This window comes from Dasypus novemcinctus, chromosome 3, assembly GCF_030445035.2.
Source record: "Dasypus novemcinctus isolate mDasNov1 chromosome 3, mDasNov1.1.hap2, whole genome shotgun sequence".
NCBI lineage: Eukaryota > Metazoa > Chordata > Mammalia > Cingulata > Dasypodidae > Dasypus > Dasypus novemcinctus.
The window spans coordinates 55,015,139-55,257,400 of record NC_080675.1 but is presented as its reverse complement, the minus strand read 5'-3'; the positions used below and the strand labels follow the sequence as shown (position 1 = coordinate 55,257,400).

At 39.1% G+C, this 242,262-nt stretch overlaps 1 protein-coding gene across 1 annotated transcript; it reads left to right on the top strand.

Moving 5' to 3' along the window:
- The first annotated feature begins 38,866 nt into the window (after positions 1-38,866).
- PELI2 (pellino E3 ubiquitin protein ligase family member 2) lies at positions 38,867-235,372 on the top strand. Its single transcript, XM_058293384.1, has 6 exons — positions 38,867-39,252; positions 97,691-97,820; positions 206,179-206,280; positions 221,544-221,741; positions 227,345-227,533; positions 230,637-235,372. The coding sequence occupies exons 1-6, from the start codon at positions 39,176-39,178 to the stop codon at positions 231,201-231,203; spliced, it is 1,263 nt and encodes a 420-aa protein (XP_058149367.1). The 5' UTR covers positions 38,867-39,175; the 3' UTR covers positions 231,204-235,372.
- Positions 235,373-242,262: the final 6,890 nt, after the last annotated feature.

The following is a 242,262-nucleotide window of genomic DNA, read 5'->3' as shown; positions in this document are numbered from 1 at the left end:
TTGTTTAAGCCTCTGGCTTGTGTTTAAATGAGCCATTAGGAAGGCAGCCTGTGGAAGGTTAGCTTACCTAACCATAATATGTAATGTCAATTCAAAAAAGAATGGGGAAAAGAGAGGAAAACTGGTATTAAAAATAGTACAACTTATTGCTTTTTTCCCCTTTTGGAGGTGTTGGTAAAGCAAAGAGACACAAATAGGTATTCTACATATAATTTATCATTATGTCTCATCTAATCATTTAACAAATTCATTCAATATTTAAAGTCAATGTGGTCAGTGTCTCTTATTTACAATGGTTCATCAGAAGCATTAAGGAAAGTCTTATGGTATATTTTCCAGTTGTGTTTAAAGATGTTTGTCTTCCTTTAATAGTTAAAGACTACATACAATAAAATCCTTCAGTCTCTTTTTTATACTTTTTTGAAGACCTTCCAAAACTTTACAAATAAGAAGCTTCAAAACAACCCTGTGTACACTTGGTTTTATTCTTCTTGGGCCAAGGAAATTACATTAGAGAATTAAAGGCCCATAAGTCCTGGGACAGAGCGAATAGTTCCCAGGCATTCTGTTAGCTCCACCCCTGCCTCCTGCCTTACTCCTCATTTCCTGCTTCTCTAACACTCCCTGCCTGAACTTTCCTTTTGCTTTCCTGCCTCAATCCTCTTCCCAAGTTCCTACAGGTGCCTCCATCCCTCCACTTAGTTCATGTTTAAGTTTTTCTCCTTTGAATCCTCTTTACCATTCATGTTTCCTGCCTTTCCTGAGTCCTCTCATAACTTGGAGTCAAGTTCAGGAGGTGTTTGGGTATCTGAAAACTCACCAACCCCCACTTGCCCTTCCTTTGCTCTATTGTCTGGTATAAGTCTGTTCTGTTCACTACCAGAAAACACCACACTCAGCATGTGTGGGATAAAGGGTGACTAAAATATGGTCCTGCCCAAAGAGCCTAGAGTCTTATGAGGGCATCAGAGAGGCACACAGTCAACCATACCTCACAGAAAGAATTCAGGTAAGAGTTAAGTACAGAAATGAGGATTGGGATAGAGACAGGCTTCCTGGGAAAGTGCTGGATTCTGAGGGTGGATGAGGCTGGAAAGCTCTGGGAAGGAAGAGGCAGGCTCTGGAGCCCAGGAGACCAGCAGCCAATCAGAACAGTCATGGCCCCCCACCCCCAGGTGTGAGTCCTCCGGAGGTCTCCGCACTCAGAGGAGAGGGAGAGCAGAATCTGATCCCTGAGGCGGAAAGGAAGAGCAGAGAAAAGCTAAGCCTGAAGATTTTCCTTATTTAACGAAGACAGGAGGAAGAGAGTCCAGTGAGGGAGCCTAGAGAAAACCATTAGAAATTGGAGAACTAAGAGTTCCACGGCGGGCAAGCTAAAGGATGAAGGAATTTCCAAAAGAAGGGATGGTTAAAATGATTGTAAGTAGAATGACAAAAATCACTTGTGGTTTCTGTAATAGGTACCAGGCTTTGCGCCCACACCTCCAACAAAGCTGGGAAGTGGCAGAGCTAGGGTTTGCACTCCCACCTGACCTAAGCCAGAGCAACTTCCCCTGCAGGTGCCAAACAGAAGGAAGACCCAGACCAGGCCATCCTCCTTGGCCTTTGGGGCCGCTGATAGTGTTTTAAGTGGGTGATTTCAGTAGGTTGGCTGGGATAGGCTGCAAGTGAGAAATGGAGAGGTGGATAAGTGAGAAATGGGCCAGTCGCTTAGAAAGTAGTCTAGTTAAAGAAGAATTTAGCAGTGCTATTTAGCTGTTAGATTGGATATGAGCTTGAGCATGCGAGTGGAGATTCCCAGGGAGGAGATGGGAGGAAATGGGATCAAGGACACAGAGAGAAATATTATCTTAGAAAGGAGGAAGGATACCACTTCCTGCCTCTGAGATAAGAAGGAGAACAGGATGTTGAGCAAACCTGAGGCACAGGGTAGAGATGTTGAGGAAGTTTGCCTGGGAGACCACCATCTTCTCACTAAAATAAGAGGGGAGAAAATCTGCTCTTAATGAAAGGGCCTAGGAAGTCTGAAAATAGAAAGTAGAGTGGCCAATGCAGATGATGAGCTTGCAAAATCAGATCTGTAAAAAATAGTAAATGCTTACTTGGAATGCCTATTTGGGACCCAGAACGCAGAGCAGGAAAACAACACTGCTCCAGAGTAAATGGAAGCTGCTTTTGAAAGTGCAGGATTCCAAAGACAAAAGAGCAGAGTCACATTCCAAATGAGTGTCTAGCTTCTTCCCCTACTGATGCTTTTTTTGGCTAAGAAAACAACAGACCAAATAGTTTGGACATCTAAGTACCAGAGAGACCTCTGATAAATTAAAAGCCACCTTGGCAAAAAGCAATGTTTCAAATGCCCACAGTATAACAAAAGGTTCTTTGTAACATAAAGCCCTCAGAACAAGGACTTGAGGTAGGAGTTTTCTGAACCACCTGGAGAGCCAGTTGAGGGACAGGGCAGGGAATTCCTTCATCACTTACTGACACAGCATTTGCCTTTGCTAGTTGACTGCAGAAAAAAGTGTAGTGAAAAAGCATAGCCTTTGCATTCTAAGCGGGGTTCAAGTCTGCGATCCCTACTTACTGGTATGTGACTTTGGGCAATTTAATCTTTGACTCTCATCTATAAAATGGTGATAATCATACCTATCACACAGAAACGCCAGAATTGAATGAGGTAATAAATGCATTTTCCTTTCCTTTCCTTTCCTTTCCCCACTCTTGTGGACACTTCGAAAATCTCAAGTTGCAAGTTGTGGAAAAGTGTGTCTTTATTATATCCACCAGAGTTATAGAGAGTTGTCTCTCAGAAATTTAAAGCACGACTTATAAAAAAAATGACAGAAATTATTGTGGTTTTTTTTTAAGCTGATAAATTATCAAGGACAATCCCAGTGTAAATCTGAGGGAACAATGAAGGTGCAGGCATTCGGCAGGATTTCCCCTGGTGTTTCTCATTGGTCTATTATTCACTACTACTGCCTCCAGAACATGCTTTCCTGAACATCTGAAAAGAGATTTGACAAGCAGAGGAAGCCACGTAGAAGAGAGAAAAGCCAGGCACTCAGAAAATCAATATACTGGAAGGTTTGGTGCCTCTTCCCGCCAGGAGTGACAGAATCAGGTATAGGAGAATTCCTTAGGACCCTCTGTTCTGGGTATCAGGCCTGTGTTTCCAGAAAGACAAGTCTACTCCTAGGGTGTTAAAATCATCTACTCTTCAGAGTAAGGTAAGTTATTTACAAAATCAATAACAGCACAACTCGTTAGGTGTCCCAGTCACAACATTCTCAACACTGGCATTCCTTAGCTTTGCAAAGATGTTGAGCAGTAATTTTTTGTGTGTGAAGTGCACACTATTTTAGCAAGAGAATGAAAGCAATCAGAGAACTGTCACAAAAATCTACCAACCTAGCTGCATCTGGCCCCTGGGCTTCCATCTCTCCTGTCACCATGAATAATTGGCCTTGCTCCTGCCCCATCAGTTTCTCCATCTGGGCGCCAGATCCGGTACCTCCATCCTAAACAAAGGCGGTTGGCCAACAATTCTCTCCTCTCTTTCTCCTGCAAATTCAAGTTTTCCCTGTCTATAGAATTGTTCCCTTCATCTTAAAGAAAAAAACATGCTCTTTTTTCTCTAATCTTAAACATAGCCCTCTTCTGATGCTACTTTTCTCCTTCCCTATAAAGCAAATGGCCCTGAAGGAAGCATCTGTTCTTTCAACTTCCAGTTGCTTCTCTCTCTCTCTCTCTCTCGAACCCATTCAAGTTTGGGCTCCCATTGCTCCCCTTGTCTGCTTCTCTGAAGGTGACCAATGGTTTCCAATACAGCTAAATCTAAAATGTAACTTCTCTTGTGGACCATTGACCATGAGGTGCAGAGATGCCCAGAGATGTACTTACCAAATGCAATGGATGTATCATGATGATGGGAGTGAGTGTTGGTGGCGGGGGAGTGGTGGGGTGGGGGTGGTGGGGTTGAATGGGACCTCATATTGTTTTTTTAATGTAATATTTTTACAAAATCAATTAAAAAAAATGTAACTTCTCAGACCTCATCTTAATAATTAACCATCAAGCAGCATTAGGCTAAACTGATGCCCCATTCCTTCCTGAAACAATTTCTTCTCTTGGCTTCCAGGTTTTCCTAGTGTCCCTCTTACCTTACTGAGTAGTCTCCTCCTCAGTCTACTTTGCCGCTTCTTCCTCATCTCTCCTACCTCTAATACTGGCCTCCCCAGAGCTTAGACCATGGATGCTTTACTTTTCTCATTGTATTCACTCTCTTGGTAAACTTGCTCCCAGTTTTACAGCTTTCAGTACAATCCATGTGCTGACGATTTCCAGAGGTGTATCTTCACTCCGGACTTCCCCCTTAAACTTGTAGAACCATCTGCCTACTTGACATCTCCAATTGGATGTCTAATTGGCATCTCAAACTTAACATGTTCAAAACTGAGCTCCTGGCATTCTCTCTGAAACCAGCTTCTTCTGCAGTCTCCAGTTGACTACCCAGTTCTTCTAGTTGCTCCAGCCAAAAGATCTTGAGGTCATCTTTAACTTCTTCTTCTCTCTCATACCCCATATATGATCTGGCAGAAGATCCTGTCTGCTCTACTTTCAAAATACATGCAGCATGCAAACTCTTCACATCAGTTCTGTGCTGTCATCCCGGTCCAAGTCTCCATCATCTCTCATGTGGCTCACTGTGGTTGCCTCTTACTAGTCTCCCCACTTCTACCCTTACCCCACCCTCTGCAGTTTCTTCTCAAACCAGCTGCCAGAGCTATCCTGTTAAACATAAAGTCTGATCATGAGACTCTCTGCTCAGAAACTTCCAATGATTTTCCCATCTCATCCGGAATAAAAGCCAGAGGTCACACTATGATACTTTATTATCTCTTGAGGCCATTTCCTACTATAGCCACATGGGCCTCCTTGCTGTCCTCAAACACACCTTAGGCATGCATGTATCTGCCCCAGGGCCTTTGCACTTGCTGTTACCTCTGCTTTATAACCCTACACCTAGATCCCTCACATCCTCATTTTTTTTCCTCCTTTGCACTTATCCTTATCTACACACATATTTTATTTGCTTACTTTGTTTACTGTGTTCCCTGCTAGAATGTAAGTCCCACAAGGTCAGAGATTTTTCTCTGTTTTGTTCACAACTTTATTCCAGCAACTAGAACAGCTGCCATTACAGAAATATTTGTTGAAAGACTAAATGAATGCGATTTCATGAATTGACTGTATTTGAACACCAACGAGATTGTCCCATCACATTTTAAAATAGGTATTTGGGGAAAGGTGGCAGAAGTCTTGTGATCTGGAGAGTTTAAATGCATTCCAGACTGGTGAGATGTTAAGAATGAGATTATCAAGGACAGAATTTTTTCTTTTTTTTTTTTTAAAGATTTATTATTTCCCTCTTCCTCTTCCCCTCCCCCACCCTGCTGTTTTTGCTGTCTGTATCCATTCACTGTGTGATCTTCTGTATCTATCTCTTTTTTTTTTTTTTGGTCTTCTCTTCTTATTTTTTCTCCTCTAGGATTCACCGGGATTCGATCCTCAAGAACTCTGATGTGGAGAGAGGTTCCCTGTTAGCTGCACCACCTCTGTTCCTGATTTCTCTGCTCTTCTCCTTGACTCTCACCTTCGTCTCTCTTTTGTTGCATCAATCATCATCTTGCTGCCTGACTCACTTGCATGGGCACGCTTACAATGCATGCACATGCTCACCACAAAGGCACTGGCTCGCTGTGCAGGCACGCTTTCTCTTCTTCTTTTTCACCAGGAGGCCCCAGGGATCAAACGCGGGTCCTCCCATATGGTAGGCAGAGGCCCTATCACTTGAGCCACATCTGCTTCCCAGCATTTTCTTAATGGCAGGCTTGTGGCAGGCCTCTAGCCAGAGACCTTGCCATCTCCAATGAAGAACCAACTTAGTGGCTCCAGCATCAAGTATAAAATTATGGCAGTCACATTTATCAAGCAAGGAATTGTGGGCAGAGTGGAGTCACTCCTTATTGATTTATTGCATCAAAGCAATGGGATAATGTTTCAGGGCAGTAAGGAAAGGCACTCTGTTATGGTCTTGGTTATGGTTATAGTTATTGATGAGAGAATTTGTTCTGTCAAGTTTGTGACCCAGTCACATTTCCAGGGCTCAGAAATGTGACCTGAATTAGATTTAATGTTTCTTTTGTACGGGTGAAACATGGCCTCTTTTTTTGAGGAAGGAAGCTGTAGTTCAAACACCCAGGTATAAAAGACTTATGGATAATAAATATGATGTGGTAGCTAAACTTAAACTAAACACAAAAAAGTTTTTTTCACCCAAAATTGAATTAAATGCCTAGCTGTGTGGTGTTAGTTTGCTTGAAACTATAGTATCTGCCTCTGTAAATTGCTGAGTGGACTATATAATCACTAAGGCCAATTTCTGTTCTTAATATTCTTTTCACATTTTTAACCTTCTTGTGGCCATTTTTATTTTTCCTGTAAAATAAGATAATCCTTCCTTTATGCACCTTGTATTTTGCTTGCAAGACTCAAATGAGATGTTTCCAAAATCCCTTGGTAAACTAAAACACTTCAAACATGCAAAGCATTTATTATTATTATTCTGTAGGAGTTTGATAAGATTTGTATAGAACGTTATTGTCCCCAAGATATTTTTAGAAAAAATGTAAAACTCTATTGAAGAGTGAATTTGATTATCTTAAAACATAATGCACTTGGATAAGTGTGCTTTGACTTTTTAAAAAATATAATTTCTCTAAAAAGTGGTATCAATTACAGTTGTTTGGGTCGTATGTACCAGGTAACAGCCCATGTAAAATCTTGAAGGGAAAAAAATAATAAAACACTGGAGAGTGCAAGGGAAATCAGCTTCAGGTGTGACTTGATCAGGCTTAAATGATGTCACCTGACACTGATTATTTTCTCTTCTTCAGGTCAGCTTCTTCCACATCAGGTCCATTCTGAGGCCTTATGTAGTCATAAGGTATCTTCCAGCAGCTCCCAGGAATATTTACTTCCAAGTCTGAACACAACAGAAAAGAGCAAAAACCTTTATCCCTCCAGTATTAGCAAAAAACCAATTTCTGTGACCAAGAGAAATGCAACATGCTGATTGGTTTAGGACTGGGTATGCACTCTACCCTAAGGCCAGGAGTGGAGCCCAGTCCAGCATCTCTGGACTAGTAGAGCTCAAGAAGTGGATCCCCCAACCAAAACTGGTCCATTGACCCAAGAAGGGAGAGTCATTCTGAAGAGACAGGCCCCATGTGAACAGCTTATAAGGAAAATATGGGCATCGTCTTCTTGCCATTACTGCTCTATCATCTCTCCAGTTGCCAAGAAAGCAGTACATCCATTTACAGTGCAAACAAGCAGGCTGTTGGGGGACCATATTAACTCGTGTTAATAGAAAGCTCTGCATTTGCAGAGTAGAGCCAAATCTCCCTCAAGGGCTCATGCAGAAGGCTGTGTTTGTTTAGTCCTTGCTTTCAGGTGAGGCTGGCTGGAACCAATCAACTATATCACTGACAACCATGGAAAATGCTGTATCGTTCACAAGCTTTGCTGTGGATGTTTTCCCGGGCACCGCAGCGAGGCATCACTCTCATGTAGTTCAGCGGGGAGAACTCAGTCTATCCTTCAAGAGCAAATTAAACACAACTTTGTGGGTTTGGTGGTATGCTGCCAACAAGAAGACGGATCTCTGAATTAATAGCTCATGATGGGAAGACTCCAGCGTTCTTGGCAGAAAGCAGGGCTCCCAATACTAATTCTCCTAATGGCAAGACAAGGCACATATTTTGAGTGGTCCGTGTTTAATGGCAGTATTTGTATAAAAGATCAGCTCTATTATTTTATTCAACTGCAAGGTTTTCCGAGATGAAAGGGATGGGGGATACTGGGCATGAATATGGTAATATAGCTGTGCCACTACAAACCCTGTAAACAGTTTAACTGTGGAGGATGTACTGTTGGCGTGACAGGTTTTCACATGAGATTATACTCTCCTATGAATATGAATTTACTCTGTGGCTTGTGAGAACTGAATTTTATAATGAAAGCCCTGCTACGAAGAGATTGGTTAAGCTGTCAGACCGTTAAATAAATGGTCTCTTATAATTTGCTTAAACCTCAATGAGCACAACATTTCAATGTAGAAGGAAAAATCTAACTGCCAAAGGGAGATAGGTAAGAGATTTCAGAGTTTAGCTTGGTGACCGGCCTTTATCCCATTTCAGGGCCTTTATTTTTTTCTGAACATTTAGGAGGAAACAGAAAGTTACTTCTAAAAGTTCTGAGAGAAACTCCACATCTTTTAAAATATCGAAGTGAGCTCGTTAGCCAAATCATCGTCTTTCCCGCCATACTTCATAGTGGGAAAAAGGAATGAAGGTTTGCCACAGTGAAATAATCTTGCCTTCCCCTACCTTCATAGTGACACCTTTTGATCTAGTGTGGTATGAAGCTAATCCCTTAAATGAAGGTAAGATTAAAGGACAGAAAGGAATTTGAAGAACTGCTATGGGTTGGGGTCCACATTATTTTCCTTGCAAAGTGTTGGCCTGCCTGAAAATTTTGTTCTTTGGTTTATATGATTGCTGAATTTTGTCCCAGATTATTTGCCACCAGAAGGGCTACAGAAAAATATGGTTAACAATAAAATCTCAAAAGCCACATTCCAGCTAATTCTAATGCCCTCTCACAACTAGAACCAATGGCTCTCCAAAAGGGATTCATCTCTGGCCAGTACTATATTCCTGTATACAAAAAATATGGGAAGGGATTGAGTGAAGCATGCCAGCATTGCCCTTTATTTATTTATAATGGGGTATGCAGACAAATCCAAAGCGAGTATTTCCTTGAAAAGTTCTAGGAGACAATCATTTACCATTTGTCAAAGGCAGGTGGATGTCATCGACAAAGGTTCAGATGCTGGAATCAGATGGGTCCACTAGCTGTGTGATCTCAAGCAAGTTACTAAGTCTCTCTGACCCCCAATTTCATCATCTCTAATGTGAGGATAATACTAGTATCTTATGCATTATTATCTTGAGAATTAAATAAGGTAAAGAATACAAAGTTCTTAACACTATTTCAGGCTCATAGTAAATGCTTGATAAATAACTATTATTATTAATATTTGATTTATATGAAATATTCATGTTTTTCCTATTAATTGATGACTAGAAAAGCAGAATAAATTATGATAATGTTGGAAGATGCTTGTCTTCATATTTTCAGAGATGAAGATAGCCAATCTGTTCTACTTAAAAATATAAAATATTCAAAATCCAAAGTTTTAATCCCAATAGCCAATTAGAGGTGGGAAGAGATTTTAATTTGGGAGTTAGCATATGGCTTATTCTAGGATTAATAAAAGAACATATCATTACTTATTTACTCTGAATATGTTGTTGGAGAAAAATCTAGAAAACGCTTTCTGAACATACTGCTGTGACACTAAAGTAAAAAATTCTCATTCATCAAAAAAAAAAAAAGTCTGAAATATGACTGAAATTTTTCTCTGACCAGAACAGCTCCTTCTTTGTGCAATTCCTAAATTTACTGAAATATTTCTCCTAACAGTGTTACATTTGAAAAGAAGATTTAAAAGAGTAAATTATACCTTTATCTTTGAGGACTTTACGGAACCAGCCTCATCCTGGGGGCCACAGGAAGCAGCCTAGGGGCCTCGGTGGCTGAGATAAAGCCGGGAAGTTCCCAGTTCCTATTGATTCATCTGTCAGTGCCAAGAGCTGGACAGAAAGGCAGAGAAGAGGGGGAGCGTGGGGCAGCTGCAGCCAGCTCTGCATGCTCATTCGGCCTGGCAGAAGGGTCGATCAGACATCCTCTCCTGCAAATGATATAAAGCGAGTGAAAAGCAAATTACAAATACATGTGCTCTTGGAAATCACCTTGTGGGCCCAGAAGAAGAAGAAAAGATTGTTTGTACCCTTATTTTAAGACAGAAAAAAAATATCCTTTACACTTCCCTTCTATGAGAAAGAGAAGTAAGAAATGTTAAGGAAGGAAAAAGAGCTGGTGAGACAAAATATTTGTATTCCTTGGGTCTTTGACAAATTGGTATTTTCTTTGGAGGAGGTTAAAATGGAAACAACAAACAAAACCAACACGAAAGCTGCATTCTGGCCTCCTTTGTTACCCCACACATTTGATGAGACTGACAGGAGGACAATTTATAGGCAGTGATTGTTGATCCGTGGTCTCAAGCGGTGCAGTTACAGGTCACAAGGCTTCAGCTTGCAAATGGAATGGGAAGGCCATTTAACAGTGTGGGGCATCGCTAATTAGTGGCAAATTTGCCCAGTTTCTGCTTGCGAGGAAGCACCAATTCTGGCCCCATCTGCCCTGAAAATAATAAATGAATTTTAAGCAAAGGTTTTTCTTTCATAGGGAGTGCCTATTTGGTCTTTCACAGAAAAAAAAATGATCTAAGGAGAATTGTAGGTATTTTTTGGTTTCATGAAAAAGGGATGCTTCTCCATGGCCACCTTATCATAGGACTGGTGAAAGAGCACCCCAAATTTGAGATGGACGTCTCTATTTCTTTTGTCAAGCTTATTCTCCCTCACACCCTGAAGCCTTTGGAAAAGAGTTTAGAAAACAGGATCTAAACTTAGCTCTGCAGGATAAAGTAGCTTCCTTTTACTCCATCTGCCTTTGTTCATCTTTTAGTGCTTCACGGAAGTCTTGCCTCCAAGAGATTTATTGAGACTGACTTTTCTTGGAGAAAATGTCAGGAGACCTTCCCTGTTCTTACAGTTGTTCCTGAACCGGGAAACTCATTTCTTCATGTTTGTGTGTTGATTTGCCTGATTTTAAGTCAGGCAACAATTATTTGCTTTTTCCTATTTTAAACATATTTACCTGGGGTTAACAAGACAAAATAAACAAGTAGAAAAACAAACAAAACCCACCAAAAACAAGATGTGGCTTTTCTCAGACCCCACATATGGATTCTTAAAATAAGTAAGTAAACAAAGGTTCAGATCTTTATCATTTTTCTCCCATCACCTAAAGGCCGGAGCAGAAAAGCTTCTACTACCTTTTCGTTGTGATTGTTCTTGTGTCACCTAATCTCTTCCTGACTCTTTTTTTAAAGCTTTCATACATAACCCTCATTAACTGGATGCTTCTGGTAACTCCCAGCAACTAGTTTTCAGCATTAAAAAAAAAAAAAATCCAGCAAGAAGGCAAGAGTCTTACACCACTTGCAGCAGATAACCATTTCTTTATTAATTAAGTCATTATGATCTTATTGCTATGAGAGGGATTTTTGCCTGTATTTCCATCCACTATGTAGCTCAGAATAGTGAAAACTCTGCAAGAAACTTTGCTGATGGATGTACCTTCGAATTTATAAAGATTAATGATTTTTAAATCGACTCTACAGACCACTAGTAATGAAATTGACCATATCCAATTTTTAAAGTTCTAAGACTTGAGAGAAACTGCAAATTAGCATCAAAAGGTAGTATGTTCCTGGTGATGTGACGCTCAAGCTGATTTTGGTCCATGTAAGTGCTACAGAATATAGCATTTTAAGTTAGTATTGTAGCACCAGGTTAAAGGTCAACCTGTACAAGAAATGTGTAGGCAGCTCAGGAGATGCTCAGCTCCATCATTTTTAATTCCTGGGCAGCAGAAGTAGTAACAGGATAGAGATGAGTATGATTATGTGAGGTATGAATGAAAAGCAGGAAGTAGCTTGGACTTCCTTGTTTCTGCTGAAGTAATAATATGGAGAGCAACAATACTAGCTATAGTTATTGAATACTTGCTATGTTCCAGACACAAAGTTTAGAATTTAATATGTATTATCTCATTTAATTGTCACCACAACCCCAGGTAGTATATGTTATTACTATCACCCTCATTTAAAATCAAAGAAACTAAAACTTAGCAAGGCTAAATAACTTGCTGGCTTCATCATCTGGCAAGTAGTGCATCTGAGAGTAGAACCTACATTTATTGATTCCAAAATAAAAGTGCTTAACCACTCCTTTCACTGTCTCTATATGGAATACTGCTACGATATTTTACAGAATCACGTCTCAGGACAACCAAGACGGCAACTATGGCCAATGCTTTAGTCATCTGAAAGTCTCTCAAATAACAGCCCCAGCTTCCTGGGAGAAACCACCCCTTTGTTTTAACAATCAACTTAGATTCTTCATACTGCCCTTTCATACTCTTAGGTGTCACTTCCCCCTTGCAATTGGAAGCTCAATTAATATGACCCTCTTCCTTCTTCAAAGACAATAGAAGTAAAGTAAGTGTTATGGTCTCTACACCTCCTTATTCAACCTCTCCAAGCTCCTATCAAACTCTTGATAAGGTCCTTCATATTGCAACATCTGGGTACCTTCCCAGTTGAGACATGTAACCTGCAATATATAAAAACCTGGACCACACTTCATCCAACAGCAGCAGATGCATGTTCTTCTCTAGTGTACAAGGATCATTCACAAGTATAGACCATATGTTAGGTCACAAAGACAAAGACTGTCAAATAAATAAAAGAACATGACCCAACTATATGCTATTTACAAGAGACTTACTTTAAATTCAAAGACAGAAGTCAGCTGAAAGTGAAAGATAGAAAAAATACATACAATGCAAGTAGTAACCAAAAGATAGCTAGAGCGCTATACTAGTATCAGATAAAACAGATTTTTAGTAAAAAAACTGTTATGAGGACTTGTCAGTGGGCCCTACTTCGTCATTTGTGTTCCTGAGTGTGATGGAGTTGGACTCAGATGTGACGTCTCCACACATGCCTCTTCTGTCACTTTTACTGAACCTGTGGTTGGTGCTGGGGTTGGTGTATACTCAGGAGACTTGAATCTCTGGACGAGCCATGTGCCAGCTGGGCCCTGAACCTCAGCAGAATTGCAACTCCTACTCTCCTACTCAAGTTGGTTGGACTTACCCAGGTCAGCTAACAAGGAAGTGAAAATGGTCAACCACCACACCCAGGAACCTAGAGCACCTACAACTCCAAGCAGGAAAATCATATCCATCAACCATGTGGGATCTAAGGGCACCTCTATAGAGGTGGAGTGGACATCATCATTCCAGGGTCCACAGGATGGTGGAATAAAATTTGGATTAGAGTGGACTTACTGGTATTCTATTATAGAACTATTGTGACTAGCAATGAAAGAAACAGTAGCATTGATATGGAGAAAGTGGCCATAGTGGTTGCTGAGGGCAGGGAAAGGGAAGAAGAGATGTGATGTGGGGGCATTTTTGGGACTTGGAGTTGTCCTAAATGATATTGCAGGGACAGATGCTGGACATTATATATCCTGCCATAACCCACTGTAAGTACTGGGGGAGAATGTAAACTACAATGTAAACTATAATCCATGCAGTGCAGCAGTGCTCCACAATGTATTCACCAAATGCAATGAATGTGCCTCAATGATGAAAGAAGTTGATGTGGGAAGAGTGGGGGTGTGGGCTGTGGGGTATGTGGGAACCTCTTATATTATTTAATGTTACATTTTTTTGTGATCTATGTATCTTAAAAAAAATAAATAAAAATTTTTTTAAAAAATTGTTATGAGGGACAATGGCAATCAATATATACCAATAAAGGGGTCAATCCAACAAGAAAATTTAACCACTATAAATATATATATGCACTTAACAGCAGAGCCCCAAAATATGTGAAGCAAATACTGACAGACTGTAAGGGAGAAATAGATGATTCTACATTAATAGCAGAAGACTTTATTTTCAATAATGGATAGAACAACTAGACAAAAGGTCAATAAGGAAATAGAAGACTTGAATGGTACTCTAAATCAACTGGACCTAACAGGCATAAATAGAATACTTCACCCAACAAGAGAATATCCATTCTTCTTGAGTGCACATGGATCATTCCCCAGAATCTTATGTTAGACCAATCAACAAGTCTCAATAAATTAAAAATTATTGAAATCATACAAAATGCCTTCTCCGATGACAATGAAATGGAGCTAGAACTCTATAGCAGAGGGAGAACTATAAAATTGCAAATATGTGGAAATTTAAAAATGTACTTTTAATCAATGGGTCAAAGAAGAAAACACAAGGGAAATTAGGAATTATCTTGAAGTGAATGAAAATGAGAACAATATACCAAAACTTACGGGATGCAGCAAAGGCAGTGCTGAGAGATAAATTTATAGCTCTAACTGCTTACATTAAAAAGGAAGAAAATTCTCAAACCAGAGACCTAAACTCAGAATGGGAGGCTCTAAAAACAGAAGAGCAAACTAAACCCAAATTGAGCAGAGGAAAGAAACAACAAATATTAGAGCAGAGAAATGAAATACAGAATAAGAAAAAAAATAGAGAAAATTAACAGCTTCAAAAGGAGGTCCTCTGAAAAGATCTATGCAATTGACAAGCCGTTAGCTAGACTGACAAAGAAAAAAGAGAATACACAAATAACTAAAATCAGAAGTGAAAGGGGGGGCATTACTACCAACATCAAGAAATAAAGAGGATTATAAGAGAATACAATGAATATCTGCATGCCAACAAATTAGATAAAATAGATGAAATGGACACACTCCTATACAAAAATATCTATCATGACTCAAGAAGAAATAGAAGATTCCAACCAACCAATTTCTAGTAAAGAGTCTGAATCAGTAATCAAAAACCTTCCAACAAAGAAAAGACCAGGACCAGATGGCTTCACAGGAGGAATTTTACCAAACATCCCAAGAAGAATTAACACCAACCTTGGTAAAACTCTTCGAAAAAACTGAAGAGAAGCAAATATTGCCTAACTCATTCTATGAGGCCACTATCACCCTCATGCCAAAGCCAGATAAAGATATCACAAGAAAAGAAAATTACAGACCAATAACCCCTATGAGTGTTGATGCAAAAATCTTCAACAAAATACCAGCAAACTGAATCCAAAAGCACACCAAAAGAATTATATGTCATGATCAAGTGGGATTTATCCCAGGTATGCAATGGGGGGTTCAACATAAGAAAATCAGTTAGTGTAAAACACCACATTACCATAATGAAGGGAACAAAAAACACATGATCATATCAACAGATGTGGAAAAGGCATTTGACAAAATCCAGCATCCCTTCTTGAAAAAAACCCTTAGAACATTAGGAGTAGAAGAAAACTTCCTTAATCTGATAAAGGGTATATATGAAAACTCACCACTAACAGCATACTCAATGGTGAAAGACTGAAAGGTTTCCTTCTAAGGTCAGGACAAGAAAAAAATGTCCATTGTCACCACAGTTATTTAACATTGTACTGGAAGTTCTAGCCAAAGCAGTTAGGCAAGAAAAAGAAATAAAAGACAAATGAATTGAAAAGGAAGAAGTAAAACTTTCCCTATTTGCAGATGACATGATCTTCCATCCAGAAAATCCTGAAAAATCTATAGCAAAACTACTGGAGCTAAAAAACTGACTTCAGCAAAGTGGAAGGGTACAAGACCAACATACAAAACTCAGTAGGATTTCTATATACTAGTAATGAATAATATGAAGAGGAAATCAAGAAAAAAATTCCATTTATAACAGCAACTCAAAGAATCAAATATCTAGGAATAAATCTCACCAAGTATGTAAAGAACTTAGCAAACCACAAAACATTTCTGAAAGAAGTCAAAGAAGATCTAAATAAATGGAAGGACAGTTCATGTTCATGGATTGGAAGACTAAATATTGTATAGATGTCAGTCATACCTAGAGCAATTTACAGGTTCAACACAATCCCAATCAAAATTCCAACAGCCATCTTTGCAGAAATGGAAAGCCAATCATAAAATGTAATAGAATAGCCAAAACCATCTGGAAAGAGAATGAAGTTTGAGGACCCACATTTCATAATTTAAAAATCTATCATAAAGCCACACTAACTAAAACAGCATGATATTAGCACAAGGACAAACATATAGACCAATTAAATAAAATTGAGAGTTGAAAAATAAACCTTCATATCCATGGCCAACTGATTTTTGACAAAGAGTGCCAAGTCCACTCATCTAGAAAAGAATAGTCTCTTCAACAAATGGTGCTGGGAAAACTGTCGACAGATGAAAGAATGAAGGTGATCCCTACCTCACACCATAAACAAAAATCAACTCAAAACGGATTGAAGAACAAGAGTTATAAAACTCCTAGATGAAAACATAGGGAAACATCTTCAGGATCTTGTGTTAGAAAATGGTTTCTTAGAATTTATACCCAAAGTACAAACAACAAAAGAAAAACAAACAGATAAATAGGACCTCATCGAAATTAAAAACTTTTGTGCATCAAAGGACTTTATCACAAAAGTAAAATAATATACACAATGGGAAAAAATATTTGGAAACCACAAATTCAATAAGGGTTTAATATCCAGAATACATAAAGAAATCCTTCAACTCGACAAGAATAGGACAAATAACCCAATGAAAAAATGGGCAAAAGACTTGAATAGACAGTTCTCCAAGAAGATATGAAAAATATCCAAAAACATGAAAAGATGCTCAACATCTTTAGCCATTACAGAAATGCAAATCAAAACCACAATGATATGCCATTGCACAACCACTAGAATGGTTGCTATTTAAAAAATGTAAAATTGGAAATATTAAAGTGATCATGGTACAACAGGAACACATTCATTATTGGTGGGAATGTAGAATGTACAGCTTCTGTGGAAGACAGTTTAGTGCTTTCTTAAAAAGTTAAGAATAGAAATGACATATAACCAAACAATCTCACTTCTAGCTATATATCCAAAATAATTTAAAGCAGAAACCAAACAGATATTTGCACAGCCTTGTTCATAGCAGCATTATTCACCATTGTCAAAGGATGGAAGCAACCCGAGTGTACATCAACCAATGAATGGATAAACAAAATATGATATATATATATATATATACATATATTATCCAGCTGTAAAAGGAAGTTCTGATATATGTTGGCAACATAGATTAACCTTGAAGATATCATTTTGAGTGAAATAAGCCAGGCACAAAAGGACAAATATTGTGTGATCTCACTGATATTATATAACTAAAAAAAGCAAGTTCAGAGAATCAGAATGTAAAATATAGTTTACCAAAAGCCAGGATGGGCCTAGGAAATGGGGTACTAATGTTTAAATTGTACAGAATTTCTATTTGGGGTGAAGAAAAAGTTTTGGTAATAGATCACGGTGATGGTATTGTGAACATAATTAACAGCAGTGAGTTATATATTTGAATGTAGTTAAGGGGGAGCATTTTAGGTTGTATATATGTTGTTAGAATAAAAAATTTAAAAAAAATACCACTGTACAAAACAAACAGGGAACCCTAATGTAAACCATGAACTATAATTAATAGTACAATTATAATAATATTCTTTCATCAACTATAACAAAGGTACCATGCTAATACCAGGTATTCCTAATGGGGGATATATGAGAATCTGTATTTTCTCCACTTTTTTTCAGTAAACCTACAACTCTAATCGAAATTTAAAAAGCCAGGACCCACAAACCAAGTGATTTTAAATGCAGATACAAATCACTAAGAAATAATATGAATGAATCCTATCTTACTGTTCTTACTTTCAAATATTGCAAAGTGTGATTTGTAATTTAACTCAAGAATGATTTATTCACGTGTTTTCTCAAGTGTGGGCTTTTCAAGTTGTCATGGGTTAAAGGGAAAATACCATTTTAAAGTCTTTTATGAGACCTAAACTTTTCATGCTCTCCTTTTTCTCTTCCCTCCCCATTCAGTATTTCTCAATGACTTTCTTCTCAGCAATACCACTTTTAAAACGAACATGTGCTTTTACAGTAACAAAAGCTAAGCTGTGGTATGTGTACTGGATTTATTTTCAATTTCCTTTTCAAGAGAAACCAAGAAAGCCTGACTCAAAAGAAGGGCAATCAGAAATAGAGCAGTCCACCTATTTTCTCTCAACATTCACCTAAGACTCTTCTTCGAATCTTCATCTACATTTTAGACTACAGGCTGACTTGCACTCCCACTCAGGCTTAGTAGCCTTGGTCTTGGCCATTCTCCAAGTGAATTCTTTTTTATGTGATAAAAAGAAAAGTAGTTTGTCATCTCAGACACTAGAAAAATGTGCCCTGTCATTCTGTTGTAATCCTCTCTCTTCTATCTTTCTCCCCAACTCCATTAAGTTTCTGGGCAACAGGAATACCCAGGACTAAGTTTTCACTACAATGTAACTCTCACAAGTCTGGTAAAAATAAAATGCAAGAGACAAATAACTTCCCTTGTCTTTACGTGACTGCTTTATCCATTTAAAGAACCAAATTTCTCCCTCGTGGAAGATGATACAATTTTTGGTCACCATGTTACAGATCATCTAAATTTGGATATGTGGGATGTAAGAATCCAGAGTTAGACTCTCTGGTTCATTTTTATAGCTACTGTAGTTCTGTGCTATATACAGGGAAGCCACTCAATAAATATGTGTCAGCTTCAGCACCTCTCAGCCTTACAAAATGCTGGGACATCTGAGTAGCCCCCAAAAAGGGTAGATGAGACCAATGAGTGCGAAAAGGAAAGAGATGGGTTGTTACTGATATCTTAGCTGCCTGGAGCTTCTCTAAGTCATGACGGAGTGGGCTGACATCAGCTTCTGACTGCTATGGAAAATTCTACGGGGAATGCGGTGGATCCACCAGAAAGAAACTGTTCCTGAAGTATTTTGAACTATATACCTGGAGGCATAATTGCTGTTGGAACTGTGGCCAAAATTTGATAACATCATTTAATTAAAACATGTGCTTAAGCACAAATGACAATAGTGGAAATAATACTCTGTTAAACCTGTTCATTCACAATTTAGAGGGGCAGGGCTAGGCATGCTGTGCGTTGAGCTGGACAGAGCTGGACTCCTTTCTGAATCAGCCAGGGTGTGAAAGATGGGACCTAGGTGTCTGGAGATCTGGGGACAAAGTGGCAGAAGTGGGCAATCAGAAGAAACTCAAGAAACATTGTTACCAGTTAGTGATGTACTTGGGACCCTAGGCTTCTCTTTAAAAAAGAAAACCAACAACAATAATCCCTTAGGGAGATGGCCAAATTGAAGAGATGCTGAACTTCTGTTGAAGTCCTCACTCTGTGAAGTTAGTGAAACTTTCTGAACTCCAGGATCATCACCTGTCAAGGTGAGATCAGATATCTACTACTTCTGCCTTCCTTACAAAGATTCATTGAAATAACATATGGGGCAGGGCTTTGTGCCCAGCAAGGCCCCTGTGGTTGGGGTGGCTGGGGTGCCTGGGTGTATTTATTTCCTAGGGCTGCTGTAACAAATTACCTACTAAAAACTGGGTTGCTTAAAGAACAGAAATTTATTCTTTCACAGTTCTAGAGGCCAGAAGTCTGACTTTGAGGTGCTGGCAGGGCCATGCTCTGTCTGCAGGCTCTAGGCAAGAAACTTCCCTGGCCTCTTCCAGCTTCTGGTGGCCCTGGTATTCCTTGACTTGTGACTGCACTGCACCAATCTCTGACTCCATCTTCACATGCGCATCTTACTTTGTGTTTCTCCTCTTGACTGTGTCTTCTTCTCTTATTATAAGGACACTTGTCATTGGGTTGAAGGCCTACCCATTTAATTCAGGATGAGCTCAACTCAAGATCCTCAACTTTGGTACATCCGCAAAGACCCTCTTTTCAAACAAGGTCACCTTCACAGGTGCTGGGATAAGACTCCAACATATCCTTTTTGGGGCCACAATTCAACCTACAATACTGGGTTTCTAAGTCCCAAGGGGTCTTAGACCTGTTGGACATTCACAGCTTACTGGAAATTTGCTTAAGCAGATAACAAATTTATACAAAAAATAATGCAAGCATTCATTGCTCTGCCAAAAACTAAAGGAAAGACTTCCTGGGACTTGGGACATTTTGGAGGAGGGAAGATGAGTGTGGAGTACCTGTGGATGGTATGTTGAGGATTTGGATGGCAGCTGGAACATTCTGTCCTGGCATTGAGGGAGAAGGGGAGAAAAGGGAAATGGGAAATTAAAGACCAATCTCATTTTCCTTACACTCATTCCCAGGGCTCTACTGGCTGCTGCTGCATGTACCCCTGAAAATCACTTTGATATTGCTGCACTTGGCACTCTGTGCCATCTGTATCTGAGGTCTGGCCTGAAGAACTATAGTACATTTGAATCAGGTTAGCAACCCCAGTGCAGGAGAGATGTATTTGCATATAATTAATATGCTGTACTCTCTTGGGGAGATCTTAACGAGATGAACAGACAGCTAGGGTGAATATGGATGCTCTTGAGACTGTAGAAGGATGTTATACATTAGCCCACCTTTTCTCAGCCCAATTTTGCTGGAACTAGAACTAACACATAGCACCTTTTAAACCAGTAATTCATGATGCCTTAGGGGCCTTATCTCTGCAAAATCCATGAGCAGAGCCTGAGGAAATCTCTGGGGGGTTTTATTTTATTTTATTTATTAGGAAAAATATGAGCTTACTAAACAATCATGCATAATGTGTGGGATTCCCATACATCATCTGGGGATATTTTTATTGGCTTCAACACTCTGCCTATTCCTAGCACTCCTGGAAGAACTTTTATTCAAATGGCATCTAAGGAAGAAGGACCTGGATTCTAAAGACCTTCCTGTTCTAATATCTATGACATACATTGATTTAATCTAACAAAGCTAATAGGAAGTTTCAGATGCTTAAGATGCATTATTTCACTCAATTCCACAAGAACCTTGTAAGGAAGGTGTATTATTATCCCCACTTTTAAGATTAAGAAACTGGTGATCAGAGAATTTAAGTAACTTACTTGAAGTCATGCAGCTAGTAGGTAGAGAAAGCAGGGCTCAAGCCCAGGTGTCTCTAACTGCAAAGCCCACGCCTAAAGCCACTGTTTGAGGGAACTACTTGAGGCAAGCTGTGTGCATAGCAGAGGGACGTGCAAAACAAAAACAGAAACAAAAAAACAGAGAGAGAGGGAGAGGCTTTTTACAAGGAAGAAAGGCCCGAAGACCTAGGAAGTGAGGAGGGAGCATTTTCAGACCACGTGCCAAGGAGAGTTTTGTCTCTGCTCAGCACCTCACCGCTGTGTCCTCCTCTGTCAGACCACAGCCTCTTTCAAACACCAATTGGACAGAATGGATCCACCTGCAAGAAGGTGGTAGAAGCTGACAGTATGGAAATATTTCAGGTTTGCTTTTACTAGAACTTCTGGTGAAATCAGGATTGCCTGAAAACAACAATGAACCACAGAAAACAGATGGTCGTTCTCAGGAAAGCTCCCCATTTAAGAAATGGGATTCCGTGTCCCATTTAACAGAGAGCAAACTGTGTTTCTTTGTGTCTTTTATATCACTACCTACCTACAAGAATTACAATTTTGAAAATGTAAGACTGGTCTCTTAACAGTGATCCTGTGAAGAGAGCAGCACAGCTTTCTACCAGAAGTTCAAGTACATATATATATATATATAAAGTCTAGGTGATAGAGACTCTTTCACCATAAAGTTCCATGAATAATTCTGAATATGAGACCACTACCTTTTTGAAATGCTGCGAAATAATTGAATATAGCTGTTTGAATATTTCTAAATGATTTCTATTTCAGCATCAGGAAACACCAGAGAAATTTTGGTTGCTCCAGTTAAAAAAAAGAAAAATTCTTGGGAACTCTAGTTCTAGAGAAATAATTGTCCATGTGTTCATGGAGGAAAACCATGCATCCCTTTTTGGTATGTAATCTATAAACCCCATTCCAGGCCCTGCCCATCAACTCATGAAAGAAAAATATAATTACAAATGTCTATTTTTTCCAAGTCACTTCCCATTTAGTATTGTAAAGAGAACCGTATTTTATGCTCTTCAAAAAAAAAAAAAAAAAAAAACTCAAAACACTTTTTTTCACACTTTAACCCCAGAAGTTTAAAATAATGGCCCTTTGTCCTTGAGGAAAGTGTTCTGGTCACTGTTGCTGTATAACAAACCATTCCAAACTATAATGGCTTGAAACAACCACCATTTTAATATGCTTGTGGGTTCTGTGGGTCAGGAATTTTGACAGGGCATAGAAGGGATGTGTTATTTTTGCTGCATTATATCTGAGAGCTCCGCTGGGAAGGCTCAAAAGCAGAGGGTGATGCACCGGCTGGGGGTTGGAATCACCTAGGGGTCCCTTGACTTGCATGGCTGGCACCTGGGGTGAGGTGACCTGAAGAGTAGAACTGCTGGCTGGAGGACCCACTTGAGGTCTCTGCATGTGCCTTGGGCTTTGTTCCAGCCAACAAGGTGGAAGCTGATTTTTCCCTATGACCTAGAGCATCACTTCCACCACACTCTATTAGTCCAAGCAGTCAAAAACCCACCCCGATTCCCGGGAAGGAGACACCACCTCTTGATGGGGAGGAGCCCAGGGCACACTGCAGAAGAGCATGTGAGATGGAAGTTATTGTTACAGACTCATCTTTGGAAAAATAAAATCTGCCATAGGAAGGGATTAAAAAAATACTCAAATGGTTCAAAATACACAATAGCCAAGACATGAATGAGTTGACAATTAGAGAGAAAAAACTTACTTTGGAATAAGATCCTCGAAGGGGTATATATTTTACATAGGATATAGGTAACAATAATGGTAATAGTGATACTAACTAGATCTTCTGACAGACACTGCCCCCAGGACTTACTTACATTAATTCTGTTCATCCTCAGTGGAAACTGGGGCCCTAGAAGGGTAAATAATTCCCCAAAGTCACACAGCTGGAAAGCAATAAAACTAGGCTTTGAACCCTGCAATCTGACTTCATTTGCTGTGTGCATGTAATATTAAAAAAAAAAAAAATGTAAAAAACAAACAAACAAAAAAAAAACTACACTACACTGTCTTTCCAGGACAAAGGGAGAAATAGGGAAAAGCAAACTATTAATATAAAGTAACATTTCTTTCTAGAAAGTACTAGAGAAGTATGCATTGCCCTCATTTTACGGAAAAGAAAATTGAGGTACAGAGGTGTTAAGTAACATGCCCAAAAGTAACAGAGCAGTCAAATGGTGTGGCCCTGGGGTTCAAAGCCAGACCCACTTGACTTCAATCTATCTCATCTTCCCACAGCCACACCCTACCTCTCTCATGTTAGAATACAACAGAATCCAAGTTGAGATCATTCACTATGGAGTCTTTTGCTTCTCAATAGTGTGGCATTTGGGGGCATAGCTGAATGATTCCAATGACTAAAATCCCTTGGTTTGATTATGGAACTTTGGGTACAAATATTGCAACATTTGTATTTATCTTTATAAATTCCTGCTGGACCTGAACTCTTGACTTTTTTCTTGGGTAATAAACCTGAAATCTGGAATTTTTTTTTTCTCTTTCTAAGAATATGACTTATTGAATACCTGACATTTTCAAGAATTCATCCTTTGCCCTATAAGCCCATTAAGGGAACAGTAACTGCTTGGAAAAGGTCTGTGTTTTGCTTGGTCTTCAGCTATAATTTGATAGGCATTCAACCATAACATTATGATTATGAAGCACTTAGGCAGAACTGTGTTTCTGCAAGACACTTTCTAAATATTCCTCTGATCTTGTGCTGCTTCTTCTAAGTCTCCAATCTCAGCTGTGCTGGGATCCTTAACCAATTCAGGGAGATTCCTTCAACTGCCATGGAAGAAAGAGGCCATTTGATTTGGAAACTCAAAGATTTATGTGTATTCTCTTCTTTATTCTATAACATGACTGACAGCTTCAGCTACGTGCCAGATAGCCTATAAATAGTCAAACCCTCTTTTGACTTGTTTATTGTGCTCACACAGATATTTTAACTTGCTCATGACCTGTGAATCAAGGGGGCTATACTACTTGCCCTTTGTTTCAGTAACAACAATGGCATAAAATACATTATTGTTGAAGACTGGCATATTTCTAAGGGCTAAGACTTAGTGGATTTTTCTTGACTTTGTCCACAAAGCAAATTGGGGCTTTCAGCTATTAATACTATTAATATACTATATTATTATACAGATATTTGACTAATTAATACTATGTAATACTAATACTATTAAAATTATAATGATATCATTTGGAGTCACATCTGTTCTTAATGGGAAAAATTTTTAACTAATGACAGGAGATCAGGGAGAGTCACAAAGTTCTTAGGCAGCTACAGAGTCCACCAACAAAATATTCAGGCATCAACACAAATGAGTGAATCAATATAAACTAGCAAGTGAATGGAATCTCGCATTAGGGTATAAAAGTCATTTGGATGAGTTTGTCTTAGTTCACTTTCTAGAACAAACGCTTCTTGACAAGGAACCAAGCCCTTTTCATCTTAATGTGTGTCCAGTGCCTGGCACATAGTAGGTGTTTAATAGATATCTGTTGACATGTTCAGGATTGCTCTTTGAAACTTGCTGGCAGAACTTTGTTTAAATTTGTAATCCTTTGACAGAGAAACTTAGGATAGAAAGAGTTGAATTATTTCGAATGTGTCATTGCTCATTTGACTCAAATCCCCTAATAATCCAGCCTAGAATTCTCCATTTTAAATCATCCTTAGCATCCACTGGGCTATCTGAACTACAGGAGGCATATTATATAATAACTGTGATTTACTCATTGCCCCACTGGGAACTCATCTAATCTCCTAGATGCCACCAGAGCTGTTTATGGTGCCTAGGACATATAGTGGGCACTCAATATAATTTGCTGAATGATTTTAATGACTGAACCATCATCTTATTAGGAAAAACTTTTCTATTAAGTTTCATTTTGGTCACAGAAGTTACTCATCAAATCCATTCTGGATGAAACTGCTGTTCTCTGCAAATAATTAAGATATGCATACTTTAGTGCTTGCCTTCCATTTTCTTCAGAGTGCTGGAAAAGATGGATGTCAACCCCTTCTGTCTTTGAGGCACTCTTAAATACAATCTTCATCCAGAATAAAATATGTGTATAAGAAACAGAATAATCATCTTAATTTTGTTACAAGGAAAAGAAACACACTCAAGCTAGTTGAAGTAAAGAGGAATTTATTATAAGAATATGAAGAAATCCATTGGATCTAAACATGCAGCTGGGGACTTGTGGAACTCAAACATTTTCTGGCAATATAGTTTCTCTTGATCTCTCTCAGTACATTGTCTTTACTTCTCTTTGCACATCTGTTCCATCTTTCCTGAAAACTAGATTCTTCTACAGACCTTTAGTTTCTGTTCCCTATAACCAGCTTGCATTTAACTTTGGGTTGCCATAAAGCCAATTCTAGTCCTAATTCTATTAGACCTTAAGAGTTTTAAGGGGTGGTGGGGTTGAATGGGACCTCATATTTTTTTAATGTAATATTTTTACAAAATGAATAAAATTTTTTAAAAAAAAGAGTTTTAAGCCTGGGAAGCACATGTGGTTCAAGCCGCTGGGCTCCAGCCTACCATACAGGAGGTCCTGGGTTTGGTTCCCGGTGCCTCCTAAAGAAAACAAGCAAGACAGCAAGCTGAAGCCATGGGCTGGCTCAGTGAGCTGATGTAACAAGATGTTGCAGTGAGACGATGCAACCAAAAGACATAGCAAAGAAACACAATGAGAGATACAACAAACAGGGAACGGAGGTGGCTCAAGCAATTAGGCACCTCCTTCCCACATGGGAAGACTTGGGTTTGGTTCCCAGTGCCACCTGAAAAGAAGACAAGCAGACAGCAAGCACAAACAATGACAGGGGGAGAAATAAATAAAAATAAATAAATAAAAAAAAAGACTCTTGAGCCTAAAATATCTGATTGGCTCAGTCTCTAGGTTTTATGTTCCAACATTTTTGGGAGAGAGGATTTGATTGGCCCAGCATGAGTCATATGCCCACTTTTGACTCAATAAATTCTGGCCAATGGGATGAGTCACATAATACTGAGAACTACCCCTATAAATTGTAAACAGGAAAAACTCTCAAAGAAGAGCATGTGGGCAAGAGGAAATGGTGGACATTATCTAGAACAAGAATCTTTAAAAATTACCAAGGAAGCCCACCTTTGGAAGTAGGAGATAATTTGATTAGATTGTCTTGGGATCATTTAAAATAAAAATGATGAAAATTCATTTTCATTCTTTGTACCTAATACTACTTCACCTTTTATTGCTAAAGCACAGTTTCATCTCCAAATATGCTATGTCTCTTCCCTAAATTCTCTTTAGAGGATAATTTTGTGAACCTTGACTCTTGTAGGTCCAATGTTTGAAGCCAAACAACAAGGATAAATCCTTCAAACATTTCTTATTGCTTCTGGTAGTTTCATCTGAAATTATTATTTATGCCTAAATTAAAGTGAGGTTGGAGAGAGCAGAAATCAAACTCCAGAGAAAAGGTCAAAAAAAGCTGAGAATACTTTTGAAATTTAAAAAGATGAAAGCAGTTGTAAGTAGTGTTGAATCTTTGATAATTTGCTTATTTAAAAATTCACTTTCTTCAAAAAGTAATATAGGAATTTTCCAAAGAATTAACTTAGGAAAATATGGATAATTGTATATCTTAAAGTAAAATGAAGAGTAATTGATTAGAAATTATTATAAATTTGGACATTTTAATTTTTTAAAATGGTACTATTTTAATTTAATTGTATAAAGTTGATGATTGTAATGCCCAGTTACCAAGATAGTATTTCAATTCGACCCAAAATATCCCTCCCACATTGGACATATTTATAGTGCCTGCCAGCCTGCAGCAGCTTCTAGTGAGGCAATCTCTAGTGAAGAGGGAGAGGGAAAGAGAGAGAGAGAGAAAGAGAGAGAGAGAGGGAGAGAGTGAGAAACCACTGGCAGTCAAATTTTCTACCACATGCCTTTTGCTCACCATCACAGCTGAGTGGACCAGACTGGCCCGCCCAGGCTAACTCTGGCCTGCAATCCCTGATGTGATGTGCAAAAATGTGTTGAACTAATCAGATTCACTCTCTTGGGAATGTGAACTAAAATATGCCAAAAGATGGGAATTTAGGAATTATTATTTGGAGCAGAAACTAGACTGCAGAGGGACTTGATTTCCCATATGCTCTGTAATGGAGGGAAGAAATCTTGAGGTGCCCGAGGAAGCCCACAGACAGAGAGAAAAAGAAAAACAGCAACATATGAGAAAGCAAGTAACTTCTGAAGATGGACAGTTCACTGGTCCATTACACTTTTAATCCATGTGAAGACTTACCACAAAACCTCTCTTTTCTTAGAGTAGCATAAGTAGTTCTCCATTTCTTGTAACTCAAAAGGCCTAAGTTCACACTGTGTTATCCAGGGTTCAAGTAAAAAGGCTAAGAGCTGCCAACTTACATTAGGCAATGAAACCCGATAATTTAATAGTCGTGTTACTGACATTAGTATTTTCAATAATGAAATTTGAGCAAATTTGGGTTTAGCAGAGATACAAAGTGTTTGCATGTTGGCCTTCTTTCCCAGAACAATGAGCTTGATGCTCTCCCACACCCATGCAGATGCAGGAGAGAATACAGCTACAGGAAGCACACCCACTGTCGGGGGGATGACAAAGGTGTGCTGCTCAGAGGTTCTCCAGTCCAGAGTCACTCAAGAGCAGGTTGGCGGATGAGTTGGATGCCTTGCCAGTCCCTGGACAAGCAGAGCAGTGCCTTGGCAAAGACATGACCTCCCCTCCTCAGCCTTGAGGAGTCGGAAAGGGACTGAGAAGTTGAAGTAAGCGCTTAGTGATCCTGTGTACAGTAGAGTCATTCTGGAGCTAGGGCTGAAAGTGCCCCAGGGGAAAGCTGACTGTGTCAGTCCCTCTGTGACTGTGAGGAATCTGACTGGCTCTTCCACCCTGAGTGGAATGAAAGAGGGTGAGAGAGTGTGTGTGTCTGTTGTGAGTGTGATGCTGAGGCAGCGGAGCAGTAAGTGGCTAATGAGCTTCTAATCACTGGCCTCCATTAGGAGGGGAACTGCTTTCTTGCATGCTCGGGGAAAATGGTGGGTACCATAAATGGCCTCAAGAGCTTTGAAGCTCTTTCTGGAGGACCAACCAGCACTGATAGGATTTCCCCCTCAGACTACATTGTGAATAGGCATCTTTGATCCTGCACTTTTTCTTTGGGGTATGGAGTTACATCCCGTTAGTTAGTGGTCCTACATGCTAGAAATGTATGTGTGACAAAAATTGTTGACCATCCTAGACACATGTAAGGATATTCACACAATATTGGTGATAGGTATAAATTAAAACTAAAAAACCTGATATATAAGAATATTCTTGTATGAATTGTATACAAATGTACCACAATAATGGAAGGTTTTATGATAGGATAATATACAGGAACTCTGTGTTTTTAAATAACTTTTTCTGTAAACCCACAATGCCTCTATATAAATAAATAAATAATAAATAAATAAATAAGAGGAAGCATAGCATATTGTTAAGAAGCCTGGATTCTGGAATCAGATTTTTTACGTCTCTACCACTTACTATGTACTCTCTCTTTTTTTTTTTTTTTTTAAGATTTATTTATTTATTTATTTATTTCTCTTCCCTCCCCCCCGACCCCGGTTGTCTGTTCTCTGTGTCTATTTGCTGCATCTTCTTTGTCCGCTTCTGTTGTCATCAGTGGCACGGGAATCTGTGTTTCTTTTTGTTGCATCATCTTGTTGTGTCAGCTCTCCGTGTGTGCGGCGCCATTCCTGGGCAGGCTGCACTTTCTTTCTCACTGGGCAGTTCTCCTTACAGGGTGCACTCCTTGCGTGTGGGGCTCCCCTACGCGGGGGACACCTCTGCATGGCAGGGCACTCCTTGCGCGCATCAGCACTGCGCATGGGCCAGCTCCACATGGGTCAAGGAGGCCCGGGCTTTGAACCGCGGACCTCCCATGTGGTAGACGGACACCCTAACCACTGGGCCAAGTCCACTGCCTACTATGTACTCTCAAGCAAGGTACTTAAACTCTCTATGCCTCAATTTATTTATCTATATAATGGGGGTGATGGTCACTGGGAATTGAATCATGTCCCCCAGAAAGATATGCTCAGTTTCAAACCCCTGGTCCTGTGGGTGTGAACCCATTTGTAAATAGGATCTTTGAAGAAGTTATTGGTAAGATATGCCCAAACTGAATGAGGGGGGCCTTAATCCAGTAAGTCCTTACGTATTAATCAGCCAAAGGAGTGCTGATGTAAAATACCAGAAATCTGTTGGCTTTCATAAAGGGTATTTCTTAGGGTAGAAGCTTACAGTCACCAGGCTATAAAGCCTAAGTTGCTTTCCTCACCAAAGTTTGTTGTCACGGGTTGGAGCAAAATGGCTGCCAATATCGGTAAGGATTCAGGCTTGCTCTTCCTCTCAAGGCTCCATGGTCACAGCCTCTTCCAATATCAGCTGTAGGCTAGGATAAGTCTCTTCTCTCTCCCAGGGCTCATTTCTTTCCAGGCTCAGCTGCTCTGGTCTCTCCACAATGTCAGCTGTACACTATTAGGTTCTCTCTCTTCCCAGTGCCTCTGCTGTGTCTATGGAACCATCTCTAGTCCTCTGTGTTCTTCTCCTGTGTGCGTACTTCCTGGGGCTCCAGAGTAAAAAACTCCAACTAACTCCAGTGCCTTGTCGCTATCTCTGAGTATGGGCAGGGACTTAACATCCTACTGACGTGACCCAATCAAAACCTTAATCATAATTTAATCAAGTAAAAGTGAAACTTCTGAATCCAATACAATCTAATATGCCCAGGGGAACAGACCAGTTTGCAAACATTATCCAACATCTACTTTTGGAATTCATAAACAATATCAAACTGCTATACCTTCTAAGCAACGGAAATTAGATACAGAAGGAAAAGTCCTGGGAGAAGCCAGAAGCAGCTAGAAGTCAGTGGAACCCAGAAGAGAAAGGAGAAGACACTGCCATGTGCATTGCCATGTGACAGAAAATCCAAGGAACTCTAGAGATTGCTGGGCAGCCAGAAGATATTGACTCTGGGAGGAAGCAAGTCTTCTAGACTCTGAAACTGTGAGCCAATAAATCCCCAATGTTTAAGCCAATGCACCACATGGTATTTGTTTTAGCAGCCAAGAATCAAATAAAATATACATTTGGTTGTTGTGAGGATTAAATGTGTTAATTTGTGTAAAGCACATAGAGTAGAGCCTGACACATGATAAATATTCAGTAAGTGTTATTGGAGTTATTATTATCTAGTACACTTCAAGAAGAAGGCAAAGAGAGACTAATTGAAGGCCATATGTTGATCACAAAGCTAGAAGGAATACAAGTTCTTATTTGAGACGAATTCTTTATAACCTTCTACAATGAAACCAAGCTTTGCATTTTTCATTGTCTCTGGAAGGAAGTATAGTTATCCATGCTTTATTTTCAATTATAGTCTTCACTTACTGCCCAGTCCCACAACCAAAGGCACATGTTTTAGATTTTTATTCGGCACCACCCCAGTTCTCAGTTCCCATATCCCACCACTGTATCATCTAACTCTTGAACCTTCAGCTTCACTTCTCACTCTTTTGGAACTTGTGAACAGGCCCAGCTAGATCCCTTGAGTCTGAAATATCATGTGGAGAACGAAACTACACTGGGAGAGAAAGAGAGGCCCAGCTATCTGAGCTCTGCTAGCCATCCCAGCTGAGGCCCAAGCATGTGAATGAGGGAATCTGGGCTCTTCCAACCCTCAGCAGACCAGCTGACTACAAATGCATGAGTGAGCCCAGCCGAAAAACACATGTAGCAGAAGAACTACCCAGTGGAACTAAGCCCAAATTACCAACACGCAGACTCATGAACTAATAAATGGTTATTATGTAAACCATCAAATTTTGGGGTGTTTTGTTTTGCAATGATAGATAATGATACAATCATTATCAGAAGTTGCTGCATAAAACTCTGGGAATGGAAGAAACCATTTAGAGCTATGGAAATTTCATCTTAATACCTATATGGTTTTATTATAAGATTATAGAATGCAAGAGACTTCTCTATTGAGTAGGCTGTATAGTACCAAACATATGGTAAGTCTGTGATAAATGCAGGAAAGATTATGAATTTTTAAATGATAGAGGACAAGGGAGAGGGCAAGAGATTGTTTTTTTAAGCCTTTTTTTTCCCCCTGGCTTTCAAAATTTGCTGGTCTGGACATAAAAAAAAAGTTAATAAAATGTTCAATGCATAGAGAAAATAAAATTGGTTCTTAAACTTATAAATGAATATCTCTTTAAAATTAAGTCTTGGATCTTTGTTAAGATATTTTATGCCTGTATTTGTGACTTGCTTTTGGTCAACTGCTGCTCTTTCTGGCATATTCACTTTAGCCAATCAGCAACCTTGGATCCCTGAAGGACCAAACAAAGCAAGATGGGAAAGACCCCTCATATAATTGACCAGTGACCAAGCAAAGAGAAAGGTTAATAGGAATTGAAATTGACCAGGAAGGTGGCTACTTTGTGAATTAAGAGTTTTCATTTTGTGGGTCTTAAAGTGTTTAATTCCCCCATTAAGCTGCAACCTTGACATGCTCTTTCGAAAGGAATGAAAATGCCATTTTGTCTTATTATTTAGCTTCAGGGAGTTCTTATAACTTCTACCTGTTATCTGGTGCTCCTTTCTACTTTAATTGTTGACAGTGGAGGGCGGTTTCCGTCTGTGCTGAGTTTTGTGTGGGAGCTTGCCCTTGGAGTTTTGGCTGGAAATAGCACGTGGTAATAGAGATTAGGCCGCTCTGCTTCATGCTTTGATTTTGCTGCTAAACAAACCCAATCACTTCACACATGCAGTGACAACGGCTGGATTTAAGAGGTTATGAAAAGATAAGAATAAAGTGTATAATTTAAGGTAGAATGGAAATTGATAAGCTAGTAGAAGATGTTTAAAATACACCAACATTTTAGGTCCAGCTTCGTGCTATGAGAGGATGTTTTTAGTACTTCCTCAGGTATTGTATAGCACTTTAGAGTTTAGAAAGCATTCTCATTTGGGTTCATGTCTCATTTAGATTTTGTGTTTTGACACCACTCTGGAACATTTCACAAACAGCAGGAAAGATAAAGATTGTGCCATCTGCTCGCCAGACCCACACCCTCCCCAATGAGAAGATTTGAATTGGCCTTGATTCTGGGATTGGTACTTTCAACCCCAAAGTGTGAGCCTCTGTGACTACTGATTTCCTGCTGTCTTACAGCTGTATCGCTATATGTCTCTATCACAGTACCTAGACTATTATCAGCCCTAAATCAATATTTATCACATTGCCTCTGATATTACAGGGTTGCACATAATAAATACAGGAAGCCTTCCACACGTTCTTATTGATTCATTATTATTTACTATTTCTACTTTCTTCTATGGTATTCTCCCTGTAATTTAATTCAAATTAAAATATGCTTGTGTTTTAATATTTTGCAGTATACAAGCTACTGAGACATGCATCATCTCATTAGATTTTGAGATATATAGGTAGGAAATTATTATTCCTCTTTCACAGATGGGGTAACTGAGCTGTAAAGGGATTAAGTGATATAGAACCGAGGTTCCTGATTCCTAATCCAGCCCTCCCTCTGCTGTAGTAGTGTTACCAGATTTATTTAGGTTCTCTACTTGTGCTGCAAAAATGAATTTCAAGAGCATGTTGGAGTTAGGCCAGTGATTTATTCAGGTAGGGAAGGAAGAGAAATGGGAAATCGGGGGTCCCAAGTAGAGAAGAAGGGGTTGAGAAGTGATAAAGCGGGCTGATTTACAGGCTACAATTTCCCATTATAGGTTATAAGTCCCCAGGTTTTCTTGTGTGGCCACATGGCAGAGGAAAAACGGTAAGAGCAGTGCTCTGAGGGCAGGACAGGTCCAGAGATGCGTTTAGGCCCCTGCGCCTGGCTTTTTGAACTGTTAATTATTCCATCCCTTGGCAGGGTTGGGGCTCCAGCTGTTCAATGTTTTGATTGACTACCCACCCATCAATCCCTTACGAGGGTCCAACATTAAAGTCCTTGGGGACTATCCAGCGCTTCTCCCGGCTTCCAGAAGAAGTCTTTGTTCTGAATGGCAGAACCTTGGGGGTTACTGACTTCCACCTGAACTCTCCTACCAGGTTCCAGATCCATCTACTGATTCCCTATCTTACTAGCCAGCTTCGTCTGGTGGATGTCTGTCTGGTATATCCGTTTAATCTCGTTTTTTCAGTCCCTCTCTCAGTGGTAAATGAGAGTATGGAAGTTCTTTCCAGGAATATCTCACTGTTACAATTTAGGTTCGTTGTTCTTGGTAACTCTGCCCTTGGGATAAGAAAAGAGTAATCACTTTGTTTATTCAAAACTCATTTATCATGTAGCTTCTAAAAATTATATCTTGGGAGCGGATGTAGTTCAAGTGGTTGAATGCCTGCTTCCCAGGTACAAGGTCCTGGGTTTGATCCCTGTTACCTCCTAAAAACAAACAAACAAATGAAAAAACCAACTATCATTGGGGAGAGGACGTAGCTCAGTGGTTGAGTGCCTGCTTCCCATGTAGGTCCTGGGCTCAATCCCCAGTACTTCCTAAAAAATAATAAAATAAAATAAAAATTATATCTTTATTTCAGCAACGCATTTTATGATCTTTCATGATATCTATATAAGTATAGTTGTTAGATGAGTTGTTTCAACAACCATACTCAGATCTCTAGTGACTTTCAATATCAAAGAGAAGCAAGTTAAATTTGCACGTCATCACCCTCAAGGCCTTGGATTATCTGCCTCCTACCTACCACTCCAACTTCACCTTGTACCTCTTTTCTGCTCATTCAGTAAGCTCCAGCAACAAGGATTTCTATTTCTTGTTCCTACCTTGGGGGATTGGCACTTGCTGTCCCCTCTGCATGGAACACATATCCTTGCACAGGTGGGTCTGTCTTATCATCTGCCCACAGGCCTCCTGGAAGAGGGCTTCCTGCCTGGCCTCCTAGATTAAAAAGCTAGGTAAAGAATACTGTGGATAGTGTGCTACCCATTCTTTGTATTTTCTTAAAGATTATGTACTCATACACAGGAGCACACAGAAGAGTGCTGGTAAAATACACAAGAAATGGATAACAGTGGTTTCTTCCAGGGAGAACTGTAGGACAAAAGTGGGATTAAGACATTTTTCACTCTTTTCTAGTATTTGAATCGCTTACCATCTGGATGTATCACTTATTAAAATAATTGTAACATCTTTAAAAGAATGAGAAAAAAAGAATTCATTGGGTTGTCTGAAACTAAAACATTGGAAATATAACTGGAAAAATGTTTTAATACTTCACTTAGATTCTAATAAATCAACTGCACAGGTCTTATTGAGGTGGATCTTGCTTAAAAGCAGTTCACCTGACAGACACCTGAGATTTCATTGACCACAAACTCATATGACCCAGTCACATTGCTGCTTAAAAAGTGAATGTACCTCACAATAGCAAGGAAAGAAATGCAGATAAATTATCACCTGTCAAATTAGTAAGGATTTTAAAATGCTCTCGAGAGTTCCCTGAGGCAGGTTCTCTCATTCACTGCTAGTTACAGTATAAATTGGCAGGCACAACCTTTTTGAAAAAATGGTTTGAAAAGCACTCTAAAAATATTTATACCCTTTGGTATAAGCATTTCACTTGGAGGAATAGGTTTTCATACAGTAGTAACAAATACAAACATGATTATTATCTGTAAGATCAAAAATTAGAAATTTTCCAAAAGCTGCATAAGAGAGGAATGTTAATAAATGTTGATAAATATCATCAAACAACAACAAAAATTTATGAAGTTTTAATAATAAGAGAAAACTGTTCATAATATAATATTAAGTGAAAAAAGGCAGGATAACAAACTGTACACAGTATTATTACAACTATGCCAAAATTTAAAAATAAGAGAGATGAAGGAAACATACAAAAATGGTAAATAGGGTCGCTTTCTCTGTAATGAGATTACAGGCGATTTAAAACAAGATTTTTAAAATGTTTTTTTATGTTTTCAAAATTTTTGACAGAGAGCTCATTTTACTCTTCCAATCAGAAAAAAAAAGATATAAGTTTAAAAACCAAATGTAATCTAAGTTTTCATAAAAAATATATTGTGTCTTAGTCTGCCCATATTTCTGAAAGTGTCATCTTACTCTTCAGTCTTGCCAAACATGAAGCTGTAAGGTAGCATGGAGAATGACCAAAAATTAGACTCTTCATTCTAGAAATATTGAAAAGTATTTAACTGGTTTTACTTTAGGTATGGTTAAGACAAACATAAAAGTTTTTTCACTAACTTATTTAACTCTAGCTTGAAAGAGATAGACATCATAATAGGGGAAGAAATCAAGAGAAAGCTTTACATTATTTATTTGTAGAGTAACCATATGGCCTCTGGTAGCCCAAGAAATGGCACGAGCTCCCTTTGGGATGCTGTGGGTGGCCATCCTCTTCAGAAGAGTGGTTTGGGGGGTGGGGAGGACACATAAATGGAACAGCAATTGGGGAGTGGCAGGTCTGTCCTGACAGCCAGGTCAGCCAAACCCACCCTGGCTTTCAGTAGGTTGGCAGATGGTACAGCCAGATTGTCCCACCAGCTTGGAGCTACTAATGAAAACAATTACATTCAAGAAGGGATAAATTCATGTTGCAATCAGATTCCTCATACTAGCTGGGAAAGGTGAAGGTAGTGTTCTAATCGGTGTAAGTTGTGAACAGAAAACTCTCATGAAGGAGGGGCAGAACAAAATAATTAGGGACACAAGCCACCGACTCTTCCGGACAGTAAAATTTACTCCCCACCACCCTGCTGTACTTCCAGTCCTGCCATTTGATCACGCTTGAGAAATGTATCTTTACATTTATCCATATCTGTTTGCTTGTTGCAGAGAAATAAAATTTGAATATTTGGGCAAAATAGGCATGGTTTTGGTAGGCCCAAACTATGTTTACATTTTTTTCTTAAAGGTTGAATTAATTGTGGATAGTTAAAAACTGGGATATTTGGCATAAAAATAGGGATTTCTGGCTTCTCTTAAAAATTTATCTAGCAACTGTAAGCTGGCATTGTCCCATGGCAAAAACTGCCAGAAGCTGAGCGGCAGATACCCCCTTTAGATGGCACAGGCTCACAAATTTGCCTCCTCCTCACTCCTCACTCCTCACTCAGTCCATTTGTTCATCTAGGGTTTCATGCCTGGCCTCTGTATGCATCCTGGACCTAATAAATAGAATAGCTCTACCCAGCTGGCTTTTAGAGCTCAGAGGGATTCACAAAACTGATGTAGTGGCCCTGAGCTGCCTAGGATAAAAAACCTCCGTTGGTTCAAAAACTTATCAGAAACCACACTTTTAAAAGTAATTCTGAGAAAGACAGACCTGATTAAGCACTTACAGCCATGCTTGAAGACGTGCTGGAAGAGTGAGAGCAGCAGGGATGCACTCAGGAAGTGAGGGGCAGTGTGGGCAGGGAGTCTAGAATGCAGAGCCTTGGAAGACAGGGGCATCCTATGGGAAACCCTCAGTCTAGTATTTGGAACTTAGTAGGAGGTTAATAAATATTTGTTTCCATCCACCTAAGGGCAGATGCAGAGCACAGCAAGGAGGAAATAGAGCCAGAACAGTGTAATGTAATGCACAAAAGCACAGCATGCCAAGAGAGAAGGAAGGAGGAGGTAATTGTAGCCTAGAGAGCAGGAGCAGCAACAGAATAGGTCTAGAAAAGTTAAGATGACAGAGCCAGGTACTATAATAACAGGGGACTGTGTAACTGCCACATGGTTCTGAGAGATCTTTGTTAATCACACATCTATATGGTAAGTAAGAGTACAAGTAGATGAAGACATTAATCAAGAAGCTCAGGCAGAAATTCACACCAAGACACTGGTGATGAGAAAGAAATCAGCCCTTTAGAAAAGAGTTGTTGGTTAAAACCATAGCAGAACATACACACACAATAAAATGTACAGAATAGCTGTATTTACTTGAAATATAGAATATCTGCAATTAGCTGAAATCAGTTAATTGTTTAATAAAATTTTATTTTTAGTTTACTAGTGGTATGGATTTAGTTACTTTGGAATAATTTCTTTATTGCTCAGCCCAATTTTAAAAAACCAGCTGCTGACAAATAAAACTACCTGAAGCATCTTGTCACTTCAATGATAACCTGTCAGACGATGTTACACAAAAGTTGCTGAACAGCAGACTGAAAGTTACAGATGCAATTACTTTATGCCTAGCCCTTTACTTAGGGTTGCCAACAGTCACTGTTTAAACATAGGGTAGCTATGGCAGAATTTATTTCTTTAAATATTTAACGGTCTTAAGAGGCAGTGACAGGCAATAATATGTAGAGTTTCTAGAATGTTATGAACGCTTAATAAATTCGAATAATAAAACCCTGGATCAAGATAAACAGCAATGAGTAAAACTATTATAACTCTAACATGTTTTAGAGCCATAGTAGCAATGATTTAGAAAGACATAGAAAGTAAACAGAGCGCATTGACTAAATCATGGTAATAAAGGAATATTGGTCTCCCAAAAGTCCTTGCAGGTAATTTCCTCTTACACCCTGTAGCAGTTGGATATTATTGATGAATTCCAAAAAGAAATATTGGATTATGTTTGTAAACTGATCTTTTCCTCTGAGCAAATTAGATTATATTGGATTCATAGGTTTACTTGATTAAGTAATTAGGTAAAACTCTTGTGCCAGGGGGCCTTAAGTCCCCATCCTTTGGTGTGTGTGTGTGTGGGGGGGGGGACCCATAGATAAAAGGCATGGCAAAGGACACAGTTGAGGGTTCTTAATGTTGGAGTTTTGATGATGGAGTATGATGCTGAAGCCTTAAACTGGAGCCAGGGGATCTAAGCTCACAGAGGAAACAGAAGCAAGACCCTAAAAGGGAAGGACCCAGGAAGCCTGAACCCTTGCAGACATGGGCAGCCATCTTGCTCCAATACATGCAAATAGACTTTGGTGAGGGAAGTAACTTATGCTTTATGGTCTGGTAACTGTAAGCTCCTACCCCCAAATAATTACCCTTTATAAAAGCCAACAGATTTCTGGTATTTTGCATCAGTACCCCTTTGGCTGACTAACACAAGACCCTTAGGAAAACTAAAGAAGCTCTGGGAAAAGTGGACAGAATATGGATTTCAAAACAAACAAACAGAAACACTCATCTGTTTCTACCACGTGGAGCTCTGCGGACGACAAATGGGATGGCTACATCTAGTACCACAGAATGCGATGCTCCAAATGCCTTCAAAACTTCTTTCAATTCAGCATTAATTAGCAAAGCCCTTCAAACTTCTAGATGCCTTCAAGCTTTGAAGAATTTGGTTTTGGAAGAAAAGGTACCCAGACGCGTGTGTATGACACCTCCATATTTATGACGCGACACAGTGCCTGGGAACCAGGTGCTTTTGTACCCAGAGAGGAAATCCCTTATTTACAATGAACTAAAGTCGGGTAAACACAAGCTAGGCTTGGGATCCTTGACCGGTGCGCTTCCTGGATCTCCCGGGCAGTCTTCCGAGGCTGGAGGACTCGACTGCTTGGGCTGAGGACCACGCGCTTTAAGTTTGGAGAAGGAAGCAAGAAAAAAAAATAGAGCTGCCCCTTTAAGAACTTCTTTTCCCTTTACTCTATGTTTACATAACACAGGGGCCGAGCCGCGCGGGGCCGAGGGGGGCGGGGAGTGGGCGCGGGCAGCCCCACGCGCGGGGGCGCGGGCTGCGCGGCGGGCGGGGGGGCGGCGGAGCTCTGCGGGGCAGGGAGGGGCGGCTCCCACCTGCCCGCGCGCCCGCGGGGGCGGCTCCGCGGGCCTGCCCCCGCCCCTCCCCCGCTCCCTGCCCCCGCCCCTCCTCGGCTCCCCCTCCCGCGGGGCTCCGGCGGCGGCGGCGCTCGGCGCGGGCAGGTCCCCCTGCTGCCCGGTCCCATTTGCTGCCGGGTCTGGTTCAGGGCGGCCGCGGGCGCGCGGAGCTCCCGAGAGCCCGGTGGGGCAGCCGCGCAGCCACGACGGAGCAGCCACGGGACTGGCCGCCCCGCGCCCCCTTCGCCGCCGTGCCCTTCCCGGGCGCGCTCACCCCCTTCTCGGGATGGGATTGTAGCGGCGGCGCGGACTCGACTGGGATCGCGGCGGAGGCGGCGGCCGCGGCCGAGCGGGGCCCCATGTTTTCCCCCAGCCAGGAGGAGCCCTGCGCCCCCAATAAGGAGCCGGTGAAATACGGGGAGCTGGTGGTGCTGGGGTAAGTGCGGAGACCTCCGACCCCGGGCAGCGGGGAGGGCAGCGAGCGCCCCGTGCTGGGGTGGCCACCCGGTGGCCGCTGAGCGCCCGCATCCCCGGGCGGGACCCGCGGGGGTGGCTCGGGCGCTCTCTGGGGATAGCGGGGTGCTCGGGGGCGGTGGGAGCCGCTGGGGCGGACGGGACGGCGGGGGCGGGCTGCCCCCCAGCAGCGGGCTGCCCCCCATCAGCGGGCGCCCTGGGGGCTGCGGCGGGCGCCGGGATGCGCGGGCAGCGCGGAGGAAGGCGACGGAGGAAGTGGCGGAGCCGGGTCAGCGAGGCCGCCGGGCAGGCGCGGGCGGCGGGACCGGCCTTGGCGGCGGGGACTCGGGCTGCTCGGCGCCCCGCGGGGCGCTGCGCTAGGGGACGCGGTCGCCCGCCGCACCGCGGGAGTCGAGGACACCTAGTAGTCTCGGAGGAGACCCCCCCACTTCGCCGACCTCTGGGGGCCGCCCGGTCCGACCCTGGGGGCCTCTGTCCCCGCGGACCGTGAGCCTTGGGCCCCGGAACTCCGAGCCTGGCGCCGCGGGCTCGGGCCGCGGCGGGCGTTGGGAGCTGCGCGGCGGGCGTCCTCGGGCTGCGCTTTGCATATTGTTATGGTGACCGCCGCGAGCGCCGCTGCCCGAGGGCGGTGAACTGTCTGTGACCCGGGCGGGCGGCTGAGTCTCAGCTTTTCCCCGCTGGGAGTGTCCTGGGGAGGAGAAGGAGGCGGCTGGCGGGTCGTGGTGGCCGGGACGCGCGGCTTCTCCCCTCTGGGGCACCTCTGTCCCGGGCCGCGCGGCCTCGAAGCTGCCCTCCCGGCGGCGGCGGCGCGCACTGCGCGGGGAGCTCGCCAGCCGCCCGCCTCGGCTCCCTCTCCGCTCGTGAAAACCACATTTTGAAGATAGTAATTATCCACAATCGCTAAACGGCAGCAATTAGAGACTTCATCTACTTCCTGAGTTTCCTTTTGACATTTCTATTGTTTACCCTTAATAAGCCGGGAGAGAGGCTGCAGCAGATTAAAGCTGGATAAAGTGGGCACTGAAAGGGAAGTAGAATAGAGAGGAGGGAGGGTGCGGGAAACTTGGGAGGAGTAACTTGGGCTTAGCATCAGAGGAGAAAGGATGATTTTTTCCTCTGGATGTGTCGCTCGTGGGAACCCGCTCTTGTGTCCTACTCAAGTGAAAGACCTGTATCCAGAACCTCACCGGTGCCACATAGCTAGTCTTAGCACACCTATGAGGAGTCACAGTAATGGGAACTCAGGGAACTTTGTGAGGATTTTGATGGTTTTGATACCTTGAAGTAAGTATCGACTTAAAGGTAGTTTTTAAGAGATGCTTCTGGACACGGTACAACTCACAAGTTTTCAAGTCTTCCTTACTTTCTTGCTTTAGCATTAAGTGGAATATTATTAGAAATCTCCTTACCTGTTTTGAAGCTGTTGGTCAATAAGCACTTTTATGACCTGCATTGTAATTACATTTAAAAGACAAATGTCAGGATTCCTTGGGAGGAGGGAGGAATGACCGGGAAAAAGCTGGAGTTTCCTCTCTCTTATGTAACCTTAGCCCAAGTTAATTTTGTGAAGTTTGGTTTTGTTTGTGTGGCTGGCTTCCAAGTATGTTTAACATTGTGAACCTCATGGGAAGGATTAATTTGTGCCAGAACTTTATTTCATTATTTCCTTTTGAGGAAATCATTGTTCAGATGTTTCAGAAAAGCAATGCGAGTGACCTGGAGAGGGTTTGTGTTTGTAGCTGGAAGTACAGGGCTTTCCGAAGCCATGCAAAGGATTTATACCTTGGATTGTCCTAGTGTCATAAGCTTGCTCTAAAGTAGGCACAACGTAACTGTTGGTAAGTAGAAAATTTCTAGCAGATATTCTTTTTGATAATAAGATGCATTGCCACTTGCTTGTGGTCTGTCCTTTACTAATATAAGAAACTGACATAGTTGGCATTTGTCTTACTATTTGGGGCCACTCTGGTAATTTGTTCACCTACTATGTGCCAGAACTGCTTAGGCCTTAGGCAGACAGCAGCAAACATGGAGCTTTCATGATAATCTAGAGTGATAGGCATAAATGGAAACAAACTTGTAAACAAATGAATAATAAATAATTTCAGGGGCTTCCAGGTTCTAGAAAGTAGTTGGCTAACTTAAGAGTGCCTGCTTTAGCTAGGTATTGCTTTCTTCAGCAAGGAGGTCGAGGAAGGTCTCTCTGAGGAGGTGAAATGTGAGTTGAGACCAGACTGCTGAGAAGATCCTAGTCTGGCTTTTGAATACTTGAGAAGAATTTTAGTCTTTTTCTTTTTTTTGAGAGGTTTCTGACTCTTGAGCAATATTGAACATTGAAGAATGCGGGTAAAAAAGTTAGTAGGTAGAGTGTAAAGAAACACTAATTCATATCCCACCTTTGGGGCTTAAAACAATGTCCTACCTCTTAAAACAATGACAGTTAAATAAAAATGTTATACATGACATAACTATTCGTTAAATAGAGAATTTTTAGCCAGATTTTCTTATTCATAAAATTATTCTTGAGGTCTAAAAATGCCAAATTGCTAATACTGATAGAAGCTTTTGCTTATGAATTATACAGTGTTTTATACTGCTCTGTGATTTTGTCTTTTTTGCTCTCTTCTGAATTTTGAGGTAAATGTTAGTAGGAAAAATCCTGGAGAACAGAATGAGGAGCTGATATATGCCTACCTCCATAGACAAAGACTTATGCGCCCTTTCATGTGTTGCACAATTATCATAAGGATACCAGGGAGTAAGGGATTTTGTGGGGTCATTGCTTTCTTGGCAGATTAGTGGAATTTAGTTATTTTGTAATTCCAGCTGGTTAATGTATCATAGCCATAATGCTTTGTTATGCCCAGGACTTAATTGAAGGTAAAACAAATGACTTAATTGAAGGTAAAACAAATGACATTGGTTCCTTTTTGCTATTAATTTTATATTTGGCTAAAAATTTAAAGTTGGGAAAGTGTGCCAGGATCTGATAGTCAATTCAGTGTAGTAGGAAGAGCGTGAATTTGCAGTCAGAAGACCTGAATTGAAGTTTTGCTCTTTTGTCTCCTGGCTATGTGATTTTGGCTTGTTCCTTCATCCTGTCTGTTTTTTTATCTGTAGGAATATCTGATTGGATTAGGTGGTCTTCAACTGCCCCTCCTGGTCTCACTCTGTAACATCGTTCATTGGCTCAAAAGAGGGCAAATGTTTAGTTAAGTAGCTTAGCATTTGTTGGTTTTAATTATTCTTAATGGTGTTGGTGCTAGATTTCGAATATGCATACATACTTTTGTTTTAATAGCAGAAAAGGCCAATGCTGTGATTGCTTTTTATGAAGCAGATATGTGCAAAGCAGGCTGATTTTTTTTTTTTTAAGTTACATATATTTGACTCAGTGGTATTAAGTTGTATATAAGAGTGTTCAAATTTGGTAATACTTCTGTTCTGAGTTTAAGATGGGCAATGATGTTTTTGAAATTAAACTAAACTGACATAACCAGCACAGGGAGGAGCTAATTAGATTATAGAATTTTATAACTGAAAGGGGCCTAAGAGATCATAGTACATTTTCACCCTCTTTATTTTACTGATGAAGGAGCTGAGGCCTCAGAAAGGAAGGAGGTTTAAGTTTTCTTGAGCCAGGCTGAATTGGGAGCATGTGCTGCATCATGTACTCTAAGTGCCACCCACTTCACTGTTTCTCCACTGTAGGGTGAATTCCAGCAGTGTCAGTTCCTCCAAGCTAAAGTTCTTTGTAAGTTGCTTGAGGGGAGTCCAGCACCCTTTCTGGACTTGATTTGAAACATGTGACTCTATTTTTCTTGCTGACAAATGTACCATCATGGCTTTTGAAAAAATATTGCTTACTTTCCTAGTTCCCCTCACCTTGCAGTTGAATGAATAATACATTTTTCAAGGCTTTATTTTTCACTTGCTGGTTCATAAAAATATATTTTTATTGGCTCTCTCAACCAAGGGTTCTTATCTTAGGGCGCACACACAGGTGGAATGCTAGGAGTCCATGATTTTGGATGGAAAAAATACATCTTTGTTTTCTCTATACTCACACTGAAATTTAGCATTTCACCTAGTCATGTGTGTAGGTGATGAAACATAGTAGCAATTAGTGGTATCTCTGACTTTGTGACTAATATAAATTAGATATTTTCATATCACACTATAGTTACACCGATATCTCAAAATACCATTTATAGTAGCTCCTAGACCTGCTGCTAGAATTTTTATTTAATGCATTAATGCCAAAGTACATTTTATTAGTATGTAACAATTTTAAAGCCATTTTGATGACTTAAGTATAGTTAAATTTGTAATCATTTGTATTTTATGCATTAAAAATTTGTTTTTTTCTGCAAAGGGCTCCATAGGCTTAACCAGACTGTCAAAGGGATCCTTAGTGCACACAAACACAACACACTCACATGCAAGTTTAATAACCTGTCTAATCAAGGGTTTAGATATATAACTGAAAAATGAAGTATTTTAATTAGTGGAAACGGGTCAATTCTACAAAAGGATAAAAGGCAGAAGGTTCCCTGTCTCTTTAACTTTGGATGGTACAGTGATTTATTAGATGAGAGAAAGAGGACTGTCGCTTGGAGAGTTTGTGGTCTTTTATCTAAAAAAAAAACCAGCTGCCAATTTCCATATGCTTTTTTTTTTTTTGTTATCAACTTTGGCACTTTGCCTTGACCACCTCTCTTCTTGGTAGTAATAAGAAACCTTAAAATATCCCCTAACACTTTCCTTTTCTCATTCTCATCTCTAATTTAGGCTCAGAGACATCAAAACACTAGTATCCTTATAGATCGAAAGGTCTTTGAACTTTTTTTTTTATAAAACGAAATCTTTACTGTCACTCAGTGTGTGAGTGATCTACAAGGCTCAGATCTGTCTGTGTGGATGGAGTGTCTAATTCTGTAGGCTCTGCAGGGTCATGATGTTACTGGCTTTGGGTTGCTATATTTTCCTTTACTAACTTTAGCCCTGTTTGGTGTATGTGGCTGTCTGTGTTGCTTTGTGGCTTCCAGTCTGGCTTTCTCAGATTTTTTTGTTTTTGTCTTTAACACAGAAGAGAGAAACCTTCCTTAAGACTTTTTCAGTTTTGGTCGAATTTCCTCATGTGACCAATATTTGGGGATGCTTCATGTAAACAGAAATAAAACCAGGTTGATTAGATCCCAGCCACTTTACCAAGCATGTTTTTTCCTAAAGATAAAACACACATACATACAAAAGACCAAAAAAAAAAAAAAAAAAAAAGACAAAAGCAGAGCACTTGCTATGTTTAAGGGAGACCAGTATTGTCCCCACTGGGCAGGGGTTTTGTGTCTGCTCTGCAGGGATCAGGGATCAGGTCTGTGACTTCTGGGAGTAAGCACTTGGGGCTGTAAGATGGCATCTGAGCAGGGACAACAGTAACTTCGCATACCTCGTTGACATGGGAGAAAAATAACTGTGAAAAGCAATTTCTAACATCGTCTTGATTTAACTAAGAGTTCTCCTAGGTTATGCAAGAGTTTATTTTATAAAAAGAAAAGTGAGGGTGATAATGACTCAGTTTTTAGTTTTTACCATGCCTATTGTCACCTTCAACTTTTGGAAAATAAAAACAGTGTGGATCTTTTAGATGGTTCAGAGATGTTCCTTGAATAATGCCATTTTTCACCCATTTGTATTCTGGTATGTTTGTTCTGCAAGTGGGAAAGAAAGGGGTGGAGTTACATTGGCAAGCCAGGAATTTATTCATTCAGCAAATATTTATTGGGCATCTCTTCTTCCAGGCACTGAGGATACAGCGTGGATAAGGCGTACACATTCCCTGAGCTCGTGAATTGCACCACTGTAGGCTGTCTTATTCTCATCATTGCCCCTTAGTGAACAGCTATTACCGACATACAGTTCATTTATTTTTCCCACACATATTTGAGCCTTTACTACAGGTCAGATGCTGTGCTTGGCACTAAGGGATGCAGTGATGAAAAAGACAAATATGTGTTCCTGCCACTGTGAAGCTTACAGTGCAGTTGGGGATATAAGCAATTTACAGAGCATGGACTATGATGGGAGACATAACAGGGTCACCTAACCCTGTGCCTGGACGAGAAGGGGATGACCAGTTGGAGGTGACAGTGAAAGAGTGGTCCAGGAAGAGGATACATGATATTCTAAGATCCTGAGGTGAGTGTGTGGCTTCTTGAGGAACTGAGAGAAGCCCCAGATGGCTGGAAGTGAGTGGTTGAACGAAATATTGTGAGTCATGAGGTTGGGGAGGTAGATGGTCACATCATGAAGGGCTAATATGTTATGGGAAGGAGTTTTTTGGACTTTATTCTAGAGCTTATGAAACTGTAGCAGTATTTCCAGCTATGAGATGGAAGTGGAGGAAGCACTTCTGCAAAGAGGGATGCAGCTGTTTTCAGATTTTTTAAAAAACTTGATTTTGAAGTATTTTCGAACTTACAGGCCAGTTGTAAAAATAATATAAACCCTGTACTGATACCTCCACCCTCGATGGAGCTTGCTTTTGAATGGGAGAGATGGACGGTGGCAAATGAGCAAGTAAACAAGTAGATAAAATTTTTGATTTCAGAGAGTCCTATGAAGAAAATAAAGCAGGGTAAGTGGGGAGAGAGTGATTGGGTGGGTGGTAGGGTTGCTGGAATAGCAGGGTAAGGTCGTGGTGGATCCTTTCAGATGAATACTCGGAGAACTTTTTAAAGAAAATAATCCTGTCTCTGTTGAGAGCCTTCACCTTTTTCCGTTTTAATTTATTTATGTTTTTCTACTTAAGCCAACTTGAGTAGGTTCTGCTCTTACAGCTAAAGGATTCCCGAGTGTTCCATTAGTTAAGGAGGCAAGGTATATATAAACAGTTTAACAAAGAAAAAAGAGAAGTGTAAACAAATATAAGGATATATATTTAACATCCCTGGATAAACTTGGTTCAGTCCACTGTCCTGCTTGCCACGTGCCCAGAGTGTTAATTGCACTCTACCAGAGTTCATTGAAACTGTCTGGTTTCCCCTGGAATTTTGCCCCTTGAGAGCAGACACTGCAACTTCCATCCACTGTGGGGTGCTTAGACAGTCCCTGTTCTGGCACATAGTAGGCACTCTCTGAATGTCTTGAAGGGATAAATTCCTGTAACGCCTCTCAGCTTTCTGTCTGTCCCCCCCACCCCCCAGAGGTGCCACTGGGGCTCAGGGAATGCCCCTGATTTGGCTGAAGCTGCTGATTTCTGTTGCACAGCTGCGTTTTGTAAACAATCTTACCAGCCTTTAGGGCCCAACTTAAAGGCTCCCTGAGCTACTAAACCCGCACTTCAATGACATCAGATATTCCAGTTTCAACTTTTGTTTGTTTTTCTTTTTGCCAGTCACCTAACAGTCATTGTGTCACCTGCAGAAAGTTCTGCCTTGAAGGGAAGCAGACCATCTGTTCTGATTCCACCAGCTGCCCTGGGCTGCATTGCAGTGCGCCACGGCTGTGTTGAAAGGCTGTGGTCATTAGTGCCTGTTAATGATGGCTGGAAATTCTACGGAATACAAGCCTCTTGGACAGCAAACCTAATAAATATGCATCGGGGTATTTTCAGCAGCAGGTTTAAGGCTATTGCAAGTCATTCTCGATTGAGGTTTTATTTCCAGCCACCCACGTAATGCTTCCCATTCTCAAACATTTAACTCTGCTTGTTCCCTGTTTTTCTGCTCATGCAGAATCTGTTTTGAGGATAAGAAACCCTTATTTCAAGCTTTGCAACTCCATCCTAATTAGTATTGTTTTGAACATAATACAACCAAAGCAGGCAGTCGCATGTTTGACTTCTACGCAGTTGAGGCGACGCGGTGGTTTACAATTACCAAGCACCTCGGATGAGACTCAGAGGACCCCTCCTCTTCTCTTTTCCCATCCATAGCTGGCCTCGTGCTTCCTGGTACACAGTTACAGAACTCTCTCATTTTAATTAGAACTTGTAATGGGCATGCAGTTAGGTTTTTCTGAGCATTTTATTGATTGATTACCTCGAAGAAAGGCCCTTTCTGCAAAAGGATCTTGAAGACACAAGCACAAGAGGTCTGTTTTCACACCAGATCACAGAAAATTATGCAGACTGGATCTTCGCTGTCATTTGAAAAGATTATGTTATGCTTGGGGTACTTTTGTTGTTACAGGATGTTGGATAGAATTCAGAATGGAATCTCTATTTTTGCCTTATATCTTAAAGTATACAAGAGAATTCCAGTACAGATAGTTGGTGTTTGTCAACAGTTTATACCTCTCAGTAGTTTCTCATGTACCTGAACTGTTTTCACCTAATGAACATATAGACGCTTGACCCTTTAGACCATTCAATGAAAGAATTGTACTAAAAGGCCATGTGATTGAAGCTGGTAAAAGAGATTGCCTGACTTTTGTGAAGTCATGCAGTCTGTTGGAGATCAGGTAAGAGAACTCAGGGATTTGACTGAATCCCGTGCTCTTCCCACTTTGTTTTAAAATAATGCCAGCCACTCCCATCCCTCTTTGAGCTGGCTGGACCTCCCATCTGGAGGGGAAGTTTTATCCCTCCCTTGAATCTAGATTGGTTCTCTGATATGCTTTGACCCTTTGAATGTGGCACGGGTGACTTTCTGGCTGAGACTCTTGGGTGTGCCTGGGGGTGTTGTAGCTTCCATTTCCTCGCTTTTAGAAGCAGCCTCCAGACAAAGAAACCTGACCACCTGCCAGGAGAGAGTAGCTCTGGCCCCTGAGATTACAAAAGGAGAGAGAAAGAGGCTTGACACTCAGCATTCCAGACCCCCAGCTGTGGGGTGGACAGGAGTGAAGCCATCTTGGATACGTTAGCCATCGAGCTGTCCAGGCCATTATTATTTGGGGCAGAGATGAGCAGCTTCCACCAAGCCCTGCTCAAATTAAAGAACTGTGTGCAAATAAATGGGTGGTGGTGGTTTTTAAGCTGCTACCTTTTGCAGTGGTTTGTTACACAGCAGGGGACAACTGAAACTTTATTGTGCTTAATTTTCATGTTTAGATTTGACGGACTAGTGCAAAATAAATTCACTGAGTTTTCGTTGGGCCGTTTTTGTTTCCTTCGGACTATTGATTGTTTTAATAAGCACTGTTTCAGACTTGCAAATGAGTTATCCTGAAAAGTAAATACTGTGTTGTGTGAAAGTCTTAGCTACCACAAGCATTTGTGGAACAATAACTTTATCATGTAAATGTCATCTAGAATTCTTCTGCATTTTTTAATCTTGATAATAAACATTTTCACCTCAAATTTGTGGAGAGCACAGCAGTTGAAGAATGGACCAGCTTAGCTGAGCACTGCGCTTCTGGTAGACTCAACATAAGCCGCTTTAACCAAGGACAGCTAATGCATGCCACAGATTTTCAAGCATTTAAAGGCCACGGGGCACCAAATAATAGAACTAAGTCCCTGAGTAGGGATGTTCTCTGTAAGAACATCCTGCAGGTACAGGATGTTGAATGGACCAGAAAAATATTTCACCACTGCAGTTGGGTGGGTGAAATGACAGGATGAAAAGCTCATTTACGTTGGTTTACCTGTTGGTGCTGCAGTCGGATCTTATCTAGGTTCTTTGACTCTGCTGCAGAAATGAATTTCAAGAGCCTGTCAGGTGAGTTAGGCCAGTAATTTATTCAGGTAGGGAGGGTTGAGAAATGGGAGAAAATAACAGATCAGGGGTCCCAGGTAGAGAGGAAGGGGGTGAAAAGTGATAAAGAGGGCTAATTTACAAGTTACAGTTCCTCATTATAGATTATAAATGCCCAGGTTTACCTGGATGGCCAAGTGGCTGAGGAAAAATGGCGAGAGCGGTGCACAGAGGGCAGGAATGGGTCCAGAGGCAGGAGAGTGGGAAGGAGGGCACTCAGGCCTGGCCGTCTGCTTTTTCAACCATTAATTATTCCATCCCTTTGCTAATGGCATGGGAGGGGTTCCAGCTGTTTGCTGTTTTGATTGATTACCCCACCCATCAATCCCTTATGTGGGCCCAATGATAAAGTCCTTGGGGGAATATCCAGGGCTTCCCCTGGCTTCCAGAAGAAGTCTTTGTTCTGAATGGCAGAATCTTGGGGGTGGGGGTCTCCCAGCAGCCATCTTGGGGGTTATTGATGTCCACGTGGACTCTCTGCCAGGTTCCACGTATTGATTCCCTTACTGGCCTGCTTCAGTAGGAAGGAGTACAGTTCCTGAAATACTTGACATGTCTCAGCCAAACCACAGAGACCAATTATGTGCCGTTAAGCAAGCAAAGGCAGAAGATGACTGGTGTGGTGCAGCCTGGGGCTGGCCAGCGCCTTCTCCACAAAAAAGTTGACAGTGGGAACGTAGCCGCAGCTGCCAGTCACCTGCACAGTGATCAGAGTGGAGAGAACTGCAGCTCCCACCTCAAAAAAAGGAAGAAGAAAAAGAAAACCTTCTCTAATGGCTAAAGTGAATGTGGCTTCTGAAATTTCTCCAAATTCTGTTTGGCAAATTTTTTAACAATTTGCCATTTTTAATCAGAGGGATTGAAAAAATTTAAATGAAAACTTCTGAATGCAAAATTTTTAAACTAAGTGTACATGAAATTTTTAAATGATTAACTTTTAAATGGTATGTTTTGTGAGTTGGTAGCTTTTGTAATTCTCAGTTTTTAAAGCTTGAAACTACACTAAGACTTTTGGGACACCACGCACATATGTAGTTTTTATTGCATGTATCTTCTGCATGGATATATTTAATTAAAAATGGAATCAACTCTACATCCTGGAAATTAAGCAGTATCCACACTGTCCATTAACCACTCAGTGTCTGCTTATGCTGCTATGGATGTTATTTTGACAATGATGATTTTTTTGGGTGATGGAACCCACAAAAGGAAATGTCCTCTTGGGACCTGCAATTGAAGGACAAGACAGAGAAATTAGCAAAAAATTATGCATGGGGTAGAGAATTGGTGGTTGGCAAGAGCTTATTTATTGGGCATACCATGTGCCAGTTTCTACTAGTGTTTTATATTATCAGCCCCAAGAATTAGGTTTTATATTGGGGAAATGAGGTTCCAGCTTAGTGACTTGTCCAAGGTCATTACCTAAGTGGCAGAACCTGATTTGAAGGTAGGTCTGTATCGCTCTGAAGCTTGATTCTTCTCACCAGGGTGACGGTTAGAGGCATGCCTATTGCTGGGAGATTGGGCAAGATTTCCCAAAGGAGAGCTTCTGAGCAGAGTTTTGAAGGGTGACCTGGATTTTTACTGAGAGGGTGAGGGAGGATGTTCTAGGCGGAGGAAGCAGTAAAGGAACCTTGAGGGATTTGGCTAGAAGGCGAAATGCTTGGGGAAGTGGATGGAGTTGGAAAGTTAGGTTGGAGTATTATCAGCTAGTCAACAATTATTCATGCTGGGGATACAGCAGGTGACAACAGAGCAGTCCTTTCCTCCCTGGAGCTTACAGTCTATCAAGAAAGAAGGATTTTAAACAAATTAAACCTGGCAGAGTGCTGCCAGGAAGTACAGGGTTTTATGAGTGTGTATACCCTGGGGACAAAATATTTAAGTTTCTGTGGGGAGGGAAGGAAGGATTCCGTTTGAGCTGAGATGGAAAGGGGTGAGTAGGTGAGAATTCTGGGCAAACAGTGTGCGTGAAGGCACGATTATTGTTTGAGAAGCTAAGGTATATCCAATGAGTCTGGAAATTAAGGAGTTGGAGGGGCAGTGTGGTGAAACCAAAACTTGTAAGGAAGGGCCATGTGGGTCTTCTAAAGATTTAGGCCCCTGGGAGTGGAAAGCCTTGAAAACATTTTGCAGCACAATTTAAGCTTTCTGAGTGAATTATCAAATCTTCAGGACTGAATCTTACTTGAAATCTCAAAATAAGCTTGCCTCTTTCCTTTTTTTTTTTTTTTTCTCTTTTTTTCTGTGGTTCCTTTACCCCCTTTTTTTTGATCCTTTCCCCTGCCCGGGACAGGCTAGCATGGCGGTGTACCCCTTCTCTGCTGGCTGGCAATGGTGGGATAAAGTGAGTGGTTGTTCCCTCGGTCGTTTATTTTGTAACCAATGCTTGTTTTCTGGATTGAACCCCACGGGCCAAGTAGTCGCGCCATTGGAGAACTCTCTGCCGCAGGGTCTGGGCTCACGGCTCTTTCTGAGTTGGACCTGCCAGGGAAGTATAGAACTTGTCCTTTGCCCATGGAGCAGCCCCTCCGGAGGTGTAATTGATCCCGCTGTCAGGAGAAAAGAGAAGAGCAGATTTGTGTTGTTGGGATGTTTTGCTGTAGGTCGGTGCATCTCTGAGGAGCTGCTGTTTGCTTGGCCTGCTGCTGCCCTCCCACCCCTGCCTGGTCTTCGGGGTGCGCCACTCCTTTTGAATTTAAGTGGTGGTTTCTGGTCCGAAGCCTGTGGTTTAAAACCATTAGAGGAAGCATCAGCACCTGAGCTGCTCCTCCTTTTCCTAAAGAGATGAGGACTTCTGGCTAGTCTGTTGCTGGGGAGTGGCTCAGTTCTTTCCCTCTTTGGAGGAGGTGCGCAGGGGCCATGGCTCGCCGTCGCTGAGCGCTCACTGTCCTGCGAGCAGCGCCGGGTGGGTACGCACAGGCTTTTAAAATTCTGACGGGAGAGGTAGCACTAGTGCGCATCATTTTATTAGATAAGGAAACCCAGTCTTGGTGGTTGAGAAACTTGAGGATCTCTGAGTTTTGACACGACAGAACTCTGATTCAAACCCAAGCCTTAAATCCTGCCTCTCCTACGTGTGTTCAGAAGCAGTTTTGTACTTTTTTAAAAAACTAAACCCTTGCCATATTGGATATTTTCTTACAAATACAATAACACAAAGCTTCACTAATTGAATGAGGTTATTAGTATGGTTTTCTTGTTTGCAATTTTTTTGGGGAATTTGCCCATGTCTATGCTTTGCTCCCCTGTGCACTATACTCCTAGAGTATTTTTTTAAAAACCAACATATATGAGTCCAACAAAAGAAAAACATCAATGCTCATAATATCTGCCTCCTAATTTACCTGAATATATTATAGTTGAATTCATGCCTCAAGGAAGGACCTGCCTGTATAATCCAAAAAAATTCAATGTTCATTTTTTTAAGTTTCAACACTGAGTTATTTTTGTTCCCTCCAGAAAAGCTCTCTAATCTCACTAGTTGTGGCAAGCACCTTGACATCTTTGTTCTTTCTTTTGCCACTGGTGTGATAATTTAAGGTAGTGTTTGTGTTTTGTTTATGGCTTGGAAAAGGGGCTTCAATTACTTTTCCTTTCAAGGAAAGGTTTTGTCTTCTCCTGGATACTAATGACACTGAATGTTGGTTTATTCTTTCCTGTCTCTTGATCTTCCTGATAGTATTGATTAAGGAAAAAGTCTTCTACAAACTCTGACCATCTCCTGACTACAGTACTCAATATGGTTAATCTGAAAAGCACAGGCCATCGACATTCCAGGAAAAGTGCCTTTTATTTGCTTGTTCTAACTGTTACCATAGACCAGATGCCATCTTTAAGGTGTTGAGAAAACTCAGTTGACTTGGACAGTTCTGAAAACTGGTATGGCTTTGCGCCATACACTTTCAACCTTTCTGTTAAGCCTTTGTGGTTACAACTGTGGTGAGGTGCATACAACCCAGCTTTTTGAAAAATGTTCTGAAACAAACAGGCATCCTAAGATACTGGGTAGTAAAACACCGAAGGACAAACATAGCATCTTGATAAGCAATATTAGGTGTTATATGGGGAAAAAGCACAGACTTGGAAGCGCTGCAGGGATGTAATTCAATCAGGAGATTCTGATAATGTAATAAACTACCCAAGGGTGAAACTTGAGTGGTTTACACACACCAGAATGCCCTTCAATTGAATTATTGTCTTATAATGGTTGTCTGCCCATGTACTACTGCTTTAAATATTAAAGAAAAAACTCACTTTTTCCCCACCTGGGAGAGAAAAGACACAAACCTTCATCATATTAATAATTTGTATGTGCTTCTTTCCACTGCTTACCCCTTACGACTGTTAAAGCTTATGCTTTGGGTTTATTAGTTGGAAATCTTGTACCAAATAATTAAACACACAGACTTTTGTGTTGGATAAGAAATAAAGGTCCTAGATTGTGCCAGGAACTGTTGAACTATGATGGCAAGCTTGCCATGTTTTCCTAGCTTCTAGGAAACCCATTGGGAGAAAAAAATTAGTTTTATTCTTTTTTTTTTTTAAGATTATTTATTTATTTCTCTCCCCTTCCTGCCCCCCTGCCCCAGTTGTCTGTTCTCTGTGTCTATTTGCTGCGTCATCGTCTTTGTCTGCTTCTGTGTTGTCAGCGGCACGGGAATCTGTGTTTCTTTTTTTGCATCATCTTGTGTCAGCTCTCTCAGTGGGCGGCGCCATTCCTGGGCAGGCTGCACTTTCTTTCGCACTGGGAGGCTCTCCTTATGGGGCGCACTCCTTGCGTGTGGGGCTCCCCTACTCGGGGGACACCCCTGCATGGCAGGGTACTCCCTGTGTGCATCAGCACTGCACACGGCCAGCTCCACACGGGTCAAGGAGGCCCGGGGTTTGAACCGCGGACCTCCCATGTGGTAGACGGACGCCTTAACCACTGGGCCAAGTCCGCGTCCCCTAGTTTTATTCTTATACCTGATCTTCAGGCACAACCGTGTACAGTTGCTTCTCCTTTTGAAGGTAGTAAAGAGGTCTCACCAGAGGGGCTTACTGTTTTTTTCCTTACCGTTTTCCTGGCTGCTGTACAATTTACTGACCATAGGAGGCAGAAAGTACCTTGGGTTCCTTGCATACGATGAGAGGCTTGCCAGGACGCTGGAGCCCCTGCCACAGGCTGGGTGCTTTATTACAGCAGTCCTGAAAGAGGCCATGTCATCCTGTGGAGGTGCTGAGAGATTGAGTGACTTGTATGAGTTGTGCCTTTGTAAGGGGTGGAATGGGAATTTGAATCCCTAGTCTCAGATTCTAATACTTGTGTATATTCTACTTCTCAAAACCTATAAATATTTTGCTTGTACCAGGTCTTTCCAAGGTGGGAGAAACTGATCGGCAGGTTCTGTTATCAGTAGTGATAACTTTTGATAAAGAGCGGAAGGGTATAACAGTGAATGCTTGGTTTTAGGTTCTGAGGTTGTGATTGTAAGGATAGAGATGCTGGAGACTTTCCCACTGGACCAGCTGGGAGGCGCTCGAGGACTTTGTGGGCTGACAGCCTGCAGGGGCCCCTTGGGGCCTGCTGCCTGAGGGCTCTGCCTGCTGACTTTTGCCTTTGTGTCCCTCCCCCTTCAGGCCCACCAGAAGGGGTCAGAGGACTCTGTGCCCCTGTTTTTCCTGTTACCTCCTTTCAGAGCAAATTCAGACAATAGAGCTTCCCTCCCTCTAGAGAAGGGCTTTATGCAGCCCTTCGGCTCAGTTTAAGTGAATCTTTTTCTGATCTCATTTGTTTTTTAATTCACTTGAATACTCACTTTATTAGTCACCATAAATCACATACTCGTGGATTTTGCTTGTGAAATTTTTTCACCCCAATTTCTCCTAGGTTAAACCAGTTTTAAGTTGTATGTTATATAATCGTAAGACTTTTACATATTAGCACTAATCATTAAAACTAGTTTATCTTTCTTGCACTGGTAAATTTGTAAATGGAAATTGTTAAAGCAGACTGTTTATATTCAGGTAATTAATTTTAAAAGCTGCTTGCTAACAATGATATTAAAGAATAGTAATGGAAATTTTGAGAGAAGAAAGAAAAATCACCCAAGATGCTGATATTGCTTGCTTTCTTTGTACGTTCACTCCTAGTTATTGTCCTTATACACATGTATTTGATATGTTTCATTTTATACGTAGTCTTTGTGCTTCTTCTTAAAGTATTGCCCATTCAAGCCTATGGAAACTTATTTCCTTGCCAAACTTATTTCCTTCTTCCATTATGTGTTCATGACTTTCTTCCCCCTCATTTCTTCATCCTCTGTGCTTTTGCACACATGGTTCCCTCTGCCTGCTGTGGCAGTTCAGCTCTCTCCACCCACCAAATTCTTCCTCACCTGTTAGGATTTAGCTCAGGGGTCACTTTCAGCATGATGCCCTTCCTGACTCCTACTCTTCCTCTTTCCTCCAACTAGGAGCAATTAGGTGATCCTCTAGTTTCTTGCGCTTCTTTCCAGTGTAACCCTCTGTGCCTTGCAAAGGTTAGAGGTACCTTGAGGCCCTGGCCTGTGTCTCACTTAGCTCTACTGTGCTCCAGCGCCTGCCTGGTCTAGTACCTGACACATAGTGGATGGGCAGTGTGATTCAGCTAACATATGAAGAATGCTGCCCGGGAAATAGGGCCTTTCTAATAGGGATAACCCATTCCTCCTTTTCTTTGCCACTACCGCCCCCCTGCCCCCGCCCCCGCCCGCCATTTTCAGGAATGAATGATTTATTGTTGAAAAGGTAGTTTATTTATAGTTCTCTAATTAACTTTCTAAAAGTATTCTTCTGTTTCTGTCTTCCAAGGTGGATTGCAAAATTTTTCAGAACATAAACACAATAGGTGTTCATTGACAATTGACTAGCCTTGAAATGAGATGGCAGTGAATTTAAAATTTTTCTTCTGAACTTCAGGGAAGAGAAGGGGTTAAGGTAGGTGAGTATAAGGATGTGGCCTGAAGCTGACAATAATCTCAGCAGCTTTAAATGATCTTTGTTTGTATGTATTAAAAAAAATCTCCTTAGAAAAATCAAACTCAGACATATTTTGACAGTTATAAATCTTTGTATTTACTCAAAATTAGTTGCTCTGGTTTCTTATCGTTACACTCTGAAGTCACAGATAGATATTCTTTCCATTATTTTCTCTTGATTCTTATCCCAGCTGGCTTTTTTGTTTATGTGTGCTGGCCAGCTGCTGTGTGTGAGTTTTCACTCAGCATCTTCCACTTTTGGATTTCTTTCCTTTCATTCTTAAAGTTTATCCTTGTGGTGAATAAATGATGTTTGCTGTTTAGCCAGTTTCTTTGTGTTCTTTTTTCATGTCCCTACACACCTAATTGATGTTTGTTGACATTTTTCCTCCATCATATTAAGTTGAACACAGCTTGTTAAGTATTTGAGGCAAGACGGCTGGGGTATTCTCTGAAAGCCAACTTGAGTTCAGTTTTCCTTCCTTCCTTTTTGTTTTTAGTCATGGTAGGAACCAGAGATCTCATCATTAAACTATGTTGTATAGAGCAGGGGAATGAATATAAGCCATCTTTCTTTCCTTGTTTTCCTTCTTGGTTTCCTTTTGTACTCCCCTCTCCCTATCCCATTTTCTACCCTGCATTCAGTCTTAAAAGAATATTTTTCTCCTTTCCCACTCCAGTTCTTACAGGAACCGTAATAGATAATGAAATGTCTAAAATGCAGATTATTCTTGGGATTTATTACAAATAAAAAGGGAAATGTGCTATTACTTTAAAAATATGTACACATTTTAGATCATTGTGGGGCATAAATTATTCTGAGTTAAGACTCTTATTTTAGTGACATCTCTCCAACTCCAAAGCTGCATTCCAAGTGCAAAACATATACAGGAACAAATCTGGTTCTGTGACCACAAAGACAGTTTACCAATGAGCCCATGGGAAATGGCCTGCTTTTCAGTGTGCCTGCAAAAAGTCTTTGGGAGTAAGCTGCAGGCCAAATGATTTGTGAATTGTGAGAAGCTTGATGAGTTCCTTGATTTAGTTTTGATTGAATTATAATAAGGGACTCTCTTAGTAGCGAGCATTTGGCCAGTTATTTTTGCCTTGTAGATTTTCTTTCTAGTGTTACTTATGGACACCAGCCCTCAATAAAAATGATCCAGAAATGGCGGAAATTTAATCAAAATGAGAAACAGTGCTCAAGGATGGTAACACAGAAGTTTTGGTGAAATCTTGGTGGTTGATTAGAGTCAATTTATTGCTGAAGAGCTTTCTAAAGAACTCTTCAAGAACTGAATAGTTTTGGCTTTCTGCTACAACTATATTAGCTACCTGTGGTATCTTAGTTTGCGAATACTGCTATCACAAAAAACACACAAGGGGTTGGTTTAAACAATGGGAAGTTATTGGTTCATGGTTCTGAAGTTGAAAGAATTCCAAAATCAAGATATTGGCAAGGCTTGCTTTCTCTCCAAAGGCTGTAGCATTCTGGTGCCGGCTGCTGGCAGTCCTTGGGGTTCCTTAGATTTGATCTTGTTTCCCGTGACATGGTGATGTCCTCTCCTTTCTTGCTTCTCTTACTTCCAGATTCTTTTTGTAAGGCCCCCAGTAATTGGGATAAAGGTCCAGCCTCATTCAGTTGGGCAACACCTTAACTACAAATACTCTTTTTAAGAGACACCATTTACAATAGTTTCACACCCACAGGAATGTTGATTAAGATTAAGAACAAGTCTCAAATCGGTACGTAATGCAATCTCTTCACACATGGCAACTATTATTAAAGTGAAAGCAGTCTTTATTTTTCATACGGAATATATTTTTAAAGCTGGGACTCTTGTTCCTTAAAACCAAAAGTAACTAACCATGTTCAAAAAGACTAACGATATGCTGCATTTTTTGCTCACCAGGAAAATGTAGTAAAGTAGTTAATAGCCTAATCTTTGTACAGGAAAGATCTCATTAACCAGATTGCTTCCAGAATGGCATACTTTTGGCCAATTGAAATTTTAGGTTAACTGATGTTTAAGCAGAAAAAGAAATTATAATGTATGGTTTTGCTTTTTCAGATACATTATATCTCATATCCTTGAGCCTTTTTTGATTGGTTAGACTTGCCTCATTGATCCTTCTGAGCAGTGTTGATCATTGAATAACACTGTAAATTTAAAAGAGATGGAAAACTGTGGCCCAAGGGCATCCTCTGAAAATCCCTTTCAAACATATTATTTCTGTCTATATATCATATTTTAAAGGTTCTTTAAATAGTTGCCTGTAAGGGTAGAGTGTAAAAAGGCATTTCTGTTGTCAAGGGTACCATTGTGTCACTGTTGTTGTGTAATTGAGATTTTCAGTGTCTACAAGTGAGTGCTATGGAGTATTGAGGTCTACAGTTTCTCTGAAGACACTCAGGATCATTCCCAGAGGCTCTTGGATTTTGATAGTATGGCAACAGAATAAACATTTGCTTGGTTCCTCTGTGGAGCATATCATTTAGAAGCATCTCTGCCAGCTGCCAGATTATATTTTTAACCTTTAAACTGGAAAATTTTTATAATGCATTGGGTTCTTGAAAATGAGACCAAATCAGGTTTTTAGTTGACGAAAATTGGGACCAGAAAGCAAAACTAGAGATATCCTATGTCATATATCATTTGCTGGGGCTGTTCAGTTAGAGGGATGCCTTTCCTTTAAATAAGAATAAAAGTAGTAATTGATTACCTCAGTCCACTGACCCTGCTAATTGTTACATCCTCTGATGTAATTTATTAGTATAATTTATTGAGTACTAAGTGTTTTAATTGGTGTATAAAGCAAGGAATTTATAAGGAACTCCTAATAGTGGTCTCACTCTTAAATTGAATGTATATCTTTCTTCTCTTTCTCCTCCTCCTCCTCTATCCTCTCCTTCTTGTAGGTTTGCCCTCTGAGATCATTCCTTTCCAGGCAGATTGTGGCAATGTGCTGATGGCAACTTCCTCTAGGAGTCAAAGATGGAGAAGAACTCCTTGGTATAGAATTAATCTGTGTTTCTGCTTTAAAAACCACTTCACATATCTACCCTTCTGGATGGCGATGTCAGAGTTATGCCAGGTTGGCCCTACGTTGGCTGGAAAAGTTTTGGTTGGGTATTAGTGAAGCTAACTTTTCACCCATCCAGTAGACACTTGTTTTCACTTATAAGTTACTGCACAACAAGTGGCAGCATCAAGTTTACAGCGAGGAGCTGTGAAAGATGGGATGGTTTGTAACATCTTTCAGAAAGTGGTTTCTGTCTTAGTAACAAAAGAATACCATAGTCACTTTTCTTTCCTTACAAGAGGAAAGGCTGTTGGATGCAGAGTTAGATGATTTTCTTGTGTGAAATTTGAGAAATTTCTCTTTCTCAGTGACTGGGGTGAATAACAGAGAATATAGAACTTTGTGGATCACCTAACCTGTAATTAATTGCATTATGTCTGGATTAAAGTGTAGAGGAATGAAAACCTAAGCTTCTGAAAGCCCGGTGGGTCATTGGAGAATGTTCTGCTGCCAGGGTGGCAGGCTTTTTTCTCCAGAATGTTGGTGATCTCATTGTCTTGGCCTTGATTCTTCTGCTGAGGAGTGGGTGCTTGCAGATATGAAGGAGTGTGTAAGAAAGGTGGTTTTGTGCATGTACTCCCCCCTTTCTGGGCTTATTTAAGCAATCGAGTTAAAGTTTGAAAAATGGCTCCAGGATTGTCGGTGTGTGTGATTACATTGAAGGCTGAATTTATTTAAGTTGCTGATACGCGTTAGGGAGTTAAAACCGATTCTTCTTTGCAGAACTGTTCAGGACCTGTCAGAGTGGAGCTTGGCAGTTCTCATAGAGAACTCATTTCCAGGTATTTAACTTGAAGTGGGGACAAGGAGCTGGTCTGCCCTGGGCCACAGTTCCTTGCCTGTCACTCTTCACTTATTCCAGTTATAGTTGGCTCCAGGATGCATGTTTTCCACAGGCAGCCTTGTGGCTCCTGCTTTGCCACAGGAGGCTGCTTTGTGTACTCTCAGATGTTCAGAGACAAGGATCAGACCAACCGTGTGCTACTCCTCTCCCTGGACCTGCTCTTGCCGTGCCAGCTAGCCACTGAAGCTCGCATCTGTGCTCACTAGGGCTTTACAGCGCTCAGAAAATTGCTTTCTCTGAAAACTGGCTGTTTTTGTCTAAAGTAGTCATTTTTATGACGAGGTAAAAGTAACTTCAGGTTTAGTCTTTGAAAATTGTACATGCATTTAGCTAGCGGTTCTGAGTCTCTAAACAGTGTTTTCACCTAGGTGTTGACATAAAGCACATTTAGAGTTATAACCCAAAATGAAAAGGCTTTTCTTTTTTTCAGGATCTGAGGATTTCCTCTCTTTGGAACCCCCTGCAAGTTTTTAATCAAATCAAAATGCAGGTAGTTCTGTGGTTCTTTTTGTCTTTCAAAACTGAGAAATGCTAATGAATTATTATTTCCTATGATATCTATTCAGGTAAAGACTGTGAAGCAGCAGTTGCTTAACAGGAAAATTATATAATAGGGTATTCCCCAAATTTGAGCTTGTAACTTCTGACTTGAGAAAATTTGTAAAACGATCTATTTGACACATTTAAGAAAAAGCTAGGTCTTATTGTTAAAGATGTGTGAATAATGATGGAATATTAAATTTTTAAAGGTTTGATCCACCAAATTAATCTTAGCATTAATTCCATTTCTGACTGTAATTGATTTGTAGCATAACTAAAATACATAGTGAACAAATTGTTTTCAATATATTGTCAGTCTAGTAAGGTCTATTACTCATTCATTCGAGTTGTATTTGAAGGCTTAATAGCATGATTATAGAAATACTTGCTTCACATTGAAACAATTATTTCTCCTTTGTTGTTGGTGTGTTTGTTTTCTCAGGTGCCTTTTCCCAGCCTGGCTTTCACTTCTTTCATGCTGAGAAAGTTGATGAACATGTTGGGTGGCAGTGGGAAAGAATAGGGGTTACATGTGATTTAAGCTGGTCCAACCAACAGGGAGCTGGAGGGATTTTCAGAGCGCTTGCTGCACAGTCACAGGGACAGCTGGGTGGAGCGGGACTCATTGGATAAGCCACAGAATCCTAATTATCTGCTGCACGCCTTGGTTTTTGGACACTAAATGATGGGGCATTACATACTCAATCACTTTCCTTGATTTGGTGCTGGCTTGGGGGAGGGGGGAGTAGAGGAAGGAAACGGTGACAGATTAGGTGGGTTTGTGAGGAGAGACGGTGCTGCTGAATAGAGTAGGGATAAAAATATTGGGTTACCTTTGTATTTGTTAATTTCAAGAATTAATTGTCTTAGACTAATTTTGAAACTATATGAAAATTGATTGGTGTATTTGTATTTTGCATGCAGTTGCTTATTTTTTAAGCAGAATACTCTGTAGTTTCTTGTTTAGAGCTATTAAAGTTCATTTTATAGTGAACTGACTTATGTTTCAGCTTGCCGCTTCCCTTTGTGGTTCTTCCATGTTGCAGAGATTTTTTTAAAAAGTTAATTTTCTAAAAAATATGACTCCAGTAACCAATGAAACTCTACTAGCACAAAAGAGAAAACAGGAAAACCGAGACCAAGAAAAGTTCCAACAATAATCATGTCACATATCTTTCCCATTTAGGAAGCTTTCTAGTTGGTAAATTCAAGACACCTTTCTCTGGAAAGGGTGTTGCAAACCAAGTTCTTTATTAAAAGGGATGGATGGAATTTTGGTATTTCAGGATTGTCATTGGTAGGACAACTTAAGTATCAAGTTAAGTAATTGATACTTAGGTTGACTTTCATCAGAAAGGAATGATTAATTGTCTGAAAATGGAATTTTCCTCCTTCCCTCTTCTGTTTTTCTGCCCTTGGCACATGTCTGAATGAAATGAAAATGTGGCCCTGTTTTTCACAGCTGAGTGAGCCATGCATAATGCCTTATGCATCTATAATGTAGAGATGGGTACCTCAGTTGAATGTACTTTTGTCTGAAAAGTTGTATAATTTTACAAAATTGATACATCTTTTCCATTAATGTTTTCAAAACTTGTACAGAATAGTTTATCACAACCCTCTTCCACCACCAAACACAAACTACTTCCCCCAATGCCTTAGTTATCCACTCCACTTAAAGTGATTTCAAACAGTATCAATGGTTGCTGTAAATGAGACCCATTTGTGTATATTCTTAAGTGTAAATTAATCAAACTTCAAAAGTAGCAAGGGCAATAGTAAATACAAAAATAATGTATTCTTAAATCTTATTTTACCTGCATTTACAATGAGATATATAAAAAAAGGATGTTAAATTGAAGTAAAGCTTCGAAATTGACTCCTATCTTTGAAAAGAAGTTATTTTGCAAATTTTAAGTCAAGACATACATGAAAGGGTTATGTGCAGATGCAACTCATCCCTAGTAAGATTATCCGCCATCTTTGAGGGTTATACTCAACCTCTCCTTATGTATTAATAGCAGGAAAAGAGAATGTTCAAAACTTAAAATTGTTTAACTTTATGTCAAGGACACAGTAGTGTTTTTAGTTTGAAGTTTTGGTTCAGCCTCTTTTATATTTGAGGAGAATACTCAAAATTATGATTCAGAAGAAAGTAATGTCAATGATGAAGCTTTTAAAAGAAAGCACAATTTTATCCTTTATAAAATTACGTGTTTCCTAAAGAATATTTGGAAACTGTAGCAAAGTAAGGAGAAAGGGAGGGGATATCACCCATGGATCTAACAACCAAAGATAATTATTATTAATATTTCTGAGTATTTCTTTCTCATCTTTTCTGTGCAATGGGCTTTTGGTTTACAATTTGCAATTGTACATAATCCAACCCTTTTCTGTGTAGCATTACAACATAATATCTTCTCACGTTGCTGAAAATTTCTAGTAAAAAAATGTTGTCTTGAATGTATACTTAGCACAGTGCCTGGCTTAAAGAAAGCACCTCACAATTGTTTTGAACGAGTTAACTGCAAATGTTTCATCAGGTGGATATTTTACTATTTATTTGCTGTTTTCCTTTTTCTTAAATTAATGCCCTTTGTCTTGAGTATTTTTATTTCCTATTACAGATAATGCTTCAGAGAACATCTTTGTGTAGAAAGTATCTTCAGCATTTGGGATTATTCTTTAAAAGAAGTCCTCAGAAAAGGAATTGCTGAAAGAGCATGAGCATTTTTATGGCTCTTCATTTCCATTAATCAATTACTTTCCAAAAGGATTGCACCAATTTACATTTCCATTGGCAATGCATAGCATGCCTGTAAGGAAAATTGGCTGCTGCACTTTTATTCCAGCAGTAATATTTATTGTTGCAAAATTATTTCCTTAGAAGTGTCCTACTTCATATTTTGTATGCACATTGTGCTTAGACTGGAATTTGTAGTATTGCCTTTACATTTGTTTATTCATTTAGCAAATATTTACTGGGAACTGTCTGTGTACTAGAAATAGTTGGTATGGTTTTGGGATTACTCAGTGATCAAAACAATGTCCTGCCATATTTCAGTGGGAGAGAGAATAAACAACTGGGTGTATATAAGCGTACAACATCAGGTAGAGAGTCATGTGCTAGAAAGAAAAAGAGAGTGGGCTTAAGGGGGACAAATAAGGGAGTCAGAAGGGGTGGCGTTGTGGTTTAAAGCAGTATATGCCTCAGAAAAACATGTTCTTAAATCGAATCCATTCCTATGGGTGTGAACCAGGTGTAAGTAGGGACTTTTGATGAGGTTACTTCACTTTAGGTGTTGCCCAGCCCAACCAGGATAGGTCTCAATTCTATTACTAGAGTCCTTTATAAGCAGAATGAAATTCAGACAGATAGAGAGGAAAAGCACAGGGAACATTCAGAAGCTGAAATTCAGTGGAACCCAGAAGAGAAGAGAGGCCAGCAGGGGCTGCCATGTGCACAGCCATGTGACAGAGGAGCTAAGGACAAGGATTGTCAGCAGCCAGCCCCAAATGCCACAGTTTGGGAAGAAAGCATTGCCTTAATGATGTCTTGACAGAGACTTTCCTTTAGTCTCAAAACTGAGCTAATAAATTCCCTTTGTTTAACCCAAACCATTTCATGGTATTTGCTTGAGCAGCCCAGGAAACTAAAGCAGGTGGTCAGGGAAAGCCTCTGTGATATGAATACTGAGAGACCGAAACCTGAAAGGAAAGGGTCTTGGGGAAGAGAGAGCCAGGCAAACAGAAGAGCAAGTGCTTCCAAGGTGGGATTGTGCATGTTGGGGAATAGCAAGGAAGGCACAGTGCCTGGAGCCTGCTGAACTCTTAGAGAGCACTGTAGAAGATGAAGTAAAAAAGGTGGGGTGGGGCATGAGGGGTGGTCAGATCATGCCTGACCTTCTGAGCTGTGGTGGGGACTTTAGCTTTTGTTTTGAGTGAGAAGGTAAGTCATCTGGAGAGTTTTGAACAGAAGAGGATGATATCAGACTTAACTTTCAAAAAGGATCACTCTGGCTGCAATGTGGAGAATAGACTGTAGACAACAGGATGGGAGTGGAGGTCTAGTTAGGCTATTACCACAAGTGCCGTAACAGATGCTGGTAGCCTGGACCTGGCAGTAGCAGCAGAGAAGGCAAGAAATGTTCTGAATATGAATAAAATTGAAAGGAGGCACTGACAGGAATTGTTGGTGGATGGGAGTGTGTGGTATGAGAGAGAAAAGTCAAGGATAACTCCCTGACAGGTGTCTGCACAATTATGGAAGGACAGGGTCTCATCAAATGATAGAAGGACGAGCATAGGAAGAGCAGCAGTCTGGAGCGTCCAAGGGTCTGTTCTGGACTTGTGGATTTTGAGATGACTTTTGGAGGCCCAGTAGTCTGTTGGATATGTCAGTCTGAGAGTCAGAGAGGAGACCTGGGCTGATGTTGACAAGGTGTGGACAGTATTGAAAGCTCTGAGACCTGGTACAATGACTGGGTAATTGATGTGGTTAGAGAACTCAAGCCTGTTTAGAGGTTGTAAAGAGAAAGAAGTCATGGAGACGAAGAAGTGATTGTTTTGGTGACAGGAGAACCAAGAAGTCCTGGAAGCCAAGTTAAGACAATGGTTCAAGAGGGAGGAAGGGGTTAGTTTTGTCCAATGCTTCTGAAAGATCTGGTAAGATGAAGACTGAGAAATGACCATTGAATTTGACAACATGAGAACTTTAGAGTTTTTTTCAAGAGTGGTGGGAAGTGGGGGTGGGAAGGATGGAAGCCTAACTGGAGTAGATTTGAAATTATGGGAGGAAGGAACTGGAGATGAGGGGTATAGACAGCTCTTAGTAGAAATTGCATGATACGGAGTGCATAAATGGGACAGGACTAGAAAAGGATATAGGTACAGGGAGGGTTTTGTTTTGTTTTTAAATGAAAATGGGATCTAATAGAGCAAGGGAATGATCCATAGCACAGGCAAAAATTGATGATCCAGAAACTATAGCTGATGGGATGTAATGCACATTGGTGAATGGACTCGATGTCATAGGAGATCAGGCGCAGCAGGGAAGGTCAAGAGGATGGAGGCAGATGCATTGAGCGCTGCAGGTTTGCTGGCTGGAGGTGGAGCTTGTGCACATTTTGTGTTTTTTTTTTTTTTTGCATAAATGGAATGTTTATTTCTGTCATCTTTTACTTTGTACTTTATTGTTGAATTTTCCTTTCTACTGAGAAGAGCATGGAAGTTCTGTCTGGTTTGGTTGGAACCCAGAAGACTGGCAAGGCCTAGACCATCAAGCTGGAATGGCATTGCGCAGTACTGAAGTGTTTGCTAGAAAATTTGAGGTTGTCTTGGGTGAACTAAAAGTTGAAGTTGTTTTAGTTCATTTAAAACAAGGTGATTGTTTAACTCATTTAAAATGTTCAACATTACTCAAACTGTCTGCTATTTGTGCTGATCAGGGAAAAAGAAATAGAGGGATGGTGGTGTTAGACCAGATTCTTGTGTGTGCTTTCAGTGCTGTGCTTCAGGAAAGTATTTAGAGAACTGGCAAGGCAGTGCTGGCTGTGATCTAAGTAGTCAGTTAGGCAAATAACCCTCTCCTCCTCCTCTTTTGTTGGGAAGAGTTTTCTGAGGTGGGATTTGCCTCACAGTTTTTAGGAGGTAATTCGTTTCATGGACCACATTCCTGAATTGGAAGTATGTTTTGTAGCATTGCACAAAAGCATTGGCAAAACTTAAATGCAAGGTGTAAATGTGACTCTTCAGAAAATATCAGTGTAGTTCCGATCTTTCCCAGGTCTAGAGTTTTCTTTCATGAGCGGCTCTCCAGTTTACTGTGACATGAACTCTCCCTCCCTCTCTGGAAGGCAGCCCCTTCTGGCCATGAGCTGTTGGCTCATGGGTAGAACATCTCTTATTGACACTGGCCGCTATTTTATCTTTTTTTTTTTTTTAAGATTTATTTTATTTCTCTCCCCTTCCCCCCATTGTTTACTCTCTGTTTCTGTTTGCTCTGTGTTCTTCCATGTCCTCTTGCATTCTTGTCATGTGGCACCTGGAAACTGTGTCGCTTTTTTTGCTGTGTCATCTTGCTGTGTCAGCTCTCCATGTGTGCAGCACCACTCCTGGGCGGGCTGTGCTCTTTTCGTGTGGGGTGGCTCTTCTTCTGGGGCACACTCTTTGCGCATGAGGCACCCCTGGATGGCGGACACCCCTGCGTGGCACGGTACTCCTTGCGCACGGCAGTACTGCACGTGGGCCAACTCATCACATGGGTCAGGAGGCCCTGGGTACCAAACTCTGGACCTCTTGTATGGTAGGTGGATGCTGTATCAGTTGAGGCACAACCACTTTCCCTATTTTATCTTTTAATCTTTAGCTCACCCTTTAAAGTTAAAACGAACTCGCATTTCTTTTAACGTAAATAAGCAACTAATATACCCTCCCCCCTTCATCTGTGGGGTAGAACTGCGACATGGTACATCTTGAATGCTGTTGTCTTTAGTGAGATTTTCTGGGGCTCTATTCCATGCAATGACTGGAAACATGGGGTTTCTGGCAGGTATTTGCTTCCTCCCATTCACCAGGGCTTGTCCTTAGGATTCTCACGGTAATCAAATATTGAGAGAATTAGGAATTTAATGATTAGAAGTGATAGCTGTTTGCTAAATCTGAGCTTCTTAGCCAAGAGATATTTGACTTCAGAAACTTTGGGAGTATGTTTCATATAGAGCTATTTGTTCCAAATATGAAAATGAAATCATTTTCTGTTCTATCATTTCCCTAAACACTACTATTAGAAGAAAGGGTTGTAATAGGAAATCTCAAGGTTATTAGAAAGAAATCTGTATATATAGTGATGGCAAATTGAGGTACATCCTAATTTCTTTTTATAAATAATTGCCCTTTTTATATAGACTTTGAAATATTCACTGTTGAAAATGTAAAAATTACAAAAAAAAATTTTCAAAGGGGGAAAACAGTCCCTCATAATCCCAGTACTTGGAAAAGACAGCTGTAACAATTACAGTGTTTCCCTTACCAGTCTCCTGGGTTCCTTGAAGGATTCTTTTAGAAACGTGAACCAGATCATGCCACATACCTGCTTTAGAACTGTTCAGTGGCTCCCAGGGCTCTGCTGATCTGGTGTATGCTTATCTGTTCTCCTCTTCCACATACCTGAGTCTCTGTCACAGCATCATATGTCCTTTATAGACGGTACTCTAATTTGTCTGTACTTTGTATTTGTTTTCTTGGTTTTTGTCTATCTCCTGCACTAGAATGGGAGATCTGCGAGTGTAGGGATCATGTCACAGCTGTATCCCTAGAGCCTGACAGTGCTTGAAATATTGGTGGAGCTTAGTAGAAATGTATTAAGCAATGAATGAGTGAATTAATCTTTCAGGCCCTTCTCTTTGTATCCACATGAACACCTAATTATATATGTGTTGGTTCTTTACAGAATTCCCAGTTTGATTTTTTTCAGATCTGTACAGCTCCTTTTTATTTTAAATGAAGAGGATGAGATTATGGCACAGTTGTGTTTTTTTTAAAGCACTAAAGATTGATATTTATGATATATATTTTTAATAAAATTGGGACTTTACAGTCAAAAGACTTAAAACTATTTTTAAAACTATTTTTAAAACGATTAGACTATTAGATTGTTGCACTATTTAAAAAACTTTGTAAACAAAAATAAGACCAGATTTATTTATTTATTTATTTATTTTAAAGATTTATTTTTATTTATTTAATTCCCCTCCCCTCCCCCGGTTGTCTGTTTTCTGTGTCTTTTTGCTGCGTCTTGTTTCTTTGTCCACTTCTGTTGTCGTCAGCGGCACAGGAAGTGTGTGTGGCGCCATTCCTGGGCAGGCTGCACTTTCTTTCGCGCTGGGCGGCTCTCCTTACGGGTGCACTCCTTGCACGTGGGGCTCCCCTACACGGGGGACACCCCTGTGTGTGGCACGGCACTCCTTGCGCGCATCAGCACTGTGCACGGGCCAGCTCCACACGACGACCAGATTTAGATATGTCTTTGAACTGCAGCTGTTTTTTTCTTTTGAAATCATTTTAATCTTACCAGAAACATTGTGAAATACAGAGTTCACGTACACTCATTGTCCAGCTTCCCCTGAAGTTATCAACTTTGACAACCACATTACATTGATCAAGATCAGGAAATTAACCCTGATACAGTAGTATTGACTAACCTATAGACTTCATTTGAATTTCCCCAGCTTTTCCTGTAGTGTCTCTTTTCTGTTCTAGGGTCCAGTCCAGGATGCCACGGTGTGTTAGTTGTCTTGTTTCCTCAGTCTCCTTCAGTTTGACAGGTCCATAGTCTTTTATGGCCATGCCTTGATGAGTACTGGTCAGCTGCTTTGTAGACCATCTCTTAATTTGGATCAATGCGTTCTCAAGATTACTTTGAGGATATGCATTTTTGTCAAGAATGCTTGACAGAAGTAGTGTGTCCTTCTTAGTGCATCATGCTGGGGGTACATGATGATGAAGTGTCTTACCTTCATTCCTTGGAAATGTGATGTCTGCTGAATTTCTCCTCTGAAAGACACTGTTTTTCCCTTTCTGACTGATAAGTAGCTTGGAGGAAACACTTTGAGACTCAAATAATGTGTTTCTCCTTAAAGTTTTCTCTTCTGATTCTAGCACGCATCAGTGGATCTGGCCAGCAGATGTTTGCCTAATGAAGATTTTGTTTTTTCCTCATTCCTTCTACAATTATCTGGAATTTTCTGTAAGGAGGAGCTGTCACTTCACCTCCATTTGTGTATGTATTTAGCTGCTTGTTTATATCAATGTACACTTATGGATGTTTATTTTATTCTGTGGGTCATATTCTAAAACTTTGTTATTTATTTTTTGTACAAGTTGTTCCACTTTGGCCATTGGGAGCTTCTTCAGGTTGGCTCCTGTGTCCTTTCAACATACCACTCTCCTTTATCCAGCAATTCTTGATTTTCTGATGTGTCACACTTACCTTGTATTTTCCCTTCCCTGGTTTTGGAATCAATCACTTTTCCAAGGGGCCTTCATCCCTTTTTTTTGCTATTTAGAAAGCAAGATCTGGGTGTTAAATGGGCTCATTGCTACTGGGGTATTTTTGTTCCTATGTCCTCTCAGTGGGCAGAGCTAGGAAAAACAGTTATGTATACTAACCTGTGCTTGCATATGCATCTGTGTTTATTTCTATATCTATATCTGTCTATCTACTCATGAGTTTGTACTGATAACCTCTGATTCCTATCTAATGCCACATTCTAGATGTCCCTCTTTCTTTAGTTGTAATTTCTTTCTTAGCCAATGAGAAACGTGGTTCTCATTACCTAGTATGTTTACTTGTTTGTTCAAACTTGGTGCATCAGGCAGCGTTCAACCAGAAGAGAAAAACAGTCGAAGAGATATATTAAGAAATTTTTTGCATTTCCGAATGCTTATGTGAGCATGGCTAGGTTAAGCCTGCATCCATACGGCAGGCTGAGGGGCAGGCTGGAACTCTCAGCCACTGGCTGAAGCTGCTGCGCACAGGCAGGATTTCTTCTTCTTTAGGGAAGTGTTGGCTCTGCTCTTCAGGTCCTCCTGCTGATTGGATCAAACCCATTCAGATTGTTTAGGATATCCTCTCTTTAGTAAAGTCAAGGATTATGGACTTTATTCACAGCTACAAAATACTTTCAGACACACCTAAACTAGTGTTTGAATAACGTGACAATGTAGCCTAGCCAAATTGACACATAAAACTGATCATCACAACTAGTATATGTATATTGTCATTCCAGAATTGCTAACCCTTACCTCTGTGAGAATAGTACAGCATCCCAGTTTGATTTTTAAGCACTTGTTTTCCATGTAAAATTCATAGACATGATGGTGAATATAGACTATATTTGTCGGAATCTCTGGTTGTTCATTTTATTTATTCTCTTGTTTATTTTTGTCTTCCTCACTGGGACCTTGTCAGTCTTGCCCTGTATCCCTGGCATTTGGTACAGCTGTTGAGTGAATAAAGTGAATAAAGCCATCCTCTTAATATTTCTTTATTGCTCACTTTTCCATTTGCCAGTGTTTCCATTAAGAGTGAAGAGTGAAGTGGGAGAAGAGGTAGAAAAGACACAGACCAAAAAGGTGTTAGGATAAATCCTGGACTCTGAGGATTTTATAAATTTTCTCTTTATTTTGAGTTAATATCAAAATAGATCACTGAGAGAAATCTAATCCTTTTACAGAATGCCTGCTTTCCCTCTCTTCTTGCTCCCACCACTCCTCTACAAGGATGGTGATTAGTTTTTTCTTGGGGGGGAGGGGTTGTTTATTTTAATTTTAACCTTAGTCATATAATTCTGAGGTCATTCTTTTAAGGGTTTTACTTCAGATTACATCCATGCATAGAAACTTATTTCTCAGAAATTTATACATAAATATAAAAATAAGCCATACAAATTCATTAGTGAGCAGTAAACAAAATAAAGGAGTTAAAGTGGCTCACGAAGAAAAGTTCAGAGACAGTTTGAAAAAGTTAAGTAAAATTATTTGCAGATAAGCTTTTTACCTGGAAAACATGAAATATTAATTGTAAAACTATTAAAAACAGTAAGAAAAATCAGCAATGTAAGTATAAAGAAATAGAATTTGCTTATATAAACAGCAACCAGTTAGAAAATATAATGGAGGCAAGATCCACTTAAAGTAGCAGTAAAGCAACAACAGCTAACGATAAAACATTAGGACTAAGCGCACTTCTAGTTACGCATGATTCATCAGTTGGAGGGCTCAACAAGCAAAACAGTATCAGTAACAAAACAGTGCCCCAGGCTTCAACCCCAGAAGTTCTAAGTCAGTTGGTGAGGGTTGGGTCCAGATGGTGTTTTTTTTTAAAGAGTCCTACTTTTCAAATCTATATGAAGAAAACTTAAAATACTATTGAGGAATATAGAAGACGACTTGAACAAAGGGACAAGCTTACTATATTCCTATTTAGAATGACTGAATATCATAAAGAGTTCAATTCTCCCTGTAATTTATATAGGCTATAAATTCAGTATGACTTCATGAAAATACTCTCTCAGTATTTGTTCCTCAGCTGCTAAAACAAATACTATACAGTGGGTTGGCTTTGCAGTAGGACTTTATTGACTCATAGTTTCAGAGTCTAGAAGGCTTGCTTCCTGCTGGAGTTGGAATTGTTATGGCTGGCCAGTGATCCTTGGGTCCTTGGCTTTTTTCTCACAAGGCAGTGCAAGCGCCTTGTTCTCTCTCCTTTCTCTTCCATCATTGACTTCCAGTTTCTGCTCTTCTGCAAGGCTCCACTATAATTCAGCTAATTCAGCCTACGATAAAGACTAACAATATTTTCATTTTTGTAACTAGATAAACATTTTCTAAATTTGTATGGACAAAATAAGAAAGAAAAAACAGGACAATTCTAAAAAAGAAAACTGTTGATAGAATGGACCAGTGCAAAATGTTTGGAAAGGGCCCAAATGTAAATGGGACTTCGGTATATGATAAAATGGCATTTCAGATTAATGGGGGGGGGAGGGGAGATACATTATTTAATAAAAGAAGTTATATAATGAAGAGACATTTCAAACCAATGGAACAAAAGATAGTTTATTCAATAAAAGGTCATTTGGGTAGTCATCTTAAAAAACAAATAAACTATAGTTAATTTTTAATCCATATTATGTATATTTAATACATTAATCTATAATATATAATACATTCCAGATGGATAAAAGACCTAGGGTTAAAAAAATAACCCTCAAAGAAGATAATAAGTGGGGGAGGCCATTCCAAATATGACAAAACATTCTAAAGCTACAAAAGCAAAGATTCATGAGTTTGACTACATAAAAATACAATTTCTGCATGTTAGAAAACACCAAAACAAAGTGAAAAGGCAAATGACTGAAATGACAAACGGAAAAAAAATTTGTAGCTTCTCTTAAAGTTGAAAAGCTAAGAGCTAAAGCATGCTTGTAATAAAAAAAGACCAACAACTCAACAGAAAGATAGGCAAAGAATAGAAACAGGAAAGGTCACAGAAAAGGTAATTCCAATGGCTAAGTGTTAGAAAATATGATCTGTCTTATGTATAATAAGAATATAATATTTTTATTTATCATATTGACATAAACATTTTTCATAAGATACTGCATTGGCAAGGATGTAAGGACATGCATTGCTGGTAGGAGTATAAATTGGTATAACTTCTTTAGAAGTAGTTGGGCATATCTAGATTAATTTTGGTAGATATACTCTAGCAAATTGACCCAGCACTTCCACTTTTAAGTTCCTGTACTGTTAAGTGAAAAAAAGAGCCAGATGCAGAACAATATAGTATAGTATAGTATGCTACCATTTATGTAGGAAAGAAAGAATACACGTTTGTAAATTCATGGTCTATGTCTAAAAGGATACATAAGAAGCTGGTTATAGTAAGTTACCTCTGGGAAAGGGAACTGGATGGCTGAGGAACTGGGAAAGAAGGGAGATTTCATGTTCACATTAACCTTTTTGTACCTTTTGAGATTTGAATCTTGTGTGTGTATTACCTACTTAAAAAAATAATGACAAAATCAGTCACAGCTGAGATTGACCAACTGGTCTGTCTCATTAAACTTCCCAGTACAGTTTTTTGTATAAGAAGAATAATTTATAGGGTGCATTTCTGACAGAGGCAACCATTTTGGGATTTTGATAGCATTGTGAGATAGTTTTTCAAGCCAGTAAAGAGATGTGTGAAATGTTGAAGGTCTATAGTTTTCTCCTAAAGATGGTGAAGGATAAGGGTGAGATAAATTTAATTCCAAGTAAAGAACATATGGTTGAGTGTAATTAATTGCTTCCTTACTTAACTAATTTATTGCTCTGTCTATATTCTTCCAGTCCCTTTCCATCATTCTTCCTTTGATCTTAACAGGGATAAGATTAGCTATAGGCCTGCCTTCTTATGGTAAGAAGTAAGAAATCAACATCTCTTATCCATGCTTCCATGTAATTGCTGATGGGGTGATATCCCCAAGTATAGCCCAGTTTTCCAAATTTTTGTGTTTGGTAACCATGCTTTTCCATGACCTCCATCCATGTTGTATAATTTGGATCTAGGCCCTTAAAATTATTTCAGGATTCTGCTGAGTGAGTGGAGATGCCCCTCCCCATTGCTGCACTTGATAGGCAACAGATTGGAGAGTTTGTATACGCATTGTGAAAGGGAGTGCCGTGTGCTTCCATAAAGTTGATAAAAGGAAGTTTCACTACTCGATTTCCTGTTTGAAATGTGAGCCTTCCATCCGAAAGCACCAGATAAGCTGGCTAGCAGTGTTCTTTTGGTTGATGGTTTGGAGAAGTTCCAAAAACTGTTCAGCAAGGAGTTGCAAATGACCAGCACCACATTAGGTGCCTTGGGCCGGGCACGAGTTCCCCCATTGTGCCCACCTGCCCTGGGGTCGTTGTTGCCAGTGCGACTACCCATGTCCACAGCAGCAGCATCCAGGGTGGTTGCTGGGCAGGTCTCCTCCCTCTTGATATTCCCTCCAGGGAAGGACAGGGTGGGGACCAGATACACCTAACTCCCAGAGCTTGCAGTCTGGTCTCCAAGGGGTTAGTTTTTAAATAACTTTGGGAGATAGTTAACTCCCTGTGGTTTAAAATCTTCAAAATAGGTTAGTTGAATGCATTCCCAGGCAGTAGCAGTTTACAGTTTTGTTCTTTTGGAGTAGTAGCATAATGCAAACCTCTCATTTATTAAATGATGTTTTATGAGGGAAACGGACTTTGGCCCAGTGGTTAGGGCGTCTGTCTACCACATGGGAGGTCCGCGGTTCAAACCCCGGGCCTCCTTGGCCCGTGTGGAGCTGGCCATGCGCAGTGCTGATGCGCGTGCAAGGAGTACCGTGCCACGAAGGGGTGTCCCCCGCGTAGGGGAGCCCCACGCGTAAGTGCGCCCCGTAAGGAGAGCTGCCCAGCGCGAAAGAAAGTGCAGCCTCCCCAGGAATGCCGCTACCCACACTTCCTGTGCCGCTGACGACAACAGAAGCGGACAAAGAAACAAGACGCAGCAAACAGACACAGAGAACAAACAACCGGGAGGTGGGGGGGCGGGATTTAAATAAATAATAAATCTTTTTAAAAAAATGATGTTTTATGAGTATTTTCTTATATGCCATACATTTAGGCTATAGAGAGGAAAAGGTATGGATACTGCTATTAAAGGGTGCATATTTTAATACATTGTTTATCTAACTTGAGTAATATATGATTCTCTTTCAAAGGAAAAAAGCAAACTCTAGGATCCCCAGTGTTGACATATACAATTTTTTTCTTATAATGTTACTTGGGTATGTACAAAATGTTACTTTTGATGCTTATGCCTCTTTTACCAGTATAAACACAAACCAATTTGCAATGAAATATAAAACTGCCAGATCACTGAAATCCAAATGAACTATATTAATTTATTGTGACAGATGATTTTTGCCACAACAAAAGCACTATTTGTGATACAAATATTGTAATGACTCATGGGCTGAGGTTTTTAAGTTCAGCATACCTCTGCTGCCATGTGATGACTCCGTCCTCCCACCAGTAGTTCTGTGTTGGTACTGTTGCAGTCTTTGTGTAGAGCATGGTGTGACTTCATTTGCCCTTCTCTTGGCCCAAATGCACCATCAGCGTAGTAGGGCTGCTGCCACTGTTAGTTTTTTGTCCATGCAAGACTATTAAAGTGATAGTAGTTTGCCCCGTTCTGATTCTAAATGCAGTACAAACTGGTACTCTGAATAAGGAGATAAGCCTATGCTTCTTGACATATTTTGGATCCCCATCAATATGTCCTTAGATCTCCATTGGGGAAATGGGTTCAATAAAGAGATGTACAAACACCCATTTACCATATAACAGTCACTTCTGTACTGAAGGTATGGTGCTGTGGGATATTAGGAGAAGGTGTTAGCCTTTAGGTTGACACCTAAAAGGTGGGAAGGAGTTTGCCAGGTTGGCAAGAAGTTCTGCATTTCAGGCAGAACTAATAGCATGTACAGTGTCATGGGAACCTGAGGTCATGGATAGTTTAGTACTGAATATACAGGTCAGTAGGTTAGTAAATTTATGTAGTTGTACAATTATCACTGTACTCCAGTTTTAGAATACTTTCATCACCCCAAAATGTCCCCTCATGGCAATTGTAGTGAATTCCTACTACACCTCTAAATCTGGGCAATCTCAGGTTTGCTTTCTGTCCCTATAATTTTGCCTTTTATAGAAATTTCATATAAATAGATGATACAGTATATAGTCATTTATGTCTTACTTTTTCATTTAGCATAATGTTTTTGAGGTTCATCCATGTAGTAGCAAGGACTTTATTCCTTTCTATGGCTAAATAATATTCCATTGTATAGATACACCACATTTTTTCATCTACTCACCGCTGGATGGATACTTGAAGTGTTTCCAATTTTGGGCTATTATGAATAATGCTTATGTCCATTCACTCACAAGTCTTTGAATGTTATGTTTTAATTTTTTTTTGGTAGATAGTAGTAGTGTAATTACTGGGTCTTATGGCATGTGACTGTTTAGCAAACTTTTTAAGAAATTGCCAAACTTTTTTCCAAAGAAGTTATACCGTTTCACTGAGTATGTGGTCTTATAGGCAGGAAGCATTAATGTTGCCACTTACAGTTATGGTGTACGGCAGCCAGAGGAAAGGAGAGGAAATGGAAGTCACTGTTGGTGGGGTGGGCTTGTTCTTTGTCTCCTAGTTGATGTTCTGTCCCTGCACTAGCACCAGATTGCTTAGAATGGCATTCTGGGGATATTGCTTTCTTCTTTCTGTTTAATATTAAATCCTGTTCTTTTGCTTTTCATGAGCTGGTTTTATGTGAACTATTTGTCAGATTTGGAGTCTAGAAAAATTCCCCTTCAGTGATGTCCAACTGGGCTAAAACAACATTGGCACAGCTTTCAGAAAGTGAGGTAAAAGCCGTAAATGTTTAGGATTTGAAGTATATGCTTTGTGTTGAAAGGAAACCTAGGGTATGGTTATATTAGTACCCATGCAGTGTTTTGACCACAACATTATTAGTGTGACAAGTTGTTTTGGAATCAGATCTGGTACAAGATTGAATGTTCTGTGTGTAAATAGCCCAGGAACAGACAGGTGTTTAGATTTGGTGTTGTAATAGGGTCAGATGGAAAATACAGAATATTTCATACCTTTTGGTCATTATCTCTTTTATCCTGTTGAATCTTCCTCCTTCCTCTCAATTCTGTCTCTGGGTAACTGGCATTACAAGCCATGCAAACCGTAACCTGGAAGTCAGTCTAGATCCATCCCTCACCCGCCACATAGCATGAGTCACTACATTTTGTTGATTTTTCTCCTCACTTCCAAGCTACCTTCTCTTCTCTCCCCACCACTGGCTGTAGCCTCCTAATTCTTATTAATCTTTTCTTCATTCTAAGCATCTGTCACAGAGTTATGGGAGTGATCTATTAATGAAAAGCAATTTACGTGACCTTGTTAGAGTTTATGTAAAAAAGTATGTACACGTGTGTGTGTGTGTGTGTGTGTGTGTGTTTTCCCTGTTGATTATAGGGATAACGTGTAAACTTTCACAGTGTAGAAGGGCCTCTGCAGCCTGCAGCCTCGGGAAATGTCTGATGGCTGCTCGAATGCCCCTCATGCTCCTGAACTTCCAGGTCTTTGCAGACCCTGCTGTAGGTGTCTGGGAGAGCCTCTCCTCCTCTTGTCTACTCTTGTTTACTCTGAACATGTCTGTTCACCCTCCCAATTCTAAGTGAGGTGCCAGGGCTACCTGAAATCTTGCCAGATACCTTTTCTTTGCCCGCCTCCCTTTCCTGCTATGTTCTAGCACATGCACACACCTTCCTATTGGAGTTTGTCCCTGAGGATGGAAACGGTGTGCTTGTTTCTCTATTGCCCTTCTAGACCCTGTACTTCTCTTTTATGTTTGTGACGTTGGCATCTAGTACAATGTTTGGCATCAGGCATGCACTCAATAAAAATTTGCAGGTAAAGTGGGAAAAAGGGTCAAGGCTAAATACAGGTGGAGCAACAGGTGCTTGTGAGAAGTGGTCCATGGATCTCAGGATGAAGCATGATGGGTCACTCCAGCTGACTTTCATGCAGGCCAAGACCCAAACCCATTCACTGATTCAGAGAGCTTCAAAGAAGATACCACCCCTTCTGTCATCTGTTGCAGTCATCAAAAGCCCTCATGCTCAGAAAATGGCTGAGCCTTTTATTTTACCCAAGTCCTTTATACTAGGGTTTAAACCCTTATTCCAGCCTTAGCATATATGGATTCTTCTGTGAAGGTAAATTAAACATTTAAACAAGAGTTGTAACAAAACGTGTGAATTTACTAGATAAGCTTTAAACCACATACCCATGATTATTAAAAAGTAGGACTTGGCATATAAGGTACTTTTTCTCGCTTAACTCTCTTTTTATGTAAAGTTCTGCTTTATGTATTCTAGTTTTATATTCTGTATGCTGTAGTTCATTCTTTGTCCTTTTTTAATTCCACAACTTGCCAAGTGTAAGCACAAGTGGGATTATGCTTTATAAGAGAAGAACACCTGCCCGAAGGAATAGGGGAGTCCTTGAAGAAAATGCTGTGGGGGAAGAAATGTAAGAACATATCTTGCCACCAAGTATTTCACAGTGTTTCTCCATGTGGTTTCGTAATTCCAGTCCCCTTAAAGATTGGAGTCCACCTTTCCTTTCCCCCCCCCCTTTTTTTTTTTTTAAATATATCATAGTCATGAAGAGTCTCATCATTCTGCTAGATTAATTTTTACCTGACCTTCAGGAGTTACATCACCTAGTTCATTTCCAGATTTGCTCACATCTTATACCTGTGCCATGTTTATGTAAGCAGTCTCTCAAATCTTTGTGAATGAGGTGTTGATCTCTAGCTAAAATATTGTCTATTTTATGTTTTTGTTCTTGGTCTAAGAGCCCATGTGTCTTTCAGGGGCCAGTGCAAATAGTTTGTGTTTTATTTTTGCTATTTTCAAGGGATGTTTTAATGTCCTGCCTCTTGTACAGGACACATCTTTCCTTACTTTTTTCTTTTTTGGGTGTGGGAGATTTAACATGTCTTCTCCTATGTAACTTTCTATGCCAGCTCTAGCTATGTTGGGCATAGGATTGTTGGCTTTTCTAAAAATCTATGGAGTAGATCTTGCAAATATTGTCATTAAGAGGAAACTTTAATAACTTAGCCTTTGATAATTTAGTTATGTTTGCTACCTTTCTTCTCTAGGCAGGTGTAAGGATAAATGAGGTAATGAGCTTTGATCTTCTCAAAAGCAAAATAATTGAAGGAGGAAATATTAATATTATGGTGATTAAGTCCCTGGCTAAAAGCACCATATAACTGTCAAATGTATCTTGTGTTTAATGTTAAGAATCAGTGCTAACTGCCAACTGGCCAACTCAAAGAATACCATTTTGGAGTTGGGGGTTCCTCTGGCTTTGCCCAAGCTGCTTGAGGCGAGGGGTTAGATGGACGCACAGCGGGCGCGAAGAATGCTGTGGAGACGGCGAATGGTGGTAACCCGCAGTCTACTTTATTGAGGAAGTGCTGGACAATATATATTGTGGGGTGAGGGGACGGGGCAGGCAGGAGACGGCGTGTGGGGCGTTGGTTGGTCGGGGCTGGTGGGAGTTAGGCAATGTGGGAGTTGGCCGGTGGGGATTGGCTAGTGGTCGTTGGATGACGTGGCCCCAGCGAGGGGGAAGAGAGGGAGGCAGTAGGTCGGGCTTGGCGGTTAGGTGGGAACGGTTGAGAGGGCGTGGCTCGCCCGTACCTCGGCGAAGAGCGGGCGGCCAGTTCGCCAGACAGGGAGGGCGGGACTCGCCCATGCCCCTGCGGAGAGCAGGAAGCCCGTCTGTTCTACCAGTTTCCTTGGCCCACCGCAGCTCGCCTGGATAGCCTCCCCTCACCATTTTCCCCAATACGAACCAGCATAAAGAAATTCATTTGAACAGAGTTCAAGAATTTCGATTGATCCAATATAATTCCATAATTGATCCTATTATCTATTACCTTTATGTTTAACATTTTACCATTTTTAAAATACATTTAATAGTTACTCTAAGATAAGTAAAATTTTCAGGTTAGTCTTGATCTGATACCATACTGGGTAGTGAAGTATTAATGAATTTTAGGACTGAGTACTTCACATAGATAAGAATATTTAAATATGTCTGTGTTTTAGTTTGCCAAAGGGCTGCTGATGCAAAGTACCAGAAATGTGTTGGCTTCTAAAAAGAGTATTTATTTGGGGTAAAAGTTTACAGTTCAAAAGGTGTGAAAAGACCAACTCAACACTGTATGAGGTGCATTTTTACTAAAGTCAGCTGCCATTTGTTGAAGCAAGATGGTGGGCATCTTTGCCTGGTCTCTCCTTCTCCTCTGAACTTCGTCCCTCAGGCTCAGCTACTCTGCTCTTTTCCCCTGATCTCAGCTGTAGGCTCGCATAGGCTTGTCTCTTTCTAGGCCTCCTATTGTCAGTCTTGGCTGTTCTTCTCTCTTCCCAAGTTCAGCTGTAAGCTATTAGGCATATAGCAAGGCTGGTCTCTTCGTGAACTGTTCTTGAGCTGCTCCATGGGTCCAGCCTCGTGGAGCTTCATACATAAGCGATCCTCTTTCATTTTGCACAATCAAAAATTTGCCAGCGTCCTTTTTTTTTTCTGTCTCTATCTATGTGAGTCCATTTATATCAGACCCAGCAAGGGGTCAGGGCCTCAACCTGAATCATGCTTCACTGACATAGTCTAATCCAAAGCCCTAAAGTGATCTTATCAAGCAATCTAATCAAAGGCCCCTCAACAGAATTTAATGGTAATCAAAGGGTATCACTCCAGAGGAATAGATTAGTTAACAAATATAATCTCTCTCTTTTTGGGATTCATAAAATAATTTCGAACTGCCACAGTCCACATATGTTTATAGTACTGAGAAAGTATCTTATAGCCTTTTATTTCTAAGATCCTAAATATTTGATGGGCTGTCGGGTAGAAAAGGGGAAAAATTTGTTTGGGTTGGTTTTGAAGATTTGACCTAACACTCAGTAAACATGGCAGAGAAGCCAGATTGAATTTAACATAAGAAAGGCTTTTAACAGGGCGGTGGTCCCACCGTGAGTTGGCCTCCCCTGTGTCTGTATTCCAGTAGTAGACTACTAGCCAACCCTCTGGCTCAGAGATCTGAGGGTGGCTTCTCAGCACTGGAGAGACAGGACCAGATGATGTCCAAGTTTCCCTTTCACCCTAGAGCCTGAGAAATCTGGTGTAAATTTACTGATAAGAAGACTGGAGTCTAAGGAGATTAACTGGTTTTGCCTTTTGGATTTTCGGATCTTAAGGAAATGAGGGGTTCAAGCAACTTTGGTAATTTGGGGGCTGGCACTGGGAAAAAGTGAAAAAGCAATTGACAGTAAACTGGGTGCTTCTGACCTGTTTTCTGGCAATGTCGTCACAGAAAACACACACAAATACAGCACTTTCCCACACCCCACACAGTAGAGTGTAACCTTTCTGAAGCATTTTTGGTAACTCTGGGAGCAGTCATAGGGGTTTAACATCACATGGTCTTTGTGTATATAGGTCTTTCTGTTTTCGCCACTCTCTACCTACTGAAATTTTACGTCTCATCCGGTTCATTGCTCTACAGTTACCTCCTCTGTGAGATATCTTTTCACCCTTGTTTATTTTTCCCCCACACCAACTGGTCATCCTTATTGGCCCCAGTGCTTCATTTTAAGTGCTCACTTAGTACTTTATGCAGACTGTTTTAGAGCAACAGTTACTATGTATGTACGTTCTTCAAGGGATTGAACTTGTTAAACATGTTGCATGAACTTGGTAATAACTTATCCACTGTAATATATCTATTCAGCTAGAACTTAAAGTCAGATTATTTGGGGCTCCATTTCAGCTAAGTCTTTGTGTTAGTTAGCTCTGGGATGTTGGACAAGTTACTTGACTGGTGCCTCAGTTTCTTATCTCTTAGATGAGGATGTTCATAGGGCTTCCCAAATAGGTTTTTTTTAAAGGATTAAATCAGTTAATACTAAAGCATTCAGAGCAATGCACAGTAAGCACTTAGTAAGTTTTAGCTACGGTATGGACCAAAGCTGAGAACCAAGTTATTCAGAAGCAAGTTATTAGTAGTGTTTATTTAAGGTGGCAAAGAAGGTTTTGGACCAAAACAAAATGATTTAAGTTATTAACATAGATACCCAAAAAAGACACCTAAATATTATGGCTGGAATTTGATAGATGTTCCTCTCTCATGAACTAGCACCAACATGAGCAGTCCCAGGCTCCTCCAGTCCACAGATCGCTCATGGACCCAGATTCTTTTCACATTGTTATTTCCAGGAACATGGTCTCACTCATGTGAGGGAAATACCCTGTCTCCAGTCTGTTTCCCAGCCTCCGGGAAGAGAAGGGCCAGGAGAGGTGGTTTCACCCTTAAGGGAAGGAGCCACTAGTTGTATAAATCATTTATCCTCACATCCCGTTATAGAATAGTCACATGACTACACCTAACTCCAAAGAAGGGGTTTTTCTGAGACAGACTGGTTAGATTCCCTGCTTTGCCACTTAATGACTGTGAGACTTTGGGCTCAACCTTCCTCTGCCAGTTTTCCTTTCTTTAAAATGGAGTTGATAGAAGTACCTCCTTCATTGGTTAGGTGAGGATTATACTATGTTAATAAAGCATTTAGGACAGTGCCTCACACGAAGGAAGCGTTATAAATATGTTAATGATTATGATTTTTTTTTTTTTTTTTTTTACTAAAAGGAAGAAGGGAGAATAAGTATTGGGGGACAATTAGTTTCTCCCATGGTAGGAAAACTAGAGACTAGAGACTGGGCTCTCCAGATTGCCTCATTACCTGAGGTTTCTGGTGGAAACAGCTTTCTTGTAATTTCTGTTCCTCCCAGGAACATTTGGGTTCTACTCAAGTCTGTTTATGGTCTGTGTTCTGGATTTAACCTCATAATTTTTCATTTCTAACTCTTCTTTCACTGTAGTCTGTCATTAACACACTAAGGAACAAGGAAATAAATGATAGGAAATGTTGTATTTATAACTACCCATTCTTGAGGACAGAAATGAGCTGGGATTCATAGTCCTAGTATGACTACTGATTGGCTTTGTGGCCCTGAAGAAGTCTTTTCATTTGACTTCATGTTTGAACAGAATCTAGAACTGGCTGATAGAACTTTCTGTGATGATGGAAATGTCTGTATCTCTGCTGTCCAGCTTGGTAGCCATTAGTCACTTGAGGCTGTTGAGCACTTGAAATGTGACTAGTGTTAGGAACTGAATTTTTGATTTAACTTAATTAATTACAATTTAAAACTCAATAGCTATGTATGACTAGTGCCTACTATATTATATTAGGCAGTACAAATCTGTACACCAAATCTGTTCATTTCTTAGGTCATTTTTGGGCTATTAAACTCTGCAAGAAATTCCCTATGAAGCCTCTTATATTTCAAGAATTTGTAAATTGGGAGCTATTGGGGAAAAACATAGCTTATGTGCTCTGATTCTTGAAATCTTTATAACATGTTCCTTGTATTAAAATTATGTACATGGCTGTCGACTGATTTCCAGTATCTTTGTAAAAATAATGTATTGTTTGTGATAATTGGCAAGTTAATGTATTTCATGGTGAATATGAAAACTAATTGTTCTTTTTCTATTTCAGGTAGTGGGTTAATGCTCCAAACCAAAATTAGCTTCTAGGCAGAATGCTTCTGTAGCACTAAGTTTCTTACAAGAATCATTTACTTTGGAGAGACTCAGAAGCACTTTTGTGTAATTGACCTGAATCACCTAGTACTTCGCTGTGTTATAAAATATATCTTTTAGAGAGTGCTTCTGTATATTGAAATATACTTGATTTTGTATAAATTTTTTTTCCTAATATTTTCTAATCTCATAGTCAGCTCTTAGATTATATGTTGGTGTTCTGGAAACATAAAAATCATTTTCAGAAAAGTCTTGTGAAAGGAAATGAATCCACACAGCATCATGATGCATGATGTAAAGCCACTAAGTGGCTTTATGCGTCCTAAAGTTCATTAAGGAGTATTTAAATTTGGTATAATATCATCCCCCCATCTGCTGTGGGTAATTAAATCTAATATATCTTTGTAACAAATTATCTTGAGAATTTATTATTGCATACAATATCAACCGAGTATCTCTTTAGAAAGTAATTTGTCAGGACATTGACCAGTAATGTTCAAAGTTGGATTTGCTTGCTCTGGCATGTCTGTAGTTCTGGGGAATTTCTAAAAATTCTCACTGCATACTCAAAGGTTACGTAAGCATACATTACTGTAAATACTTTAAAGAGTAGTCAGAGACATGCCATGAAGTTTTTTAAAAAAGGAAAAGAATTTGAAAATAATTGTTTTAATAATTAGGAGTACTTATAAGTTAAAATAAAAGATTCCAATGCTAGCTTCAATTTCTTTATTTAAAAGTTACTCTCAAACGGGACCAGTAATTAAATTTCTCTATACCACCATGATCTTTGTTTGAAATGCTCAGAGCTTAATCTACATTGGATGATGGACTCAGTGCTAGTTTACAGTGCTGCCTTTTTAGGCAGAGTTTAATATACTCATTTTTCAGAGGCCTCCTACTACAGCAGAAGGTGTTTATGAACATATTTAAAAGAATCAAGGCCTCACCAAGTACTTAGCAGTTTTGTTCTAATTCCTTTATGTCTAAACTTAATTATTAGAGAGTAAGGCCTTTTTATTATTTGAGGGACCGCAGATATTAATGGACTTGATGTACTGGAAAGAAAAATAAATGGCATACAATTTGCTGTTACTATCCCCCCTTTGTTTAATGAGTATGCATTTTTAAAATTCCATTTTCTTATAGCGCATTTAAAATGGGATGGGTTTGAAATGATCTCTAATTTTAGACTTTCCCCACTCTGAATTAGAGTATTCTTTATGTATACAACTTTCCATGGATATGTAGTTGAAATTTTATATGTATTTAGCTCATAGTCTTCAGGTACAGAGGGAGCTGCTGAAGTTAATTTGCCTTTGAAATGCCCAATGTTAGTGAATTTTTGCCATATGATGCTGTGTAACAAATCATTGCAAAACTCTGGTTTAAAACAATTATTTATTCTCATGAATCTGTAGGTCGCCTTGGGTAACTTTGCTTTAGGCTGTGGCAGAGTGGCTTTGCTTTACACTGCATTTATGGTTTCAGGTTTCCTCCAGGTGTCTCTCATCCTTCTTGGAATAGTAGCCTAGCTATGACATCTTCTTCTTATGGCCATGGAAAAGGCGCCAGAGGATAATTTAACGGCCAAGCACGTTTTGAGCTCCTGCTTGCACCACATTTGTTAACATTCCAAGCAAGTCACTTGGCCTAACCCAAGGTCCAGAGCAAGGAATTTAACCTGGAACTCTTAACGCTAAATGGCAAAGGGCATTTAGTCAGTGAGGGATGAAGAATTGGGCCAATAATTCAATTTACCACATACAGTTTAATAACTGCACTCCATATTTATGCAACTGACTCTCCTAATATAGGTCCTGAGAAGCTAAAATAGGGAAATGTTAGTGATGAAAAGGAATATGTGTGACTTAATCTGCTTTTCAAAATTATTAATTGGTGAAATATGCAAAGAAATGTAGAGTATAAGATGGCATGAAATATAATGGTAAATCTTTACATGATTGTTCTTGAACTGTATCAAATATTTTACCTTATCAAATCCTTTCTTGCTGCAATTTGTTTTTTTTTTCTCTCATTTGTTGTTTTCTCTTCTTTTAGGACTCTAAACTTACTAACTTTCACCCACAGGGCAAAAAATACATGCTTTGACATAAAGCACTACCATACTTAATTGGAGATATTTTGGACTGCAGAAGCTGCAGAAGCCAATGGCAGAATGGAAGGAGGCTTAAATGTCTTAAGAGTAACATAAATAGTCTTCCCTAGTCCTGGCATTTTGCTTAACTTCAAATGTTTATTGAAAAAATGCTCTGTGGTTGGCCCTGCAGCAGTGCCCAAAATTCAAAGATTGAATACATTAAAAAATATATATAATTCAATGACAGCACCTATTTAAAATGAGAAAGGAAAGACTTCAAAGGGATAAACAGCTAAATATTAGATAATAAATATTAATTATTCTTTTCATGTTCAGTTCCTTTGTTTTTCAGGTAGACTGGCTTTGCTTTCCATGTTCTTTCCTTTTGTGTGGCCTGATTGAGGGAAGAAGCAAGTGGGGAAGTGTGACCAAGAGTCAACAAGAATTGAATAAATGCAGGAAAGAACAGAGTGATTGGCATGGGTCACTGCAGGTGTGGTGCTAATGAAGCTGGGTCAGGAGTCTGGGCTGCTTCTGAGCTAGTTAGCTGTGCCCTCCTGTCCCAGTACCATACCAAACTGTAGAATGCTGTGCCTTCTTTCTTTATGGGTAGGAAACTGAGATTTTGAGTAGTGAAGGGTCTTTTGCAAAGTTGCATATGGGGTTAAAAGTAGAGCCAGGCTACAGCCTTCTGCTTACCTTCCCACCACACCTTTTGCTGCTGGGGAGCTAATTGAGAGTGTGTGGATTGTAAACTCAGAAAGAACAGGTTAAAAACCACTGATAATGGGTTTAGTACTGTGTTCCTGATGTAAAGAACTTTGTAATGCTTAACCTGGGGAGATATTTTGGTATGGGGAAGCTAAAAAAACATCGATTAGAAAAAAGCAACCTCAATGTACAAAAGCATGTAATGAGACCCATAGAAGCCTCTCCTTAGCCATGTCAAAGGGTACCTTGCTAGGAATAACGTTTGTATTTTATGCTATTTCCAGAACCAACCCATTTCCAAAGGAATGGCCCAATTTCAGACTTTGCAGGTGAGGGCCTTTTGTTTTGAAAAGCCATCAGAAACTATTTTGTTATATTGGTTCATTTTAAGTGTATATCCATGCTAGTGTTAGAACTAATAGTATTTTTATTTTCTTCACATAAACCTTAACCTAATATACTATTTCTCATTGTATTTCAGTTTGCATTTAGATAGGAATTGAAGATGTAAGTTGAAATAAAAAATATTTGAGGCATCCCAAAGTAAACACAAAATTTGGAAGACATTTAAATATAAATGTGAAGTATTTTTTTTCCTTTCTAGGTTAGGGCAGCAAGATACTTTTCAATTTCCAAACAGAGGAATATTTCCATTACTGATTTCTAGCATAACTGCATTGTGACTTCAGATCTTGGCTATTTTTTGAGATTTGCTTTGAGTTCCAGTATATGATCAGTTTTTGTAAATGGTATGTGTACTTGAAAAGAATTTGTAATCTGCAGCTGTTGATTTGGGTGTTCTGTGTGTGTTAATTAGGTCAAGTTTCTTAATCATTTAGAAACGTGACCTCTTCCATATATATCCTTATGATGTTTTTTGTTTGATGTTCTTATTAATTATGGAGAAATGTATGTTAAAGTATCCTACGGTAAGTGTGGATTTGTTTGTGTACTCTTGTAGTAATGTCAGTATTTGCTTTATGTATTCTGAGCCATGTTACTAGGTAAATACTAATTTAGACTCACTGTGTATTTTGGTGAGTTGAACTTTTCATTTTTTGAAATTGTTCTATCTCCAATAGCCCTTTTTTTTTGAGGGGGAAGGTCTGATGATGTTATTCTTTATTTATATGGTATGTTTTTTTCATTCTTTTAACTGTTTTATTAAGATGCATTTCTTATAAGCAGCATAAAATTAGATTTTTAAAAGTCCAAGAATCTTTTGTTTAGACCATTTACATTTAATATAATTATTGGTAATGTGTGTGTTTGAATGTATGATCTTATTTGCATTTTTTCTTTGTTCGCCCTGTTCTGTTTGATTCTCCTTTTTTCCTTTTCTTTTGGATTGATTGCATTTTGTCACTCCTCTTTCCCCCTGCACTAATTTACTTTGTTTTAATAGTTACCTTAGATATTAAAACACATTTCCTTAGTTTATCAAAAACTAATGATAATCAGCATCTTTATTCTCCCAAGTCCTGGACAGAAGGCTCTTAGAACACTTTAATTATATTTACTTTTACCGAATTTATATGCTTTTGTTGTCTTTTGTTTTAATATTATATTTCAAAAAAAATTCCACAACCTGCAATGCTATTATTGTTTTGTATCATCAATATTCAGTTGGAGTTTCCTTCATGCTTACCACTTTTATTTTTCTTAATTTTTACAACTTTAGACTCTCCCATCAAGATTATTCTTTCTTTCCAAAATGTCTTTTCTGAACTTCCTTTAGTGTGAGTATGTTGCTAATGAAGTTGAAATCTTTTAGTGTTTGTCTAAGACCAGGATTCTTAACCTTTTTTGTTCCACAGACCCCTTTGCCAATCAGGTGAAAATCATGGACCCCTTACTAAGTCCATACTATACTGTGTATTATTTAATAAATATATCACACCTGCACTAACAGGTTTTTTTGAGTTTCAGTTCAAAATTACAGATCCCTTGTTATGAATCTCTGGTATAAGAAATAGTTTTAGTTTACCTTCACATTTGAAAGATACTTACTGCTGGGAATAAAGCTCCATTAGCTTCTGGCTTTGTTGTTGCTTAAAGTCAGCTGTCAGTGTGCTGGGGTTTTTGTGTCTGTGACTGTTTTTGTTTTTTTTTAACCTCCTTGGGCTTCTTTGGAAGTTTTCTCTGTGCCTTATGTAGTTTAGCTGTGATGTATTTGGGACTGTATGAGTTGGGAAACTCTTGGTATGAACAGTGTTAGGGCAGGCTACATAGCTCTAGCGTCAAACTGCCTGGGTTCCAGCACTAATGTTTCCAGTTCTTGACTATCTGAACTTAGACATATCCTTTAACTTCACTCTCCTTGTATTTCTTAACTATGAAATCAGGAAGATGATAATACATGCTTTGTAGGTTAGGCAGTATGGAAAGCACTTAGCACAGAACCTGGTGCATAGTAGGCTCTCAACAGACTTAGTAAATTTTAAAAAATTAAATTAAAATAAAAAATAAACAAGATTATGAAGGTCACAAGTGCAAGCAGAATTTGCATTTTCTTCTTTTTGATTGTATCTTGATTCATAGAAAGTCATCAACTCAGTCTGCTCTTCCGTTGATGAAAATAAGAGGTTTGTTTTTGGGGGGTGCCCTGAAAGAAGGTAGAATCAGAAAGTGCTTTTGTCTTGTTGAATCCAGGTACAAGGATGGTGGGGCAGAGTGGGGGGCAGAGCTGCAGCCCTCCCTGCTACTAGCAGCATAGTTTACTCCTCTGTTTCTCTTTCTTAGCACCTGGATTTTTAAAAATTTTTAACTCTATAGGTTTTTTTTTTTTGCTGTTGTGTTTTTTGTTTTTGAGAGCTACCATGGTTGTCTTTTAAAAGGGAGAATGGCTACTTTAATACCAATGTATATCCTGAGCACTTCTCTTTTCCCCAACAAATAAAGCCTGTACATGGTAGAAAAATAGAGGCTCTGGAGCCACATTTGGGCTCTGTTACCTAATTGCTGTGTGTGTTTGGGCAAGTCATGCAGCATATCTGCCCTTTATTGCTCACCTCTAGACTAGAGATAATACCAGCCACCTCCAGGGTTAATGTAAAAGATTAAATGTGAAAGAATCTGTTATAGTTCTTGGCGTCCAGTGGATGTTCAAGAAGTAGTCTGAGCTTTCTGATGCCTTTGACCTTCTTAGCCAGGATGCTAATATTTTAATTGAAGAAATGTCTTCTGTCTCCATATAGAATGGGAGTATTTGAAAAAGATTTGGACATCTGTTTCTAAAATCGAATCTATTACTTTTTGTTGCTCTCTTTGTAGCTGAGGAAAATGAAGCCCATTTTAGGATTTAGGTAAGTTCAAAGCACCAGCTAGAAAAAGAAGCTAGAAGGTACAATTCCTATCTCCTGATCTCCAAACCATTATCAGTATTTTCACAATAATTTGTAACTGTTTTATTAAACACTCCTCTGTTTTAAGGTACCACATAGAGGTGAAGTGGGTATGTAAAGAAGTTGGAAACTTCTTAAAGAGCATCCAATCCAATTGGTGTAAGATGAACAGAAGATTGAATTATGGTCTCCCGCAGACCTGGTATAGAAGACTCTTTAGAGTTGTCATCTGTGCCCTCCCACCCCCTGCCGCTCTTATTTTTTGGAAATACTTTAAAACTTATGGGACAGTTACAAAAATTATATAAACCCCATTCAGAGAACTCCAGCACCCCCCTCTCCCACATACACAAAGGTCCCATGTTTTCTTAAGGTTCTGTAACTTGAATCACACATGGAGGACATACCAGTATATAGGCGAGCAAATATACCAGAGCAGTATCCTAATTCAAAACTCGTTGTTGTAATTTCTTTTATGCCATTGTTTCCAACTCATTTTCATTAGCATTTATCAGAGTTGTTTTTATGAATATTTGTTACCTTCTATCTTCTCTACCTGACCAAGTCCTTCAAGAGACAGGGTGTCTTTTTGCATCCTTAGCCCTTTGACTCTTGACCCTGGGAGCTGACACAACTCATGCACTTGATACATACATGAATTTTTTTTTCATATTTGATAGGTTTGAAATAGCTACTTGAGGGAAAACCGTTTCCAACCAAAAAAGAGGAGTTGAGAATCTTCATTTTAAGGCTAAGCCAAGAAAAATTCTCCGAATGAATTGTTTGAAAAGCTGCAGCAGGTCATCTCCAAAAGGGATAGATATGTTGGATGTTATGGTGCCAACATAATGAGTTCTCTGGCTAAAAATCAAAGCCTACTTTTTTCTTAGGAGGTACCGGGGATTGAGCCTGGGACCTCATACATGGGAGGCAGGTGCTCAACCAGTGAGCTATACTCACTCCCCAAAGCCTACTATTTTTGAGGTCCTGTGATATATAGCATTTCTTAGGCACAGAGAAACAAACATCATTGTGTCCCTGGGCTCAGTAAGTTCATTTGGGCAAGGGAGGAAGTCCAGGCATATATGATAAATTAAATAATAAGGGGCTTTTGGACTGTATTTTGTAAAGCGAATATCAGGTCCTTATTGATTTGTGTACATTTTCTTGCACACAGCTGCACATGGTCAGTTAGTGTGAGCTGCCTCTAGACAGGCCACATTGCAGGCTCTGTGCCCTGTCTTGAGTCTCTTGTCCCTAGTGTCACTTTACTGTTTATCTGCAGTGTCTGCTCTAGTGGCAGGGTGTTCCTTTCCAGGGAGAGAGGAGCTTGCTATCTCTAATGAGAAACCAGGCTGTCTCTGGGGCAGGATCATTCGATACTCATGGCGTCACCATTTCTGTGGCACCACCTTCTCTTGTCCACTCCATGTGGTTGTTGTCATGAGAGTTCAGACTCATTGAGATCAAATGTGATGGGTCCAAAATGTGGCTGAATTCCTTTTGGCCAATACATTTTTAGGAGGCAGGCTTCTTCTCAAGACCATTATTGTGTTACGTGCTAAGAAATGCCTTGAATTAAAAAATTGTCAGTGTTGTTTACCAGAAAGAATATGAAATTTGGAGCCAGACAAACTGAGTTTGGATAAGATCCTGCCCTTTCCTGGTTGTGTGAGTTGGGTGTGTTTCGACCATACTAAGCTTTTTTATCTGTCAAATGGGAGTAATAATGTCTCCCTTACAGGTGTTTTTTTGGAACATGGTAGGTATTCAGTACAATTTATTAAGATAACATTAATCTGTGAATTTTACATTTTAAATCAGGAAAATCTCTTTATTAAAACTTTGTGAAATTTCTTACACAGGTTTTTCATTGTCCTTTGCAGCTTCCGAATACCTTTACTATAAAGGCAACCTATTGGTTCTGCATCTATGAAGAGTTAAATTTCCATCATACATTTACTAAAGAAGTGCCTGTTAATTCTCCAGAATAAAAAATAAAAAATGTAAAGCCTGAAAAACAACTTGTGAGTTTGAATGAGAACATTCCATTTAGCAGTTGAAACAAGTATGTTAGCAGTACTTGGAAATTTAATTTCTACAAATTTACTGGGTGTGAAGCTGGCCAAGCCAGGGAACATTCTGACTCCTTTTGTGGAATAATTACTGTTCGCCTTTAGAGGCAGAACTCCATCATTGTGTTCAGGTTCTATTCCACTGTACAAAAGATGGTCTTTCGGTCATTTAGCCAACCTGGAGATTTTCAGTGCCTAGTCTGTGCCCCTAGGTGTACTGTGCCCAGTGTTGGAAATAAAAACAAAAGCCTTGCTTTCTTGAATTCACTGTGTAGGGTAGGAAGAGGGAGCAGGGTGGGAGGTGGAAAGGGGAGGGGAAGATTCAGAAATAGCTTTCAAGAGGTGACAATTGTATATGACTTGAATTAGATCAGGGGAGAAATGGAAAGGCACTGAGGCAAGGAAAGACTGCAGTGGCAAGAAGAAGCCTTGGGGCTTGGGGTGTGTGTCTTGGGGTACTGATGACTGCATAACCAACTGCTCCAAAACTTAGTGACTTAAAACAACCACCATTTTGTTTATCTCATAATTCTGTGGGTCAGGGATTTGGACAGTGCTCAGCCGACAGTTCTTCTACCCTACATGGCACAACTTGGTGATAGTCAGCTGATGGATGGCTTGGTCTGGAGGGTACAAGATGGCCTAAGGAACATGTGTGGCACTTGGTGGGGGTGGTTGGAAGGCTGGGCTTCTCTGCGACTGCCAACTGGTGTGCCTACACATGGCCTCTCCTGCATGGCATCTCAGGGTATTTAGGTTTCTTGCATGGCAGCTCAGAGCTCCCAGGAGACCCAGGTAGAAGTTGCAAGGCTTTTTCACACCTAGCTTTGGAAGTCCTAGAACATCACTTCCTTTGTATCTTGTTGGGAGCCAGCCCAGGTTCAGGGGGAGAAGGTTGGAGTAATTTGCAGTTCTCTTGAATCTACCACACTTGTGCTCCTTGATATGCAGCCTTGGGAGACTTTATGGTAGTTATTGGAGTACATGATTTGGAGGCAGTGATCAAAAAATAGCAGGATGAAGAGTCAGCAAGTGTTGGAAGTTGGATAGTGTAAACAATTTTTCAAGATTCTCGGTTGAAAGGAAAAGGGAAGTCTAGTGGAAGCTCACAGAGAGGTTTAGGGTTGGAGTGGGTTTGCTTGTTTGTGCTTTGTTCGTTCCTTTTTAAGGTGGGTGAGATCACCAATGACCCTCTGATTTTGGAACCCATAGTTCCTAAAACTGTGGTGGTGTATTTTCATACTCATAGCTGACCTCCAGGACACTAAACACAGTTAAAATTTTCTCGTCTCTGGTGATAATGACTTTCCCCTGGTCCTTCTGTCCCCAGACTTAAAAGGGTTTCTTTCCTTAAATGGTGATATCTCTTAGGGTCTGTACTTGCCATGTTTACTTTCTTATTCTACACCCTTGAGTAATCTCATTTATTCTCATCATTTATTTTTTTTTATTTTTAAAATTTTTAAAATTTCATTAAAGTTAATAGATCATAAGAAACGTTACATTGAAAAACATAAAAAACAAAAAACATAAGAGGTTCCCATATAACCCACTCCCCACCCCCACCTCATCATTTTTGTAAATTGTATTTTTTTGAAGATATGTACATTACACATAAAAAATTACATTAAAAAATATAAGAGGTTCCCCTATACCCCCCACCCCCCACCCCACTCCTCCCACACCAACAACCTCATCTGTTGTCGTGGCACACTCTGCACTCAGTGAACACGTTTTGGGGCACTGCTACACTACATAGATAATAGTTTACCCTGTAGTTCACACTCTCCCCCCAGTGCATTCAGTGGGTTATGGCAGGGTATATAAAGTCTAGCATCTGACCCTGCAATATCATTTAGGACAACTCAAAATCCCAAAAATAACCCCACATCACATCTCTTCCTTTCTCTCCCTATCCTCAGCAACTACTGTGGCCACTTTCTCCACCTCGGTGCTAAAATTTCTTCACAATAGTTTTATAGTAGAATATCAGTAAGTCCACTGTAGTCATATTTTATTCCTCCATTCTGTGGGCCCTGGGATGATGATGTCCTCTCGACCTCTAGATCAAGGAGGGGTTTAGATTCCACATGGATGATGGATGCAATTCCTCTGCTTACAGTTGTAGGCACTCTCAGTTCCCTGGTGTGGTGGTTGACCATCTTCACCTCCCTGTTAGCTAGCCTGGTAAGACCAACAAACCAGAGAGTAGGAGTCGCCACTCCGCTGAGGCTCAGGGCCCAGCTGGTATTCTCACCATTTTAACCACCACCTGTATGGTGAAAACACCGAAGTCTATAACTTCTCTTCAGCTCCAGACTTGTGTATCCAGTACCTCCAATGTATCTTCCCCTAGATGTCACTATAATTTTTGTTTCTTTTTTCTAATAGCGCCATCCCAATAGTGCTATTCCCCTGCCCTAGACCAGAAGCCAAGGTCCCTTGCACCATATATCCAAATAAGTGTCCAGGTGCTTTATGGAGATTTTTTGCCTTTAAAATCAGGCTTTTCAACTGTGACTGTGTGTAACCTTACTGAAGGAGCTTTTTAAAAATGCAAAACTGAAGCCTTATCCAATATTTACTGAATCAGAATATCTTGAAACTTAGGCATCTGTATAAAATTTTATAAAATCAGATGATTCTGATTCTTACCCAGCCTTGAAAACAGCTGTCCAAAATTGTTCTGTGATCCTCCTCATTCGTACCTTCAGTTTAGGCTTTTATAGTTTCTCTCCCTGTGAATATGATAGTTCTCTCATTTGATCTTCTTCACTCTAATCTGGATATCTCCTCTAATGCATCCTGCACTTTGCTGCCCTAGTGATTTTTCTATATAGCGAATCATGTGAGTCCTTATCAGCCTCCTCATTCCTCTTAGGTTAAAAAGCCACGCTTATTATTCTGGAGTACTGGGCTCTTACAATCTGGCTTCTGCCTACCTTTCATCCTTGTTTCTCACTACTTCCTCTCCTCTTGAAAGTAGTACCAAACTCCTTATAGTCTTCTTTGCCTTTGTACATGCTGTATCCCTGCATGCTGCTTAAGCACAAGCACTTCAAGCAGTAGCTCCTGCATGAAGCTTTCCCTATGCCTCTTCCCAGGTGCTCTGTGCTACTAATACATCTTATTGCATAGGTGTTTTATTGCACTTGTTTTTGTGCCTTTCTTTCCTTTCAAGCAGGGATCTCTATGAAAGTAGGGAGGGGGATAGTCATCATTGTAATGAGAGTACTTAGCATTATAAATATTGAATGATCATGTTGTTTAACCTAATTAGAAACTTGTCTCATATTGACATCGGTTTTTCCACTGTTAACCTTAATTATTTCCAATAGCATTTTTCACTAATCATTATCTAGATGTATTATGTAATTAAGTATTGTATAAGTAGACTGGCATTTGCTTAATAATATCTATGTGTCTGTATGCAATTTAAATTAAATGCCTCTGCCTATGTTAAGGTTGGCATTTCTGGTTTGTGTTTTTTCTCCTTTGTTTTCTTTTACTGCTTTTTCTTTAAGGCTTTTTGATTGTTAAGTAGCAGAAACCAACCTGAGTTAGCTGAAATTACAAAGAATTTTAGGACAAAGGTCAGAGTGTATCTGGGCCAGTTGAAGCCCTCAAGGATCCTCTTTCCAACTCCTTTTGCTGTGTTACTATTCCTCTGCTTCATTCTTTACTTTTTCTACTTCTTCACGTAGTGCGTAACATACCCCCAGCTCCTGAGCTTACATTTTACAGCTTTAGTCACCTACACAAACCAGCTGGTTGTCTCCAGCCCCAGTTTTGGATGTTCTGGGATTAGAATATCATTGGCCAGTTCAGGCCAAATGTCCACCTCTGGCCATACAGCTTCAAGATGGTGAGGAGGATGGTGGCATGGTCACATCATTCAAACATGGTATGAGGTTCACCTTTGTAAGGTGTAGGGGGTAGATTCCAGCAAGGGGGGCATTATCGTGAGTTAGAGCCCATTTACCCTGAGTGTATTGCTGAGAGAGATTCAGCACAGAGCTGGGAAAAAGAGAGGGGCATAGGAAACCTTGCCAGATCTTTTACTAATTGCCTCTGGGCCACAGTGGTGAAAATGGTTCTCTAAATTGTTTAGAGTCCTGGCTTTAATTGGTTCACATATGTTCCTCTTAATGTAGAATGTTTATCTTGATTTAAGTGATATGGAACTGTATTAAAACAAAGTGTGTTTAAAATGGTTGTTTACTCATGGATAATTTATAGTAGTAATCACAAATGTGTTTAAGAAAATAATGTACATTATTCTGATCTTGCCTGAGAAGGAGAGATATAAAACTTGAAATATCTTATTTCTTTATTCTAGAGACATTTTTATATAGCTGACAATTTCTTTGTGATGGAAATAGAAACAGATTAAAAACACAGCAGGAATAACTTCCCATGGTAATTTAAATCATTGTCATTCTGTGGTTATGGAATTGTAAAGCAAATACATAAACCCTTTCATTTCAACATCTACTCTTCTTTACTATATTTTTTATTTTTTAATTTTTTCTTTATTTTTAAAGAAGTTTTAGATTGCATAAAAGTTATATAAAAAAAATAGGGGATTCCCATATACCCCACTCCCTACCCCCTCACTTTTTCCCCTATTAATAACATCTCTCATTAGTGTGGTACATTTGATACAATTGATGATCAAATATTGAAGCATTGCTCCTAACGATGATCTATAGTTTACATTGTGGTTTATACTTTGCACTGCTCAATTTTACAGGTTTTGGTAAAATGTATAATGGCCTGTATTTGTCATTGTGAATGACATGAATTCTTCTGCAAAACAATTCCAGGGTCCCCAAAATGCTCCATGTTATACCCATTCTTCCCTCTCCATCTCTTCAGAACCTCCAGTGACCATTGTCTTTATATCAGTGTTACAAGTTCTTCCATTACTAGAATAATAGTAAGTCTATTTTGGTCCATAATTGCAATCTCCCCTTATGTTTTCTCATTCCTTAATCTTGAGGATTTGGGGATGGTGATGCTTCCAATTGAGTGGTGGCGTAGATCCCACAGGGCAGGTGGTGGGACTGTCTTGCTTGCCTCACTCTTCTTGAGGGGGCCTCACATGCCTTCTTTGTCATGCTGGCCACCCTCATCTTCCTCTCCTAGAAAAAGGGAAGACCCAGGAGTCTGCCCTACAAGATCATTTCAATAGGAACAAGCCACCAGATGTGCAGTTCCCTAACTTTGGTGTCTGTGGGAGTCTTGAAACTGTTACATTTATCCTCCTAAATTTTAAATGATTCCCTTCCTTGCTTTCAGTTCTCTTCTTTCAAAGAGTCTCTGCCAAGATGGAGGTGGAGAATAGTCATGGCAATGTGGCCAAAGGGGACAAGCAGCCAGAACACACAGGGACTGTTTAATTCAGAGTAAGAAAAAACAGTCGAAAATTGAAAAGCTAAAATCCTGACTTTCTAAACACTGGTGTTTAAGTAAATACAGGAAATCTACTTAAGGTCATTATAGGTTTTCTAGGTGTCTTGTAAAGTTATTTAACAGTTTATGGCTTAAAACTCATCTTCTTACTTTTAAGATCTTTTTATGGGCAACCTTCCTGTTGAGTCATATTTTTTCTTAATTTTTGCACTTTACTTTTTGTTAACATAACAGTGTAAGGTTCAAATAGAAATGGGAATGAATGTAGTGAATCCAGAACTTTTATGTAGGCAACTATAAATTTGGTCTTCTTATAGATAAAGATCCTATAGATAACATTAACGTGATTTGAGGGTGAGAGATGAGGTTTAATTAGTATGCTATTTTCTAACTGACTCATTTAAAAGTATTGAGCATTTCTCTGGGGCTCATTGAATGACGCTTACTGAGTTGAGCCAGAGCTAATATGATCTCTGCAGAATACTCATTTGCTTATTTATACTTTGTCTCTTTCCAAAAACATTTGAAGAGTCTGACTTTATAGAATAGGAAATCTTTAATTACTTGTACTTCACTCTTAAATGAAGTTTCTGGAAGTGATTTGAATTTCATTGTAGCTGAAGTGTGTTTTGCAGTCCTTTCCTTTTGTGGGGTGGTTAGTAGGCAATTCTTTATAACCATTCCTGTCTTTTCCCGTATTTCATCCAAACTTTTATTCTTAAAACTCTTAAAATTTGCAAATAAATGAACTCTTTCATCTCTGCTTATAGGTACAATGGTGCTTTACCTAATGGAGACCGAGGGCGGAGGAAAAGCAGATTTGCTCTCTATAAACGGCCCAAGCCTAATGGAGTCAAACCCAGCACAGTTCACGTGATATCAACTCCCCAGGCGTCCAAGGTAAGTGTCTTGGGGGCAGGGGAAGGCAAATAGTGACTGAGGCTTATTCCATCTCTACTGCATTCTTAAGTTTCGGTCTTGTGTTCCTTAGGACAGAGTTTCTCAGCCATTTTAGGAGGGATAGTGAGGGGCTGCCATGTGCATTGTGGGATGTTCTGCAGCATGTACTCAGTACAAGCCAGTAGCTCTCCCCACCCCTAGTTATGACAACAAAAAATGTCTCCAGATGTCACCAAATATCCCTGGGGGGGGGGGGGAGGGAATGGAGGGGAGGGGAAGGGAATGGAGGGGAGGGGAAGGGAATGGAGGGAAGGAATTCTTCTCCTCCCCAGTATGAATCAGAGCTTTAGGATATAATGGAACCAGCTTATATCAGTTTAGAATAGCTGTTGAAAGAAAGATGATATTCTTTATTATAAAGAGAGTTTTTGTATTAAGTCTTGGTATAAACCTTGTTCTGGTTTTTTATTTTCCTTCAGTTCATTGAGTGCAGTGGGTGTTTTCTCATAATCTACATATATATGGAACTGACTGTGATTATTAGAAGGCTTGGAAGTAAATAGAGCTATGTGCTGTAAAAAGTATGCTATACATATTCCTCTCATAAATTTAAGTGAATAAAATGCTAATTTTTTTGTGATTTTTAAAATTTGTTTTCTGATATCTCAATGGGAGAAAAAACCTGAGTTTCCCTTCTGATTGATATATTTTATCTATTGTGATTAAATAAATTCTTTAATGTGTACCATAATTTCCTTTTCTATAAAGTAATTATATGTACCTGATGTATTTCATATGGGGCTGCTAGCTGTTCATAGTTATTTGTCATATTGGGTTTGGACCATCTGGAATAAATAAAATAGTTGATTCCCATTTTTATTGAGAACCCATGTTCAAAGAGAAATGAATGTCTTCATGGAAGCACTGTGATATTTATTCTTAGTCTTAAAAACTTAAGATCACCTTTGTTAATTTTTTTATTTAAAAAATCTCCCGTTGTTTTTGAAACAGTGCCATGAAAAGAATTTGCTAGACTGTTCCCATAAGGATTGGATTGTCTTGTGTTAATGAGGAAATCATCAGATAGGAAAGTATCAAACACCAAGCAAACAGGAAAGGAAAAATTAGTGTTAGCAGCCAAGTTTCTGACTAGAGAAAGAGAAATTAATTTTTTTTTAGGAAGGACAGGGAGCAAATAGGAAGGATAAGGAAAACAAAGGAAACCCAGCCTTAAAAAGATTCTGAGGAAAGGAGGAGTTGAAATAGCAACAAAATCTTGGAAGGTCAAGAAAACATGAGGAACATTTTGTGGTCCAAATATATTTGGTTCAGAAGGATACAAGATAAATGTTTTTAATCATTTACTGAATGCCAAACTGTTCTGGTATTATGGATGTGGTCCTTATATTTTTGTTCATTTGTTGGCTTATTTTTCTCCTTTGGAACTGTACGTTTTTACATTTGTTTTTTTTAAATCTTAGATTTTATATTAATACAATGACTTCATTTAAAAAAATTATAGAAATCTTACTTTCATTACCTAGGCTCCATGGCATAATAGAATGAAAATTAGCTACTACTGCATGGTTAGTGGTTCTTCCTTATTCTTTGTCCCTTTTTTGTTTTTTGTTTTTTTTAAAGATTTATTTATTTATTTAATTTCCCCCCCTCCCCTGGTTGTCTGTTCTTGGTGTCTATTTGCTGCGTCTTGTTTCTTTGTCCGCTTCTGTTGTCGTCAGCGGCACGGGAAGTGTGGGCGGCGCCATTCCTGGGCAGGCTGCTCTTTCTTTTCACGCTGGGCGGCTCTCCTCACGGGCGCACTCCTTGCGCGTGGGGCTCCCCCACGCGGGGGGCACCCTTGCGTGGTGCGGCACTCCTTGCGCGCATCAGCACTGCGCATGGCCAGCTCCACAAGGGTCAAGGAGGCCCGGGGCTTGAACCGCGGACCTCCCATGTGGTAGACGGACGCCCTAACCACTGGGCCAAAGTCCGTTTCCCTCTTTGTCCCTTGATTCTAGTTTTAGCCTTTTATGTTTTAGATTTTACTTTTTTAGATTATAAATTTTTTGGTGGTTGTCTGTCTAAATCTTCATTTAAAATATCACTCATGGTACTAGGAGCTGGGCAAATTGTGTTTTGATCTTAATCTTCTCGTCTTTTAACCTGGGAAAAATATATTCTCTTAGCTTGGCTTCCTCATGTGTAAAATGAGTGAATTAGCTACAGGCAGGAGCCATGTTGACTGAGAAAAGATACTTTGGTTATAAACAACAGAAATAGATTCTGCCTTGGCGGGAAAAAAGCAAGAATGCAGAAATTATTAAAGGACAAGTTAGGAGCAACTCACAGGATTGGGGAAGCAGGGAATCAGTCTTTGTGTGAGAGAAGTGTCAGCCAAGGTGTCAACAGGAGTTAACATGGATATTCCTTCAAGAGCGTTATATGATGACTTGACTCCACCCACCTTCTGTCTCCTTTAAAGGTTTTTAATTTTCCAGAGAGAGAATCTGATTGGCTCAGTATGGGTTAGTCAGCCATGACCAAGGGAGCTGGGTAGACCAGACCTATTTACTGTGAACCACCCAAAGCACTCATATTGCCTGTATTCAGTCAACTTCATCACCTTGGTACCTCTACATTGAAGGCCTCATTCATAGTATGTGCTGAATAATGAATTGTACAGTGCATAGGTGCTAAACCTACCTCTTCTGTCCTCCCTGGATCTAGGACCTTAAACACAAATCCTTGACTCCATCTGTTCCTTTTCAGACTCTCATCCCTCACCAACTTTGCCCTGCCATCCTTCTGCCAGCGTCCACCTTGAGCCCCGTTCAGTTGCGAACAAAGTATCTTCCATATTTCTTCAAATACTTCTCCCACTGGCTCACCTTAACTGAATCCTGTTTTTTCCTAATGCACACTCTTTTTATTCTTTTTTCTCTCTCTTCCAGTTCATGAAGCTATAAATGATTTCATTCTGCTGCTTCAATTCCAGTCTTTTTTCTTTTAACCCTACATTATTAATTTATGCAGCTGTTGTGAACTGAATTGTGTCTCCCAAATAGATATGTTGAAATCCTAATCCTTAGTACCTAAGAATGTGGCCTTATTTGGAAATTGGGTCTTTACAGATGGAATCAGGCAAGTTGAAATGCACTCAATGTCCACTGGAGTAGGGTGGACCCTTAATCTAATATGATTGGTATCCTTATAAGAAAATGCAAATTGGACAGACACACAGAGGCAGAGAATACCATGGCTTGCCAGCAAGCTGCTTCCGAAAGCCAGGAAAGATTCATGGAACAGATTCTTCCCTACAGAAGACACAGGGCCCTGCTAACGCCTTGATTTCGGACTTCTAGCTTCCAGAACTGAGAGATAAAAAATTTCTTACTGTTTTAAGCCGCCCACTTGATGGTACTTACTTTACAGCAGCCCTGGGAAACTAGGGCAGCTACCTTTGCCCCACCTTTTCTTTCCCTTACTGACCTGAAGTTCACTCTTCCACATGTCAGTGACTTTAGTACCTAGTCCGTTCTCTGTTTCTTTCTCCCCTAAAACGTACATAAGTGTTCACGATGATCCTTCCCATACCGTGGTTCATGGTGCTTTAAAACTTTCAATGTCAGAACCTGTCATTTCCATTCCCCTTTCCCCTTTGATAGAGCACATCTCACAGTCCACTGTCCCTTGAAAGTGTCACGCCACCAGGATCGCAGACTCTGAAAGAAATTCTCTCCTTTGACTGTAATCTGCACTTCATTCTGCTGTGTACATAGTTTCACTGAATTTCTCATCTCATCAGGCCATCTCTTTAGCCTGTCTTTATTTGCCATGTCCTCATTTGACTTCTCTGGTTATGCGTTGACTCCACCCCAGATTCCCTTTCCCCAGTGCCTTTTGGTACCCCTCTTTGTGAGTGTCTGTGTCTGTGTATGGGCCCTTCCCAGGCCCTGCTGGGTTGTGTTTCTTTGCTCACCCCATTTGCCTTCAGGGTGTCAGTGTGTATGGTGCTACTTGGCAAAAACTGTTTGCCTTGAGTTGACAGTGGTTCATCAGGCCTGAAATTCTGACTCTGTGGTATTGGTCATGGAAGGGTCATCTTTGATTGGTGGTGTAGAAGGGAGACCTCAGGATGGAAGCAGTTCTCTCTTGTTTGAGTTTGAGCGTTTTGCCTTTTGGCTTTGTTGCTTCTTCCTTCTTTCACAATCATAGCTCCATCCTCAGGGGCAGAACAGAGAGCAGCCCTTTGCTGGGAATCCTGGTAGATGGGAAACTGAACTTTTTACTTTCCTGTAGTTGCCAGTGTTCAAGCTAGCCCCAGTGAGGAAGGCAAGTAGGTACTGCTGTTGTGTAATGTCTGTTTGTATACACAGTTGTTCTTAGAATACTGTTCACAGGTATTTCTCTGATTAATGTGTTTTAAAAGCCAAAGCCCTATTTTATTTGTAGCAGCTCTGTTAAATAGGCATAGGCCTTTTGACAGTTTATTCACCCATTCATTTTTTTCAATGGGTATTTATCTAGCACCTTCTGTGGCCAAGCACCATACTAAGTACTAGAGAGTGAGCAAAATATGTCCATCTGGAGCTAAGAGTCTGTGTATAGGCAAACGATAAATAATCATGTGAATACATACTTAGCCATACCTTTTATAAAGTGCTGTGAAGGAAAAGAATGAGGAGCTGTGAGAGAAGGGGCACAGAGTTTATTTGTATTGGGTAATGAAAGCATCTCTGAGGAACCATGTGTGAGCTGCGAGATGAAGGGTAAAGAGGAGTTAGCCAGGAAGGCAGAGAGATCTGGGGTCGTGGGGGCCTGGTTAGGGAGCTTTGTTTTTTTCCCCTAAGGAGAAAGGGTGTTAATTAGGGGGAGTAGCATGATGTGACCAAGGATTTAAGTGTATTTATATTTATTCACTTCCTTATGATGTGGGGCAACTATTTGGCTCTTAACCTATAAAGAGTGTGGTGATGGTGGATGGCGCCTGATAGGTAAATATTTTGCTAGCAGCATGGTTTAAACTTAGCAACATTAAGAAGGAAAATTCAGGAGTGAATGTGGCTCAAACAGTTGAGTGCCTGCCTCCTACATGGGAGGTGCCAGGTTCAGGTCCCGGTGCCTCCTAAAGAAAAAAACCAAACAGACAATGAGCAAAAAACAACAATGAGCAGACAACAAGCAAAAACAAACAAGCAAACAAATGAGGGAGCCAACTCAGGGGAGCTGATGTGGCTCAGTGGTTGAGTACCAGCCTCATGCATACGAGGTTCTGGGTTCAATCCTCAGTACCTAAAAAAAAAAAGAAAACTCTCCATGGTTTCCACTTCTTAGGTTGTACTTTACTGATACCCATCCCCCCACTGGTTTTTTGTTGTTGTTGTTTTTTGTTTTTTTTAAATTTCAAGTAACTGAAAATCAGTTGGTACAAGTTGGCGTATTTCAGAATGAGAAGTTTCAGTGGTCTTTGAGTGACAAGTTTAGTGGAAAAATTAGGCTTTTTAATGCAGTTGCTACAACCAGGGCTGCTCGTCAGCCTATTTGCACTGATATGGCTTAAAAAATGGTTGTTAAAATATTGAAACTCCTTATTATTGGCCACTGAATAATATAATCTGTGTATGTTATAGTATAGAATATAGTAACCTGTTGAGAAGTGGTAAAACTAATAATGGAAATTTGATGTGAATGCATTAGTTGAAGCTTATTTTTTTAGGTTGTTGTGGGGTCTACCTTTGGAGCACTCACTGCTTCTGTCTGACTATGTCTTGGTGGCAGTGAGGGGAGCAGGTGTTCTCCACTGTGTATTTCTTATGAAGCTGGGGCCTTCTGTACTTAAGAGAATCATCATTTTATTGTTAACCTCAGACAAACTGCTACTGTTTTTAAGTAGCAGTTTTAAATCATTTTTACTTTGATTTCATTGTTAGTGCCTCTTAATTCTTGGGCTGATAGTACATACCTGTTGTTCTGAGATTTATAAGCTCAAGAATTTATTTAATAAAATATTTTACAAATGAAGAGGCAATAAAGTTTGGATAGTTTTTATCTGTTTAGATATCATAAACATGCATATTCTTTTTTTTTTTTTAATATTTACTTATTTATTTTTTTAATTACATTAAAAAAATATATGAGGTCCCATTCAACCCCACCGCCCCCGCCCCCCACTCCCCCCACAGCAACACTCTCTCCCATTATCGTGATACATCCATTGCACCTGGTAAGTTCATCTCTGAGCATCACTGCACCCCATAGTCAATGGTCCACATCATAGCCCAGACTCTCTCACGTTCCATCCAGTGGGCCCTGGGGGGATCTACAGTGTCCCGTAATTGTCCGTGAAGCACTATCCAGGACAACTCCACGTCCCGAAAACGCCTCCACATCTCATCTCTTCCTCCCGTTCCCCACACCCAGCAGCCCCCATGGCTACCGTTCCCACACCCATTCCACATTTTCTCTGTGGACATTGGATTGGTTGTGTCCATTGCACACCTATGTCAAGTGAGGGCTTAGATTGCACATGGGTACTGGATGCACTCTTCCCGCTTCTAGTTGTAGACACTCTAGGCTCCATGTTGTGGTGGTTGACCTTCTTCAACTCCATGTTAGCTGAGTGGAGTAAGTCCAATAAGTCAAAGTGTAGGAGCTGAAGTCTGTTGAGGCTCTGGGCCTGGGTGTCATATTATCAGTCCAGAGATTCAAATCCCCTACATATATCTTAAACCCAGCACCAACTACAATTCCAATAAAGTAGCATGCAAGTCTTGTGAAAAGAGATCCCCTCTGAGTCCATTTCCATCACGCAGAAACACCAGCTCCAAAGAAGGGCCATCTGTCATGGCAGTGAACCCCTTCTGCCATGACCATAGAACCCGTGGGTCTCTTTATCCCTCAAAAGAACCAATACCTGGAGTTGTATCTACCTTATCTGTCTCTTAGACTCTGTTCAGTTGTACATAGGGGTATTCCTTCTGACAACCTCCAGACTCTTTTTTAGAGACTCACAGCCTTATAATCTCATTTCTCCTTTCCATTTCCCCTTACATTAGGTCAAACCGCTTCCCGAAGTCATGTTATTATATGTAGACAGGTATATTCTGCTGTTCCGCATTGAATCTTTAATTCAAGGTCATTTTCTAGTTGCTTCTTGAGCTGGTATGTGGTAGTGATCCCTCGGTGCCAGGGAGGCTCATCCCCGGGTGTCGTGTCCCACTCTGGGGGGAATGCATCACATCTACACGCTGAGTTTGGCTGTGAGAGTGGCCACATTTGAGTAACATGAAGGCTGTCAGGAGGAAACCCCAAGGCACAATGCTACTCTAGGCCTTGTTCTTATTGCAGGTGCATTGGCTCAAAAGTGTAGCCATTAGTATCAAGAGCCCACTGTTGGGCCCTCCTTCCTTCCTGGTTCTTGCCGTTGCACCTGGAGGATTGCCGCTGCTCTCCCAGGGCCCACAACAGTGACCCCCCGGCCAGGAGCCCAGTACCCCCCCAGCTGTTGTTTTTAATTGTTTCCACTATGAGTATATATAGACATTACCATATACCCTGGGCATATGCCCTGTATAACTCCCTGTCAACCATATATATCCTGTCAATAACATCCCATATCAGTATTCCTCCGCTGCCATTGTTGAACCACTCTGTGATCCAAAACTTCCCGTAAAGTGAATCCCAACATAATGTCAGCTTCAGAAGAGTCTTAGATCATCAAAATTCATATATACAATATACAGTATTTCCCCAGATCCACCATAAAACCTTTTCCCTTCCACAGCAATAATCTTTTAACTTATTCATATCATATTTCCTGAAACTGATGTACAGATTCCGAAACTATAGTTTTCAAACAAGGTAACGTTTGTGCTTACTATGTGGTCCATACTTTAGGTTGTACAGTTTTCTAAATTTTTTAGTTATCCTATGTTTTGTCTTATGGTTTTCATTATTAGTCTGTCGTCCCCTATATGTTTTTGGTGTAATATTAGCTGTTTAATATTCATCCTCGTGTACTCTCACATAACTCCTCTTTTGCCCCCTTATTTACCTTTGTTCCATCCATTGCACGTCCATTTTCCCCTCCCCTTAGGGCCCACAGCGCCTGCCAATCTAATGCCCTGGGAGCCGTCCTTTCTCACGAGAGATACAGTTCTCTCTATTCGACGGCATTAGTCTTCCCCAGGATATGGGTCCACCCCACCCAATGGTAGAACCCACCTTGGCAAAATGAGCCTTCAGCTATTCCCTCCGGAGTCCGTCCCGCATCAGACCATACCCCCTGAGCGTCCTAACCAGGTAACCCTCCTACTTATACTTTGATACGTTTTACTCAACATTTAGTTCTCAATGAACTTCTGGCACTCTCCCATGTTTGTATGTTGCTCCTCCCTCCCACCTATTTCTTGGACCATATTACCCCTCTTCCCATCCCCAGCCCCTCTCAAACCCAGAAAACCCCACCCGAAGGTAACCCCTTGCCCCCATTTTGTCCCTTCTTTGTGCTCATACTTACCGCCAGCTCATCACAGATTCCACCCCTGCAGACATTAACTCACATCCTTCCTCCACCCCCCGATTTTCTGTAAGCCACTTTTCCAGACTCTAGCTCTAGCTCTCTGAGGCAGTTAACTTATTTCATATCATTGAGGTCATATAGTATTTGTCCTTCAATGCCTGGGTTGCTTCACTCAACATAAGATTCTCAAGGTTCATCCATGTTATCACGTGCGATTGTAGTGTATTGGTTCTTACAGCTGAGTAGTATTCCATTGTGTGTATATACCACATTTTATTGATCCACTCATCTGTTGATGGACTTTTGGATTGATTCCAACTTTTGGCGATGGTGAACAATGCTGCTATGAACATTGGTGTACATATATCGGTTTGTGTCCTTGTTTTCAGATCTGATGGGTATATACCCAGCAGTGGTATTGCTGGGTCATATGGCAAATCTATGGATAATTTTTTGAGAAACTGCCAAACTGTCCTCCAGAATGGTTGGATCCTTCTGCATTCCCACCAGCAATGGATGAGTGTTCCCCTTTCTTCACATCCTCTCCAGCATTTGTATTCTACTGTTTTTTTCATGGCTGCCAATCTTATGGGAGTAAGATGGTATCTCATTGTAGTTTTGATTTGCATTTCCCTGATAGCTAGGGATTTGGAGCATTTTTTCATGTGCTTTTTAGCCATTTGTATTTCTTCTTTGGAGAAGTGTCTGTTTAAATCTTTTTCCCATTTTTTAAATGGGTTGTTTATCTTTTTGTTTTCGAGATCTATGAGTTCTTTATATATGCAAGTTATAAGTCTCTTATCAGATATATGGTTGCCAAATATTTTCTCCCATTGTGTGGGTTCCCTTTTTACTTTCTTGACAAACTCCTTTGAGGTGCAGAAGGCTTTAATTTTGAGGTAGTCCCATTTATCTATTTGTTCTTTTGCTGCTCGTGCTTTTGGTGTGATATTCATGAAGCCATTTCCTTTTACAAGGTCCTGTAGATGTTTCCCTACACTGCTTTCTAAGGTCTTTATGGTCTTGGCTCTTATATTTAGGTCTTTGATCCATCTTGAGTTGATCTTTGTATAAGGTGTGAGATGGTAATCCTCTTTCATTCTTCTACATATGGCTATCCAGTTCTCCAGGCACCATTTGTTGAATAGGCCATTCTCTCCCAGTTGTGAGGGTTTGTTGGCTTTATCGAATATTATATGGCTATATACATGAGGTTCTATATCTGAACTTTCAATTCGATTCCATTGGTCTGTGTGTCTCTCCTTATGCCAGTACCATGCTGTTTTCACTACTGTAGCTTTGAAGTATGTTTTGAAGTCAGGAAGTGTGATTCCTCCTATTTCGTTTTTCTTTTTCAATATGTCTTTGGCTATTCGGGGCCTCTTTCTATTCCAAATAAATTTCATAGTTAGTTTTTCTAGTTCCTTAAAGAAGGCTGTGTTGATTTTTATTGGGATTGCATTGAATGTGTAGATCAGTTTTGGTAGGATAGACATCTTAATAATATTCAGTCTTCCTATCCATGAACAGGGAATATTCTTCCATTTATTTAGGTCTTCTTTGATTTCCTTGAACAATCTTGTATAGTTCTTGATGTATAAGTTTTTTACCTCTTTAGTTAAATTTATTCCTAAGTATTTGATTTTTTTATTTACTCTTGTGAATGGTATTTGTTTCTTGATTTCCTCCTGATCTTGCTCATTATTGGTGTATAGAAATGCTACTGATTTTTGCGCATTGATCTTATAACCTGCGACTTTACTAAACTCATTTATGAGTTCTAGGAGCTTTGTTGTAGATCTCTCAGGGTTTTCTATATATAGGATCATGTCATCTGCAAATAATGAAATTTTGACTTCTTCCCTTCCAATTTGAATGCCTTTTATATCTGGTTCTTGTCTCAGTGCTCGAGCCAGTACTTCCAAGACAATGTTAAATAGGAGCGGAGACAATGGGCATCCTTGTCTTGTTCCTGATTTTAGAGGGAAGGATTTCAGGATTTCGCCATTGTAAACAATGTTGGCTTTAGGTTTTTCATATATACTCTTTATCATGTTCAAAAAGTTTCCTTGTATTCCGATCTTTTGGAGTGTTTTTATCAGGAAGGGGTGCTGTATTTTGTCAAATGCCTTTTCTGCATCTATAGATATAATCATGTGGTTTTTTTCTCTCAATCTGTTTATATGGTGTATTACATTGATTGATTTTCTTATGTTGAACCATCCTTGCATACCTGGAATAAATCCCACTTGGTCATGGTGTATAATTCGTTTAATGTGTTGTTGAATACAATTAGCAAGTATTTTGTTAAGTATTTTTGCGTCTAGGTTCATTAGAGAAATTGGTCTGTAATTTTCCTTTCTTGTGGTGTCTTTGTTTGGCTTTGGTACTAGGGTAATGTTGGCATCATAGAAGGAATTAGGCAGTGTTCCTTCTGTTTCGATTTTTTGGAATAGTTTCAACAGGATTGGTGTTAGTTCTTTCCGGAATGTTTTGTAGAATTCCCCTGTGAAGCCATCTGGCCCTGGGCTCTTCTTAGTTGGGAGATTTTTAATGACTGATTCTATCTCTTTGCTTGTGATTGGTTTGTTAAGATCATCAATTTCTTCTTTCGTCAGTATGGGCTGCTTATGTATTTCTAGGAATTTGTCCATTTCCTCTAAATTGTCATTTTTGTTGGAATATAGTTTTTCAAAGTATCCTCTTATGATAGTCTTTATTTCTGTGGGGTCAGTGGTGATATCACCTTTCTCATTTCTTATTTTGTGTATTTGCATCTTTTCTCTTTTTTTCTTTGTTAGTCTCGCTAAAGGTTTGTCAATTTTGTTGATCTTCTCAAAAAACCAGCTCTTGGTCTTGTTTATTTTTTCAAGTGCTTTCTTATTTTCTATTTCATTTAGTTCTGCTCTTATCTTTGTTATTTCCTTCCTTCTTCTTCCTGTTGGGTTACTTTGTTGTTGTTTTTCTAATTCCTTCAAATGTGCAGTTAATTCTTCAATTTCTGCTCTTTCTTCTTTTTTGATATATGAATTTATGGCTATAAATTTCCCTCTCAGTACCGCTTTTGCTGCATCCCATAAATTTTGGTATGTTGTGTTATCATTATCATTTGTTTCAAGGTAGTCATTGATTTCTTTTGAGATTTCCTCTTTGACCCACTGTTTTTCTAAGAGTGTGCTGTTTAATTTCCAAATTGTCATGTGAAGTCTGGGTCTCTGTCCCTTGCAAATTTCCAGCTTGACTCCACTGTGGTCAGAGATATTGTTTTGTATGATTTCGATCTTTCTGAATTCATTAAGCCTTTCTTTGTGGCCTAGCATATGGTCAATCTTGGAGAATGTTCCATGTGCGTTTGAGAAAAATGTATATCCTGCTGTGTTTGGGTGTAATGATCTATATATGTCTATTAGATCCAGCTCTTCTAATATACTGTTCAAATGTTTTGTTTCTTTAGTGATTCTCTTTTGAGATGTTCTGTTCAGAGTTGATAGTGGTGTATTAAAATCCCCCACTATAATTGTAGATGCATCTATTCTTTCACTTAGTTTTTCCAGCGTTTGCCTCACATATTTAGAGGCGCCCTTGTTAGGAGCATAAATATTTATGATTGTTCGATCTTCTTGACGGATTGTCCGTTTCACTAAAATATAGTATCCTTCTTTGTCTCTCACAATTGTTTCGCATTTAAAGTCTATTTTGTCTGATATTAATATAGTTACTCCTGCCTTTTTTTGGTTGTTGTTTGCTTGTATGATTGTTTTCCAGCCATTCACTTTCAACCTCCATGAGTCTCTGGGTCTAAGATGTGTCTCTTGTAGGCAGCATATAGATGGGTCGTATTTCCTTATCCAGTGTCCCAGTCTGAATCTTTTGATAGGTGAGTTTAATCCGTTGACATTCAGTGTTATTACGTTTAGAGAGTTATTTATGGTAGCCATATTTTGGTTGGATTTGTGTTTGTTATATTTTGTTTGTATTATTTTATTTTCCCCTTCTATTTTTGTCTTTCTTGTTGCTTTTACACTCTCCTCCATCTCTGACTGTCCTGTTTTTTCCTTTCTTCCTGCAGAATTCCCTTAAGAATTTCTTGAAGGGGAGGTTTCTTGTTGATATACTCTTTCAGTTTCTGTTTATCTGTGAATATTTTGAACTCTCCATCATTTTTGAATGCTAGTTTAGCTGGATAGAGTATTCTTGGTTGGAAATTTTTTTCCTTTAGTACCTTGACTATATCATACCGCTGCCTTCTTGCCTCCATCGTTTCAGATGAGAAATCAGCACTTAATCTTATGGAGTTTCCCTTGTATGTGATGGTTTTCTTTTCTCTTGCTGCTTTTAGAATTTTTTCTTTGTCTTGAGCATTGGATAATTTGACAAGTATATGTCTTGGGGTGGGCCTGTTGGGGTTTATAACCAGTGGAGTGCGCTGTGCTTCTTGGATATGTACATCTGTCTCTTTCAGTAGATTTGGGAAGTTTTCATTCATTATTTCCTGCAACACTCCTTCTGACCCCTTTCCCTTCTCTTCTCCTTCTGGAATGCCTATAATACGTATGTTTGAGCGTTTTGCGTTATCATTCAGGTCCCTAAGTCCTATCTGGATTTTTTCTACCTTTTTATTGACCACTTCTACTATCTGTTTGATTTCCAATGCACTGTCTTCCACATCACTAATTCTCTGCTCTGCCTCTTCTAGTCTGCTGATATTTGCTGCAAGTGTATTTTTGATTTCTTGAACTGTGGTGTTCATTCCCATCATATCTGTTATTTTTTTGCGCATGTCTGCAATTTCCCCTCCAAGTGTTGTCTTCACGCTGTTAACCTCTTTCATTACTTCATCAAATTTGTCGGTGATAAATGTTCTGAGATCTTTCATTGCTTGTGCGAAGTCCTGCCCCCCTTCCTGATTTTCAGTTTGTTGATTGGATTCAGCCATGTTTTCCTGATTACTGGTTTGGTTTGTAGATTTTTGTTGCTGTCTTGTCAACATTTTTTCTTGACGGGTTTAATCAGTTCCTTAGCTTCTTTGTCTAGTCGTGGAGATTAATTAGCTGTTGTTTTTGCGTAAGTGTTATATCTTCTCTTTGTCACTTTGTTCTTCTTATTCCAATTTCTTATTGCTAGTTAAGCTCACTTTAAAGGAAGGTATTAGTGCTGGGGAAAGTCAATTGTGTAAGGAAGGAAAAAGTGTGAAGTAGTATTGGTGATATATGTTTACAAAGCAACAATATGAGTTCTGGGAGGATGGAGGTTAGATCATGTAAATTGTGTAGAGTTATAGTAGTAGGAAAGTACCTATAATGAGGTAGACGACTGAATATGGGAGGAATGTGGTACGTACTAAGAGGCTATTGTTTTCGTGAGAGAGGGAAAGAGAAAAGAAAGGTAATAGTTTCAGGGACGAATACCAGATGGAAAACTAAACAAAGGTATTAGAAATTAAGAGTTAGACACTTTGTGGATCAAAGAAAGGGAGATGGAATATAGGAGAGATAGCAGATGGTGGAGGATATCAAGTTGTAGGGGAAAGGGGATAGTGTAGATAGGCTAAATCTATTCACAGAGAAATGAGGCAGTGGAGGGTGAGGAAACCCAGCAAATGTGAGGTATTTCCTGTAGGACCTATTGTATTGTTAAGGTAAAATAGTATAAGAAGAATATTGGGGACAAGAAAGAGAGGATTGAAAAAAAAAAGAACAACAAGAACAACAACAACAACAAAAAATAAAAAAAAATAAAAAAACAAAAAACCAAAGAACAGAAACCCCGCCGCCAGGCTCGGCTGGGCTCAGTCGGGCTCCGCCCCCCCGCCCGCCGCGGCTCAGCGGGGCTCCGCCGGACTCGGCTACTCTGGCCGCCGCCCGCCGGGGCTCCGCGCGGTGCTAGCTGCCTCGGCTCCACCTACCCAAGGAGGGAATCCTCCACACGTAGCTGGGATCTCCGTGTATATTTCACAGATGGATCCTCTCTGTTACCTTCCCTCCAAATCGATGTCCAGACACCTCCGGACCAGGAAAAATCCCGAAACAGCCGGTCCCAAAGAGTCTCCGACGCCTCCCAGCCAATTCCCCCCAGGAGCTAGTAACCGGGAAGTTCACTCAGGCGCCATCTTGCCTCCCCCTCCTGAAAAGTCCCAATTTATATCTTATAGACCAGTCCTTTCCGTTACCTTCCCACCAAATCGATGTCCAGACACTTCCTGCCCTGAAAAAATCCTGAAAAAGCCTGGTTCCGGAGAACCTCCAGCGGTGCCCAGCTGCCTCTTCCCAGGAGAGACGGCAAGGCAAGCTCACTCAGCCACCATCTTGCCGGAAGTCCAAACATGCATATTCTGAATCTGTGAGAGAAGAAAAATCATGGTATTAGCAATGAGCCACAGCCTAGAATATCTTTTTTTAAAAGATTTGATTTATTTATTTCTACCACCCCCCGTGGTAGTGTTGTTTTGCGTTCGCTGTTTGCTCTCTGTGTCCATTTGCTGTGTGTTCTTCTGTGTCTGCTTGTCTTCTCTTTAGGCAGCATGGGGAACCAATCCTGGGACCTTCTGGAGGGAGAGAGGTGCTTAATCTCTTGCACCACCTCAGCTCCCTGGTCTGCTGCGTATCTTATTGCCTCTCCTCTGTGTCTCTTTTTGTTGCGTCATCTTGCTGCTCTGGCTCTCCGTGCAGGCCAGAACTCTGTGCGGGCCAGCACTCCTGCACAGACCAGCATGCCGCGGGTCAGCACTCTTCCCTGTGTGGACCAGCACTCGGCATGGCCACCCCTCCGCTCGTGCCAGCGTGCCTTCACCAGGAGACCTTGGGAAACAATCCCTTGATCCTCCTATATGGTTGATGGGATTGAGCCACATCCGATTCCCCAGAATATCTTTTAATACTGTGGTGGAATACAAACCTAGAACTAATCATCTGTATTTCTAGAATGAAAAACAACTTGAGTATTTCAACAAAAATACCAGTGCCCTCTTATTGCTAATAACTCAAATGTTGTCTATTCAGCAGGCTCAAAAAGTTAAAAGTGCTAAATGCTTAAACCAAAGCTCATAATGCAAATCAAAAAAGATTGTAGTCATCGAAGAGGGAAATATTAAAAGAACATCAATCAGTTTCTACAAATAATTGAAATACTATCTTCCAAAAATATTTTACCAGAGAGTCTTGATAAAACCAAGGAAAATACACTCATGAAATAAAGGCACAATATCCTGGATAGTTTAAAATAACTTTCTGGTAAAAAATATTACAAGAATAAAAAATAGTTTTTATGTGAATATAGTACTACAGTTTAGATTTATGGTCCTGATTGTTGCAAAAACATTTCTACTGAGATAAGAAACAACTTTTTGGAAAACTTATAAATCAGAGCAGTGAAATTTCAATCATTATTGACAAAGCTTTTACCATTTCACACAGAAGTATTTTAATAATTTACCTAAAATGCAATATCCAAGCCTTTCGAGATAGATTGATGTTTTTTGTTGATTTTATGGAGTTGGAAGAAACATCTGAAATATATTAAATTTTATTGTCCTACTTAAGAAAAATTGTTTCAATAAGAAATATTTAAATGAAAATCTTATGGATTTTGTATGGATGGTGCCAATGTGGTGCTTGGGAGAAATAAGGTTTTCCTGCCAAAATTCTAGAAAAATTTCTGGATGTTTTAATTTGATTCTGTCTCACTTGTATTTGATTATTTCTGTACAATGCAATAGAAAGATGAAAACCAAATAAATCATTTAACATTTTTTTTCTTAAAATTTTTACATTTGCTTTATTACATCAAAGAAATGCCAGAGAACTAGAAATTGAAATAATGATGTATTTGGAATTTGATGGGAAGTCTGTGTTGCTATTGATGAGCAATCAGTTCAGAAATCATATAGTCTTGATTTTTCACTTTAATAGAAATTGTAAGTTAGCATTTAGGCAATTAAGTTGCTTAGAGATTTGGCTTTTTAAGTGATATTCTAACTGATGTCAGAGCTTTCTTTGGTTTTACAAGAAAGAAGAATTCCAATTATTAAAATGGACAGATTTATTTGACAAATGATAAGTGATGGAATATATCAGACTACATATGGGAAAATATGATAGAGAAGCAGACAATATTAGAAAAAAATTTCAAATAAAAAAAATAATTTCTGGAGACAAACTAAATTTTTCAGCAAATTACATGAAAATACACTTATTTAATGGCAAATCTGAGAACTTTAATAAACTTTAAAAAATATCCTTTTAAATTATTGATTGGAACATGGCCAATTGATGCTTTCAGAGAACTATAGATTAAAGGTGAACAAAATTTTATAAAACTATGCCAGATAATTAAACATGACAGTTCAGTAAGTGGTTTTTATAACTTTGGTGATAATAGAAATAGTGACTATAAAAATCTCAGTATTATTAGGGTCTTGAATTTGAATATAATTGATATTACTTCAGCAGAAGGTAATAGAAGATTTACCATGAGTGATATTTCATAATAGGAAAATCTGTATATATCATAGACGCAATTCATGCTTTGACCTTTAATTAAATGAGGAAAATTATTGGAAATGTTTGGTTTCTGGTATCAAATCATAATTCAGACATTACTTAGATACCTTAAATTAAGGATCACACCAATAATTTCTAATTATTCTCAAATAGTTTTCTGGTAGTATAGTTCCTATTTAGAGGATAAGTGGGACTGTTTTTAAAATTTTGATTTATATACTTATATAATGTATTACAATTTTGCTTGTTAAATGTTATCACTCCTGCCATAAAATAAATTTTACAAATATATGATTATCCCATTTTATATTTTACATAGAGTGAGTTTCAATATCAAGAATTGTTTGCTGTTAACCATCTACAACTAACTTGCTTGCATTTAGTTTTGATTTGACTCATCTAAACTCTTAAGTTTTTATGAAGTTTTTTAATAGCTTTACTGTTGCAAATGGGTAAGTATAGTAATTTGTGAGCTGTTCTTTTTCTTTCTTATTTTTTGGCTTAGTTTTATCACCATGTCTCCATTCAGATTTGTTTAAAAGTATTTAAGCTAGGGTTTCACAATATTTGATAACCTATTTAAAAGTAAAATTTGAAATATAGTTTACAGTGCCAACTGTGAGCACTTCTAGAAAGATGAAGAGTTGATCCACAATATATCATTTTTCTTAATCCCTGCAGATAATATAGTTTGACACCAAGACTTTTGCTTTCTGTAACTGCTCCAGCGTAATAGTTTCATCTTTTCAAGTGTTAACTCGTGTATGTGTGTGTGTATGTGCGTATGTGTAGAATAATCATAATGTCATTTCTGTCTTCTGTTAATTGATATTTAATATTTATCTCTGTTTTGCTGCTGTCTGGTATAGGCAAAAGTATTATTCATTATTTTTTAACAATGAGTCATCACCCTCCCCCCTCCCCCTTCCTTCTGATAATATCAAGAGTTACTTCTCTTTTCATGGAAAAAAGAATATTCATGTTAATTTCAGACAGTAATCACCATTTTGACCGTTATCACTTTCCTTATAAGAAAGTGATAAGATAGATCCCCAGTTAAATATGAAATCTGAGCAATCTTCATCGAGTCCCACTATCAGCCTATTTTAATTGGTAGTGCTTTCTTGTATTTACTATGTGGTAGGCAGAATAATGCTTCCATTCTTCCAAAGATGTCCATGCCTTTATCTCTGGAACCTGTGAATATTTTATATTATATTGTAAAGAGGACTTTGCTGATGGAATTGAGGTTATGAACCTTAAGCTGGGGAGCTTCTCCTGGATTTTCCAGGTGGGCTCAGCGTAATGGCATGAGCCCCTGATAGTGGAAGAGGAAGGCAGGAAACTTCAGAGAGAGGTGGGGGACGTTGTCTCAGGTCACTGAGCCAGGTGTGGTGCCCAGGGTCCAGGGGTATTGGTTTGTTGCTATAGGTGGCAGGTGCTCTGAAGGATGGTACCAAACTTGGTTCAAATCCTGACTCTTCCACCTCCCTGTGCCTTGGGAGACTCATTCATTTCTGAACTTCAGGATTGCTGTCAGGATAAAATAAATGAACATGATATTTATGAGTAGAAATGGAAGTTGATTTATAGACCGAAGGATTTGTAGCACTCTTAGGATGTGGTAAACTGTCAGTCTGAAATCAGGTGCTGTGCAAAGAAAGCCTTTCAACAAAAGGAACGATGATGAGGCTTGACTTTAAGCAGCTGGTTTGTTTGCAGCTGTAGTTATGACAAGTAGTGAAAGGTACATCAAAATGAATTCTGGGCAGCTGAAAAGAAGTTGTATGTAGACTGCAAGGGTGAATCACGGAGGGTATCACTGACTTCTAATTGCTATGGCCTGTTTTGTTACACTCTTGCCTTCCTCATTAAAGTGTCCAGTTGAGCGTTCTGATCTTTTGTGATAAAGTGAATGAGTCACTTTGAAGTCCTGATGCGGACTGATTTACAGGGAGCTTACAAGCTCCTTATTGGTCACACTCATGCTACCAGGTGCGTTAATGGCAGGCAAAGCAGAGCCTGGGTTGGGAGCTCTCCGATAGGTAGCTAATTCCTGCTTCACTGTTTATCCTGTCCTTGAAGATGGGGACTGTCTGTCTTCTCTGCATTCCCATTGCTCAGCATTGTTTGTCAGAAGAGTCCCCAAAGAGTGTGATCTACCTTCAGCATGTGTTGGGACAACTGGTGGTTCTAATTGACCAATAACTGATGTGGGGAAGCAGACTTGGCTGAACGGATAGAGTGTCCGCCTACCACATGGGAGGTCCAGGGTTCAAACCCAGGGTCTCCTGACGCGTGTGGTGAGCTGGCCGACATGCAGTGCTGATGCACGCAAGGAGTGCGGTGCCATGTAGGGGTGTCCCCTGTGTAGGGGAGCCCCATGCGCAAGGAGTGCACCCCATAAGGAGAGCTGCCTGGGAGTGGTGCTGCACACAAGGAGAGCTGATGCAGCAAGATGATGCAACAAAAAGAGACACAGATTTCCTGATGCCGCTGACAAGAATACAGGCAGACACGGAACAACACACAGGGAATGGACACAGAGAGCAGACAACTGGAGGGGTGGGGGGAATGAGAGAGAAATAAATAAAAAATAAATCTTGGAAAAAAAACTGATATGTTGGTATTTGGTAAACCCACAGGCACATGTGTAAATCAGTTTGTAGTTTCAAGTGCATTTCATTATTTTTGTTTTGGATAATCCTACCTTTGTATCCTTTTTCCACCTATTTATTGTGACATTTGTCCCATATGATTAAATGAATATTGAAAACTCGATTTTTAATAACCTCATAGTTTTTCATTGTGTTAAGTATAAAAATGCATTTAACCCTTTTTATTGCTGGAAATATAATTTATTTTACTTTTCTCTAATATGACTAACATCATGATAACCAGCTTTGCACAAGGATTTCTGTGCATCTCTGTTCTTTTTTCCCCTCTGGTCTTAGGATCACATATTTGTTATATGAGAATGTTAAGAAGAAATAGTTGATTAATTTTTTTGTTTAATTATAAAAACCAGAATTGAAACAAAGTATGTTTAGATGTTTGTTGTTTAGATATTTTTAATTCTTATCTTATTCCACAGCTTACTAGCTGTGGGCTCTTGGACAAAATATTAAATTTTTCTCTGGCTCAATATCCACCTTTGTAAAACAAGAATTGATAACAGTCAGTATAGGCCAAGTTATCCTGCAGTAACAAACAATCCCCAAAGCTCAATGGGTTTGCAATAAATAGGAAAGCATAGTTGTTACTCACATTTCATGTCCATCATGGGTTAGCATGGGAGCTGTGTTCATCATGAAAATTCAGGGACCCAGACTGATGAAAGGTCTATTTTGACTTATACGTCAAAGATCTTAGAGGGAGGTAAGAGAGAGAATATAGTTCTTTAAACTGATGCTTGTAAGTGATATACATTCATTTCACTCCTTTAATAAAGCAAGTCTCATAGCTATGTCTGAGTTCAACAGGTTGGGGATGTGTCATCATTTTGCAGGGAGGGATATCAAATATTTGCAGAGTAGTACAGTCTACCTCTAGGTTTTTGAGGACTAAACCGAATTGATTCATAAAGCGAAGTACTTGGATCGTATCATACATATGCCCATCACACGATAGCCCTTGATTAATGTTAACTGGTATTACTAGTGATTGGTTTCCCAGGAAAGTATAAATTACTTCAAGATGGTGTGAAATCTGATGTCCATACTTAATCATTGACAGTTTGATTGTTCAAAGAATTTTTATTTAAAACGCACTGTTAGCTTAAAAATTAAAACTACGTCTTTATAATTTGAATATGGGTTTCTCTGTAATCTTTATAATTTAAATTTATCCTTTTCTTTGGTTCACAATAATGACGTTTCCTATTATACTTAGGACAGCTGAGTATTATTAGGCAAAAAAAAATGAAATGGCTGTTATTATTTTTATTTAGAGACTAAGTATGGTTTAAGGTGCTGTGTATGGCTGCCTAGTTGAGAAGGGGTGGACTGTGATAGTTGTGTCAACTTGGCCAGGTAACGGTGCCCAGTTGTTTGGAAGCAAGCATTGGCCTAATCGTACTGTGAGAACATTTCATGGACTTACATCATCAGTGACTTTATTGCATCTCTGGCTGATTACTTTTGCAATCAACTGAGGAGATTGCCTTCTGTATGAGAGTCATCTCATTCAATCAGTTGAAGGCCTTTTTAAGGAGAAGTGATTTCAGCAGTCAGAAGAGAGAATTCCCATCTTCAGTTCAGACAACCAGCTTCTCCAGGGGTATCTCATTGAGAACCTTCATTGGAGTTCCTGGCTTGCAGCCTGTCTTACGGAGTTTGTGCTCATGCATCCCCATGATCGCATGAGATAATTTTATAAAATCTCACAATATTTACGGTTATCTCCTGTCGGTTCTGTTTCCCTAGAAACCTCTAATATACCTGCTAACATTGAAAAATCAGTGTATTTTCTCACTGCAGACTGTATTTACCAATTAGATCACTTTGATAAAGCACTCCTATGTGGCAATGACCCTGGCCTAAATTGCTTTTGGTTCCTTTTGTATTCTCCATGGTGCTGGTGCTGGCTTCATTCCTGGCGGTGCTAGTTTCATTCCTTGCTTTTTGAACAAAGGAATGGTTCTTTGTTTTTCAATTTAAAGTTAAACCTTTGTTTCATGTGAATTATTAGATAACAACAAAAAAAAATTTTAAGTCTTTCCATGTGCCTGGTTGAAATTAACATGAATACCAACAATTTTTTTGAGCATTTAAAAATCACTTTTATTTTTTTATTCTACAATCTAGTTTCATAAATCCAAGAATGCCATGTTTTTATACTTCTAAATGCTATTGATATTTAAGTTTTATGAGGTAGTTAGAACTAATATTGTCAAATTCAATTCTCTTAAAATGCAGAAAAATGGAAATTCTGGTAAATAGCTCTTTCCCTCCATTTCTTACTTTAAGAAAACTTTCTTTAAAGTACATAAATTATGAGTGTTTGAGTCCAATGAACTGTTGTGAACACACCCATGTCACTAGGACCCAGATCAAGAAATAGAACATAACCAGCACCCCAAAGACCCCCTTGCACCCCTCCCCATCACTCCCCCACTCCCAAGTGATACAAAAGCACTGTCCTGGCCTAAGACCAAAGCTTAGTTTTCTCTTTGTTTGTACTTTATGTAAATGGCATCTACAGTTTGTATTCTTTTGTTTCTGATGTCTTTTACTCAGCATTATAGTGGTATGCGAAATATCTCATATTGGATATTGGATTGTTTGTTCATAGTCACATAGCATCCCATTGTGCAAATAGTCATTCTGTTACCCAATATGTTCTAAAGTTTTGGTTTTAGAGATCTTTGTAAGTCACGAAAATCTCCCTTAAAATTTCTTTTTGAATTGTTAAAGGTATTTTTAAAGTTACCATTTTAAGAGGTCAAATCAAAAGAAACGAGAGCCAGTCAGAGCTACCTACATTCACATTTATAGCTTGCAGGAAATCTCCCTACTTGTTGCACAAGTAAAAGAAAAAGTATCCTCAGAAAAGTGGTTAGCCTGTTAAAACCAGGATGCTTTTTACAGAATTGGGCATTTGGGTAGAAAACTTTATATATGTTCATACTGAACGCTGAATGTTGCAGTGTATACCTGTGTTACAGCAGAGGCCTGCCCACCAATTGTTCCTCAGTTCCCACATTTGTTAAATAGGGGCAGCGGCCTGATGCAGGAACTGGAAGGGCAGGGGCTGTGCGGTCAGCCAGGCCTGACTGGAGTCTTGGCTCCTCTCTTTACTTAACCACGTGCCTCTGGGGTGAGCCATGTGGCACCTCTGAGCATGACACCCCCCCCTCAGAGAGCCGATGAGGATCAGGCAGTATGTGCGGCTGTGTCCACACCTCCTGTCCAGTGGGCTCCCAGGAGCTGGTAACTGTTCTTTTAGTAACTCACAAGGAAGTTGTAAAGATATGACAGGATCATATGATTTTTTGAAAGCCTCTCTGTATTCTGCAGTACACCCTGCACAGAACCACCAACAGAAATGTGATCAGTGAGTTGAGAAGGCATTAGGGTGATTTCCCCTTTCAGGTGCCAGAGACGCTCCTTCTCATTAACTTACAGCTGGATATTTGATAGAAAAATGTAAGAGGATGCCATTTTAACACCCTTACTCAATTGCACACTCAAAAAGCAGCATCCCCAATACTTTTTTCTGAAAGGTGAGTGACTGTCCCCAGATGCCACCTCTTCTAGTATGCTGTGCCTTGCATTTGCCTTGGTCCCAGCGAGTCTCAGTGAGACGATAAGCTCCTTGAGAGCAAGACTTTTAATGGCAAGTGCCCAGGGAAGAACGTTTGAGTAGCTATGATTTTCAGAATCTATTGCCTTCCATAAAAGTCTAAGGGGTTTAATAACTTTTGCCTAGAGACAGATGAAAGCTTTTCTCAGAAAATACTTATTTTTAACATTGCAGAGGGTTGAATTGTTAATCTTATTTGTTAATCTTTACCTGACACCCGAAAGGAATCCTTAAGTGAGTAAACGAAATGTGGCTGGTTGGTAGCAATAATTAATTAGTCACACAGAGGTCAGGCAATGAACATTGACCATGACTTTGCTGTTTGAATAGAAGTATGATTTAAGGCTTGGGAAGTGTTGATTAAGGTGGGGTGGGCATGCACTAAAGGGCGATAGGTAGGAAGAGATCATTAAATGCTCAATTTTAGATCAAGTTGTATGCAGCCAATTTGTAGAAGGGTGCTCATTTGAGGGGTGTTGCTAGTTCCCATGAGGGGCTCCTCTTTTTTTCCTTGCCCATCTTCCTTTGCAGTCTGTGAGATTAAGCAGGTGGAGTCACCACCCCACAATAATCATCAGAATTTGGCAACCCAAACTGTAATTTTGAGGTCTTTTCTACTTGAGCTATGATATAAATTCAGATTCTTAAGAAATGTTGACCAGTTGCTACCTTCGTTTCTTTTACGAATATAATATTTTTGTTGTTTAATGAGGTTTTTTTTAATTTTGAAAAGTCGAATAAAATCTTTCGCACCAGTTTACTGACTTGTGTTCCACTAAAGCCTTTTGTTACACAGATGTATTTCTAGTGTTGTTCGCTTCTATTCCTTAAACTTAGTCATGTTGAACCATGACAAAAGAGGGAAAGATTGTTAGGAATTTTGGGAATCTTATTTCAGACCAGGGTTTTTCAGCCCTGGCATTACTGACAGTTTAGACCAGATAGTTTCTTTCTGTGGGTGCTGTGCTGTATGTTGTGGGGTGTTGAGCAGTATCCCTTGCCTCTGCCCTCTAGATGCCAGCAGCACCCACCTCCCCACCTGTGACAACCAAACGTGTCTCAGACGTGACTGACTGTCCCCTGGGGGGTGGAGTGGTTCTCTCCCGGTGAGGAGCACTGATTTAAACTCTTAACTCTAGTCCTATGGAACATGATTAGGACTGTAGGTTCTGGAGTCAAATTGCCTGATTGAATCCCAGCTCTCCTTTGGTGAGTAAATTAACCTCTCTGTGCAACAGTGTCCTTATCTCTCCAATAAGGGAAAATAGCATTCCTTAACTTATAGGCTGGAATAAATGAGTCTTGTAAAATTCTTGGCTTTAAGAGCGCACTTTGTAAGCACTCGATAAATGTTAACACTTACTATCGCTACCCATAAGATCACTATCATGTGACATCTTTCCTTATTTTTTCCTCTCATGTAACAGAGTGGAGACCTAAGGAGACATTATAACTGAAAAAGTTTTTGGCAAATTAATTCATTTTTAAAAACTGCATTGCAGCATCCTTTAGCAGGCAGTGTGGCGAAGTGAATTGCTGTCAGAATCTTCTGACGAATTCCCTACTTCCAGTTTAGCTTAGCAGAAATAAAATTAGGCTTTGTGGAAATACAGGGGGATGCTTTACAAATTGACTTTCGATATGGGGCTAATCTTTCTTGACCCTGGATTAAGAAAGTCTGGAAACAGCTTTAGTTTCAGTTTCCCTACCTCTATCTTCCCAGGGTTGGAGGCACATTGCAAGACCTTATGTCCCCAACCCAACAGCTGGACGTGGGGTAGTGAGAGACCTCCTGAAGGGGTACAGGCTGGAAGCATAGCTGATTTTCTCTATGACCTTATCAGTGCAAGTTTGAAACTACCACCTCCTTGAATTTAACCTGTTATTTGATCTGACAGGGATGAACTCATCTCTTCAAAACCTTAATTGTAGTAGTGTTGCTAATTTCATAGGGTAAAAAAAGCAGGCTTAGGCAGGGTGATGGGTGGGTGGGGGAAGAAAGAGAAGGTGCAGCAGAGATTATATGGAGGAAAACAATTTTCCCTAAAAGCTAAGAATGGAAAAAGAAGAGGAGAAGCAGTTGTAAACAAATATAATATATGAAGTCATACATACCAAAACAGACTTTGATATAATTTAGATCAGCAAAGTATTTCCTCTGATGATAGCTGCAACTGAAATTTCACTCCCCTAGCTCGTAGGTTTTAAAAAAATTCCATTATGAGTTAATTCCAAATATGTTTATGACAAGTGAGTTTTAAAACATGTTTGATAAAGAACAGAAATTTTCAGTTTTAGAAAAATACTTTAAGTGTTAAATTTTTTAAAGTAAGTATGCCCCTTTTTTGGTCAAAAATAAAGGAGGCTATAATTTGCCCCTACTTATGATACCGTTCTAGAATGTTACATTAGGAGGATTCTTGTTCTACCTGTTTACTTTTTCCCAGGGAGAAAACCAAGAGTTATAGGACCTTTCTGCTTGGCCACTTTGTGTCTAGTGCTTCTATTTCTGTTAATTTTTCATCATTGTGTGATTCTTAATTTGGTTTGAGAAGTTGGTCAAATCTTTCGTCAACGTAGTAATAGTTTCTGAACTAGTATGTGGTGGAAAGCACTTACAAAAACCCAGCTGAGTGTAAGATATTTTTATTGCCAGAAATGTGGAACACTAACCTTGAGCTTACTGCCTCTTTGCCACTGTGCTGGTAGCATTTGTCCAGTGGGTCTCTGCCTCTCTCTTCACTATGACAGTCCCTCTCTGTTCGTGTCCTCGGCCTCTGGTCCTCAACTTGCTTCTCTTGCTCTGACTCCCGTGTTCCCTGTCTTGGTTATAATTCCATCACCTACCTCGAAGTCCAAGTGGGAAACTTGGTATCTTCCTTAATTCATCCTTTCCTTTAATGCCCCCACCAGTGAGTCCCCAGATCCTGCAGAATCTCCTAAACTGACCTCATGCTCTCTGCTTCCCATCACCATTGTTGCTGCCACAGTTCAGGCAGGTATGATCCCTTCCTAGTGTGGACATTTTGCAATGGTTCTTGGACTAATGGATAAACCCCTAATAGTTGGCCTTCATCCAGGCCATGTGTAGGTTATTCATGCCTGTTAGATGGGACTTGTAAATGCTAAATATGTTTTTAAGGTCATTAATGTGAAACTCTCCGTCACGCTGCTGCCAGTCTGCTCAGTGTCACCACTTTGCCCTGTTGAAAATCCTGGCAAATTGTCCATCATAAACAAGCTAAGGCTCCAAGTCCAGAAAGTGACACACAGAGTCAGAGTGGCCTCCGCACCTTTCCAGCCTCCTTTTATCCACCAGTGCCCCTTCCCTCTGACTCAGAATTTGGTCAGTGGGACTTTGTAAGGGATTGTTATGTTTAAGGTCCTGTCCTTTACAAATGAAAATGAAGACCAAGTGTTGGTCCCTGTTAGAATTCAAGAGACAGCTGGGTGGGATTCAAATCTCCCAGCACTCACTGTGAGCAATGAGGACCTTAATGAATGTAGGAGAGTTCACTTCCTACTGATGAGAATTAAGTTTAAAACTATAAAGTAGATGCTCATTAATTTAATATTTTTTCTTGACACAAGTTTCTACACCTTTTAATAAAATGTTTTAAGCTATTTCTGCAGATGGAAGGATGCAAACAAGCCGGTGGTAAATAAGTCTAGAAAATGAACATAGTCCATCTTTGGTATCCCCTTAAATGTCCCTATAAAAGGGGTCCTTGGCACCCAGGCAGGTTTCTAATTTCTTATGGCTCTATCTTTACCTCATATGGTTTATTTGAGTATCTTTATGTTTGAGTCTTGCCATTTCCCCATTTCTTCATTTTCTAATAGGAACATGGGTGTCCGGCGGCAAACCCTGAGAACACCGGGAGAGAGCCGCGCTCTACTTTCCCACGTGTACCGGTCTCCCAAGGTGCTTTTCTCTTATACATCTTTGGCGCCAAGGCATCGCTCATTTCTCACATCACAGCTGGTTTGTGGCTGAAGCAGTTTCAGCAGCATCTGTTCACCAAGTCAGTTCTGAAGCCAGTTGGGCATTTTTATGGCCATAAAAGAGAATTGCTGTGTGAACAGGCCTTTCAGCAATTTGGCTAAAGTCTTTAGAGGCAGTGGTGATATTTTCACTTAGGAAAATTGACACTAATGAAACATGTGGGGGTACCTTTCCTCTGAGCACTACCACCTTCTCTGTTAAAGAACCCGCAGACCTCTCGCCAGAAGAAATTCTCCTGCCTCTGCTTCTTGGATTTTGGAGTGGTTCTGCTGTGTTGAGAGATCTTTTGGTTGTTTAAGTATGCATCGGATGTCAGAACATCGAGTCTATCGCGCTGGCAGTTTTGGATACTGGTAGAGTCTGTGTCGGCAAGAGCTGTGGTTTGCACTGTAGTGAATGACGCTCCTGACAGGAAAATGTTGCTGCCTCACGTCTATTCTGAGTTCGCAGAATATGTCTTTTATTTGACTCTACAGTGTCAATTTATGATTATCAGGGGGAAAACAACTCTGATAAAATTAGGCTTTTATTCATCTTGACATGATAGAGTACAAATATGCTTAAAACGTTGTGACTGTGATATTTTAAAGTAAAATTTCCAAGATTGGCAAGGTTATTTTATGCTAATAGATTTAATAACAAGTGAATTTAAAAGCCAGAAACATGTAAAAGACTCCTTAGGAGCAGTTTACCCCCTTAAAATAATTATATCTGCTTCGTTCTGAGCCGTTTTGTGTATGTGTGTGCACGTGTGTATGCAAATTGTTACCTGAAACTAATGTGTTTGGCATTCATTTCTAAAAAGGTATTTTGGAGTGCATGTTAATGAAAAATTTGAGCTACTTAAAAATTTTGGTCCTTAATATCTTGCTGTCCAGTGATGAGATAGTAATTATGTCATCATCTCTGGACTGGTAATTTTTGCTTTGGAAATTGCCCAATCCTCTGGTTCAAACAAATTGTGTGGTTTCATCACAAATGTAGCTGAAAGGAAAGAAAATCTTCAACTTCTGCTTTTCCCACATTTCTCTCACAGAAGCTGTCAACCCTCTCTAATGATATTGCACTTTACTGCTCATTTGAAAAACAACCAATAGAATCATTTAAAAAAATTGGACCATTTGGCTTTTTATTTTTTATTTTTATAGGACTCCCTTGTTATATGTTGCATACATTGCATTTGTTTTCTTTATCTTTTATCTTTTGGGAGATTTGGAGAGATATTTACGAATGAAGAGATTATTCTAGCTTTGATATGGAGGATAAAAATAGAAGCAGGGAGGCCAGTCAGGCTACTGGAATAGGTTAGACCGGAGAGGATGTGACTTAGGCTAGAGTGGTGGTATAGTGATGCAGAGGAAGAAACAAGAGGACTTTCTCAGAAAGAGGGATAAATGGTAACTGAATGGATGGTGATGCCATTTACTGAAGTGAAGGTGCAACGGAGAAGCATAGGTTTAGGGAGCAATTTAAGAGTGGTTTTAGACTTGTTTAATTTGAAATGCCAGTGAGGTACGAGTGGATATGGGATATATGGTTCTGGAGCTCAGATTAGAAGCTTTCGCTATAGACCTAAATTTGGGAATCATCAGTATTTAAAGCCATGTAAATGGGTAAAATTACTCATGGAGACAGTGTAGAGAGAGGTGGAAGACTTAGGGCTGAGCACTGGAGAATGCACCCTTTAAAAAGGACCAAAGCGGGGGGTGGGGAGTGGGGGAATAAATAAATAAATAAATCTTTAAAAATAAAAAGGACCAAAAAGGAATAAACAGAAAGCCAGAAAGAAAATCAAGAGAGCGTTCCTTTGTGGAAGACAAGAGGACAGTGTCTCTAGAACAGAAAGGAGTAGCTGCCAATATCCAGTACTGCCATGTTGTACAATAAAATGAAGATTAAGATAAGTGACTATTAGATTTGACAACTTGGAGATGGATGGTTCCAGTGGCTAGAGCAAACCTTATAGATTAGAGGGAGCAAAGTCCAGAATGAAGTGGGCTAAGGAGAGGACAAAGAATGAGGACATGAAGAAGCCTCCTTATGGACAACTCTTTGGAAAAGATGTGCTGTGACGAGGAAAATCAAAACTGGGGAGGAGGATGGTTGAGGATTTGGGATTCAAGGGAGGTGGGGCTTTTGTTACTGTTGTTTTTACTTATTAATGACAGATGGTGAAAGAGCACGTTTATGTGCTGATTGAGATGATCCAGCAGAAAATTGATGATGGGTAAGGAGAGGGTATAACTCAAGGGGCAGGCCCTTGAGAAAGGGGACATGTCTGTGTCGATGGGAAGTCAGGAGATCTCCTAACAGAGAGGGAAGGAAAAGGCCCAGCTGCTGGCAGGTTTGCGTATTTGGTGTTGAGGAGGGTGAAGGAGCTCCCATCTGATAAGAGGTGGTAGAAGGAAGTTTGAAGAAAGAGGTAGGAGAAGTGGTAGAGAGTGGGGAAGAAAGTTTACTGGAGAATTGAGGTTGATTTAAGTGACACTCGTCCATCCTTTTGTGTTTTGCCAGTGTAAATATTTTGCTGCTTGGTTGCAACTGTGGAGAAAAAAGAGCCTTCGGTTAGAGTCTGGCAAGCAGGACTGCACTGTTTATCAAGTAGTTCATTTTTACCCCTTTAATTTTCAGTACCTCCTTAGACATATACAGTATCCTTCCACAGACATGTGGGCCCTGTATGTGGCTCTCTATTTGTACCAACACCACACTATTTTAATTGCTACACCTTTATTATAAATCCTAATTCTAGTAAGGTAATTCCCATCCATCTCATTTTCAGGAGTGCCTTTATGATTCTTGGCCCTTTTCTCTTCCATATGAATTTTAGGATCAAATTGCCACGTTTCATCAAAAGGCATATTGACATTTTGATGGGAATTGCAGGTAATTTATAGGTAATTTGGTGTGAAAATTTCACCTTTACAGTATTTTTATCTTTGTACATGATCTTTGTTTATTTAGGGCACCTTTTATGACCTTCAGTACAGTTTAAGGCTAGAAAATTTTCACATGTTATACATTTGTATTTAGTCATTCATATCTTTGATTATATCTCCTATTCCTAATCTTGTATTTTTTGGTTCTCTTTTCTTTTTTTAATCTCCTTATTGCTTAGATGTTATCTTTTATTTTGCCATTTCAAAGAGCCAGGTTTTGATTACATTTTTTTTAAACTGTTGCTTATTTTCTTAAATTTCATTAATTTTAGCTCATATATTTTTCTTCTCCAAAAATAATTCTATAAATAAAACAATTTTATTACTGTCATAAGTGAACCAAAAGTTTCAGTCTTGCTGCCCAAGGTCTTTCTCATGAAAGTAATCACATGATGTCTCTGAATCATCTTCAGTGTTTGTCCTGAATGTCTCCACATATCCATGTTTGGAAATTGCAGTTCTGCTTGGCTTCAGATGGAAGCCATTGGCTTCTCTTTGTTTTTGTTTATACAAGGGAGGGGTTGGCCTGGGTCATTTCTCTTCTTCATATGTAGCTGCTTGAGACTAAATCCAGTTTAAGAACCAAGAATTATGAGAATGAAAGTGTCTGACTGATCATCAGTGGTAGATTTCCAAACTTAATTAAAAAGTATTCTTTATTATCTAGAATAAATGGAAGATCGTATTTAAAATATTGCACTCATGAATTCCATCTGATATTTGATAGTTTCTCCTGTCTCTCAGCTATTTCTCCAATATTTACATGTGATTTTTTACTCAGTTTACCTAGATGCAGGGATTTAATTATGTTATTTTCAGGCTGTGTTTATAGTCATGCCTTGTACACAGATGTTTGATGAGTCTTTGCTGACTTGATGTTGATTGACTGTACCTGAGGTTACTGTCTATACCTTCACTTAGAAATCATTCTACCTTTCATGTGTGACAGCAGGGGATGTATCCACCTGGTAGACAATGGGTCTGTATGAGGTTTTCTAAAGTCGGTAGCTTGAGCAGTTAATGAAGAGTTCCTACAAAACAAGGAACAATGATTTAAAGCCACAATTCAAGGCCTCAATATAAATGTTTCTGTTCTTTGTAATCTAGGTCATAATTCATTTCCCAAATATTTTGTGTCATAATGTTATTGTTGTTTGAGGAAAACAAGATGTGCTTTTAGCTATTTTTCTTCACTACTGCCATACCACATCGCCATAATAATAATGAGAGTTAAAATATAGAAGAGGTGGCATTGGATTGGGAAAAGTGGACATGGTGGACGATGGGTATGGGGAAAGGCAGGAGGAGATGAGAGGTGGAGGCGTCTTTGGGACATGGAGCTGCCCTGGATGGTGCTTCAGAGGTAATCACCGGACATTGTAAATCCTCACAGGGCCCACTGGATGGAATGGAGGAGAGTATGGGCCATGATGTGAACCATTGTCTGTGAGGTGCAGAGGTGCCCAAAGATGTACTTACCAAATCCAATGGATGTGTCATGATGATGGGAACGAGTGGTGTTGGGGGGGGGGAGAGGGGGGGTGGGGGGGTGGGGTTGAATGGGACCTCACATATATATTTTTAATGTAATATTATTACAAAGTCAATAATAAAAAAAAAAAACCTAAATGAAAAAAATATATATAGTGTGCTTACTCTCTGCTAGATATCGTGCTCAGAGCTTTCATATATTTCCTTGTTTTTCCTCCTAACACTCCCACAGGTAGGACTTTTCTGTCTTCATTTTTTAGGTGAGGAATCTGAGGCACAGTGGGATTCAGTACCCTCCCCAAGGGCACACCGCTGGTAAGAAGCAGAGCAGGGTCTTGAACCTCCGTCTGTCTGGTGAAGCCTCTTTTCCTAACTACCATGCTTTGTAAGGCCTCTTGGAACCAGATAAGATACAATCTCGAGCTGGAAGTGACCACAACGAATGAAAGAAATCTTACTAAAGGATGGCAAAATAACCACTATATCTCCCAACCCACAGTTGTTTCTATGTATTAAAATACCTGGATTTCCAATTTTCAGAGTGTTGATGATTGTAAGTGAGCAAGCTACAGTTGAGGCCAAAGTGATTTTTACAAAGCAACAGAGTAACTGAATTCTTGACTGAGGTTTCCTTATTGAAGCTCCTGTAAGTATGGTTTTTAATATTAGTAGTGGGCTTTTGTAGAAGAATTGTTGACATTTTTGTTAATTATCTTTCATTTGCATTTCAAACAGATATTCTGATTGGCTCAGATTTTGCCTCGTTTAGTAGCCGTTAGTGATCATTGAAACTATATGAGGACTTCATAAATATATGTGGATTTCACAGGCCTTCTTTTTTATATAAAAAAAGTAAACATAGTTATCTTTAATATTAAAAGTATTTTGATCAAGGCATAAAAACACCAATGAAAATAACATTAAGCTTTGATGTTTAAATGTAAACCAAAGGTGTACTGACCTATGAATATGAAGGCCTGGAACTTACTCCCTGCTCTGTAACTCCAGATAAATGATTCACTTTCTCTGAGCCTTAGTGAGGAATCTGTGAAAGGCAACTGTAAGTAAGTCCTGCTTCCATGTAGTTCTTAACATCTCAGAAGTCTGTTAAAGGATTCTGGATTTGCTGGTTGTTTTTCCATGAAAGTGTTATTTAGGAGAAATGTAGAAGATATATGTAATGATAAATTGCAACTTGTGACGTATTTCCTTTGTTTTTCTTTAATTAGGCTTGCAGCTCCATTCCACTTGACGTAAGATAGTCTTTTCATCCTGAACCCTTGAATAACGTATCCAGTGATACTCATCCAGAAAAGGTCTAGGCATTAAAAATTTGTAGCAGTAGTGCTCTACTTTTAAGTTCATGTCCCTGTTTAGGAAGTTTTAAGAAAATTTATTTTGAAGTATATCACTCATACATGAACCATACATATACAATAAGTACATAGTAATAGTTGTGAACTTACAAAACAAACATATATAACATCGTACGGGACTCTTGTACCTCACCCTACCACCAATACCTTGCATTGTTGTTGAACATTTTAAACTAATGATTAAAAAGCATTGTCAAAATATTACAATTGAACAAAGTATTTTCCCCCAACCCACCCTATTATTATTATCTTTATATCATTTATCTATGAACATACATAAACTAAAAGTACGTACTAAAAGTTGTGAACTTACAAAGCAAACATGCATAACATCATACAGGGGTCCCATACATCAACCCTCCACCAACACCTTGTGTTGTCCTGAGACGTTTGTTACAAATTATGAAAGAATATTGTCAAAACCTTACTACTAATTATAAACCTTATCTTACTTTTGGTGTATTTTTCTCCAACCCACCCTACTATTATTTTTTAAATATATGTTTATGACAGAAGTATAAACTTATAAAACAACCATGCACATGTGCAGAATTCCCAAACAACACCCCTCTATCAGCACACCAAACTGTGGTGGAATATTTGTTACAGATAAGATAATATCATCTGATTGTTACCACATCCATAGTGTACATTTGACACACATTTTCCACACTGCCCCATTATCAACACAGTACATCTTTGACATAGATGCAAGAATATTATATTATTATACTAACCAGAGTCCATAGGTCACTCCACTTGTATTTTTGTCATGCTTCTCCACATTCCCACCACCCTGCAATAGTGATGTACATTTGCTTAGCTAACAAAGGACACTCTTACATCTGTACCATCAACCACAGTTCTCATCCACCTCTTGGTTTACTGTGCTATTTGGTTCCTAGATTATTCTCTAGCAGTCTGTCAGTTGGCATTTACATACCTAGACTACCATTTTCAGCCACATCCCCATTTATAAACTAGCTGTTACTGTGTGCTACCATCCACTCTACATTTCTTTACTTTTACAGTAAAGCTAATTAAAACTTCTACATATATTAATTATCAGTAGTTCATTTCATCCTCCTCTTACCTCCTTTAAGAACCCACCACCTATCACTGGATCTTGAAGATATTTTCTTACGATTTCTTCTAGAAGCTTTATGGTTCTTGCTTTTACTTTTAGGTTTTTGATCCATCTTGAATTTGATTTTTTAATAAGGTGTCCTCTTTCCCTTTTTTTGACTATGGATATCCAGCTCTTTCAGCGCCATTTGTTAGATGGACTGTTTTGCCTGCACTGTATGGGTTGACAAGCTAGACCATACATGTGAAGGTCTGTTTTTGAACCATCAGTTTGGTTCCATTGGTCTATGTGTCTGTCTTTATGCCAGTACCATGCTGTTTTTATCACTATAACTAGGTAATATTATTTAAAGTCTGGAGATGAGAGTCCCCTTTTCCTTTTTAAGATGTTTCTGGCTATTCAGGACCCCATACCCTTCCAAATAAATTTGTTAATTGTGTTTTCAATTTTAAAAAAATGCTGGTGGAATTTCTGTTGGGATTGCGTTGAATGTGTACATCAATTTGAATACAATTGACAACGATATTTAGTCTTCCAATCTGTGAGCGTGGAATGTTCTTCTAGTTATTTAGGCCTTTTTTGATTTCTTTTAAAATTGAGTTGCAGTTTTCTGAGTACAAGTGCTTTACATCGTTGGTTAAGTTTATTCCTGACTATTTGAGTTTTATCTGTCATATTTTATTTTCACCACTCTTTTGACCCTTTTAGTTACTTTTATTGATACCTTCATTTCTAGACTCTCTTCCAGGCCTCTCTCTGCTGTCTTTTCTTTTCAGGCTCTAGCATACCCTTTAGTATTTCCTGAAAATCTGGTCTCTTAGTTAGGAATTCTCTCAGTTTCTGTTTATCTGTGAATATTCTATTTTCTCTTGTAGTATCTTAAATATATCATACCATTGTCATCTTGCTTCCATGGTTTCTGGTGAGAAATCAGCACTTAATCTTATTGGGTATCTCTTAGATGTTATGTATTGCCTTTCTCTTGCTGTTCTCAGAATTCTCTCTTTGTCTTTGGCATTTGCCATTCTGATTAATATATGTCTCATTGTTGGTCTATTCCCATTTTTTTGGATAGGAGTACATTATACATGGATATCTATATCCTACAGTAGGGTTGGGAAGTTTTCTACCATTATTTCTTCAACTATTCCTTTGCCCCTTTTCCCTTCTCCTCTCCTTCTGAGACACTGATGACATGTCTGTTTGTACGTCTCTTGCTGTCATTAGTTCCCTGAGTGCTTTTTCAATTTTTTTCCATTCTTTTCTTCATCTGTTCTTTTGTATGTTCACTCTCAGAGGCCATTTCTTTAAGCTTATCAACCCTTTCTTCTGCCTCCTCAAATCTGCTTTTATATGATTCCAGTGTTTTCAAAATTCCTTTATTGTACCTTTCTTTCCCATAAGATCTGCTATTTTTCTATGTATGCTTTCAAATTTTTCTTTGTGATCATCAATGTGTTCTTAATATCCTTAATCTTTTTAGCCATCTCATTGAATTTATTAAGGAGATTTGTTTGAACATCGATGATTAGTTGTCTCAGCTCCTTTATGTCATCTGGAGACTTACCTTGTTCCTTTAACTAGGCTGTAGCTTCCTCTTTCTTGGTGTGGATTGTAATTTTTTGTTGGTGTCTTGGCATCTGGCTTAGTAGAATATTTATTCTGGGTGCAGTTTTTCTCTTTAATTTAGGGATTCCTGCCCTTTCTTCCTTGCTGGTTGTGTAGTTGGAACCAAGGATGTAGTTGGTGCTATAAGCTGTGGAGATATGAGCTGCCTTCATTGCCCCAGGCACAGATGAAACTTCTCCTTCTCCTAACTTTCTCCTTTGCCAGGGGTAGGGACAGAGTCAAGCTCTGTGGAATAATCCAAGTTGTGCAGACCTAGACTGTAGGTGCCTAGAGAGATTGTTAAAGCTTCACGCCCCTCTCTCCCCTACCTAGGGTGGGAATGGAGTTGCAGGTGTGGGCAGCAGTCTATGCAGTGTGGGTCCAACAGCACTGCAATTGCCCTGATAGACTTCCAATTTTTCAATCTATGCCAGCCAAAGGTACCTGCATTTACCTGGATAGGCTAGTGCAGGGTTTGCCAGCTTCCTTCCTGCCAGAGATGGGGCTGAAGCCTAGTATAGGGCTACAGGTAGATCTGGGGCAGCCTGCACTACCAAAGTAGGAAAATCACTGGCCTCTGTGTCTTGGGCAGTAATTTCCCGGAGAGGCTGGTGCAGGTCCCTCCAGCTTCCTCCCTGCTGGAGGTGGGTTTGGGGCTTAGGCTAGAGCTGCAATTTAATCTGAATAGAAAGAGTACAGTCCCTATCGGCACTGTGATTTTCAGTCTGGTTCTCTTCCCCTCGTGTGAGGCGCAGAGTTAAGATGGCAGCTACCAGCCTCTTTCCAACTTGGACAGGTTCCAACTTTAGTTCTCAGGATTTTACTTTAGTCCACCACATTTACTTATCAGTAGCTGAAGTTGGTGCCCAACCATCTCCTCCTCCCCCCTTTTTTAATTCTAGCCGTGGAACAGCTCCTGAGGCAACTTATGCCTTCAGTGGAGGATGGGCACTGGCCTCCATGGCATGGGGCACTCTACTTATGAGTCTTTTCTGCAGATGGGCAGTCTCCTCCTTCCATTCCTTCAAGGATGTTGAAGGATACTCTTCTGGTCTCCTGGAGTCCCCAAACCAAGTGTATCAGATACCTCTGAGTATTTACGAACTGCTCTGTAGCAGGAGCTGACTCTAGGAGCTCCTTACTCCACCGCCATCTTGCTGGTTGTCCTCTGTGTAGAGAATTTTATATTCATTCAAATAACATTTATTTAGGGCCTACCATGTTGATGTTACTTTTGAAGAAAAAAACTTACTTCTTCCTATATAATTTGGTTGAATTGAATTGTTAAACTCCATTTGAAACCATTCCATCCTCTTAGGCGCTCATCCATTTACATCAAAGTGCAGAGTAAGGTGAAGTGATGCTTTTGAACTGCTAAATGTCTCTGCTATATTGGTGGGTGGCTTATCTGCACTGTGGTTTACTGAGATTTATAATTCTGCTAGTTAACCGTTTACAATAATCCCATGAACCCATGGTCAGTCAGTTCATATTCATTTCCTGCCATGACTGAAATGTATTATCAAGTAACATACTTGGTGCTCAAGACATTTTAAAGTTCAGATAGACTTCTTAATCACAAGCTTACAATAATACTAATAATATCTAGTATGATTGCAAAAATATATTTGTACTTAGTATGTGCTGGGTATTTTTCAAAGCACTTGACATATGTTAATCCATCTTATTCTCATAACCCTATGAGGTAAATTCTATTTATTTTGTAGCTGAGGAAACTAAGGCACAGAGATGCATGAGGTAATGTCAGAAAACTAGTAGGTGACAGTTCCAAAGCCCATGCTCCTAATCAATTTAAAATTATCCATCTGGGCCCATAGTAGTATTTTTAAAAAGAATACTCTTATTGTCACAAGATAACATGGGGATATTTGTACCATACTTTTAAAAAATAGAAAAGGGAAACAGATGGGGCTCAAGCAATTGGGCTCCTATCTGCCATATAGGAGGCCCAGGGTTTGATGCCCAGGATATTCTGGTGAGGGCAGGCTGGCCCATGGGGAGTGCTGGCCCATGTGGGAGTGCTGCCCTGCGCAGGAACGCTGCCCAGCATGGGAAAGCCGCCCCACGCAGGAGTGCCAGCTGATGTGGAGAGCTGGCACAGCAAGATTATGCAATGAGAGATGCAAAGAAGAGAAAATAAGAAGACATAGCAGAGCAGGGAATTGAGGTGGCACAAGAGAGTAATCGCCTCTTTCCCACACCAGAAGGTCCTAGGATTGGTTCCCAGAGCCACCTAATGAGAATGCAAGCAGACACAGAAGAACACACAGCGAGTGGACACAGAGCAGACAACCTGGTGGGGGTGTAGAAATAAATAAAATAAAATACATCTTTTTTAAAAAATGAAAAAAACATACATTGAGTATCATCCCTTGAGTGAAAAAAAAATATTCTTTAAATTTTTGTATATATATGGGTATATATACATGTATTTTTAATTCTTATATATTTAAAAATTTTAAAGAAATTTTACCCTAAATATAAAAACAATCCTTCAGTTAATAATGGCTTTTAAAATTCTTTTTGCCCAGCTTTCAATTTTTCTACAATGGCTTCATACCTCTTCTCTCCCACAGAAGTGTATATCTCCCCTTAGCACATCTGAGCCATCAGTTTCATGAAGACAACCCTTCAGGAACCCTCCACACACCTGCTGCACTCAGAACGTGTTGTTCTCCATGTCTGCTCACAGCCAGCATCCTGCTTGCTCAATCCCTTTTTTCTAATTGGAGGCTTTCCTTAAATATCTGATGATACTTGGATATCTGTTTATATTAAGACCAGTTGGGATCTGGGTGTGTGGAAGGGGTGGGGGCTTCCAACTGGTAGGCTCAGCTGTGGTTTGATTGAGTAGAGATCAGGAGAAAGTGTGCAATGTAGCATCTTTAAAATATTATTGACATCAAGTTTAACATGAATCTAATCCTTAAAACGCAGCCAGACAGAACGAGATTGTGGACCATTTTATAAGTTACCCGGTCTGGGCAAGTCAAAAGTGTTGGTCGTGAAAAGACAAAAAAATGAAAGAAAAAAGAACAAAAAGGGTACAGTTCTATAATAAAGGAGCTTCAAGAGAACAATCAAATGCAATGTGTGATCATTCCTTGGAAAAAATGCTGTGAAAGTACATTTTTTAAACAATTGGAGGGTCTTTTTTTTTTTCCTTTCCCTCCCCTGCCTCCCCACCATTGTCTGCTCTCTGTGTCCATTTGCTGTGTGTTCTTCTGTGTCCATTGTACTCTCATTAGGTGGTTCTGGGAACCCATCCTGGGACTTTCTGGAGTGGGAGAGAGGTGATCATTCTCTTGTTCCACCTCAGCACCCTAGTTTGCTGCATCTCATATTGTCTCTTTTCTGTGTCTCTTTTTTGTTGCGTCATCTTGCTGCATTATCTCTCTGTGTGGGTTGCACCACTCCTGGGCAGTCTGCTCTCCTATGCGGGGCTGCACTCCTTGAATGGAAGCCACTCCTTGTGCCGGGTGCACCCGTGTGTGGGGCTGCACTCCTTGCATGGGGTGACACTCCTTGCGCATGGCAGCGCTCTACATGGGCCTGCTTGCCATGGGCCAGGAGACCCTGGGTGTCAGTCCCTGGACCTCCTACGTGGTAGGCAGAAGCTCTATCCATTGAGCCATATCTGCTTCCCACAATTGGAGATCTTGAGCATGGAATAAGGCAGATAGCTGCATCAAGGTTAACTTCTAGTGTGTGATAATGCTATTGTGATTATGTAGGAGATTGTTGAAATATATAGGAGGAAAGTATAATGTCTACAATTTATGCTGAAATAATACAGAAAAAAATTTGTGTACTATATATGCACGCATACACTTACACTCACGTATACACATAGAGTCTGGGAAAAGCGAGAGAAATGGATAGGGAGGAAAAAGAGGGGGAGAAACAAATGTGTGTGTGCTCATTATACAACTCTTTAAAAGTTTCTGTAGATTTGAAGTATTTCAGAATAGACTGTTGGGGAGGGGAGAGAAACAATATTTTAAGAACTGGCCTAATTTTTTGTTCAGTCATTTGGCTTTTCCTCTTAAGGTCAATTCTGAGATTAAAATGCTCTCTGACTGTGAGGTAAAACACATTATGAAGGAAACTGAAACACAACTTGCTGTTAAAAATGTGGAAGAATTAAAAGTTTGAGACTGGAACACCAGGTTTCCGTGAGTCTAAGAAGCATGTTTTTCACATTTTAACACCTCTGAAATTGCATTATGATCTTACAGTCCTTGGCAGCTTAATATTGTGTCTTTTAATTAGCAGCATGTTTTTTTGTTTGTGAATCATGGTGTGTCTCACATGAAGAGGTGTATTAGATTGGGTGGAATATAGTATTTAGTGGAAGACATGATTTCTGTACATGTCCAAACTTGACTTCCTTCTGCATGGGATTGGGGGAGCAGGGGGGCAGGGTGTGTCTGAGTACTGACAAGCCTGGTCCACAGAAGATGTTTAGCAAAGAGTGCCGAGTGAATAAATTAAAAAATGGGCTATGATGACTACAGGTGTGCTGTTTGTGTTTACTTTGCTTAACTTATTACTCAAAGATAATGAGTGACATTTTTGAGATATGTACTAATAAGATTTAGTGAAATTTTTGTTGCAAAATTATCACTAAGCTACTGAAGGTTAAACTTCATTTCCTATATCTACTTGTAATTGAGGGATCCCTGTTTTTTAAACCAAAAACTTTGGTCTCAATTTTTGGTGTGTATTTCATTGGCTCTGTTTTGACTTTTTAGAGTTGTGGGTTGTTCCACTGAATAATCTGGTATCTTGCTAGTGGGATGTGGCTAAAGGGGCCGTAGGGTCAGACTGTGGAGCAAGAGAAATGTGAGATAAGAGATCATCTCTTCTAGTTGAAAGAAAACAGGGTTGCTGGTTGGTTTTCAGATCTCTGAACTTTAGTGTTTTGACATAAAAGATTTATACCTCTGTCCTCAATATCCATAAACATTTTATTCTGGTAATTTTTAATTTGTTATACAAATTGTTATGCTTATTCTTCAGAGTTGAATAATGAATTAATGAAGGTCAAAGCAATCATTCAAAGGGCAGTGAAAAAGTTAAAGCACGATGTTGATGAAACCACTTACTGGGCTTATAATTTACTCAAGGAATATTTACTTAGCACCTGCTAAGGGTGCCCACACTGTGCTTTTGAACCAGATGGACATGGTCGTCATCCTTGGCAATTTTGTGTTCTGGTATAAGAGCATACAAGTAACTGATTTTGTTTTTGAGGGGGATTATGGCTGTTTATAGAAAGTCACCTTCTTGAGAAAGTGATTTCTCATCTATGTCTCCCAAAGAAAGATTAGGAATTAACAGTGTTAAAGGGGAAGTTGGATAGAAGGAGAATGTCCAAAGTATGGAATGAAGAAAGAGCCTGTGCAAAGGCCTTCTGGCAAGAGAATGGAAGTTAGGTAGAGAGACAAAAGAGGCAAGCAGAGCTGAGCTCCTGAAAGGCCTTACCAACCCTGGATCTGATGCAGGCATTGGAGAGCTCTCAACAGGGGACCTGGGGGACCAGGCATTGTAGGAATGATTAAAGGTTATGAAGTGTTAGACATGTTAGATGTAAGGCATTTGTGAAACCCACAAATGCTAGTGTTTAGAAGGCCATATGGGTCTGGTGCTTGGAAGTGTGATTTCAGTAAGACTAGGGAGTTGTTGGTGTAAAGATGGTGTTTGGAAAAGGAGAGAATGAGCTTTCCTGGGAAGAGCTTTTAGACTGCTAAGAGGCCAGGTGTAGAGGGACTCCCAATATTGAAGGGTCTGTTAGAGAAAGAGGTTTTTATGAGGAAAAGCCCAGAAGGCGAGAAGAAAATCTGAGAGGGCTACAAGGTCAGGGAATGGGCAGCAGGCTCAGAGACTGGAGAAGTTAAGCAAAGAGAGGACTGAAAAGTGTCTACTGGATTTACCAGTGTGGAGGACCTGAGGAGAGCCTCAACTTCCCCTCTTCAGCTTTCACTAGAATATGAAGCATCTTGGTACAAACTAGATTGAAAGGACTGTGAGGCAATGGGGAGGTGAAGAAATAGAGATACCAAGTGTAGGAAACTTATAAAATTTGTGAGCAGGAGACAAGGGAGTAGATAAGGAAGCATTGACAGGGGAGTAGAGTCAAGAAAGGGTTTATTCATATGTATATATTTTTTATAATGAAGAATTTATTATTGTTCTGATGTTCAGTTAACAACCATACAGGCCATCTGATAATCATTGACTTTTATTTTATTTTTTATTTATTTCTCACCCTTTCCCCACCCAGTAATCTGCCCTCTGTGTCCATTTGCTGTGTATTCCTCTGTGTCTGCTTGTATTCTTGTCAGTGGCACCGGGAATCTGTCTCTTTTTGTTGTGTCATCTTGCTGCATCAGCTCTCCGTGTGTGCGGCCCCACTCCTGGACAGGCTGCACTTTTTTCCGTGAGCCGTGGCTCTCCTTAAAGAGAGTGTGGGTCTCCCCTGTGCGGGGGACACCTGCCTGGCACGGCACTCCTTGCACACATCAGCACTGCGGGTGGGCCTGCTCACCACGCATGGGTCAGGAGGCCCTGGGTTTGAACCCTGGACCTTCCATGTGGTAGGCGAACACTCTGTCAGTTGAGCCAGATCCACTTCCCTATCCATGTATTTTCTAAACATTTTTTGAACATATTTAAATGCTAAAGGACATTTGCATGTAGGGAGGGGAAGATTGAAAATATGATTGAGACGGAGGATGAAGGATGCTAAAGTAGCCTGAACTTAGCGAGGACTGTTTGGAGGAAGCATAAAATCCCTCTCCCGTTGTAACAGGAGGAGGAAACCTTGCAAACATACATAAAAACGGTGGCTTAATAGAAAATTAAAATGAATATTTAAGAAGCTAAAGCATTGAGTGGTTTTGAAAGTAAATTCAATTTTGTTCCTTCAAATAGGATTCTTGTGGAGCCTAAGACATGGTAGATGCTTGTGTCCGGCACATCGCTCTGAGGTTGATGCGAGGACCCTATGCTCCAGACTCTCCCATCTGTGCACACCTGCCCCTGTGCTGGTTCCCCAATCTGGTGGTTTAGGAAGTTGTTGGGGAGAAGGAGTGGCTAATTAAATGCAGTTGAAATAAAAGGCTATTCTAAGTATCATGCGTGCTTAAGGGAGTAATTAGAGAGTTGGATTTTGTTTCTCCTGTGGACTCATCAGTACCCATTATTTTGATGCCTGCAAAGACCACAGATAACCTACCCAATAGCAGTAGCTTTCTAGCAAATGTTCCCCAGCAGGAAGTGCAGTAGCTATTCAAAAGCTTACTATCTTTTGCAAAGGTTGAGTACTGAAGTGACACACCTCATTTACTAGGGTACTTTCAGTAGGAAGGTGACCTAATTAGAACAAATGGTAACTTCAGGAACTTTCTTATCTGCCTATTATAGCATCAGTACCTCAAATTACTTCCATTTGCTTGATCAGAATGTTAGTTGTAACTTGTTACCAGAATTAATCAGAAAAACAAAAATGCTATTAGAATGTGCATTTTCATTTCACTTTCAAGAAAATTAAAAAAAACCTTACACTCCTTTCATGAAACTCTCTCTTCTACCTGTCCTCATATTGCAACACTACTCTGTCAAATGGATTGTACTTTGCTAACCTTTTGAGAGCGTTCTTGTAGTTTAATATCACCTCTTTGGTCAGACTACATATGTCTGTAAATTGTTTCAGGTTTCAGTAGATGAATTTTTGCATGTGCTTGGAATAATATTTCCGTTTTCCAGTATGCCGTTAAAGGCTGCTTTGTTTTTCTAATGGTTCTACGTTCCTAGAATATACATAGAGTGGGTTCCCTTGGATGTTTAAAATAGCGTAAAAATCCTGGAATTTATCACCAGTCCATGCAGTTTTCTCACTTTTCTTCCTTCCTTTAACATTTTCTGTTTCCTGCTCTTTAGTGTTTTGTCAGTCTAATATCAATTTCCCTCTCTGTATATGGCTCTCATTCACTGGCTGTTAACTGTTGATAGGGAACTCTGTCAAGTAATTTCTGAAATTCCAAGATCACTGCCATCCCTTTTATTAAACTTGTCAGTACTCTCCTCAGAGGGATTTGCTTCATGTTATGTGAGAATGACATCCTGTTCCTGAAAGCATGTTGGCTGTGCCTAATCAAAATGTGCTCAACAAGTTAGCAAATAAAAGCTCCTGGTTTTCAGTGAGTACCTGGCTATTGAATTGTTAAGTCTGCAGTGGAATCCTGGGGAAAAGACAGAAATTAAAACAAAAAATATCACCCAAGAGCTGAGTGAACACAGGATTTTAAGATGCAGAAACTGTTTCATTTCTCATTGCCCTGAGATACACACTAACATTACTAGATCCTAATAAATAATATACTTTGCACATTGCCAATGAGGCCAGTAGAGCAAAAAATTACTGAATAATCTCTCTGTCATTGTTGTCCCATCAACAACAGAATCAGAGTAGCTTCCACTGTTGACTGCTGACTGTATCACACTTACTGTGCTAAGAATTATATATACATTCTCAATTCTTATAATTCTTAATTTAGTTCCACCTACTATATTTCATGTACTGTGGTTGATATTAAGAATATTTTATGCTCACTACCCTCAAGGAACTTATAGTTTAATAGGAGATCGTGGCAAGAAAATGAGAAGTCACACTGGAACATGATATTGCTGGGGCGTGTTAGGAAAAGGGACTGATTTTGTAGTTCTCTAGAGGTGGCCAGAGCAGGTTCATTTTCCTTCACCTGATGGTATTTACACAGAAACACAGACATACACAGCATGCATAGCATCCCATCATACCAGGTGGGATTCAGCACCAGCTAAGGCTGAACTGATTGGCTCGGAATCTTCACAATAGGTGAGACTTCTCTTGCTGGCCAGAGAGTAGAGATAAGGAGCTCTTCATTGGCAGTAGCCCCAACCAGGAATGAACCCTGTTGCCTTCAGCTCTGTTGGGCAGATGGCCATCACATCTTCTCTCTAGATGAAGTCTAGAGCCTTAACCAAATGACAGATTAGGGTTGTCAGTTAATCGGAGATGACACGCACAAGGTAAACATAACGCTCCAGTCTTTTTCAGACATATAGGCAATTAAAGCCAGATGCCTCTTCCATGTCAGACATGGCGTAGACATCTAAATTCAAAATGCTGTGTTACCAAGTTGAATCATCCAGCTTTTCAGAGAGAACTTTAACAGTTCCGGAGTTGGTCTGGTGAGCAAAGAAAGAATCCTTCTCCTTTGCTTGCCAGGATGGGGGTCAGGCACTGATGGGGAACAGATGTCTCAAGAGCTCCTTCCTAAAACCAAGGGACATTCAAATGCTATAGAAGTGCCTAGGAGGGCAATCTAGCCCAGTCTCAGGGAGGTGGGCATGGCTTCCCAGGGGAGATGACTTTTTAAAAATGTATAAGACCCTTGATTTCTTTATCATACAGCAAATTGCTTGCCCTTCTCCTACCAGCAGAAGTTTAGAGGTATTCTTGTGATTGAGCATAGAGGCTCCCAACTTGGAGACAGCAGGCAAAGTTGAGTTCATAGGGAAGGAGCCTTATTTTAAAAGTATGGGAAGACCACTCCTCTCCTACTTGTTTTGTAGCAGACTGCTAGTCAGGCTTATAAGAAACTAGAAGATCTCCTTGCTGAGAAATCTAATAAGATTGTGTTTTAGTCAGAAAAGTAGGTATCACTTGGAGTCATTAGTTCTCAGAGTATGGTGCGTGGACCACTAGAGGACCCCAGACCATCTTAGGGGATCCATGAGGTCAAAATTATTTTCATTTTATTTTTATTTGACTCACATTAATGGTACAAAAGCAAAAGTGTGTAAAACTCCTGGCTCCTTAGCACCAATCTAAAGCAGTGGCACAAACTCTAGAGATTTTATTCTTCACTGCCACAAAGCACCTGTAGTTAAAAAACAATAGCAAAAACCAGTTTTATTTGTTGAAGCAGTAAACATTAATTTGATTAAATCTTGACCCTTGAGTACACACATTTTTTTATTATGCATAATGAAATGGGGAGTAAAAGTACTTCCTTTGTCCACCAAAGTATGATAGTTGTCTGTAGGAGAAGGACTTGTGCAATTATTTGGGTTACAAGCTAAACTAGCTATTTTTAAAATAGAATACCATTTTTACATAGTAGCTTATACATGTGATTATTCAGACTTGAGTATTTGGCCCTCATTTTTTAAAGGAAAATAATGGAACAATTTTGTTGTCAATGTTAAAATTTAAGCTTTTAAGGAAAAATTAAGATTTTGGATGGCTTGTATCTGCCACCAAATCTTGACAGTTCACAGTACTTGCAGACTTTTCCAATAAACTTGGCGATGGTATTAGTAAATAAAATTTTTTTATATGTATAATGAAATGTGTTAACATTTATTGATGTGGTTTCAAATTCCACATTGCAGGTAATGTTTAAGAAACTACCAGTTGTCAAGGTTTGTCTAATATCACAAAAGAGTACCTACAGTTATGTGAAAAGGCCATTAAAATAGTCCTTCCTTTCCAACTACCTATCCCTGTGAGGCTAGATTTTCTTCCTGTACTTTAACCAAACCAACATATTGTAACAGATTTATTGCAGAAGCAGATATAAGGATCTAACCAGACTCTGTTACTTTCTCATTTAATTGTTTTCATTGTGGAAATAGAGTTATTTTTCATAAAATATGTTGTATTAATTTTTACGGTCTACTATTCTTATTAACTGAATAAATATTTTTTAATTTTAATTTATAATATAGTAATTGTGGAGATAGTGCCCATGAACAGAAAGGGTGCACATGGGATTTTAACTGATTTTTAGAGTGTATGAAAGAATCCTGAAACCAAAAAGTTATGAACCAATGATCTACATATTTATTCTTGGATAGGATTTAATACCTGGAATTAAATGCACCAAATCATTGGAATAATAGAAAAGCAAAGGTCAGGGAAAGCCACCACTAACTCTTAGATTTACCACTATTTTTCAAAGAATCAAGACGTCACTGTAATGCATTATCCTTGATTGGAGCCTGGATTGGGAAAAAAGCAGATGATAAAGTATATTAATGAAGAAAATTAGGGGAATTTGAATATGGACTGTATATGAGATAATATTATTGTATTAATATTACATTTCTTGAGAATGATTATTATGGTTATGTAGGGCAAATATCCTTGTTCTTAGAAGCATTCTGAAGTATTTAGGGATAAATTGTCAGGTTTCAAATGGTTTGGCAAAAATATATATAAAAAGAGGATATACAGATATAAATTGTACTTAAAATTTTTTTTCTAGGCTCAAAAGTCTTTAAAATTGAAATCTTGGGAAAAATGTGAGAGCCATAGTAAAAATAAATCAATCAAAAGTTGGGAAAATAAAAATATCTCCTGGAAAGTAGAAGTGAAAAATAAAGTGGAAAGGAAGGAGGAAAAAAAATAAGAAAAAATTAGAGGATCACTCTAGGAAGCCTAACATCAAATAAATATGAGTTCTAGGACAAGAAAACAAACTGGAAGGAAAGGTATAAGGGAATAAAATACCCCAGAGCTGATTAAAATGAATCTCCAGATTGAAAGGTCACACTAAGTGCCCAATCTAGTGATTGAAAAAAAAGAACTAAATCAAGGTATATCATTGTGACATTCAGAACAATACAAATAATCAGAGAATCCTAACAGCTTCCAGAGAGAAGAAAACATCACATACAAAGGTCCAGGATTTACAAAGACAGTGGCTTTTTTACCAGCAACACATCAAAGCAGTATCCTCAAAATTGTGAATGAGAAAATGGTTCCCAACCATTCTGCTTCCTGCCAAACTCTTAGTCAGATACAGAAGTAGAATATAGGTATTTTCCAATATGAGAGGATTTAACTGCTCTGTATCCTTTCTCAGGAAGTTACTAGAGGATGTGCTCTAATGTAAGGGAGGGAGTAAATAAGAGAAACACATGGAATCTAGGAAATGCAACAGAAGAGAGAGGCAAAGTTTTCCCACGATAATGAAAGGGATCCCAGGATTGCAGCTGTAGGCATAGAGAGTAACCTCTCCAGATTGGAGCAGGAAGCTGAAGGTTTGTAAGAGGGAATGTCCCAGAAAATGCATATTACTGTATTGAGAGAGATTTATACTTCTGTGGGAGGGTCTGGGGATTAAATAATGGTAGATATAAACAAAATGAAGCAAATCAAAAGAGGCTAAACTCTAGGAAAAACAAAAGGTTGAATAGTAAAGGAAATTTAATCCTAGTCCACTGCAGGGCTTGATTGATGTTAACATAGTCAAAATAAGTGAAAATTTTTTAAAAAAATTTCTCTCCCCTTCTCCCTGCCCTTTATCTGCTCTCTGTGTCTATTCGCTGTATGTTCTGTGTCCGCTTGCATTCTTGGCGGCGGCTCTGAGAATCTATGTCTCTCTTTGTTGCATCATCGTGCTGCATTAGCTCTCCCTGTGTGCAGTGCCACTCCTGGGCAGGCTGCACTTTTATTGTGCAGGGAGGCTCTCTTTACAGGGTGCACTCCTTGCGCGTGGGGCTCCCCTATGTGGGGGACACCCTTGCGTGGCACGGCACTCCTTGCGCACATCAGCACTGTGCATGGGCCAGCTCACCACACGGGCCAGGAGGCCCTGGGTTTGAACCCTTGACCTTCCATGTGGTAGGTGGATGCTCTTATCAGTTGAGCCAAATCCGCTTCCCATCAGTGAATACTGATTGAACTAAAAATTGTGGTATAATAATTCTTTTGCAAGAATGAAAAATATTTGAATATTCAACAGGGGAAAGAGGGGGCCACAGAGGAGTAAGAGGGGAGTAAGAGATCAGTCAGTGGATAGTGTTTGAAATTGGAAAAGCTTGCTATTTAGAATTACAAAAGTAATCAGCAAAAGAAACAGCCACTTGTTGACTGTTAAAAGTGATTTTCTCTGGTGTAGGGAATTCAGTGTTGAAAAGGGGCAGGGCAGGAACTTCTTTATTGCATTTTAAACCTTGTAGAACTATTTGACTTTTTAGACTATGTACATGTATTACTTAAATTTTAAAAAAAAAAGATGCTTGAAAAAATAGGAAAAAGATGAAAGGTTGGAGGCCTGGAGGATTTGATGGCTTGCATAAACAGATGTGGGATTTCCGAATGATGGAGGTGAAATGGGAGTTTGTGATCAGATAGGTCAACTTTGAGATTTCCAGACAGAGATGAGGCCCAGAGAATAGCCTTGGGAGTGGGTGACTGAGTAGGAGGTGGGGGCATGGTGTGAATGAGTGAAAGTCTTTGCAATGAATGAGGTCAAAGAACAGAAATCAGAAATGCTAAGTTTCTACCTGGCCACCACATGTGTTAAAATTGTCCACAAGAATGGCAAGATTTGGGGTGCCAGGCAGACAGCATCCGGGGTCAAAATCTTCAATCATGGAGCCCCATGATCCATAGTAGAAGGGTTAGGACCCAGCTATTTCTTTCTGACCTGTGGCTGAACCATCTTCATAGTTATCCCTCCACATAAATGTAACATGAACCTTTTTCATAATAACTAAAAATAGTTTAAATAACCTTTTACTGTTGTTTTTTGGTGGTATGTATTGTTCCCTTGGTGCTCAATAACTATCAAGAGGATTTGGATTCAGCTCACACCTTTTAAGTGTGTTATTTGTGCAAGACTTATAAGGCAGTTCAGAGGATTTTTGACTTGCCTATGATGATTTATCCTGCTACACTTCCCAATGAGAAAACATGATAAGTGTAGATAAAATTTCAGGTGTCTGTAGCATTGCTCCATAACCTCTGTCAAGTACTTCGTTCCCTCCTAGTAATGGAGAACATAGTTCCAGGCCTGTGGCCATGCCAGATAGTTACTGGTGGTGGCTGACTGGCTGTGGGTCAGCCTGAAGGTGGTCACGGAGTCATGAGATGGCTTTTTTCCAGTTGGCGGGCAGCCCTCGGAGCCAAGGCGTCACAGCGTTGTGGCCTATCACCTCCTGCAAGGCCTGCCCTGAAGTAGCCACCTCTCCCCCTCCCCCCAGCATCTGCAGGCCACGTTAAATTTGTGCAGTGCTTAGCGGGCTTTTTTAACAGATCATCTGGTGTTTTGTTTTGTACATATTTTCAGACAGGTTTTCCAACCTTGTTAGGATAGGGAATATATTTTATTGATAACCGTATCTTCAGCTCTCATCCTAGTACTTGAAATCTAGTGGGGAGTATCTACTTTTGGTGGAATGGTGGGTGGATATAAATAAGATACTTTTAGTTTCTATCAACATTTTTGAGAAATTAACTTACAAATGTGGAAAGCAAACATTTATTGTGTTATGTGTTATTTCCAATTGGTAAGTAAGGCTGCCAGATGGCTAAATTCCAAGACGAGGGGATTGGGTGGGAAACAACTGAAAGGGCTCTTTAATTTTTATTAAAAAAAATTTTTTTTATGTCTAAGTTCACATTTTTAAAAGAAAAAAATCCATGCTTCCAAAACTCAAAAGCATACTAACGTGTACATTTTTGGCTTTCCTCCAGGAGTCAGTTAGCTGGCTGGAACCTTGAGTCTAGCAACGGAGTAAGAGCCTGTTGTGTACTAATAGCTGTGGTGGTCAGTGTTTGGGACAAAATCAGAGAACCATTCCAGGTGGAAATCACCAAAGAGCAAGGCAGTAAAGTCAGCTGAGGGGTGGGGGTGGGAAACAGGACAGAGACACTGTTTTGGTAAATTAAGTATGTGTCAGAATTATACTTTGGGGCTGGCATATGAAATCTATTTAAAAAATCCTTTCTCTCATGTTATGCTCTACACATAAACTGTTTTTCAAATTCTTCTCTACAGCACTTGGCTGTTTACAAGTATTGCTGTGCTATAGTTTATCTTTTCATTTAAAAAGTTCTCACTGTTTCCCCTGAGCTCTCTGGCTAGGTTGACTTTCAGTGGATCACAGACTATAACCTCTGCTCTGTAGGAAGCCCTGATCCAGATGCCATTTGTCTCAGGTGTTCCCTGACTTAGCAGTTGAAATAGCTTTCTTTGCTACATTCAGAAGTGTATTTACTCATTAGTAAATAATTTCTTAGTGATAGACTGTAATGAGTCTTGCAGGCTAAATCCTATTCATAGAGCAGGAGCCAGAAGGGAATTAGGTTTGGAAGAGGGCATTTGGGGAGAATTGACTTTCTTATGCTTTTACTGTAGCAAAACCTGGAACACAAGAAATCCTCCAACTGAAGGGCAGTGTTGCTGATTGCATTGTTAGTGAATATATGGTGGTGTTCTTTCAGCATGATTTTACTTTCCCCAAAAGACAAGTAGAAGGAAATAATACTTATTTTCTAAGTTGAAGACTTATTTATAGCTTTTAAAAGGCATTATTAATTCATAAGGCGAAGACTAAAAGAAATGATCAGGAACAAAATAACTTAAAGGAGGAAGTGGATGTGCCTCAAGAAGTTTAGTGCCCACCCCCCACAGGGGAGGTCCTGGGTTCGGTTTCCAGTGCCTCCTAAAGAAGTAAAACAACGAATAGACACCAAATAAAACAGTGAGCAGACAATGAGGAAGTCAAAGAACAAAAACAAACAAGCAGAGAGTGGATGTGGCTCAAGTCGTTGAGTGCCCACCTCCACATGGGAGGTCCCAGGTTCAGTTCCCAGTGCCTCCTAAAGGGAGAGAGGGAGAAAAAAGGACAATGAACATACAATAAGCAAAAACAAAACAACGAGCAGACAACAAGCAAAAAAACAACAAGCAAACAGACAAGGGGGTCGGGGGGGGGGAGAAATAACTTAAAGCAGTTTTTGAAAATTCATGTTTGATGTTATATATTAATTTTTGACTGAACTCTACATTTTGGCAGCAAATTGCATGAACAAAGGAGCATTTTGTCAAAATTAACCTAATCTTAACAAATAATCAGAGACTTGAAATGTAGCCTAGTTTTGCAAACAAATTTTTCAGTTGAACTCACTGTTTAATTGTGCCTATCAGATCTTGTCACTGTCACCAGTGGTATGGAATTTAGGTACCTAATGTTTGTGTTAGTCAGTAGCTTAAAACATACATTGTGTGACTGCAAAGTAATGATATGGCAGTGTCTTATAGAAACCGTGTCATTTTATTTTGTAGTCACATTTCACATTGTTAGGATGCTTTGGAAATTATGTTACCTTTGTGCTTATTTTATAATTTTATTCTTGCATGGAAAAATACATATCATCAAAACTACATGGGAATGTACTTAATCTGGCTTATATTTTGCAAAGATGCATCTCTAGGTTTTTGAGGTAGCATTTGATTTTGCTTCCATGTTAGTCAACATTATAGGAAAATAAAAACAAAAAAACATATGCAACTGCTGATGCATTTGTTTTTTCATGTACTCATGAAATAATTCCTCTTGTATTTGGTTCAGCTTTCATGTATGTGGGGGAGGTTTTTGACTGGGGGATGGAGCGGAAGTTGTTGAAGTTCTGGAAGTTGCACTCAGTTGAGAGCTTGTTTGCTTGTGTTTATCTATTAAGGTTCGTTTCTGTTTTGTTTTGTTTTCTTTCTTATAAGCCAGCTATGGAGCAACTCTCTGCTTAGTTTTATTATTTAGGTTCATTTTCGAGTTCATTATAAAGGCATAGTAAGCTACTTGTTCAACAGAGCATGAACGGTGTTGTTGGATATTCAACCAGGTCTGTTATTTTGTAAATTACACATTCATACCCAACAGTTTCTGACATATGTTGCTTCATGCTGCAAACCTAGTAGCCCCTAAAGGCAAATATTTCACATTATTTGTGTCGTTTCCATCAAAATATAATTCTCTGTCTTAGTTGCTGTGTCTGTGAGTTTGCATACCTTCAGTGATAGTTTTTCACTGAACACGGCTAGGTGGTTATAAACCATTTGCCTTTGCATTCATTTTAACCTAACTCAGAAGGAAGAAAGGAATCAAAACTCTGCAGGCAGGGACAGTGCTTAGAGCTCCATTGGTATCAGGATTCCTGTCATTATGGCTCAGTTTTCTAGCTTCTCTGAAAAAGCTAATTCAGTTTCTTTAGGCATTTACTTACCCAGCAGGCAGATAGTTGGCTCTCTGCCATGAGCTGTTGACAGCTATTGCTTCTCCTGAGGCTGATTAGCATGCAATGTTACAATGTCCCTAAGAATAATTTTGCTTACCTATATAATAATTTAGGAATTTAATCATTTCCAAACATATTCTAAGTTATTCAGTCCTTTGTCAGCCTCTCAATTCTGTTCTAGAAGTATTTTTTTTTTTTTTTTTGAGCATTCACTGTGGGCATGATAGTGCGTTAAACACATTAAGGAAAGTGTTTCCAAAGAGATTGTCGTTTCTAATAATAGAATTCCTTGCATCCCTTTAAGCTCTTTGCTTTCACACATTTCTGACTCAATGATAATAGCAGTCCTGTGAGGCAGGGATATTAGTATTGTGTCTCCTCTTTTTACAGATGAGGAAACTGAGGCCTGGAGAAGTTCAGTGTTTTTGCCCAGATTTATACAGCTTGTACGCATTGCAGCTGGGTCTGCAACTTACACCTACCACTTCCCCTTCACTCCCTTGCAGCTTCCATCTTCCAGAAGAGAAATAAGCGTGCAAAAGAGCTAGAAAACAGAAGAGAATTCAACTGTTTAGTTGAACATCATCAAATATTGTGTAGACAGTGACTCTTACAGATGAGCATAGTACTTTACAAGTTTAAGGTAAAAGGAGGAGTCCTTTGGCTTTGAGGGGAGGGCATCCTACCTGGTCAGGTGTCCATTTTTTTGAATAACAATTAGATGTCATTTTTCCCTCTATGTTACTGCATCAGGATGCTTTTCAGATATGTGCCATTTTTTTTAGGTTTGTAAAAAAGCTTTTATTCTGCTCCATACTGAAAAATAGAGGACTATTTCATTAGAGGAAAAAAATGCATGTAATAGAATAAGGCAATTTATTTATTATATCATTCTTTGACCTTTAAGATTTTAATATTTTGACAGGCATCTCTTGGTTCTCTTTCTCCTGGGTTATTTATCCTCCATAAGTTTGCCCTTATTTTCTACTTATTTCTTACCATCGGTTATCATCACCATCTTGCCTGTCTTTAGCAAACACTACTTGTGTACTCAAGCGCATGCTTGGCTAGCTAATAAAGATTAGCTACTATTTATTAGGGGTCATTTGCCAGGCAAGCACTGTACTGAGTATACTTTTCACAGATTATCTCATATAATTCCTCACAACGTCCTTATCAGGTGGCTATTCTATCGCTATTTTGTAGATTTAAAAAATTAATTTGTAGAGAAGCAATTTGCTCAGTCTTAACCTAGCTAGTAAATGACAAAGGTGGAATATTGAGCCCAGTTTTGTCTGAGTCTGTAGTCTAATATATAAGCACACTAATTCTGTCCCTTATTTTGACAGTTTAAGTAGCCATGCTCTCATTTTCTGGGACGTCTATCTTCAGAGAGAGTAATCTCTTCTTTTGAACAATTTTTTTTTTCTGTTCTGATATTCAATTAAGTAAAATTAGTCTGGTATTTAACATACATGCCAATAATTTCACCTTTTTCTTATTTATACTTCTATGGTCCTGGCGCAGAGAAGAGAGTTCCAGGTGGATCTTGTGATAATAAAAATGATTGGTGTTAGAAACTAACACTGCTACTTTTTATATTGTTGCTGATTTTGACGTGTTCGAGGACTGTGTAGAAACCTTCTGTTGTATTTGCCAGTTAATGTTTTATGCAAACTTTAAGGTTGATTTATTATTGCCTGCTCTTCTCCCTCCCAGAAGTTGCCTTTCCCCCACAAGAGATGAAATGTTATTCTGCTTTGTCCTTGTGGGTGATACGTTACCTGAGCCTGTGCCATGCTTGTAGAATGTGTTATGATCCACAGGCACAGAAAATTTGGCCAAAATTAAATGTGACCATATGGAAGCCTAGCTCTCATAGATAGTAAATAGAGAGGAGTTAATCTCATGCACAGTAAAGCAGCAGACAACACTGTCAAGCAGCTTTTGTCAGGGCTTTTTTTTTTAATTTGAGAAGTTGTGAGTTTACAAGACAATCATGCATACCATACAGGATTCCATACATTACCCCACTGCCAACACCTAACATTGTAGTTACACATTTGCTACAATTGATGAAAGAAATCACTGTAATATTACTGCTATCTGTAGTCCATAGCTTATATTTCGTGTATTTTTCCCACAAACCTTATTATTAACACAATGTGCAAGTATTGTATATTTGTTAGAGTTCATGAGAATGTTCTCGTATTTTTACTGTTACTCACAGTCTATCATTCACCATTGTGTCTGCTGTGTTATATGGTCCCGTCTTGTACAGTCTATCCGCAGTGTACCCTTATTGGCTCTCAGTTTCATCACTGTTGTGTTGACAGTCCATTTCAGAATGTTTTCATTACTCCAAAAGGAAAAACCCCATACCCCCTTATACCCACCCATTATTGACCCTTAGCATTGATATAGTACCTTCTTTACCTGTTTATAAAAAATATTAGAATAGTACTGTTAACTATAGTCTATATGTTATGTTAGTCTTATTTTTCCATATATCTGCATATTCTTAACACCTTGTAATAGAGGAATGTTCTTGTGTTTGTGCTATTAACCACAATCATCATCCACTACCGAAATCACTATGATAGTCCCTATATTATCCTCTAGCTTTCTTTCAGGTGACACTAAACTCCCTAGACTACCCCATTATACTATGTAAGGGTTACCATCAACTCTTGCCAGGGTTTTACAAGATGCTTGGTCCTTACCTTTCTCGGGCATGAGCAGATCCATATTGTGTTCTCTTTCCTGTACGTTTCTTTTCATAATGGCATACAGAATTCCGGGAGGTGACGGTACCCTTAAATATCTTCTTCTCTTAGTTCTCCATAGATTTTTCTATTAATGTTGGCTTGCTTAAAGTTAATAACCGCTCTTAACTCTAAAGTTCTTGTTGTTTTTAAATGTTCAGGCCCTCACCCTTTTATCATCCTTTCTTCTCCCAGTAACTCTAGGATGATTAGTTTTTACTAAACCTGTAGCACTCAGCAATTACAGTCATCCCTCACCTATCTGCAGCAACCTCTCCATCAACACTGAGCAAGCAGTAGCCGACAGGATCGGCAAGAAGGTAAACTGAGGGAGCTCTGAGCCTCCAGACACTCCTAAGAGGCCTCCCTGGCCCTACTCCCAGGCCCGTTCAGTCTTGTTTATGGACAATTCTTAACTGGCTGATTATTTCGTTTCCATTTCTGTATAGTGATTTAAAAGCAGAAAATTAGATGGGGAAAATTACCTTTAGGTTGATACCTAAAAAATGAAATGACATATATTCATTTTTTGTTTCAGTTAGATTCAGTTGTTTGTTAGATTCAGTTGTTTGTTTTTCCATGTTTATGACTTGCCCCATTACACAAAGGATTTGAGGCAGCTGACATCCTTACAGAAAGTGTCCCTTGTTACGTCTTTAATAGATCCAGCCTCCTTGAAGAAGTTCAGCACTGAAAAAACTCAGGCTACAGAGCAGATAATTTAAGTGTTTTGCTAGCACCTTTTATAGCTCTATTAATGCTTGCCATGGGATTCATATCGCAAGCATTGCAGGTAAACAATAAGTTAACAACAGACTGGGATTTTTCCTGTTTCACCAAACATGTTTCTTATCTACAGGCTGCAGACATTGAGCTTGAGCTTGTTCCTTGCTTCTGCTCTCTTCATAAGGCTCTGGACAAACAGCAGACGTGTCCCAGCTGCTGACTCCCCGTCATACAGTGGTCACTGGTGCCACTGTGACTGCAGTGCGTACACCCTGGGAATAGTGGTTTAACTCTCTGCAGCTTCAAAATCAGATTAATTTCATTTGTGCAAAGGCACATCAGCAGGAGGTGTTTTACTGTTTGATACATAGATGACAATCTGCCTGGAAGCTAATATTGGAGAAAATGTAACTGAAAACAAAATGATAGTTTTGAAGTCACATAGTTATGAGACACAGCATGTATCAATAGCCTTCTTTAAAAAAAGACAAAATTTTCATCATGGAGAAAACACCCAGGAACAAGCAATGCTTTCCATGTGTTTGGGTATTTATTTAACAATTTATGTAAAAGGGCAGTGCTGCATAAAGTGATCCCCAAAATCCTGAGGTGATTTTTCAGCATAGTTGCTCTCTTGCTTTCAAGTTTTTAAAAGTATGTCAATGCAAAGAAAAACAAGGTGGGGGCAGGGGTTAAATCTGCCCTACGGTGGAAGAGGACAGGGTGGAAGCATAGCAGGAAAAGCCAGGACTTGAGGTAAACCACCAGTAGAGGCCCCCTGCCTAAACGAGGCGGTGCTGGAGGAAGTGTGCTGGGAGGACGAAACCCTCCAAATGGTGCCGACCTTGGTGACTACACCCCAGAATCTCAGGAAGATGACTTCTCAGGAATACGTACAACCGCAGAAAGCTGTGCAAACATTACATTCAGGGTTTTCAGGAACACATTGCTCTGTCCTTACGACAGTGCTATGAGGAGGTGAAGCACCCATCCCTAACTTATAAATCAGACGGACACTTAGGTCCCATGGGATCCTGTGACACATACAGAAAGAACAGAGCCTGTGCCTCCACCCTCAAAACTGGCCACGCTTCCTAGGAAGTTGAAGTTGCCTTTCACAGAGTACACCCAAGACACATAGTATTTGATCCCTGAAAGAACAAATGAGGGAATCGGATTTGGCTCAACTGATAGAGCACCCACCTACCACATGGGAGGTCCAGGATTCAATGGGCCTCCTGACCCATATGTGAGCTGGCCCACCCGCAGTGCTGATGCACGCAAGGAGTGCTGTGCCACGCAGGGGTGTCCCCCGCATAGGAGAGCCCCACGTGCAAGGAGTGCACCCCGTAAGGAAAGCTGCCCAGCGCAAAAGAAAGTGCCCAAGAATGGCGCTGCACACGCGGAGAGCTGACGCAAGATGATGGAACAAAAAGAAACACAGATTCCCAGTGCCACTGACAAGAATGCAGGTGGACACAGAAGAACACACAGCAAATGGACACAGAGAGCAGACAAGGGGGGGGGGTGGGAGAGAGAAATAAATAAAAAGTAAGTCTTTTTAAAAAAAACAACAAATGAGGGACACTTAATTGAGCCAGCTGAGGAGAGGAAAGACCAAACTAACTAAGAATCTGAGCTTCTCTCACATTGCTTAGTCCGTAAGACCTTAAAAGGAGTAGTGGGTAATGAATGAAGGAGCAGGTTATGATGAGATACTAGAGATTTTCCTGTAGAGTTGTGGAGGAAGAATGGGTTCATGGCCTCAGCTTGCACTGGGCCTGCTGTGCTGACAAGAGATCCCAAGGATCTCTAAACTGTTGCAGCAGAGCTCTGGGAATGAACACACATGATCAGTTCCCCAATCTCTACCCACCCATGGTGCCCAGGAGTTACAATTTTGTAACACAGACTTCAGAAAACTTCTATTTGCCAGATCCCAATTGCAGTTGAGTATCTTCTCTATATCCTTGACTGACTGCCAAGATAACACACTAAAGAATAAGTCCATAGGTGCACAGATATTATTTTTAAGAATTCTCCTGTCTTCCCTGTCTTTTTGTGTACATGAACTAAGGAAGATTTTAATGATGAAAACCTTCAGCTATCTGAAACCATCAGTGAATAAGTGATTCTAAATAGATGAGTTTTATGAATAGTTGATGGGTTAAGCACTCAGATTTTGTTTTAACCTTCTTTGGATGGTTATGTCCTTTATTGAGACAACTGCTTTGTTTCCCTTGCTTATAAAAGAAAGATGGCAACACTCAGCTAATAGATGGGTGTCAGCTAGTGTATACATCTTGGTAACGTGTATCAACCATGAAAAGAACTCAATAAATGTTAACTTCTTGCATCTTCCCTCTTATATAAAAATACAGAGCTAGAAGACATTGATTTGACATAATAAGTATTTTTTTTCTGGGTTATATTTTCCTCTATGCGTAATGGCCCTAGGCTACTATTCTTTTTACACCCAGACTGCTTTTTAAAGTTGTTTTTTTTTTTTTGCCTCCTTAACTTTTTTTCCTTTGGAAAGTTTACTGAGCTCCTGCCATAGTATGCTAGAAGCTTTTATCTATGTCAATTTACTTAATCTCCATAGCAAGATACACTTCTCATTGGTCTTTGTGTGTGGCTTCATGAAATACATTTTACAAGTGTGATAAATGGTTTAAAATTCTAGTAGTAGTTTTTGCTGGATGTGAGTCAGAAGCAGGAAAGACCTGCTCTTTGTTCCCTTGATTGGACTAAGTCAGTTTCCCTCACATCACTTTTACAAGTATTTGAGTCCCTAGGTTTTTGAATAGCACTTGACCAAAGTAAGAATCATAACATCTAACACTTGGATGGAGCTCACTGTATTAGAACCTGTCTGAAGCCCTATATTCATTTCTTTAAGTTGAAACAATTCTATTTGACATTCAAAGAGAAGCTTTTTGTCCAAGAGAAAAGACACACTATCATCCTTAAAATTGAAAATAATTTGTTTCAAAGGAAGAGTGATCTTTTCCATTCACGGAAATGCCTAGGAGGGTGGGGAGCAGAGCCAGACAATCTAGTTCACACAAGTGAGAAAATGGTATCCTGTCTGGCCTGGGCACTGGGCTTGGTGAAAGGATGTTGCTTTAGTGCAAAATATATAAAGGCCTCCCTTTCTTTGGGTGGACCAGTAAAAAAAAACAGAATGTGTGGCTTAGGCTGCTAAGTACAGATGAGATTTCAACCCTGTGTGCACCTTTGTGCATTGCACAGTCTGTCCTAAGTCTACATGGCAGCTGAGAAGGTATGGCTGGAGAAGTATACATTAGAAATATAGCAGATATTATGGGAATGAAAGGTGCAATAAATGAAAATTTAAAAGCATTGGAATTCTATAAGAGCAGATTTGAGGAGGCAGAAGAAAGGATTGGTGAGCTTGAAGAAATGGCCTCAGAGTGAACATTCAAAAGAATAGATGAAGAAAAGAATGGAAAAAATTGGACAAGGTCTCAGGGGCACTAAATGACAGCAAAAGACGTGCAAACATACATGTCATGGGTGTCCCAGAAGGAGAAGAGAAGGGAAAAGGGGCAGAATGAATATTTAAAGAAATAATGGTAGAAAATTTCCTAACCCTATTGAAGGATATAGATATCCCTGTCCAAGAAGCACAACGTACTCGCATCTGAAAAAATCCAAATAGACCAACTCTGAGACACATATTAATCACAATGTCAAATGCCAAAGACAAAGAAAGAATTTTGAGAACAGCAAGAGAAAAGCAATGCGTAACATATAAGGGATACCCAATAAGATTAAGTGCTGATTTCTCACTAGAAACCATGGAGGCAAGAAGCCAGTGGTATGATATATTTAAGATACTACGAGAGAAAAACTTGCAGTCCAGAATCTTACATCCAGCAAGACTGTCTTTCAAAAGTGAGGGCAAGATTAGAATATTCACAGATAAACAGAAACTGAGAGGATTTCTAAGCAAGAGACCAGATTTTCAGGAAATACTAAAGGGTGTGCTAGCGCCTGAAATGAAAAAACAGGAGAGAGGGGCCTGGAAGACAATCTAGAAATGAAGATTATATCAATAAAGGTAACTAAAAATATCAAAAGAGTGGTGAAAACAAAATATGACAGATAAAACTCAAATAGTCAGGAATAAACTTAACCGATTATATAAAGCACTTATATTCAGAAAATAGCAACTCAATGTTAAAAGAAATCAAAAAAGGCCTAAATAACTGGAAGAACATTCCATTCTCACAGATTGGAAGACTATCATTAAGATATCAGTTCTACTCAAATTTATATACACATTCAAGGCAATCCCAATAAAAATTCCGCCAGCATTTTTTTAAATTGGAAAAACATGATTATCAAGTTTATTTGGAGGGTAAGGGGTCCTGAATAGCCAGAAACATCTTAAAAAGGAAAAGCAAGCCCTCATCTCCAGACTTTAAATCATATTACCTAGCTATAGTGGTAAGAACAGCATGGTACTGGCATAGAGACAGACACTTAGACCAATGGAACCCAATCGATGGTTCAAAAACATGCCTTCGTATGGTCAAGTGATTTTTAACTACCCTGTGAAATCCACCCAGCTCCGGCAGAAGAGTCCATTCAACAAATGGTGCTGAAAAACTGGATATCCATAGCCCAAAGAAGGAAAGAGGACCCCTATCTCACACCTTATCCAGAAATTAACTGAAAATAGATTAAAAAAACTAAAAACAAAAGCAAGAACCATAAAGCTTCTAGAAGAAATTGTAGGAAAATACCTTCAAGACTTGGTGGTAAGTGGTGGATTCTTAAAGGAGATACGTGGAGGACTGAGATGGGCTACTGATGTTTAATGTATGTAGAAGTTTTAATTAACTTTACTGTGTAAATGTCGAAATGTATGGAGTGGATGGTACATGTGAGTAACAGCTAGTTCATAAATGGGAATCTGGCTGAAAATGGTAGTCTGGGTATATAAATGCCAAGTGACAGAATGCTAGAGAATAATCTAGGAACTGAATAGCACAGTAAACCAAGAGGTGGATGAGAATTGTGGTTGATATTACAGGCGCAAGAGTGTCCTTTGTGAGCTAGATCAAATGTCCATCACCCCTGCAGGGTGGTGGGAATGTGGAGAAGCATGGGAACAATACAGCTGGAGTGACCTGTGGAGTGTGGTTAGCAATAATAATATATTCTTGCATCAATGTCAAGGATGTCCTGTGTGTTCATAATGGCACAATATGGAAAATGTGTGCTAAATGTACACCACAGACGTGTTCACAATCAGATGGTATTATCTTATCTGTAACAAATGTTCCACCACAGTGTGCTGTGTTGATCGAGGGGTGTTGTTTGGAAATTCTGCACATGTGCATGATTGTTTTATAAGTTAACAACGTCTGTCATAATATATTTAAAAAATAATAATAGGGTGGTTTGGGGTAAAAATACACCAAATGAAAGATAAGGACTATAATTAGTAGTCAGATTTTGACAGTATTCTTTCGTAATTTGTAACAAACATCTCATGACAATGCAAGGTGTTGGAGGGTTGATGTTTGGTACCCCTGTATGATGTTATGCATGTTTGCTTTGTAAGTTCACAACTTTTATTCTACATTTATTGTTTATGTATGTTCATATATAAATGATCCAAAGATAACAATGTTGGTTGGGGGAAAATACTTTTTAACGGTAATATTTTGACAATGCTCATTAATCATTAGTTAAAATGTTTTACAATAATGCAAGTTATTGGTGGTAGGGTGAGTTGAGTCCTGTATGTTGTTATATATGTTTGTTTTGTAAGTTCACAACTATTACTATATACGTATTGTTTATGTATGTTTACGTGTGAGTGATATACTTCAATAAATTTAAAAAAAGAAGGAAAGACTGTGAAGGAGAGGCAGTTTTCTGCTTACATTCAGGCACAAAACTACATCTTACGTGGTGGGATTAGGTCTCCAGTTTGTGTATTTTGGTTCAGTTTCATTAATTTTTGATTATGAGGAATCAAATTCAAGCAGTAGTAGAACTCTTGGTCCTTGAAATTTGTTTTTGCTTTTTGTTTTGGTGGTGGAAACCTACACCACCAGCCGCCACCTTTCTGTGTCTTTGTAAGTAGTGGGATATTGGCAATGATTGCTTTAGGAGCTGCAGCTGGATGCTCTTTTGAACTCCATTGAACATTTTTAAAGGTTTGGAGCTCTACTTTAACATTTGTTTCTGTGATATTGCATCAGATATTCTAATAAGCCTGTTTTTATTCCTCCCTCTGATTCACCTTTGAGACTAATAGTAGAGTTAGGTCCTTGATAGATCTCTTTAGAACAGGGAACACATGAGGAATCCCATAGTCCTGATTTTCTAGCAGCATCAGATATCTTTGTTTGTTTGTTTAGGATATACTGGGAACCTTGTACATGTATAAGCAGATGCTCAACCACTGACCCCCACCTGCTTCCCCAGATAACTTTTTAAAAAATATTTATTTTATTTCTTTATTTCTCCTCACCTCCTCATTGTTTGCATTTGCTATGTCTTTTTAGGAGGCACTGGGAACCTCCAAAGTGGGAGGGAGGCACCTAATTGCTTGAGCCACCTCCTCTCCCTGCTTTGTTTGGTTTCTAATTGTTTTCCTCATGTCTCTTGTTGGGTCAGCTAGCTGAGCCTGTTCATTGCATCAACTTGCTGTCTTGCGTGTCTTCCTTAGGAGGCACAGGGAACTGAACCTGAGACCTCCCATGTGGTACCCCAGGAGCCAGATACCTTTTTATTAGGTCATTGAAACCAGTGGAATGGGAGTGGCGCTGACCTTAGATGTTTTTGCCTGACACATGTTATGTAAATGCACATTAGCACTAAAGTATAAAGAGCTAAGGTTCAAGAACCCTTTGGGCAATGGAAAGTCAAGGAACGAAAAATATACTTCTTTATTATCTTAAACCTTAGTTAACCTCTCCATTTGACAGCGATATTTTCCAATTTTTAATTTTTATTTCACCCCATATTCTGTTAAGCTGGAATCTTTGACTTGGAGCCTATATCAATAAGACTGTTTCCTGTCTTCTCCTCAATTTTTTTGGTATAAAAGTGATAAGTGGGTTGAGAGTAGAATGTAATTCAGTTTCCAAGTGGTAATGTCTGTTGCAAAGTTTATTTAAAATTTTTTTCATTTGTTGCAGTTTTATATTAGTTCTTTTGTGAGGTTGACAGGTTTACAAGATTAAATCTCTAGTGTTCATAGTTTTTTAAAAACTTTTAACTACTGTAACATGTTTCACCATACTTTGTGTTGACCTAACACACATGAGTAGGCATAAATGTGCAAGTACTTTTGCAGCATTATTCTAACTACAGTTCTTTGTACAGAAGTAATGAATACTAGGAGGAGACTTTTATTCTCAGGTTTTAATTATGCTATATATAATAACTTTTACCGTGGTCCCATTGTTAAGAAGCTGCCAAGGATTAAATGAGATTTCAGCATATTCACAATCCTATCTAGTTGAGTATTTTGTGTGATACCTGTGTGTACCTGCCTTCAGTCTCAATTCTGTGTTTGATAACTGTAGTAACTAAAGCTTTTACAGTTCTCATTCTACTCTTGATTGTGTTTGCTGGCTTGCACTCGTGACCCTTTGTTGTGTGTATTTTTATGAATTTTTTTTACTGTGAGTTCATATATCTTAGAATACCTGTGGGAATTCTCTGAGACCAGAGTTGGAGGAAGATTCTTCCAGAGAGGGAAGTGCCTGTGCTCTTCTCCCAGGCGACTGGAGGTACTCCCGACCCCCGGTATCCCTTGAAACTAAACTCTCAACTTGGGATTTTTAGGATTTCAGTTGTTTCTGGCCATAAACTTGTATAAGGCCTGGCTTGTCATTGTGAGTTCCACTTTCCCCCCCATTTACTTAGCACCAAGGTTTGAGACAGGCAATTTTCTTTGTAGTCCTGGGTTGTCAGTAATTCCAATGCCCCCTAACACTGAGACTGTGGTCCTTTACTGTGTGCTGTGAGCCTCTTGGCTTTGGGCAGGCCCTGGGGATTTCTCCTACCTCTGCCACCCCTCTGAGACTGAAAATCCAAAGTTAATCCAGCAGGCCAGCATTTAGTCCCCTGCTTTCCTCTTGAGATTACTGCCTTCAATTAATTTTTGGTTTCTTACTAAACAGCCAGGTCATATCTATCTATTTTTATTATTTTATCCAACATTTTCAGTTTTCAGTGTGAGTACTGGTCAGAGTACTTCTTTAGCCCAAACCTCCAGAAATGGGGGAACCTCAATTCATTCTTAAGGTCCCTTTTGAACCTGTTCTCCAGTGACTCCTCAGAGTCACCGACATACATTTAGCCCATCTTCTTCCCCGTGCAGGGCTGGCAGCCCTTTTACAGAATCCCATGTCAGAGAGGCATCCAGACTCCACTTAATATTCAGTGCTCAGTGCTTGTTCAGAATACCATTCTAGTCAGACAACTCTATAATTTTTAGATCCTTTTTTCTTCAACAGGACTAAGTTCTACCCCCTTTAATTTCTCCCAGCAGTTTGGTATTCTGTTCTCTGAACCCACACAAGATAAATCTCCCTTTTCCATGTGGTACCCTTTGATGTCCAAGTTTCCTGCATCTCCTTCCCCCAGCCTACTAAGTTTATGTCACTGAATTAACACCCTCAGTGTCTCCAGCCACTTCATGGCAACATGACTGGAAATCTCCATCCCTGAACATCAGGATTGCTGATGATTTCCCTCTATGTGTTATTTAGTTTGCCATTTCATCAGGGATCACATACTCAGAATGCACCCAATATTCCAAATATGATCATATCTGAGTATGTGGACTGCCAGATACTTCATAAGCTCCCTGTGACTTCCTCTAGTAGCTCTGCCAGTTCATGTAGGTCAATGCTTGCCTCCCTACTGCCTGCTCCCCCCAAGCATCAACTCTGATCTTTTCTCATGTAGACTGTTTTAAGCTAGATCTTATTCATCCTGAAATTATGTAATCATTCTTTGAGGAGGACTTTACTTGCATTCCTGTTAAATTGTAGTTAGTTATTTTTAGTTCCTGAAGAACCCCTTGATTCAAGATCTATTTGCAATATAGCTGGTTATGGGTCCCTCCAAGCTCTCTGATCCACAGATTTGTGAAGCAGAGCCCCTATGCCAAGCTTCAAGTCCCCCTCCTCCCCTTCACCTGTGGTCTTGATCCCATTCTCTTTGCCTCCTTCGTGATCTTGCATGTAGAATTATCCTGTTTCTTTCCTGAATCCTCAGACTTTTCCTCTTCACTGGCTTCTTAAGTGTGAAGTCTCTCCCAGACCATCTCACTTATTTATTGCTGTATAACAAACCACCCTAGATGTGAACAAGGTATTCTTTGTTCTTTAAAACAAGTTATTCTTTCTCACTATTCTTGGATTGGCTGGGCGTGCTCCTGCAGCTGCTTTCATCTGGAGGATTGATTGAGATGGAAGGTCCAAGATGACCTTAGACACATCTGGTAGCCATGCCAGCTGTAATTCCTCAGTCTTCCTCCAGTGAGTGCTCATCTTCCAATGAGCCAGGCTGAGCTTCTTCCCAGCATGGCGGTCTCAGTTCTAAGAGTACAAATATGGAAGCTGCAAGGCCTCTTAAGGCTGACCTTGAAAGTCACGTAATGTTGCCTCCCCACATTCTCTTGGTCAAAGCAAATCATAGGCTGGCCCAGAAATAGATTCCACCTCTCAGTGAGGGGGACTGGCAGTCACAGTACAAAGAAACATGGGAGGGATTATTTTTATCACTCTAGAATACAAGCTACCACAGTCTTCCCATTAGGTACAATTGTATCCCTTCCACTTGCAAGGTACCCTGATCCTTCCTTCCCCAGCACCATCCCCCAAAATCTCATACAAACACACCAGCAGGCTCAAAGTCCAGTGTCTCATGATCAGGGCCTGTGGTAGATTGAATTATGTACCTCAGTTTAGACACATTCTTAATTTTAATCTCAGTTCCTGTGGGTGTGAACCCATTGTAAATTGCAACTCTTGCAGATGTTATTTTAGTTAAGGTATGGCCGACTGTAGTAGGGTGGTCTTCAACTGGATTACTGGAGTCCTTTGTAAGCAGAAGGAATTCAGACATAGTCAAAGAAAGCCACAGGGAGGAGCCAGGACCCAGAGGTCACTCAAGAGAAAGGAGAGGACAGTGCCATGTGACATGAGGCGGGGATACAAACCAAGGAAGCCAAGGGTTGCCAGCCATCAGTACCCAATGTTACGACTTTGGGGGAGAAAGCATCACTTGCTGGAACCTCAGTTTCAAACTTTCTGAACCTCAAAACCGTGAGTGAATAAATTCCTATTGTTTAAGCTAACCCATTGTGTGGTATTTGTCACAGCAGCCTGGCAAACTAAGACAGGCCAGTTGCAGATGAGGCTCCTTGGGTTCAATTTCCCATGATCTAAAGACCTGTAAACTATAAAGACCAGTTATTTGCCCCAGTACACACACACACACACACACACACACATACACACACACTCTCACACTTAAGCCACGGTAATAAGATAGTACCAGAATAACTGCAATAGAGATTGCCATTCAAATAAAGTAGGAACAAGATGCACACAAGTAGTCACTGAACCATAACAAAATTCCAGGGAAGCACATGTTTTCAGGTCTCTTCTCCAGGGGCAGGGGGGCTCTGCTCTCTCTGTCTTGGTCCCCTAGTCTCTTCTTGGCATTTTTTCCAGCCGTTGAGACCTTGGCTCTGTTCTGTGAAATGTCTCTTCATTTTCCATAAGAAATGGCCTGCATGTATAGCTGATAGCTTTCTTAGCTTGCTTCCTGACCATAGAAAATTGAGGCCTAGAAGACTTTCTACGTTTTGGATTTTCTCAGTCCCTTTTAGGCCAATTTAGAAATGCTCTTCCAGGTACAATTCTCTTATAAATTGTGGGTTTTCCATGAATCTCATTGATAGTCACTCCATTTCCCCAACACTATAACCATAATTTTCTTCTGCTTAGACTTCTCTCTTCTTAGAGCATTTCCAAATGTTGAGAAATAACATCTCCAAGATTGTTCAAGACCCTTTTGTCAAGCAAGAGAGTTTACTAGACTTAAATCTTTTTGAGATCCTAACAGAGGTCCTATAGGCACACTTTTTTAAAAAAATATTTATTTTGTATTTATTTCTCTCCCCCCCCCCCCCCCCCCGTTGTCTTCTTGCTGTGTCCATTTTCAGTGTGTTCTTTTTTATCTGCCTCTATTTTTGTCAGTGGCACTGGAATCTGTGTCTCTTTTTGTCGCATCATCTTGCTGCATCAGCTCTCCGTGTGTGCAGCACCACTCCTGGGAAGGCTGGACTTTGCGCTGGGCGGCTCTCCTTACAGGATGCACTCCTTGCGTGTAGGGCTCCCCACTTGCGCGCATCAGCACTGTGAGTGGGCCAGCTCCACACGGGTCAAGGAGTCCTGGTTTTGAACCGCGGACCTCCCATGTGGTAGGTGGACGCCCTATCCACTGGGCCAAGTTCACTTCCCTAGGCACACTTTTAATTCAGTCTTTACTTTAGGCCATTTCTTACTTTGAGCCATTTTGCCTGCTGGAAAGCCTGAGAATGAAATATTTTACTTTCTAATCCAGTATCTTTTAGCTCTCCTTATTTCCTCTAAATTCTTCTTTCAAACTTTAAGTTCTATCTTTGTTTTTTCTTTCTTTTCCCATAATTTATCATACACAACTTAAAAAGGAACGTCAACACCTGCACCACTGTGCTTGCTGATTTTAGGCAGATCTACTGGTTTGTTAGTTACTTTCTAACTAACAAGTTACCTTAGGCTAACAGTCTTGCCAATTGTTCCTCTAGTTGCCCTTTCTCCTGCTCCATTGCAATTTCCTCATTGCTCTTCCAGCTCCTGTTAACCCTTCCAGCCCTTTCCCCCTACCACTCTCAAAGCCATTGCCCAATGTTTTACGTTTCTGTTATGGTAGTACCCAACTTATTGGTACTAATACCTATACCAGTTATCTGTGCTACATGACAAATCATATGGGCTGACAACAACAGATAATTATTTCTCTCAATTTGGTAAAATGACAGGGTGGTTCTGCTAGTCTTGGCTAAAGTCATTCATCTGCCTGGCAGGTTAGCTGGGACTGGCCTCAGCTAGGACAGCTGAGCTTCTCTCCCTGAGCTATTTCCTTACAGGCTTCTTCATGGCAGGACACTATCAGAGCAGTATTTCAGGAAGATAAAGGTGGGAACTGCAAGTTCCATTGACACCTAGACTCTGGAACTTGCATAGCATCACTTCTGCCTTATTTTGTTGCTCCAGACACACGAGTCTAGATTGAAAGAGTAAGGAAAGAAATCACCTCTCCATGGGAGGAGCAGTCAAGTCCCACTGCAGAGGACCATGGCAGGAACTGTTGTAGCCACTTTTGAGAACTATCTACCTACCACACACCCTTTCTAGTAACCCCTCTATCTTTCTCACTGCTCTAAATCTTCAGAGAGTCTTTCCCCATCACCGTCTTGCTTCCTTTCCCAGTCCTTTGGAACTACACTGTTTAAGGTCCATCCTAGACACTCTGCTCTCCTTTATCTCATTTAACTCTCCTGGGTATTTGAGACTGTTGGTCCATTCCTTGGAGTCTTTCTTTTCCTTTTCATGATTTTCTCACTTCTTGTTTTCTTAGGATCTCTGGAAGTATTTTCCTGGTCTTCTTGGTTAGCTCCTTTGAGTGTTGGTTTCCCTGGTTCTCTTTTTAACCCTCCTCTCATTTTACACTGAACATATTCACTTATAGCCTCACTTACTCTCACTGTTTTGTGACCTTGGGCAAGTTATTATTTCATCCTCTAAGTAGTGATGATAGTGAAACCTACCTGTAAGGAGTAAAGATTTAGTACAATGGGTCTCTCAACTCTGCCTGGCTATTAGATTCACCTGGAGCTTTCTATAAACAAATCTCTTCCTAGACCTTCCAAATCAGCAGTACACACAAATCACAGTTAAATAGCTAACTGTAATTACTCTTATGGTATGGGTTTTATAAGTTTTTCTAACACTGACTTATTCTTTCAAAATTTTAAAATTTAGTAGTTAAAATATTCCTTCAGTATAACATGCCCCAAAAATGAAAGTAAAGGTAAATGTGCTTTTATATGATTCTTTTTTGAATAAGCGTATGAAGTCTCTGATATGAGTCTAGAAATCTTTAAGAATAATTTCCTTGAGTAAAAATTATCTAGAATCACAAAACTCCTAAATTGTTGGTTCAAAGGGCCATTGCTTTGATTTAAAAGGTGTAGTCCTGTTTGCAGAAGTTGATAGATATTCCATTACTAATAATAACTAAATCTACCGAATTAACATGTCTCTTATAGTTATATTGACTTTTAAAAGATATTTTACAGAACAGTTTTATGTACTATCTTTAATTTAAGAGATTAATGTTCTTAAAATCTCATTTTATCCAACATTTGATGTCAATTGCTATTTTATATTATCTGCATTAATTAGATTTCCTGCTGATTGCAGTCTTCTAGTACATAATATATATATCAAAATATCTTTTAGTTATAATTTAGATTCCTATCATAAATATTTTAGAAGTCTGTTCTAGTGATGGTAACAGTAGTCAAAGTTGTGTAATACCCATAATCCATTTCTTTTTTTTTTTTTTTAAGATTTATTTATTCCCCCCTCTTCCCCTCCCCACCCCCATCCAGCTATATTTGCTGTCTGTATCCATTTGCTGTGTGAACTTCGGTATCTATTTCTCTTTTTGGTCTTTTCCTTTTTTCTCCTCCTGGATTCAACGGGATTCGATGCTGGGGACCTCTGATGTGGAAAGAGGTTCCCTGTTAGCTGTGCCACTCAGTTCCTGGTTTCTGCTGCTCTTCACCTTGACTCTCACCTTGATCTTCCTTTTGTTACATCATCATCTTGCTGCATGACTCACTTGTGTGAGCACTAGATCACTGTGTAGGCACTCGGCTCACAGTGTGGGCACTGGCTTGCCATGCAGGTATGCTTTCTCTTCTTTTTCACCAGGAAGCCCCAGGGATCGAACCTGGGTCCTCCCATATGGCAGGTGGAAGCCCTATCACTTGCGCCAGATCCGGTTCCCTGCTTAATCCATTTCTGTGGTGAATCTGCTCCTCTCAAAATAAACCTTGGTCCCTCCAGGCTCTTAAGTAATTTTTCCTGTTGTGAATTCCTGACTTAGGACTGTTGGGCTCTCTAGGTTGTGTACTTATTGTGATAACATTCATGTTAAAATTTGCTTTAAATTTTGAACACTGATTTTGGAGTGTAATTAGTTACTAGAACGTTTCATGAAACCAGTTGTGCAGGGGCATAAGGCACGTACCTAAAAGCTGCTGGGCGGCAGTCACAGTGCCTGCGAACATATTTGACAAAGATGTTTAGCCAGGAGGATTTGTGGATTCAAGTTATTTTAAGTTTCACAGGAAAGCTTTTGTTTGGTACACTAGGAAAAAACTGTGGAGATGAAAGAGGTTAGAGGTGTTACAAATTAGAAGTGTTACAAATTAGGAAGGTAGCTGAAAACTTACTTGATGTAATGAAACCAATCCAAGCAGTAAATTAAACATGCTTTATTGTTAATGGTGAAAAATGTTTTTTTCCATTGGTTTTGATTGGAAGTGGGAATTAACTCTACATCTTATCACCTGCTTTTCAGAGAGGATTTTTAATTTTCATATTTGCCAGTGACCTGGACATATTATTTTAAAGTATAAATTCATTCATAAAAGACCTAAAATAATGAAAAAAAAAGTAATTAAAGCACAAATAATATTCATTACTTGCCTTGATATGTATAGTTTCAAATCTGTAAAACACTTGTTTTAATCAGTTGTAGATAATGTAGAAACATAAAAAGAATATTTATTGTTCTTACTTTGAAATAGAGAATGGGGAAATAATCCTTGAGAAGAGAATAGCTGAGAATATTTGCTTTTAAAAATTCTTAGTGGACTTTACAGGAGGACACCTCACTCTGTCTAACTTGATTTGAGTCACTTGAGTTTAGTAGTCCTATTTGACAGATGAGACCTGACTTTGTTAATATGTAAATAGAAATGCTGTAATGCTCTGTTTGGTTAAGCACACTCTAGAATTTAACTTTTAAATCTGCCTTATTAGTCCTAATAGCAATATATTTGTAGAGTACTTTTCTAGTCTTATTTGATCTTCACAGTAGTCCGGAGAGGCAGAAGAAACTCTATGTTTACCGTGCGTGTGACACTTAGAACAGTATTGTGTCTCCATTTTATAAATCAGGAAACTCAGCTGAGTTAAATGAAGTGAAAGGACTTGAAAATGTTTACACGATAAGTAGAGGATCCAGACTAGAGCCCAGGTCTTCTAATTTGGGTTCAATATTCTGTAGATGTATCCTCACACCCCTGTTTGTGTACCTCTGGAAGGAGATTACCCACTCTACAGAACCTATCGTTTGGGAAGCCCTGTCAAAAAGCAGTCTGAGCACAGAACTCAGGATTGAGTAATGCCTAGACAAGCTAGTAACTGTGTGATGTTCAGCAAGTTCCTTAAGTCCCTGTTTCTCCGTTTGTAATGAAATCTCAGTTACATTTTGTTTTAGCCTTTTAGGCTGTAGAAATGCAATATACCAGATATGGGTTGGATTTTACAATGGGGATTTATTGGCTTACAAAGATACAGTCCCAAGACTGAGAAAAATGTCCAAATTGAGGCATCATCAATGATCTGTCTCCCCAAAGACTGGCTGCCAGTGATTCTGGACTCTCCTCTATCACGTGGCAAGGCACATGGTGGCATTCGCTGGTCTCTCCCTTCTCTTCTGGATTTTGTTGCTTCACCTTCTTGCTTCTGTGACTTTTCTCTTAACTTCTGTGGCCTTTTCTCTTTCTCTCTCTCTCTATTCATTCTGTTTATAAAAGATTCCAGCAAGAGGATTAAGACCCACCCTGGGCTTTGCCTTAATGGAAGTAACCTAATCAAAAGGTCCCACCTACATAGCAATGTAAATATAAGAATGTTCTTCTTTTACAACATGTTAAGAATATGGCGATAAATGGGAAAATTAAAATTAATGTAATTTATGGGTGATAGTTAACTGTAGTATTGTACTATTTTTACAGCAATGGCAAAGAAAATATATCAATTCTAAGGGACAACAATGGGGGATATAAGAGGGTATGGGATTTTTCCTTTTGGAATAATGAAAACATTTAAAAATTGACTGTGAGTTAATGACAGCACAACTATGTGATGAAAATGAGAGCTACTGAGTGTACACTTTGAATGGATTGTATAAAGCATGGGACTGGATAACACAGTGATTCCTGTGGTTGAAGATGGAGTATGGTTAAAATAACAAATATGAGAATGTTCTTTCATGAACTGTAACAAACATATAATACTAATACAGTGTGTTAATGATCAGGTAGGGGGTAAATACACCAAATGTAAGGTAATGGACTATAATTAGTAGTAATATTTGATGGTGCTCTTTCATAGTTTGAAATAAATGTTTCACAACAGTGTAATGTGTTGGTGGTAGGTTATGTTTGGGGGCCCTTTATAATGATAATTCATGCTTTGTAAGTTTACAACTTTTACTATGCACTTATTGTTCATGTATGTTCATGTATGAATGATATACTTCAATAAAATTTTATATAAGAAAAGGAACGATCCCAACTACAGTAAGTCCACACCCACAGGAATGGATTAACTCTAAGAACATATTTTTTCTGGGTTCCATACCATTTCAAGACATCACACATTTCTTAATAGACATGGTAAGGAAGGTAAACAATGTAGAATAGGTAAGAAAAGGAATAATCTGTAGCAAAAGGCAGTGAAATTTGGAAGTGAGGAGCTGAGTTCAAATTCTGCTTCCACTACTGATGAACTATGCAACTGCAACAGGTCACTTGACCACTCTGCGCTTCCAGTTCCTCATCCATTAAGACACTTGGGCCAGATCATGAAGACCTTATGAGCTATATTGAAGATTTGATGTTATTTCAAAGGCAGTGAGATATCACAGAACGTGTTTAAGCAGGGATATGATTTATGTTTTAGGAAAGTCATGCTGGGTGCAGTGTGGTGGACAAGACTCGGTTGGGAGACCAGTTAGGGGATTTAGAGTAACCCAAAGTGAGGCAATGAGCTCCTGACGGCAGAGATGGAGAACAGTGGATAGATCCCAGAAATGAGTAGGAGGTAGAATCGACTGGCTTGGTAAATTACTACATAAGGGGGGGAAGAGAGGAAAGAGACAAGGATGATGCTGAAAAGTATGCACTGGATTTCCTGACAAGATTCTTAGTGATTTGGGTATCAACTAATCGTAAAGATAATAAGTAGCAAAGTAAATTAAGAAAGAGGAAGGTAAGTAATCTAGCAAACAGAAGATACAATGCAAGAGAAAGCAAAGGGAATTCATCAGATGGTGAAAAGGTACATATTTTGTAACTATCCTAGAGGTGGGTCTGCCCAGGTAGCTAGAGGGTAGAGGATTCTGGAAGTAATGGCTCTGTGAGAGGAGTACAGGAACAGGAAGAACCACCAAGACACAATCCAATGGGGTTCTGTAGAGGTGAGTTTTATAGCTGTGTCAGAAAGTTTGGGGATTAATTAGTGATAGGAAAATAGAAAACTAAACAAGTAAAAATAAAGTTACCATTAACTCCAGGAGAAACAAAGGTATTTAGAAAGGAACTAGATTTATACAGACTCTGCTGTGAACCTTCATATACATAGTCATAAATATGAAAACTGAATATTAATTTTAAAATTATATATCAACAGCTTGGGGGGAGGGGAGTCTTTATGAGAAATTGAGTTTCACCTTGCAGTCAGAGTAAAAAATAGCATATAATTGGAAAGTCATGAAAGAAATGAACTTGGTAGGTTACATAACACTGAACTGGCCGGCCAAGGATGTCTGTCTGATTTCTACCCTTGTGTGACTTAAGGCACAGGATAGAGAGCTGTTATAGGAGCCTGCCTTTAGAGCCCTTTCGGCTTTGACTTCTGTAACCAAATTCTATCAGGGAGGTGGGATACCTTTATCACAGTGTTTCCTGATGCAGTTGTCCAAAACATCTCAGGACAAGCGTGTTGTAACATATGCCTTAGTAATCTTTAGGTTCCTAAGGAAGAAGGAGTGCATCAGTGCATTCATTTTACCTCAGGGATGAACGCTGATCCTGGCATGTGTGTTTTCTCCTCATTTGTGAGAGGGGGCTCTGTGACCTTGGGCAAGCGAAGTCACACTTCCGTTTCCCATCTGAAATGGGGTTAATAATAATACTCCTTCATGAGGTTGTTGTGAAAAGTAAATCAGTTAATAATGTGTAAACTCTTATACAGTGCATGGCACATGGTGAGCACACTATTGTATGCCATTGTTTACCCTTGCTACCTTTGTACTTTTTGTCGGTATGATTGTGCTTTATTCAGTTCACAAAAGCGGATCAGTAATTCAGAAATGGTTTATTGAATCATAAAAGGAGTGACAAAAATAGGAATATAAATACGACAACTCAGAATAACATCATAAACATAAATAGTAAGCAGAAATCCTGTGTAATTATAGCATGTGAATCTTAATGTCCAAGAACCAGCAATTCTGCCAGGCTGCTAATTTCACTCAAGTAACAGAAAAAGAAGAATTGTAAATAGAAAGTACCACAATGACTCTGTGAAAATTGGATTTTACTTGGCAGGCGATTTATTTGTCCATAGTCTCCAGTACTTTCTGTTACGAAACTGTCAAATAGTGGCATGAAAGCCTCAAAGCTTTTGAGTCATTTTCAGGCGAAGTACAGTGGCACTAGTAAAACAGTTGGGTCTTCCCATATCATGTACAAAATAATGTTTTCCAGGTGAAATTGATGAGTTTTTTTTGCTAAGGGCCCAGAAGAGAACAGGGAACCTCAGAGGCATCATTCAAAGTTGGATTTGTCATAGCAGAAGCAGATTTGCTGAGAAGTTTGCAAAACCAACTTCAAAGCTCAGGGCAGACATAACTCAGAGGGAAAGAGGAACAAGCTTTTGGCAAAATTCTTTTATTAAATGCTGCTCTTGCATGTCGTGTAATGTCAATGGTATGGAATATGGAAGAACATTTTTACTTTATAGTTTGTGTTGAAATCACTGATATGCAGAATATAAATCAGCCCTTAGCGTATGTCTTCTATATAGCATATACAAGGGAGAAATGTTCAATGATGTTTTGTTCTTTTTGTCACTGAAAACCTTTGGCTTCAGAAAGAGATACTTTCTTATTTGCTTATTTTGTGAGCTCTATTGTCAATTGAAAGGTTCCTCGACATTCCTAATGACAGCATCAGCTCAGAGTATGCAGCCAGGAAGAGGTTGTTCTGCAGATGCTTATTCACATTCTGCTTTTTCACCAAGAGTGTGATGAAAGCTCCATCGTTGAATCTGTAGTTTTCCTCTGGGCTGTATGAAAAAATATTCAGGAAGTAAATATCACAGCTTTTCCATGCTGAATTTTGCTAGTTGCTGAAGAGAATCTTTTTGAAATAAGGTGTGAGATAAAATATTTCTTCCTGGCCCTCACGCCAGTAAGGACTATTTCTATAATATCTGTTGGCATAGTCAGGTAGTATATTGCATAAGTATTTTTATCTTTTCTAACTTAGTCTGTCTCTTCCTGGCCAATGACAGAAATAAGAAAATGAGAAATTTTTAAAACTGGACATTGATGCTGTTGACTTTATCACCTAGAATTAACTACTTGCCAGTACTTGCTGATTTTGATCAGAAAATCAATGATCTTTTGGGCATATATAAAAATATGAGCCAAATGCAAAAAAAAAAAAAAAAAGAATTAGGAATTCATTCACCACTTTCTCCCAAATTGAAACATTCTGTCTCTCAGCTTTTAAGGATGGCTTAGCATCTGGTAGATGCCAAGGAAGCCCTTAATAATCTCTGGGTTCATCTTTGGTGTAAATATCTGTAGTACCTATCAGAATAAGACATGGCTGCCTTTCCCAGCAGCCTATACGGCATAATGAGCAATGCTTTTCTAAGTTATTTAAACTGAAGTGTGTGAAATTAATCAGCTTAGATATGGAATTAGATGATGGCTTGAGCTAAATGTCATTGAACCCAGGTGAAAGATTATACTGATATGGAATACTTATTAATTTAATAATATTGCATTTAATTGATATTTTAGAATTATGGTGAACATAAAAAATTATTGATTACAGTTAATCATCTGCAGGTGTACAATATACCCATTGAATGAAATCATAGTTGGCAAAAGTTTGAGAGATATTGCCTTTGAAGTTGGAAAGCTGGTATTTGGGTATGAAATTTATGTATGTGACTTGGCACAGGCAAATTTTCTTTCTTTAGAAACTGTTTTTTTGAGCTATAAAAATGAGAATAGCCAGATAATTTTACTCATCAAAATACCATATTTATTAAAATGACAGATTTTTAAAAAAAGTTTCTAGGTCACTTGAATGTTGTAGATCATATTCATCGTGAAGTGACAGGATACTTTAGGAATAATGTAGCTGTCCTTCCTTGATAAGCACAGAGCTCCTCTGTGGCACGCTCAGTGCATCCTCTTTAGGAACTTCTCCTGCTTGGGTGAACAGAGGGTGTGAAGCTTGCTATGGCTTGAGAAGGATGGCCAGTCCAGTACTGGCAATGTAGTACCTCAGAAGACACACCGCCCACTTTCAACAGCTGTAACTCTCATAGGGTTTATTTGTACTTGAATCCTTCTCTTTAACTTTTATGTATTGGTTTGGTTCTGTTTTGGTTTTGGTTCTGTCCATCAGAGCCAAACAGAAAAAAAAAAAATTCTTTCATATTATTAGCCCATTAGTTAAAATCCACTGCTGGTTCTCCATTAAAACATTACTTCTAGTGCAAATTTCTCCAGTTCTTTCAACCCTTCCTTCAGTCTGTTACCTGTCTTCTTCTCTCTTCTGGCCCCTCTGTGTTACTTCATTTGAATGCTCTTCAGAACAAGTGTGGTCTACCCGTATTAATTAGAGTAATTTTCTGTTCTCTTATGAAGCAGTGTTTAGTGAGACAGGCTGATTCCATGCCATGAAGTGTGGGCTTGGTACAGTCCTGTATTATTTTATTTAATCCATGTAACTTCGCAGGTAGCCTTGATTCTCTACAGTACACTGAGAAGGAAACTAAGACTCAGGTGTTAATGTAAATTGCCTAAGGTAAACTTCCTAAGAAGTCACAGGGTCATGCCTGCTATTTCACTTTTATTATTTCTTTGCACCATTGACTTATATTTGTACAGCCTTCCTTATGCCTACTGCCTCAGCCCATTTCATTCATCCTGCAATTTATAGATGATTTCTTAATATTATTGGTTTCCTTTTTTGAATTAAGAAAATGCCTAAATTTCAGAAAACCTTTAAACTATAGAGAAATGTATAAAGAAAGCCCTTTCCCATCCAAGTACCCATGCTGGTGGTGTGATATGTGATTTTTCACATTCTTGCTCAACTTTCTGTACCTAAATAAAATGCCTATATGTGTGTGTACCTGCCTTGCTGAACGTAGTACATGAGTTAATGTGTATAAAGCACATGTCGAATGATGTTTGTCTGGTACATAGTAAGAGCTCAAATGTTGGTTGCTCCTATATATACAAGCACACAAAAAACACATTTATACTCGTGTATATGTAAACAAACATACTCATATATGTGGAATTCTTTTTTTTAAAATTAACAATAATGGAAACAGTCTGTATATAATATCCTAAATCTACTTTTATCTGCCTAAATTTAATGTCGACATTCTCCCATATCATTATGTCCAAGTCCACTAATTTTTTTCTTTTTACAACTATAAAATATACTATAGCCAGTTAACTTATTTAGCTTATTCCCTTATGGAGGAATGTTTAGGTTGCCTCCATGCTAGTGCAGGTAATGATTTGGGAAATAATCTCATACATATATTGCTATTATTGGGTATTGATTGCTCGAATCTATATATAGAAATTTACATTTATATCTTTAAAGATGTTTTATTTTGTTGGATTTGGCCAATTTTTATAATGTAAAATAGATTTTGACCCTGTCACCCAGTGGATTCACTGTCTCTAGTTTCACTACATTTTTATATTGTAATCAACCCACTCTCCTTCACATCTTGAAAACCATGGATTAACAAAGTTTGTGTTTAGCACAATTTAGGATACAATTATGCAGTTGCCACCAGAGAGCCCCTGTTAGGCTGATTATTCAAACAGGTACAAATATACTTAAGGTAAAAATTTTCTAACCAAATTTCTTCCTTGTATGTATAAAAATGTGATGATGGACCTTGTAAGATGCCTTCATGAAACCTTAAGAAAGTAGTAATTTACTGAGTACTCTTTCCCTACCCAGTCTGGAAGGATAATGTACTCTATATTTGGGAGAAACTTGAAATATAAACAACAGATGTTTGTAGTTTTGGAAATGTCTGAAAAATATCTAAAAATGTCCACAGTTTTATCGCCAAAAAAAAAAGTATGAGTACTATTTTGATTCTATTAGGCCAGCTGCCACATAACTGGCACCAGTGTTGACTCTCCATTTGGAAATTTTTAGCAAGATTGGGTTTAATATAAGCAGTTAATATATTTTTGGAATATTGGGTTGATTAAAACCATTAAAAGTAGTTGTAGAAATGTAAAATAAAGTGCAAAAATTAATTTTAGTGTATACTATGCAAATCTTTATTATGCAGTTAGCATGGCATATGAGCCAACTAAATATGTGGCTTCAGTGAATGTAGTAAATAATGAGAACATTAGGTTTTGTGAACATTTTAATTTATTCTTAGATATTTTAAGATTTTCGAGATTAGAACTACCACATGTATCATCTCGTTGACCCTCTCAAGAAGAGAATGTGACAGAATACAGATTGTTATTCCTATTTTTTAGTTGAAGGAATTGAATTGCAGAGAAATTAAATAACTGACCATAAAAAGGAGTGATTTGTTCTGATAAACAGAGTCATGGAAAGATTCACAGAAAAGGTGGCCTTTATTTTAACCAGGGCTTAACATTTCGTTAAGGGGTGAATGTGAAAAGGGTCATCCAGGTGTAGCAGTGAGTCAAGGTGGAGAGGCATGAAAGGGGCAGGAGGATTTGGAAAGTAGAGAGAAGTCACTGTGGCTGGGATATATTGGGAAATTGGGCCAAAAGGGCAATGTGAGCCCAAAATAGAGTCTTGAATGCCAAGGAATTTGGGCTGGAATCTGTAGGTAGTGGGAAGCCAACTGAGAGGATAAAAGGCAGGGGAATGAGTCTAACCAGGGTTGGGTAAACTGAGTAGAGACCAGAGAGTATTGATGCTGCTACTTATTATTCCTTGACTCAGCTGATGTTTGAAATTCGCCAACACTTGTTATGTGCCACTGTTGAAGGACAGTCAGTGTACAAGTTATCTGTGCTCACCAGGCCACTTTGTAAGAGAGCATCAGTTTTCCTCTGAGTGGATACTTGATAAACTTAGTGAGTTCCAGTCTAACAATAAATGTCCAGTCTTCTCTCCCAATTCTAATAAAAATCATTTATGCTTCTAGTGGGCCTTTTACACTAAGGTTTAAGTATTTTTATCAGTTAAGCCCTGTAGTAGAACTGTGACATGGCCAGGGAGATAGATTATTTGGTACTCAGAAATGTTCGTTGGTTTCACAGGATTGATATGGGTATCTTTTACTTTAAAGAAATTCACATATGAGAGTACTAAGCTTAAGAAATTTAAGTCCTCTAAAATTCAAACAGTTTTGAACATTTACTCTACGCCAGGCACCATGGGGGTGGAGGAAAGAAAAGTCAGTCCCAATCCCCTGGGCTGTTAATTATCCCCGTTTTGTTTAGCAGTGTTTACCTATGTTACATATTTGTCTCTTAGCCCTCATGGCTATTGTCATTTACAAGTCTTGTCTCATTCACTGTGGATACTGCCCCCACCCACCCAAGAGACCTTTTTCCTCTGTCTAAATCTTGATGCCTGGACCTCCAGCTCAAGAGCCACTTCCTCCCGGAATCCTTTTCCAGTCTTCCAAGCCACAGTCAGTTTAATTCAACAAATATTTATGAAGCAATCTCTCAGAAGCAGGGTCCTATGTGAGTAACTTGGGAGCAAAAACTGTTCGTGACATAATCTTCATGACCGCACTGTTGAGCATGGTGCTAGGCTCATAGCAGGGGCTCCGGGTATGTCTTACAAGGAGGCAAAGGGCTTATGTCTCCTTGAGGAAGCAATACATGGACACACACCAGGAGGCAAAAAGCTTTTTAGGCAGCATATGGCTGATAAAATATGTGGCCTGTATGTTCCGTTCTGTGGTAATTCAGGGAGGGTGGAGCCAGGAAGGGATGGGGAGGGTACACCTTACTGCTCTGTCCCTTTGGAATGTGCACCTGATTCAGTTATTCAACACAAGCCATTTTGTACCTTCTTGGGTCATCAGCTGTTCTACACCCTTCTCTTTTTAATTTGAGAAGTAGGTTTCTGTAGAAAATAGAGAGTTCCCATATACCCAGCCTGTTATTAACTCCTTGCATTAGTGTGGTACATTTGTTACTATTGATTGAAGAGTGTTATAGTGGGAAACGGACTTGGCCCAGTGGTTAGGGCATCCGTCTACCACATGGGAGGTCTGCAGTTCAAACCCCGGGCCTCCTTGACCAGTGTGGAGCTGGCCCATGCGCAGTGCTGATGCGCGCAAGGAGTGCCCTGCCACACAGGGGTGTCCCCCGCGTAAGGGAGCCCCACACGCAAGGAGTGTGCTCCGTAAGGAGAGCCGCCCAGCGCGAAAGAAAGTGCAGCCTGCCCAGGAATGGCGCCGCCCACACTTCCCTAGCCGCTGACCACAACAGAAGCAGACAAAGAAACAAGACGCAGCAAATAGACACAGAGAACAGACAACCGGGGGAGATGGGGGGGAGTTAAATAAATAAATAAATCTTAAAAAAAAAAAAAGAGTTATAGTATTTTAATATTGGTATTATTTAAATGCTTTTGAGGCTGGGAAAGCATTTCCAGGAGAATTATTTAACATATAGCAACAGACTTGGTTAGAGGAGTGTTTTCACATAGGGAAGTAATATAGGTATATTCTGATATTTTCCAAGAGACAAAAGTCCATTTCACCTGTAGCTTTTGGTAAATCCCATTCTCCTTTCTGATGATGCTCTAAGTGGGCATATATCCTCTCCTTCCTGTAATATCATGTACTGTGCCCAAACTTTGACTTCTAGCTTGTTTCCAGTAGTCACCAGCACTGGCTGGGTGTGTGGAACACTGTCCTGAAGTACTGGTAAGCCCTATTGAAAGCCTGGACCATCCCACACACATTTCCCATAACTAGGCCTGGGCCATCCCAGACACATTTCCATTTGTTAATGGTTATCAGACTTTAACCAGTTAAGTCAATACTGGAAGGTATTGGTAGTGTCTAGAAGCTAAAAATGTGCGAGTGATTTTATAAGAAAATACTTTCAGAAGAAACCAGAAGGGAAGCCAGGGAAGCAGGTATAGAGCAATGGGAGAAGCTAAGAAAATATGCTTTTAGCAGAAATCTAGCCTCAGCCTGACCCCAGGGAAACTCTAAAGTATGAATGGGACCACATAGTGGCCCCAACTTGAGGTGGGGGCTCAGCCGTTTTTTACTACTTATGGACTTCAGAACATCCCTGAGGAAAGAGCATCATCTCCCAGGCATTTCTGGACTAGTTCAACCAAAGGAAGTTCTCAGAAAAGGATTCCATTGTGAGCCACTGGTAGCCAGCACACAGCTGCCAACTCTTGCAACAGCAGGCGTATAGGCATACTAGCCCTATAAAGGGGCACTGACAGAGGCTGTCCTCATAATCAGAATTAGACACTTCTACTTATCAAATGTAGTGTACCTCTTTCCATTAACAAATGGAGTTATCCCCTAGGAAGATGGTGGCATAATATTTGTGTAGCTCTTTGAACTTAGAAAATCAATTTTACATTTTCTTATTTTATCCCTGCAAAATCCCTGAAGGTTAGAAGGATAGTTATTGATCCTTTACAGTTAGGGAGCATCGAATAGGAGGCTAAGTGGTTTAAGGACAAATATTGATAATTTACACCGAGTACTCTCTTTAATCCTTACAAGAGTTCTATGAGGCATGTATTATTATTCTACCCATTAGTACATTCATTATGATGCAGAAGAGGTGGGTGACTTGCCTGTGTTCTCAGAGCCCTCATGTGGTGGGACTATAATTATGACAGCCTGATGGGCTGTGCACCCTGTCTTAGTCCCACTATACCCTGCAGCTTCTACATTTTTTAGGCAAAACCAAACCTGCAACCTAAGTTTTTGACAACCTACAACTTTTGTAAAGAGGCCTCTAAGCAAAAATGATGGGGAGAATTAAACGTAAGATTTTAAGTGGGAGGGAGCTCTTGGGGTTATACCTTTTTTTTTTTACATTGCCCACAAATGAAAAATAACAAGTTATGTTGTTTCCAGAGTTCCTTTTGATAAGAGATGATTTCATTTTGCAATTTATAGACTATGAAAGATCCTCTCTGCATTTTTCTTAATGTCTTATGTTTAATCCACTAACCCTGAACACCTTTATTTTATTTACACTTTATTTTTCTGGTGTGGCCTGGCCCTTGAGACTACCATGGTTCGTTCCTACCAGAGAACTAGAGAAACGTGTCTTTCAACAGTGGTGACTCCCGAAGAGTCGCCTTCCGGGTCAGGTACGGCAATAGGACCAACAGGCCCCAGGGATGAGCCGTCACAACCCGTGACACATAATGCCAGCCCTTTGTGTTTCCTACTTTGTCTTACGGAATCCTCAGAGCACAGCTGCATTGTGAGTCCCCATTGGTAGCTAAGAAAGATGAGATTCAGAGAATCAAGGAAACTTGCCTGAATGCACACGTTAAATAAGAGGCAGAGCCAAGATTTGAAGCCAGGTCTGTGCAGCTCTTAATCTTCTGCCCTAACTGGTGTTTTATACTGGTTCCTCAAAAAAAAAAATTTGTGTTGTTTGCAGCTAATATAGCATATCAATACAAGTTATTAAAGCTCTGGGGACTGCTGCATCAAGAGTAGCCACATATGTGATATTTTAGCTTATATTCATCTTCTTATCTAGATGGGCATGACAAGTTGAGGCTCTAAAAATTTTGTATCCTACGTCTCTTGATTTTTCCAGAGTGCACCATAAATATATTAGGCCATAGAACTGAGAATTTTTAATTGACTTAGAGTGAGTATAACATAGGACAATCATATGTCAGCTACCTAAAATGCTTGGGAGGGTAGGGTATTCTGGTTCAATAATGTATTTATTCAACAAATACTTATTAAATAGTCTCTGTATTAAACATGTGCAGCTAGGCTATAAGGAGCTGATTGTCTATAGACTAGTGAACAGGCAGTTTCCGTAACAGAGTGTGTGAGAGTGCTATTACAGTAGCCAGACTTGAAAAAAAGTGTTTAGGTTTTAAAAATTATTTTCTTACCTAATGTCAGTGAAGCCTTGTTTTAGATTGCTCAAAGCAAAGATATGCCTACCCTGTGTGCAGTAATTAAGTGAAGTCTTTTTTAGAACATCTAATGCATTTAAAGAACTGTAACCCAGTCCAGTCACTTGCCCAGACAGCAAACTCTGAAAGAACTCTTAGAAAATCCAATCATATAATTATTTATGTGTAAGTGCATTTACCTCATCATGTATTATATGTGTTGGTGGCCATGGTGGAGTCAGTTTTGGCTAGGAAAGACAAAAAAGATCATTCACTTCAAAATAAAAATTAATTAAAAATTTAAGAAGCCAGGTGTGATTCTCGAGAAAGGAAGATCCAGAAAATACTTACTGAAATCTGATTTTTTTAAAAATTATGTAAAATATATATATAAACTTCAGTTTGTCCCTGGATCTTTTAGATTTTTGTATCAAGATGGAAACTGCTTTATTTATTTTATACAAATTATACTAAGGAAAGCAAAAAACTTAAAACTTCTTGGGAAGTAACCACTATGTAGAGTAAATAAAATCGCTAGTTAGCCTAGCCTAAAACCTCTTAAATAACAAAAGGTTTTATTGCTGATAGATTTAAGACAGGTCTCCCCTCCGCCATCCCTTATGATCTGATTAATTAGGTCACACCTTTTAAGATAGTAGCTTTTGAGACCATATATTCTGTCTTCTGGATGTAGGTTTCCATCTTCAGACATTGGACTATAGGCAGCTCAGGACTGTGCTTGCGGAGAGAAGGGAAATAAATGAAGTGAGCCCTATGATTGTCCCAGCTTATTGCCTGAAGGCATTTTCCAGACCCGAGCACAGGGACTGGAATCTATCAGTCCTGCCCTCCCTCTGAGTTTCAAGAGACAAAGATTGCAGTTTGCGCTGGCTGAGACAGCTGAGAATTTGTAAAGAATACCAGAGAGAAGGGGACAGAGAGAGAAAGACTCTGGTTATCTGTAGAGGGCACCCTGTGGAACTTAAGTACCGCTTTGCTCATGTATGGGGTAAAGCTCCACAGTGTGAGGAAGGAACCACTGGAAAGCAGGAGGCTGAACAATTTATGTAGCTTGCCAAGGGCTGACGTCAGTTCATGTTCCCCTCTGCAGAATGGAAAGACCTCATACCACAAGGGAAGTAGGATAGCACCTAAATTATTACAGGATCAAAGTAGGCTCTGTACTTGCCCAAACAAAGCTTAAAAGCAAGCCTGGAGAGATAAAACTGATCCCAAGTAACTGAACTGCCTACCAGAACAAGTTCAACAGTATTAAAATCCAGTACCAAAAACATAAACCGTCCCCATCATCCAGTCAAAAGTTACCATAAATTGCAAAGAAGCAGTAAAATATGACCTATAACTTGGGGGGAAATTAATCAATAGAAACAAACCCAGAAATTACACCTGCAAATAACAGACAAGAGGTTAAAATAGCTGCTACGAATATGCTTATATGCTTGAATGTAAGGAAAACATGAACATATTGAAGAGAGAAATGGAAGATGCAGAAAATACCCAAATGAAACTTCTGGAGGTGAAAAATTAAATGAATGAAGTGAAAATTATCCTGGATTGGATTAACATTAGATTAGAAACTGAAGATGAAAAGATTTGAAAGATATGGCAATATAGTGTCCAATATGAAGCAGAAAAAGGAAAAACTACAGAGATCAATGAAGAGAGCCACAGAAAATTGTGGGGGGTAATCAAATGATCTTAAGTGTATATAATAAAATGGGGAGACAGTAAAATAGGCCAGAGTTTTTCTAAAATTGATTAAAATGTGATAAAGGCAAGATTGTTTATCTTCTCTAAATCATCCTATAGGTAGACTATGATATTCTGTTCTGGAGACTTCAGAATGATTGTAGATGGGCAAATCTGTATTCAGAATAAAATGAGAAGCAGATGTGGCTCAAGTGATCGGGCTCCTATCTACCATATAGGAGGTCCAGCGTTCGATTCCTAGGGCCTCCGGTGAAGGCAAGCTGGCCCATGCAGTGAGCTGGTCCTAGCAGAGAGCCACATGGTGTGCTGGCCTGCGTGGAGTGCTGGCCCGCACAGAGTGCTGGCCCATGCAGTGTGCTGGCCCATGCAGAGTGCTGGTGCAGCAAGATGACTCAACAAAAAGAAACACAGAGGAAAGACAATAGAGATGCAGCAGACCAGGGATCTGATGTGGCACAAGAGATTGAGAGCCTCTTTCCCACTCCAGGAGGTCCCAGGATCAGTTCCTGGTGCCACCTAAATAGAAGCCAAGCAGACACAGAAGAACACAAAGTGAATGGACACAGAGCAGACAGCGAGCACAAAATCAACAAGATGGGTGGGGGATAAATAAATAAATAAAATAAATAAATAATAGAATGACAGGGTAGTAAAGGAAGTTGAAACTATGTGTTTTGAAGAAGATTGGAAAGAATTAGAGATATTTAGCCAGGAGAAGGAAATGTTGGAGTGAGATGCAAACTGACTTGTCTATATAGAAGATGGGATTTGGGTTTTTTTCCTAAATATATAGGAAGGTAGGTGTCTGCCCTTCACAGTGCTTCCCATGGTATCCAGGTTTGGTAATTTGTAGGCTTGGTGGTCATTGGCAAGGATAGTATGGTGTAAAGGCATATTCTGGAAATCTCTGAAGAATATGCCTCAATTTCAGCTTATGTTAATACTTTTTAACCATGTGTAATTTAATACTTGCCTTGTGATTCTATAAATGACCTAAATTCATTGGCTTTTCCTCATTTCTCTTCCTTGAGCTTCCTGCCCAGCTGAGAAAAACCTTATTTTTTATAATTCATTCTTAAAAATGTAACATGCATGGTACCCTACTTTCCTGGTTCTTCTCTCACTTCTCTTATTGTTTCCCCTTTCTAATGATGGAAGGAACATATGATAGGTGACTGAACTACATGGTCTTCAAAATTATTCTTAATCTTTTGAGGTCCTTATTTTTTCATTAAAATTGTATCCAAACAGAGGATTTTATGCTTGTAGATTGCTAATTAAACTTAATATATGTATACATCAGTTGAAGAGTGCTGACTTTCTGTGTACCATAAATGAGTCTTGTCTGCTCTGGTCATTTAAATTTACTCTTGAAAATTGTTTTGATAGGGGATGTCTTCAGGGTTTACCATTCAACACAGGCTTCATCTACTAGATAGCAGCACATTTATTTGTTGAATTTATTTATATATTGTCTGTTTCCAAAGCTATTAGAGGCAGGACTGGTTTATTTTAAGCAACAGTTTATAGGCAGAGTCTAAAAGCAAATCTATCCTTCATTTGTTTTCCTTTAGCTAGATACCAAGAATAATAATACAGCATGAACCCTGGTCATTTTTAGCTGCAGTTCTAGAAGTTTTGTTCCACAGTATCACCCAAGGAAAAAACACTGTGTTGTTAGTCACTGCATAGATAGCTCTTTTAATCTATCTTACTGACTTAATAACCAAGTCGGATCTCTATCCCCCACATATTCAATATCAAGCCATTTTACCTTTCTTTTTGATTTTTTTTATTATGTGCAAATAGGTTATCTACAGACTTTTCATGTCGGATTATTTTCCCTGAGGTGCCTTTACCCCATACTCTTGCCTTTCAGTCCTTAATTTCTTAAGGAAGGAGATGATAAAGATAATTCTTCACAACAGATATAATGTATTCTTATAATGGAAAATCTGTTTTACAAGATTTGTAAGATTGTAGTAACATGCCACAGAATTCACAGTTAGTTGATGTAAGGACTATACCTCAAACTAAGTGTCTTGTACCTGATCTGATAGTCTTTCCACAGATAAGGTATGTCCTAATCTGTCATTGTCAGCTCATTGGTTTTTGTATTATATCATCTCCTTAAGTGTTTTGGATCACATTCTCACCAAATAGAGATAGGAGGTGAAAGTTTTGATATGGAATATCTATAGAAGAAGGCATTTCACCAGTGGTCCCTACTTTGGAATTTATGCTCCCCAGTGTGACAGAGTTGGACTCAGTTGTGGTTTCCCTATACATGGCTCTTCTGATCATTCTATTTGAAACTATAATTAGTACTAGAGTTGATAGGTGTACGTCCAAGAGACTTAAATCTTTGGGCTGTCCTTGTACCACCTGGGCCCTGAACCTCAACAGAGTTGCAACACCTACTCTCTCCAGTTTTTTGGACCCACCCAGGACAACTAACAAGGAGATGATGATGGGCAATGACCATCCCAAGGAACCAAGAGAGTCTACAACTGCAAGCAATGGGATCGAAGTTCCTACTCAATTAAAGGTGGAGTGGGCATCACCATCCCAGAATCCTCAGGATTGGGGAATGAACTATGGACTAAAGTAGACTTACTGGTATTCTACTATAGACTTATTGTGATTCTAGCATGTAAGAACTTACATCATTGATGTGGAGGCAGTGGCCAGTGGAGGTTCTGAGAGCAGGGAGAGGGAAACAGGTGTAATATAGGGGCATTTTTGGGACTTGGGAATTATCCTGAATGACCTTGCAATAACAGATACAGGCCGTTATATATCTTGCCATAACCTACAAAATTGTGTGGGAGAGAATGTAAACTCCAATGTAAAATATAATCCATGCTTACTGGCAGTGCTCCAAAATGTGTTCATCAATTGTAACAAATGTACCACACTAATGAAAGGGAAAATGTGGGAGGTGTGGGGAGTGGGGCATATGGGAATCCCTTCTATTTTTTTATGTAACATTTATGTAATCTAAGTATCTTTTAAAAAATTAAAAAATATTTTAAAAGAGAAGGCATTTTTAAATATTTTTTCTCCTTTTTTTAGTTATCTGTTACATCTGGGGTTGTTCAAAGGTTTCTGTTACTATGCTAGATGCTTTTATTTGTGCCACTTAAAAATTTTATTATGCAGCAACCCAAGATTTCTTTACTTACCCCAAATTCTTTTAAGTATGTACCAGTTCATATTGATGAACATGCAAGAACTTACGATTCAAGATTTTGATGAGCCCTTATTGAAGAAACTACCAGAAGACAAACTTTACCCAAACAAGAGGTGAATGGAGAATGTATGGAAAAGGGACTGGCAGCTAAGCATTGGATTCAATTCAAATGATTGCCACAGAGTAGAATGTAAATGTGACAAATTCTAACAATATAGAAATAATAGAACTAACGAAGAGTGGGAAAGGAGAGAGGGAAAAGATGAGGGGTAGTGTAAGCATACTAATATCCTCAGATTTTACAGCTAGGAAGGGAAAAACTGTCATTTAAAACAGATATGTTTAAAGGTTAAAAAAGCAAACTGCAATAAATATTTTAAAATCAAAAGTGGTTGAGGGAGAATGGTAGAAAGAAAATGAAAATATTTTCATTTATCATTGTTTTTATTAGTTAATGGGTGTGACCATATTTTTACGTTGTATAATACAACTAACCACAGAATGTAAATAAAAAACCTTCGAAGTAATCATGTCAAATGCATAAGATAAGGCCAAGAAAGCAGACTGTAATGTGAAAGATTTTTGAAAAAGCAACTGGGGAAACGGACTTTGGCCCAGTGGTTAGGGCGTCCGTCTACCATATGGGAGGTCCGCGGTTCAAACCCCGGGCCTCCTTGACCCGTGTGGAGCTGGCCATGCGCAGCGCTGATGCGCGCAAGGAGTGCCGCCACGCAAGGGTGTCCCCCACGTGGGGGAGTCCCACGCGCAAGGAGTGCGCCCATGAGGAAAGCCGCCCAGCGTGAAAAGAAAGAGCAGCCTGCCCAGGAATGGCGCCGCCCACACTTCCCGTGCCACTGACGACAACAGCAGACAAAGAAACAAGACACAGCAAATAGACCCAGAGAACAGACAACCAGGGGAGGGGGGGGGATTAAATAAAATAAATAAATCTTTAAAAGAAAAAAAAAAAGAAAAAGCAACTGAAGCTCAGAATTGAAATTTTTTAAAATACCATTTAGAGTAGCATCAAAAGTATGAAATACTTAAGGATAAATCTAAGAAAAGGTGTGTTAAATCCGTGAATTGAAAACTAAAAAACATTGCTGAGAGAAATTAAAGACCTAAATAAATAAGGAGGCATACCATGTGTATGGATCAGAGGACTCAATACTGATGTCTGATTTTCTCTTCCCACGTTGATCTGTAAATTCAGCACAATTCCAGTTAAAGTTCTAGTAGGCTTTTCTGTAGAAATTGATAAGCTGGGTCTAAAGTTTATTTGAAAATACAAAGAACCTACAGTGACCAAAACAGCTTTAAAAAGAAGAACAAGTGGGAGACTCATGACTTTGACTTATTTTAAAGTTACAGTAATCAAGGCAGTGTCACATTGGTGGACAGACAGATAAATAGATCAGTATAATACAGAGTCCAGAAGTAGAACTACACATATATATACATATATGGAGAGCTTTTCAACAAAGTCGCAAGTGTGATTCAATTGAGAAAGGGTAGCTTTTAAATAGTTGATACTAGATCATTTGTATACCATATGCAAAAATTGGAACTTTGATTCATATGTTTCACCATGTACAAAAATTAGCTGAAGATGGATCATAAACCAAATTATAAAACTTAAAAAAAAAAAAGCCATAGAAAAATCTTTGTGACTTTGGGTTAGACAAAAGTTCTCTTAGATATAAAACCAAAAGCATGATTCATAAAACAACAGATTGATAATTATACATCATCAAAATTAAGATCTTCTGCTCCTTGAAAAAACACTGCTCAGAGAAAAGACAAGCCACAGACTGGGAGAAAATATTTGTAAATCATATATCTGATAAAAGATATACTCAAAACTTAATAAGGAAATTAACCCAGATATTTTAGACATAACAGAAGATTTGGACATTTCACCAAAGAAGGTATGCATATAGTAGATTAGCACGTGAAAAGATCCTCAGTATCATTAGTCAGTAGGGAAATGCAAGTTAAAACCATGGTGATGTATCACCACACACCCATGAGAATGGATAAAAATAAAAAGACTGACAATACCAAGGGTTGGCAGGATGTGGAGCAACTGGAATTCATATGCACTGTTGATTAAAATGGTAAACCAGTTTGGAAAGCAATTTAGCAGATTCTTTAAAAAAAAAAAAAGTTAAGCATACATCTATCATATATATGTCCAGCTACTCTACTCTAGGTATTTACTCAACTGTTGGGGATTTAATCATGTCCCAAACAAAGGGATTGTTCAGGTCCCAACCCCTGGTTATGTGAACCCATTTATAAATAGGACCTTTGAAGATGTTATTAGTTAAGGTGTGCCCAAACTGAATGAAGGTGGACCTTAATCCATTATGACTGAGGTCTGTAGAGGAAATTGGACATGGAAAGAGAAGACATGGGAGAAGCCAGAAGCTGGAAGAAGTCAGTGGAACCCCCCCAAAAAATGGAGAAGATGCTGCCGTGTCCATTGCCATGTGACAAAAAAGCCTGGGAGCCCATAGATTGCCAGCCAACAGAACATAACTGATCCTGGGAGAAAGCCTAATAGCCTCTAAAACCAAGAGCCAATAAATTCCTGTTGTTAAGCCACCCATTGTATGGCATTTGCTTTAGCAGCCAAGAAACTAAAACACCAACATAAGTGAAAACATATGTCCATACAAACACTTGTACATGAATATTCAAAGCAGCTTTATTTGTAATAGCCAAAAACTGAAAGTAAAGCAATGTCCTTCAATAGGTAAATGGATAAACAAATAGCAGTATATTCAGAAATTAGAATTCTAATAAAAAGTAATGAACTGTTGATACATGCAACAACATGGGTGAATCTCAAAGGAATTATGTTGAGTAAAAGAAGTCAGATCAAAAGGGTACATAAAATTCAATGATATGTAAGTCTAGGAAATGCAAACTAGTCTAGAATAATAGAAAGCAAATCAGTGATGGGGATAGAGAAGGGTTTGGACGGGAGGGATGAATTGTAAAGGGGCATGAGGAGGAAACTTGATGGCTATAGATGTTTGTTATTTTGATTATGGTGATGACTTCATAGATGTATAACATGTCAAAATGTATCATACCTTTTTAAATAAATGCAGTTTATTGTATCAGTTATACCTTACTAAAGCTGTTTTTTAAAAAGATGACAATATATGAAACACATAGCATATATGTTGTATGTCATAAATAAAGATAAATGTTCTGAACTTACATATCAAAAAATTGGATCACATGGAAAAATACAGCTATAGGCTCTATATAAGACACATCTAAAACAAAGTGACTTAGATTGAGGGTAAAATTATGAAGAGAATCATACCAGTGATCAAAGAAGATTGAATTCAGAATTTAAAAAAAGAAGGTTCTAAAGAAGTCAAAGAAAGTTCTGTATAATGAAAAGGTGCAACCCAAAGAAGATCTAATGTTCATAAGTATTTTACATAGTCTCAACCCATTTAAATAAAAAGAACTAGAAATACAAAGAAAAATATAAATACACGGAAAACAGAGGCAATACTTTTTTATAAACACATGACTGTTCACGCAAATGTCCAAGTAATATATATAATAAAATATAAAACAAAAATATGCCCCCCAAAAGGGGGAAAACTCTCCTAAATCTGGGCATGAGGAAGGCCTTTCTAGTTATGAGATATAATCCAGAAACCGTGAAAGAAAATCTGTTAAGTGTAGCTGTATAAACTTCTAAAAAATCTGCATGACAACAGAACACTTTAAGTCAAAATACAAATAAGTCGTGGAATTTGCAATTCATATTACAAGTAATGGTAATCTCTTTAATATATAAAGATTGCCTGCAAATGGATAAGAAAAAGACTAACAACCCAAAAGAATATAAACAAAGGATATAAACAGTTCATAATAATAAGAGATGTGTCTTAAGCATTTTTAAACATGTTCAACCTCACCCTAATAATGGAAATGATAATTAAAAACACAATGAGCTAGCATTTTTCACCTATCAAACAGTAGAGAACATAACATTTAATCATTCCCTGCATTGGTGAGGGTATGGGGAAACACTGTCATATAATTCTGGTAAAAATATAAATGGTATGACCTCTGTGAAGAGTAGTTTAAAACTTTAAAAATTAAAAAAGGGCACATACCATCTGATCCAGCAATTTTATTTTTAAGAATTCATCCTACAAATATATCCCCCTCTGTAAAATTAATAGATGGTTACTTATTGCAGCATAGCTTGTAAAATTAAAACACAATTTAAATACCAGGTGGACATTTATTAAATAAATCAGGCTACATTCATACATTGAAAAGAAAAAGACAACACTATAGCTGTAGCTATATAGAATTATATAGACAATTCTACAAGTCCTATCAAGTGAAAGAAGCAATGGACAAAGCTGTGTGTATTATGTCCTGTTTTATCTTATACATATACTATGCTACTACATGCAGAGATTTTTCTCTGGATGAATGCACAGGACACTGGTAATAGTGCTCCCTCTGTGATGGAGGACTGCAATTGGAAGGAGCATACTAGTCACTGGTAACATTTGGTACTTTGTACACATATCACCTAATTTAAAATATTCTTTAACTGACAAGAACCTGGAGGACACTATAAAAATAAGTATTAAGTTATCTGGTAGAGATTATGTAGGTTATAGTAACCAAAATAACTGTGACTATAGCAGTAATTATTATGTGCTGGGCATTGTACTCTGGATATTTTAGAAAGATCATCTGAGTTTTTTCAACAGCCCTTCAAGGTAGTAGTAGTATTTTGCAGGTTAGGAAACAGATTCAGAATTTGTCCCAAGGATGTGCAGATAATTAGGGGCTTTTAAGAAATTCAGTTTATTGAGATTTGAAGAGTAATATTCAATCTATACCAGAAATATTTACAAATAACTTAGTGTAGTTGCAGGTACATGTGTTAGAAGTAATTACCTTATACTTCCAATAGAAAATGTCCATTGTCTTTTTCAAAACTGTTTATAGTAGGGTTAAAATTTACATGATTCCACAGGTTAAACATCTTGCAAATAATAACTGCCAAGACAGATGTTGCTTTTTGAGAGTAAATATTTTCATGTTTCTGTAAAACTAGGATGTGGCCTTATTGAACTGGTTTTGTTTCATAGAGAAAATGAAATTCTTCAACAGATGGACTAATTTTAAATCTAGGCCATCTTTTAAAAAAATATATCCAAGGAAAATGAGGGGGAAAAGTGAAAACATCCTTAACCTCCTCCCCCCTTTTTTAAAAACACCTTTTGAGGATTTTTGCTGCTATCAATATAAATAATCAATAGAGCTTTGTAATTTTATTTTGGATAAGAGTAAATTTCAATCTTTTTATTCTTCAGTGCCAAAGGGATTATTTTGACAGCTTATAAACTGGCCTACATATTAAAATAATTATATGGCAGGTCTTTGAGTATCTTAGTATAAAATCAATTTATGTCAGATTCAATTTATAGTATCTGGAACTTTGCCTGCTCATGGCAACAAATTAGGGCTTGCATTTACCACTGACTCACTGGAACACACAGTTTATGGTTGATTCCTGTGTACTTTTTCTCCAGTGCTCTTTAGAAACTGTTAAGGTAAGCCTTGTTTTATACAGTAAATGCATTATTACAAGGGAAGTATGTAAACAGAATTATTGAACGATGAATTTTATTTTTTCAACTTGACTAAGTTGCAAGATACTTTATTTCTCATTCGCATTTATTAGGGCTTCTCCTTTGAATTAGCATTGTTTCCTTTCCCCACAGTGGCAAATAGTTTATGGTACGTGAATACTTAAATATTAGGAGAAGTAAATGTAAGAAGTCAGTGACAGATTCTTACACATCCTTTAAAGCAGTGTGTGTTGACTAATTAAAGACCTCCCTATAACATTTACTAACTTTTATTTGAGACTATAGTTAGATTTCCAGTCTCTGTCGTTTAGTTTTAAGGTGTATAACAATGGGAAATCCCATCATTGGTTTAATTTTCACTGAAACACTTGGCATTGTAAAAGACTATTGTGGCCTCTTCATTTCTCCCCATTCCCCTTCTTGCTTGTGTTGAGAACCATACAATGTTCAAAAGCAAATGCTGTTTTGTAGGATATGTTTGTCAGGGTCACTTTCTCCAACACTTACCAATGAGTGTGGCCCCCACCCTTCCCCAAGTGACCCTGGACACAACTGCAGCTTTTCTTGAGGTGTCAGACCTGGGGTGGGTGAGATTCCAGAGCGTTACCTTGGATTGACAGGATGTGAAGCTGTTGGTACCGTGCCCTTTCCTCCGTGCTTTGTTGGGAGCTGAAATGCAGTTAGCATGGGGGAGATGTCTCCAGGGTCTGCATTAAAATTGTATTAATACTTTCTAAGCTGAGACCAAAAGGTGGTGGTACTTTAAAAAGTCATTTGTGGTGCACTTGTTGGTAATGCAGACAAGTTTATGTATATAAATACGTATCCTAGTCACAGACGTCCTACGTGGGAAAACTGCACTTGCCCCTATTTTTCAAAAGAGGAGATGACACATTAGATTAGTTGAACAGGTTCTAAAGCACAATTAAACAATCTGCATCAACTTAACTAGAAGCCTTTCACTTTGTTCAGTACTTTGTGATGTGCAGGGCAGACTATAGGAGTAGCTGAAGCATTTCTGACCTCAGCAATGACCCTTCCTGGAAACCTGAGATCAGAACTTGTCCGGATGACAAAATCAAGGCTCAGAGTGCTTAAGTAACTAGCTGAGGGTCTCACAGCCAGGAGATGTTAGAGTGGGAATTCAGACCCAGTCCAATCCCTACTAATAACCGCATAATATACTATCTTAATTGAAGACTGATTTTAAAAGACAGGGATTTTTGTCCCCTAGGGTTTTAAAATTTTGATTCTGAGTGGTAGAATTCTTGCAGACATCCCCACAAAGCACACAAACTTGTCCTTGCCCTCTCCAACTATAGCCCTAACTATGTTAGGGTCAGGTGAGCCCTTGTGACTTAATCATCAAATCCAGCTTTATCATAATTAGAAATGACCCCAGATTAGAAACAGGTTCTCCTTAAATGTTCTTTACCCTTTCTGGCATTGATGTTTGTGGAACTGGTGGACTGCATCTGCCTTAGCCCCAGCCAGCACTAGGCTCATGGTAGGTTCTCTGCCAGCATTTATTGACTGGTTCAATGAGCTGATCCCAGACAGGAGCAAGAATGGCCCAATGCCAAGTTCAAAGCCATTGCCTCCAACAAATAGGCTTACCATTTTGATTTACTGTGAAGTACCGTTGATTTTGATGAAATCCAACTTGGCACTTTGTGACTTTCTCATAGTAGCCATGGTTCGGGCACTTGTTTAAAATATGACTCCTTTGGAAAGATAGAATATTTTAAAGAGAGTGTTCATACAAAATAAATTCTGAATTCCTTTAGCTACCTCCTCTCTTTGGAAATAGCACTCATACATATTTTATACATAAATTGACAAGGATGGCAGAGGCCTCATCTTCCCTGTAGCAATTTGAAACAGACTGATTGAGGATTTATTGCCTAATTATACTTGTCAGCCTGACATAAAAGTCATTAGTTCTGGAAAAACATGTTTGTCATACAGGGTTATCTCTAATTAATACAGTCAATATCTAGCATGTATTTAAAGCCAAACAGAAGAAGAATCTCCAAAGCATATGTTATAGACTAGGAGGAGCTGATGGTAACCCCCTTGGGGTATGAAGCAGTGCGATGAATCCAGGTTCCCCAACCATTACTTTGTATTTGAGAAAAGAAAGTGTCATGTTATGCATTGTACTCTCTGCTTTGAATTCAGTGAAATCAGTGTGACTGGCTTTATCCATCTTTGTTGAAGATTTATAAAGGTAACTTTAGAATAACTAAAGAATCTGTGAGGTTATGTAATTTGATTGTTCTTCGTGAGTGTCTAAAAAGGATTCAAACCTGGCCCAGTATATTGTTTCCCCAGTATCAGAATCCATAAGTTATCTACTCGTGGTCTTATTATCCTTTCATAAAATGCGTGTAAATTTGGATCTCAGCAGAATAAACTAGTCAGTCATATGAGAGAACCAATTTGACATGAGCATCATCTACCTTCTGCCCGTTTGGGCATATGTTGGATTATCAATGGGTTTTGAAGTGGTGCCATGCAATTACAGATGTAATGACAGTGATTTTATTGAGTAGCTATTATATGCCTCATGAATGCTTTACCTCCCCCCTATTACTCACCCCCCTCTGCCTTGGTATCACAGTGGTACAATGCACCTGGGATGCTAAAGTCACTAAGCTGTCATTTGCATGATGCTGCACAGTTCACAGCAAACTCATTCAACCCTATTCCCAAATAGATTCCATTGTTATGTTTTCCCATACTAATTAAAATGTTGTTTCTACAGCACATACCCTTTCATGCTTTTATTTAGTAACCAGAATGACTGTGAGAGGTCAATATAGTTATTTCTCCAGTTTCATCAGGTCCTTTCTGTAGCCATCATTTGTATGGCTATTTAAATGGTGCAAGGAATTGAAATACTAAATTACAAATTAGAATTAACAGTTATAGTAGCTGAAAATAAACTTGCCTAAAACATGCAGAATAATTGGCAGGGGAGCCCGTATTTACTACTCTGCCTTATGAAAGAGTGCTGAGTTGTCAACATCATTGAGAGCTCATATTGACAATGCAAGCATATATAATGCTTCTTGGTGGAACCCAAAAGACAAGGGATCACTGATACCCTGCATTGAATATGTAGGTCATTTCCAAGGACTGTCTCCATCAAGTGGGCTGTTAGAGCATCCCTGACTTCTTCCCAAAGAGCGGATTCTGTGGGCAGGAGCAGAGTGAGGAGAGGGGAGGAGCTCAGCGCTGGAGCACAACTAGTCCCATGTGCTCTTCTGTTCAGCACTGAAGGAGGGTACAGTGAGCAGCATCAGAGTATCACCACATTTGGGTACATGGTAAAAATCTGACTATATCTTAAAATAGTTATGAAACATTTCAACTGTTAAAAAATGAGATGATAGAGACAACCAGCAAGATGGCAGCAGAGTAAGGAGCTCCTAGAGTCAGCTCCTGCTGCAGGACAGTTAGCAAACACCCAGAGCTCTCTATAGCTAGCTGAAGCACCTGTTTGGGGACTCCAGGAGACCAGAAAAGCATCCTGCAACATCTTTGAAGGAGTGGAAGGAGGAGACTGCCCAACTGCAAAGAAGACTTGTAAGTAGAGCGCTCCATGCCACGGAGGCTAGTGCCCATCCGCCATTGGAGACACAAGCTCCACTTACCAAAAATGGGGGAGGAAGAGATGGTTGAGCACCAATTTCAGCTGTTGATGAGGAAATTCAGGGGGCTACAGTATAATCCTGAGAACAGCTAAAGCTTTAGCCTGTCCAAATCAGAAAGAGGCTGGGAGCCGCCATCTTAACTCATACCTGACACGAGGGGAAGAAGGGCAGACTGAAAATCCCAGTGCTGGTGGGGACCAGCTTCTTCCCATCCAGTTCATATTGCAGGTCTAGCCTAGACCCCAGTGCCACCTCTTGCTGGGAGGAACCTGCAGGAACCTGCACCAGCCTCTCCAGGAAATTACCAGCCAAGCTGCAGAGGCTAGTGATTATCGTACTCTAGCAGCATAAGCTGCCCCAGGAGCTGTTCTGTGGCAGGAATTGGAAGCTCCATTTCCCAGCAAGAGGGGAGGAGAAGACGGTTGGCTGCCGATTTCGGCTACTGATTGGTAGACTTGGCTGGCTAAGAGATAACCCTGGGAACAGCTGGGGTATGAACCAGCCCAAGTCAGAGAAAGGCCAGTAGCCTCCATTCTGACTCTGCCCCCAGCCTGAGGGGAAGGTGCGCTGACTGAAACGCTCAGTGTCGGCAGGAACCAGTTTCTTTCAAGCAGATCAGCCTGCAGCCTGCCTAGGCTTCAGCCCCGCCTCTGGTGGGCAGGAGGCTGAGGAGCCCTGCACCAGCCCATATAGGTAACTGCAGGAAACTTTGGCTGGCATAGACTGAAAATCAGAAGTCTACCAGGGCATCTGGGACCTGCACTGCAAAGATTGCTGCCCACACCTGCAGCTCCATCCCTGTCCCAGGCAGGGGAGAAGGGATGTGAAGCTTCATCAGTCTCTCTGGGCAACTACAGTCTAGGCCTGCATGTGGATTATTACACACAAAGTGACTCTGTCCCTACCCCTGGCAAAAGAGAAAGTGGGAAGAAGCTTCATCGCTTTGACAGTAGCTTGAGACTCCACAGCTTACAGCACCGACTACATGCTTGGCTCCTACTGCACAACCAGTAAGGGAGAAAGGATAGGAAGCCCTAAACTAAAGAGAAAAACTGCAACCAGAATAAATACTCTAGTAAGCCAGAAGCGAAGACAGCAACAAAAAAATTACAATCCATACCAAGAAACAAGAAGATATGGCCCAGTTCAAGGAACAAGATAAGCCTCCAGATGACATAAAGGAGTTGAGATAACTAATTTTAGATGTTCAAACAAATCTCCTTAATAAATTCAATGAGATGGCTAAAGAGATTAAGGGTATTAAGAAGACATTGGATGAGCACAAAGAAGAATTTGAAAGCATACACAGAAAAGTAGCAGATCTTATGGGAATGAAAGGTGCAATAAATGAAATTTTAAAAACATTGGAATCATATAATAGCAGATTTGAAGAGGCAGAAGAAAGGATTGGTGAGCTTGAAGAAATGGCCTCTGAAAGTGAACATACAAAAAAACTGATGAAGAAAAGAATGGAAAAAATTGAACAAGGTCTCAGGGAACTAAATGACAGCAAAAGATGTGCAAACATACATGTCATGGGTATCCCAGAAGGCAAAGAGAAGGGAAAAGGGGCAGAAGGAATATTTAAAGAAGTAATGGTAGAAAATTTCCCAACCCTATTGAAAGACAAAGATATCCCTGTCCAAGAAGCACAACATACTCCCATTCAAAAAAATCCAAACAGATCAACTCCAAGACATGTACTCATCAGAATATCAAATGCCAAAGACAGAGAATTCTGAGAGCAGCAAGAGAAAAGCAGTGCATAATATATAAGGGATATCCAATAAGATTAAGTGCTGATTTCTCATCAGAAACCATGGAGGTAAGAAGACAGTGGTCTGATATATTTAAGATACTATAAGAGAAAAAAATTCAGCCAAGAATCTTATATCTAGCAAGACTGTCTTTCAAAAATGAGGGCAAAATTAGAATATTCACAGCTAAGCCAGAGACCAGACTTTCAGGAAATACTAAAGGGCGTGCTAGAGCCTGAAAGGAAAAGACAGGAGAGAGAGTCCTGGTGGAGAGTCTAGAAATGAAGGTTATATCAATAAAAGTAACTAAAAGTGTCAAAAGAGTGGTGAAAATAAAATATGACAGATAAAACTCAAATAGGAATAAACTTAACCAATGATGTAAAGCACTTATATTCAGAAAACTGCAACCCAATGTTAAAACAAATTTAAAAACCCTAACCCCCTAAATAACTGGAAGAACATTCCATGCTCATGGATTGGAAGACTAAATATCATTAAGATGTCAAATCTACTCAAATTGATATACAGATTTAATGCAATCCCAATAAAAATAACACCAGCATTAAAGAAAAAATTGAAAACATGATCATTAAATTTATTTGGAAGGGTGTAGGGTGGCACCGTGTGGGAGCGCTGCGACAGCAAGGGTCGGCTCGTCTCCAGGCGCCGGTGCGAGTCGGACCCGGGTGGCGGGAACGGGTGTTAAGGCCCTCCGCTTGGGGTTCGGGCGTACTGCCCGCCCCTCTGCCCAGCTGCACCCGCTTCCCCCTCGGTGGCCTAACCCCGCCTCTTCCCCGAGGGCCACTGCCGCGCCATGACAGCCCCGCCTCGCTGCCCCCGAGAACCCTGGCTACCCCGTCTTCTGCCCGCAACCAGTGATGCACCCCTGCACGAACCTATCAGCCGTCTGCCGCCCCCCGGCCATGCCCCCTGCCCCTCCCCCATCTTCACCCTATATTAACCCCTGTACTTCCTGAATAAATCAGACTTGCGCACAGATCCTGGTCTCCTCGGTAGTCTTCTTCCTACCGCGCGTCCTCCGCACCTTGCCAGCCCCAGAGCGCCTTCTCGGAAGGCCCTCTGTGTGTTGCAGCCCTCCGCCCGAGCCCACACCGCCCCTGCAGTGGCCCTCCGGGCGAGCTCCCACTGCGACAGAAGGGTAACTGGATAGCACAGTAAACCAAGAGGTGGGTGAGAATTGTGGTTGATGGTACAGATGCAAGAGTGTCCTTTGTTAGCTAGAACAAATGTCTGTCACTACTGTGGGGTAATGGGAATGTGGAGAAGCATGGGGAAAATACAGCTGGAGTGACCTATGGACTGTGGTTAGTAGTAATATGATATTCTTGCATCTATGCAAAAGATGTACTGTGTTGATACTGAGGCAGTACGGAAAATGTGAGCCAAATGTACACTATGGACATGGTAACAATCAGATGATATTATTTTATCTGTAGCAAATGACACACCACATGGTGGTGTGTTGATAGAGGGGTGTTGTTTGGGAATTCTGCACATGTGCGTGATTGGTTTATAAGTTTACTACTTCTGTCATAAAAAAATATATTTAAAAAATAATAGGGTGGGTCGGGGGGGAAAACACACCAAATGTAAGATAAGAGCTTTGATTAGTAGTAAGGTTTTAACAATGTTCTTTCATAATTTGTAACAAACATCTCATCACAATGCAAGGCGTTGGTGGAGGGTTGATGTATGGGACCCCTGTATGATGTTATACATGTTTATGTTGCTTAGTAAGCTCACAACTTTTACTATACACTTAATTGTTTATGTATGTTCATATATAAATGATATAAAGATAATAACAATGGGATTTGTTAGGGGAAAACTACTTTGTTTAGTAATAATACATTGACAATGCTTTTTAATCATTAGTTTAAAAAGTTTAAAAATGCAAGTTATTGGTGATAGGATAAGATGTTATATACATTTGTTTGATGTTCTATATGTTTGTTTTGTAAGTTCACAACTATTATACACTTATGTATGTTTATGTATGAGTGGTATATTTAAATAAATTAAAAAAAGAAAAAAAGGATGATAAAGTGAACTACTGTGTGGCCCAGGAACAGTAACTACAGGCTGCATTAGTTGGCATCCAGGATGTCTAGACAAGAAGGCTTATTAACCTCTTTTGAATTGTGTGGGTCTAAGAAAGTTATAGTAATAGTAAAATTAAGTATAGTTTTGAAGAAAAAGAATTCCATTTCCTTTGAAATTTAGATTCTCACATACACACACAGAAGTATTGCATTCCATTAAATGAGATGCCTCATTGGTAAATGTAGTACATGTGGTTTGCCAAAGTTTGGCTTCATTACTTCTAACATAACTAGTGATTTTCTTCTCTTGCCTTCCTGGCAGCCCTTCTGTTCCTGCTACAAATGTGTAAGGACTAAAAAATGCGCATGTGACACACTTGTTGCAGATGTGTGAGTGAAGGATCTTCCAGTTCCAACTGTTCCAGCACTCACTGTACGGTTCAGAGATGAACTGCCCCTGCCCAGCTGAGTCCCACCCAATTTCCTGACCCACATATTGTGAACAAAATCAAATGTTTTTTGTTAGGCCGTTAAGTTTTGCGTTAGGTTACTACACAGCCTTACTTGGTGGCTCAGGACTTTGAGAGCAAGTATTATCAGGGAGGCATATGGAAGCCGCAAGGCTGCAAGGCTTCTTCTGAGCTGGCCTCAAAAGTCCCCTATGTCACGTCCGCTTCATAACCTTCGTCAAGCAAGCAAGCCGTACCGAATTCGAGTGAAGGAGAATTGGGTTCCACCTAATAATCTCCAGAGCAGACAATTATCAGCCACAAAGGAGCTGACTGTAAAACTCTAAAACTCTTTTGCGGGATGAGTCAGTTTAGTAACTACTGGTTGCCCAACAACTAGTTCGTGTTCGAGGAGAAAAAGTGAAATGTTAACATTGTCTGCTGTGCTTTGCATTTGCTTGTTTTGCCTTCAAACAGAGAAATCAGTGAGCCTAGCTTTGACTCTGTGTGGGATTACTTATGAGGGTAATTATGCTGATTGTGTATGGACAACAGTGGTGAGTGAGCGCTCAGAAATGACTCAAAGCTTTCTACTTGAGTGACTGGGAATGTTTGAGCTGTTGACTGAAATAGGAAACCCAGGAGCAGAAAAAGTTGGGGCCAAAGGGTATAAGGATGCTTTAGACTGTACGTAACAGAGTGCCCAACCAAAAGCAACCTAAAATCCTCATTTTGCTAACGGAAGAAATCTGGAGGCAGGTAGTTCCAGGTTTGATTCAGTATCTCAAAGACCAGCTCCTCTGAGAGTCTTTTGACTTTTTTCTCCTGCTGCAAAAGGGCCCCCTAGCTCCAAACACCCTTTTTTTCAGTGAAGGGAAAGGAAGGACTCTGTCCTTGTTTCTCCCCACACCAGATTTCTCCTAAGTTCCTTTTGGATAGGATTGGGTTATGTTTCCATGTGCTAGCTTTTGAAGGGACTGAGAAAGCTAAAATTGGCATTATCAGACTTTTTCATGGGAGGCCAGCTCAGCTAGTGAGGGTAAAGGTGTTGGGTAAACACCCAACCTTGTCTGCCGCAATGATGAATTCCATTTCTTTCCAGTTGATATAGGCTCACGTAGCAGTCTTAGAGGACTTTATTTTAAATGAGTCAAATCATAACTATAATAAATTTGTGTTTTCTAGGAACTGGTAAGGTTCTCTGTGGTTGGGTTTTTATTTGTTTGTTTTCGTTTCGATTTTGGTTTTGTTTGGTTTGGTTTTTCCTTTTACTTTGTGGTCCAGAGCTTACCCCTACTGCTTTTTAACAAATAAAGAGTTCATTACTCCCCTTCTACTTTAAAAATTGGAATGAAAGCTCACTGGCCATCATAAAGACATACATCCCTTTTATGCATGTTGCAGGATTGCCTTTCTGGGTGTAACTACAGATTATGTATTTATATGAGTGCCTTTATGTACGTACATATGGGTTTTTAAGAGGAAGAAAATTCTATAGACATGATAAACCATATTTGTTTTAGAGTCTAGAGAATCAGAGAACTTCCTGACATTTAGTTTAACCTGAACCAGGATAACTAATTCTAACTGCTTTCCTGAATAATAGAGAATGACCTCGCTGACCTGAGCCTGCAGCACAAGTAGGATAGAACTAAGAAAATACAGCTTCTCAGCTAAGGACAAAATGTCCTGGTTCAGAAAGGATAATAGTTTGCACATCTGGAATTGCACAGAAAAGACTTAACTTCTTAAACTGGACCAAGTTGGAATCCTTTATTCTATGTATCTCTACTTTTCTAATTGTATGTTTTAAACCAGATAACTTTCACAAACTGTACTAAAATGGCTTTTGTAGACTCAAAACACTTGAGCTGAACATGCCACCGTTAGCACCTTTGCTAATGAAAAGTAGGGGACCAAGGAGGAAGACCCCAGAGAAAGAAGGGCTAAATCTCCTCTTGTATCTGTCCTCAGACGTTCATCGAATGCCTAACATGCACATAAATAAGTCCAGAGGCACTCACAGTGTTTGAAAGCAGGGTCAGCAGCATCTCACAAGCCAAGTGAATATAGGGAATCAGTCAGTATTGTGTACTGGACAAGCTAGTTGGACCAGTTTTCTTTACACATTTAAAGGGTTATTTCCAAATTTGAGGCAGTGTAATGAAATAACAGCAGTACGTTACAGTGATTGTGCTTTAAATAAATAACAGTGAGTCCAAGAGAAGGTCCTTCCTTACTCTCCTTTCTTATAGTTCAGAAAAAGATTTCAAAACATCTTGGTGCCTTGTGGAAATTTTTGTTTCCAGAATACCTGAAATGATTGACTTAAGTCAATGAACCTTTAATTTATTAGGAACTATATTTCTGAACATCCTATTTTAAATGTTAAAAAAATATTGTTGAAAATTGATCCTTCTAGCAAAGTAGCTTTAAAGCATTATGTACTTGCAGTCTTCTCTTTAAGATATGACCCAAGAAAAAAAAGCAAAAATTAATTTCCAGCTTAAACTCTCCCCTTGACTTCCTGCCCCCATCTGGGACCACCACCCTCCGATTTTGGGACCACTCCCCACCCCACCCCCAGACTTTAATATATACAAACAAGATAATGTGAGCCCTAATTTGTGTAATTGAGGGAATCATACACTATCGCCATATATTTCTGAGGATCCCAGTGGTGGCCTTAAGTGCCCAGGTTTTAGCTGCCACCTTTTGCTCCAGATTCCTGCCCTGGCATAAATCTCAGTCTTCTTGGGCCAGCTCATCACTGTGCTTCCCCTCCCTATGGGGACACCAGCACTCACAGCTCAGGCACAGACAGGCTTCCTCTCCTGATGTGGCGTGAAGAAGGAGATCACTGCCCAAGTGTCTCAGACAAGACTATCAGGTCATTGAAAGTCCTCAGCTACCCCTCCTGCAGGAGAGCGCATGATGGGCTGGCTCAGGACACTCATAGCCTTCTTGGGGCTTGTTTCTCCCTGCAGAATCTCTTTTCCCACTTATTTGTCTTCCTGAAATCTGGGGGCTTCCAAAAATAGCCCATGGCTAGGACTTTCTTACGTCATGCAAAAGGCTCCGAGAAGTCTTTTCTATCCCAATATTATTCACCTGGTCCAACCCTTGCTTTTCACATTTAGCAACATAAAAAACTGGCAGGTGTTAGAAATAAAAAATTTTGTTAAAATGTGCTCCTCATTCAGGGGGTCCCGGGTCAGGCATTCCAGACTTCAGAGTACCAGTGTTAGGGATTGGACGAGGTAGGGCTCAGCCATAGGTCTCTGTGCCCCACCCCTCTTCGCCATGAAAGGTTCCCAAGTATGACAACGCTTTCCCTATAAAGAGCCTTTTCCATGTGTTGCATAGGCTTATAATTTGGGTCACAAGAATATTTTTAGAATAGCACAGCTTGGAAGCGCCGGGTCCAGGAACAACTTGGGACCGGTAGAGTGCTTGTGTCTGATGCGTCCTTGAGTGGCACGGGAGTGTCTGGAACGCTGTGCCCAGGGCTGTGCTGGCCACAGGGTGAACACAGGCAGGGGTCTTCTGGGCGATGGTTTCCCAGCAAATTTGGAAGAAATGTTTTAAGTGTTAAGTCTAGCAAGCATGTTGTCGAGTAGAATACGGAATTATAATAATTTTAAGGGTCAGTGTATTAAGCATGAAAAACTTCACTTTGGGTATATTCTTCTAGACCTTGCCATGGCTTCAGGTAAAACTCTTTCAGGTAATACCACTTTGGTGCAAGTTTGAGAAACAGTCTGCTGAGAAGAAGAAATGTATAACTCTTTAAAAGATAGTCTATTATGGCCAGTGTTGTTAACTCCTTGGTTTTGCAGATAATTGGCAAACTACAGATATTCTCATTGTATGTACTACGTGAGTACAAAAAAAGATATTGTTTAAGTTGATGTATTTGTAAATGGAATCACTTTTAAATGGAATGGACACTTTTTTAAGGTACCCTAGAATAAGTTACTTGTGTAATTACTCTCTGATTATCTGTTTTGTAAGTTTAATTTTAATAAAATTATTTTTCTTAAGTAGGTTTTTTACAACTGTAAAGATAAACATCCTGTCTTAAATTGAGAACAGTTCTTTACCAGTTTGGCTTTCAAAAAATGACACTTAAAAAGCAATGCCATTAAATTTATCTGTGTCAAACTAATAAAAATCGAAGACTATTTGTTAGTGGAGTTGAGTACTTTAAGAAGTATTTTTTAAAAATTTTTGACCATTTTAGAGCTATAGAGGATTATTTCTAATACTCATGTTTACTTCAGTGAAGCATGTACAATAAAACATCTCAATCATGAAGTTCCTCAGGGCAGATTATTAAATAACCATGAGATTACCAGGCTAACTTCAAAGTTGATTTGGAATGTTGTACTATTTGTTACTCTAAGCAATTATATTAGTTAAATATAAAGTTTCAGTGTACATTTTTATTAACATGCTACATATGCCTAGCTACTTCTAAATACTTTATTGGTCTTCATACAGTGTCATCATTCAATAAATACTTAATTAAAAGGCTCTTAAAGTTTTTAATTATACATAATGGAAATGGAAGTGAATATAAATTAGATTAAAATAAAAGGATAACATGTAATTGAAGTAAATTAGAGTACAATTTAAGCCAACTTCTTTATTAATTTTGAAACATTGAAAATATGTGACCACGTATTAAGGTGTGTTCAACTCTATCATTATGGAGGAAATAAGAAAAATGTCTTAGTTATTAATTCAGTAAATGTCTGAGTTAAGTAACTGCTATATATAAGATTTAAATAAGATATAGAACAGAGTCCAGGTATGACTATCATTGCCCAAAATAGTCCTTTATTATTATTATTATTTACAAATCCTTATAAAACATTCACAATTTTTTATCATTTTATTATCTCTACATGTAAATAAGCAAATTATTTAATCTTACTGATTTGAATTATAATTATTTTCTTACTAATAAACTGTTTAAAAACTATGATTAACCTGTTTAATTGGAGATGATTCCTTTCTTAGTATTTCTATTAAAATCTTTACCACATAGGAAAAAATACTGCACCAAAATGTTATTGGTGGGAAACGAACTTGGCCCAGTGGATAGGGCGTCTACCACATGGGAGGTTCAAACCCCGGGCCTCCTTGACCTGTGTGGAGCTGGCCCACGTGCAGTGCTGATGTGCGCAGGGAGTGCCCTGCCACACGGGTGTCCCCACGTGCAAGGAGTGCACCCCGTAAGGAGAGCCACTGAGCGCGAAAGAAAGTGCAGCATGCCCAGGAGTGGCACTGCACACACAGAGAGCTGACACAAGATGACGGAACAAAAAAAAAAGAGACAGAGATTTCCGCGCCTCTGACAACATAAGTGGACAAAGAAACAAGACGCAGCAAATAGACACAGAGAACAGACAACGGGAGGGAGGGAGGGGGGAGAGAAATAAATAAATAAAATTTTTTTTAAAAAAGTGTTATTGGCTTACCTATTATAGTATAAAATAAACTTTAAATTTTTAAATCACTGTATTCATCTAAAAATTCTATTACTGAGATAAGGTAATATGGAAGAAATAGGTGGTATGGGGGGGATATGATTAAGTTACTTCTTACAAGTTAGTGAATTAACTTTGACTTTAATAAAATACCGTCTATCTACTTAGAATATTTGGCAAATCCAAAATTGTGAATATCAGATCTTCTCTGATTTTGGTCCCAGAGCACAAGGACAGGCTCTGACTATTAGAACAATGCTGGCTTGTGCTTTTTGCTGGTAGAGTGATAACTTTGAACTACAACCAGAATTGCAATAAGTTGTGGAAATGGAATTTTAATGAATTCTTATATTTTTTTGTTTCATTATTAGGCTATCAGCTGCAAAGGTCAACACAGTATATCCTACACTTTGTCAAGAAATCAGACTGTGGTGGTCGAGTACACACATGATAAAGATACAGATATGTTTCAGGTAATGTCATTTTTTTAAATGGAAATTTTTACACATTTTTCCTTCAGTTTTTAGATTTAAATATATAATCGGAACTTCTAATACAGCAACATTTGGTGATATCCTGGGGGGAATATGTGAGAATAATATAAAAATTATTTCTATTTGGTTTCTGAAAGACTAAGAAAAAAACAATTCTAAAATTGCAAAAAGAAATTATAAAGGCATTCTCAGATCTCAGTGCAATAAAAATAGAGATGAGTAACAAGAATAAAAATGTTAAAAGCCAAGCACATTAAGAAGCCAACATGTTCAAAATACTTCCAAAATAACACTTGGATCTAAGAGGACATTAAGACTATAATTATAAGCTTTTTCAAAAATAAGTATGAGAACATTATATAGCAAAATTCATGAGATATGACTTATCATACTCAGAAGAGACTTTATAGCCTTAAGGGCTTCCATTATTTAAAAAAAAAAAAAAAGAAAGAAAGAACGGAAACCAAGAAACTAAACATTTACCTGGAAATGTTATTTTTAAAAAGTGACAGTCATTAAGAAAGTATAAAACATATTTATGAATAGTTTTAGTGATATAAAATAGAAAGCCCAGAAATGCATCAAGAGAAAGAAGAAAGGAAATAATTGTAAAAATCATCAATTAATGAATTTAAAAAAAAAAAAGAAGAAAAGGTATAAATGCTTCCAAGATATGGAATTTTACAACAACAGACAAGTAAAATTAAAGCTAATAAAGGAAAAATGCAAACACAAGTTGGAAATGATGTGGCTTTTAATTTCCAAAGGGAGAGTTGAATTACTAAATAAATAATGCTGAAACAAATGCCAAAAATTATTAAGCAATGCTAATATGCCTATTCCAAAATAAATTCTAGAGATAGTAAAGATTTAAATGTAAAAATGAAGGAACAAAATCCTAAAGCAAAATTTAGGAGTTTATAGTCTTGGAGTAGGGAAAGTTAAGTACATTGGCAAATAAATCTTGTGTAGTAAACTATTAATAGATTTTATGTCACTTATTCTAGTTTCTTTCCAAATGTCAAAAAATTTAAAAGGCAAACAAACTTGGGAAAATATAGGCTACAAGGGAAAATATAGGCTACAAATCTAGTAGACAAAGAGTGAAAGAACAAAATGTATAATTCTCAAAAAATAGAAATTTGGTCAAATATACATAAAAACGTATACACAAAAATGACAAAAATGTATAAAAATACAAAAAATAATGAAGTACTCTTAATTATGTATTAATTGGACAGTATTAAATATGGTGTTATAAAGCATTGTACAGAATGGTACATGAATTTGTGCAGCATTTCTACAAGGCAGATGGTTTACCCAGTAATTCTCCATTTAAGAATTTTTATATATAAATAATTAAGAATATGAACAAAGATCTAACCACAAAGATGTCCATCACAGTGTTGTATATACTAATGAAAAACTTGAAATAGATTGACATTTCCAGCAGTAGGGGAGAATGGTATGGTACATTCAGATTCAAAACACCAGTTAGCCATTAAACGATTATTAAATGACAAAATGCTCTCAGTAAAATAAATGAAAAAGATGTATGTCCAGTCCATAATTTATTTTTTGTATCATGCATAAATGTATATGAGATAGAGAAGAGATTGGGGAAAAAATGCCCCAGCTCTTTCACCCTGTTTTCTGTATGCCTGCCCAGGACTGCCTGCATCAGTAGTTTATATTGAAAGAAAATTAAATTCTGTAATTTTTATTTTAAATGATAGTAGTCATGAACTAAGCACCTCACACTGATAAAAACCAAGGAGAATTAAGTTCTCTTCCTAGGCTTTCTTCCTGAATTTGGGAGAAATATTTGCTTTGTTTATATGTATCAAATTAAAAATAAAAAGTATAAATTAGCTATTTGGAAAAAAAGTATCAATACCTCACACCATAAAATTCCAAATGAATCAAAGATTTTAAAATTTGTTTTAAAATACTAAGTAAAATGTTTAGAAGAAACTTGGGAATTATTTTATTACTTCAGTGTAGGGAAGAACTTTCTAACTATGATACAAAACCTATAAACCATAAAAATTTGGTAGATGGATTTTCTTATTTAGATAAATATTTATGCAGTCCAACTTCCAGGGAAGAAGGCAGAGTAGAGAGCTCCAGGACCCAGTCTTTCCACCAGAACAACTAATAAATGGGTAGGAACTGTCTGAAACAACTCTGTTGACACTCAAAAGGCCAGAAGATGATGTACAGAATCCAGGAAAGAGCAGGAGGAAGAGGCTGATAAATTGCAGTAAAGAATCATAAATTGCTCTCTCCACACAGCAGCTACTGTTGCTTATCCCCCATTCTTGTAGCAGGTTCCAGTCCCTGGCTATTGACTGGTGACAGAAAGGTTTCATAAAAGTCCTCTTGCCTAAGCAGAAGGGTTTGCATGGCCATTCACTGATAATGGCATTTGATTAGCAAATTCAGATCACTGGGTCCTGTCTCAGGGCAATGAGGGTTTCAACCCCACACTGAACAAGGGCAGAGGCAGCAGAGATTTTAAGACCTAGTGCTTCCTCAGGGTGGAGGGGTAAAGTTAGCCGAAGGGCTGCATTTGCTGAGCAGGCCAGGAAAACTCAACTTTGGAGAGTTGAAGAAATTTTTGTTGCCCTTCTTGACCCACTCCACAGAGCACTTTGGATCTGTTCTGCATCCCCTTCATGGGCCCCTTGTTTCTGTGTTTGTTGGGACAGACCAAATTGGGAAAGTCCTCTACAGGGTGACCCTCCTCCTAGAATTTGCCCTCTAGGCAAAAGCTGCATGAAACAACAAAAGGAGTGTCAAAAACTATAGAGGCTGACATTCAGGGATAAAGGCCTGCTGGCTTCAGATATCTGGGAGAGGGAGGTTTGTCCACTGGGAAAGAGAGGGACAAGCACACTCCTGTAAATAGGGGAACTCCAAAATAACTAACAAGCAAAAGCCCAGGACAAGACAGTGGCCCTAAGACAGGAAAACCCTACCCAGTGCACACACCTTGAGCAGACCTTTCTGATAAGAGGGCTAAAGCTCAAGAAAATCTCTCCTGTATCAACTGCTGGTTACAAAAGCAAGAAACAGATATCCCAGGGAATAATACCAGACTTAACATTTCAAAATATTAAAATATACAGTGTGTAACAGCAGAGTACAAGACAAGCAAACAGGAAATGATGGCCCTTCCAGAGGAAGAGGATAAAAATACAGAAAACACCAATAAAGATGAGAATGTGCATATACCAAACAAAAACTTTTAAAAAATGATCTTAAAAATGCTTAAGGAGATGATAAAGGAAAATGCAGAGAAAGAGCTACAGAATATCAGGAAAACAATGAATGAACAATATGAGAGTCTAAATTAAGTAGAAATTTTTAAAAGGAACCAAATAGAACTACTGGAGTTGAAGACCACAGTAACTGAAATGAAGAATGCCTAGGAGGGTTTCAAGAGCAGATTGGAGCTGACAGAAGAAAGAGTCAGTGGACTTAAAAACAAGACACTTGAAATGAGTCAGACTGAGAAGCAAAAGGAAAAAAGAAATATTAAAAGCAAAAATAGCCTAAGAGAGCCATGGGGTACCATCAAGCACAATTATGGGAGTCCCAGAAGGAGAAGAAAAAGACAAAGGGGCACAAGGAATAGTTCAAGAAATAATGATAATGAACTTCCCAAACTTTAGCAAAAGATATGACTGTGCACATCAAAGAAGCTCAAAGAACCCACCAAACAGGGTAAACATGAAGAAAAATAACACCAGGCATACATTGATTACACTTTTAAATGCAAAGGAAAAGGAGTGAGTTCTGAAAGCTGCAAGAGGAAAGTAATGTGTTACATACAAGGGAGTCCTATCAAGATTGAATGCCAGTTTCTCATCAGAAACCATGGAAGCAAGATGACAGTGGTTTGAAATACTGAGAATGCTGAAGGAAAACAGCTGCCAGCTAAGAACTTTATATCTGGTGAGGCAATTTTTCAAAAATTAGGGAAAGATTAAGATATTTCAGATCAACAAAAGCTGAGGGAGTTCATCACCACTAGACTTGCCCTACAAGCAATGCCAAAGGGAGTTCTTTAAACTGAAAGGAAAGGACACTAGACAGTGTTCAAAGCAGCATAAAGAAATAAAGACCTATGATAAAAGTAATCATTTGTGTAATTCTAAATACTGGTATTATTGTATTGTACTGTTTGGTATGTAACTCCACTTTTTAATTTCTACGGGTGCTAAAATGCAAATGCCTAATAAGTAATGATAAATCTAGGTTTTTTGGACATACAATGTAAAAAGATAAGTGGTAACAAGCACCAAAGAAAATGGTGGCAGAAAATCCCATGAGTAGAACAGCAAAAACAGGAGCAAGTGCCCATCCTCCCACCTATGGAACAATTAGCAGTATGAGGACTGCAGGGTTGTGGACTGAAGGAATTGCAGGGGTCCTCTTCCCCAAGAAAGGAGAGGGAAGGACATAGCCTACAGCAGATTCAGATATTGACCAGCAAACATGGTCTGCTGCATTGGAGGGGTCTCACACTTCCAGGCTGAGTGGGCCCACAGTATTGATTCTTTGCAGAGAGAGCCAGCAGGGAGCTAAAGATAATCTGCCTTCTCAAACACCCTCCCTACTGCTCCAGTCTGGTTGCTGAGGAGGCAGAGGGAGGAACGGTATGGCCAGGTAAAACGGAGAACAGCTTGAGAAAGTTTGTGAGGCTTGGCCAGTCCTGAGGTCACTGCTTCTGCACTGCCTGCCCACCTAAGGAGTTAATCTGAATGCATTCACTCCTAGAAACTGGGGTCTGAGCAGAGAGGTCTACCAAAGAATTCCATCTGCTGGCCAGACCAGAAGAGTGCATGAAAGAGGAAAAATAATAAAGAAATAACCAAGTGTTAACTGTGTGGTAGCACACAGCTACTTAACAGTAAATCCCTAGGCAAGAGAAAGAAACTGAGCATTAGAATAAACTCAGCATTAGAATCAGATTCCTAGACATCAGCAAAAAATTATAAGCCAAACAAAGAAAAAGGAAGCTATGATTCAGGCAAAGAAACAAATCAGATCTCCAGAAGAGACACAGGACTTGAAACACCTAATCAATAAGGTTATTACAAATCTCCTTAATTGAATCATGGAGTTGAAGGACAACATGGCTAAAGAAATAAAAGACATTAAGAAGACAGTGAGTGAGCCCAAAGAAGAACTTGAAATATTGAATAGAAAAATAACAGCGCTTATGAAAATGAAAGACAAAATAAGTGAGATGAAAAACAATAGAGGCACACTACAGCAGATTTGAAATCATAGAAGAAAGAATCAGTGATGTAGAGGAAAGAACAACTTAAAATTGAGAGAAAAGGAACAGGAAAAATTGAACAGGCGCGCAGGGAGTTGAATGATAATCAAAGTGCACCAACGTATTTTGGGATTTCCAGTAGGAGATGAAAAGGGGAAAGAGAAAGAGTATTTGGGGAAATAATGGCTGAAAATTTTCCAACTCTCAGGAAAGCTATGGATATACATGTTTAGGAAGGACAGCATACTCCAATTAGAATGAACCCAAATAGATCTACCCCAAGACACATAATATGCAGACTGCCAAATGCCAAAGATAAAGAGAAAATTCTGAAAGCAGCAAGGGAAAAGTGAAACATTATGTCTTTTTATTGGTGAGTTGTAGGATTTCTTTATATATCATGGATATTAGACTCTTGTTGGATGTGTGATTTCCTATGTGTGGATTTCTCTTCGGAAACCATAGAGGCAAGAAAGCAGTGGTATGATGTAATTAAGTATTAAAAGAGAAAAACTGCCTGCCAAGAATTCTTTTTCTGGCAAAACTGTCCTTCAGATATGATGGTGAGCCTAAAATATTCACCAAAAAATAGAAACTAAGAGAGTTCACAAACAAGAATCCAGCTATGCAGGAAACACTACAGGGAGTTCTGCAGCCAGAAAAGAAAAGAGAAGAGAGGGAGGCTTTGAAGAGATTGTAGAAGACTATCAGAAAGGGTAACCAAAAAGGTAAAAAGATGGGGAAAAAAATATATATGACATATTAAAGCCAAAGGATAAAATGGTTGAAGTAAGTAAGGCCTTTACAGCATAACATTCAGTGATAAAGGATTAAACTCCCCAATCAAAAGAAATAGGCTGATAGAATGGTTAAGAAAACATAAGCCATCCATATCCTTTCTACAATAGACTCACCTTAGACCCAAGGATGCAAACAGACTGAAAAGCAAAAGGTTGGAAAAAGATATTTCATGCAAATAGTAACCAAAAGAGAGCAGAGGTATCTTTACTGGTATCAGATAAAACAGACTTTAAATGCAAAAAAGTGATGAGATGCAGAAGGCCATTATATGTTAATAAAAGGACCAATCCACCAAGAAGGAGAAACAGTCATAAATATCTATGCATCTAACCAAGGTGCCCCAAAATATATGAGGCAAACTCTGGCAATACTGAAATGAGAAATAGACATCTCTACAATAATAGTTGGAGACTTCAACACCATCACTCACATCAATAGATAGAACAACTAGACAGAAGATCAACAAGGAAACAACTTGTACAATATGATAAACGAGCTGGACCTGACAGACAATTATAGAACATTGCACCCACATCAGCAGGTTATACATTCTTCTCAAGTGCTCATGGATCTTTCTTCTAGATAGACCACATTTTGGGCCACAATACAGATATCAATATATCAATAAACTTAAGGAGACTGAAACCATACAAAGCACCTTCTCTGATCATAATGAAATGAAGCTGGAAAGCAATAACAGGTGGGAAAAGGGAAAATTTGCAACTATATGGAGGCTAAACCACATACTACTAAATAATCAGTGGGTCAAAGAAGAAATTGCAAGAGAAATTAGTATATATCTTGAGATGAATGAAAATGAGAACACAGTTTATCAAAACTTATGAGATTCAGCAGAGGCAGTGCTGAGAGGGAAATGTATAGCCGTAAATGTCTATATTAAAAAAGAAGGAAGAGCTAAAATCAAATATCTAACTGAACAACTGGAGAACCTAGAAAGAGAACAGCAAACCAATACTGAAGAAAGCAGAAAGAAATAACAAAGATTACAGAAGAAATATATGAAATTGAGAAATAAAATAGAGAAAAATCAGCAAAACCAAAAGCTTGTTCTTTGAGAAAATCAATAAAATAGACAAGTACTTAGCAAGACTGAGAGAGAGAGAAGATGCAAATAAATAAAATTAGAAATAAAAGTAGGGACATTATGACTGACCCTACAGAAACAAAAAAGAATCATAAGAGGATATTATGAGAAACTGTATGCCAGCAAATTAGACAACCTAGATGAAATGGACAAAAAGCTAGAAATGCATAACCAACAAACATTGGCTCTACAAGAAATATAGGAACTCAGCAAACCAATCACAAGCAAAGGGATTGAATCAGTCACCAAAAATCTTTCAACAAAGAAAGCCAAGGACCAGGTGGAGAAAATCAAGAAAAAAATACCATTTACAATAGCAACAAAAAGACTCAAATATTTAGGAATTAATTTAACCAGGTTTATAAAGGATTTGTAGTCAGAAAACTATAAAACCACTGCTAAAAGAAATCAAAGAAGGCTTAAACAAATGGAAGGACATTCTGTGTTCCTGGCTTTAGATGACTAAATATCATGAAGATGTCAGTCCTACTCAATTTTATTTTTATATTCAACGTAATACCAGTCAAAATTCAAACAGCCTACTTTACAGAAGTAGAAAGTCAATTACAAATTTATTTGGAAGGATAAGGGTCCCCAAATAACCAAAAACATCCTAATAAAGAAGGGCAAAGTTGGAAGACTCATGCTTCCTGACCTTGATGTGTATTATAAAGCTATAGTGGTCAAAACAGCATGATATTGGCATAAAGACAGACACATTGGTCAATAGAATGGAATGAGAGTTCAGAAATAGACCCTTACATCTATGGTCAACTAATTTTCGATAAACCTACCAAGTCCACTTTTCTGGAACAGAACAGTCTCTTCAGCAAATGGTGCTGGGACAACTGGATGTTCATAACCCAAAGAATAAAAGATGACCCCTTTCTCACTCCCTATACAAGAATCAACTCAAAATAGATCAAAGACCTAAACATAAATACCAGGACCATAAAACTCCTCAAAGATAATTTGGTGAAACATCTACAAGACATTGTAATAAGTGGGGGGGGGGGGGGGGGTGTCTCTTAAACCTTATACCCAAAGCATGAGCAACAAAAGAAAAAATAGATAAATGGGACCTCCTCAGAAAAACACTTTTGTACCTCAAAGAACTTTATGAAGAGGGTAAAAAGGCAGCCTGCTCAATGGGAGAAAATTTTTGGAAATGACACATCCAACAAGAGTCTAATATCCATGATATGTAAAGAAATCCTACAACTCACCAATAAAAAGACAAATAACCCCATTAAAAAATGGGCAAAATGCCTGAATAGACATTTTTTTTTCTAAAGGAGAAATATAAATGGTGAGAAAGCACATGAAAAGATGTTCAACATCAGTGGCTATTGGGGAAATACAAATCAAAGCTCCAATGAGATAGATTTCACACCTACTAGAAGGACCAGTATTAACAAATCAGAAAACTAAAAGTGTTGGAGAGGATGTGGAACTTATTCATTTTGGTGGAAGTCTGTTTGACAGTTCCTAAGAAAGTTAGATATAGATCTACCATGTGACCCAGCAATAACGCTACTAGGTATATACCCAGAAAAACTGAGAGCAGTGATGTGAACAGACATCTACATATTGTTGTTCATAGTGATGTTATTCACAGTTGCCTAAAGATGGAAACAACCCAGGTATCCATCAACTGGCAAATGGATAAACAAACTGTAGTATATACACACAATGGAATATTACTCAGTTGTAAGAAGAAATGAAGTCGTGAAGCATATGGCGGTGTGGATGCATCTGGAGGACGTTATGTTGAGTGAAGCAAGTCAGACACAAAAGGAAAAATACTGTATGATTTTGCTGTTATGAATTAAATGTAATGAGCAAACTCCATGGAGTCAATAATTAGAATATAAGTCACCAGAGAATAATATGTGGTTAGAGAATGGAGAGCTGATGTTTAATTTGTGCTGAATTGGTAAACAGTTGTTTGTAAATGTTTGGAAATGAATATGGTGAAAGCACATCATAGGATTTTTAATTAGTAGCACTAACATATGGGTATGATAGTGGTTTGGTTTTTAGGTTTTTTGTGTTTTATTTTTTGAGTGATGAAAATGCTCTAATATTGATTGAAGTGATGAATGTGCAACTTGATGATTATACAAAATGCCATTGATAGTACACTTTAGATAATATGGTTTATGAACAAAAAAAAAAAATAGGGTGTGTTAAGGGGAAAGTACACCAAATATAAGATATATGGACTATATTTAGTAGTAATACTTTGACAAAGCTCTTTTATAATTTGTTACAAAGGTTTCACAACAATGCAAGGTATTTGTGGTAGAGTGATGTATGGGAGTCCTGTATGATGTTTATTTTGTAAGCTCATAACTTTTACTATATTCTTATTGTTTATATATATCCATGTATGAATAATACACTTTAATAAATTGTTTTTAAAGTAAATAAAAAAGGTATAGATTGGCAGAATGGATTTTTAAAAAAGCACGACCCAATGATATGCTATCTGCAAGAAATAGGCTTTCAATGATAAAAGTAGGTTGAGGGTGAAAGATGGAAAAAATGTATGCTATGAAAATAGTGACAAAAAGAAAGCTGGGGTGACTATATACCAATATCAGGTAAAATAGACTTTCAGCCAAAAATAGTTACAAGGGACGAAGATGGTCATTATATACTAATAAATGGGACAATTCAATAGGAAGATGTAATAATTATAAGTATATATGCACCTAACAACAGAGCCCCAAAATATATGGACCGAATACTGACAGATTTCATGGGAAAAATTTACAGTTCTACATTAGTAGTAGTAGGAGACTTTAACACACCGCTCTCAAAAATGGGTAGAACATCTAGTCAGAAGATCAATAAGAAAGTACTGGACTTGAATAATACACTAAACCAACCTGATATTTTTTGGTACATACCTAATATTGGGGTTGCTGGGCCATATGTTAGTTCTGTACTGAGTGTTTTGAAGAACTGCCAAACTGTCTTCCACTTCCATTGTACACTGCCACCAGCAATGAATGAGTATTCTGAATTTTCTGCATCATCTCCAACACTTACTTCCTGATTTTTTTTTTTAAATAGCAGTCATCCTAATGGTTGTGAAATGATATCTCACTGTGGTTTTGATTTGTACTTCCCTAATGGCTAATGATGTTGAGCATCTTTTCACATGCTTTCTGGCCATTTGTATATCTTCTTTGGAGAGATGTATATTCAAATCTTTTGCCTATTTTGTAATAATCAGGTTGTTTGTCATTTTGTTGTTAAGTTAAAGGATTTCTTTATATATATTGGATATTAATCCTTTATTGGATGTGTGATTTCCAAATATTAGGTATGTACCCAAAAGAATTGAAAGCAGGGGCTCAAACAGATATTTGCACAGTGATGTTCATAGCAGCATTATTCACAATTGCCAAAAGATGGAAACAACTCATGTCCATCAATAGATGAATGGATAAAGTGCAGTATATACACACAATGGAATATTTTTCAGCCATAAAAAAGGAATGGAGTCCTGATATATGTGACAACATAGATGAACCTTGAAGTCATCATATTGAGTGAAATAAGCCAGGCACAAAAGGTTAAATATTATAATGGTCTCACTGATTAGAAATAATTAGAATAAGCAAAGAGTTCATGAAAGGAATCAAAGGAAGTGATGGAATGTCTTAGAAAACTTGTAAGGTGCGGTGTGATGCCAAAACGTTCTGACCCCAAGGCTGGGAGACTGGTTGGGTCCTGCAGGCAGTGTTCAGTGGTCTTTGATCCTTGGATGCTTAGTTTGTAGGCTTTGAGCCTGGCTGCTGCGATGCATGATTTTTTCATTTTTTGTTTGATTTTTAATTTAGCTTGCAATAGTTTTAAATAGTAACATTTAACATCTGTTTAGTTAAGAAAAAAATGTTAAACAATACCTTCATATTTTCAGTAGTTATTTCTTGAACCATTGTGCATGGTGTGTGTGTGTGTGTGTGTGTGTACATATCTCACAGGGTTCAAACTCACTGTCATAATCCTCTATTCATTAATAGGTATTTCTTGAGCGCTACGATTTGCCGTATACTCCTCCAGCCACTGGGGATGGACAGTTTAGGCTCCCCTTTCTGCCTCTAGAGGAGGCAGACCACAAACAAGCAAGAATTCCAGGCACAGGGAGCAGGGAGAGCAAAAGCCTTAGGTAGGAAAGAAGTGAAGTGACGTGAGCTTAGAGAGGTAGGCAGAAGCTAAATTGAGTATTAATATTAAGTAGGGCCTTTTAGGCCTGGTAAAGAGTTTGGGTTTTATTCTAGGAGTTGTAGGAAGCTGTTGGAATTTTTAAAGCCAGGAGAGAGCTATAATCTGATTTTTATTCTCAAAAGATAATTCCACTATGTCACATTTATGTAATCTAAGTATCTTTTTAAAAAAATTTTTTTAATTATATAGAAAATTTAATTTAGAAGAACCCCCATTTGAACTAAATGAAATCTCATGTGTCAGAGATACTTAAATAAACCTTCAGCAGACACATCGGTAAATTGGTATTAGGATTAGTGCTATTAAAATAAGTTTCTCTGCGAAACAAACAAAAAAAAGATAAGTCCAACTAATGTGTAGAAAAGATTCTAAGAGGCAAGTATGGAAGCAGGGAGACCAGTTTGGAGGCTAATGGAATGGAATCAAAGTAAAAGGTGATGATAACTGGAACTAAAGTGGAACAAAGTAGAGGTAGTAAAGATGTGTTCTGAGGTAGCATTGACAGGATTAACAGAGGGTTAAATGTGAGCATGGAGAAAATGAAGAATTGAGGGGGCGATACTTTGGGTTTTGATTTTTAGCTTGAGCAAATTGGGAAATCTAGAGATTGAAGGGGCATCCATTTGAGATGGTTATTAGACATCCAAGTAGCGGTGGGCTATATTAGTCTGAAGCTCATGGGAGAGATCAGGAGCCCCCCAGGCAAATCTGAGTGTCACTGGCTAGTAATATTACATGAAGGTGGGAACAGAAAAAGAGGGGATGGGGGCCTGTTTACCAACTAACCTGGAACTGTTTCATTATTTTAATACCTGGTAGAGATGAACCAGGATATACTGGCTGAGTCTAAGCCCTGGATTTAGCCTGTTATTGATTGTTGTCACCTTAGCAAGAATGTTTTCAGTAGAGTCATGGGGAGGGGAGCTCAACTGAGTGGTTTGAGGAGAGAATTGAAGGAGGGGCAAGGAAACGGAGTTAGTGACTATTGACAGGTTTTCCAAGAAGTATCGCTGGTAAGTGAATCAGAGAACCGGTACTATAGCTTGATGGTTGCTTGCAGATAAAGGACAGCGTTTTAAAGACTGCAGACTTGTTGAGAACATGCCACTCAAACTGTGGTCCTCTGAGCAGCAAAATATTTCTTATCAGTTTAGGATGAGATGAGCACAGAAATTGAGAGGAGCCCCCTGGAAATTTTTATAGCAGTTTGGCATTGCCGAAACATCCCATCCAAACAGATGATCTTATTTTTGGTGCCCCTTTTTATTGTATTTTTAAATTAATTATATACATAATTAAAATATTAAAATATATAATGATTATATATGTAATTAGTTTTAAAATGCTAAATTATACTTATTATGTATGTGAGTGACAATAGCAGGGAATAAAGTTCCCAATGTGTCTACTATATGAATATCGGCACTATATGAATATTAGATGACCTTCAGAAGCATCTTAGCTTGTGTACATAACAACCATTAAAATAATAATGAAGATTTGATCCAATAGTCAAAAGAAATGACTGGTTCCAGGTTTTCTACATTGAGTGATTTCCAGTAGGAAAGTGGCTTATATTTTTTCCTGGTGAAAGCACCATGAGACTTGTATCCTAAAGTGTAAAATTACACTAGCACTCTACAGATTAGATTTAAATGGAAGTGAATTGATAAGCAATTGTATGACCAGTCAGATAAGAATCATGATGTGAAATAATTGATCCTAGCAGTATGTTATAGTTGGAATAAAATTTCATGTTTTACAGTCAATTTCAGGTAATTCATCAAGACATTAATTTAATACTTTGGGATGAACCTGGAATGTGGCCTTTCTAGGAGAAAGTAATCTTTGTAGACAAGAAACAGCAGTAGTGTGACATTCTAGCAGAGGGAGATTTTTAACTTTGAACTTTTAACAAAGCTTGAAAAGCTTTGCCCTATCCCATGGAGGTTGACCAAAATTAGGACAGCGGTTGTGTGCCATTGTGGGGGCTTCAGGTTTTGTGGGTGAAGACTAGGCAATTTTAGAACTTTTCACATTTCTCACCTAAGCGTTATTGGAATAGAGGTTCAGGACCAGTGTTCCTAGGTTTGGAGGAACCTTTATTTTCTCCTACTTTTTTGTATTTGTTAAGTATTTTGCAGTGAGCATTTGTTACTTTTCTAATTTTAAAAATATCTGTAAAAATTTTTGAGAAAGTAGTCTGACTCCTTAGAACTTCTAAGGAGCTATACACCCAGCCTTTAAGTGAATCCTGTGGCAGAAAGATTTTTGTAACTTTAGAAAGATGAACTGTATGAAAAGATTTTGTAATACCTCTAATTTTTATTTTATGTTGCATTTTTAACAAGTTGTATGTTTTCTAAACCTAAAATGCATATTATATTCAGGCAATATGCATTTATTCAAGTTGATGAGTTTCAGTGAACCAGCAGTTTAATTTATTCCAGACGCATTTCATTAGGACAAAAAATTAAGGGTTGTTAAAAAAAAAAAAAAACAGAACAAGGAAAACTCTGTTGTCTGTGGCTTTACTGAGAGTGTCTGTGCATGCAAATGCATCTGTGTGATTTACAAAAGAAATTTAATAATTTTGTCCTAGGAAGCAAGTAGAGCTAAGTGACAAAATGTATATTGCTTCACTTTTATTCAGTGGGATAAAAAGTATATTCCATTGCTTATATTTAGATTGAATTTTGAAATTAAGATAAAGATACCTGGGAAATTGGCATTTTTGGAGCCTGACACATAGGCCCTCGCAGGTTCTCTGTGTGTTCCTTCCATGGGCAGCTTCGGAATCAAAGTTACTAAGGTGAGGGAGAACATTAATATGTTTAGTGAGAAGTGATACATTTACACTTAAATGATTTTTAATTTAAGAAGCCTGTTTGGCACATAGAACATTGATCACATTTTTTTTTCAGTTAGAGACTCATCGGACATTGCATAAACATTTTAATATTCCATCTTAAAGATTTCTTTACTTGTAAACAGATTAACTCTTTCCAGTTCAAAGGTGAAAGCAGTACCTGTCTTACTGGATTTATTGAATTTGAAAAGCTTTGTTAAAACACTAAGAGTTTCCTAATGAAATATATTTTTTCTGGAAGCATTTAAACATACTGAGGAAAGTAAGCAAATATATGTTTGGCAACTCGTTTAGACTTTTCCAAGGCAGTTTTTCAAAACATACAAAATTGAAATGTTAAGACCAGCATTTTTAATCTTTTGTTTGACCATATCCCCAATGTTAGGCTGACATGGATAAGCCCTTTACAGTAGTTTCATTTGCACAGAGTGGTGGTAATAAACGTTTTATTTCTATGTCAGGATTGGGCCTTTTCTTCTTCATGCTGTGAGTGACTGTTGATTTACTTAGTGAGGAAAACCATTCTCTGGAGATGGGCAAGGGAAGGTGGGGAACGTTTGTATATTAGCTTCTTTTAAAATCGTCCATGCTTTTATCCACTCAGAAGTAGGAGAAGAAAAAGAATGATTTGCTGTAAAAGTAATATTTCTGCGTGACCCAAGAGATACAATCTGATGTTTGAAGGAAGATCTAGTGTGTTCCCCCAGAATAGAAAATTGAACCTTCTCTTTATATTTAAAATCTGATGCTTGGTTACCCTAATAACTCCCTTACTTAAACAGGAAACAGAACACAACTGAACATGTTTTATTGACTTCTGACCCTCAGGCAGAGCTAATGAACGTTAAAGGGGTCTTGAATGCCCAGTCCACGTGAGCGAAGTGTGGCGCGGTGATCTTTCTCAAGTGAATCATGAGTAAATTTGATTTATTTAGGTGGGCAGATCAACAGAGAGCCCTATCGACTTCGTCGTCACTGACACGATTTCTGGCAGTCAGAATAATGATGAAGCCCAGATCACACAAAGCACCATATCCAGGTTTGCCTGCAGGATTGTCTGCGACAGGAATGAACCTTATACAGCACGGATATTCGCAGCAGGATTTGACTCCTCCAAAAACATATTTCTCGGAGTAAGTACTATTGAGAAGTATTTTGTTACCAGAAAAAGCAGCCATTATTAGGATAACAAACATTTCATGTCACAAAACATTTGCTTTGCGTGATGCCTCTGGTTAGATTCTACCCCCACCCCCCACCCTCAGGCTGGCTCCCTCGTCTATTTGCTGGTTGTCTTTTGCTCACTGTTGGCTCGTTGTTTTTTCTTTAGGAGGCACCAGGAACCAAACCCAAGACCTCCCATCTGGGAGGTGGGCACTCAGCTGCTTGAGCCACATCTGCTCCCTCTGCTCCCTCTGCTCTGCTTAGATTTTGAGATTTTAGTTCTTGGATGGCCAGTTTGAAAAACTGTTTTTTAAAAAATCAAAAATAATTAAATCATATTTGTTATATTGGCTATACAATGTATAATATGTACATTAATTACTTAAAAAATACATATAATAACATTCTGCATTATATATCAATGGTAAGCTTAAGAGGGTTTATTTCAGGGGAGGAAGAAATGGCCAATCTAGATAATTAGGGTTCAGATGAAACAATTAGTGATTCGTTCAGCACATTTTCACCAAGTGTTTGCTATGTTCTATACTGGATACTGTAGATGCGATTACCACAGAGAACAAAACATGAAAAATCCCCATCCTCATGGAGTTTCCATGTAATTGAGACACAAAAGTTTAGTGAGTGTCCAGATTTAATGTAGTTCCCATTGAATCAGGATAGTGTTTACAGGGGGAGTAAAACATTCAAAATGTCCTAAATAACAAAAATGTATTATCCTACGTGACAAGAAGAGCCAACAGAGATCAGCTCCAGGGTTGGCTAATTCAGTGGTTCTGTGACATCCAGGGACCTCACCATGAGGTCTTCTTGTGGTGAAAGATGGCTCCTGCTGTGCCACATATCCCCAGCAGCATGACAGCTTCCAGTGGAAGAAGAGACACCAGAGGCATTTGTCCCCTCATCTCTTTTTAGAGGAAAGTAACCTTTTCTGGAAACCTCCAAGAACACCGTATACCCTGTCTCATTAGCCAGAACTCAGTCCTATGTCCACCCCTAAGCCAGCCTCTGGCCAGTGAGCTGGGATTAGCATAATTGGTGCATACTAATCAGGACTTCCCCCAAGTCATATAACCAGGGAAGATGGGGGAAATTGGTGTGGCACAGGCAACCAAGAGTGTCTGTCTTACTGCTTGTGCCTTCTACCTTTGAGTATATGAACAATGATTTGTATGAAAATACAATGGCCACAACTAGTTGATGTTTTTTAAAATTTCATACTATTAGTAAAAATTCTTTAAAAAGGTGGGGGGGGGGGGGGGCACGTAGATGAAATGGAAAAATTCCTAGGAATGTACAACCTACACTGAACACTAGAAGAAATAGAAGACCTCAACAAGCCAATTACAAGTAAAGAAATTGAAACAGTCATCAAACAACTCCCCAAAATGAAAAGCCCAGGACCAGACAGTTTCATAGGTGAGTTCTACCAAGCATTCAAAGAAGCTTTAATACCAGTCTTACTCAAGCTCTTCCAAAAAATTCAACAATAATGAATGCTACCAAACACATTCTATGAAGCCAATTATCACCCTAATACCAAAGCCAGTGAAAGATATTACAAAAAAAGAAAATTACAGACCCATTTCTCTAATGAACACAGATGCAGAAATGCTCAAGAAAATACGTGCTAATCGAATCCAAGAACACATTAAAAGAATTATCTGTCATGATCAAGTGGGTTTTATACCAGGCATGCAAGGCTGGTTCAATACAAGAAAATCAATCAGCATAATATACCACATTAATAAATCAAAGAAAAATCACATGATCTTATCAATTGATGCAGAAAAGGCATTTGACAAAATACAACATCCTCTCTTGATAAAAATACTACAAAAAATAGGAATTGAAGGAAATTTTCTCAACATGATAAAGGCCATATATGAAAACCCACAGCTAACATTGTACTCAGTGGTGAAAACCCAAAAGCTTTCCCATTGAGATCAGGGACAAGACAAGGATGCCCACTGTCACCACTGTTGTTTAATATAATGCTAGAGGTTGTAGCTAGAGCAGTCAGGCAAAAAAAAAGAAATAAAAGACATGCAAATTGGAAAGGAAGAATTAAAACTTTCACTATTTGTAGATGATATCATTGTATATCTAGAAAATCCTGAAAAATCTACAACAAAGCTGCTAGAGCTAATAAATGATTTCAATAGAGTATCAGGATACAAGATCAATACACAAAAATCAGTGGTGTTTCTATATAATGCACAATCTGAGGAGGAAGTCAAGAACAAGAGTCCATTTACAATAGCAACTAAAAGAATCAAATATTTAGAAATAAACTTAACCAAAGATGCAAAGCACTTATATTCAGAAAACTACAATGCATTGCTAAAAGATATTTAAAAAGACCTAAATAATTGGAAGAGCATTCCATGCTCATGGAGTGGAAGACTAAATATCATTAAGATGTCAGTTCTATCCAAACTGATATACAGATTCAATGCAACCCCAATAAAAATCCCACCAGCATTTTTTAAGTAAATGGAAAACACAATTATCAAATTTATCTGTAAGGGTAAGAGGCCCCGAATAGCCAGAAACATCTTAAAAAGGAAAAGTGAAATTGGAGGACTCTCACTTCCAGACTTTAAATCATATTACCTAGCTACAGTGGTAAAAACAGCATGGTATTGGCATAAAGATAGACACACAAACCAATGGTACCAAATTGATGGTTCAGAGACAGACCCTCACATCTACAGCCAAGTGATTTTTGACAAGCCTGTCAAGTCCTTCCAACTGGGGCAGAACAGTTTTTTCAACAAATGGTGTTGGGAAAACTGGATAGCCAAAAGAAAGAAAGAAGACCCCTACCTCACACAAAAATTAACTCAAAATGGATCAAAGACCTAAATATAAAAGGAAGTACAAGAAAGCTCCTAGAAGAAAATATAGGGAAATATCTTCAAGACCTGGTGGTAGGTGGTGGATTCTTAAACCATACACCAAAAGCATGAGCAACAAAAGAAAACATGGATAAATGGGATCTCCTCAAACTTAAACATTTCTGTGATTCAAAGGACTTCATCAATAAGATGAAAAAGGAGCCCAGTGTATGGGAGAAATATTTGGAAACCACTTATCCGATAAGGGTTTGATTTCCATTCTATATGAAAAGATCATACCACTCAATAATAAAAATGGGCAAAAGATTTAAATAGACATTTCTCCAAAGAGGAAATACAAATGGCCCAAAAGCACATGAAAAAATGTCCCATGTCACTAGCTATTAGGGAAATGCAAATTAAAACAATAATGAGATATCATCTAACACCACATAGAATGGCCATTATTTAAAAAACAGACAACAATAAGTGCTGGAGAGGATGTGGAGAAATAGGAATACTCCTTCACTGTTTACACTGGGAGTGTAAAATGCAGCCTCTGTGGAAGACAGTTTAGCGGTTCCTCAGGAAGTTAAATATAGAACTGCCATATAATCCAGCAATTCCTCTACTAGGAATATATCGAGAAGAACTAAAAAGTATGACACAGACAGACATCTGCACACCAATGTTCATAGCAGCATTGTTCACAATTGCCAAAAGATAGAAACAACCCAAGTGCCCATCCACCAATGAATGGATAAACAAAATGTGGTATATACATATGATGGAATACTATGGTACAATAAGAAGAAATGAAATTGGGACGTATGTGATAACACGGATGAGTCTTGAAGACATTATACTAAGTGAAGTAAGCCAGACACAAAAGGACAAATATTGCATGGTCTCATTAATATGAACTAAATACAAATAATAAACACATGGAATTAAAACCTAGGGTATAGGTTTTAAGAAGATAAGAGGAGGGTTGAGAAGAACTATGGATGCTTAATGTACATACAAGTTTTAATTAGACTGTAAAAGTGTGGAGATGGATAGAGTTGATAGTAACACATTATAGTGAGTAACAACTGATTTATAAATGGGATTGTGACTGAAAAGGGTAGTCTGGGGAAGTAAATGTCAATAGAAAGCAAGCTAAAGAATAATCTAGGGACTGAATAACACAGTGAACCCAGAGGCAGTTGAGAATTGTGGTTAAGGGTACAAATGCAAGAGAGTCCTTTTGTTAGCTAGAGCAGATGTATATCACTATTGCACGGTCATGGGAATATGGAGAAGCATGGGAAAACTACAATTGGTAAGACCTACAGACTGTGGTTAACAGCAATACTACAATATTCTTGCATTAATGCCAAGCTATACTGTGTTGATAATGGAGGTGTATGGAAAGAGTGTGCCAAATGCATGCTATGGACCATGATTGGTAGTAATAGTCTAATGATATTATCTCATAATCTGTAACAAATGTTCCACCAGGGTGTGGAGTTGTATGGGAAATCTACACATCTGTATGATTGTTTTGCAAATTCACAGTATCTGTAACAAAAATACATTTTAAAAAAATGTATGGGTTGGGGGAAAATACACCAAATGTAAGATAAAGGATATACTTGGCAGTAATGTTTTGATAATGCTCCTGCATAGTTAGTAACAAATGTTTCACACCAATGCAAAGAGTTGGTAGAGAGGTGATGTATGAGATCCCTATGTGATGTTATGTATGTTTATTTTGTAAGTTCACAATCTTTACTAGACACTTATTGTTTTTGTGTGTTGATGTATGAATGATATACTTCAATTAAAAAATTTTTTAAAAAGGAGGGGGACTATCCTTTCTGTACATTTCCTAAATAATGAGTGTATATAAAGCATTTTTTTGATAGTAGAATGAAAGCACTACACAGAACTGAAGAACATATATTAGATTTCTGGTAACTTGGGTTTTTGGGGTTTTTTTTTTTTTTAGATTTATTTTTTATTTATTTTTCTGCCCTTCCCTCCTCTCCTCCCAAGTTGTCTGCTCTCTGTGTCCTTTCACTTTGTGTTCTTCTGTGACCGCTTCTGTCCTTATCAGTGGCACCAGGAATCTCTATTTCTTTTTCTTGTGTCATCTTGTTGTGTCAGCTCTCCGTGTGTGCAGCGCCATTCTTGGGCAGGCTGCACTTTCTTTCGCACTGGGCGGCTCTCCTTATGGGGTGCGCTCCTTGCACATGGGGCTACCCTACGGGGGGACACCCCTGCGTGGCATGGCACTTCTTGCACGCATCAGCACTGCTCATGGGCCAGCTCCACACGGGCCAAGGAGGCCCCGGGTTTGAACCGTGGACCTCCCATGTGGTAGGCGGACACCCTATCCATTAGGCCAAGTCCGCTTCCCATCTTGGGGATTTTTAAAAAGAATTTCTGAGGGAGAAATTGAGGCATCAAGTTTTTTTTGTTTTTTTAACTTCCTAGATAAATATAAGGTACATCCATTGATAAATCATTCATCCATTTTAGCACTCCTTTCATATTGTGAGAATAATTGTGTATTTTATCCTTCTAATTATCTAGCTTTAAATAGAAAATGACAATTCATCACTTTTTCCTCCCCTTTACCCTGACCAGTATTTTAAAAAGATTGTAGAAACCCTTCATTTTGAACCTAGTGTTAGCATGTATTTTCTATTCTGTGGCACATTATACAGGAAAAGGCAGCAAAATGGAAAAACCCTGATGGCCACATGGATGGGCTCACTACGAATGGCGTCCTCGTGATGCATCCAAGAGGGGGCTTCACCGAAGAGTCCCAGCCCGGGGTCTGGCGTGAGATCTCGGTCTGCGGAGATGTCTATACCTTGCGAGAAACCAGATCGGCCCAGCAAAGGGGAAAGCTGGTGAGTTAACTTAGCTCTGCAGAATGTACTAAACTGCAAAAATAAAACTGGAGGACTATCGTTTTCCTTTCCTGAAATCCTGAACCTTTATACAGATGCTCTGTACCTTTGACCAAAGAGAATGAAACATCTACAAGCACCTGAAAGTAAGAAGGAAATAGCCTTATTTTCTTTAGTGATTAAGCTTCACGTAGTGGAAATAAATATCCTGTACTTCTTACCCCTTAAGAGCATAATCTTTTATTTTATACCTTACTGCAAAATAACACATTCATTTTAAGAAAAATAAACTTATTTTTATTGTAAAACTGTACTAATTTGGAAAAATCCTGAACAGTCCCAGACTAAAAATAGTTTAAATTATGAATTACAGAATTAATTGCTAGAGTTTTCTGGCAAAAAAAGATATAATAAGTTAGCTTTCTTTCCTTGAGTTCACAGTAAGAAATTAACGCACAACTCTCCATATTCTTCACCAAAATCATAGTTACAGCTTTTTACTTGAAATAATTCATATACTGCATTGACCTGGCATGTTAATATTTTCCTGTAAATATCACCACTTATTCCCATGCCCTAAAGTAGTTGATCCTTTAACCCTTTCTTCTTATGGAGGGAAATTATAATAGCTTTAATGGGAAGCACTGGGTTTCTGATCTTGCCGTAGTTAAATGGCATAGCTGCCAGAAGGTTCTTACTTAATTTTCCATACCCTGTATTTTTAGTTAATTGTTAGGTAGAATCTAGAACAAGAGACAGCAAATGTCTTTTTCAAAAGTCCCATAGAAAAATAGAAGATATGACTGAGCATTTTTCAGAGAGAACAATGATAAGCAAATATTGCTAAGATGGGAGACGGTTGTGCTAAACTGGCTTGCTATTCTCTACTGCATGTTTGCTTTTAGGGATTTGTTATTTTTATTACTATTTTATACCATTATTCACCTACAGGTACAGCCTGTGCATTTTACAGTAAAGCCTGGTCTTGGAACATCATAACTGAATAAATATGAGAAGCATTTTCTATGAAAGGGCAAGCAAATTCAATAAACTTCCTTTTAATGCTTTTCAGGAGATTGTAGATAGGGAAGGGAATGTAAAAGCATTCTTTCCAAATAAGTATTTGGTTTCTGACCACTGGATAATTTTACACAAAACTTACCTACCTTGGCTGGACTAGTTGTAATCATTATAACAACAAGGGGAAGATGTCAGTAAATGATTACTGGGTGCAGGCACTGCATTAACATGTCAGAGACAATAGCTCTGTTTAGCCTGCACAGAGACAATAGCAGTTTAACCTGCACAGCAGCACTGTCAGGGCGATGGAATCCTCCCCATTTTACGAGTGAGGAAGGTATAGCATAGGGAGGTTACATATTGCCCCGTGGCACAGAGTTAAGAGATGCTGTGATTAAGATTGAAATTCAGGTCTACCTGCTTTAAGCGTGTTAAGAAGCTTGGGCTTGATCCTGAGGGCAGTAGAAAGTCAGAAAGGGACAGAATGTTTAGTTCTTTCCTTACCTCTGTCTCACCTTTACACAGTTGTTTTCCTCTGCCCCCTTTCGGCCCTGCCTGGGAAGTCTCATCTAAAGACTTCACCTAGATACTGTTAAATCCCAGATATATTTCTCCTGGCCACATCTGTTTTCCAAGCCACAAACACTCGTGCTTTCTATGCATTGTCACCACAGATACTCTGTACCCAAAACTTCCTTTTCTCCCATGTTTCCTGTCTGTGGAAAGTCCCATTCTACCTAGACAAGAATGCCAGATATATGAACATCTTTCTTCCTCAAATCTCTAGGAGCTGAGGCGTGCCGAGTACCTCCTTGACACCAAACACCTGGGCCCTCTGTTGCCACTGACCCTCTCTCTGTTGAGGGTCACCTGCCCTCGTTTGCCTGGATGGAGAGCCCCACGCTAGTCCTCTTCCCTCACCTCCATCCTCCACAGCTCTGGAAGGAACCTTTTTGAAAGGCAAAACTGTGATTTTACAGTTGCCTAAACCTCCCGTGGCCAGCCCCCTCCCCAGCCTCAGTGTCCCGCCCTGCCTAGCCAGCACCTGAGTTCCAGCCTTGCTCGGCTCTCTGTTGAATTCGTTGTTCCCACAATGCACGTAGCATTTGACCTTTTCATGTTTCTTTCTGGAGTGTCTTCCTCTCATCCTACCCTCTGACTCTTGACAATATCTTTTTTGAATCTGTTTAAGGGGAAAACCATTTTAAAAACCATTTCTGACTTCCCATCATCATTGAAGTTAAAATAGCAAATATTTACATAATGCTTACCTTGTGCCAGACATTGCTCTAAGCACTTTATTTGGATTAATTTATTTAATCCTCAAAGCAACCTTATCTACATTTTACAGAAGAGGTCATCAAGGCACAGAAGCTTAAATAACCTGCCCATGGTCACATAGCTTCTAAGTGACAGGGCAGGATTTAAGCCCAGGCTGGCAGGCTGCAGAGTCCATGCTTTTAACCTGATGGGACTCCTGCGGACCATGCCCTGGTCAGCTGTCACTTGGTGCCACTGCCCAGCTAGCCTTTTAGAAATGAAGGTTAAAAGCTTCAAACCTTAGGAATGAAAGGTGAAAGATAAGATCCAAGGTACACCCGAAGCTACGATCACCAGGAGTCTTTTGGACCACTGCGGTAATTACTGCAGGACCCCCACAGGGGTCTCTGGATTGGGCTTCATTGAAGTATATGTCTTCACCTGGACCCTATGAGACAACTGGGTAATTGTGTTATTGAGTTAGGGAGGAAGAATACAAAGTTAATGAGATCCATGAGGTTCCTTGCAATAATCATTACATTAATTCAACATGTAAAGCTTTAGATACGTGGTGCTTAGGGCTTTGTGCATTTGACCTAAATGTCATATCCACTTTTCAAATGAGGAAACTGCAGAAGCTCAGGGAGAATAGGGTGCTGCCCCAGTCCTATTGTTAGTGGAATAAACTGTCTCCCAACTAATACTTGCTTGCAACCTGTGTTTTCTTTAATGATAATTTTTGTTGATTTTAAGAGGGAAGGATGTTGGAGTGATTTGCCAAATTTTGCTTCTAAAAGGCATGTCTATCAAACCTTGTTTGTAGGTGGAAAGTGAAACCAACGTGCTGCAAGATGGCTCCCTCATTGACCTGTGTGGGGCCACTCTTCTCTGGAGAACAGCAGATGGCCTTTTTCATACGCCAACTCAGAAACACATAGAAGCTCTCCGCCAGGAGATCAATGCCGCCCGGCCACAGTGTCCTGTGGGGCTCAACACCTTGGCCTTCCCTAGCATCAACAGGAAAGAGGTGGTGGAGGAGAAGCAGCCCTGGGCGTATCTCAGCTGTGGCCACGTGCATGGGTACCACAACTGGGGCCACCGGAGCGACACAGAGGCCAATGAGAGGGAGTGTCCCATGTGCAGGACTGTGGGCCCCTACGTACCTCTCTGGCTTGGCTGTGAGGCAGGATTTTATGTAGACGCAGGACCGCCAACCCACGCTTTCACCCCCTGTGGACATGTGTGCTCAGAGAAGTCTGCAAAATATTGGTCTCAGATTCCGTTGCCTCATGGAACTCATGCATTTCATGCTGCCTGCCCTTTCTGTGCAACGCAGCTGGTTGGGGAACAAAACTGCATCAAATTGATTTTCCAAGGTCCAATTGACTGATGCGACAGCCATCTACGACTTTATTAACAAGTTACTGTGAAGATTTTGCCACTAATTCTAGATTTTACCTTTTTATAATGTTTATTAAGGGAAGGGAGGGTTGGGGCTGGGGAAAAGAAGGGGACACTGATGAAACATGCCAAGAATATAACAGATATCAGTGGTGTGTTGCATGCTCAAAACAGCAGCATAGTCATTAAAGTCCACTTGATTAAACCGTGATATCTTTGTAATAATCAGATTTTAAATGCTAAGCTTTTATTTTAACCTTGAATTTTTACCAAGTTTTTCCTTTAAGAAACTTGGACAATCCTTTAAATTGTATTTTACAAATGTGGAAGAAACTGATTCAAAAGTCATTGGCTCTCAATGTGCAAACTTCAGTGCCGCGTGGTGTAGGTGTTAACTGAACGATAGAGTGTCTGGAAATACTTGATAATGACTAGAATCTGACCTGATACCAAAGGGGTGGCTTTATCAAATGTTAGTGATTGGCAGGAGACCTTATGCACAGGTGGTTGTTTTGAAATCTGGGTTTTTTTCTGATTCATTTTTCATATATTATTTGGGAGGGAATATTCATATATTGTGATTTTTTTTTAACTTTGGTGGAATTTAATTACTTTGTACACACATTCATCGAAAACCTTGGCATTTCAAAAGAATTCTCCATAACTTTTTAGTCTGCTTTGTTATTTCTCCTTAGTCTGATTTGTCCCTGATACTCATCTTGCATGCCCAGAACTGTTACGTTGGTTAAAATTTAGTGACTCTTAAAAATTCATTAAGTAAGGGTGAATATTGCAGCAGTAGACATGGCCTAGCTACTATAATACCAAATTAATTTGCGTATTGAACTGTTATAAGGTTTAAGAATGATTAAAATAAGCTATTACTTCTAAAATCACATGTTGGGGTTTCATAAAGGAGTTTTTTTTTTTTTTTCCTTAAGAAAGCCCAGATTCTGTGAGCCTAAAAGCCACATATCACAATGATAATTGTTTTTGTTCACTCACTTTCCACCATCTGTCATGTTCCCGTGCAGCTTAAGGAGCCCTGTAAGTTTTGAAAATGTTTGCAAATCAAACTAAATTTAAATGTGATCATTGGATATACACAACACCAAGTGGTACATCTGCAGAGATAATTTGAAATTCTGACTTTGAGAGAGCAAATGAGTGTTTACTAAGGAATAATTAAATTGGAATTTCATATGAGCTCCACCATCCCTCTCTGTTAGTTTCATTTCATTTTGAATAATAATTCGTGGATGCTCATTCTCAGAGCTTGGTACTCCCAGAATATGAAGATCTTTAGGAAATGAGACTGCCAGAAGCTGGCTGAGATGAAATAGATCCCTGACACATGGAACAACTATTTATTTACACTACTTATATCCTCTTAAATCATCCATTGCAGATTTGTGCTACATTTTTTAACCTTGTAAAGGTATGTAATTTATGATTCTAATATATTATATTCATACTTGAATTGGTCTTTTCATATTTTTCCAGTAAAGTGTTTCAGTCATTCTAACCCATTTTTCTTGAAGTGATAAGATACATTACTCTTGATTGCTGCTGCTTAATTTGATACTTAATAGTTTAAAAGTTTGGCCTCTTAGTTTTAAAATAACTTTATTTTCTAATGGAGATCATAGGTTAAGGTGTTTTCTGTTTTGTTTTTGGTTTTTGTTGTTTTTTTGTCTTTTGGATTTAAATGACATGAAAAAATCTAACAACAGTTCTCTTAGTGGTAATTCTATTTATTCTGTGTAGCTTACTCTACCCACAGACCATAAAGCAAAAGAAAAAATGGAAGGGCCTAGAATAATATAGCTAATGCCTTTTGATATATCAAGAATCTCCAGTGACTAGGTTTCACTGGTAGAGTCTGTTTTGTCATCCCATGATTCTTTGGACTTCACGAAACTATAAAGGAGGCACTAGTTCCCATTTCTTAAATTATGGCTACAGATGTTGTGAGTATTCCTGATACTCTCTAAAGGTATCTTGTAAGGTAAATGGTCTTGTATCAAGAGAGGCTGGATTTTACCTTTTTTTCCCAAAAAATTATGTTCCAATACCATGATTTTCCTTTACAAGGACTATATATAAGTCTAGTAGTTCTTTAGACAACATGTGCCCCAAAATAAAGTTATCTTCCAGCATGAAGTTTCTGACTTGTAAACCAAGATAGTTACACGTGAGTTGAGATGTGGGTAGTAAATTCTAAGCGCTTGGAAGGGGGAACAGTCAAGTGCCCTCTGTCAGTTCCTTGTCTTTTCCTTCGGCTTCCAAGTGAGGTCCGCTTTTACTCCATCTTTGGGACCACAGGAAGCCCACAAAAAGGAAACCATGCTCAACTTGGCCACTTCTAGTAAGATCCCTAATAATTTTACCTGATGAGATTTTTTTTCAGAGCTGAGAGTAATCTAGCTTTTAAGAATAAAGAGCTCTTACCAAAGTAGAGTAATCAAATCAGAAAAAGCAACTTCTCAAAGTTTACTTATGTTCTTATGTGTGGCTTGCCTTCACATTAAAGTATGAGTCCCACTTCCCAATATGCATACATAGGAAATTGCCCTCCTGTTATCCTGGTCTCCCTGACAAATGCCTTTTTGCAAATAGGTTTCCAAAAGTAAGACCACAGTGATGTATTTCCGTGTGGATCTTTTTCTTTGTTTGATTTTCATGTAAGTGTACTACCAAAAAAAAAAAAAAAATCAGAGTGGATGGGGTAAAACTCTGAGTATTTTTCTAGTCTGGAATTTTTTATTATTAATAATCGGTGCTGCTGGGTCATGCATGCTGCAACTCTTAACATTTCCTTATTTGGTTCAGCTTTTTGCAAAAAGGGCTACAGTTCACATTGCAGAGAACATGTTAAGCTTTCTGGTTCCCCTCCCCCCTCCCCAACTGTGGCCCAAAAGAATTAAAATCTTTTAATATAAATAGAGAGCATATTTATCATTCTTCGATAGTTAATTATAGAGTTTGGTACCTTTGTGCCTCAGGGAAGCCACGTGATATAGCTGGTTATAGAATTTCAGGGGTAGGGTGTAAAGAAAGGAGAAAGCCATTGGAAAACTGATGGGCTCCATTAAGGAGACTAATGAATCTGGATGCAGAACTATGCCAGGAACTGGCATAAACATGATTATAGTGGAGTTTATTTTCCAGTATCAATAGGGAAGTTTTAAGTTCTTACATAATACTGTACTAGGAAAGTTGAGAACATTTTTCCTCATAAAGGTTCAATGTCTTTTGTTTTTGCTTACATAGAAAAACTCAAACCCCTTTTGGGAACTCATTGCTGTTGTTTGGGCACTTTTTCAGGTTTAAGGAGCACGTTTCCACTTCCTAATTTAAGTGTAATATAGGTTTCAGAATTATTACCTGCAGTTCTATGAATTTGCTCATCTTTCCATTTTAAAGCCATTCTGCTTTTTGGATTTGCATGAAAGGGTGTATAGCACACAATTATTAATGCTGGGGAAAAACTAGTTGTCTTCATGCAATCCTGCCTCATAACAGTGGAATTTCTGGTAGACAGACCACAGAACCTTGATTTTAAGCCAAATCCAGCTCCATTCCTTTGGCTGTCGATCTTATGTTCCTATGCTTTGGCCTCTGAGGGGATGAAGTTGCTGGTTCATTCGGCTGGAACTCAAGCACAGCCCTTATCATTTCAAACCCAGTCAAAGGCCAACAAGACAACTTCAGGACCTTTTCAAAGTAATGCAAACATTATTGAAGCCGTAAAACAAAAGGGGATTCAGTATTTTCTTTTTAGTAAAACTTACATCCTCTCAAATGAATTTTAGCTGTCAAGATGTATACCTAGAGGAAGATAGAGAAAAACAGATATTTTTCCAATTGTACTTACCGCATTTCTAAAAAATAAACTCAGTGAAAGAGACGTTGTTTCTTTTTAATTGAGATGACAGATTGCTTCTCCATATTAAATAGTCTAGAAGTTAAGGGGAGGTGATCATATTTACCATGTATAGTGTTATGAGCAGTTAAATTTTGTGGATATATTTGTAAAATTGTTCTTTTATATTTCATGTCAAATTGAAAAGTTTATTTCTTTTCACTATTGTACCTGTGGAAATATAAGCCATTTTACAGGGGATATCTTCAAAAAATATTAAACGGATCTCAGTACTTTTGTGAGTTGTTGTCTTCAGACTCTGTGATTATCACTGGGTTCATCTGGACATTCAATAGGAAACAGATACAAAAATAGACTTGATTTTTGCTTTTCTCACATTTCCAGATTAATTCCAAGCAGTTGAGCTATTCTGTAAAATGCTTATTTATAGCTGCACTCTAATAAGTCCCTTAAATTTTTTTATTAGAGAAATTCTGTTTGCGCTTATTTTACCACTTCTTGTGACACTGCATCACTATTAAATAAATCTAACTTTTAGGAGAATTTAACCTGGTTTGTAAAATGAATGGATTTTCTTCATGATCTTTATAGTCATTTTGCTACTCTTGTGACAGTCTTCACTTTTAACAACATATAAGAATTGTGCATAAGCCTTCAAGCCGTAAACTTTTGTAGCTATCATAAGAGAATATATCATACATTTATGACAGTTTTTTCCTTATCAAATTGATATTCCAGGAATTTTAGTTATTATTGAGTGAAATAGATTTTTAATTTCAAAAAAAGGAGAATGCACATATATATAGATTTCATTTCAGAGGTTAAATATACTTTACCAAATCTAAAATGGTATGAATAGTAAGATGCGCTATTATAGAAAAACACAGCCAGTTAACAATTGTAAGACATTACATTCAACCAGGGTGCCAAGAAAATTGAATGGGGAAATAATAGTCTTTTCAACAAATGGAGCAGGGACAATTGGATATCCATGTGCAAAAGAATGAAGCTGGACTCCTGCCTCGTAACATATACAAAAATTATCTTAAAATGAATCTTAGATCTAAATGTAAGAGCTAAACCTATTAAACTCTTAGATGAAAGCATAGCTATATCCTCTCATGACTTTGGATTAAGGGCAGTGGTTTCTTAAGTATGGCACCAAAAAACACAAGCAACAAAAGAAGAAACATAATTTGATCTTCAGTAAAATTAAAAATGTTTATGTGTCAAATCACATCAAAGTGATAATGGAGGAAAATATTTGGAAATCATGTATCTGAATAAGAAATATACTCTTAGAATGCAACAATAAAAAGGCAACCCGATTTTTAAAAAGGTTGAAAGATTTAAATAGACATTTCTTGAAAGAAGATAGGCAAATGGCCAATAAGCAAATGAAAGGATGCTCAATATCATTAGCCGTAAAGGAAATATAGAAACCACAAGAGAAAACCACTTCATACCCATTGGGATGCTAAAATCAAAAAAATTAACGAGTATTGACAACATTCCACAGAAAGATTCTCAATCCATGCTGGAAAAATTGGAACCCTCGTATGTTGTTGGTAGGACTGTAAAAAGGTGCAGCTGCTTTGGGATACATTTTGACTATTTCTCAAAAGGTTAAATATAGTTACCATGTGACCCAGAAATTCCACACCTAGGAATATACCCAAAAGTACTGAAAACATCTGTCCACACAAAAACTTGTACATAGATGTTCATAGCAGCATTATTCACAAGAGCTGCTTGGTTTGGGGGTTACTTTGGAGTTCAATGAAAATGCTCTAAAATTAGTGGTGATGGCTGCACATCTCTATGAACATACTAAAAGCCACAGAATTGGATACTTTGAAAGGTATGTGATTTTTATGGTATGTGATTATATCTCAATAAAATTTTTATTCATTTCAAGAATGCGAAAATTTTGCATCCTAGAGCTCAAATACAATACCAAAACCTTTTCTTAATGTTTCAGATGAAGAGATTTATGATTCTCTAATTTTTGCCTGCCTGGAGATATTTTCCAAGATCTTATAACATTGTTAAGTTCATTCCTTCCTATCACACTTCTGCTTGCCAATAGATAAAGAGAACATATACATAAACCTTGCAAAAAGATTAGAAGAGAATTTCATGTTCTTAAGCCTCTGTGGCCTTTTTTCTATTAGGAATAAAGCATTGAATACTATTCTGAAAAGCCTCAAAATCCACTTTCTTTATAAAGTATTTTTTAAATGACATTATTTTATAATCAAAAAATAATATAGGGTCATTGTATAAAATTAAAAATCTGGGAAGCATGGAAAATAAAAGCCAGTCATAATCCCACCAACCTGGAAATAACCACTGTTAATAGTTAGGGCTTTATCTTTCTAAACTGAAGAAAGAATTTTTGATTGTGATGTCAGTTTCATTCTGGTCTTACTTAAAAATTTGTCCTGCATAAATGTTGTGTCACTTAAGGAACAGAGTGAAAAAATGGTAGATTGTATGTCTGCAGGGGTTTCTCAGGGAACAGTTGCAAAAGGAATTTACTTTGCCAAGAGCACAAAATGCATTTGAAACTGGCAAAATGAGACGACAGTCATGGTGTATTTTAAGGCTACTAGAGCAAACTGTTTTCAAACTGTTTGTCACCCTGAGCACCCACTACCAACTGTGGAACATACACTGTAATGCCCAAATTGATCATCTTTAAACATTGCTTCCTTTTATCTTCTAAGCAAGTTCTAGTAGAAACTAAGGGAATAACTAAGGTTATTCCCTTAGTTAAAAGAAGGATAATGGATTTTTTCTTGCCTAACTCCACGTCCAAGTTTGAGTTTACATCAGAGTGCCCTGAGGTGTTTGCTTAAAATGCAGATGCCCTAGTATCATCCATGGGCTGATGTTCTATTCTCTAGTTCTCTCTAGGAATTCGTACTTTTCGAAAGACAGCCCAGATGGCTGTCTTTTTCAATGAAGTGACTATATTGATTGTACACCCTGCTGTGCAAGTTACTGAAATTTCCATTGTGCTCATTGGTTTTGACCAACCCCACTGTTTTCTGGGAGCTCAAAGTGTGTGGCCCCACATTAGCATGGGTTTCGATGGCCCAGCCAGTCAAGTTACCCTCTGTCCTATAATTCTACGTAAATGGACCTACTCTTCAACCTCGTTGGTTCTTTTCTAAACTTGCATTGCCTATCCCTTGCCATTGGTTTCTTTAGTTTATGTCTGTAGCTACAGACCTGCTATGTCTGTAGCTATTTAGTTTATGTCTGTAGCTACAGACCTGCATAGATTCTCAAGCTGGTTTGAAGGAGCAGTGTTAAAGATGAGATTTTTACATCAGTTCTAGTTTTCAAAATTGTCTTAAGTACGATGGAAACTTGCTGTGGGTCAGCAAAATGGATAATATCAGAGCATATTTCACAGACTTTGGGTTCCTACCATCTAGTGATAACTTTATCACAAACTTGGAAAAGGAAAGTTTAAATTTCAGAGTTTGGTTTCTGTACATTCCAGATTTATTTGACCACAAATTCCCCTCTTTCCCCGGTACTGTGTTTTAAAGTTCTTGGGAAATGCTGAAACTTGTAGGCTTTAGACATTATGGAGCTTTTGACACACCGTCTCAAAATTACTTTTATTTTAAATAAAAACAAATAAGTGTGAGCCCAAGGTTGGCCACTGCTATTCATGTAGTTCTAAAACCTTAATCTTTTAAGGAAAATACTGTTGTTTATGTGTGGCTTTTTATTTTACCAACTTTATGACTTAAAACAATTTAATATGTTATTGCTTGTGACCATTCAATGATAACTTAATTTCAGGAAAAGAATTACATAGCAAATATACTCGTGACAATATTTGAGAATCTAAGACTGACAGTTATGCACCACCCTTTCACTTGGTAAATTTTTCTTAATTTAAATGAATTTAATTTATTTTTATAGTATCAAAGCCCTATTCTACTTATTAGAATTATTCTTTCAGAAATTTGGCTGGAATTTTTTTTTCTATTTGGAACAGTTTACCTCTTGGACCAGATGGACAACAAACTCAATTACCACCCAATGCTGCTGACGGAAAGTACCAGGATGCTTGACTAGTTCTGTTAATTTCATGTATAGAGGAAGAGTAAAAACTCATTGAAATTGCCATAACTTATGCTGTGAAATCCAATAAACTGACTGAATTTTAAGTCCCTAAAGTTCACTAACACTTCCATTGGATGAAAATTTCAAATTTACCTATTTGATTAATTGATGGAAGTTATGTTTTTGTACAGGTCTGATTTCTTCACTTACACTGCTATGCCTTTAGGATGAAGGACTGCTATCGAAAATGCAGTTTTAAGCAATGAATTGAGTCTGAATTAACATGGCTGAAATTAGAACTCTCAAAGTCAGTGTGACTGATGAGAAAAATATTAAGTTAGGTGTCAGTTTCTGATAACTGTTTGCCTTTAATTAATTGTGTGATCTGGGCAAGTTGTTTCACCTCTCTGCATATTTCCCCTCCCTGGGATATAATGAAATTGGACTAAATCAATGGTTTTCAATTTGTGGATGTATGTGTAGGAAACTTTTTTAAAAATCAAAGTAAATCTCATCCAGATTCCTAATAGACAATATATAAAAAACTATTTTAATAGTATAAATTTTATAAGCTAAAGTATTAAAATTATTTTAATGAGAAAAAAGCATAAAATCTAAGGTTAGGGAAAAGAGTTATAATCATATCAATTTTATGTTTGGTTTAATTTGCACTATATGGGTTAAAAACCCTAATTCATGTAGGTATTTTGCAGATGATCATAGTTTTTTAAAAATACCAGATCAACTGCAATCTTAACCTTTTTTAACTTATCCAAACCATAAGTTTGAAAGAGAAGTAATAGAATTTTTTTCCAGTTACAGTGCAAAGAATTATATCCATTGAAGTCAGACAAAAATCACCTAAAAGGAGAGTAAGTGCAAAAACATTTATAATATATCTTGGCACAGCATATTAGAGTGGGCAGGCACTAAGTGGATAGACTCTCAAGATTTAACAAATACATACCAAAACTAATCTTTGTCCTCTTTCTAATTTCAAAATTAGAACCTCGTCTAATTTCTTAGAAAAACATTCAACCACGGCATTTAGTGGTTCTTTTTTAAATAGGCACCTTTAGGAATGATTTGTTAAATCAATTTTATTTTAATGGTGCTTATAGACTTACTTGGAGTTGACTGGAATGTATTTTGGTGGAGAGACGCATCCTCGTTCTTTGTCTTCTGAAGGAGTCCTTGTGCATGGACAGAGAGATGGTCCTGGTTTGGGTGGTTGAGGCACCAGGAGAGATGTTTAGTTTCCCTCTGAGGAACTTCAGTCAGTCCATCGATGTGTCTGATCACTTATACATAAACAGCCAGTGGGCCCAACTGTGGGAAAGAACAAGATCCTAGACCTCTGACTCTGGAGAAGGTACTTTATTGTCTTTAGTGAACACTCTCAGCACTCAGCCCTCCTCTGAGGCCATGGCAGTTTTGAAGCAGGGAAAAGTTTAGGCGCCTGGAGGATAGATTTCTCCAAATCAAAACTCAAATAGAGTTGAGGATCTGTAAAGCTTGCTTCTCACCTAACAGTCACCCTGTCTAGGACTTGAGGAAATGGGAGTATATGTTGATTTCCATTAAGAAAAGGAAAGTGCTTATTGAAACAATACCACTCCCGCCTCCCATGTTCACACACTCCCAACCCTCCAGCCCTGCTGTTTCTACTGTCTGAAAGGAAAATCCCCCTGAGCTGGCAGGATCCCTAAGAGAGGTCATTGGATCCTTTCCATAGGTTACCCCTCTATTTAAAGAGCAAATGTCTCATCACTCCTCCACAGAGCATCTCCATGTTAAAAACTACAGCACTATTTTTAATGTGTCCTTATGCTTCTGGGAGATGAGTCAGGATTCTCTTTTTTAAAATACTTGGCCTTCCTCAGAAGAAACATGCACATAGGAGGCTTTCAGTTGCTCCTATTCCAGTCATAAAGTAAAGCGTTTGCTCCTTTTCTTAGCTGCCCTCAACACCATAGAACTGTTCGGGCTGTTTTTCCTTCCCCTCACCGCTTTATGGCTCACTTAGAAAGCAACAGTCAAAGCAGATGCAAGGGGGATGAACTGGTAATCATCAATTCAAGGAGTAAAATAGCAACAGCTGTGGCAATTTCAGTATTTCAGCAGGTAATCAAGTAACTAAGTGCCAAAAGCAGGATTTGCCAATTCTGCAGGGAACTGGGACAGAAGGTGGCAAGAACTTGAGCTTCAAGGAGAATCTCCACCAGCAACGAAAATGTAAATCTGTGACTTACCCAGTTGAGCACAGTGGATTTTCCTGCTTTGGACTCTGATCCCTGAGCTGCAGAAATTGCCTTTTCTTGTCTCTTAGCATTTGATTTTCTTTTATTTTTAATTATTTATTTATTTTTTTAAAAATTACATTAAAAAAATATGAGGTCCCATTCAACCCCACCGCCCCCACCCCCCACTCTCCCCACAGCAACACTCTCTCCCATCATCGTGACACATCCATTGCACCTGGTAAGTATATCTCTGAGCATCACTGCACCCCATAGTCAGTGGTCCACATCATAGCCCACACTCTCCCACGTTCCATCCAGTGGGCCCTGGGGGGATCTACAATGTCCCGTAATTGTCCGTGAAGCACCACCCAGGACAACTCCACATCCCGAAAACGCCTCCACATCTCATCTCTTCCTCCCATTCCCCAAACCCAGCAGCCACCATGGCTACCCTTCCCACACCCATTTCACATTTTCTCTGTGGACATTGGATTGGTTGTGTCCATTGCACATCTATGTCAAGTGGGGGCTTAGATTCCACATGGATACTGGATGCACTCCTCCTGCTTTCAGTTGTAGACACTCTAGGTTCCATGGTGTGGTGGTTGACCTTCTTCAACTCCATGTTAGCTGAGTGTGGTAAGTCCAATAAATCAAAGTGTAGGAGCTGAAGTCTGTTGAGGCTCTGGGCCTGGGTGTCATATTATCAGTCCAGAGATTCAAATCCCCTAAATATATCTTAGACCCCAGCACCAACTACAATTCCAATAAAGTAGCATGCAAGTCTTGTGAAAAGAGATCCCCTCTGAGTCCAATTCCATCACGCAGAA

Coding starts and splice junctions, on each gene's coding strand:
- PELI2 (XM_058293384.1), top strand. CDS start 39,176: ATGTTTTCCCCCAGCCAGGAGGAGCCCTGCGCCCCCAATAAGGAGCCG. Junction 97,821..206,178: donor CAACTCCCCAGGCGTCCAAG/GTAAGTGTCTTG, acceptor TTTCATTATTAG/GCTATCAGCTGCAAAGGTCA. Junction 221,742..227,344: donor CCAAAAACATATTTCTCGGA/GTAAGTACTATT, acceptor CACATTATACAG/GAAAAGGCAGCAAAATGGAA.